Source organism: Artemia franciscana, chromosome 9 (genome assembly GCF_032884065.1).
Source record: "Artemia franciscana chromosome 9, ASM3288406v1, whole genome shotgun sequence".
NCBI lineage: Eukaryota > Metazoa > Arthropoda > Branchiopoda > Anostraca > Artemiidae > Artemia > Artemia franciscana.
Window position 1 is genome coordinate 22,593,874 of NC_088871.1, and position 288,358 is coordinate 22,882,231.

Genomic DNA, 288,358 nt, shown 5'->3' on the forward strand with positions numbered 1-288,358 from the left:
GAAGGACGAATCATATTACGTTATTACATTATTATTAATGAATTATTATCTATTAGACTATTTGCTATTAAATTGTTGCTAATTATTATTATAGTTATTATCTTTAAATTTAGAAATTGAGAGACAGTAATAGATTTGACGTTTTTAGCTTAAAAGTAGGAGCGGGACCTCAATTGGTGATAGGGAAGTATTACAGAGAGATGGTAAGAACATTTTGAGAATGTGTTAAACCGTGATAAATTTGTAGGAAAAGATACAGAAAAAAATTACATTTCGTTTGCAATTTGGAAATGAAGTAAGGTGAATTTTGCAAAGAGGAGTTAGAGAGAGAACTAAAAGGGTTAAAACAATATCAAGTCCTTATAGTGTGGTGAATGAATCATTGAAACAGGGTGGTTGAGAAGCTAGAGATAAATTACTGAAGATTATTAATATAATTTTTGAGAAAGGCGAGGTATCTCGCAATTTTAGGAAGACTTCGATTTAACCCCTTTGTAAGAAAGGTAAGTCTGAAGAAAATTACTTAGCATGATAATACTAATTGGATTAAAAGGTACTGTAGTTTAAGAGATGAGCAGTGTGGTTTTAGGAAGGGGAGAGGATGCGTCGAAAAATTATCACTCATAGATTAATAGTTGAGAAGCATCTGGATCATTCTTCCCCTATCCTCAGTCTTATGGATTATGAACAGAAATTTGATTCAGCCGATAGAAAAGCTTTCTTAAAGGTCCTTTCCTTGTATGGTATACTAGATAAGAACGTAAAGGTCATTAGTGCTACATACAAGAATGATATTGCAGCGTTTAAGGCAAGAATCTTAAGGTTAGTTAGTTTGGTGTAGAATCAGGAATTACTCAAGGTTGTATCCTAACCCTATTATATGAAATATTTTTATAGAATTTGTCCTAAAGAAAACGGCAAAGGCTATGAGAGAGCAGAGAATAAAATGGAAAGGCGAGTTTATTTGAAGGTTAGGAGAGATCGTGATGCAAGAACTGGTTTGGAAATTAATGATAAGAAGAAAATGTTGCTCGGACTAGGAATAAATCAAGGTGATGTTGGGTAACAAAATGATCGATCAGATGGACAGTCATTTACTTGGGAAGTATTAATAGTAAATATGGTGGATGCATTAAATGTGCAGTATGTAGAATAGCCAAGGCCAAGGGCGTTTCCTAATATTAAAAAAAAAAGTTTGGAAGAATAAGAAAATAAGTTTGAGAACTAAGTTTAGAATATTGGAAGCTAGGGTAATGATAGTGGTCAAGCATAGTTTTGAAACGTGGGCGCTTCAACAAGCAGAGAAAGCTTCGCAAAATGTTTTACAAAGGAATCGTCTTCGAATAGCTTTGGGTGCCCCTTTCACTGACCAGATGTCAAACAATAAGATGTAAGAGAGATGCGGTCCAATTTGACCTCCTAGGGCCATGATGAATGAAAGGTTGAGATGGCTAGGACACGTTTTATGGATGAAGGATAACATATGGCCAAATATTGTTATTTGAGACCATCCATATGGAGCCATACAAAAAGCAGGTCGTCCAAGAATGGGGAGGAAAGAGGTTATAAAGAAGGATTTAAAGATTCGAACTTCACGGAAGGGAGTAACGAGTGAAGCTCTGAGCAGATTGGGGTAAAGGAGGAGCGTGTGCAGCGTTGGCTTTAGTCGGCTTATTGTTGCACTGAGTTCTTATTAGTAGTAGTAGTGGTAACAGTATCCAGATAAAAAATAGCTGTGAAAAAGAAGGATTGGGTTTCAAAACTATATTAAGAATTTCAAAAAAAAAAAAACTTACATTCGTTACCACATTTGACAGCTCACACCTCGTGAAATCCTAAAATTATTATTTCGAACATCTTGTTCTAAATATATTCAATACTATGAAGAAAAGATAAGAAAGAATCCTCGAACTCGTTTCAACGAAAGATTACCTGAAAATTCGTAAAAGAAAATTTCTTTGATAACATCTACTTCTTCTGTAGTACTAAGAGAGGGGGAGCCAAACACATCACCTTCCGGCCAAACATCTCTGAAATTTACACGATTACTCAAAGAAAACATAGACCAGGATAGATACTCGGGAAGAAGAAATTCCCATTGAAACAAGTTTTGAAAAAAAGCACAGAAACAACAGCTCCGAAATCGAACTTTAATTCCGAAAGTTATAATGAATTGTATGATGAACTTATACAATAAGTGCTACACAGTTAGTTTTAAGTCAAAAGACAACATTAGTTCAAAAACATTCTCATTCTCACTGCGTAAAAAGCGATATATGAGATTTCTGGTCAAACACCTTGGTTATCAAAATAAATTCTTTCAAACACAAAGTAAACCAGAATTAGTTCAAATATTCCATTTTCAGTTCTAAAATGCAAATCATTACTTTACTTTTGGCACCTAATATTTCCCCTGCCCTATTTTCTCCATTATTTTACTTATCATTACTGCTGAAAAAGCCTAATTTCTATCATAGGAGTGGCTTGAATATTACGTGTTCCCGATTCTATTTCGTTGGGTTTAATCCTCGATTTTATCGCCAGCTTAATTCACTAAAGCCCTTTTTGAGCAAAAACTAGCTCTATTATTACATTTACGAGATAAACCAAAAAATTAAAAAAACACAAAATGTTTAATTTTTTATATCAGTTTATCATAAGATATCAAATAAAAAAAAAACACAAACTAATATGAATGAAAAAAAGATTTTTGAAAAAGCACTACAGCACTATTTTTTTTTTTTTTTTTTTTTTTTTTTTTTTTTTTGGAAAAAACACTCAGTGTTTTCCTTTTTATTCCGTGGTTTTAGTTCTCAAATCAGTCGTAAAAAAGTCAGGTTCCATGAAAAATACAAAACTTTGAAGATTATTAGCCACAGCACTTTTCAAAATTGACACACGTGTCACTCTCTCTCTTTCTCTGTCTCTCCCTCTCTCTATCGTTATCTGATCTTCTACCGTTGTCTCTCATTCTATGTATCTATTCTTCTTTCGCAACGGAACAATCGCATGGTAGAAAAAATGTGCTTATAAAAGATTAAAATATTAGCTGTAGGGTACCACCACAAATAAATCAATGGAAATAGAGGTGCTTAAAAAAATATCCCTTTAGAAAATAAAATGCATATATATATACATACATATATATATATATATATATATATATATATATATATATATATATATATATATATATATATATATATATATATATATATATATATATATATATATATATATATATATATATATATATATATATATATATATATATATATATTATATATATATATATATATATATATATATATATATATATATATATATATATATATATATATATATATATATATTATATATAAAGAGGGAGGCTTTAAATAGATTAGGTTGGAGGAGGAGCGTGCGTAGCTGTGTTGGCCTCAGGCGGCTTGGTGCTGCAGTGAGTTATTAGTAGTAGTATATTATATATATATATATATATATATATATATATATATATATATATATATATATATATATATATATATATATATATATATATATATATATATATATATATATATATATATATATATATATATATATATATATATATATATATATATATATATATATATATATATATATATATAGGACTTAAGATCACCTTGCAGCTCGAAACAGAGCACTTGCTTCACTAGCTTTCCTTTGTCGAAGAAGGAAGTGGATACGCTTTACAGCTGTACGTCTGAAAAAAAGCAGGAAATTAATTGAAAAACGAATACGACACAAAATTTAATGCTCAATTAGCCCAATATTGTTTACCCACTATGCTTATTTACCAAACGCAATTTCATCTTAACGTATAATGCTCAACTGTACTATAATAACGAGATTTAATAATTTTAATAGAATCAAACCAAATTAAAGAAGCAACTACACATTTCTAAAAATTACAAAGCAAATTTTGTGCAATTTTATAAACTCAAAAGATATATCAGATAAAAGCATAAGAAGGATAAACCTGTACTTTCTTGACTTTTTTAAAATTATGACTTGTACTCCTTATATATTATGATAGCCAATGTCCAATCACCTACATGTTTTGATGTAAACACGTGTGTATACATGCGATCAGTTCCTGCTAGATTCCTCATAAGTGCGTTTTGATTCACCGTATAGGATAAACCCCACTTTAAGAATCTTTATCTTTTTCCAAATTACTGAAAAAAAAATAAGATACTCCATTTCACTTATGGGACATCGTACACTTCAAGGGTATGATATATCCCCCATTGCATTTCCTGGCTGAAGAGCCATGAAACGGACATCAGCATCACCGGTAGAGACTGTAAGGTCCAAGTAAGCCGCATTATTTACCATTTTCTACTCTTTTTCTTAGGGAATAAAAATTTATTATGAAGCTTTTTGTTCACTTCAAAGGTTCCATAAATCTAGCTTGAATACGTCTGCGTATATGTTTCCAAATCTTTTGCCATTTTTGAAAAAAGTATTTTTAATACTACACTCACTCGTAAATAATTGTACATATTTGTTTGTTTTAATTCATTATTCTTTTTATTCGTTGTGGATTTTAAAGTTTCTTTTTCTTTAATTTGAACTTGCAGTTATTTATATTTTATTTTTTATAGATAAATGGATATTTGAATGTCTTAAGTTTTAGTTTGACTCTGTGATATTTTGAATCAACATATAAATCTGTATGACGATGGCTATGGCTTTGATTTTTAAATGTTAGTGCCTTATCTATTATTATGACAAGAACTGCCACTGATCAGCAAGAGAAACGCCCGTGTAAGGCGTTTGACAATAAAATCGTTTGAAGATAACTTCGAAGACCACACTGCCTTTCCATGAGGAAAGTAAAACAGTTCAAAATAGGGATGGCACCTTTTTATTGACAGTGAATAGATATAAAATTATTTAATGGAAATATCCAGTTAAATAATTGGAAATATCCAGTTAAATAATTTTATATCTATTCACTGTCAATAAAAAGGTATCATCCCTATTTTGAACTGTTTTACTTTCGTAAAATCGTTTGAGTTCGAGAAAAGAAAAATTTAATATAGCATACAATTTTCCATCACCCATTGTTTTCACATACAAATTTTAGATGCTAATTCTTTTTTCAGAAGATATTTTTTTTTATTTAAAAAAATGAAAATCAATAACAGTTGTCTACAAAAATATTTCACGCCAAACTACACTGGACTAAAACTGTGATCAGACAACGTCTACCTCAAACAATTTTGGTTGAATGATATACCAATTTTTTTTATCTCACAAGTAAAAAAAAACACAAGTAAGAAAAAAAAGAAACACTTATAGATTATGAATGAAAGAGAATAATTGGTTAGTGAAACTTTCAACAGTAATTACAACTTACTCTTTAAAATAAATATGTCTAATCGTATTAAAAGATAATTCTAAAAATCTATAGCGCAAAACATGGCTGGGGAGGAATTATAAATCCATTTAAAATTCAGCGTAAGAATTCAAATTCGAATCCTATTTTTCAGCTGTCGAGCCAGAAAAAAATGAAACAAAGTCGACTTTTGTTCTTCAACCTTGTCAAAGTAGTATCCCTGCTGATGACAAAATACACTCAAAACACTGGTTTTGTTCATTCCACTAAAAACAGTTGTCTTTTTGAGCTGTGTCACTTCTGAAAAATATATGCGATATAATAGAATTATCGCAAACACTTACTTTTGATCGTCCATGCTTTCATCAGATGCAGGGTCAAATGGCATGGCTTCGTCTACACCCAGGACTACTCCACCCAAGATCATTTCTAGTTCTTCTCTCATGTCTTCCCATATTTGGCTTATTTGCTCTTCCGTTTGCTTCTCTTCATGTTTTACTTTATTTTTTTTCTTGTCTGATTTCTTTCTAATTCCTTTCTTCTTTTGAATTACAATATGACGATTTGATTTTGCAAACTTTTCAAGCAACTTAAAAAAAATGTGTGTGGACTCAATCAGATCCCTTCGGAAAGTCCTAAAAAGATTACAAAAGTTTAATAGAAGATTAAAAACTGAATACAAATTTAAACTCAACATTCTATAAAATGCTGTTAACTCGGTGATAAAAAAAATGGATTTGATGTCTCCATTGATTATTTGATTTACGATCAAATTGTCTATGATTATTATTTACTGTTTCCACTGAAATCATTGACTTCAATTACAACCTTTGAGGTTACAAAAAAAAAGTACTGCGATAGCATGACCACAAGGAAAAATTCAAACATTAATATTAGTGTGTCATTTGCTAATCTGTCATGCAAGAGAACCCACATTAGCAAGGAGGCCTCATTGCACAGGCATTATTAAGTTCCCTGATTTATACCATATTTCCCTACACTCCTGTTAACATTCACTTGATTTTCAATCTTTCGACAAATGTAGTTAGCTGCCTCTCTAACATAAATTCCACCGCAAGTTCCTATACCTAAAGCAAAATAAATTGATGCTGATTTGATAACATGTACATTTGATGTTTCCTTGGTATCATGTTTCGCCGGTTTTTTTCCGCTGGAATGTTCCGGTGAAATGAGATATTATGCTTCACAAAATCCTCTAGTGGGTTTGGATTCCATCAGACACATTTGCATAGGCGTATTTAAAAAAAAATAGGACCTACCGACAATGATCCGGACGAAAAAAAAACATTTAACCTCTCTAGTACAAAGAATACCTTATATAGCATTAAGTACCGCATAACAAGACTATGCTAAATTACTCACCCGGACATCTCCTCCCACGTATACTGACCTTCAGATTTTTTAACATGATCCTATCCACTTTAAAATACACTAGATGTTTATTGCTGAAATACTACTTTATATATGCACCATATTAGGTAAAGTTTACAATAATCCGTTCTAAATGACATCCCTCACACTTTTTTACCCACATTCCTAGGGGAACACATACCCCCAGTTCAAATTCCTTGAGCTATGTGCTGTGATTAATCATTATTTATTTAAACACGCCCTATCTCCAAAAAATTATGGAATTGTCATTTCAGTGTCATAAAGACATACTAAATATGATACACAATTCTTGACAATCACAATGTAAAAGCTGCGATTGATCCTGGAAATACCAATGACGACCAGCGTTTCTTCAAGATATCAAATTGAAGGAGTGGCGCAATTTAAATTAGGCTTAACGAATACAAGGAGGGTGACTCAAATGATTTCCGATCCACCTCTTAATCTTAAACATGTCTACCTAACTACACGTAATCGTACCTGTTGTCTTCCAAGCGAGGATATACACGTAATCGTATACTGAGGCATAAGTAGCAATCACAGAATGTAGTTTGCCTATTTAAAGAATTGAAAATTTTCAATTACCACAAAATTTCATTTAATAATTACAAAACGGAACTAATTTGGAAATCATAAAGAAGTTTACAAATTAGAATTTTGCGTTCACTTTACATGATTTTTTTTACAAGTAAATAGGAATAACATTAAGCAGTATATTTGGTTCCCAAGGCTTCTTAGGATTTTATCAATTAAGGGAACAAGATAATGAACTGTTGAAGCTTGCTTTAGGCTAGCGAACTGTTCAGATCGAATAGCAGGAATAATTTACGCTCTTAGATGTTTGCACCCCAAAACTTTTGATAGGCTGAGAAAAGACAGGAGTTTAAGCAATTGGCCATGCAGTGCTAAGTCAGTATTTTGCTCTTTTTATTAGCCGGAGCGATGTATCCAATTTCGCAGCAATCAGAAAACTTGCTACTTTTTGTTATTTGATTAAAATATCCACAAAAGACTTGCACCTAAAAATTTATTTTCGTTTGCCTGCGAGACATGCTTTGTAGTGTCATAGGGAGCAATAAAATTCAAGATGGTAGGCATTCTTGGAAAGTAGTTGATTTAGGTGGATGAAACTTTTCCAACTGGATCTATAGTTCAAATTATATCCCAAGAAGCTATTTTCAAGTTCCCATTTCTACTCATTCCCTATTTCCAAGACTTGAAGGTTGCATAAAAACCGTTCTTCTGTTTAACAGCAAATATATTTTCTTTAATTTGGGTTTCAGTCTACTCTTTTTCCGACTATTGGTTTTGAAAATACCATTCCAATTGTTTGAATTAAACTTAAGGCCGAATTAGGATTATACGGCAAAACTCTAAATGATGTGATCTTCGTTTTCTTAGAAATTAGTGAGTTAGATGAAAAAACTTTCAGGATTGAATTTCGGTTTTCAACTATACTCCAGGAAATCTTTGAAGCATCTACCTCCATCCGTTCCCTCTCTAAAGGGCATTAAGCTTTGTAGAACTTAGACTTTAGGTCTGTTGTATTAAGAAAGCGTCATCCAGTTCATTATAAATTCATTCATTCCAGTACTGTGTTCTTTACTGAAAACAAAGCAGATTCTAAATTTCTTATTTTATACTGAAAAAACGTCAAGAAACCAAAAATTCATGAGACTTCCAGAATTTAATATCGTTACACAATAAACCCCCAGTGTGTCTTCTTAGTCCTTCCTTAGTATTTTTGACTAATAACACAATTCTTTCGGTCAATGCTTTGACAAATAAAAACCAACTGGTTCAAAAATACATAATGTTTTCAATAAAAAAAAAAGCCGTTCAGAGGGTTAAAAAGGAAGGGGAGTAGTACCCCTCTTCTTTGTAAATCTAGATTACCCTTATTGTTTTCCTTTTGTGTCGTTGTTGATGACAAATATAAACACACTGCTCTAAACACAAATTATTTTCAGTCAAGTGCTAATGGCACTCCGGTCTTGTTTAAGGGGCGGTAGCCCTACACATGTTTGTGGTATTTCCTGTTTGTTTTAAATTTTGTGTGATTATTCACTTTAATTTCTGTTCGTTTTAAGTTAATTTATCCATCCACAGCAGCATTTAATTCTTTATTTTGGATAGAATGTTCGTTTCGATTTCTGTTCGTTCTGAGCTTCATTCATTCATTGATAGTAGTTTCCGTTCTATTTTTGGGTTTATTTATTATTTGACGGTAGTTTCAGTTCGATTTTTTTCACTTACTCAGTGATATCAATTTCCGGGATAGATTTATTATGTGACTCTATTTCTGTTCGTCTTTGGACTTAGCAAGGGTTCACTATTTTTAATTAGGTTTAAATAACACTGCTAGTCATTGATTTCCCTTCGAAAAATTCTTCTTTGGAAATTAATTTTTCAAATTAACATTATGGCAAGATAATCTGTTTCCTCAGTTTCAATAGCAATTTGCTGATATTCTCAGATGGGGTAAGAAGATATAACCAAAGATTGTTAGCATGTAACACCACTTTCCTTGCTGTTCAAACAGTAGTCAGAATGGTTTTAGTAATGTTTTAAACTGATATTTTAATACATTTTAGTAAACACATTGAGAATTTTGAGTTAGCGTTGTCGTAAAATTTAGAGAACATAAAATGGGTCAAAAAGTAAAATAAATCTGATTTCCTCGAAATACAAAATTTTGGTAGACTTTTCTCCAGGACACTTTTCCAACCATGCATGGTAAAGAACTAGAAGAGTGAAGAGTGTCCCCTGGTTTGATCAAATTTCTAGTAAAATCCTCAGGATTTGATTAAATTGCTGATTTGACTAAATCACCTGGGCATATTCATCAAACGACACGGTTTATTTACTGATTCTAAACAAATGACGTTCATTAAATTTCAGCTTTAAAGTAGTCATCAATAGCTTATTAGAAGAACACGAGATGCATTATTTAAAAAGAGGAGACCTCCAAAAAGTAGCGTAATCTTGACGAAATTACTCAATCAAATTCAATATCCCAGAGAACGCTGGAGCAGAGGTCTCAAGTTTCTATCTAAATGTAACATTTAACACTTTCCGAGAAGAATGATGACGGCTACGTCCTTATTTTGTACTAACCAAAGAGCCTGTCAAACAACAAATATGAAAAAAACGTAACATACACTCTATCCTTAAGACCGAAAACATTTTACCCCGTTCGCTTAAATCAAAACAAGAGGAAAAAGGAAAAAGGTCCTCATAAGCCCTCCCCCCCTCAAAAAAGGAGACCTAAAATTTTCAGCTTCATCCTCCAGCCGTGAGACAAAACGGCATATACTTACCAAACTTCGTATAAAATTCGTCAATTTTTAGCGGAAATTATTAATTCACGGTTTGATATATGTTTATATATGTTTGAAATTATTACCATGTTTTTTTGTTCTTTCATTTTAATTTTTTTTTGCTTATTCATAGTGTTTGAAATTCGTATTTGAATTTTTTCCTCGAATTCAAGTTGAATTTTTTAATAAGCCTAACAACAGGAATCTGAGAGGAAACAAAGAGTTAAAACTCGATCTAAATAATCACAATTGCTTCCCCGTAGGGTTTAGAATTGTGCATGTTTTGGCAAGTCTGAAGTTAGTTTTTGGTAAAGTTGTTAGATGTAATAGAATGATTTAGAAAATAAGTTTCTAAAACAATCGACAACCCCTTTGAAGAAAAGCAACTTGAAAAGTTTTAATGTTAATAGCAGCAGTAGAAAAGTCTACTTAGGGTTTTCTTTTATTTCCACTTAGAAGGTTCAACCCAGCAGAGGGGGGGGGGCAGAAACAGGTAAGATTTTGCTAAGGAAACCGCCATGAAGCGGTTTTTGACTAGTAAACAGTAAAATAATGAATAGCTGCTAGCAATAATCCAGCTACTACTACAATTATGATTGCAATATCAAATTCTCAATGGTAACTACAAAGCCATAGGGCTAACATTTACATATTGTTAAGGCAAAGTGACTTGAACTAACATCCTCTATTAAAATCTCATCCAAAATTGTTGTCCATTTACCTAGCAGTTTGAAACTGTGAATCATTGGCAGAGATGAGTCGCCAAATCTGGGAATGCATCCTTTTCACTACCTACTGCAGTGCAGAGTTGGAGACAGAGGATTGAAGTTCAAATCGCTCTGTGGTAGTGAATGCGACACAAATAAAAATACAAAAATATTTGTGGAATCATCTTTGAATACTACTACTACTACTACTAATAACTCACTGCAGCACCAAGCCGCCTGAGGCCAACACAGCTACGCACGCTCCTCCTCCAACCTAATCTATTTAAAGCCTCCCTCTTTACACCCTCCCAGGAAGTTCCCATTTCCTTTAAATCTTTATTTATGACATCCTCCCAACCCAGACAAGGACGACCTGCTTTCCGTGTAGCCCCAGACGGTTCGCCAAAAAGGACAATCTTCGGTAATCTGTCATCCTTCATCCGTAGAACGTGGCCTAGCCATCTCAACCTTTCTTTCATTATAGCCCCAGAAAGCGGGATTGAACCACACTTTTCGTACAACCTACTGTTTGAAATACGGTCAGTCAGCCGGGTACCCAGAACAATCCGTAGGCAATTTCTCTGGAAAACATCTAGTAAATTTTCATCTGCTTTTCGGAGTGCCCATGCTTCGGAGCCATATTTGACCACCGTCATCACTGTAGCTTCCAATATTCTAATCTTGGTTTGTAGACTTATCTTTCTATTCTTCCAAACTTTTTTTAACTGTGAAAAAACATCCTGGGCCTTAGCTATTCTACTTTTAACATCTTCACTGCTCCCACCATTGTTACTAATAATACTACCAAGGTAACTGAAGCTCCCAACCTGATCAATCTTTTCGTTATCTAATGTCACCTGTTCATCTTCACTTATGCCTAGCCTTAGTGACTTGGTCTTCTTAACATTAATTTTCAAGCCTATTTTAGCACCCTGAACTCGTAAAACCTCTAAAAATTCATTCATTTTGCTCACACTTTCATCTAATATGTTCTATCAACAGAATCGAAAGCTTGCTCATAATCGATAAAACTGAGGACCAAAGGTGTTTGACAACGAAGGGACTTCTCAATTATTAACCTAAGAGTGAAAATATGGTCGACACATCCTCTACCTTTTCTAAAACCGCGTTGTTCTTCCCTTAAAACTTTGTATACAGCATGTTTCAGTCTAAAAAGTATAATATTACTCAGTAATTTGCTACCTACAGAGACCAGACTAATGCCTCGATAATTACGACACTCACTCTTGTCACCTTTCTTATACAGTGGTTTAATTAAGGTTTTCCTAAAATCATTGGGTACTTCCCCTTTTTCAAAAATCATGTTCATAATATTCAGTAGCTTATTCCTAACCTCAGAGCCACCATATTTAAGAAACTCATTAATCATACTATCAGCACCTGGGGCCTTATTATTTTTTAATCCTTTTAGTACTGTCGCTAATTCTTCCTCACTAAACAAATCTTCCTTCACATCCAAGGTATCACAAACTTTTTCATTTTCATCTATATCTTTTCCTGCAACTGAATCTCGGTTTAGCACATTCTCAAAATGTTCCACCCATCTTTCTTTAACTTTTTCCTTATCACTAATTGTGGCCCCATTTCTATCTTTAACTGGGACTAGTCCGGATTGGCTAATCCCTTTCAATTTATTAACATGCCAGTATAATATTTTACTATTATGCCGTCTAGCCGCATCTTCCAGATCCTCAGCAATTTTATCCATCGCCTCCACTTCACATCTCCTTAGTTCATATTTTAATGCTTTCTCCACTTTCTTTACATTCCTTTTGTTTTCATACGACCTATCACTCAGATAATTCTTATACAAACCCCTTCTACTCTCTATTAAACCTAAAGCTTTTTCACTAATATTCCTAGTTGCAGTCTTAGCACTCTTCCCTAGGACACCATCAGCAACTTCACAAATTGTTTTTCTGAAATTATTCCATCCATCTTCCACATTGTCAAATTTTAAACTCTCAAGTTTAGTACTCAACTGTTCCTGGAATTTGTTTTCTCAAATTTTCATCCTGAAGTCTACCAACATCATAACTTTCCGGGAGGGAGTTACCCTTCCGAAATTTCAGCTTTAAATTAACCTTAGACACTACTAGATGGTGATCTTTACTTTTAACATCAATAACGGCACTCCTATACACCCTAGTATCTTGTATTGATCCTGCTAGTCTTCTGTTTACAATAACATAATCAATAAGGTTTGCTGTCTTTCCATCACGTGAATACCATGTCAACTTATGGGTCATTTTGTGACCAAACACCGTATTGGTTATAACTAGGTTGTTATACCTACAAAATTGCAAAAGCCTATAGCCATTACTGTTTTCTTTTCCTACACCAAATTTACCTAGGCTAGGATACCATCTATCCCTATTTCTACCAACCTGGGCATTAAAATCTCCTAGCAAAAACACCATATTTCTACCTGGTACCCTGTCTATTTGCTCATGTAACTGTAAGTAAAATTCATCTGAGTCACTAGTATCTCCATCAGTTGGTTCAATGGGGGCATATACTACTATAACTGATACCCTAAACTTTTTAGTCATAAAATGAGCAATTAGTATTCTATTATTAATACCTTCCCAGCCTAAACAAGACTTAGCAGCTTCCTTATTCATCATGAGCCCTACTCCCTGTCTATGTACCCCATCCTTCCTGCCTGAGTGAACAAATTCTATGTCACCTAATTTCATGCTTCCTATCCCTGGGATATGAGTTTCTAAAACTCCTAATAAATCCAGTTCAAAACCGTCTGAATTCGTCAGTCAAAATGTCGATGCGATATTCATTTTCTAACGTCGTAACATTCCAAGTTCCAATTTTCATGTTCTTTAAATCTTTGAAATTATTTTGGCCTCAAGAAAAGCAGTGATCCCGGATACCAGTGCAAGATGGGGACCAACATATCTTCTCAAGTCTACACCGAAGCGCTTAAGCCGGCTTAGAACCGGACAGCAAGAAGTCCCTGGGACCTTCAGTAAGTTGGAGGCTTTGTGCAATCCTGGGCCCATCTTGGTCACAACATGGTTTTCAGCACTTGGCGATGCTCTTCTATCAACAAGAGTCGAAATCCTGCACAGACAGTCCCAAGCCTATTACCTCCGACTCATTATATATTCATGCCTACAAATATTATGCTACTACGGGGAGGCAGCCCATAGTAGATAAATTAGCTAGGAAGAGGTTTTTCAGCCCGAAAACGCCCATCAAAACAAACCAAGGCCGGAAAAATATCCAATAATCAGAATCCCGTACGAGTGCTGTGTTGTTTACTAGGCTATAATTTCCTCGAGGGACGCCACTCCTCAAGTGGGAAAAATTGACCGTAAGTTTCCCAGTCTTGCAGGTACCCCGAAAGGGTCGAGGCAGCCCTTTATAGAGGCTGTTGTCCATAAATCTGGATCTTACGCCCTGCCGCAGTTGTCCTCCTATAGAGGATCCTCCCACGATGGTGTTCTGCTTCACCATGCAATTTAACCCATTACTGGGAGAAGGTTTGTAACTCATCTGACGTGTGAACGCGGCAGTGGGCCATGTTGAGTGTACATTTGAGGGGCCTTCTTCCTCCTCCACCTCTAATTATGACCCCCAGAAGAGGGTTTCCCAGTTTCTATTATGGACCCCACTGGGACAAGGTCCTACTTGGTCTAAGCCTCCTATGGAGCAACTCTACCTATCTGTAAGGCATTCCCCTATCTGGTGTCCTCTACCAAAACCTAGCATGATTATCTAATAATTAACTAACTAATGCAAATAATAAATAGTTGCAGTAAATTACAACTTTACTTTAATTTAGACCGTAAAGCAAAGGACAAAAATAACATATACAAGCTCTGTTGTCCTCTGCTAAAACCTAGCATGCAAACTAATAATTAATTAACTATTGCAGCTAATTAATATTGTAATAAAGTACAACTTTCCTTTTAATTTATACCCTAAAATAAAGAAAACACAAAAAAGCTCTATTGTCCACTTCCACAACCTAGCATGTTAACTAATAATTAACTGATAAATAACCCATTTGGCCTGATTGCAACACCTCACAAGCCACACCTTATAGAAAACACCTTAAAGAATTTAAATTAAGAAGGAAACTTATTAGAAACCCTGCTAGTACTGCAAAAGTAGACCTAAGTAGCCAATTTAGCCTGTTTGAAACATCTAACAAGCCAACACCCTATAGAAAACGCCTTTGAGAATTTAAATGAATAAGAAAACTTATTAGAAACTCTGCTGGTACTGCAAAAGTAGACCTAAGCAGCCAATTTAGCCAGTTTGAAACATCTCACAAGCCAAAACCCTCTAGAAAACACCTTTGAGAATTTAAATGAATAAGAAGACTTATTAGAAACTCTGCTAATACTCCAAAAGTAGACTTAAGTAGCCAATTTAGCCTGTTTGAAACATCTCACGAGCCAACACTCTATAGAGAACACCTTTGAGAATTTAAATGAAGAAGAAAACTTATTAGAAACTGCTAATACTGCAAAAGTAGACCTAAGTAGCCAATTTAGCCTGTTTGAAACATCTCACAAGTCAACACCCTATAGAGAACACCTTTGAGAATTTAAACGAATAAGAAAACTTATTAGAAACTGCTAATACTGCAAAAGTAGACCTAAGTAGCCAATTTAGCCTGTTTGAAACATCTCACAAGCCAACACCCTACAGAGATAACCTTTGAGAATTTAAATGAAGAAGAAAACTTATTAGAAACTGCTAATACTGCAAAAGTAGACCTAAGTAGCCAATTCAGCCTGTTTGAAACATCTCACAAGCCAACACCCTAAAGAGAAAATCTTTGAGAATTTAAATGAAGAAGAAAACTTATTAGAAACTGCTAATACTGCAAAAGTAGACCTAAGTAGCCAATTAAGCCTGTTTGAAACATCTCACAAGCCAACACCCTATAGAGAAAACCTTTGAGAATTTAAATGAAGAAGAAAACTTATTAGAAACTGCTAATACTGCAAAAGTAGACCTAAGTAGCCAATTTAGCCTGTTTGAAACATCTCACAAGCCAACACCCTATAGAGAACACCTTTGAGAATTTAAATGAAGAAGAAAGCTTATTAGAAACTGCTAATACTGCAAAAGTAGAGCTAAGTAGACAATTTAGCCTGTTTGAAACATCTCACAAGCCAACACCCTATAGAGAACACCTTTGAGAATTTAAACGAATAAGAAAACTTATTAGAAACTGCTAATACTGTAAAAGTAGACCTAAGTAGCCAATTTAGCCTGTTTGAAACATCTCACAAGCCAACACCCTATAGAGAAAACCTTTGAGAATTTAAATGAAGAAGAAAACTTATTAGAAACTGCTAATACTGCAAAAGTAGACCTAAGTAGCCAATTTAGCCTGTTTGAAACATCTCACAAGTCAACACCCTATAGAGAACACCTTTGAGAATTTAAACGAATAAGAAAACTTATTAGAAACTGCTAATACTTCAAAAGTAGACCTAAGTAGCCAATTTAGCCTGTTTGAAACATCTCACAAGCCAACACTCTATAGAGAACACCTTTGAGAATTTAAATGAAGAAGAAAACTTATTAGAAACTGCTAATACTGCAAAAGTAGACCTAAGTAGCCAATTTAGCCTGTTTGAAACATCTCACAAGCCAACACTCTATAGAGAACACCTTTGAGAATTTAAATGAAGAAGAAAACTTATTAGAAACTGCTAATACTGCAAAAGTAGACCTAAGTAGCCAATTCAGCCTGTTTGAAACATCTCACAAGCCAACACTCTATAGAGAACACCTTTGAGAATTTAAATGAAGAAGAAAACTTATTAGAAACTGCTAATACTGCAAAAGTAGACCTAAGTAGCCAATTCAGCCTGTTTGAAACATCTCACAAGCCAACACTCTATAGAGAACACCTTTGAGAATTTAAACGAAGAAGAAAACTTATTAGAAACTGCTAATACTGCAAAAGTAGACCTAAGTAGCCAATTCAGCCTGTTTGAAACATCTCACAAGCCAACACCCTATATAGAACACCTTTGAGAATTTAAATGAAGAAGAAAGCTTATTAGAAACTGCTAATACTGCAAAAGTAGAGCTAAGTAGACAATTTAGCCTGTTTGAAACATCTCACAAGCCAACACCCTATAGAGAACACCTTTGAGAATTTAAACGAATAAGAAAACTTATTAGAAACTGCTAATACTGTAAAAGTAGACCTATGTAGCCAATTTAGCCTGTTTGAAACATCTCACAAGCCAACACCCTATAGAGAAAACCTTTGAGAATTTAAATGAAGAAGAAAACTTATTAGAAACTGCTAATACTGCAAAAGTAGACCTAAGTAGCCAATTTAGCCTGTTTGAAACATCTCACAAGTCAACACCCTATAGAGAACACCTTTGAGAATTTAAACGAATAAGAAAACTTATTAAAAACTGCTAATACTTCAAAAGTAGACCTAAGTAGCCAATTTAGCCTGTTTGAAACATCTCACAAGCCAACACTCTATAGAGAACACCTTTGAGAATTTAAATGAAGAAGAAAACTTATTAGAAACTGCTAATACTGCAAAAGTAGACCTAAGTAGCCAATTTAGCCTGTTTGAAACATCTCACAAGCCAACACTCTATAGAGAACACCTTTGAGAATTTAAATGAAGAAGAAAACTTATTAGAAACTCCTAATACTGCAAAAGTAGACCTAAGTAGCCAATTCAGCCTGTTTGAAACATCTCACAAGCCAACACTCTATAGAGAACACCTTTGAGAATTTAAATGAAGAAGAAAACTTTTTAGAAACTACAAAAGTAGACCTAAGTAGCCAATTCAGCCTGTTTGAAACATCTCACAAGCCAACACCCTATAGAGAAAACCTTTGAGAATTTAAATGAAGAAGAAAACTTATTAGAAACTGCTAATACTTCAAAAGTAGACCTAAGTAGCCAATTTAGCCTGTTTGAAACATCTCACAAGCCAACACTCTATAGAGAACACCTTTGAGAATTTAAATGAAGAAGAAAACTTATTAGAAACTGCTAATACTGCAAAAGTAGACCTAAGTAGCCAATTCAGCCTGTTTGAAACATCTCACAAGCCAACACTCTATAGAGAACACCTTTGAGAATTTAAATGAAGAAGAAAACTTATTAGAAACTGCTAATACTGCAAAAGTAGACCTAAGTAGCCAATTCAGCCTGTTTGAAACATCTCAGAAGCCAACACCCTATAGAGAAAACCTTTGAGAATTTAAATGAAGAAGAAAACTTATTAGAAACTACTAATACTTCAAAAGTAGACCTAAGTAGCCAATTTAGCCTGTTTGAAACATCTCACAAGCCAACACTCTATAGAGAACACCTTTGAGAATTTAAATGAAGAAGAAAACTTATTAGAAACTGCTAATACTGCAAAAGTAGACCTAAGTAGCCAATTCAGCCTGTTTGAAACATCTCACAAGCCAACACTCTATAGAGAACACCTTTGAGAATTTAAATGAAGAAGAAAACTTATTAGAAACTGCTAATACTGCAAAAGTAGACCTAAGTAGCCAATTCAGCCTGTTTGAAACATCTCAGAAGCCAACACCCTATAGAGAAAACCTTTGAGAATTTAAATGAAGAAGAAAACTTATTAGAAACTACTAATACTTCAAAAGTAGACCTAAGTAGCCAATTTAGCCTGTTTGAAACATCTCACAAGCCAACACTCTATAGAGAACACCTTTGAGAATTTAAATGAAGAAGAAAATTTATTAGAAACTGCTAATACTGCAAAAGTAGACCTAAGTAGCCAATTCAGCCTGTTTGAAACATCTCACAAGCCAACACCCTATAGAGAAAACCTTTGAGAATTTAAATGAAGAAGAAAACTTATTAGAAACTGCTAATACTTCAAAAGTAGACCTAAGTAGCCAATTTAGCCTGTTTGAAACATCTCACAAGCCAACACTCTATAGAGAACACCTTTGAGAATTTAAATGAAGAAGAAAACTTATTACAAACTGCTAATACTGCAAAAGTAGACCTAAGTAGCCAATTCAGCCTGTTTGAAACATCTCACAAGCCAACACTCTATAGAGAACACCTTTGAGAATTTAAATGAAGAAGAAAACTTATTAGAAACTGCTAATACTGCAAAAGTAGACCTAAGTAGCCAATTCAGCCTGTTTGAAACATCTCACAAGCCAACACCCTATAGAGAAAACCTTTGAGAATTTAAATGAAGAAGAAAACTTATTAGAAACTGCTAATACTTCAAAAGTAGACCTAAGTAGCCAATTTAGCCTGTTTGAAACATCTCACAAGCCAACACTCTATAGAGAACACCTTTGAGAATTTAAATGAAGAAGAAAACTTATTAGAAACTGCTAATACTGCAAAAGTAGACCTAAGTAGCCAATTCAGCCTGTTTGAAACATCTCACAAGCCAACACTCTATAGAGAACACCTTTGAGAATTTAAATGAAGAAGAAAACTTATTAGAAACTGCTAATACTGCAAAAGTAGACCTAAGTAGCCAATTCAGCCTGTTTGAAACATCTCACAAGCCAACACCCTATAGAGAAAACCTTTGAGAATTTAAATGAAGAAGAAAACTTATTAGAAACTGCTAATACTTCAAAAGTAGACCTAAGTAGCCAATTTAGCCTGTTTGAAACATCTCACAAGCCAACACTCTATAGAGAACACCTTTGAGAATTTAAATGAAGAAGAAAACTTATTAGAAACTGCTAATACTGCAAAAGTAGACCTAAGTAGCCAATTTAGCCTGTTTGAAACATCTCACAAGCCAACACTCTATAGAGAACACCTTTGAGAATTTAAATGAAGAAGAAAACTTATTAGAAACTGCTAATACTGCAAAAGTAGACCTAAGTAGCCAATTCAGCCTGTTTGAAACATCTCACAAGCCAACACCCTATAGAGAAACAAATCCTTTTAATCAGCTTCAGACTATTTCAGAGGTAACGCACAACAGTTGTCTTTAGTAAATGCCGAAGTGGTTTCAATATATTGTTTAGTGTTTTGCTATTTCCTATCACTTGGCATGGAGCAGGTGGCCGTAGATACTTCCAAGGGGACTAAGCGGACTAAAAATTGAAAGTTCCATTGCCCTTTTCAAGAGACGAAAGAGATTGAAGGAAACAAAAAGGCGATTTTTCACAAAAAAACTGTATTATTTTTTAGTCTTTTGGCGTCTATATGGTGTAATGAGACCATGCTAAAATCCTAGTAAATAGCGGAAATAATGGTTCGCACTTTACTTGGTATCTGCCGAAGCTTCTTTCCCGTGTGGGATATACTCGTATATTAAGCTTTTACTTGCACAGAACTTGTACCATTTACAAAAAAAAAACAAAAAAAAAAACGACGTATCTCACCAGATCAGCCACAGCTTGTTTTAGCTAGAACTAATAAGATGAAGAAAGGAAAAAGCAGAAAAATAAAACGGCTGAAAACAACAGTTTAAGAGAAGGCCTAGAGGAAGATGAAGATAATGGAGGTAGAATAAAATGTTAACCAAGTGGTTAAGAAGAAGAAATAAATTGGTTTTACTCTTCTGAAAGCGACAGGTGAATGCTTAAAGAAAGTAGTTGAAAAGAAGAGTTTTAATAGCATAGATTGACTCAAAGCCTGTTTGAAGCAGTATTAAAAGCTCGTTACAAGGAAAGGAAAAGGACATTTGAAGCTGAATAGGTCAAAGCACTTGTTCTGAAAAGGAAATCGGAACTACTTTATCGCCTTCAAAGAAAAAAGGAATGATAGTTTTTGTCAAATCGCTATGGATACTTCCTCAAAGTATATTTAAATAGTTCATTAAGAAGTAAATATGTATTAAGAAGATTCACTTAGGTAGAAAACATATGCAAGCAGACTATACAGGAAAATATTTAATTTATAGAGAATATATTGTCAAACTCGGCTATATTATAAATTACAAATTACTATATTATAAATTCAAAATTACAAATTTCACAAAGAAATGGATAACAACTTTGGATGATGTGAGTTTAAGTTACTTTGCGTCTGCAACATCTGTTTTCAGTTACCAGTGGGAATTCGAATATTCTAATAACGATTACAACAGTAGGGGCAACTCAAAAAACAACAATCTATGAGCCCTAGAAAAACGATTCAATCTGCAACTTAACATAGCAATTCATTATTCTACTCCATACTAGACAAAAGCCCCGCTTCATGAGCATTTCGGCTAGAAAAATGCCGGCTTTGCCAGCGATTCTCCCTCTGCTGGCTCGGGTGCTCTATTTGGGGGTAGTAGAAGCCATAACCATACTAATTAAACATCTAATGGTAGAATTATTAGACTTACAATACAATAATGTGGCTAGCTGCTTTTCTCCCAAGATATCCTCATCAATTCCTCTCTATTAATAAGGCTTAGAAAAGAAGGTAGAAGTAAAATATTACTCGGAAGCGTTGAGGTTAATACTCCAAATGAAAGATATAACTAGTTGTATGCTATAGAAACTAAAGTTGTTCTGTGTGAGATGATGATTTAAATTTGAAAATGTTTACAAATTAAGGGAATATCAACTAGCAAATTTTGTATACTGTCGCTTGATCAACACTCACCTGATTACTTTCGGCAAATTATTATGCCTAACTGATTTAATAATTGTAATGAAATTAGGAATTCTTAGGGAATAGTGCCTGAGGCACGGAGTACTCAACAAGCATCTTTGTTTCCACGTTTTGCAGGACCGATTGCAGATTTGGGATTCTCCACCAGAGAGTGTAAGACTGGCAGAAAATAGTATCCAGTTGAAGACTAGGTTGAACTTCTGGGAAGTTGAAAATGATTTAGATTATGTAGTTTTTGTTATGTTTAAAAGTGAGGTTTTGAATACATAGTTGATTACAAGGGTGGAAACAATAATCAGCAACAAACTAATGATTCTCTCAGATGGTTGTTGAAAGATGTGATAAATCTTGTTTTTGTTAATAAGCTATCCTATCCTTACTACTTGAATTGTGACAGGAAGGTTAAATGACTTCTGACCTATTACTTCTGTAAAGTGGACAGAGGCGCGTAATCTTGGCTACGATAGTCCTAATAAATACGGTGTAGAAATAGGATTTTAGATAAAATATGACAGACAGATATAACAGAATAAAAGATGTTACTCAAAGTGATATTGAGGTAGGTGATTAAAACATTGAAGAAGCAGATTCTTATTTACTTGAGCAATGTTCCAACTAAGGACTGAGGTTGCACGGAAGAAATAAAGTAGCAAAAGCGCAAGGTGTTTACACTCACCTTAAGAAGGTATAGGAGTGAAAAAAGATCTGATTAAAGTCAAAACCTGTTGAATTTGAGGCAACCCTGACGATTTCATCAAAATGCAGCACAAAAACATAGACAGTAAAGAATAGCAATGGTGGCTGTACTTTTTTAGGAACACTGTAACGAAGAAAGAACATCGAATACTCTTTATGAAGGAGGTGGTTCAACCACACCCAAGTTAAAGTTTATGTGGCTTGGGCACGGTTTAGAATAACAGATTCTGATAATTTAGAACTAAACAGTTCTACTAGATAGCCTACAAGGTGGTAAGCGAACCAGCTCTGTGGGATGATAAAAATGACTGTAAATCTTTGAAGGTTTATTTGGAGGTAGCCAAAGTAAAAGCATTAAGTAGTATGAGATGGAAGAGAGTCGTTCGCACGCATGTGACATTCACAAGGCTCAGCGTTGTGACAGTTTGTACAGAGGTGAAAGTAGATGGACATATCAGCAGAGTTGTGACAAAAGTATCTAGCGGTATTTCACAAGGTAGCGCCATCGGGCCCCTACTCTTCAGTCTTTTGCAAACGACCTGCTTGACGATATTTACTCAGATATCGCACTCTATGCTGATGACACAAAGCTTTTTAGACCTATCAAACGCCCAAATGATATTCAAGAGCTGTAGACCAACTTCAACAAGATAGATTATTGGATAAGGATATGAGAATGGAGGTCAGCACAAACAAAAGCTCCCACCTCTGCCTTGGACCGAAGAATTTTAAATCAACCTACAGATTTAGTACCAGTCTCACCATCAATTCACCAACCAATACGAATCCATCGTGAACAAAGCTTCGAAAGTAGTTGGACTTATTCGAAGAAACTTCAGCCTAAACAATCCTCAGCTTTTGTCAACCCTATTCAAGTCTCTTGTTCGGCCTATCATTGAATATGGTCAAACGACAATAAAAATCATCTTCAAAAAGACATTGATCCACCTGAGAAGATTCAGCGAAAAGCAACAAAATCTGTATCAAAACTAAAACGACTCTCCTACTGCGAACGATTGGAAAAGCTCTCACTTCCTTCCACCTCCTATAGACTCCTTCGAGGTGATGTTATTGAAACTTTCAAGCTACGTCACAAGTACTACAATAATAATGATAGATGGTAATAAGCTTACATAAGCTATGGATGTCAGGTGATTGATTTTTTCAAACGATAATTTCGACAGGACCTGTGCCTGTTATCATCAGGTTCAAATTCAAATCTCTTGCCAGAAAGTAAAATCACTAAATAAATAAAACTAAAAACACTTAACAATACTAATAATGAGCCAAACCTGGAATTATTGTTGTGACATGCCCCGAATTTTGGTAGAGGCATTGATGGCCGCTATCCTAGTAGATCTTAAAGAGGTTGGGCCTGTAGGAGAGGAGTGGAGTTTTTTGTGGGTTTTCAGTCTATGGGTGTTGGGTTCCCAAATTTCGCTAATGTGAAACTCACCATTGTCTTTATTGATGGCTGGTTTATTTTTAGCAATTTCCAGAGCTTCTCTGATTTTCTGCTTTAAGACTTGTGGGACAATAGCAATAAGTTGGGCCTGGTCAAACTTAATGGAGTGAGAAGGGTTTTCAAAATGGGGTGATTCCCCTATTTTCTAAAATAAGGCAAAGTTTCTCAGGCTTGTAACTTTTGATGGGTAAGTCTAAACTTAATGAAACTCATATATTTAAAATCAGCATTAAAATACAATTCTTTTGATGTAACTATTGTTATAAAAAATCCGTTTTTATAGAGTATCAGTTACCACTGAGCCGGGTCGCTCCTTACTACAGTTCGTTACCACGAAATGTTTGATCACCACAGCTGCAAGGAATCTCATATACCCCTTGTGGATCTGAAGTAATCTTGTCCTTGACTTTGTTCAAGAAGGAGGAGATAGTCCTTCCAGAAGGAAAAAACATCTTAAAGCCAAGCTTAGTGAGTTTGGAGCTTAAAATGTCAGTAATGCCCTGAATATACAGTAATGACAAAGAGGGTTTATCTTCTTCAATCTTAGGGGCAGAGCTCTTGGAATTTCCATTCATTTTTCTCCTGGAAATAACCTTGTCAATGACTTTTTGGGGGTATCCATTACCTATCAGAACATCTTTTATATGATCAAGTTCAGCCTTCAGCTCAAAATTAGAGGAACACACTACAAATGCTCTATCAACCTATGAATAGATGTACAGAATTTTTGAGCATAGGTTGGTTATAGGAGTCATATATCAGATATCTATCACTATGAGTTGGCTTTCTATATACGCTCAAATCTAACCTAGTTTCTCGTTTTGTAATGAGAACATCTAAGAAGGGTAAATTGCGGTTATTTTCAAGTTCAATGGTGAACTTCATATCTGGGTCCTGCTGGTTAAAAATATTGAGAAAGGATCATAATTTGTCTTGTGTCCCGTTACAAATTATTAAGCAATCATCTACATATCTTATGTAGAGTAGGAGATCCTTGAAGTCCTGCTTGAAGATATCAGTTTCAATATGCTGTAGAAACAAGTCACTGAGAACTGGTGCCAAGGCTGATCCCATTGGCCCTGAATCTGTTTATAAGTTTGATGCACGAAAGTGAAGTAAGCATTGCTGAGACATAGAGACGTGAAAATAATGATGTCTGTGGTGTCCAAGCTAGTCATTTCCCTCCAGGAATCATCCTTTTTTTTACTAAAGCTGATTGTAAATCTGGTATAAGACGGAGTAAGGGGCTGATAAACAAAGATACAACATCGAAACTGCACATTATGTTATTCTCCAAGATGTTGATGCTATTTAGTCTTTCAACTACTTCTTTAGTATTTCTTATTGTGTGTTTGCTGCTGAGGGTTATGGATCTTAAAAACCAGCCAAATACCTTTCCAACTTTTGTGTAGCTGAACATACTGTTGAAACAGTACGTATAAGAGGTATATCTGGCTTGTGAATTTTGGCTACACCATAAAATTTAGGAATGACTATTGGTAAGACTGAAATTATGCAGAGCTTTTTTGACATTACCATAAGCAACCTTTACAGCATTAATATCAACTTTTTCATACACTTTATTATCACTCAGGGGGTTCAACGATTTGCTGACATACTCAGTCTCATTAAGGACCACTATCGTATTGCCTTTATCAGCTTTGGTAATTATGTTGGTGTCTTTCTTGAAATCTGTGAGGACTTTGTTGAAATCTGTGAGAAATCTGCCTCAGAGAATATATAAGTACTACAATAGCACTGGACCAGAGGAAATACTCTTTTTCAACACAAACAATCTGCGAGGACACAACTTTAAGCTAAAACAAAAGACTTTCAATAAAGAAGTTAGAAGGTGGGCCTTCTCAAACCAGGTAGCCAAGGAATGGAATAAACTTCCCCAAGAAGTGGTTATGGGTGACTCGACCAACTCTTTCAAGAATGGTTTTGACAAGTTTGTTAGTGTAAGTAAATTTTTATAGATTCAGAAAGTAAATTTTTTATTTCAGCATGTAATTATTATTATTATTAAATATCAGTACACAAACATTTCCTAGAATTATTAAATAAAATGTGTCGTTGCTTCAGCAAGGATACTTCAACAAGAAAACAACGAAGACTATTATCCCACGCAATACGGAGTGGAACTGGAACCCGGCCTCCCATACCAAATGTCATTAAATGCATATACTGCCGGTGGTTCGGCCGCATACAACAACAAGACGACAAGATATCAGAGCAACACCTTAGTGTCTCCTCTTACCATTATGGAGGAAAAGCCTTGTTCTTTAAATTAATTTCTACCTGAGACCGCTTGGTGGGTTCAGGAAATATGGCTGACGCGGGGTAGGGACTGGTTGTAAATTGTCAGGTCACTAACTGGAAACAAACCCTCCTGAAACAAAACTTGTCAACATATCTCAACCGCCATGATGAACAAGCGGCTTGCAAAATGAAGCAAGTGCAAGAAGATTCTTTGAATATTAACAGCGAAAACAAGATGTCACTGTTGTTACCCTTGAGAAGTACTACTGTTACTTCACATTAGACAATTAGGAATGGGTTAGTTTGAACAAGTTTTATGAAACCTGCTTTTTGTTTTCCGACAAAAAGATTTTCTCACAATCGATATTCATATTTTATTTTCGCAATCGATAATAGATTAGTTATTTAAATAATACTCTTATTGTCGACCAAAAATCTTATGGCATCAGAAAAAAAAAGGAAGATCTAACCTCAAAGACCACTAGTGAGATCTTTATTTACTCTCCATATAAATTTAATATGGTTCATGGGCAGAGTGGTGATGTTTGGTAGGTAATTTCGAACACCACACTGCCTTGCCAAGACGATAAATAAAAGTTCAAATAGGAGATAAATTTCACAAAAATACTAGATATTTTGGTCACATATGCAGTGACCGTCATCAGTAGTAATACTAAACTAAAACAATTAAAAGCAGTAATGTATATACAAAATAAAATAAACTACATATTGTTTAATAATCTTATTCTTTCCAAAGCAAAAACGGAAGGGAGTCACTTTGACCTTATTGGATCGGGTTCATTAGCATTGACGAACTAACGCTTGGGCAGAGGTTAATCGCATTGGGTGAGTTGAACTTTACTTTATCTGATTTTACTCTATTTACCTGGTTAATTCTTCATCAAGAACTTTAACGATACAATACAGTCAGTGCTAGAAAAGGGTCGAAAAGAGTCCCCGTGGAAGATATTATCTATTCAGTAGAAACATCTTTACATAAAAACACAAGCCTATAGAAGATGTTACCTTAGTATGAGCCTCTACCATGGAAACCCTTTCATATTTTGTATTGAAACCAGAATTTCTTAGTACGTCCATCAAAGACATAAGGCGAAAAGCTTTCGTATAACCCGACAATTTTATACAAATAAGTTGAAGAACGAATTTTGAGAACGAATTAAAGAACGAATTAAAACGAAGGAAGTTTAAGAGCGAATTAAAGTGTTTGAAGGACGAAGGAAAAATTACACCTCACGTTTATGACAAATGCCTGCCACGCAGTTCCTTATGCCCTAAATTATATGGACTTCCCAAAATCCATGTGCCAGACCTACCATTACGACCAATTTTTGTGTCAAGTACAAGGTCACCGACAAGACAAGTGTTTTGAGCAAGTAGTTAGTGTCAATCTGTAAACTACTTTTGTCTACACAAATTTTTTACATTAAGAATTCTTCGAACTTGGTTAAAAAACTAAAAGAAGTGGAAATTTCTTCAAGTTCTTTGCTTTCAAGCTTCGACATTATATCAATGTACAAAAATATTGACGTAGAAGCGGCCGAAACTCTTCTAGAGAGAAAGCTATTAAGAAATTTGGACTTGATTAGGGGTAAAACAGATTTGGAGATTTCTGTAATTATGTAATTAGTAAGGTTTTGCAATAAGTTCTCTTATTTTTTTTTAATTCAGAAAAGAATTTTTGGAACAAGTAAATGGTGTACCTTTATCTCCATTATTAGATAATATTTTGGTGGAAAATATTAAACAGTTGCATTAGATTCATATTTTTTAAAACATAATTATTGGGCCCGGTATATGGATGTCATGATTTCAGTACGGAATTATGGGGAGGAGGAATTAAAAGGATTTTCGGAACATCTTAATTATTTTCGGGGGGGGGGGACTTAAAATTTACTGCTGAGTTAAAAGAGGATGGGAAAGTTCCTTTTCTTGGTGTTCTTCTTTTAAAAAATGGAAATAGTCTGGATTTAAAAATTTACAGAAAACCGACTAAAAACAATAGATTTTTGTCGTTTAGCTCCGGTTAGGCTCGCCAAGTAAAAATTGGTTTGATCGTTTCTTTAACTGACCGGATTTTTAGTATTTGGCCTCGAAAATTGTTTGAGGAGGAGTTGCCTTTTCTAAGAAAAATACTAATAAGTAACATGTATCCAGAGTGGTTAATTAACCAGACTTTTTCAAAAAGAAGAAAAAGTTTCAAGATATTTCTAAGGAAGTCTTGGAGACAACTCAGGAGAAGGATGTTTTTGTTCCTTACCATATGTACCAGGGGAAATTTTACAGAGTAATGGTCTAAAGGTAGCTTTTTAAAGAATAATAATACTTTGGGTAGTTTTCTAAATTCTGGGAAGGATACCATGTACTTGCGGAAGCTCATATGTGGGACTTGCCACAATTTGGAAATGAGATTACTACAGCACAAAGATTTTATTCCGTCGGCTTTAAAGCAAAATTCTAAGACAGAAGATTTCACTTCAGCCCTTTTAGAACATGTTTTAAATTTTTGAAACCATTTAATTTTGTTTGATAATGTCTCCTTGATTTCTACAGACCAGGGTTTAGAGCAAATTTTCGTGAAACTCTTGAAATTAAGAAAATTTTATTCAAAAATATAGTTTTAAATAGAGGCACGGATGAATTTGGTTTGAATTCTATTTACGATAATTTATTAAAATCAGATAAAGTAAAGTTCAATTCGCCCAATGCGATTAACCTCTGTCCAAGTGTTAGTTCATTCAATACTAATGAATCCGATCCAATAAGGTCAAAGAGACTCGCTTCCATTTTTACTTTGGAAAGAATAAGATTATTAAACAATGTGTAGTTTATTTTATTTTGTATATAGATTATTGCTTTTAATTGTTTTAGTGTAGTATAACTACTGATGACAGTTACTGCATACGTGACCGAAATATCTATTATTGTTGTGAAATTTATCACTATCTATTAAAATGATTTTATCCCTATTTGAACTTTTATTCATTGCTGATGTTTGGTTAGCGTACTCAAATCTATATTCATTGGACACAAAAAAATTGACAAAGTGAAATAAAAAGAAAATAATGGCTTACTTTGAAAACTTAAATGGTTTGTAATGCTGTAAGAGCTGTAAACATAATTCTCGGTATTCCATCTGGTAGAAAATATGGGACTTAATATGCTGAGATAGATCCAAACACGGTTTTTCCTTTGAATTATCCATAGCGACCATAGACAGCAGCAATTCCTACAAAAAAAAAGCAATTCTAAATACAATATATATATATATATATATATATATATATATATATATATATATATATATATATATATATATATAACTCTTTTCTTATTTTAACTATAATATATATACAACTCTTTTCTTATTTTAGAAACAGGTTCCTTTTGAATTTTTACGGATAAGATTATTCAATTTTTACGGATATATATGTAACAATTTAATTTGTTTAAATTTGTATGTTTAAATTAAAACTTTTCGACATCCGTATTAACATCACTCTCTACAGTCATCACAAATACTTTAACCAGAAGAATAAGAAGAAGGTGATATCTTTTGAAAATATAGAAGCAGTAGATGAGTTACAAACCTTCTCCCAGTAATGGGTTAAATTGCATGGTGAAGCAGAACACCATCGTGGGAGGATCCTCTATAGGAGGACAACTGCGGCAGGGCGTAAGATCCAGATTTATGGACAACGGCCTCTGTAAAGGGCTGCCTCGACCCTTTCGGGGCACCTGCAAGACTGGGGACCTTTTGGTCAACTTTGTTCCCACTTGAGGAGTGACGCCCCTTGAGGAAATTATAGCCTAGTAAACAACACAGCACTCGTACGGGATTCTGATTATTGGATAATTTTCTGGGCTTGGTTTGTTTTGATGGGCGTTTTCGGGCTGAAAAACCTCTTCCTAGCTAATTTATTTACTATGGGCTGCCTCCCCGTAGTAGCATAATATTTGTAGGCATGAATATATAATGAGTCGGAGGTAATAGGCTTGGGACTGTCTGTGCAGGATTTCGACTCTTGTTGATAGAAGAGCATCGCCAAGTGCTGAAAACAATGTTGTGACCAAGATGGGCCCAGGATTGCACAAAGCCTCCAACTTACTGGAGGTCCCAGGGACTTCTTGCTGCCCGGTTCTAAGCCGGCTTAAGCGCTTCGGTGTAGACTTGAGAAGATATGTTGGTCCCCATCCTGCACTGGTATCCGGGATCACTGCTTTTCTTGAGGCCAAAATAATTTCAAAGATTTAAAGAACATGAAAATTGGAACTTGGAATGTTACGACGTTAAAAAATGACTATCGCATCGACATTTTGACTGACGAATTCAGACGGTTTGAACTGGATTTATTAGGAGTTTCAGAAACTCATATCCCAGGGGTAGGAAGCATGAAATTAGGTGACATAGAATTTGTTTACTCAGGAAGGAAGGATGGGGTACATAGACAGGGAGTAGGGCTCATGATGAATAAGGAAGCTGCTAAGTCTTGTTTAGGCTGGGAAGGTATTAATAATAGAATACTAATTGCTCATTTTATGACTAAAAAGTTTAGGGTATCAGTTATAGTAGTATATGCCCCCATTGAACCAACTGATGGAGATACTAGTGACTCAGATGAATTTTACTTACAGTTACAGGAGCAAATAGACAGGGTACCAGGTAGAAATATGGTGTTTTTGCTAGGAGATTTTAATGCCCAGGTTGGTAGAAATAGGGATAGATGGTATCCTAGCCTAGGTAATTTTGGTGTAGGAAAAGAAAACAGTAATGGCTATAGGCTTTTGCAATTTTGTAGGTATAACAACCTAGTTATAACCAATACGGTGTTTGGTCACAAAATGGCCCATAAGTTGACATGGTATTCACGTGATGGTAAGACAGCAAACCTTATTGATTATGTTATTGTAAACAGAAGACTAGCAGGATCAATACAAGATACTAGGGTGTATAGGAGTGCCATTATTGATGTTAAAAGTAAAGATCACCATCTAGTAGTGCCTAAGGTTAATTTAAAGCTGAAATTTCGGAAGAGTAACTCCCTCCCGGAAAGTTATGATGTTGGTAGACTTCAGGATGAAAATTTGAGAAAAAAATTCCAGGAACAGTTGAGTACTAAACTTGAGGGTTTAAAATTTGACAATGTGGAAGATGGATGGAATAATTTCAGAAAAACAATTTGTGAAGTTGCTGATGGTGTCCTAGGGAAGAGTGCTAAGACAGCAACTAGGAATATTAGTGAAAAAGCTTTAGGTTTAATAGAGAGTAGAAGGGGTTTGTATAAGAATTATCTGAGCGATAGGTCGTATGAAAACAAAAGGAATGTAAAGAAAGTGGAGAAGGCATTAAAATATGAACTAAGGAGATGTGAAATGGAGGCGATGGATAAAATTGCTGAGGATCTGGAAGATGCGGCTAGACGGCATAATAGTAAAATATTATACTGGCATGTTAATAAATTGAAAAGGAAGAGCCGATCCGGACTAGTCCCAGTTAAAGATAGAAATGGGGCCACAATTAGTGATAAGGAAAAAGTTAAAGAAAGATGGGTGGAACATTTTGAGAATGTGCTAAACCGAGATACAGTTGCAGGAAAAGATATAGATGAAAATGAAAAAGTTTGTGATACCTTGGAAGTGAAGGAAGATTTGTTTAGTGAGGAAGAATTAGCGACAGTACTAGAAGGATTAAAAAATAATAAGGCCCCAGGTGCTGATAGTATGATTAATGAGTTCCTTAAATATGGTGGCTCTGAGGTTAGGAATAAGCTACTGAAGATTATGAACATGATTTTTGAAAAAGGGGAAGTACCCAATGATTTTAGGAAAACCTTAATTAAACCACTGTATAAGAAAGGTGACAAGAGTGAATGTCGGAATTATCGAGGCATTAGTCTGGTCTCTGTAGGTAGCAAATTACTGAGTAATATGATACTTTTTAGACTGAGACATGCTGTAGACAAAGTTTTAAGGGAAGAACAATGCGGTTTTAGAAAAGGTAGAGGATGTGTCGACCATGTTTTCACTCTTAGGTTAATAATTGAGAAGTCCCTTCGTTGTCAAACACCTTTGGTCCTTAGTTTTATCGATTATGAGCAAGCTTTCGATTCTGTTGATAGAACAGCGTTAACAAAGGTCTTATCGTTATATGGTATACCAGAAAAATACATTAAAGTGATTTGCGCTATGTACGAGAATAATACTGCTGCGGTTAAAGTAGGAAATGAGGTTAGCAACTGGTTTTGTATTAAATCAGGAGTTAAGCAGGGTTGTGTTCTATCCCCCTTTATATGGATCATTTTGATGGACTTCGTCTTAAGGAGCACAGGAAAGGCAATTGGAGACCATGGAATCAAATGGGGAGGAAGAACGCTCCTGGACTTAGATTATGCTGATGATTTAAGCATATTAGATGAAAGTGTGAGCAAAATGAATGAATTTTTAGAGGTTTTACGAGTTCAGGGTGCTAAAATAGGCTTGAAAATTAATGTTAAGAAGACTAAGTCACTAAGGTTAGGAATAAATGAAGATGAACAGGTGACCTTAGGTAACGAAAAGATTGATCAGGTTGGGAGCTTCAGTTACCTTGGTAGTATTATTAGTAAAGATGGTGGGAGCAGTGAAGATGTTAAAAGTAGAATAGCTAAAGCTCAGGGTGTTTTTTCACAGTTAAAAAAAGTTTGGAAGAATAGAAAGATAAGCCTACAAATCAAGATTAGAATATTGGAAGCTACAGTGATGACAGTGGTCAAATATGGCTCTGAAGCATGGACACTCCGAAAAGCAGATGAAAATTTACTAGATGTTTTCCAGAGAAATTGCCTACGGATTGTTCTGGGTACCCGGCTGACTGACCGTATTTCAAACAGTAGGTTGTACGAAAAGTGTGGTTCAATCCCGCTTTCTGGGGCTATAATGAAAGAAAGGTTGAGATGGCTAGGCCACGTTCTACGGATGAAGGATGACAGATTACCGAAGATTGTCCTTTTTGGCCAACCGTCTGGGGCTACACGGAAAGCAGGTCGTCCTTGTCTGGGTTGGGAGGATGTCATAAATAAGGATTTAAAGGAAATGGGAACTTCCTGGGAGGGTGTAAAGAGGGAGGCTTTAAATAGATTAGGTTGGAGGAGGAGCGTGCGTAGCTGTGTTGGCCTCAGGCGGCTTGGTGCTGCAGTGAGTTATTAGTAGTAGTAGTAGTAGTATATATATATATATATATATATATATATATATATATATATATATATATATATATATATATATATATATATATATATATATATATATATATATATATATATATATATATATATGACATTGGTTAGGGAAACACGGAATTAAGTAATTAAAGCAATAGTATTTGTGTACGTCTTTTACGCCACCAATTGGCAAGAAAACAACAAGTGAATAAAACTGAACATGACCATACTGAGAACTTAATTAAAAAAGGGATGTAAAACTTGAAGCTTTAAACGATGAGGAGAGAGCACGAAAAATCGCTTTTCAATTTTTTTCAACTGTTAACAACAAAAGATTATTATCAGTACTATAATTTCTTTATTTATAGAAAAGCTATCTTTTAGACATTCAAAACACAGAGAAAAACAAACTGTCTGTCCAAAGCTTCTATGTCAAGTTTTGTAAAAAGCAAGAGAAAAAGCATAATAGATTTTGGAAAATCAAAGATACATCAGTATCCTAGAAACCAAATAAGACACTAAAGTGCAGATTAAAGTAGTTGATCCAGCCAGTTCACATTATGATGCAATATAAATGTTAGTTTGACATAACAACTTAATATTTTCTCAATTTGCCTCAAACATATATTTTTCAAATGACAGGATTATTAGTTCCCTTTCCCCTATGGGACCAAAAATATAAAACAGCATAAAATTGTACACCAGTCAGGAAGAAAAGGATGCTTCTTTTGATTTTTCTTTTTTTTTCCAAACTTTATCCGCCAATGAACAAGTTTCTGAGTACGTCCATACTGATATAGCTTCATCAGTGAGAGTTGGATGCTTCAAAGGAACAACAGAAAAAGCGGCTACAATCATGTGCTCGACCGAACGAATGGGTCAAATACCAAAACCTAAAATATGTGTTTATATCCGTAATGTCCCGTAAATTTTAAAAAAGTGAACATCTAAAAAATCAAGAAATATCTTTTTTCAATATTTATCTACAACAGGAGGAGATATCACAGCTTGACCTTTAGGAGCAACCTCTTCCCTTTAGACGACACAGGGGAACTAATTTTAAAATAAAATGGCACCCCCTCCCAACTCTCACATGTTTAGAATTTACAATAGAAGAAAGCTGATTTCGCCAACTAAATCTTCAGCATTAAGGGAAGGGCGCACATCCCCTTTACAGGGAGTGATTGGAGGCAGTTTCGAAATGCAATGTTAAAAATTCTGAATCTACAATGAGAAGATACATGTTTTATTTGTCTTTTTTTAAGAAAGGGTGAGGGAAATTCTTTAAAATCTATAGATATTTAAGAACCAAGGAAGAAGTGTTTAAGACTTATATCATAGGTTGAATAGCATCGAAAAAACTTCAATCAAAACCTAGTTCCTTGTCCTTGTAGATTCCAAACATTTGATAAGGGTACAGCATGATGTTTTTGAAGTCATAATCAGTTACTCCTACGTAGGGCATATGCATCCCCTTTTGGCATTTAAATCTTGCCTTATTATATTTATAGTGTTTATTAATACTAAGCTCAAATGTTTCCATTTTTTCACAGATGTATTTTCCAAAACAAAACTTTGAATACAAAATTAGCTTCTTTTTTTTTAGACTCTCAAAATTTAGCCTCTCCTAAAAACAACCTCTGAAGGGATGCTATACAAATAGCCAATCGATAGTTCTAAACCGATTGGTTACATCAACATTACGCCCCAAACCACTAAAAACAACATGTGCGTCAAGATCGTGCTATATATTTCGTATACGCCCTCTTATCAACAACAACAAAAAAATGTTGCAACATTATTTCGTTCTCGAACCTCAGTTTTTTTTTTTTTTTTTTTTTTTTTTTTTTTTTTTTTTTTTTTTTTTTTTTTTTTTAACTTCGGCTTCTCGACAAGGTTTTGGCTCCAACATCCTAACTTAATATTCATTGCCGTGGACAGTTTGAGAAATATGCTTTGAAGTAGATACACTAAGGCAATTAGGACTTCCGGCCCTGGATAAATCCAAAATCCATGACAATAAGCCAAAGAAATAATAAATTTTGTTTTCTTGTAAAAGGCGTTGCTTATGTCTTAAAAAAAAACATTCAAAATCCATCGTAAGGTATTATTCACTTTCCATGTTTACTAAGAATATTACTCAATTCGCACTTCCACCTTGAGAGATACCATACTTGTTCTTGTTCGTTCACCTAGAAACAGCCATACCAAAGTCCTTAAAAATAAAGTAATTTTGTAGCACCATATCTGACTCCAGTTATTTACAAAAATTTCCCCAAAGATAATAATGACACCCAACAATTTTTGTAACTAATCTTATTTGCTATACTAAGAGCATACACCTGAGTATACAAGAATTATCAACACCCACGAGAGGCATTAATATTCCTAAGTCTTATCTATCAATAAAAGCCTACTCTTTCTTTTTTTTTCTCTCTTCCAAAACATGGTAACAGGAACACCTGTTATTAAGTCTTAGCGCCCCGGATGTATCCCAAAAGTTACCACTCAGCTGAAAATAATAATTAGCCTACGCTTGCATGATAACTATCTTAACAGATAGATTTAGTCGTTTCATTTCAGGCCTTTTTCTTCAATTCCTCTAAATTCAAAAGCTATATGTTTATCTATTTGCTTGAAAATATCCGAGCCAAATAGTTTTGGAAAATACTAATTTATCATATAACTATCTCTCTCTCTCTCTTCTCTCTCCCTCTGAGTTTTCTCTGTCAAAAAAAAAATCGAAAGAAGTTTTTGAAACAAATGAGTTTGTTACAAAATTCGTCACTGCTTGATTACCTATATATCCCAAAGATTTTAACAATTTCCCAAAGTTTCTGTATTATTATTTTATCTGCAATACTAATAATATACAGCTGAGTATACAGTAATTTAACTCTGAACCAAAAAAATCAATCACCTAATCTATTATCGTCCCATAGAAACCTTTCCTTTTTCTCTTCTTCTTCCCTCCTACTCCTGGTAAAAGAAACACCTGCTGTTGCATAAGTAAGTTCACAAGTTCCCGGCTGAAATTTGACCTTTTTCAGAAGAAGCCGCAAAGCAATAACAGAAAATTTACTTAGCAATGCCAACCCAAGGTTTATGAACTGTTAAATCCTGTTATCAAAATGCAATTAGTTCTATTGACGTGGATGGAGTTGAGCAGCTGGCGAAGTGAAAGGAATATCACTTTCATTTGATCGGTATTTTCTCATTCGTTTGAATCGAAACAACAAAGGAAATAGTTGAGTAATCAGGCCACAGTAAATGGTAAAGAAAATTAAATACACAGCGTTAGTTACGAAACGGACTAGTACCAAGGGTGTAGCCAGAATTCCATTCTAGCACGGACAACAGATAATTGACATACCGGAATATCCCAGGATATTTCGGGCTTTCTTTATATTGGCTCTTTATATGAGTGTCCTCTTTTCAAAAAATCATACTTGCTCAGCAATATCAGAGACTAGAATCAAAGACTAGCTGAAAATATAAGTTACAAAACGCACCGAAGAGCACCAAAAGCACCGAATCGAGTTTTTTCCTCAGCGTATTACACCGGTGTGCCTGTTTTCTTAGTTCCCGAAAGGTTTCATTTACTTTTGGAGAGGAGGATATGCAGAAAGGGAGGGGGAATCTCCCCCCAGAAAGTCCTTATTTTGAATTTATAGGAACTTCTTATTAAAATAGACTTAAAAAGAATTTTTTCCCTTATCCCTTCTCGCAAGAAAAAAAATCCTGGGTAAGTATCTACTTCAAGGGGCTCCAAATATGGAAAAGGCTACAAAATATGAATAAGTACCCCAGATTTTAAATCCGGTTTTATTCCAAAGTAATTAATTGTATCTTTTCGTGCCTTTTTTATTTGAGCTCTTGGGAATCTTTCATTTTTTTTTAATTGTCATTTATCGTACAATGTATCTGTAATATAGTAGTAGTATAAATTTAGTATTGCAAAATATAATTATAAAAATCGACAAGCCACAATCAACAAGCTTGCGAGGGTAAGCTGCTAAAAGAAAACATAAATTAACTCAACATAAAACGAACGTAAAACAGCACAATATTTCTATGTCAGTATCAGCAGTACCAGAAAAACTTACTTGTTTGCATTCATTTTGTGCAATGGTACAGAAATAGGAATGTTCTATCAGAAAAATCTTCAAGAATTCAAACCATCAGAGCTCCCTCTTGCGCAAAAGCCTAACAAGATAACTATCTTTTTTTATTTTTACCATCGCTGTCGGACAAACTTGTTGTGGCACAGTGGATTGATGCTCTGCTTGGTAATAAGGGGCCCGGGGTTCGATTCCTGCCGCAGCAAGGTTGGGCGCCAAGATTTCTACTTGTCCCTGTAAAAATGACCCAGCAACTGAAACGTCGATTACAAGCCCTATGCGCCAGCAGGGGCTCTGGAGGACCATTATCTTTTTTAGTTTTTTACCATTGTCTGAATTTCTTATGGGGCATATAACTTTGAACCAGTAAGTGGCTCACTGCAGACAAATTACTTACTGAAAAACTTTTAACATTAAATGACTGTGATTCTACGAGCTTAGCTATTTAATCTCAAGATAAATTTCTTTTTGAGTACATTTCTTTTTGTTTTACTCCATAAGGTTAAATCATAGGGTTGTTTTACATTCGCATACCTCGACTTACTAGACCAAGCAGTCAGTTTTTCAGTAGGCCTAAAAAGCCTCCCTAGGTTTTCTTTCTTTTAAAGATTTCTTTGTATTCATGCTTAAGTACCTTCAACATAGATTTCAGATTAATCAGATCCACTCAAAAGTCCTTTGTTTTGGAGAGCTATGATGATACAATAATAACAAAAAATGGGAAAGTTCCAACTTCTTTAACTAGAGGAAAAAACTGTTCGAAAATACTTGCTACAACATCAAAACAGTACAGAGGTAACGGTAAAAGCCAATAGTAAAGAAGCAAAAACACAACAACTTGGACTATTTATTATGCAGTAAGCAAGCCAATTACAAGAAAACATACTTCCCAATGAACAAGAGGTCAGTTAAGCTAAAGCCTGTTTGAATTTTTAAATTTCTTTTTCGCAGATGAACACTTTCAAATGCTAAACTTTGTGAAGTTATCCTATTTATCTAAGCCTTTTCAGTCACACATGTTCTTCTGACAGCTTAATTGTTTGTTTATTACTTTTCCCGTTTTTTTACATATTTCACCACCCTTTGATTCATTTAAATGTAGTTTAGAGGTCAGAGCAACGCGAAGTGGGATAGGAGAAGGCTTCAGAAAATCATTTTCTATTCCTACAAGACTTTCCTATTGAGGGCTTTTTCACAAGTCTTGTCTATCTTTAGCGACAATAATTTAGATAGCACTTATCTACTTTCTAGCGGCAATTTTCTTTCTGAATTAGCATTAGCTACATAGTCCCTTTTTGTATCTTTAGAATTAATTCGTATTATAAGGCAAGACGCAAGGTAAAGAGCGATTTAGGTTCCCCTGTTCGCGCCTCAATCATTAGACAATTACGAAAAGTGTACTACAGTCTTAATATTCGCATCAAAGTTCCCTTATCCAGCAATAGCCCTCCTGTTGCCCGTAAGGCAAATTCCTGTTCATAAAGGAGTCACGCAGCGGTTATTTCTTCTTCCACCATGTTTAACAATACTGTTCTGGCGCATAGACCAAAACTTCCGTATCTTGTATTCTTCTTGACATCAATATATCTTTTATTCCATATGCTAATGATATCCACAGAGCCAGTCAAACTACAAAGCGCATTTCGGACATTTTTTTTCTGTTCTTTCTAATGAGTACCGTACTCTCAGCCTCAAATTTCAATTCAGAAAAGCAGAAGTTATTGTTTTTCTTTCGAATGCAGAAGACCCGACAGGATCTCTCCTCGTGGTAGTCCGTCCAATCAATCTTGGCCCCTTTTCCTTAGTACTAGTAATCTAAAAAGTTATCAAGCTAGTAATCTCGAGTACAATTCTTTTATCGTATTTTCTTTAAATCGGTAAACTTAAAAGGCAAGCTTTAGTGCTCTCCCATTACTATGAGGTTCGTTTTGCCCTATACGGTAGCTGGGTTTCCAAATTTGTACTCTTGGCGTCATTTCGACGCTTTTGGGGAGTTTGTTATGTTTTTCAGACTCAAAAGCAAAAACTTTGCCACTTAATACCAAAACCATTTTTTTTACCATGTTAGCTTTTCCAAAATAAGTATATTAAAATATATACTTAACTGCGCTAAGATACTTGTTGTTAATGGGAAGCGGCAAAAAACTGACATTCCCCAAGGCGCTGATAAGCGAAGCTACGCATCTAGGTACCTTTATACCTCCGTTATTACGACACTTGACATCACATTCGAAGTTTCTTGATCCCCCTTTTCTAACCAAATGTGTGCCTTCTATGCTTCATTTCAACACAACAGTCTTTACAATACTATCGCCCTGCACCCATATCCAGCATGATACGCCATGATGGAAGATATTCACTAAAACTCATAAAGTAAAAATCTAGTCGATATTTTTTCTATCTCGCTTAATGTTTTTTCCACACACCACCACTACTAAAACACAATTCAAGATCGATTAGCAAATTTAGCACCATAGACCCAGAAATAGTAGTTTCACACCTTTTTGAAAATCACAAAAACAGAATATCAAGTCTCCTATAGTTGTGTATTCTTATTTGAATTAAATAAAAAAAACAAGTTTTTTTTAACGGAAAGTAAGGAGTGGCATTAAAACTTAAAACGAACAGAAATTACTTCGTATATGAAAGGGGCTGCTTCCTCATCAACGCCCTGCTCTTTACGCTGAAGTTTGAGTGTTTCTCTTAACTGTACTTTTTAAAAGAGTAAAAAACTTTAGCTTAAAGAGCGGGGCGTTGATGAGGAAGCAGCCTCTTTCATATACGAAGTAATTTCTGTTCGTTTTAAGTTTTAATACCACTCTTTACTTTCCATTAAAAAAAACTTGTTTTTTTATATAATTTCTGAACGTTTTTGAATCAATACATGTTTTGATTTTGCCCCTTCGCAGATGAATAATTAAAACGAAATTTGCATATTTTTTTTTTTTTTGGCTAAATGGCTTTCTCATAGTTTTGATAGAATGATTTTGAGAAAAAAGGAAGTGGGGGAGGAGGCCTAGTTGCCCTCCGATTTTTTGGTTACTTAAAAAGGCAACTATCACTTTAAATTTTTTTCGAATATTTTTATTAGTAAAAGATATACCTAACTTACAAATTAGCTTACGTAACAAACTTCTGTACTTTCATGTTTTACTACGTATACGAGGGGGTTCACCCTCTCGTCAGTACCTCGCTCTTTACATTAAAGCTTAAATTTTGTCCCAATTTCTTAAGAATGACCCCTGAATCACAGAAGTCGTAGAATAAATAATTGAAATTACTAAAAATACTTCAGCGTAAAGAGCGGGTATTAGGAGGAGGTGAGCCCAGCCCATCATATGCGTAATAATTTCTGTTCATTTTAAGTTTCAATGCTGCTCCTTACTTCCAGTTGAAAAAACTTTTTTTAATAATGCTAGAAAAATCCTGCGCTCCCTTTATGAAAATTTTCTTCCCCACGTGACAAATTCCTCCAAGAAAAGTTCGCCCTCTTCTCAACCCCTTCCCCAACCAAAAAATCCCCCTAAAAGCGTCTGTACACTTCCCAATAACCATTACTATATGTAAGCACTGGTCAAAGTTTGTAACTTCTAGCCCCTTCCACGGGGACTGTGGGGGAGTAAGTCGTCCCCAAAGACATAGTTATAAGGTTTTTCGACTACGCTGAATAAAATGGCTATCTCAGAATTTTTATCCGGTGACTTTGGGTAAATAATTGGCGTGAAAGCAGCCTAGATGCCCTCCAATTTTTGGTCACTAAAAAAGGGCCCTAGAACTTTTCATTTCCGTTAGAATGAGCCCTATCGCAAGATTCTAGGACCACTGGGTCGATACGATCGCTCCTGGGAAAAAAAACAAACAAACAAATAAACACGCATCCGTGATCCGCCTTCTGGCCAAAAATACAAAATTCCACTTTGTTGTAGATAGGAGATTGAAACTTTTACAATAGGGGTTCTCTGATATGCTGAATCTGATGGTGTGGTTTTCATTAAGATTCTATGATTTTAAGGGGTTGTTTCCCCGTATTTTCTAAAATAAAGCAAATTTTCTCAGGCTCGTAACTTTTGATGGATAAGAATAAACTTGATGAAACCTATATATATATAAAATCAGCATTAAAATGCGATTCTTTTGATGTAGCTATTGGTATAAAAATTCCATTTTTTTGAGTTTTGGTTTCTATTGAGCCGGTTCGTTACCACGAACTGTTTTATTATAACTCACTTATTCATCTTTATTTCTCTCTCTTGTACCAGGACACATTTACATGTTATTACCGCTGTTTTGTTAATCTATATTATAGTGTTGTTTTTTTCTTTTCTTTATTTGGAGCTCCATCCTTTCCATATGACTGGAGATTGGTCTTCACTTATATATATATATATATATATATATATATATATATATATATATATATATATATATATATATATATATATATATATATATATATATATATATATATATATATATAAGTATATATAGAAGTATATATATATATATACATATATATATATAAGTATATATATATATATATATAGAAGTATATATATATATATATATATAATATATATATATATATATATATATATATATATATATATATATATATATATATATATATATATATATATATATATTATAACTAACTTTGAGCGAGCAATAATTGCGTACTTGTGTATTTATTTTTTGTCAAAGAGATTTTTTCTGAAAATTAAGAAATTTTCTGGCCAGAAAAAAATGACCTAGATAGGTCACGAGTTTGGGAAAACTCTCTTAAAGCTTTAACTTTGGAAAAAGATTTTCATATAAATGACTTCAGATTCATATTATACATTTAAAGAGCAACAATTTACACCATTTTGTCCCATGGGTGGTCGTATAATTTTAGACCAAACTTCTTAAAACTACAATGGAATGAAGGAACATGTTATTTTAGAGGAAAGGATCAAGAGGAAAGAGTCCACTGGATATCTTTTACAGAGGAAATATTCCAGTTCATAAATGCATAGCTCGTAAGGATATTCTTTTAAAGAGATACCAGCTTACCTTGTAAGTGCTCATTGCGTTTTGCATTCTTTGATTCCACGCATCAATATTTCGTTTATCAGTATGAAGGTTGTTCATATATAATTCAATACAGCTTTGCACATAATGAAAAGAGTCCACGTTTAGAGTCTCACTGTAACGAAAACAAAATGTTGAAAAATCCGCGACATAAAGTAGAAGAATTAAGCTTTCCTCTCAAAGACGTAATAAGAGGATATCAGAACCCCTCCCCCAGCGGGAATTGGAAAAATCACGCAAAGCATACACACTTTCAGGTTATATAAAAATGAAAAGATTCTCAGGGAAGACATTTTGTTGATTTGCCATTATTTTCCCAAAAGAGTGGACAACATTGCATTCCACGCATCAAAATTCCATTTACCGGTATAAACGTTGTCAACTACTAGTTTTATGGCACTTGGTATTAACCAAGTGACATGTAGCAATCGCAAATTCTGTCGGTCTGTCTGTCGGTCCCGGTTTTGCTACTTTAGGCACTTCCAGTTGAGCTAGGACGATGAAATTTGGCAGGCGTATTAGGGAGTGGACCAGATTAAATTCGAAATAGTTGTTTTCCCGATTTGAAATTCTAGGGGGAGTGGGGGGCCCATTAATTCGGAAAAAAATAGAAAACTTTTTAACTTACGAACGGTTGACAAGATCTTAATGAAATCTGATATTTGGAAGGATATCGTGTCTCAGAGTTGTTATTTTAAATCCTGGCCGGATCTGGTGACATTGGGGGGGGGGGATTTGGGAGGGGGAAACCTAAAATCTTGGAAAACACTTAGAGTGGAGGGATCGGGATGAAACTTGGTGGGAAAAATAAGCACAAGTCCTAGATACATGATTGACATAACCGGAAAGGATCTGCTCTCTTTGGGTTAGTTGGGGGGGGTTAATTAGAAAAATGAGGTATTTTTAACTTACGAACGGGTGATCGGATCTCAATGAAATTTGATATTTAGAAGGATATCGTGTCTCACAGCTCTTATTTTAAATCCCGACCGGATCTGGTGACATTGGGGAGAGTTTGGGGTGGGGGAACCTAAAATCACGGAAAGCACTTAGATTGGGGGATCGGGATGAAACTTGGTGGGAAAAATAAGCAGAAATCTTAGATACGTGATTTACATAATTGGAACGGATCCGCTCTATTGGGGGGGGGGGTTAATTCTGAAAAATTAGAAAAGATAACGTATTTTTAACTTACGAAGGAGTGATCGGATTTTCATGAAACTTCATATTTAGAAGGACCTCGTAACTCAGATCTCTTATTTTAATCTCAAACGGATCCAGCGTCATTGGGGGGGGGGGGGAACTGGGGGCTGTTAATCTTAGAAAATACCTATAGCGGAGAGATCAGGATGAAACTGGATGGGAAGGATAAAAACCTGTCTAAGATACGTGACTGACATAACCGGACCGGATCTGCTCTTTTTTGGTGGAGTTGGAAGGGGGGGAGTAATTTTGAAAATTGAGGTATTGTAGCTTACGAAAGGGTGACCAAATGAAATTTCATATTTAGAAGGAGCTTGTGCTTTAAAACTCTAATTTTAAATTCCGACCAGATCCTATGACATTGAGGGGAGTTGGAGGGGGAAACCAAAATTCTTGGAAAACGTGAAAATTGGGGTATTTTTATCTTACGAATAGGTGATCGGATCTTAATGAAATTTGATATGTATAAGGAATTCATGTCTCAGAGCTCTTATTTCAAATCCCGACCAGATCTTTGGCACTGGGGGAGTTCGAGGGGGAAATCTTGGAAAACACTTGGAGTGGAGGAATCGGGATGAAGCTTGGTGGATAGAATAAGCAAATATCCTTGATACGTGATTGACGTAACCGTACTGGATTCGCTCCCTTTGGGGGAGTTGGGGGGAGGGGTTCAGTGATTTGGCGAGTTTGGTGCTTCTGGACGTGCTAGGACGATGAAAATTGGTAAGCGTGTCAAGGAGCTGCACAAATTGACTTGATAAAGTTGTTTTCCCAGATTCGACCATCTGGGGGGCTAAAGGGAGAGGAAAAATTTGAAAAAATTAGGTATTTATAACTTACGAGTGGGTGATCGGATCTTAATGAATTTTGATATTAAGAAGGACATCGTGACTCAGAGCTCTTACTTTAAATCTTGACCGGCATTAAGCCTCTGATTTTCCTTTTAAATCAATCTATTGATTTTTAGAATTTTGTTAGAGCTCATACCATATGAGCTTTTGGTTCTTAGCTCTTCTTGCCTCGTCACGAATGCCATATGAGCTCTTGTTTATTCAAGTGAATGATTTAAATGGGCATCATAATCTGTTCCGAAATCTGCAATTTCCAGATGATAGCTCAAGTTCTGTTTTGGGAAAAAGGTAGAATACGAAATTTTGAGTACAAGAAGCTTTTACTCATTTATTACCTTAGCTTGGATTAAGTAGTTCACTTCTTGATGCTGAAAAATTGTGGTTTTCTCGCTCTAATGCTTCTCTTCTGCAAATTCTTCTCTTGAGTAATATGAATTTAAATTCAAGATTCCAAATACCAATTATCAGATATCTTGATATAATTTTACATTATAATATGTCTTTGCAATCAATGCAATTTGAATCTACGTATGAATCTGGAAAGAATGCATAGACTTGTTGCCTATCCTTCAGTTGAACGAACGCGATCCCTTTATTACATACTTATTTATTCCTAAATAGCGTTTTCTTCACTTTTATAATTATTTATCACTTTCCTGTCTCTTGTAGCAAACAGGTTCAAAACAGCAGAGTGAAGCTTAGTCCATTCTTACAAGATACATTCCTTCTCCAAGAATGTATGCATTAAGTTTTCGACAGATTCTCTTTATTGCTTTCTAAACATATTCCCTTTAAGATGTTTTATCTAATAGTTCATAGTAACGAACCCTAAGTAAGGAGCGATACGGCTCACCAGTGGTGGTGACAGCATAATGACTTTAATAGGCCCATATCCCTTCGAATAAAGATCCAGACACTTTAAAATAAAAAAAAACTTCTTCAATACGTTATGTGTTTGTTACATCATAGGGAATGTTTAGTTTCGCTCGTTAGATAATAGAGAGTATTTAAACAAGAGCTAAGAGCTCATATGGCACTTGTGACGAGGCGAGAAGAGCTAAGAGCCAAGAGATCATATGGTATGAGCTCTAACAAAATTCTATGAATCAATAGATTGATTTAAAAAGGATAAGAGGCTTAATGCCGGTCAGGATTTAAAATAAGAGCTCTGAGTCACGATGTCCTTCTACATATCAAAATTCATTAAGATCCGATCACCCACTCGTAAGTTATAAACACCAAATTTTTTTCTAATTTTTCCTCTCCCTTTAGCCCCCCAGATGGTCGAATCTGGGAAAAAGACTTTATCAAGTGAAATTATGCAGCTCCCTGACACTCCTACCAATTTTCATCGTCCTAGCACGTCCAGAAGCACCAAACTCGCCAAATCACTGAACCCCTCCCCCCAACTCCCCCAAAGGGAGCGAATCCAGTACGGTTACGTCAATCACGTATCAAGGATATTTGCTTATTCTATCCACCAAGCTTCATCCCGATTCCTCCACTCCAAGTGTTTTCCAAGATTTCCCCCTCCAACTCCCCCCAATGACAAAGATCTGGTCGGAATTTGAAATAAGAGCTCTGAGACATGAATTCCTTATACATATCAAATTTCATTAAGATCCGATCACCTATTCGTAAGATAAAAATACCCCAATTTTCACGTTTTCCAAGAATTCCGGTTTCCCCCTCCAACTCCCCCCAATGTCAAAGGATCTGGTCGGAATTTAAAATTATAACTTTAAAGCACAAGATCCTTCTAAATATCAAATTTCATTAAGATCTGGTCACCTTTTCGTAAGTTACAAATACCTCAATTTTCAAAATTACCCCCCCCCCCCAATTCCATCAAAGAGAGCATATCCGGTCCGGTTATGTCAGTCACGTATCTTAGACAGGTTTCTATTCTTCCCATCCAGTTTCATCCTGATCTCACCGCTTTAAGTATTTTCTAAGATTTCCGGTCAGCCCAACTGCCCCCCCCCCCAATTACGCTTGATCCGGTTGAGATTTAAAATAAGAGATCTAAGTTACGAGGTCCTTGTAAATATGAAGTTTCATGAAGATCCGATCACTAATTCGTAAGTTAAAAATACGTAATTTTTCTGATTTTCAAAATTAACCCCCCCCCCCCAATAGAGCGGATCCGTTCCAATTATGTAAATCGCGTATGTAAGACTTCTGCTTATTTTTCCCACCAAGTTTCATCCCGATCCCTCCAATCAAAGCGTTTTCCATTATTTTAGGTTCCCCCACCCCAAACTTCCCCCAAAGTCACCAGATCCGGTCAGGATTTAAAATAAGAGCTTTGAGACACGATATCCTTCTAAATATCAAATTTCATTGAGATCCGATCACCCGTTCGTAAGTTAAAAATACTCCCCCAACTACCCCAAAGAGAGCGGATCCGTTCCGGTTATGTCAATCATGTATCTAGGACTTGTGCTTATTTTTCCCACCAAGTTTCATCCCGATCCCTCCACTCTAAGTGTTTTCCAAGTTTTAGGTTTCCCCCCTCCCAACTCCCCCCAATGTCACCAGATCCGGTCGGGATTTAAAATAAGAGCTCTGATACACGATATCCTTCTAAATATCAAATTTCATGGAGGTCCGATCACCCGTTCGTAAGTTAAAAATACCTCATTTTTTCTAATTTTTCAGAAATAACCCCCCCCCCCCCCCAACTACCACAAAGAGAGCGGATCCGTTCCGTTTATGTCAATCATGTATCTAGGACTTGTGTTTATTTTCCCCCACCAAGTTTCATCCCGATCCTTCCACTCTAAGTGTTTTCCAAGTTTTAGGTTTCCCCCCTCCCAAATCCCCCCTAATGTCACCAGATCCGGTCGGGATTTAAATAAGAGCTCTAAGACACGATATCCTTCTAGACATCAAATTTCATTGAGATCCGATCACCCGCTCGTAAGTTAAAAATACCCTCATTTTTCTAATTTTTCAGAACTCTACCCCCCCCCCCCCCCCCCCAACTACCCCAAAGAGAGCGGATCCATTCCAATTATGTCAATCATGTATCTGGGACTTGTGCTTATTTTTCCCATCAAGTTTCATCCCTATGCCTCCACTCTAAGTGTTTTCCAAGATTTTAGGTTTCCCCCCTCCAACTCCCCCCAATGTCATCAGATCTGGTCGGGATTTAAAATGAGAGCTCTGAGACACAATATCATTCCAAACATCAAATTTCATTAAGATCCCATCACCCGCTCATAAGTCAAAAATACTTCGTTTTTTATTTTTTCCGAATTAACTGGCCCCCCACTCCCCCCCAGATGGTCAAATCGGGAAAACGACTATTTCTAATTTAATCTGGTCCGGTCCCTGATACACTTGCCAAATTTCATCGTCCTAGCTTACCTGGAAGTGCCTAAAGTAGCAAAACCGGGACCGACAGACAGACAAACCGACAGACCGACAGAATTTGCGATTGCTATATGTCACTTGGTTAATACCAAGTGCCATAAGAACCAAAGAGGGACAGGGAAAAACCTTCAGGATCCTCTAGTCAAGATGCAAACGTTACCTAATAGAGTCTTTAAACACCTACAAGAGCCAGGAAGTACCCTGCAGGGGGATTGAAGGGAAAAAACCCTTCAGGTGAGGCACGGTGGTGTGAATTGACACGGAGTATCACGTTGAGGGTGGCTTGCAAAAACACACATCAATGGACTTTAAGCATAATTTTAACAGGAAAATAACCTGGAAAAGGGGGCTAATGGGAACCTTCAAGACGCCGGACGAATAGGGCCCTATCAGCCAATTCGACCGAAGTCCTAGCATCCAATCCCGACGGGCCCAATAACCTAACCACCAGAGGATTCTAGCATCCAATTTCGCTGGGGGCCCTAAAAACCAATTGTAACGGGGAACCCTAACATCCAATTTCAACGGGCACCTAATCTAACCTAGCCACCGGGGGCCCCCAGCATCCAATTCAACCGAGGCCCTCGCAAACAATACCAGCAGGGTCCCATAGCAACTAATTCAAAAAGAAGCCATAACATCCAATTCCATCGTGGGCCCTAGCGAGCAATTCCATCCAGAAGGCGCTAATTATTTAATAGGGAATGTTTACCAGTGTTAAGGATCCCGCATTCACACAAGGCATGTTTATTCAAGGACCCGTGGGGAATTCTTAGTTGCAACTAAGGAGGACACAAACGTGGGATGTTACATAATGCTTTAAGACATTCCATTTCTTTCAAGGAGTTTTTTTTTAGATTTCATTTTATTTCAAGACGTTTTTCTCAGGGAACTTTTATGTTCCAAAGATTTTTTGTCCCCGTTAAAATTTGAAAGGGATTTCCCTTCAATGAAATGCAACGCTAACCAGTTGAACTATGAAATTTGTTCTAATATTTTCATTCTGCTAATTCATTCTACGTGATAACCGCATAGAAAATCCCTTGCTCGCGCATACTAGAATGATTAAATGAAATGCGTATTCCAATATGGCTGGAGTAATTGAAACGCAGAGGGAAAGATCGATTACTTGAAATTGGTATGCATACATTTGGTATGCAGCTGCGTCTTAAGTAATGTTTTAGAGAGTGTTATCAGATAATATTACGGGTTGCTATTAGCGCTTTTTTCAGTAATGAAGTATTTTGCTCTATTGGAATTTGAATGTGCTATCATAGATGAAATAAAAGTGAAAATATCATAATTTCTATTCATTTTAGGTTTTAATGTTGCTTCTTACTTTCAGTAGAAAAAAAAACTTGTTTTTTCTACAATTACTGTTGATTTAATCCCGTTTTCCCTAGAAGGGGTATTCTGCCCAAGTCATCAGCCGATTCTTTCAATTCAGTTTCAACATTTAACCCTAGAAGGGTAAGGATTCGTAAATTTTATGAGGATTCGTATGTTTTTTGCGCAAAAACGCAAAAAACACGTTTTTGCGGTTACCATGGAAACGGATGCATTGCTAGAACCCACCTCGCGTATATGCTAATATTACGATTAGCCAGTTCTTGTGCCATCACAAGAGATATTAAGAGGGAGTAGTAAAATTTACAAAGGCTTACCGTCTACATAACTTTTCCCCTGCTTCAAGAAAAGGGATATTTGGATCAAAACTGTGTAATTACTAAACTTCTTCGTACTATGAGGCGAGACCAGTATTCTAACGTTGTTTACAAGCGTTGTCAGTTATAGCATACGAAAATGCTAAATTAACTATTTTCTGACTTAATCTATTTGTTCCCAAATATGGGGAGAAAAATAGAAATATCACGCCTGACATCAGGTTTAGATCGATTCCTCTGGCAGCAGAACTGCTGAAAAAACCGTATCGACTTACGACAGTTACGACTATATGAAAAAACAAGAGTCATATTCTGAAAATGTAAAGGGAGAATTACAGGAACCTAAATGTTATGTTGCGATCAGGAGCTGACTTTAGTGTCTTATTTTGGTAAGTCATCGAAAATGGCCCTCCTTCTGTCAACTTGCCATGAGGATAACAGCATCACATATCCAACGCAGAAGCCGGAGTTCATTGAATACTATAATAACACCAAAGGTGGTGTTGAAGAATTTTACCGACTGTATTGTTCAATTCAGCCGCTCAGAAAACCAACACGTGGCCCGTGTGCATGTTTTATGGACTGATCAACATCGAGTGCATCAACTGTTATGTCATCTACTTCCTTACTGGTGGCCAGCGTTTGACCCCCCCCCCCACCAAAAAATACTCCCCCGAACAAAATCTTCCCCCTCGGAAAATACCCCCCGCGGAAAATGCCTCCTCTCGGAAATTATCCCCCGTGGAAAATTAGACTTTTTCAAATTTGAGAATTTTATTTTAGTTTTTTTTTTTTTTTTTTTATTTCCGTAGGAAGAAGGAATTTTGGTACTTGCGTATAATGCGCCATTCACTCAAGTTAACGCTGTGTAAAGCTCAAGAACAAACCGATTTTTTCGTTATTTTCATCGATGCTTTAGAAACAAATGTGGGCTATATATTTGCACATTAAGGTGTGGGGGGTAAAGTACAGCGGGTCTACATGCAAACTGTATTAGGTACAATTATTCTGCATATGATGAAGCAAGGATTGTTTTCTGACTTCAAATATGTCCAAATACTTTACTCCCCCCCCCCCTATGTACAAATATATAGCCCCAATTTTATACTTCCCATCTATTTTGTCATTTGGCTTTGTCTTTTATCGCGCTGACCTGAAAGAAACGAATGGAGAAATTGGCTTATTCTCGAGTTTTACACAGAGTAAACTTGAGTGAGTGACGTAAAAATACACAAGTACCGAAATTCCTTACCCTACAGAAATTAAAAAAAAAACTCAAATAAGATTCTCGAATTTGGAAAGCCTTATTTTCCACGAGGGGGGGGGGGTATTTTCCGGGGGTATTTTCTACGGGGGGATATTTTCCACGAGGGAAGGGTATTTTCCGGGTGGATAAACGTCTAGAACCTCCCTCACTATCTCCAAATATGGCGGAAAACCACATTCACGACAGGCTTTTGTAAATTTTCTGTCCTAAGAGTTGGCCCAGCCGTATATGGCCACTCGTTTATCAACCTCAACTTAGCAGCGCTCGATCAGACTCGATGTCAGTCGAACAATGGAGGTTACAGGTGGAGGAAATGGAGCAATGGACCAATGGAGGAAATACGTTTAATGACTTCTGTGGAAGGGGAAAGAACGACCTGTAGCCTTTTCCCAGCGTGCATTCGCTGAATGACTACCAATTTTTGCAACCACTGCAAACAGCCGTTCTACGACACCATGTGAAGTTATTGCATACCATGTGACTCCGAGAAATGACACCAATTTTTGTGCTGTATAAGACATTTTTTTAAAATCTGGTTTCGATAAGTTCAACTTACTTTTAAAATATATTTAAATGATGAGTTTTAGAAGTCAATGTTTCTTTAAGTAGTAATTTTTACGAAAACTTACCATCTACGTAATGTTTTGGGAAGCTTATCTTTCTAGGGTTAAATAAGACACAGTGATTCATCAAGATAAAGTATTAATGGTACATTGGGTACCCATGACGAGCCGGGCTTTGTGAAATATATTTACAAAAATGTGAAAAGATCTCAGACTAATAATCATCTAAAAAAAATATGTTAATAAAGTTTGATACTTCACCTGATTAGTTCAAGCTTAAATCCATAAATGCGATTAAACTGACTAAAGAAGCGCACTGCCCAAAGATAATAGCTTTCATCGTTGGCCATGGTACGGTGACGAACGAGGTTATCCTGCAATTAATTACATACACAGATGCATATATTTGGCCATGGAAGCCACTCGGGCTACAACTATCAAATAAGGAAAAAAAAGACAAAACTAAATTAGAATCACCATTAAAAATCAATAATGTGAGAAAAGAAACAAAATTCCTTCAACCATTATTACCAAATAGCTATACCATCAAACTTAACATTTACCGATGTTAATGCGAAAATTACTCCCTGGTTTTTTAACATCCAGCCCCTTCCACCTCCATCTTTCCTATATAATTCCATTCTTAATAATTATACAAGATTCTAATTCACTTTCAAATCCCTCATTACAAACCAGTTATAATAAATCCGAGAATTTGAAGAAAAACTGGAGAGATGCAACCGCTTACTTTAAATTACCTGAATGGTACAACATAAATAGGCAATGGGAAAAAGCCTGTTGTCTCTCTTAATTTTTTTATATTCTACTTACTCTTACAAGCAGTAAACTTTTGCAGTTTAATCATTTGAACATTTTTGGTCGTTGTCCTTTCGTCGTATGGAGTAGTGGGGCGAAATTACACTTACAGCCGCCTACAGTCCGCGATTTACAGACATAAGCGGACTGATGAAATGTCCTTTTTCTTGTTGGTCAACACATCGTTAAGTACAAAACTTGCCACTTGTGTGTGTCCTTCTTTCCTTTCCTTTTTTAAACCAAAACCATCCCATTACAATGCAATGACTAAGAGCTGGTATTTCTGAATACGAAATATCTATGTAATCAACATTACGGCCCTAAGAATAATATCTTATGTTGGCTTTGTTCTTGTGTGCTGGAATGCTCCACACACACTCTCATAAAGTAAGTACTCGCACAAATTTAGTAAATTCTAATGAGTGAATATAACAAACGTTTTGTTTATTTGTTGTTTTTTTTTACCCAGACAGAACTAAAGACAAAAAGGAATTAACCAGAATAATGAAGGCCAACATATAGAAAGATCGATAGACATGAATAAAAGTTAGTTGAAATAAAACCAAACAAAACCACAGAAGAAAAAACTTTATTTCTTGCTTTACACTGTGATCCAAAAATAAATCAAAACAGGGGCAGCATTGTCAAAGCATAGTTGCATTTTTAAAATTTAATAACTATTTAACTAGCATGAATGGCCCTTAAAAATTTACTTTTTTACAAACTTATTTTTAGCCAGAACAATTGTTCAACATGCTCAAGGTTTTTTTTGGAAGTAGTTGTCTTGCTATGGAGGAAGAATGCGACGGTGAAAGTCGGACTGTAGGCCTTTTACTCCCAAGTTCATAGTGAGTTTGTGTCGTCTTATTTTCGAGATAGTCAGAAGAAAACATGTTTTTTGGTAGTAGTTGTCTTGCTATGGGGGAGGAATGCGACGGTGAAAGTCGGACTGTAGGCCTTTTAGTTCTAAGTTCATAGTGATTTCGTGTCGTCTTATTTTCAAGATAGTCGATAACTTCGAAGACCACACTGCCTTTCCATGACGAAAGTATAACAGTTCAAAATAGGGATGAAACCTTTTAATTAACAGTGAACAGATATAAATTTTTTTTAACTGGATATTTCGAACACATATACAGTGTTCATCATTTGTAAAACATAAGTAAAACATATTTTATCATTGTATAATGAAGTATCAATGTTTGTATCATTGTAGAACAGAGTTTTACTGCTGATGATGAACACTGTATATGTGTTCGAAATATCCAGTTAAAAACATTTTGTATCTGTTCACTGTCAATTAAAAGATTTCATCCCTATTTTGAACTGTTATACTTTCGTTCAAGATAGTGAGAAGAAAACAGGTTTAATTAGATCTTACACTGATATCCTTTACAAGTTATAATTAAAAACAAATTGCATTTCCCCTACTATTGCATTTTGTTTTCCCTTTTAGAGGCAAAAATTTGTCGACTCTGTCGTATGGGGAATTGACATGCCTGTGTAACCCGTTTAAAGCAGATACACAAAATTAAAAAAACTTTTAGAAAAGTTTATGGATTTAATAACTTAAATTCTGGCCTTTCTTTCCTCTTTTGTTTCACCCCTTGCACCCCAAACCTCAAAAACTTCCTTATTCTTTTTGTTTGTTTTATATAATTTGCATTGCGTGCAGGGCAGACAAAGAATGTTTAAAGTCCCTAATCATTATTGCTATAAAAATACCAAAAATGAATCCTTTCTAACCGTCCAAATATACTTGCCGGAACAAAACTAACCTTTACAACATGGAGAAGTGTGTTATAGGAACTGTTCAAGAATTCAATGCAAAAATCTCTAAGGATAAGTCGTATAGCTAGAGTAGACTTTCTGCTCGCTTCTTTTTCTTGAATTTTAATCTGCCGTCCAAAACCAGGCTTCTTCAGCTACAAAAAATGAAGATATAATTTACGAGAACAGTCAGAACATAAGATCCTCGCCTCTCCCCTCCCCTACCCTCCAAAAAAAAAAACAAAAAGAAATATGAAACTTGCCTTAAATATCTTTAGAGTAAAACCGATAGAACTTGATGGACGTAATGCTTCAACAATATTTTCAGAAGACAGCCTTTTTGAAAATAAATAGATATTAAAAACGAGAATCTAAAATCGAAAGCAAGATGACCTTTAAGCATTGTCCTAATTGTCCTTGTAGATAATTTATGCAACTTGGCAAACGTAATACTTAAACAACATTTTCTGGTAATTCTCACTCGATACTAATTCTCACAGCTACAAATACTAGCAAAATGAAAAAAATTAAGGAAAAAATTGTTGATGCTTTTCAGTGGTTGATTAGGTAGGATTTAGAACAATAACTCATGGCAACAGTTGCATTTTTTTACAAGGGCAATAACAACAAAAATGTTTCTCAAGTATAAAGCTTATCGTAAGCATTAAATTCTCCAACAGTTCTTGGGAGCGGACTGTAACTAAAGAGCGACCCGGCTCAATAGTAACCAAACTCTAAAAGACGAAAATTTGATTCCAATAGATATATCAAAGGAATCAGATTTTTATGCTGATTATAAATATATAAATTTCATTAAGTTTAGTCCTACCCATCAGAGATTACAAGCCTGAGAAAATTTGCCTGATTTTCAAAAAAAGGGGGAACACCCCTACAAGTAATAGAATCTTATTAAAAATCACACCATCATATTCAGCTTATCAGAGAACCCTGCTGAAGATATTTCAAGCTCTTATCTGCAAAAATGTGGAATTTTGTATTTTTTGTCATAAGAAAGATCACGGATGCGTGTTTATTTGTTTGCTTGTTTTGTTGTTGTTTTTCCAGGGGTTGATCGTATCGACACAGTGGTCCTAGAATATCGGGAGAGGTCTCATTCGAACGAAAATTAAAAGTTATAGTGTCCTTTTTAAGGGACCAAAAATTGGAGGGCAGTTAGGCCCCCTCCCACGACCCTTTTTTCTCAAAACTGTCTGATGAAAATTTCGAGAGAGCTATTTCATTCAGCATAGTTGAAAGGCCGAATAAATATACCTTTGGAGATTCCATGACCTCTTCCCCCCAAAGCCCTGAGGAAAGGTCTATAAGTAACGAATTTGTCCATTGTTTACGTGTAGTATTTGCTATTGAGAAGTATGCATACATTTTTCGGGTGAGGAGGGGCGAATTTCTACGGGTGGGATTTTTCACGGGGACAATTTGTCCTGGGGAGTGAAGTTTACAGGAGGTGAATTTTTCAGGGAATTTTACACTGGTGAAATTTGCCAGAATTTCTATACGAGATTCTTCTTGCGTCTTACTTTCTCTTTTTCGATTCAGTTTTACGCGGGGAAAAGTTAAGGGTAAGCGTCCGGGTAAACTTTAACCAGAATTGAATTGTATAGAGTAGTGGTTCTCAAACTTATTTAGACACTGTACCATTTTTTACCCAAAAAAAAATTCAGGTAGGCCTACCCCTTCTCAGTTACCGGTACTAAGTAAACTATAGCTGAAGTATAAATAAAATTACCAGTCCTAGAGTTAAAGGGTTGTTTTATTTTTTTTGTTCGGCTGGCCCTATACCCCCTAAATGTGTTTGCGTATTCCCAAGGAGTATGCGTACCATAATTTGAGAACCACTAGTTTAGAGAATAAATCCGTCAGGAGGAGGGATTTTTTCCGCGGAGGTGTAGCCAGATTTTCAGGCTTTATTTAAAAAACGATCAGAAATTAAACAAAAAAACAACACGTTTTTTCAACTGAAAGTAAAGAGCAACATTAAAACTTAAAACGAACAGAAATTATTACGCATATGTGGGGGCTTGCTCCTCCTCAAAACCTCTTTCTTTACGCTAAAGTTTGAATATTGTCTCAATTCTTTAAGAATGACTCGTGAAACACTATGTTCTTTTAATTAGAACAATATGAAACTTTTTTTTATTTGGGAGTGAAAAATGGAGCCACGAGCCTTAGATATGTAAACGACAGAAATATAGAGACTACTTTTTGATTCGTGCATTTCAAGGATCACTAAAAAGTTGCGTGAGCATTTTGCATAGACAGCTTCCTGGAAATTGGCTGTTGTCAGTTATATTTCATACTATTTTCACGAAATATATGCTTTAAAAGAATTTTAGCAACAGTCGAGCATAGAGTTCTCGATATGCATAAATCGCAGGATCTCAAATCATAGTTATACTTAAGAATATATGTTACTATCCTTCATTGAGAACATCAAGTATATGCTGCTTGGTCATGCAGGCCTGAAATAAAATGGCAAGGTATTGGAGCATTTCTGGTGCCCCCAAAATCAGACGTTCTGTTTGCAGGTTGTACAGATTCGGAGCTTTACCCGGTTTTAAGAGGTGAATATATGCATGAAGTGATAGTTACATAGTTTTCTGCATGGTACAATTTTGTCAAATGGTCCAAAAGTATATATCCAAATATTGTTTAAAGCATGATGAATCATGAGAAAATAAGGAGGAGACAGATAATTTTTGCCACGAGCCGATTGGTTACTGATTGTTTACTGGCCGATTGCCACGTTATGAAGATTGGTACTGAAGATTGAAAATTTAACGTCATTTCTGCTGTCGCGGTTTTTTGCGTCCACAATTCATAGATTTAATAATCTCAAATACAACACAAGCATTAAATAAAAACTTGTGTCAATGTTTGGCCCTCTAAAATCTACACTTTGGTCTTCTTTTTTTTTTAAGTGTCCATAAACAAAATTTGACCTAAGAACCAGAAACCACAGAAACCAGAAGCAACAGCCTTCAATAAATGAAACAAGTAAAAATCTAGATAGAAAGCAGTCCTAATTAGAGGCCTTCTTAATCAAACAGTTCGTGGTAACGAACTGTAGTAAGGAGCGACCCGGCTCAATAGTAAACGAAACTCTAAAAAACGGAATTTAGATGCTAAAAGATACATCAAAAGAATCAGATTTTCATGCTGATTCTAAATATATAAGTTTCATCAAATTTAGTCTTTGTCATCAAAAGTTACGAGCCTGAGAAAATTTGCCTTATTTTGGAAAATAGGGGGAAACACCCCCTAAAAGTCATAGAATCACACGATCGCATTCGGCGTATCAGAGAACCATATAGCAAAAATTTTGAGCTCCTGTCTACAAAAATGTGGAATTTCGTATTTTTTGCCAGAAGACAAATCACGGGTGCGTGTTTATTTATTCTTTTTTTTTTCCAGGGGTCATCGTATCGACCAAGTGGTCCTAGAATGTCGCAAGAGGGCTCATTCTAACGGAAATGAAAAGTTCTAGTGCCCTTTTTAAGTGACCAAAAAAATTGGAGGGCACCTAGGCCCCCTCCCACGCTCATTTTTTTCCCAAAGTCAACGCATCAAAATTTTGAGATAGCCATTTTGTTCCATATAGTCGAAAACCATAATAACTATGTCTTTAGGAATGACTTACTCCCCCATAATCCCTGGGGGAGGGGCTGCAAGTTACAAACTTTGACCAGTGTTTACATACAGTAATGGTTATTGGGAAGTGTACAGAAGTTTTCAGGGGGCTTTTTTTGGTTTGGGGGGTGGGGTTGAGGGGAAGGGGCTACGTGGGAGGATCTTTCCTTAGAGGAATATGTCATGGGGGAAGAAAAATTCAATGAAAAGGGCGCAGGATTTTCTAACATTACTACAAAAAAACAAAGAAAAAATAAACATGAAAACGTTTTTTCAATTGAAAGTAAGGAGTAGCATTGAAACGTAAAACGAACAGAGATTATTACGCATATGAGGGGTTCTAAAAATACTTTAGCATAAAGAGCAAGGTATTTAGGAGGAGATAAATACCTCGCTCTTTATGCTAAAGTATTTTTAGTAATTACAACTATTTATTCTACGGCCTTTCTAATTCAGGGGTCATTCTCAAAGAATTGGTACAAAACTTACGATTTAGTGTAAACAGCGAGGTATTGACGAGGGTACAAACCCCCTCGTATACATAATAAAAATATAAGAATATAAAAGTGTGTTACGTAAGCTGGCACGTGCGCAGGGTGGGGGCCTTCAGGCCCGGCCCCCCCTGACACTTTGTGAAATGTTTAATTTCCCCATGGTTTCTTGGGATTTCTGGCACAAGTAGGACATTTATTAAGAATCTAGATACATGTGTGAAGCCTTTTTTGGGGGATTTTACAGCATACCATTATCCGGTCAAGTCACTGCCCAATTATTAACCCATTTCTGTCTAACTTTTTACCCTTTTTGAAGTAATTAGCAATTGTGCTGTTACTTTTTTTATAAAGAGAGTTTGCTTTCCACAGCAAAATAGAATTATCCTATATATTAGGGCGTTTATCCCCCCCTCTTTCAGGATAAAGTACAGCTTTTAATGGATCAATTCTGGAAACTATCATTTTTCATCAAAATCTACGTTTTTGCAATATAAGAACTACCCCCCACAGAATCCATATTGCACTGTTAACCTTAAAATTTCCCTTTCAGTGGGATATAATACATTAATCACTGGTTCTAAATCGCTATGAACATAACCTGAGCCTAAAACATACTGTTGAGGCTTCAGTCTTCTTCCCCCCCCCCCATCCGCTACAATACTACAGGATCTGTATTTTCCGATATACCTGCTTTTTGCATTACTAAATAAAAAAGTGCTACTTTATATCTGCTGTTTCAAAGGTTTTGGCCCCCCCCCCGAAAAAAATTCCTGCGTACGTGCCTGTACGTAAGTTAATTATTAAGTTACGTATATTTTTTACTAATAAAAACGTTCGTTAAAAATTAAAAGTTCTAGTTGGATTTTTAAGTAACCAAGAAATTGGAGGGCAACTAGGCCTCCTTCACCACCCCTTATTTCTCAAAATCGTCTGATCAAAACTAAGAGAAAGCCATTTAGCCAAAACAAGAATTAATATACAAATTTCATTTTAATAATTTATGTGCGGAGAGCCAAAATCAAACATGCATTATTTCAAAAACGTTCAGAAATTAAATAAAAAAAAACTAGTTTTTTTTAACTGAAAGTAAGGAGCGACATTAAAACTTAAAACGAACAGAAATTACTCCGTATATAAAATGGGTTGTCCCCTTTGCAATCCCTCGCTCTTTACGCTAAAGTTTGACTCTTTTCCACAATTCTACTTTTTAAAACAATAGCGTAAAGAGCGAGGGATTGCGGAGGGGACAACCCATTTTATATACGGAGTAATTTCTGTTCGTTTTAAGTTTTAATGTCGCTCCTTACTTTCAGTTAAAACAACTAGTTTTTTTTATTTAATAGATGAAATAGAATGCGGATTGTTGGCAGCATAGAGTATGATATAATTGAATATAAAACAACGTCAACACGAAAAGGAAAACACTTTGACATTCTCACATGAAGCAGTAGATAAAAAGGTAGACAGATCTAATTTCGACCTGGAGCTCGATTCATGCAAGCATGACAACTGTTTCATTTTTGGTGGCCGAAAAACATTAATAGGAAGGAATCAAATAAAATTTGACTAAATTTAAAAGTTCCATTTTTTTAAGATCTGTGTTAAAGTCACCACAAATGAAAATTCAATTTATTTGTTAATCGAAAATTGCAAATGCATTAATCGTAATTAACGAAGCGCAAGCTTCAGCAAATTTACCACGAAGAAACTCATTTAGATCATTCTTTGGCATACACATACACAATTAAACAAAGGAATCAAAATCGGGCGAAATGTGAACATCAGAAGGCTCAAAAAAGCAGAACAATTTATTCAGTGCAAAATCTGTTCCTCCGGAATGATGGACAAATGTTAGCCTGGAAGGGCAAAGAGAGATCTTATTTTAATTCCAGCTCTAGCACATTATTAGCATTCAGGAGACAATAAGTAGCACAGAAAATTTCATGACTATTAAAAGACTTTCAAGAGCTCAAGAGCTTCTCGTCAGCACTAGAAGTATCTTTATAAAATAACGCTAGGACAGATCTAGGTAGTTGTATCTGAAACAAGGATCTGAAAACAGAACAAGGATCGGCGTACTGGATTTCCCCGAGAATACTTGTGCATGAAAGTACTTCTTAAGCTTGAAACACACCAGGCTATTGTTGCGATGATTCTCTCCACAATTAGCACATTCGACAATCTGAGAATCTAATTGCATTTTCTACATCTAACAAGGTTTAATCCATGAGCTCAGGACAAAACAGGCTACTGCTACAATCATTCTTTTCGCACTTAGCACGTTTAATAATCTGAGCTGAACATGCTTGAGACTTATAAAAGTAATCACCTGCAGATTTTTCACATCTAAGAGGGTTTTTACAGTTTCTTATGAAATGTAAGAGTTTATGTCTGAATAAATTCCCGAAATTATAAGAAATTTCTATACGACTTTAAAATTTCAAAGTAGCAAAATCCCTTCCCTTACATTCTCACCCTGTATACTTGATCCTAGTTGTTAACAAGTTCAAGAATAGTAAACTATTAGTAGAGTTGACCCCCGAGAGCGTTATCAAACCCATTGTTAAGGTTTGTAATTAAAATTTCTATCTTAATTTTGATGTTTAAATTAAATTAAAGGCGAATTATAAAAAACTAGGATCCCATGTCCATGTGTCATATCTATCCAGAGTTTTCGAATCGCTAAAAGTTGCTAAACTATTTTAACCTTATTTTGATGTGCTTTAGTTCAACTTCAATAACAGCTGGATTGAACGATCAGGAAATCCGTTCATTGTAAATGATACAAATCACAATAGCCAATAAGAATTTTTCTCTTTTCATTAATATAATTATCATTATTAGTATTTAGTGTGATCCTACCTTCAACTGATCTTGTGAAAGATCTCCTGGGTCAAAATTTGGCTTCATAACTGTTGCATCTCTCTCGCCCACTGACTTCACCCCTTTGACTGAGTAGATACCACCAAAACGAGAGTGCCTGAAACAGATTTGATACAAAACTTTATTTTTGGATAACTGATCTATTTACATTAAAATTACAATACAAGGAAAAGGGACCTCTTCTGTCTTAATAAAATTAAGATAAAAATCAAGTCTAGACACAGGGTGGAAACAAAATTCCTCAAGATTGATCCTAGGAGTTCTAGATGAAAAACGGAAAATAGGGCGTATAAATGATTTTTTGCATTTTTGACTGCTTTTTTTACGACTAAGTCTCCAATGCTTTCAAAGGGTCAGACCTGTATTTGAGGAAATAAGTTTCAAGTGCTTTAGTATTTTTTGTTTTCCTTAGAAAAAACATTAATTGAAATATAGCGCAACACTAGAAACTATGGCACAGTAGAGTGATCTTTGCTTGGCAAAACGAGTCAAGAGTTTGATCCCAGCCGCCACAGTGCTGACACAAGCACCTTTGTAGTGAAGAAGCGCCAAAAATCTATAGACTAGACTAGTTTAGTACCACTCATGGTAAGCAAAGGGAGACCACTGTCTCCCTTTGCTTACAGTAATCGAAACTCTGAGAGCCGAAAATTGGCGGATAATACATATGAACGAAAAATCTATTGTTTATGCTAATCGAAAATAAAAACAGGGTTGAATGGAATGGAAGCTTAGTGGGACAACTTTAAATAATCTTTTCCGATATTGACTTCAAGCCTCCAATTCATTTTGGACACGAAAGACTCGATGACCAGCAAAACCATCCTTTTTGCCCCAGGCAAGAATTATAAGTAGGTTTCCAAAATCTAACATCACATACGTCAACCCAGCCAGAGGTCCACAGTTTTCATAAAACCACTGAGTAAGACCTTTGCCACTTTCTCACCACAAGCTGAATTCGCCAGCTTAGAAAAAAAAAAAAAATAAAATAAAGTGTTCCTCAATTTCTAGAGGATACTAACTAGTGTAACCCTTAGTTTTGTTTTATTATATATTGATAAAATAACTGCGGCTATTCTTGAACAGAGTATACACATAAGATCTTGACTATTTAGAGATCCCAAATCTTGAAATTAGATATGGTTAATGCCCCTTATTAATTTCCTCCTATGACTAATTTTTTGGAGATTTGCATTGTTCCTATGGTTGATGATCTCTCAATCTTTCTTTTTTTGCTATTCTTATGTTTAAAGTTCACCCTCCTCGTGAACCTCAGCTCGCCTCTCCCCTGTCTTGTCCCTTTAGTCGCTCTTTATGCCTGTTATATTTTTTATATCTTTTTTTTGTGAGTGTTATCAAATTTGAAAGAAAGCAAAAGTATGAAAGAAAACGTACAAATAAGGTATTAGTACTACTTTTCATGTGACCATTTTCCTCAAGGAAATTCTATCCCTAGCTCTACGGTGCTTAAAACATAAAAACAACTACATTACGTTAATTATCTTTACTGATTAACACTTTAATACAACTCATTTCTGTAAACTACTAAAATTTTCTTACTTCTGTTTAACCTCGTTCTCAAATTCCACCAGGTTTACGTGATTTAAATGCATAAAATCCTTTTCCGAACGAAAAACAAACCTATTAATGAAGCTGTAATCCTGTTTCTGGAAAAGGTTACGACAAAAGTATAAGAAAGTGCTGTAAAGTTAAATAAGTTATTAGAGACGTCGAGATTTTAAAAAAAAGTACAAAGAAAATACAGGAGAGTAAAATGAACTATTAGAAAATTAAATCCAAGTACCAAATCTCACAAGAAACATATCAGAATTTTCCAAGATTTTAGCACGAGGTTTTCGAGATACTTATGGTCGATTTCCATTCTCACGGTTCTAAAATAACCGGAATTATTCCGGTTAAAAAATATCCCCTTTCGAAGAATAACAGACAAAGAGGCCTTAATCTAAGTATATATATATATATATATATATATATATATATATATATATATATATATATATATATATATATACTTTTGGCCCTTACCTCTTGTAGGCTTCTATATTTTTTTTTTTTCGCTGTATAATCGGTTGTTCTTATTTGGCCTTCCTTTTCACCCTCTTGGATTCATTTTCTTCCGACTCTTCAATCGCTTTTTTAGCCCTCCCTTTCTCCATCAACCTTTACTGGGCAAATAGCTTTCTTTTGGCAATCTTAACGTATAGATTTTTATCTACAGCAAAGTTTAATGTAAATATTTCATATTTGCTTATGTAATTTTTTAGCGGCTTAAAACGGAACTCACAATATTGGATTCCATTGTCGAAATAAAATTATAAAACATATAAATTATACAACTGTCATATTTTGGGAATAGCTTAAACACGTCAAAATACTTATACAATGCCATTTATGCAAATGTCTTATTTTTCAAAGATTTTTCTTATTTTCCTTTGTCTTATTGACAAAGGTTAAACCCCTCGGGTGAAATGAACCTTAATTTATCTGACTTCAGTAAATTATCGTACAAAAAATATTTTTTTGAATTATCACTCTCTAATAAAGGGATTTATCCCTAATTGAACTTTTATATCTCGTCATGGAAAGGCAGCGTGGTCTTCGAAATTACCCTAACTAGCCTTTTCTTATGAGAAACACATATAATACTTAGATTTCGATTGGATGAACTGAAAAACCAAATAGATCAACCTGGTAAATGTAGTAATTCTATACAGTAGCTTCTCAACAAAATGCTCACCGACCCAAAGGAACGAGCTCCTACGGCCCTAATAGGTCAAACAAAACTCCCAAAAATAGGAAAAAATCTGACCAAAGGTAAAAAGTTGAAATTTCACCTTATATTTCTGGTTAAAACGAGAATGACATATAGCTTGCCTCTAGTATATTCTATGTCGAACATTTTTAAGGGTTAAGAAACTTCCTATTACCATCGCATTTTGTGATCTAACACTAATGATAAGGAATCTAAAACATAGGGCATCTATTTGAAGGGGGCCGGATGCCCCGGGAGCTATAAATGCCACTATTTGTATGCTTAATAGTTTAAGACACTTGCAAGGGCCGAAATTACAAGAGAATTAATCGCATTTAAAACTTAGGAAGTTCTCAACTAGCTTAATGTGTGTTTCTAAATAAGCGTCAAAACATGCTTACATAACTCTCAAGTTTGAATGTTTCAAGAAAATTCCACAAAAATATGAATTAATTACTGTAAAATAGAAAAATATATAATGCCCATAGAATAATATGTAGAAGTAATAATATTTATAGAAAGAATAATAATATTTGTAGAAAGCCTACACTCACTTTCTACAATACAAACTACACTCCAAAAATCGAGGGCATTTTCACTTAATAATTTGACATAGAATGGTATATCTTTGAATGTTTGCGACTTATCCAGGAATGTATCTTTGCGACTTTCTTTCTTCAGTTTGTTTGATCGAATAAGTCAACATAGTTCTGATTGGTTGATTTGTATTAAAATCTTAAGGAGTTTGCAGTCTTTCTGGATCAATGGACATTTCTCTAGCAAAATCTTATTGAAAGCCCAAAATATTCTAGGCATAAATTCAGTACAGAGGTTTTCAAGCGACAAGAGGAAACCAAGTATATATGCTTTCATTGCTGTTTTATTTGCAACTAAAACGTATCTATTGGCGGCGGCTTAACGTAATATTTGATTAAAGTCATACTGTATTCATAAACAACTTTCACGAGCAAAAAAAGCGGAATTCGCGGTTTGCATCAAGTAACGCTAGAACTGAAACATCAATCAAACAGTTCGTAGTAACGAACTGTAGTAAGGAGCGACCCGGCTCAATAGTAACCAAAACTCTAAAAAATGGAGTTTTGATACCAATAGCTACATCAAAAGAATTCCATTTTAATGCTGATTTTAAATATATAAGTTTCATCAAGTTTAGTCTTACCCATCAAAAGTTAGAATTCCATTTTAATGCTGATTTTAAATATATAAGTTTTATCAAGTTTAGTCTTACCCATCAAAAGTTACGAGCCTGAGAAAATTTGCGTTATTTTAGATAATAGGGGGAAACACCCCCTAAAAGTCATAGAATCTTAACGAAAATCACACCATCATATTCAGCGTATCAGAGAACCAAACTGTAAAAGTTTCCAGCTCCTATCTACAAAAATGTGGAATTTTGCATTTTTTGCCAGAAGGCAGATCACGGATGCGTGTTTATTTGTTTTTTTTTCCCAGGGATGATAGTATCGACCCAGTTGTCCTAGAATGTTGCAAGAGGGCTCATTCTAACGAAAATTAAAAGTTCTAGTGCCCTTTTTAAGTGACCAAAAAAATTGAAGGGCACCTAGGCCCCCTCCCACGCTAATTATTTTCCCAAAGTCAACGGATCAAAATTCTGAGATAGACATTTTATTCAGCGTAGTCGAAAAACCTTATAACTATGTCTTTGGGGACGACTTACTCCCCCAGAGTCCCCGTGGGAGGGGCAACAAGTAAACAACTTTGACCAATGCTTACATATAGTAATGGTTATTGGGAAGTGTACAGGCGTTTTCAGGAGGATTTTTTTGGTTTGGGGGAGGGGTTAAAAAGAGGGAGATATGCTAGGGGAACATTCCATCGAGAGTTTGTCATGGGAGAAGAAAATTTCCATGAAGGAAGAGCAGGATTTACTAGCATTATTTAAAAAAAAAACAATTAAAAAATAAATATGAAAAAGTTTTTTCAGCTGGAAGTAAGGAACAGCATTAAAACTTGAAACAGAGACAGAAATTATTACCCATATGAAGGGCTCAACTTCTTCTAATACCTCGCTCTTTACGCTAAAGTATTTTTAGTAATTTCAACTATTTATTCAACGGCTTTTGTGATTCAGGGGTCAGTCTTAATGAATTGGGACAAAATTTAAGCTTTAGTGTAAAGAGCGAGGTACTGACGAGGGGGCGAACCCCCTCATATATATAATAAAAACATGAGAATACAAAAGTTCTTTACGTAAGCTAATTTATAAGTTACGTAAATCTTTTACTGATAAAAAGATTCGTAAAACATTAAAAGTTCTAGTTGCCTTATTAATCAAACAGTTCGTGGTAACGAACTGTAGTAAGGAGCGACCCGGGTCAATAGTAAACGAAACTCTAAAAAACGGGATTTCGATGCTAAAAGATATATCAAAAGAATTGAATTTTTATGCTGATTTCAAATATATAAGTTTTATCAAATTTAGTCTTTGTCATCAAAAGTTACGAGCCTGAGAAAATTTGCTGATCATGGGACTTTGCTGATCAAGACTAATCATGGGTGCGTGTTTATTTGTTTTTTTTGTTTTTTTTTCCCCATGGGTCATCGTATCGACCAAGTGGTCCTAGAGTGTTGCAAGAGGGCTCATTCTTGTTGGGCTCATCAAATTTTGAGATAGCCATTTTGTTCCGCATAGTCGAAAACTATAATAACTATGTCTTTGGGGATGACTTACCCCCCACAGTCCCTGGAGGAGGGGCTGCAAGTTACTAACTTTGACCCATGTTTACATAAAGTAATGGTTATTGGGAAGTGTACCGACGTTTTCAGGGGGATTTTTTTGTTTGGGTGTGGGGTTCAGGGGAGGGAGCTATATGGGAGGATCTTTCCTTGGAGGAATATTTAATGGGGGAAGAGAAATTCAATGAAAAGGGAGCAGGATTTTCTAGCATTACTATTTAAAAAAAAAACAATGAAAATATAAACATGAAAAGTTTTTTCAATTGAAATTAAGGAGAGGCATTAAAACTAAAAACGAACAGAGATTATTACGCATATGAGGGGTTCTAAAAATACTTTAGCATAAAGAGCGAGGTATTTAGGAGGAGAAAAATACCTCACTCTTTATGCTAAATTATTTTTAGTAATTTCAACTATTTATTCTACGGCTTTTCTGATTCAAGGGTCATTCTTAAAGAATTGGGCAAAACTTAAGATTTAGTGTGAAGAGCGAGGTATTAACGAGGGGACAAACTCCCTCATATATATAATCAAAAACATAAGAATATAAAAGTTTGTTATGTAAGTTAATTCTAAGTTACGTATATTTTTTACTAATAAAAACGTTCGTTAAAAATTCAAAGTTCTAGTTGCCTTTATAAATAACCGAAAAAATCGGAGGGCAACTAGGCCTCCTTCGCCACCCCTTATTTCTCAAAATCGTCTGACCAAACTATAAGAAAGCCATTTAGCCAAAAAAAGAATTAATAGCAAATTTAATTTTAATAATTTATGTACGGAGAGCCAAAATCAGACATCCATTAATTCAAAAACTTCCAAAAATTAAATAAAAAAACAAGTTTTTTGAAATGAAAGTAAGGAGCGACATTAAAACTTAAAACGAACAGAAATTACTCCTTATATGAAAGGGGCTTTTCCTCCTGGACACTCCGCTCCTTGTGCTAAAGTTTGACTCTTTCTCGCAACTCTACTTTTTAAAACAATAAAAAAACTTTAGCGTAAAGAGCGGGGTGTCGAGGAGGAAAAGCCCCTTTCATATAAGGAGTAATTTCTGTTCGTTTTAAGTTTTAATTTCGGTCCTTACTTTCATTTCAAAAAACTTGTTTTTTTTATTTAATTAACCGAAAAATCGGAGGGCAACTAGGCTTCCTCCCCCGTTCTTTTTTTCTCAAAATCATTCGATCAAAATTATGAGAAAGCCATTTAGCCAAAAAAAAAAATAATAATATGCAAATTTCGTTTTGATTATTCCTCTGCGGAGAGCCAAAATCAAAACATGCATTGATTCAAAAACGTTCAGAAATTAAATAAAACAAACTAGTTTTTTTAACTGAAAGTAAGGAGTGACATTAAAACTTAAGACGAACAGAAATTACTTCGTATATAAAAGAGGCTGCTTCCTCATCAACGCCCCGCTCTTTACGCTAAAATTTTTTAATGTTTTAAAAAGAAGAATTGAGAGAAAGAGTCAAACTTTAGCGTAAAGAGCTGGGCGTTGATGAGGAAGCAGCCTCTTTCATGTACGAGGTGATTTCTGTTCGTTTTAAGTTTTAATGTCGCTCCTTACTTTCAGTTAAAAAAAACTAGTTTTTTTTATTTAATAACGATCATAGTAATAATAGAAAAAACGATTAAAAAACAATTTATAAGAAAAAAAACAAGAGCTAAGAGCTCATATGGCACTTGTGACGAGGCATGAAGAGCTAAGAGCCAAGAGATCATTTGGTATGAGCTCTAACAAAATTCTATGAATCAATAGATTGATTTAAAAGGAAAATAAGAGGGTTAATGCCGGTCAGGATTTAAAATAAGAGCTCTGAGTCACGATGCCCTTCTAAATATCAAAATTCATTAAGATCCTATCAGCCACTCGTATATTATAAATACCTAATTTTTTCTTATTTTTCCTCTTCCTTTAGCCCCCCAGATGGTCGAATCTGGGGAAACAATTTTATCAAATCAATTTGAGAAGCTCCCTGACACGCCTACCAATTTTCATCGTCCTAGCACGTCTAGAAGCACCAAACTCGCCAAATCACTAAACCCCTCCCCCCAACTCCCCCAAAGAGAGCGAATCTAGTACGGTTCCGTCAATCACGTATCAAGGACATTTGCATATTCTATCCACCAAGCTTCATCCCGATTCCTCCACTCAAAGTGTTTTCCAAGATTTCCCCTTCCAACTCTCCCCAATGTCAAAAGATCTGGTCGGGATTTGAAATATGAGCTCTGAGACATGAATTCCTTCTAAATATCAAATTTCATTAAGATCCGATCACCTATTCGTAAGATAAAAATACCCCAATTTTCACGTTTTCCAAGAATTCTGGTTTCCCCCTCCCATCCCCCCAATGTCACAGGATCTGGTCGGAATATAAAATTTTGAGCTTTAAAGCACAAGATCCTTCTAAGTATCAAATTTTATTAAGATCTGGTAACCCTTTCGTAAGTTACAAATACCTCAATTTTCGAAATTACCCCCCCCCCCCCCTCCCAACTCCACCAAAGAGAGCAGATCCGGTCCGGTTATGTCAGTCACATATCTTAGACAGGTTTTTATTCTTCCCATCTAGTTCTTCCTGATCTCACCGCTTTAAGTATTTTCAAAGATTTCCGGTACCCCCCAACTGCCCCCCCCCAGTTACGCTGGATCCGGTTGAGATTTAAAATAAGAGATCTGAGTTACGAGGTCCTTCTAAATATGAAATTTCATTAAGATCCGATCACTCCTTCGTAAGTTGAAAATACGTCATTTTTTCAATTTTTTCAGAATTAACCCCCCCCCCCAATAGAGCGGATCCGTTCCAATTATGTAAATCACGTATCTAAGACTTCTGCTTATTTTTCCCGCCAAGTTTCATCCCGATCCCTCCACTCTAAGCGTTTTCCATCATTTTAGGTTCCCCTACCCCAAACTCCCCCCAATGTAATCAGATCCGGTCGCGACTTAAAATAAGAACTCTGAGCCACGATATCCTTCTAAATATCAAATTTCATTCAGATCCGATTACCTGTTCGTAAATTAAAAATACCTCATTTTTTTGTTTTTCGGAATTAACCCCCCCCCCCCCCAACTCCACCAAAGAGAGCAGATCCGGTCCGGTTATGTCAGTGACGTATCTTAGAAAGGTTTTTATTCTTCCCACCCAGTTTCATCCTGATCTCACCTCTTTAAGTATTTTCTAAGATTTCCGGTTCCCCCCAACTGCCCCCCCCCCCAATTACGCTGGATCCGGCTTAGATTTAAAATATAGATCTGAGTTACGAGGTCCTTCTAAACATGAAGCTTTCTGAAGATCCGATCACTCCTTCGTAAGTTAAAAATAGCCTACGTCATTTTTTCTAATTTTTCAGAATTAGCCCCCCCCCCCATAGAGAGGATCGGTTCCAATTATGTAAATCACGTATCTAAGACTTCTGCTTATTTTTCCCACCAATTTTCATCCCGATCCCTCCAATCTAAGCGTTTTCCATCATTTTAGCTTCCCCCACTCCAAATTCCCCCAATGTCACCACATCCGGGACTTAAAATAAGAGCTTTGAGACACGATATCCTTCTAAATATCAAATTTAATTGAGATCCGATCACCCGTTCGTAAGTTAAAAATACCTATTTTTTTTTATTTTTCAGAATTACCCCCCCCCCCCCCCCAACTACTCCAAAGAGAGTTAATCCGTTCCGGTTATGTCAATCATATATCTAGGACTTGTGCTTATTTTTCCCACCGTGTTTCATCCCGATCCCTCCACTCTAAGTGTTTTCCAAGTTTTAGATTTCCCCCTCCCAACTCCCCCCCCCCAAATGTCACCAGATCCGGTCGGCATTTAAAATAAGAGCTCTAAGACACGATATCCTTCTAAACATCAAATTTCATTGAGATCCGATCACCCGTTCGTAAGTTAAAAATACCCATATCTTTTAATTTTTCAGAATTAAGCCCCCCCCCCCAACTACCCCAAAGAGAGCGGATCCGTTCCGATTATTTCAATCATTTATCTAGGACTTGTGCTTATTTTTCCCACCAAGTTTCATCCCGATCCCTCCACTCTAAGTGTTTTCCAAGATTTTAGGTTTCAAATCTCTCCTCCCAACTCTCCCCCAATATCATCAGATCCAGTCGGGATTTAAAATAAGAGCTCTGAGACACGATATCCTTCCAAACATCAAATTTCATTAAGATCTGATAAACCGTTCGTAAGTTAAAAATACTTCAATTTTTCTATTTCTTCCGAATTAACGGGCCCCCACTCCCCCCAGATGGTCAAATCGGGAAAACGACTATTTCTAATTTGATCTGGTCCGGTCCCTGATACGATTGCCAAATTTCATCGTCCTAGGTTACCTGGAAGTGCCTAAAGTAGCAAAACCGGGATCGACAGACCGACAGAATTTGCGATTGCTATATGTCACTTGGTTAATACGAAGTGCCATAAAAAATAACCAGGTCTCAAGCTGCTTTACGAAGAAGGGAAACAAAAGAGACACGTTATGACAAGTTGAAATGTAAGAGCTGGTATCACAAGAAACTAAATCTAAAAACATAAGAGACAACGGGACTACATTTATTACAGATACCAAGACTTGTCCTGGAGATCCGGGATAAAGAGGGTGAAACCATAGCAGTAACTAAGCTAGCGAGTAAACTGGGATAGCTGAAAAGGCTAAATAAGGGAGACAGGGTTTAGTGGGGTTAAGAAAATTACTGAAAATGTTTACAGTAAGCATATTGGAAATGAAAGACTTAGTAAAACGCAAGCAAGTACCATCCCTCCTTTTTCGGTGGTAAGGTGTGTAGCTTAAGGAGGGAGGTATACGGAATTTTAATCTGTTTGTAAATAAGCCTGAGCGATATGCCAAGTCACAGCATAATCAGTGGAATAGTGGCTACCTACCCTACAAGAGACCGATATTCCGAGTCTAGCCGATAGCACATCTTTTATAGGAAACCTGTATTTTCTATTACAAATATCTACATTTTTCATGTCGTTTTCTCCAATGTATAACGACTTGGGGAAAGAAACTGTATACATATTTAAGGAACTTGATTATTTACCTTGTGCTCAACTTAAAATTCTTTCTCGACTTAGTCATATCTTCAACTAGTTTCTGTTTGACCAGAGAATTCGTACTCTCTTCACGTCTTGAAGCACTCATTAGTTTCCCAGCCGTTGCCAAGTCTTCTGCATTAGAATCTTTCAGCATTTTAGACAAAATTTCCAAAATGTGCATGCACAAATGTTGTTCTGAATCCGATGACGCAATATAAAGCATCAAATTATAGAATCCAGATTCATGGAGTGCCCAAATCACCTGCAACATTATTTCAGTTATACATACAAATCTAATAAATTTTGAAGACTAGATAGGCTAGAAGACTAGATGGTTTTTGTAGTTCAGGGATCATTCTTAAAGAACTGGAATAAAATTAGATCTTTAGCGTAAATCTAATAAATTTTGAAGACTAGATAAATTAAATAAATAAAAAAAAATTCTACCGAAAGTAAGGAGCAACGCTAAAACTTAAAACGAATAGAAATTATTACGTATATGAGGGAAGTTGCCTCCTCGTCAATACCTCGCTCTTTACGCTAAAGATTTTTTTAGTTCTTTCAAAAGAGATATTTATTTTAATATAATGGTTTTTGCAGTTCAGGGACCATTCTTAAAGAACTGGAATAAAATTAGATCTTTAGCGTAAAGAGCGAAAAATTGACGACCGGGTGAAGCCCCTTTTATACGTAATAATTTCTGTTCGTTTTAAATTCTAATGCTGCTCCTTGCTTTCAGTTGAAAAAAACTTTTTATTTCTGATCGTTTCTTAATTTATGTTGAGAAATCTGGCACGCCCTTCATGGAAAATTCCCTTCCTCCATGAAAAGATCCTCCCATATAACCCAAATCCCTCCACCAGAAAAATCCCCCATGAAAACGTCAGCATACCTTGCAATAAAAAAATACTATATGTAAACAATGGGCAAATTTCACAACTTACAGCCCTTCCCACGGGGATTGTGGGAGGGGGAATTTTACACCTAAAGACATAGTTATTAGATTTTTCGACTATTTTGAACAAAATACTATCTCAAAATTTTGAACCGGTAACTTTAAGAAAAATGGGCATAGGAGGGGCCTATTTGCCCTCCAATTTATTTGTCACTTAAAAAGGGCAAAAGAACTTTTAATTTCCGTTTGTATGAACCCTCTTGCGATATTCTTGGATCACTGGGTCGATAGAAACACCCCTGGGAAGAAAAAAAAAAACAAGTAAACACACATCCATGATCTTTCTTCTGGCAAAAAATACAATACTCCACATTTTAGCAGACAGGAGCTTGAAACCTCTACAATAGAGTTCTCCAATATGCTGAACCTGATAGTTGGATTTTCATTGATATTCTATAGCTTTTAGGGGGTCTTTCCCCCCTTTTTTCGAAAATGAGGCACATTTTCTCAGGCTCACAACTTTTGATGAGTAACATTAAACTTGATGAAACTTATATATTTGAAACCAGCATAAAAATCCGATGCTCTTGACGAATATATTGGTATCAAAATTCCGTTTTTTAGAGTTTCGATTACTAATGAGGCGGGTCGCTCCTTACGTACAGTTCGTCACGATGAACTGTTTGATGAAACTTTTTAAGAACCGCACAAAATAGTTTCACTCCAGTTAGTGCAGAGGATAGAATTGTGCACGAAGGCTCAGGGGTTTAATCATTTCACCATAGTGAATAGTGAGAAAAACAAAACGACAAACATAATGAAGCATAGGAAAAAAAAAATACTATATGTAAACAATGGGCAAATTTCACAACTTACAGCCCTTCCCACGGGGATTGTGGGAGGGGGAATTTTACACCTAAAGACATAGTTATTAGATTTTTCGACTATTTTGAACAAAATACTATCTCAAAATTTTGAACCGGTAACTTTAAGAAAAATGGGCATAGGAGGGGCCTATTTGCCCTCCAGTTTATTTGTCACTTAAAAAGGGCAAAAGAACTTTTAATTTCCGTTTGTATGAACCCTCTTGCGATATTCTTGGATCACTGGGTCGATAGAAACACCCCTGGGAAGAAAAAAAAAAACAAGTAAACACACATCCATGATCTTTCTTCTGGCAAAAAATACAATACTCCACATTTTAGCAGACAGGAGCTTGAAACCTCTACAATAGAGTTCTCCAATATGCTGAACCTGATAGTTGGATTTTCATTGATATTCTATAGCTTTTAGGGGGTCTTTCCCCCCTTTTTTCGAAAATGAGGCACATTTTCTCAGGCTCACAACTTTTGATGAGTAACATTAAACTTGATGAAACTTATATATTTGAAACCAGCATAAAAATCCGATGCTCTTGACGAATATATTGGTATCAAATTCCGTTTTTTAGAGTTTCGATTACTAATGAGGCGGGTCGCTCCTTACGTACAGTTCGTCACGATGAACTGTTTGATGAAACTTTTTAAGAACCGCACAAAATAGTTTCACTCCAGTTAGTGCAGAGGATAGAATTGTGCACGAAGGCTCAGGGGTTTAATCATTTCACCATAGTGAATAGTGAGAAAAACAAAACGACAAACATAATGAAGCATAGGAAAAAAAAATTCCCATAGGAAAATAATTTCAGAGTGAAGAAAAAAAATCAAAACACAGTGCCGTTTCTTTTTGTAAAAAAAAAAATTAAAAAAGAAGAAATACATCTTTAATTCTTTGTTTTAAAATCAAATTTAGTCACACTTAAGAAAGTAGCTCCAGGCGAGTAGTTTCGACATAAAAGGCTAATTGAGCGGACAGGTTTGTATATCGACATACTTGCGGAAAATTTGCTAGCTCAACAGAAATGTGCCTTTAGGCTTAGGTATTTATTTGACCTGTTCCCAAATAAGAAGCGACATATCTCAGAATCGAATGGAAATTTCAAAGAAATACCATTTCTTGTGTAGGTACGATAAATGGTATTATAAACTATGTGCATTTTCATTTCAAGAATTTTGGGAAGAATTACCTGAATTCTCCTACAGAACCGTTTTCGTTTGTCTTTCTTCCTCATTGGATGCATAATTTTACGTGTGGAGAGAATATTACAATGGAATTGTCAAGTAAATAATTTGAATAAGTGAGTATAACAATAAGTAATCTTCTTATAATATACAGCTTTGAGTGGTTCCGGAACCCCATATCTTCGCTCCTCCAATCACTAAGTGCCAAGGGGTTGAGATAAGGAGCGTAATTTGCTATGGGGAAGTGGGGGCAACATCCTCTCCCAGACCTTAGTTTTCCTTCAGGCCCCAGTTGGTCTCCCCTCCCGGCTGAAATTTAGTTTCTCCAAAAATGTTGTCAAAACTACGATAAGCCTGCATAATTCAAGCATCCACTGAAACAGATCAGTTTTCTTTAGTACATCTTTTTATTACCTTTTTTATTAGTATACGGCTAGTTTTTCAGTTTTCTCTGTCATTTTCACTTGATTTGGGAAAATTGTCTCCGACTTTGACCCACCTCCCACACATGATTTTGATAAAATTATGCCATTCATTGGAGTACGGTATTATAATAATACAATACATAATGGGAAAAAAAATGGGGAAATAGGATACCAAGTGATGGAATTTCCAATGTTGATGTCATTTTTGGACTTGAATTAATGGGAAACGACCTTTCGATTATATACTTTTTTGAATTATATATTATATTATTATATATAACAAATGGTATTTTTACCCCTCCTTACCTCACGTAGGGTGGAAATTGGGTACTAAGCGATGGAATTTTTAATTCAATTTCTCAAATAAAACAGAAATGAAAGTGAATAGTCCCATTTAACTTAAAAACAACAGATAGCCTACTACTATGGATGAAGAGACGAAAGCTGAAACTAACGGATATTAGAATAACACAGTAACAAATAAATTAACTAAAAGTTGTCACAGTATGGGCTTACCACACAACAAGTTCAATTTAATTTTGATATTTTACTATCCTAAAAATTTAAGCTTAAATAACACTATTTTATTAAATCTTAGCAATTTTTAAAGCGAACTATTTAATCTATTGAAGCCATATTTTGAATTGACATATGAATAAACAATTGATCAGTTTATTGTCTGTATATTTTTTATCCAGAGAGGAATATGCTTAAAAGGAAGAAATTGTGAATAAAAATTTATAGCATATCGGAGTAATGAAACCAGATTGGTTGTAGACAACAATTATTTTTGAATGTTACAGTGATAGAAAGGAGAAACTATTTAAAATATATATCACGGGAAATCCCTGTTAAAAGCCAAAACTCAAGGTCTATCTACATCCGCCCGCCAAATACTTCCTGAAAGTTTTAACTTGATTCCCAATCTGTTCCTGTGATACTGCTGATACGCAATTTAGATAATGCCCTTCGATATACTTCTACCCCCGTCCCCTAGTCACAATTAGAGGTACGCCTCGTCTCCGCAACACCCGAACCATGGATATTATGAAAGGTATCAAAGGGCAAGAAGGGTAGAGGGGAGGGCTGGTTCCCCTTCAATCATATTCAGCCCTTAAAAAGTACATTAGAATTTTCAATTTGCAACTTATTGAGCCTTCTCCCAAATGTCTACAACCATAGCTTCCAAACAAAGTAATCAGAAACAAAAACACAGGAGAGGCACATAACTCTTTACTAAGATAATACTCATGCATTGCCTCTGAATATAAATTTTAATAAATCAAAAGTAAGCTGGGTTTGCATTTTCTAGATCTCCTGGGTATATCTTATATAATTTCTATTAAACCCATGTCAATTCACTAGAATTTACCCTGTCATTATCATCATCTTATATTCTTGATCAATGCTTCTATAGTTATATTATTGCTAAAAGATCTGTTGCAATAATCAGGTAATTAAAAGAACCTTCAGCAACAGGTTCTCAAATAATATATAATTAACAAGAAGCATTAAAGGACACATCTAGACAATTTAAAAAAAAATTGCAAATATTTCATAAAATAAAAGTTTTTAGTGCGTTTTAGCATAGGGAATGTAAACAAAATTTATTGTCAAAAGAAGGCAATTAATTTGCAAGGAAGGGTAAAGGGGAAAAAATAATAAAGATAACCGGCTGTGAAGAGATTGAAAGCTTTTTCCAAAATTTCAATTCTGAATTTAGCAAGAATATGCCCAGCTAATGACATTCTTACCTATGAGAAAAATAAGGATGAGTAAAAATATCCAAGCTTTCCGGGTGAGGTAAAATCGTAAGTTGAGTACCCTTTTTTTTCAAGGCCTTCTATGTTCATTCTTTTGTCAAAGTATTTTATCATCAACAAAACTATGAGAAACTTTTTTTTTAAATAGCTACTACCTGTTTTGTCTGAAAAACCTTTAGAAACGTTGAGATGCTAAAGCTATGCTAGACCCATATCTTAGGATATTTTAAGACAATTAGGAGCAGGATTTTTAAACTTATCTAGCTTCAACAGGGATACCATATGAGTTAGTGCGGTGCTATATACGAGAATAACATTGCTGCGGTTAACGTAGGAATGAGGTTAGTAGTTGGTTTCGTATTGAATCAAGAGTTAATCAGTTACACGCTCTACCCCCATTCATATGGATCATTTTGACGGATTCTGTCTAAAACAGTATGAAACTAGACATGGGAGAGCATGGAATCAAATACAAAAGTAAAACTCTCTCAAGCTTAGATTATAGTGATGATTTGAGTGTCCTTGATGAAAATGTGAGCAAAATCAATGATTTCTTGGAGGTTTTGAGTGTTTAGAGTGAGGGAACATGTTTAGAAATTAATGTTAAGAAGATGAAGTTGCTATGACTAGGAGTAGGTAGAGGTGAAGAGGTGATGCTGGGTAACAAGAAGATTGAGTGAGTGGATAGCTTCATTTACCTAGGTAGCACTACTAGCAAAAATGGTGGATGCAGTAAAGAGGTTAAAAATAGAATATCCAAGGCCCAGGTTTTCTTCTGCTGTTGGAAAAAGTTTAGAAGAATAGGAAGGTAAGTGTGCGGAAGAGGAGTTCTTAGATGTTTTCCAGAGGAATTGTCTATGCATTTTTCTTGGGTATTTGTCTCACAGACGATATTTCAAACAGTAGGCTATAAGGAAAAGCGTTTCTATTCCACTTTCTATGGCTATAATGAAAGAAAGATCCGTTCTTTTCGGCCAAAGGAAAAGCAGACTGTCCCCAAAATAGGATGGGATGAGGCCGTAACAAAGGGCTTAAGGGAAATTAAAACTTCTTGGGAGAAAGTAAAATGGGAGGCTTTAAACAGATTGAAATGACCCCAGACGGCTTGACTGCAGTGAATTGTTAGTAGTAAGAGTAGTAGGAATAGTACTTTAAGAGGGAATGGTGACATTAGCTTGGCAAAGAGCTTTTATAACATAGACGTTCCATTCCAAAATCAGACAAATTTCCACTCGGATTGTCTAAAGTTTTAGGCTAATACACGTAAATACCACGATCTATAGAAAATAGAGGATGGGCATTGACCAAATAGCAGGATATTCCACGGAATCTACTAGTTAAAATACTATGCATAGTGAAGTTTGCAAAATAAAGGAAGTAGAAAACCCATATCCAAATCAGAGAAGAACCCGAAAAGCTTTTCAATTTTTTTTCCTACCTGATCATGAGACGATGCATCATCTTCAGTCCTTTTCAAGTCTTCGTTGCTTGGTGGTATGTGCAGAGTATTCCTAACTAAAATAAGGATCATCTCAATTTGGGTTTTGTCATCCTCTTGCCGACTGTCCCAATCCTTAAAAGGAAACAAAAATCTGACAAACAATAATCTATAGGCTACTCGGAAAGAATATAGAAGAAAATACTATCTTCAACTCAGAAAATGGAATAAAAACAATATAATAAAAAATTCCATTTGATAAGCTACTGAGAATAAAGTTTTCTTAATCATTTTTTTTCTTTTAAATTGGGGTTGGGGCTTTCACAGCTTTCGATATCGACAATTTTGACACACATGATTCTCCACTTCCTTGGTTTTAACTTCCATATTTTGTTGCAATATCTGCAATATTTGTTGCAAGTACAAATTAAGCAAGATTGATCAGATATTTTTAAATTTATATTAATTCCTTGAATAAGATTAAACAAAAAAAAAACTAATTTTTTTTTAGCTGAAAGTAAGGAGCGACATTAAAGCTTAAAACGAACAGAAATTACTCCGTATATGAAATGGAATGTCCCCTCCGAAATCCCCCGCTCTTTACGCTAAAGCTTTTAATTGTTTTAAAAAGCAGAATTGTGGCAAAGAGTCAAACTTTAGCGTAAAGAGCGAGGGATTGCGGAGGGGACAACCCATTTCATATACGGAGTAATTTCTGTTCGTTTTAAGTTTTAATGTCGCTCCTTACTTTCAGCTAAAAAATTAGTTTTTTTTTATTTAATAGCTGAACGTTTTTGAATTAATGCATGTTTGGTTTTGGCTCTCTGCACATAAATTATTAAAATGAAATTTGTATATTAATTCTTTTTTTTTGGCTAAATGGCTTCCTCTTAGTTTTGATCAGACGATTTTGAGAAATAAGGGGTGGAGAAAGAGGCCTAGTTGCCCTCCAATTTTTCAGTTACTTGAAAAGGCAACTAGAACTTTTAATTTTTAACCAACGTTTTTATTAGCAAAAAATATACGTAACTTAAGTATTAACTTACGTAACAAACTTTCATAATCTTATATTTTTATTATGTATACGAGGGAGTTTGTACCCACGTTAATTCCTCGCTCTTTACACTAAATCGTAAATTTTGTCCCAATTCTTTAAGAATTCAGAAAGGCCGTAGAATAAATAGTTGAAATTACTAAAAATAGTTTAGCATAAAGAGCGAGGTATTTATCTCCTCCTAAATACCTCGCTCTTTATGCTAAAGTATTTCTAGAACCCCTCATATGCGTAATAATCTCTGTTCGTTTTGAGTTTCAATGCTACTCCTTCCTTTCATTTGAAAAAACGTTTTCATGTTTATTTTTCATTGTTTTCTTATAGTAATGATAGAAAATCCTGCGCCCTTTTCATTGAATTTTCCTTCCCCCATGACAGATTCCTCCAAGGAAAGACCCTCCAACATAGCCCCCTCCCCTCAGCCCCACCCCAAACAAAATAAAATCCCCCTGAAAACGTCTGTACACTTCCCAATAACCATTACTATATGTAAACACTGGTCAAAGTTTGTAACTTGCAGTCCTTCCCCCAGGGATTGTGGGGGAGTAAGTCATCCCCAAAGACATAGTTATTATGGTTTTCGACTATGCTGAATAAAATGGCTATCTAAAAATTTTGATCCGTTGACTTTGGGAAACAATGAGCGTGGGAGGGGGCCTAGATGCCCTCCAATTTTTTTGGTCACTTAAAAAGGGCACTAGAACTTTTCATTTCCGTTAGAATGAGCCCTCTTGTGACATTCTAGGGCCACTTGGTCGATACGATGACCCCTGGAAAAAAAACAAAAAAAAAAAAAAACAAATGAACACGCACCCGTGATTTGTCTTCTGGCAAAAAATACAAAATTCCACATTTTTGTAGATAGGAGCTTGAAACTTCTACAGTAGGGTTCTCTGATACGCTGAATCTGATGGTGTTATTTTCGTTAATATTCTACAACTTTTTAGGGGGTGTTTCCCCCTATTTTCGTAAATAAGGCAAATTTTTTCAGGCTCGTAACTTTTGATGGGTAAGACTAAACTTGATGTAACTTAATATATTTAAAATCAGCATTAAAATGCGATTCTTTGATGTAGCTATTGATATCAAAATTTAATTTTTTAGAGTTTTGGTTACTATTGAGCCGGGTCGCTCCTTACTACAGTTCGTTACCACGAACTGTTTGATACAAAATAAATTCAAGCATGATGCTTTTTAGGTATTTTGAAGAGTACTTACTTGTAACTGACTTTTCCCTCTTACCTGACTGAATACAAAAAGCAGATAAATAGACAACTACTTTCAGACGTAGTATGATATCCAGAAATTTATTCCATTGGCTTTCAGACAGGCAAAATTCCAAAGGAATATTGCTAAAAAGCTAGTTTTTATAAATATTCTCTAACAAATGCAATTCCTTTGGCAATTTTGTAAAACAAACAAAAAGGAAATAAAATAGGACAATTTGGAATCTTCCTTTATATACACACACACTAGTTATCCAGTTAAAGAAGAATGAGGTGGTAAATTTTAATACTTGAAAAAAACGCAGGATATTCCATATGGGGACAACGACGGCGTAGTTTGTTTGGAAGATCTTATCTGGGATATTCGGAGGGAGCCAGTTATCGTCAAACAAGGATTAAATAAATTTATAATCTATATAATCTAATTTCCACTATCCGACCTCAGTAATTTTCATTAAACAAAACTCCTGAAACATAGAATCAAAGAGAAAATCGTACAAGGATAAACTCATAAATATCGCAACATGGCAATCATTTAAGCATCATTTTCCTTTATATTTCTTCTCAGCAATCGAAAACCTTATTCGAGGGTAAAAATTGTTTTTGACGAGCCAAAAATCGTAAACTATAGAATTATGGTGATCGTGAAGAGCTCTTGTTTTTAAAAGAGGCCAAGTAAAGCCCCTAGCAAAGTGACAATTGTAAATCCTTATGGTGATCATAAAATCGACACTTGAGGACGGTAGGACCTCGTTAAGGTATGATCAGACCCATGGAATTTTCCTAGAAGTTTAAAAGAAAATTTGAAGGCTGAAAATAAACTCTGGTCAGACGTAAGACGATGGCTTGTGAACCCAACAGCTCAGATTCTTCCATCAATTTATGCTCCATCCAAATTGTATTTTTCACAATTATTATTACTCCAGCAAAATGGCAATAGTTCAATAGGTTGGTTTCCATCGAGAGACTGCGTTCCTGTTTAAACTTTGTCAATTAGAGTTTAAAAATTTTACCATATTAGGCTAAACGATAGTTGTCTATTTGTTGACAAAGAACACTGTCTTGTAGCCAAATGCAAGAATGTGCCTATCCCTATGCAGGATAGGCTAAGGAGGACAATCAAGCCTTGATAGGGGAATTTTGCATTGTCAGATTAGTAGAGGGTATATATAGGAATCTGACTCTATTAGTTCAAAATTTGTCCCTTCTTATTTAAATCAACATATACTGCAATTTTTAAGTCTGTTCTGGTTGGATGGCTTTGTTCAGCCACTTCAGATAGCCTAATCTAGTGGTCGGCAAAGTTCGACTCTGGAGTCACCTGTGGCTCATTGGTCCCTTAAGTGTCGCTCAGGCACAAACATCCCCAGAAGGCCCAATCGTATTTTCGTTAACAATAAAAGCTTGATGAAAAAAAAAAAAGAAAATGTATCCTACTTTGAAATTAAAATTCTTCTATAAATCTTGAACAAGCATAAAATTTTTGTTTAAGTTAGAGGATTTTAAGAACAAAGCAGATATTCTGAAAACAATTAAGGATTTACCATTGTCTTCCAAAACCACTAAAGATAGATCAATTAAGGTTTGTTCGAATATATAATTCGAACAATACTATATAAATAATAGGATTGTTACTTCTCTAAGGTAAGACCCATAAGAAGATATCACAAGTGCGGTAACTAAGTGTATGGATAAGCATCATATTTCCCTTGATAAAATTGTGTTGATTTTAACGAAAAAGGCTTGTTGTAAAAAAAGGGCTTGTTGCTTTTTTTAAGGAAAAATTAATCATGAGGTACTTGCTTACCATTGTATGATTCATCAAAAAGCGCCAAGGTACGTTTGTCATCAAGAGGGGACGTTTTAAAACGTTTTACGACCCTTTTTCTGTAAATTACAACATTTCTCCTTGAGAAGGGAGTTCACTATCAAAAACTTATGTCATGGTAGATGTTACGTCTCATTTAAATCGGCCTATTCGTAAACTGAAATTGGGATAGGAAACTTTTTTTTATGTCCAACTTTTGCTTTATCCACTTTTTTATGATTTTCAAAGGGAAACGTTGTTTTGCTTTCCAAGCCTGCTGAAGCATCACCAATTAATGAATTTATCTATTGATAAACACATAAACTTAAACAATAAAACAACAATTTCAAATATGAGAGAAGCATTTTTCAGCTTCACTTTCAGGAATTTAAAAACAGCAGAGCAACTATAGCATTTGTCAAAAGCCCTCTTAATACTACGGTAAGCGGGTAGAAATTTCCTCTTGAAATTAACATTGGTAGCTTTGAAATACAGCTGCTGGATTCAAAAATCAAGGATATGGCACCCTGAATTCGATGGTCTTTGTGTTGAATTTTATATATTGGAGAAGAAAAATGCGATCTTAGTTCCCAACACAAGTGGTCCGCTTAGAATGACCTGGAGAAGGAAGACATGAGCAGTTTCAGAGCTTGGAACAGTATTCCTTACTCTTGCAGAAATAGCTTGCGTTTGCTGTTCTTTCCCTTTTCAGTTCTGCATGCATACGCGAAACATTTTTTGTCAAGTATGAACATTATCAAAAGTAAATTGAGAATTGAATTGAATTTATTGGAAAAGAAACAAACAAAAATATATTTAACAAAATCCACAGTACACCACACACAAAACAACAAACGCTTCGACTTAGTCTCCCCCGTAAGGCTCTATTGGCCAGAAAAAAAAAACAGGGGAGAAACAAAACGAAATCACCTAAAAATACATCCATCAATTTTTTCTAAATAACAAATTCACATCACTAATCCAATAATCCCTCCCACCAAAAAAAGCTAGGCAGGGGAGTAGTACAAAATTGAACCTATACAAATAAACAACAGACCCAACTTGAAGGCGTCAATTCCTCGGGAAACCGGGGAAAACTTAACTATTGGCAAGAAATTCTCTGAACATACTTTTTGAAAATCCCAAACGATTGGCAGCCCTTTGAAGTCTCTGGAAGAGTGTTCCAAATTATGTTACAAGCTATTACGGGGTTAGAGTCAGACCGCATTGACAGTAATAGAATCTGTAAATTATTGGAAGTGCGGAAATAACAAGTCGATTGCTCAGAAATCGACTACATGGGGCAGCAGAAAGCAGGCTATGTAACCTCAAAAATCCAAAGAAGCAGAAGACTGAAAATATAGAGATCTCAACTCTAGCAAGAATTTAAGTAGGGAACGATTAGTATCCTGTATAAAAGTCCTTGCTTTATCATCTAGTTTATTAATGAGAACTTTGAATCATGCCAAAAATTAAAACGACAATTTACAAACCTGACTGGCTCAAACTTTGCAAGGAGATATAAGGATATTGTTCGCTTAAATAAATATTTAATATGTATGAAATTTAGTTTTATTTGGTGTATTACTTATTTAGTAGAAACAAGTTTACTAAACAAGGAGAATTGACTCCGAATTCTTTAGAAATTATTTTAATGTTCAAATTTGGCTATCTGGCTAATAAGTTTGCCGACCACTGGCCTAATCCAACATTCTATTATGATCTCTTTATCATCTTATCCTTGCTGAAGGAAAGAAATTATTAATGAACATGTGGCCTAATAAACTGATCGTGTGTTTCAACCTAACTGAATTCGCACAAAGTCCTTTGAGGTTTTAAACGCTGTTGTTCAATTCTGTTTTGTTAAAAATCGTTCAAGGAAGATGAAATCTTCAATGAAGATAAAGTACATTTTGACAGGTATTTCTATGGCGACAGTTATATACGGGTAATGCTATGATTTTTGAAAGTGGTAAGGGTCTAACCTTCACCGCTTCCACAAAAAGTATAGACTTTGAGCCAGACGGATGGATTTGATTTTACATCTTACATTACGGAGCAGCAGGAAGTATGGTTTTCGCCTGGAGCCAAAAAGTATGTTTTTCACTTATCCTAAAGCCAGACACTTACAATTCATTTTTGTTTGTGATTTTGGTTAAGATAAATTTATAAGGAATAGAATACTTATACATTTTTCAGCCAAGGGCAAATCCAGGATTTTTTTTTCGAGAAGGGGGGTATTTTTTCAGGGGTTTTACCAAAAAACTTTAAAAATAGGATCAGAACAATTTCATAGCTATTTTTGTTACGTTTTAAAGAGTCGGACATAAATTTCAAAGGGGGGGGGCAAACCACATAACTCCCACCCTCCCCTGGATACGGTCTTGCTTTCAACAACCATCAGGGAAACCCCTAGGCTGTTTAAAAAATCAAAATTTTTTATAACAACAAATGAAAGCATGTGACAGTCATGGCATATTTTACGGCTATTCAAGGATTACTTTCCGTCTCACGACCAGCCCACCTTTTCAATTTGGAAGATTTGCAATTTTTAGCGTAGAAGAAAACAAGTTGTTATTTACTCTTTAGAGAATTTGGAGATAGGTGCGGTCACTTTTTGCATTTATATTTTCTCTCTCGTTTCTTTCTTCACTTCTAATTAGATAATCTGAAACATCAGGTAGGTCCTTAGTCCCTCAATATCAACAAGTTATAAGACAACTTATTATTCAACGATAAATTTATTTATAAATTTACAAATTAACATCAATTTATTGATTCGACACGTGCTACCTTTTCTGCTAAGAGACTTCAGTTTAACTGATTTAGGAAAAAGAGCTTGCCGAAAATCTAAAGACTACATTATTTGACGCCTCTGGGAACTGATAAGTAACGCTAATTTCCGGACGAAAATGACAAAAGACCTTGTAGTGGGAAAAGAAAAATAAGTCGATTCTTCATTATTAAAAGCAATTAAGTGAAATGAAGACACATTAGAAGATGCTACAGAAGCAGGTTTGTCGGTGTGATGAAAAATATTTTCCTCGTCCGAGTTGCAGCAAAAACCGCACCAAGCTTATGTGCTTCAACCAAATGAGAGCTTGAAATACTGCTGTGAAATATGTGCAAGAAAAACATAAATAAAAAAAAACTACCGAAACTAACATGTTGAAAAAGAAGAGATAAAATGTTTTGATAAGACAAGTCTGACTTTCTAAGTTTATTTTTGTGTCTACAAGATACAAAACAACAGTTAATAGGATTGTATACTTCAGAATATAAGATCAGTACCCTAGAATGTCAGGATAGAAATCGAACAACCGAAACTTTTGAAAGCCTTGGTCTGGTCTGATCGATAATACAAGTCCGGTGACTCCTTTTGTTCTAGGCTGATCGAAAATATTTTCAGGTCGGTAAATCCTTCTGTTCAGGGCTGATCAAACACATTTAAAGTCCGGTAACTCCTTTTAGTCCGAACCGTTTTATTATTATTATTATTATTATTATTAATATTATTTATTGGAAAACCCGTCATACAAAAAAGCAAAAGACCGAGCAATAAACGAAAGAAAAAATGAAGAAGAAATACACACTGAGCGCGAAGACAAACACTTAAAAAAACACAACAAAAACACCTTAACCTCTTAACCTCTTTCAAACTGCAGGTTTCAAGTTTTGTACAAGACTAAGCAAAAGAGATAGAGAAAAAAAAAGGAAAACGAACAAACGACAACAACATAAAAAAAGAGGCAGAGACTATTGAAATAGTACATAATACTATTCCTGGGCAGTTATATTTACTTTTTTGTGTTTAGCTATTACTCTAGCTACTGCAATGTCCGGGTCAGCAATTTTAAACTGACGGACGATTTTTCAGTTGCTTTGCCAGGGTAGAAGGTGGAGTAAATATTTTGCGAAACAGACGAAGATTGAGCGTATTTTTGTTTTGTCAGTAATAGTTAACAGTTTCCAAAAGGATGAATTATACAGAATGTGAGGGAGAGCTATTGCAATGAAAAGGCTAGCTAGCAGATGCCGGTTGAATCTGAACTTGCAGAAAATTATTGACGCATAAGATGCGGAAATGCGGCGGGTTGGAGGTACCGGGTGTGGCGTATGGATGAACCTATAGGTAGACCAAGATAGACAAGGTGATTGACAGGTTGAACCAAAGAATTCCCAATTTTGACTGAATTTATTAGATCGCTCTTCCAGTTAAAAAGGACTATTTCCCACTTGGAAGAATTGAAATGTAGACCAAGCTTAAGGTATTCTGCTTCGAGAATAGAAAAAACATCACTGACTCGTTGCAGGGTACGACTAAGATTCAAAACATCGTCAGCATAGCAAATTAGTAACAGATTTCTTGACGATATTTTTTTTCCTGATCAATCGGAAAGCTTGATTTCAACTATTGTTTTACTCCCTTTTGACCAAATTACTTCCTCAGGTCAAAACACGGTACGAAGCAAAGCCAATGAATGACAAAGAAGCAACTTCCTAACCTTCTTTTTGCTACCACATAGACAGGGAATATTTCCACACTCCCAGACCTGTTCTACCAAAACCAATGAGTGAAAAATTAGGCATTTTGCATAATAAATGGTTTTTATCCCTGGAGCTTCACGGAGCTCGTCCCCACTATGGCATATTTGTTGGATCTTTTGATTATTCTGATTCTAAAAATTTGATTCCCTGACATGGATCACACGGGGAGAAAAAGGGCACAGAAGGAGAAATGGGTGCCCTCCGAACATTGTTAGCACTGAAAAGAACCTTATAAACCTTCTAAATTTCGGTCTAATGAACACTCTCCCAAGTTAAATCGAACACCCATTCTATGCGAGGTAGCTAGGTGAAAAAAATGATATATTTGCATTTACATCGCTCATTACTAAGTCAACATTACTGGTTAACCCTGATTTTAACAATAGGAAGAAAAACAGATTGGAGTGCAACTAGCACCCTTCCCAAACTCTTTTTCCCGAAAGACATAAGAATGAAATTTTGAGATAACCTTTTTATTTGTCATAATTTAGAGGCCCTAAGTCCAAGAGAGAAGGGGCTGGTTAAACTCCGGTCACTTTTGACTCTTAGAAAGCGCACTAGAACTTTCGACTTCCAATCAAATGAGCCCCCTTCAAAGTTTATACGACCACCCCTTACATATTAAGTGCCTCGGGTAAAAAATAATAATAATAATACATTGAAGCCTTTCGCCCCTTTACTAAAGGCAACGCTAGAGCGTTGCCTGCTGATGTGGTTTGCTTCGTTTGAATTTTTACTCAGAAAATGAGATGAACTGTTTGATTCCGTTCCTTTTTTTTCTTTTTTTTTTGTTACTGTAAAAGGCTTGTTAAATTTCATTAAAAATCAGACGTCTGGTCATTTTGTTACTCTTTAAAACATCTTATCGACATTTCGAGGTACCCGTTTTGTACTTTGTCTGTGGCTGTTCAACTTTGCACGAGGAAAAATTTTCTGTAGAGGGTGGAATTATACGGTAGGGGAAGGGATTCAACCGAGGGAATTTTCCGATGGGTGGGGGATTTTCCGCGAGGGAATTTTCGGGAGGGAAAACACCAAGTGGGCCTATAGCCCCTCCTACGATCTCAACACATTTTCCCTGTCGACTTTTTAAGTCAACTTTAGAAACAAATGAGTTTACATTTTCTTCAAACTTAGCAGTGGTATTAAAAAGTTGGCCTATGGCAAAGGCTATGAACTTACAGAGATACAATCTACATCCTGGTTTAATGCAAAAACGGGGTAATCCTGTTTGGGGTGAACAAAAGCTTTATGCATTAATTGGGTCCATGGACCCTCCATCTACCTTCGTAAACTGTTAACTAGAAACATAGGTACATTGCATCTTGTTTAAATGATTAGATCAAAAGGGCCAAAGACCCTCAAATGCTGTCTTATCCCTCCAAGAGCCATTTTTTGTAGAAAGGTAGGCATTTTGTACAATGTCTCAACCAGAATCATGCAACAATTTTCAATCTCATGATTAGGGATATGAAGTAGGCCCTTGGAATTCCTCCCCCAAACAGCCCACCCTTTCCTGTATATTTTTGTAAAAAGGTAAGCCTGCTGCACCTTGTTTGAGGCGTGCCTTGTTGAATGCATAAAGAAGGCCAATAGCCCCTCAGAGATCATTTCACCCCTGCTTATTAACTTTCTAGCAGAGCGGCAGGTTTACTAGACATTATTTGAACCTCAATCACACAAGGCGTTTCAGTGGGTACAATTAGAGGAGTAAAGTGGTCCAGGAGCCCCGCCAATACACCCTTCAATTTTTCAGCACAAAGGTATGCATATTGCATCTTGTTTGGAGTGTAATCATGCAAAAATTTTCAATATGTATATTCCCCTTTTTAACTTTTCTATGAACGCACTCAGATCCACTTGAAACTTAATGAGGGACAGTAATTTGACTAAAGGAACAGAAGGGAAAGATTTCCACTTACTTTCCGTATTCAGGTGTCCTAATACGCCTTAAATGTAGTAATCCGGTACCCATAACAAGGAACATTGAAAATGAAATTTTAGAATGCTGACCTGTACAGCCCAGGCTTTAGGTTTAATTACTGAGGTATTTCTCTTCTATCGCAGAAATTTACTTGAAAGAAAGAATCGCAAAGCATACTCAGGGTTGATTGGCTACTTGATTCTGCTACTTTTTTTTACCTTTTATTCATTACCCATGCATTTTAGGCTAGGGACATTTGCTTTCATGCAAGTGGTCACGCAATGATTTAATGCAATAACACAATGTAGTGATATATTGTAGTAACTAATAGTAGTCCTAAATTGTTTATCTCGAAATATCTTGGTGATAGGTGGAAACAAACTGTTATATTATACCATAAGATGAACCGGACATAAATGATAGACGCCATATTTTTAGGTAAAATAGCATAGCTTTATCATACACTTTCGGCATCTTTTTGAAATAGGAACGGACCCTGGGTCAGTCTTTATGTTTTGGAAAAAAGTAATTCAGCAATGGATTGTATACATTTAAGCGTATTTTAAAGGTAGAAACCTAGATTTTGTATCAGAAAATAGACATTAATGTTGGCTCTAAGGAGACAAAGCGCATTTTGAAACTGACTACAAGGAACGTGCCACCTTTCTTTTTTTCGAAAAAAACTTTCTTACCACTTAAAATTAATCATTTTCACACCATTAAAAATCGCTAAAGAATTGTCAAACACAGTGTTTAATCAATCGCAAAGAAAAAACAAAAGTGCTGATCCCAAACACATTTTTCGGTAAACCCGACCAAAGGTTGCAGCAATGTAATTACATTGTTGGAAACATTTTTATAGGCAACAATATCCTGAAGACATTTGTGGATTTGGACTATGGAGTCCGAATTCAACAACGAACTGAAAAAAAAAACAACAACATTGGATTACCCAGAAAATGGGGCACAATTTCTATATGGGCTATACGAACCAAAATGCACAAAAAAAAACTGAAAAAAACATTGGTTCGTCCAAAAAAATGGAGCCCAGAAGTGACCAAAAACCTCCTTTCTTGGAGAAAAATTTTTGTCTCTCTTGTCAGTTTGAGAATTACATCCACAAAGCCCAAGATCAGGCCAACGACTCCGAAGCAAAAAAGCTAAATTCGGCTGTGTCGATTCGTGACGCCGGAAAACGAAACAAAGAAATTTGTTTTCTCAAATAAGTTTAGTTTGCTGGTTCGACCGACATCGTTTCGACCGACATCACTAATAAAAATAAATATGTTGATGATATCTTATGAGCAATAAAGGTCATAAAAAAGCATACCGAGTAGTAATTTGTCTTTAATACTTAAAAAGAATCTTTAACTGAAATAATGGAACAAGGTCCGTCTATTTTCAAGGTTATCAACAAAACGGAGGGTCAAGACAGCATCAATCCCATACAAGATCAGAAATTATTCAGATTTCCAGATTGAAAATTACCCTTCCCATCTACCCCAACATTTAGAAAAAAAAAAAAATTAAGTATATTGCACAGAACTACGGCTGACTAAAAACGTTGAAAGAATGTTGAAATTTGTGCCTAAAATTTCAATTGCAATATAATATTTTAGTACTTAAGCCAAAAGCCTTAAAAATATATGATATACCTACAGTTAAAAAATAATAAAACCATGCCGCTTAAGAGCGAACAGCGATTAGATAAAACAAAATATTTTCCAAACAAAAAGGTTTCAAACAAATTTAAAAAGCGACATTAACCTATAACGAGCAGAATTAAAGTCATATATAGCCAAATCTAAATAAAAAGAAAAATTTCTATGCATGACCAAATGAAACCTATATAAGTAGAAAGACAAATAAATTACGAAGTCAAACCTAGAAATAACAGATATTACTATGAATAAACAACCGAATCCTACATCGTACAGAAATCACCAAAAATAAGATTGGCTCTTCTCCCCATCAAACCCCCTATAGGCTAGTGTTATTAGGGCAGACACTTACTGAAAACGATGTGAATTTTGAGCGATCTGTTTTAAATTTATCATACCATTAGAAAAAACAATAAGAAACCATAATACTAATCCAGTGCCCTCGAAAAAAAAAAATCTCAGAATAAATCAATTTGCGATTTTTAATTTAGTTTTAATATTTATCTTTTATAATTTTTTTTTATCTTTCCTTTTCAATATTTTACACTTAAAAGAACTGAAAATTCACACTAATAAAAATTTGTAAGGTTAATTGCTAATTTTTGAATCAGTTTGTTTAGTTTAACGAACCAATATTTCGAATCGGCAAATAAAGAAATGATCCACCAATATATTTTTTACTACATGTTTGAAAAGACTGAAATTAAAATGCAGAGAGAGTTATGAAAATGTGTTACATATCAGACAAATGAAACTAGTCTGATTGTTTGAAATATAAGTGAGTGATATACGGAAAAGTAAAGTTCCTCAAATTTTTGAGCATTTTCCAATTTAGCAATACTATAATCATAAAAAAACTGCTTAAAGTATGTTTTGATTTCAGAAAAGCTCAAACGAAACCCTAGTATTTAGAGGTTTGGGGGAGCGTGACCCCATTCTCATTTGTCGCAATACATTTCTGTTTTACGCTTGACTTAACGTTTAATTTTATTTTCTGTTAGTTCTCGGTTTGTTTTGTTTATTTATAGTTATATCTGCTATTTTTAAACTTGAAATGATAATTCATTTTAGTTTTTGTTGGTCCAGCTTTATATATTTACTCATAAAAAATTCTGACTAAGTGCACGATTTTCCAGATTTGAAACAAAACTTCTTATGAGTAAAGTCCGACAGAAAAAAATAGAACTATAGAGGAAAAAATATTTTGATGAAAAGACAGTCTAGAGCCGCTTTTCGTGGTTGTTCAACCCTTTTCTTAGTTCCTCGTGTTGTTACTGCTAGGTATGTATCTTTAGCAACAAAATAAAAAAATTCTCCCTTAAATGTATACTATACGCTGCGCTCAAAATCAGCAAACTAGCGAGCTCGCCATCTCAGCTGTTGAAGAAAATTGTTGCTAGCGAGTACGAGATTGCAAGAACGCAAAAATCAATGATGGAAACAATTACTGAGAAAGTTTTAGAAAAATGCGGGGATAAACAACAGAACAGCAAGGATTCCTGAAACAATCGTGCGAGAAGATAAGTAGTGAAATCTATGCCTTAGCGTCAATTGAGTTTACACCGAAGTTTCAGTCGGGCATTTTCGTGTCTGAGGCCCTAGGGAAACGCCATCGTGACATTCTGAATAGGGCAAGGGATAGTTTCGGAGTGCAAAATGTCTGGTCTGATCGTGGGCTAATTCTCCCTAAACTCCCAACAGACACCATTGCTCGCAGGATTCGGATTGCTTTTAGTTGCCAGTGTTTATTTTATTGTTTTGGTTTATTGTCTATCAATGTATTGGTATCTTTTCATTTATTATTCTTATAATTATTTGTCTGTTTTTTTTTTTTTGTTTTTGTTTTTTTTTTCATAGAGATCTATGAAAGGGCTTATTAGATACAAACATGTGTGATGTACCAATCGGTACCACATCGTGTTTGACCGGGTTGGAAGTTGCCCGTTAGATATTGATAGTTATTTACTTTCAAATTTGGTAAATGAAGAGTCTACAGTGACTTATAGACCTTTGCACTTTAGTAAATATTATGATTCCTCGTACCTTGGAATTATGGAAAATGCTGGTTTTAATGCGTGTTCGTGGAACTGCCACCCTACTTCTTCGTATGATGAGATATTTGATTTTCTACTGAAATGTCGGAATCTCAATTTATGGCCCTTTGTCTTTTTGAGTCAGGTTAGTCCTCTCTCGTCTTTTAATTTTCCGGACTATCAGCTTACGGCGAGAAGTAGAGCTTCAATGGACCACGGCAGACTCGGTTTGATAGTAAGTGATTCACTAATTGGAAGCCAAACGAGGATCTCGATGTCTGGAGAGAAGGTAAGATAGAAACATTTTCTATTGAAATTGAGATTGGTTGGAGGCTTGGCGCGAGGGAAATTATCCTATCAGTCGTTTATAAACCTCCAAGTGCGTCGCATGAGGATTTCACATAAGGTTTCCAAAGTCTTCTAATGATAGTTCAGAGGTCACAGCAAGAGTTTTTATATATGGGTGATTTTAATTTTAATATTTTATCTACAGGGTTCTAACTTAGATTTTTTTAATTTTTATGGTTTCTAATGAACTTTATCCCACAGTACCAAACCTACTAGGATCACGGATCACTCTGCTACCCTGATTGACAATGAGTTTGTCTCTTCAAAGTATATCCTAAAGGCGTTTTCTAATATTGCAGTGAATTCGGCATCTGATCATTTTCCAGTGTCCTTTAGTTTAGATTTCCAAGTGTCACACCAGAAAAAGCAAAATAAAATTGTTCGAGAGATTAAGCCTGAAAACGTTCGGATGTTTAAAGAAGATATAAGTGTAACATCTTTTGAATATGTTTGAACCAGGAAGACCCGTGCGAAGCTTTTGCGCAATTTAATAGCATCATAACTACTGCATATGACAAAACTTGTCCGCTGAAGACACCCAGAGACCAAATATGCCGAGAAAACCATGGGTTGATTAAGAGCTAGTCAACTTATTAGAACAGCGGGAGAGTGTGTTTCAATATTATCTAAGATCTTCAAAGGAGGAAGATAATGCTCATTTTAAAAAGATTCGGAATATAGCAAATTCACTGGAAAGGAAAAAAAAGAAACAGTAGTACTCGGTATTTTTTGAGAAAAATAAATCGGATCCGAAAAGAACTTGGAAAGTTATCAATGAACTGGTTAGCGGGTCTCGGACAACTCAAGACCATCGAACCAAAATCGAAGGAGCGGTTGCAGAGGATAGACAAGAGTTGTGTGACAAGATTGGTGATTATTTTACTATTATTGGAACAAAGATACAAGCGGAAACTAGAAATTCCCAAGCTCTTGTGGACGGCAACTCGTTTGCTGGTGAGCGGGGCCTGGGAATGGAAATAGAATTTTGTCCATGTGATTCAACTGAATTGACAAAATCATCAGCACGATTGGATCCAACAGTGCTGGGTTGGAGGGTATTAACCTGAAGACTATTTATCAATTCTGGTGTACATTCTCCCTGTGCTAGTGCACCTAATAAATTTATCAATGGAGAACAGAGTTTTTTCCTAAATTATTGAAAACAGCAAAGATTCTCCCTCTCCACAAAGGGGGCACTCAAATGGATATATCGAACTGGAGGCCTATTTCTATTTTGGCAGTATTTTCGAAAGTTTATGAAAAAGTTATCCATGGAAAACTTTATAATCATCTCACGAGCCTGCATGCATTGTATGATGGCTCGTTCGGATTCCGAAAGGGCCATTCGACTTCGCATGCTGTACAGCATCTTTTAGAAAATGTAACTTTAGCTTTATAAAATTGTGATTATTGCATTAGTATTTCCATAGATTAAAAAAAAGCGTTTGATATAGTTGATTTCACTGTTTTATAGGTTATCTCCCTGTAATAGGGAGATGTTTGGGTTGGTTTAGTTCGTATTTAAATGGTAGGAGAGAAGTTTTCTAGATTATTTTCTGTTTCATGTGGAGTTCCTCTTAGATTCCGTCTTAGGATCCCTGCTGTATTTAGTTTGTGTCGACAGTATGCGGTTCTATATTCCTGGTGCGTCTACGACAACTTTCACCGACGAATCAGCACTTGTTGTGGCAGCGAAGACTCTTGAAAAATTCGTCCGGAAAGCAAAAAGAGCTCTGCAAGGGTTGAGTGAGTTTGTAGGCACTAGCTTACCTAGTATTAACGCGGCAAAGAGTAATTATATTCTGTTTAATCAGACTGGTGTATCTCCAAATCTTGCAAGTAAAATAGAAATAGATGGTTGTTTATTAAAGTAGGTTGAGGAAGTGCGATAGCTAGGATTCATTCTCGATCAGAACCTCAGCTGGAGAAGACATGCTGGTGTGGTTGCGTGTAAGGTAGCGCGTGGCCTTGGGATTTTGAGACGTTTTCAACATTTTTTACCTTCACATATTTTGGTTCTTTTATATTACTCTTTGATTGAGCCGTACATAAATTATGGATGTATGATATGGGCTAGTAATTTTACCTGGAATTTTAAACAAGTGCAGATCTAGCAAAATAAAACAGTGAGGTTAATTGGTAAGTATGACATAGGAGTTTTAAGTACACAGTCGATTTTTAGGAAACTTAGGATTTTGAATGTTGGTCAAATTAGCAGATGTTTTTAATAATTTTTTTAATTCAATTTATCACGGATATACTACGAGAAATGCTGAAGACCTGGTAAGTGAGCTAAGAAGTACGGTTTGTTCTAGCCATGTGGCAAAGCACGCGGGTCCGGTGGTCTGGAATACCTTTCCAGACTCAATTTGGAAAGCAGAAAGTGTGCCACAATTTAAAAACAAGTTAAAGAGGTATCTCCTTGCGGTAAGTTGGTGAGTGTGGGACTGGATTACGAGAGAGGACAATTTAAGTATTTCTGATCCTTTTTTTTATCTTTTCTAAAATTTATTATTCAGTAATTGTCATTAATATTTTTTTTATTGTTCTTTATCTGTGTTTATTTCAGTGATAATTAAGTTAGTTGTATAATTTAGTAATTGTGTACTGGTTGCGTTTTTCAAGCATTATTTGTACCTTGTTTGTAACCATGGTCAAGCCAGTATAAATTATATTTAATAAAGATGTTGAATTTATGATGAAGCGAAATTCAACTGCTACACAGTATTACTAGGACAGTTAATCTACTTACCAGGTTTAACAATTCTTGCAAACGCTGAGAAACCGTTTCCCAGAAACGAGCGTTGGTAAAAGCCTCTTTGAAACCAGATTGATGACTTTTTAATTGAAGATAAATACTTCTCGAGTCCTTATCAGCGGGAATTTCTTCCCTCCATAAGAGCAGGGGTGGTGTGGTAAGGTTAACTAGGAGCCTTTAACAAAATCGAAAGTTATGATTATTTTGAACAAGATAATTGAATTAAAACTAGTAGTAATCAAACAAACGAGGACAGTATTTAATAAGAAGATGGGTTTCAATACATAATAAAATTAACAGGGAAAAATTAGTTCCTAAAACGTATTGCTAATGATGGGGTGATGCCAATAATTTTTTCTGATTCAGACACTGATTTTTATTCAACTTTGAAAGCCGAAATGATTTTCCGCTCCCAATTCGTAGACAAACTGAGCAAGCGCCATTATCTATATACTTTATTGACCCTTAGGCAAAAACAATCTAGAAAGGATAAATATTCCACCGTTTCGAATATGATAACTCATTAATTTTATTTTTAAACGTAGCTTTTTATTTACCTTGTGTTTTTTTCTGATTTCTATGTAACGGAAAGAATTCTTCTTTTTTCATAAAAATAAATGTAGCAAAATTTTGCATTTTTCTTTTCATATTCGATTACAATTTAGAATTTCCTTGTCTTAAATGTTTTAATACTTACGCGCCTAATAGCATTCAAAAATAAAATTAATCCTCCTTAGAGGAAAATGTGGGCAGACATACACAGACCATTCACCCCATCAAATACAAGTCAAAGCATTACAAAGAAAGGGGAAATTGGACAAATTACAGAGAAGGAGAGGGACGGGAAAAAAGAAGGGGAGAGAGGGGCAAGAAAAGGATGTTGGAAAGTAGGAGAAAGCGTCAAGAGATTTAATAACAGGAGATAATAAAAACTAGCGATGTGACAGCAACTAAACTGCAATACAAAAAAAAACTTAGAAAACCTCTGATTATTGACTTTCGAGCGACTAGAAATGTATCCCTAAGTGAGAGCATGATGATCTATGCATAGATCAAGTTACTCGTTACGCACAGGTTTTGAGAGGCAATACACACTAAAAACAACAAAAAGAAACAGGATACGAGTCCCTAGATAATTCAAGGAAAATACCCGATAATACCGGGTATATTACTTCCAGTAGCCCAATGACATTCCTAATAAAACTAAAAAAATACTAAGTGATTTCTATAACACAAATGTTTATCCCATATATTTCATTTTGTTTTTGGACTGGAAGAATAGACTCTGCTTAATTATTTTAACTTGTTCTATATCTTTACTTATTCTTACTCATGCTAAAATTTTTACATTTCTCCATAAAATACGTAGAAAATTTTACATTTCACTCTATATTACATACTTATTCTAAATCGTGACGCTTTATCAATTCAAAATATTATGGGTTTCTTAAGAGAGTTTAGACTATAACCATTTTATATCTCCATGTTAAATACCATATTTAATCGCTTTAATTTGATTTGCGCTTCTCGTATTCTATCAATTTGTTCCTCTTTTTCCTATTTTGTTTACAGATGAGATGAGAAACGCTTACAGAAATTAGTCAAAATAATCAGTTACAGGGACTACATAAAGTTTCTAATTTTCTCCATATCTTTTTTAATATTGTATAAGGTTTCCAAAACACAGTGCACATAGGGTATGCGAGTTCATCACCGTCCAGGGAACCGATCTAGACTTCCGAGCAAAATTTCACCTACGGGTAAGTGATACTCTTACCCCACCACTTCGGTAGTATACGTTTAACCTATATAATTCCTTGATAACGCTTACACAAAAAATTAAAGCGTTAGCGTGAATTCTTTATTATTCCTAGGAATTGGAAAAACATAATCAGGATACTGAAACAGCAGATTTTTTGTTATTCTTCTTCTTTTTCTTTTTCTTTTTTCAATGACAAGAGCAGTTTTAAGTTAAAGTCATAAAAACAAAACCGAGACTCAAGTACAACTTCACTTTAGCATCATAAGCAGGCCAGTGTTTTAGAAATTGGGGAGGGGGTCCGTGAAGCTACATTTCTTGGGGAGTAATTTAAAAAAAAAAGTCCCAAACAACTATTCCATAGGTGAAGTACAGGGAAAATAAAAGAAACTAGATCAAGAATCGTAAAATACCAAGTGATACAACCTGCTTTAAATATGTATTCTGTTCTTTATAAAGGTTTTTCTATTTAGATATCAATTCTTAACGAAGATTAATTGTTATGTTCAAGTAGATCTTAGAAGAAACGAATGGGCCGTAATTATAAAATTCTTGAAATAATTTTATAACTGAAAAAAGTGTGCACGGGCCTGAATATATTAGCATTCTAATGTACAGAAATGATACTATGGTGGATGAGTAGTTTCTCAACAGTGAATCTGGTCAAGTATCTAGAACTTGTATAAGAAATATCCAATAATAAGTGAATTTAGCATCAAATGACATTATTTGTCTTCCCAACTTCGTCTTGTTTTTCTTAAAGATATATTTCATCAAAGTAGCATGCAACCTATTACTCTGCAGCCTATTCTTATTAAAAACCACTACACATGTTTTGCTTGCCTGCTAAGAGCAGCGTAGCTAGCAAACCCTATTTTCATTAACTTGAACATTTAGGAAGTAAATATTCATCGTCATTATCGCAAAATTATCCACTTTTCGTGAACTTTTCTGTTCTCAAAACACAATAGGTAATGAGCTCTTTAAGAATGGAAATTTACCCTATCGTTACGAAATACGAAAATAAAATAAAGATTTCATCCCAGTGGCTAGCCCTTGATTTTTTTTATTTTTCCTCTACAAAACTCTATTATTCTCCGCCATTTATTTCATACATTTTTATCTTTTACTCTTTATTGTTATAAAATACAACACAATTTCACAATCCTTAAGGCAGAGATTAAAACGATTTATTCTTCTTCAATCGCTTCTAACAAGCGTCAATGAAGGTCTTTGTGATTTTTTTCGCTTTTATTCCCTATTTCCCAATTTTTCTCCACCCTTTTTTCTCACTGGCAATTTCCCTCAATTACTTTTAGCAACTTTCTAAAATTGTTCGTACAGAATTTTAACAGCTGGATAAAAACCATAAACTAAGGGGCTTTAAAGTTCAATATTCTTTTACTTTCTCCCTTCCTCTTTTGCTTAGTCTCTAAGACACTTCCATGAAAATTCTAAATTTAAAGCAAACAGATCATATTCAAGCACAGGTGAAAATGAGCATTAATTATTTTGAACTACTTTGAAAAGAAAGTGAGTGAAGTCATTAAAGACTTCGAATAAAAATGAGAGAGGGCCTCAAGTTTCAATTGCCAAAACTCTTTAGATAGAAAAAAAGGATATTGAAAAGTAATCAGAAAAAAAAGATTTCATCAAAATGGGGGAGTTATACACTTCTAAACAGGACAGCTAAAGTTTCACCAAAAACGCATGAAAAGCTCCCCTCTCCATGAAAATAAATTCCTGGGTAGATGACCTACTTTAAAAATATGTGAAGGTTCTACAACTTTTCTTTTCGCCATTGCCCAGGTCTTGACTGAGAGTCAACACGAAATCATCGACAAACTAAAGAACATTAAGTCCCAATTACCGTTTCCAATGGACGTTCAAATATTATCACATTAAACACTGTAGATAAAAGATCCTGCTACACATAAATAAATGAATCCCAAAACGGAAAGAAACTCAAAAGAATAATAAAGTCAAGCTAAAAAAGAACAGAAATTACTACAAACGAGAGTGATACCCCCCCCCCCCAGATTTAATAAATAAAAACAACAAACTTCTAAAGGCAAGAGCATTATTTGCCCTGAACTGGAAACCACATTTACCTCTGTTTTATTAATTATTTAATTAAAGTAAAGAGACTGTTCGATATATAATGATACTTTTACTTTGTCTCCACAGCCATTCCCGAGATGTTGCAAATAATTTCGGGTGTACGTGGTGTCTTTTGATTTAATCAGGTAAGCGTATCGTTTTCGGAAGACCCCCTTGGGAAACATTGGGGGTCTTGACAAGCCAAGCGATCCCTAATGGTTCCTAGCCGATCAGACAACCAAGACCGACTCTCAATACATTTTCAACAATAAACTATATATGAACAATAGGTAACTTACATAATTTAGGGTCACTGGCCCCTGGGCAGTAGGGGCTACGTTGACCTCGAAGGCATGCCTATTAGACCTTTGAACTAATAAGATATGAGGAGTGCTGCATAAGGGGGCTGGTTGCCCTCCAATAGCCTTAAGCTTTCAAAAGGGCACTAGAACTTTTAATCCCACAACAAATGAACCCCTTCCCAAGTTTGTATAATCATCCCTTCCATTCAAAATGGTCAGGAAAAAAATGTTATACATTATATATATATATATATATATATATATATATATATATATATATATATATATATATATATATATATATATATATATATATATATATATATATATATACTAGCTGTTGGGGTGGCGCTTCGCGCCACCCCAACCCCTAGTTGGTGGGGGCGCTTCGCGCCCCCCCAAGCCCCCCCGCGCGCGTATATATATATATATATATATATATATATATATATATATATATATATATATATGTTTTTAACTACGTAAAACTTGCGAATATACAACATTCTTTGCTGTCCCATTGTCTGTGCATATAAATAGATTGTCAGGTTTACCGACTCTTGAACATGCAACATATAATGGTCCATGGGAAAACAATCCGTATTCAGATCTATACCTCATGATTCTAATGATTGCCCTTGAGCTTTGTTGATGGTGATTGCTAATCGACCATTCCCTGAGTCGCCATCGTCATTTATATATCCCCCTGTGCACCCCGGCGTCCCCTTTGTAGTTATGTCCCTGTGTCCCGGTCGTCATTTATATTCCCTGTGTCCCGGTCGTCATTTGTGTCCCGGTGTTCCAGTCTGTGATTTCTCTTTGAGTGTCCCGGGCGTCATTTATATTCCTTGTGTCCCGGTGTCCCGGTCGTCATTTATATCCCCCTGAGCCCCCCGGCGTCCCCATTGTAGTTGTGTCCCTGTGTCCCGGTCGTCATTTATATTCCCTGTGTCCCGGTCGTCATTTGTATCCCGGTGTCCCGGTCTGTATATACATTCGTTTTTTAGTTTTGTTTTTCTCCTTTATTTTTTTCCTTTTTTCTTTTTTTTCTTTTTTAGTTTATTTAGATTTTTAGATTTTTTAGTTTTTTTATTAGTTTTTAGTTTTTTTGTAGTTTTTACCATTTTTTTAGTTTTTTTAGTTTTTTTTTTACTTATGTCCTGGTCGTCATTTATACTCCCTGTGTCCCGGTCGTCATTTGTGTCTCGGTGCTTTGTTGATTGCTAATTTATATTATATTTATATTTATATTTTTTATATTTATTAATATTTTTTTAGTTTTCTTTTTCTCTTATTTTTCAGTTTTTTCCTTTTTTTTAGTTTTTTCTTTTTTAGTTTTTAGTTTTTTTTTTGTTTTTTACCTTTTTTAGTTTTTTTAGTTTTTTTAGTTTTTTAGCTTTTTTAGTTTTTTTATTAGTTTTTTGTTTTTTTTTAGTTTTTGCCTTTTTTTAGTTTTTTCAGTTTTTTTTAGTTTTTAGTTTTTTACCTTTTTTTAGTTTTTAGTTTTTTTTCTTTTTAGTTTTTTTTTGTAGTTTTACCTTTTTTAGTTTTTTTTCTTCTTTTGTATTAGTGTGAAATAATTCAGACGTCATATGCGGACAAACACGACGTCACTCGACAGACAGACAGACAGACATAACCCACAAACAACTTATTTTTATATATATTTATTCATATTTTTTTAGTTTTCTTTTTCTCTTTTACTTTTCAGTTTTTTCCTTTTTTTTAGTTTTTTTCTATTTTAGTTTTTAGTTTTTTTTAGTTTTTCACCTTTTTTTAGTTTTTGTTAGTTTTTTTAGTTTTTTAGCTTTTTTAGTTTTTTTATTAGTTTTTATTTTTTTTGTAGTTTTTGCCTTTTTTTATTTTTTTCAGTTTTTTTTTAGTTATATTTATATTTATATTTTTTATATTTATTAATATTTTTTTAGTTTTCTTTTTCTCTTATTTTTCAGTTTTTTCCTTTTTTTTAGTTTTTTCTTTTTTAGTTTTTAGTTTTTTTTTGTTTTTTACCTTTTTTTAGTTTTTTTAGTTTTTTAGCTTTTTTAGTTTTTTTTATTAGTTTTTAGTTTTTTTTTAGTTTTTGCCTTTTTTTAGTTTTTTCAGTTTTTTTTAGTTTTTAGTTTTTTACCTTTTTTTAGTTTTTTTTAGTTTTTTAGCTTTTTTAGTTTTTTTTTCTTTTTAGTTTTTTTTTGTAGTTTTACCTTTTTTAGTTTTTTTTCTTCTTTTGTAATAGTGTGAAATAATTCAGACGTCATATGCGGACAAACACGACGTCACTCGACAGACAGACAGACAGACATAACCCACAAACAACTTATTTTTATATATATTTATTCATATTTTTTTAGTTTTCTTTTTCTCTTTTATTTTTCAGTTTTTTCCTTTTTTTTAGTTTTTTTCTATTTTAGTTTTTAGTTTTTTTTAGTTTTTCACCTTTTTTTAGTTTTTTTTAGTTTTTTTTAGTTTTTTAGCTTTTTTAGTTTTTTTATTAGTTTTTATTTTTTTTGTAGTTTTTGCCTTTTTTTATTTTTTTCAGTTTTTTTTTAGTTATTAGATTTTTACCTTTTTTTAGTTTTTTTTTAGTTTTTTAGCTTTTTTAGTTTTTTTCTTCTTTTGTATTAGTGTGAAATAATTCAGACGTCATATGCGAACAAACATGACGTCACCTGATCCATCCACAGATCCACACACAGACAACTTATTTTTATATATATAGATATATAGATATATATATATATATATATATATATATATATATATATATATATATATATATATATATATATATATATATATATATATGAAAAGAGAAATCACCAATGCTACAGCACAAACACAATTCAGACGTCATATGCGGACAAACACGACGTCACTCGACAGACAGACAGACAGACATAACCCACAAACAACTTATTTTTATATATATTTATTCATATTTTTTTAGTTTTCTTTTTCTCTTTTATTTTTCAGTTTTTTCCTTTTTTTTAGTTTTTTTCTATTTTAGTTTTTAGTTTTTTTTAGTTTTTCACCTTTTTTTAGTTTTTTTTAGTTTTTTTAGTTTTTTAGCTTTTTTAGTTTTTTTATTAGTTTTTTTTTTTTTTTGTAGTTTTTGCCTTTTTTTATTTTTTTCAGTTTTTTTTTAGTTATTAGATTTTTACCTTTTTTTAGTTTTTTTTTAGTTTTTTAGCTTTTTTAGTTTTTTTCTTCTTTTGTATTAGTGTGAAATAATTCAGACGTCATATGCGAACAAACATGACGTCACCTGATCCATCCACAGATCCACACACAGACAACTTATTTTTATATATATTTTTTAGTTTTTTTCTATTTTAGTTTTTAGTTTTTTTTAGTTTTTCACCTTTTTTTAGTTTTTTTTAGTTTTTTAGGTTTTTTAGCTTTTTTAGTTTTTTTATTAGTTTTTATTTTTTTTGTAGTTTTTGCCTTTTTTTATTTTTTTTCAGTTTTTTTTTAGTTATTAGATTTTTACCTTTTTTTTAGTTTTTTTTTAGTTTTTTAGCTTTTTTAGTTTTTTTCTTCTTTTGTATTAGTGTGAAATAATTCAGACGTCATATGCGAACAAACATGACGTCACCTGATCCATCCACAGATCCACACACAGACAACTTATTTTTATATATATAGATATATATATATATATAAAGGAATCCTCTTATCTCAAGGACATAAGAATACATGCCTCAAGGAGATCGGAACAGTTTTAGCCCATTTATGAGCAGTATTTTTGGGGGGTTTCCCAAAAACACTGCTCCTGGAAGCATAAGTAGACTCGCCAAGCTTCAAAAACTTAGCTCAAAATGTAGAAAAGCTATCAGAAACTACAACAAAGATTGCGAATGGGAAGAATTCCAGAAAATAAGAACCAAAAGCGATTTCTATAACCTGTGCAAACGCAAGCTAGGTGAGCAACAGAAACTACCAACACTAATAGATCGAAGTGATGTGGTCCATAGCACTAGCCTAGATAAGGCGAATGCTCTTGTAGAATTTTTCGCCAGCACGTTCTCTGTTGACGATGGCTATTTACCTCAACTCCAAGACTCACACCGAGAAAGCGAGCTCCATAGCATTGGCTTCGCGCCAGGAAGTGTTCTGAGAGCAATGAAGGGCATGAAAGCGTCAAAAGCACTCAATCCTGATGGCATCCCCTCCTTTATCCTGAAAGAGCTGAGAGACGAGCTATGTGAACCTCTAGCAATACTTTTCCAAATCTCATTCGAGCAATGCAAGTTTCCTACTTCCTGAAAGCTATCCCATGTAACACCTATTTTCAAAGGAAAAGGGAAACTTAGTGACATGGAAAATTATCGCCCGATCAGGCTTACTTCACCATTCCTGAAAATCATGGAAAGAGTCATAGTGGAAAAGTTAAACTCGCACCTTGAATTGAACAACCTCATGTCAGATCATCAGCATGGCTTCCGTAAATATTGTTCTACTCTTTGCCAACTAGTAGTGATATACGACTACATCCAGTCTGCCCTGGACCGTGGGATTCCAATAGATATTATCCTAATCAATCTACTTCAGGCCTTCGACCGAATATCCTTGCAAAAACTCATCCATTACCTAGAAGTCTATGGAATCAAGGGACAGCTAAAAAATTGGCTCTCAGTATACTTGAATGATAGAAAAATAGCAGTCAAGGTTGCAGACACACTATCCACATGGATAGATGCAACCAGTGGCGTCCCACAAGGAAGTTTTCTCGGCCCAGTCTTGTTCGTCATGTACATAGACATTTGCATAAATGCCATTTCCCAAACCGACTTCGGCCTGTTTGAAGACGATACAAAGCTCCTGGGAGAGGCTAGTGTATCATCACAAATCCAAAGCGACTAGGACGCCCTGACAGAGAAGCTCGAAGAATGGCAACTTTCTCCAAATGTAGCAAAATGCTCTGTCGTCCATCTTGGCTGTCATAATATGAAGTACTCATACAAAATGATAGGTATCAACCTGACAAAATCTACCTGTGAAAAGGACCTTCTGAGCTTGGACCTCAAACCAGAAAAGCATATCGGCCTGGTTGTGTGTAAAACATCAAATACTCTCTCGCTACTCACTCATTCCCTACGATATCTTGACATTCACTCAATCTCAGCATACACAAGCTACGTCAGGCCACAGCTTGAACACACCACTGTCATACAAAAAGGATATTGACAGAATAGAACGAGTCCAGAAACGCTTTGTAAAAGGACTTCAAGGATTCAGAAACCTTCCGTATGACAAAGCTCTAAGAAGGCTCACTCTCCATAAACTTGAGACAAGAAGAACGATCTTAGACTTAAAAACCCTCTTCAAGATAGTTCACGAGAATTTTGGGAACGTAAAAGACAAGCTTGTTGAAATAGCTACCCAAAGCAACACTAGATCGCACAGTCTGCAACTGGAGTCTGTGAAGATGAAGATTGCAATATCTAATTCTTATCATCATTCGTTCACACCCCGGGTCATCAACTGCCATTCCCAGTCGAAAAGATGAAATCACTGGAAGCCTTCTCCAATAGCCTAAACATAAACATACCATTTGTCGAGACTTTCAACGTAGGACGACTTTAAATGGCAATCGTGCAGCAGTCGATCCGCTCTTCGCCCTGCCATAACATCTTTCTTTTAACAAGGTGTCAGTTATGTAGAAATTTTGTATTGAGAGGCGTGAGAAATAAATTAATATTATTATTATTATTATTATCATTATTATAAGGACTTACGGCTGTAAGTTTTAAACTGACCGATGACAAAAAATTAGTCCGCTCACTTTCAAACTCCCAAGCATCCATTAAGTTTGACTAAAATAAATCAAAGAAGCATCCCTTTTTCATTCTAAAACCATTTTGTAAGGAATTGAAAAGTGCCATTATGTATAGCCCTCGCCCAGGAACAGTCAGGCTAATTACAATATCCAAATGAGTATTTATTCGACCCTTCAAATATTCTAAACCAAATGATGATCAGATGTATTGGAGGTAAAAGGTAGTAGAATATGGCAGGGGAGGGTCGCTTTTTATCCATCAGTCACTTTTGGCTCTTAAGGGACACTTGAACTTTCAATTGCCAATCACTCCTTTCATAGAAAGTTACTGAAGTGGGGGGGAGAGAAAAATAATACATGGAAGGCATGTGGCCTTTGAAATTTGAATACATTGCCTTTGAAAGTTATTATTATTATTATTATTATTATTAATCAAACTCAATAGAACTAAACAGCTTTATTGGTATTACTGCATAGAAAAACAATGTCAATTAAAATACAATAGAAATTAAGCTTTGAAAGCCAAAGCTTTTTTATTTAATTAACTTCAAATGGTTATTTTTCCTCACTTGACCGTTTTTTTTTCTTTTCAAAATGATTTTTTTCGTTCTTCATTAGGTTGCTCCTAAGGGGGGGGGGGCAGATAATATTCATTTCCAATAGACTTTGGCATCCTCTAATATTCGCTTCTTGCGTCACGATAGAAAAAAAGTAACAATCGAAACAACAACGAAAATGAAAAAATTTATTAAACGAAATATATCATGCATAAAAATGTTTATTCCACCGTTGTTTTTTTTTTAGGGGGGGGTGTAATACTGAAATCATTACTAACATAACCCAATATGACCGAAGCATGGCAGCTTGGTCAAGAGCGTTCCTCTAACTGCTATTACATATAAAGAAATTTGACAACCAAATATGTATTGTCATGTTTTACTCTATGGCTTCTTAAAATGAAAGACTAATTAGAAAAAAATAACAAACCTTAATGTGAAATTAAAAATGCCTTTGTCGTTCCCATAGGTAATAACCAAAGGAATTAAATGCTTCTGAATAATTTCATATTCTCCAAGAAGACAACGCACGGAGAAGTAATCGTTATCTCGCCTCAAATACCTAAGAAGTTCTTTCAGTGATTCTGAAATTAAAAAAAGAATATTAATACACGATAATTATATAAAAAAAGAGAAGAATAAATTTGGTACTCATTTGCACTTGCTGCTTTCATTTTCTTTTATAAATAAATGGTTAACGTAACTTCTTGGGGACAAAAACCTCCTCAATTAAAAAGTTTATGACAAAAAAAAACACATATAAGAAATGAACATACACAAGCAGGTTCTTTTTAAAGAACTAGTATTTTTAAAAGAAAAAAAGCTTCAAATTTTAAGAAAGAAACGTGATGTTTTCCGTTCACCAAACTGTTAATATACAAAGAGTCGAAACAGCAAAAGAAATATCGAGGACTCTCAAGGAAAAGTAACAAGTCATTGGGTTCGTTTTCAGTGAGAAGAACCTTAAAGAAGAAACAGAAATATTTTCATTATATTTAGAGTCTTTTATTCTGATGACCAAAGCAAAGTGGTTATCGGGGTCACTGAGAGGAGGTTTACTTTAGAAAGGAACGAAACCTTCGGATAAAAGAGCCATTTTTTCTTCGGTTGTTTCATAAGTCTTCTCCGTTTCAATGTCATGTATTTTTATTGCTCAATATATCAATAAATGTTTAATCTATGTGTCATCGCACATACTAAACGATACAGAATTTTGTGCTCTATGCAACAAGACAGTGCATTTTTTTCCATATTTAAATTTTTGGCCATTTTTCAGCTTATTACCACCTGATGTCTTTCAGTGATTTTAGGCAAATTTTTTTCTAAGAATTCAGATTGAACAAAGTGCTGTAGAAACAGCCAGAAGAATTAACCAGGCATGTGGCAAGGATAGAATTAATGAACACGACGTTTCGTTCGACTTTTGTCTGCAAAATTAGTTCCATAGATTCTAGTCTCGAAGATAAGCCCCGAAATGATTGACATAGAGTAAGCAGGACGAAGATTTGAGGACCCTGGTCGAGACTGACTATTCACAAGTGATGCACGGGATGGCAAAAGAACTGGGTTTCAGCTCCCATGTTGTTTTGATTGTTTAAAACATTTTTAAAAGGTCAAACAGTCTTGAAACGTGGGTACCCCACGATTTGAGCGATCGACAAAAATCGTCATGTTTCTAGGTCCGTTTTTTTTTATTTTAGCACAACCAAAACGATCCTTTTTTGGATCGGATCGTCACGTACGATGAAAAATGGATCCTCTACGACAAAAAGAAATGTGAGGACAGTGGTTGGGCACTGATAAGCCATCAAGGCACTTCCCAAAGGCGAAATTCCAACAAAAAAGGAACAAGGTTAGTGTATGGTGGTCAGCAGCTGGTGTGATTCAATAAAACTTTCCGCAACCGGGTCAAACCATCACACCAGAGTTCTATTATGAGGAAATCGACGAAATATAACAAAAATTGCATCAACAGCAGTCAGCACCAGTCCACAGAAGAGGTCTGATCCTGCTCCACTCACCCATGCGCATGTTTTACAAGTTATGATCCAAAATTTAAACGAACTGAGGGTCGAAGCTCGCTATATTCCTCAGACCTTTCGCCAACCGACTACAACGTTTTCAAGCACTTCGCTAACTTTCTCACCGGTAGAACCTTTGTCAATCCGAACGAGGCAAAAAAGACCCTCGTCAACTTTTATCGAATCCTGACCACCCAATTTTTATTGCGTTACGTTTGGAAAAGTGCGGTGAACCGAATAGCGCTTACTTCGGTTTAATTGAATAAGCAATTGGCGAGATACTACAGTTTGAAAAAGTCTTCTAAAATCAGACAAAACTTAAGAAACAACCAAATATTCTATAATATGAGAACAATTTGCCCTCGAATCATTTGGCAAATAGATATATAAAAAGCTGAGAAAATATCATCTCTGAGTGGAAAGGCAATAATGTAAAATAAAAACAGGTTTTTGAAAAGATTTCAATCAAATTGTCTAAATTGTCCAATAAAGGCAAAACAAAACACCTTTCCAATGCGAAACCAAACTGATCCCACCTTGATTGTATTTAATTACAATAGAATTCACGTCATTAGCCATTAAGTGCTGAAAACAAAAAATAAATCTAGAACAGATTGACACTTTCAAGCATGTATAAAAAATGAATATGGGTAGCGATTGTGCGCAGCGCAGTCAACACTTCAATCCATAATTTACAAATTGTTCCCGGTTTAGGCGTGTTCCCCACAAAATTTTCCTAATGCGAGGATCTTCAGTTCAGGAGATCCCCTTGCGTGAGGGGGGTCCCCTCAGATGACATTCATATCCGAAGGTTATATTTATCCGCTTAACTGTATAAAAGGGGGAGATGCGGTGCGCATCTTCATAAAAAAAAAGAATTCAAAGAAAAGTTTTATCTACTAATCAAAATCATGTTTTTTATTCAGTCACCTTTTTAACGTTCAAGTGAGAGGGAGATTATTCACTTTAATTTAAGTTTATTCTTCAGGTTTTTCTGTTTTTGTTTTGCATCGACGACAGCTGAGCCAAGTTCTTGGATGAAATACTTGCATTTCCCGATTTTTTTCGATGGCTGTAAATCAACCTCGTTTTCATACGGTTTCTTGTATTGGGATAAAAAAGGAATAGTATATTGAAGCCACATAGCTCTATACTATAGAGCTATGTCTAGACTTGACATAGTATAGCAAAACAAGATTTGGATCCTATTTCAAGAAGTCGAAATTTTACGACAAGGTCACCAGGGATGCAACAAGAATGCAGGAATTATTTGTGGCTATCCTTGCTGCCTTTCATGTATGCTTCCACTTTCGTATGCTTCTGAATAATGTCCAGAAGCTTTTACAAGCAGAAGGGACTTATTCTAAAGGAGATCTTATGAAAACATCTTTGCATGCAAGAACAAATTCATTAAAGGAAACTTTACATTTTAATGCGCTTTGAAATCAACAGCAAGGATGACATACATGAAATAAAAACAAATTACGGCTACAGAAACTCTGCTCTGAAAAACTCAGCAAAGTTTTAGTTTGCCTTTGGAAGACATTCCCAAGTACAGCAAATGAAACCAGGTGCAATTTTTCACTAAGGCAATTTGAGCGGAAAAGGATATTACATAAGAAAAAAAAATAAGATATTCTAGAACAGAAAATAAGGAAATAAAAATTATTGCTTAATGTTCATGCTTGAGCAAAAACGACGCAGTAAAGTAACTATGGATGCAAAAGAAAAAACAAAACATTTTTGGGGGAAATCACAACGTTCAAAATCGTATTTGTATTTGAAGATGGATTTTTTGCCAGAAGAAAGATCATGGATGCGTGTTTATTTGCTTTTTTGTTTGTTTGTTTTTTCCCAGGGGTGATCGTATCGACCAAGATGTCCTAGAATTTCACCAGAGGGCTCATTCAAATGGAAATTAAAAGTTATAGTGTCCTTTTTAAGTGACCAAAAAATGGAAGGGCAAATAGCACCCCCCCCCACGCTCATTTTTCCCAAAATCATCGGATCAAAATTTTGAGATAGCCATTTTGATCAGCATAGTCGAAATATCTAAAAACTATTTCTTTGAGGACGACTTGATCTCCCACAGTCCCCAGGGGAAGGGCTGCAAGTTACTAAATTTGCCCATTGTTTTCTTAGTGTTTGTTATTGGTGAGTATATAGACATTTTCAGGGGAGATTGTTTCTAGTGGGGGTGGGGCATTGGGTTATTTGCGAGGATCTTTCCATGGGGGAATTTTTTATAAGGGAAAATAATTTCTATGAAGGGGGCGCTAGATATCTCAGCAAAATTTAAAAAACGATCGCAAATTAAATTTCAAAAAAAAGTTATTCCAACTGAAAGTAAGGAGTAACATTAAAACGTAAAACAAACAGAAACTATTACATACTTGAGGGGGTTCGTTCCCTGGTCAATACCTCGCAGTTTACGCTAAAATATTTTTAGTAATTTCAAAAGAGCTATCTATTTTAATCAAACGGCCTTTGTGATTCAGGGATCATTCTTAAGGATTGGACAAAAATTTGAACTTTAGCATAAACAGCGAGATATTGACGAGGGAGTGAATCCCTTCATATTACGCAAATGAGGCAGTTCGTCCTCTCGTTAATACCTCGCACTTTATGCTAAATTTCGAATGTTGTAAGAAACAAGTTGTTTGTGTTATTTTCCGGCCAATCTTAGCATTTAATTTTACCTTAAGCAGCTTCATAGCTATGATTTTTATGAGATAATAAACCAAAGATATTATAGGTGTTCCGGCTTGTGGTTGTTATTAAATATAATAAAAGTTTTTTTTTTCAACTGAAAGTGAGGAATAATATTAAAACTTAAAACGAACATAAATTATTACGTATATCTTTAACAGATCTTTTCTTTCATTCATTTCAGAATGGCTCAACTCGTGATCCTCATTTTCATAAAAATAATTACACCCTCTTTGGCCGTATTGTTACTATGCCTTACAAAATTAGTTCCGCAAATATCGCTCATTTATGTTACGTGGGAGAATCTTTCCATGGAGAAATTCCTCGCGGGGGCAGGGAATTTTCCATGGAGAGGAAGCTGGATTTCCTGACATTATTAAAATAAAAAACGTTGACATCAATTAAATAAAAAAAAAACGTTTTTTCAACTGAAAGTAAGAAGCAACATTAAAACTTAAAACGAAATTTTACGTATATGAGATGGTTCGCCTCTCCTCAGATACCTCGCTCTTACGCTAAAGTTTCTTTTTTTTTCTTTAAAAGAGGATATTATTCTAATACCTTGACAATCAATTACCCTGACAATCAAATTTCAAATACCTTGACAATCAATATCTTTCTGATATGTGTCTTCAGCCCAGTTGCCTATTCTAGTACAGCTAGTAGTAACCTGTGCTTCCTGCCAAGGATCAAGTCTGGTAGGTCCCTGCAACAATAAAAGACAATTTTTGAATATCCAAATCAAAAGGTTTCTTTAGTTAAAATCCTATATGAGCAACTGCTTCAGTGTTTCTATGTTAGGTGAAGGGGAAGGTTGAAGATTTTTCTTGGAGCAGCAAAGCCACAGAAAATCACAGTTTTTACAGAAATTTTAGGAAGTGTTTCAATTTTTGGAATGCAGTTCATGGGGGTTTGTCTCCTTTCCATGAGTTGCATCACAAAATTGATTAAAATCACTACGTCAAATTCATCACTTCTGATAATCATAGATTCTTCGGTTTGGGACGGGGGTCAGTGGCGTGACTCTGTAAGCTTAGCCAGAGTCGACCCAGCTCTAAATGGGTACCTGGAGAAATATGGGGAAGGTAAACAGGAAGGGTGAGCGAAGGCACAGGATGGCTGGCCCCCAACCCCCCATTGCACTTCCTGGCTGAAGGGCCAAGAAACGGAGATCAGCACCGCCGGTACGGACTGTAAAGTCTAATGCCGTATCCTTTCTGATAATCATAGAACAGAGGTCTGAACACTTTATTTTGAAAAAAAAAATCTAGAAAGACCATAACTTTTTAGTCCTTACTCTTCTTCTAGTTAACAAAAATAAGTCATGTTATAATAAGTAGCTGTTTTTGGCCATTTTGTGACACAAGACACAAATTAGGCCTTATTTTATCCAAACACCATTGGGTGAATGTTTTGACTTAGGCTGACCGCCCACGGGGAAACTGTTTTGAGACTAGAATTGCTAAGGCCCAGCACCCACGGGACACGCAACTGTTTTGTAACCATGGGCTTGAAGTAGAGAGGGGCACGCCCACGAGGCAATCCAGATGAGACTGGTTTCCAATCAGTCTAAAACTGGTTCCGTATGAGCCTTCAGCTGTGGTCATAGTTATGTTACAGTGTTGTCCGACACATTTTCGGGAGCTACTGCATTGATTATTTTGGCTCTCAATATGTCAGACCAGGAATTAAACGTGAAATTCGTAGGAGATGTGGAGAAGCATGAAGAACTGAACAACTATAAACTTTCTGTAAAATGCGAATGATAAGTTATCTGTTTGAGACGGTTCTTTTGCAGCTAAGAACTGACGAGACTTTGCATCCAAGTAGGGATGAACCCAATACTCCCTCTGAACCCTACAAAGCCTTCCCCGTCGGAACTCAACATAGTTAACCAGACTGCACTGCTCAATTAGATAAACACAACTGATACACAACCACTCACGTCCGTGGGCAGAGACACGTTTCATTTTGGTTGTAAACTAGTCGTAAACCCAGTTGCAGATGAGAATATGTTCCGACCGTTGTCTTGAAACAATTACCCCGTGGACACTGGGCCTAACCGATTGCGCAAGCAATTGTTTTGAGACCATGACCTTGAAGTAGAGAGGGTGCCCGCCCACGAGTAATCCAGATGAGACTGGTTCACAATCAGTCTAAAACCGGTTCCGTATGAGCCTCCAGTCGTGGTCAAGGTTGCGTTGCGGAGTGATTGAAAGTGATTGCTGAATTTGACAACCAATGAAAACTAAGTAAATACACTTAATTTTGTCTTTCAAAGTCTGAACATCTTGACATAGAGTACAAAGAAACTACTTCTTTGAATGTCTTTTCGTTACATTAATTAGACCAATGAAAAATTCAATCAGTAACATATAAATACTACGAATTTTATTCATTTATGTTATTAAGCCTACTGTAACTCAATTCTTTGTTTATTTGTTGAAGTTTAATTAATTAATTAAATTCACAATCAAAAGACAACAAAGAAAAAAAAGCATAATAGTCACAAGGAGCCTGCTCTCACCCTAAATCTCGACAAAGGAGAAACCTTTCGACCTGGGAATAAAATGAAGAAACCAATTCAGAGCCCCCAAAGCTGCCCAAGAGGCTATTTCAGAGGGCAACACTTGTATGACAAAACACATGAGCTGACCTCCCTGCATTTCTCTTCGAATATACTTGATTACCGGCATTCCTAATATGATACAAAATATAATCGGAATTAATGGAAAATATATCCACAAAACATGCTGGTGCAACATCATTCAAACATTGATATGGCCTACCATTGTTCATAACTAGTGACCCCTTTGGTTACTAGCATTCAAATTTTAAAATGACTATAACAAATGACTGAATCACTAAAATTAGTATATTCCCTCAATTGACAATTGCTTTATTTTGAGTTGTCTGGATTCTTCTATAATTAACATGAAAATTACATACCCAAAGGATACACACATAGACAATATAAGGATAGATAATAGTACCATAAATAATCTATAACACACAAACCAGGAAGAAATTACGAAAACATTGAAGTAAACCTAGGCCTCTTGCTGCCTTAGACGGTATAATTTCACTTCCAATAATATTACCACAACAACAAAAGTCAAAGAACATAACAGTACAACCACACACCAGTGTGATAACAGTATAACCACACACCAGTGTGATTATCAACACACTTGTACAGCTAAAAATTATATAGTTAGTTCTACACACATTAAAATCTAGAAAACAGAGAATAGTAAATGTATTCAGTTACAGTAGGATATCATTTTTGCGTGCTATGGGATATTGAATATTCACCTCTGCAACCATTACTACCATGTTTTCCACGAATGCTAAAAGACTTTCAGCAGGGAAAAGTGGTCAAAAATAGACCATTGTGGGTTTCGACAGTTTACTTGGAATGCGACACCTTTATCATCATTAATCACAACCCGTACTGATATTCCATGTCAATACGATTGAAATCACTGAAGACAACCATCCCTGATACCCTAATCAGTAAGTCTACTACTACTACTACTACTACTACTACTAGAATTCACAGCAGCACCAAGCCATCTGAGGCCAACACAGCTACGCACGCTCCAACTCCATCCCAACCTACTCAAAACCTCCCAGTTTACATCCTCCCAGGAAGTTCCGATTTCCCTTAAAGCTTTCCTTATGATATCCTCCCACCCCATGTGGGGACGACCTGGACGGGTGGTCGACAAGGGCAATCTTTGTCAATCTGTCATCCCTCATCTACAGAACGTGCCCTAGCCATCTCAACCTTTCTCTCATTATAGCCTGAGAAAGCGAAAATGAACCACATTTTTCGTAGAGGCTTACTGTTTAAGATACAGTCAGTCAGTCAGTCAGATGCCCAAAGAATCCTTAGGTAATGTCTCTGGAAAACATCTAGCAAAATTCTTCTCTGTTATTAGAAGCGCCTATGCTTCAGATCCATACTTGACCACTATCAAGACTGTAGCTCCCAATATTCTAATTTTGATTCGAAGACTTATCTTCCTATTCTTTCAAACTTTTTCAACTGTGAAAAAACAACCTCGGCATTCACTATTCTACTTTTAACTTTTTCACAGCACCCACCGTCTTTACTAATAATACTACTTAGGTAGGTGAAGCTGTCCACTTGAACGATCTTTTCGTTACCCAAATCACCTTTTCACCTTCATTTATTCCAAGTTTTAGTGACTTAACATTACATTTGAGACCTTTTCTTGCACCCTGAACTCTCAAAAAGTTCAAAATGTTCCGCCCATCTCTCTTTAACACTTCCCCGTATCTCTAATTGCGGCCCCGTTTCATTTCTATCGGTAACTGGGACAAGTCTAGACTGACTATTTCCTTTCAATTTATCAGCATGCCTGTACAATATTTTACTATTGTGCCGTCTGGGTTCATCTTTCAGCTCTTCGGAGATTTTATCCATGACCTCCACTTCATGCCTCCTTAACTCATATTTTAATGCTTTCTCCACTTTCTTTACATTCCTATATTTTCATATGATCTATCGCTCAAATAATTCTGGCATAAATCCCTCCTCCTCCCAACTAACGTAAAAGATTTTAACCAATATTCCTAGCTGCGTTTCTAACTTTCTTCCCTAAGACACCATCCGACTTCACAAACTATTTTGCTAGAATTATTCCATCGATCTTCTACATTGTCAAATCTTAAACTCTACAATTTAGTATTCAACTGTTCCTGGTAAGTTTTTCTCAAATTCTCATCCTGGAGTCTACAAACATCATAGCTTCCCGAAAGGTAGTTACCCCTCCATAATTTAAGCTTTAAATTAATCCTTGACACTACTAGATGGTGATCTTTACTTTTAACATCAATAACAGCACTCCTATACACCCAAGAATTCCTTATCAACCTAGCTAGTCTCCGGTTTACAATAGCATAATCAATAAGGTTAGCTTTCCAATAAGGTTTCGAAACTTTCGGGGGGTTAAGATTTTCCTACGAAACTTTCATGGGCACTTACTCGGAGAATTCCGCATCGAATGAGTCTTCGTACACCCAGATCCGATGTCGGATGTGACCTGTAGGCGTCTAGGAAAAAAAAGTAAATGAATTTTAAGTGGCTATGCGTGGTTTCTGGAAAACAGGGAAGGAGTTATCGGATCAAGCTGAAATTTCGCGGATAAGCTCCTGGGCCCTAGGGGACCTTAACTTGTGAATTTCAGCCCGATCGGACAACGTTAAAGGGGGGCTTGGGTTGACAGGTCGAAACTTTCGGCCAGATTTTCCCCATGAAGAAAAAGTTGGAGGGGGATGAAATTTTGCAGGTTTCTTAGTTGGAGCTCGGGCTACGAAATGCATCCCTCCCCATCCGTCTGCGACCACTGGAACCGAAGATCGCTTAACATTGTCGTGTGTCGCCTCTTTATAGAGGCACGAGTGTGCCTCTCTGATACAACAGTCTGTAACTATGTAACTGCCTACAAAATTACAGCAGTCTGTAACTATTACTGTTTTCTCTTTCCACGCCAAATTTACCTAGGCTAGGATACCATCTATCCCTACTTCAACCGACCTTGGCATTAGAATCTCCTATTAAAAATACTTTATTTCTTCCTGGGACCCTGTCTATTTGTTCCCGTAAGTAAAATTCAGCTGAGTCAATACTATCTCCATCACTACTATCCCAGTGACAGAGGATATCCATATAGTTGCTTATGCACAATTTTCTCAAAAACTTCTGAAAAGAATAATAGGATTGATATTGTCTCCAGTTAGTTATCTCTTGCTTGTTTCCACCCTTATGCAGTGGCATGACTCTTGTCTACTTTGGAGCATCTGAGAATTAGCAGTTCTTCACTGAAAGATTAATCAAAACAAAACACGCAGTAATAAATAGCGTGCTACGACTTTGAAAGCTTTAAGATTAGGTCAGATTTCGACTTAATTATCCTAACATTTTCAATTTTCAGCATAATATGGCGCTCAATAATCATTTGGTTTTGAGACTCTCTTTCATCAATGAATGCTTTACTCACATTCATATCGCTAGAATGGACAAGAATCCTTTTAAGTCTCAATATTGGAAAAATATTTACTAAACCTATCAGCAATATGCTTTGGTTTATCCACTCAGTTTCCCATGAACTAAATTTCATCATTTATATGTTCATCACCAAATAAATCACTAATAATTGCCAAGTATCTTCCATTTCACCAGAGTTTTTCACTGGAGCTTTCTAGAATAATAATTTTGAATAGACGATATCTGCAGAAAATCCTCCATTGTTCTTGCTTGCTTGAACTTTTACAGGTTTTTTTTTGCATATTATATTCAAGATAAAACGACAAAGCTTGTTTCTTTCTTCAATACTTTCAAATATTACAGTACTAATTCATGGGTTCCTAAGCTCGTTTTTCCTTTTCTTTGCAATTTTTATTAGGCAACAAAAATCACAAACTTGTAAAACGATATTTGAAAACTCGTCAGAAACAATTGAAGAATCTTCATTTTCTTCTAAAACTTCATCCCATGACATGCAACTAATAACATCTTCCAAAGCTTATTTTAAGCAAATGAAAAACTTGCATATACTTATTTGCTTACTTGCAGCAGGACCACCCAGGATCCAAACGAGGCTTCTGAATGAGAGCCTCCCATGATAGCCGGTCTTGTGCCAATTCTTTGGCAAACTTTAGCCACTGCTTGTCCCATTTGTGGCCGAATATACGGAAACCTCCGCTCCAGATCTTGTCTAACAAGCAACCGTCAATTTTTAAACTGTCCTCGTTTTCTTCTGCAACATATCGATAGGGGTTCAACAAGAAGCATGTTTGATGAGGCGTCTATTGGGTCGTTGGGGTAACGCAACACGTGTCCAAGCCAGTAAAGCAGGGGGAGCTTCATGATGATTGAAATTTTGTCGATGTTCAAATAACATAGGAGGAATTGTCGTTCGAAGTCTGATCTAACGTCTGGAAGCGTAAAATTGAACATAGACAATGGTAGTCAAAAATCTTTATAGCACATCAGTGAGCTACTTTGACGGGCTACAATTCAACACCACAGAGTAGGGCGTCCCTCACATTCGACTTACATATGCTTAGCTTCTTTGCAAGCTTATTTCCCAATGGACTCAAAGTAGTAGTCCAGTGGACCTTTTGACAAGTCAGACGCCTGTTGCAGTCAATAGTCACAGGGTGTCAAATGCCCGAAAGGATGTTGTGAGTCTAGGGAGCTTAGGATTAAATAAATTTCCATATGTCATCTGTATGGAGTACTCATGCATATTATTGTCTAGCTACAAATCCGTTTCACAGTAAATTTTACAAGTCTTTGTTTCTGGCAGGAGGGTGGGTGAGGGGAGTATAAACCTCAAAAGATACGTGTTTAAGTCAAGATTCAATTTTTTGGGAAGGATATTTGGACCAAACTTTTAGCCTAGTGAGTTGCAATTAATTTTCAGGAATACAGTTCATTCTAATACAAAGAACTTGCCACAAAGATTGGCAGTCACTCCTAGATGCAAAGATTTGGAGTAGATGGAATTTTTATGCAAAAATTTCAAGAGAATCAAGCAGGTAACTCAATACAGACTTGACCAGTACAGCATATGAACAACATGATTTAAGGGGGGTGTACGAAGAATGGCTAGATAAAAGATTATCAAGTATGGGCAAAACTCTTTTATGGAGATGGCTGGAGTTTGTCATATGTAGCATGAATATTGTCTATAATAATGAACGCATTTGGACTTTGAGCTATGACAAGTGACATCTATCATACTTTGAAGTTTTCAACACCCTTCAAATATGAATACAAGAACTTACTCTGCTCTGCTACGGGAGTTGTAATAAAGTCAACTAAAGTAGTGTCAGAGATAAAAGGCAAATGCTCTGAGGAGCTGAATTTTGTCACAGATGGTAAAAGTAAAGCAATTGGAGTTGGCTGCAGCTTTACCACAGTTATCAATAATTTAAGGCCCAAATACACATTGACAGGTCAGCTAGCCACATAGCAGGCATTATATTGAAACCTGGCTAGTTCCACAACAACTTTTGGCTATACTGATGCTAGATGACTGAAGCTTGCAACAATAAATTTTAATTCCAAATTATGATCTGTGACATGTTTTCCAGCTCTGATTTCTATTCCTTCTCTATTTGTAAGACTTCAAATATTTTGGAAAAATGGGTCTATGCTTGAAAAAGGAAATAAATTTTCGGTTTAGAACAGAACCACAGTCTTGGGAACCAGACATTTTATCAATACAAAAAACCTTGAAAATTACTATTACTAACAACTCACTGCAGCACCAAGCCACGTGAGGTGAACACAGTTGCACCCGTTCATCCTCCCTCTCAATCTATCTAAAGCCTCCCTCTTTACAGCCTCCCAAGAAGTTCTTATTTCCCCCAAATCCTTCCTTACCACCTCATCACTTTGAATTTGGGACCGAGCTGCTTTTCATTTGGTCCTAGATGGTTGGCCAAAAACGAGGGTCTTTGGCAATCTGTCATCAAAACGTTAGCAAAAGGTGTCCTAACCATTTCAATCTTTATACTTCATACTTCATAGCTATATTTTGTGACTGGTTGGTATTTAGAAGGTGAGAAATTCTGAAGTAATATTCTTGTTGCATTCTGTTTCTGTGTTTAACTTAAGTGGTGTGAATTTCCACTTTTTTTCCATCATATTGTTTGTAAATATTAAAACAAAATGCTATTCTGCTGATCTAAACTGAGAATTCAGAGACCCATCTATACCAGCTAGATAAAAAATAAATAAATACATATTTATTTGCCTTCTTTTATATTTTTTTTTTGAAAATCTAGTTATCTTAAAAGATTACTCCAACTCTTGAAGGAGTATTTTGACCCATATACTTAGTTTTAAGTGTGTGCTTATACAAACCTTATCAAGGTTCAGATATTTCTAAAGACTTTGGCCTTTATTTTAATGTTTTATTATGAAAAGAGGAGGCATTATGTCACCCAATGCAAAGCTTTAATTAGATAGAAATATGGAAATAAAGTGGCCACCATTTGCTCACTTAAACCTAAAACGTAAATTAATAATATCTTTGCACTTCTAATAGGGCACTTCATGTGCTTCTCTTTAGTTTAATTTTGTGCATAACCCAGTCCCAAAATCTTTTAATGAGTTTTACTGTTTCAGAAGCTCTGTTCATAATCATGATAAAATAAGATGTGATAACTTGTTTGTAGATATTGAAAGTAGTGTCAGATCTGGTTTTACTTTGAAGTATCTTGGCTCTTCTGTATAGAATTTGCTTCCTGTGAGCATTAGGGTGGCTGAACACCCCTCACAGCTTAAAAAAGTTAAATGAGTATTTCTTGGGGAATTTTTTTCTAGGTTTTATTTTATTTTTTATTTTTTTTTGGAGGGGGAGATATAAGTAGGCTGTAGAGCTGGAGTGAGGAGCAGGTTGAAGGTGTTGGGATGATGGATTTGTGTTGTGATGGTGGTTGTTACCCTGGTGGTGTTTAAGAGAAGGTTATTGTCTTTTTTTCTTATATATTAGTATCATTTTAATTAGTTGAGAATGCTTCTAGGAATATTTAAGTAGTTTTTTATTATTATTATTATTTATTTGGGCTCTGTACTTACCACTTTGCACTGTGTGAAATACACAAAAGATAATTGCCAACCAACCAAGTCAGTAAACATTTGAATGTAGCCTAGGGCTAATTTTGGCCAAATTTGAGAGGGGGTGGCTGCCATACTTGATAACAGCAATAATTGTTATATTTAAAAAAAAGCATTGAATAGGAAATCAAATGATTTGTTTTTGTTTTATCTTATTATGCCATTCAACAAACCTTAACCAGCACCTACACCCTAGCCCCCATTAAGGGTGCCAAATATTGCTGTAGACTATACAAAAAGTTGTCTAACACAATTAGTTATTTGATACATTATTTTGCTGCTTCCAGCTTATGAACTGCTATTTCAAAATGCCAGACCAAGCCAGTTAAAAAAACAAGAACACAATTAGCCTAGTATGCAGTTTAGACATAGATATTGACATATTCAACATAGCAGTAAGATGCACTAAAACTGAGCTTTTTACAAGGTACATAAAAATTGCACAAACATAAACTATGATTACTTGATGCTGTTAAACAGACACTTTAAGGGCTCCAAGTGAATTCGCAATGATAGCAATTAGTATGTGCAGAAAGAGCATTTAAAGGTGCATCAAGTGGTATGTTCATCTTTAAGATAGTAAGTTGATCCCAGCATTGATAAGTTTGGCCCAGTAAATTTAGTGAGTTTTATATGAATTTGCCTGCCAAAAGATACAATTTGACATCCTTTTCAATGTTCTTTCCAAATATACTAATTAACACCACCAAAAATGTTTCCAAGGACCCTTCCCCTCTAATAGGGCTTGATATAGCAATAGACTACATTCAAAAGGTTGCTGGTTTTACAAGTTTGCCTGATGTTTTGGGCTTATCTCTTGTCAATAGTTGGTTCATAATGCCAATTGCCCCCCCCTCCATACACACACACAAAATCAGCAATTTTTTGTATAGCCTATGCGTATATAGCGTTATGAGGGAGAGGGGGCATATGTGACCATAGCAGTTAGTATATTTGGAAAGAGTGGTGAAAGAATGGATCTAATTACTACATTCATCATTTAGCTAGCAAATTAACATAAAAACCCTAAATTCACCATTTAAAGATTTTAATGATTGAAGAATTTGCCTTTGTGAAGGTAGGTCTTAACTTAAAAGATGCTTGCATAAATTCAGTTGCATACTTATGCTTAACTAGAGACCAATTCCCAAGCATAATCATTTTTGGCCAACCATTATTATTTTGGATTTGTCCAAATGACAATGTTTATGAATGAAAAGGGCTCTTGAGTCTACACTCCAAAATTGTAGATGAATTAGCCTGTTTTGTATAGGAAGCAAATTACTTAGTATGATGATTCTTTTCAGACTATGAGATGCTGTAGATAAGAGTGGGGATTTAGAAAGGCAAGAGGATTTGTCTGTTGAATTTTTACTCTTAGATTAATGATTGAGAAGTGCCTAAGTCATCAGACCTGTTTAGTTCTTAATTTTATAGATAACAGTGTTCAGACTCGCCTATAAATTCTTATATTTACACTGCTCATTAAGTAAGCCAAGATGTGCTTTTCTTTGCTTTTGACTCTGCTTGTAGACTGTGCTGTCTTTTGGTGTAGATTGATCATGTTGCCACAAATAGTTGTTAGTAAACCAAAATTTTAAAAGGACAATTCTTTACTTAATGCTAAAGAATTTCTAATGAAAGAATTTCTTAACACTTAATGCTAAAAAAATTTCAAATTTGTATTTTTGTGCTCAACAAACATATCAAGATTTAAATGTTTGAATTGAATATCTGAAAATCTCAAGACTAAAACAAAATTAATTAGAAACCTACCATGGCTTGAAACCCTGTGAATTTAAACCACCAATCTATACCTATCAAATACAACTCATCTACTAAGTTTGAAGCACATACCAACATGCATCTTTATTAGAGTTCATATTTTTCTTTAAGATTTTTGTCTTTATTTGAATGTTTTAGGATGAATAGAAGAAGAAATACTAAAAAAAATGCTCAAAACTAACAGGGCTCTAGACTGACAGGACTAGCCATTATAAACCTTTACTGAAATATTGAGGTAAACATTGACTGTGCAATAAATAGATTTGACAGGAGTGGAAATAAAGGAATAAATTTATTCTCATAAGCAAATATATCTGACTTTCAAAAGTAGAAAAATATACTATGTTGTTACTAAAAGTGAAATTTTTATTAGTAAATTTTTGAGATTTTGTCCAAGTTGATACTGTTTATTAAAACTATTAAAAAATAGCAAGGGTGTTAAGTTAATGCTTTATTGCCTAAGCTTAAAACCCTTGTTTTAAACATATTCTATGTATTTCTATCCCTTTTTTCTATTTTTCTTGCTACACCCCAAAACAAACTAGTATTTAATGCTTAATACATCTTTTATGAATATACAAGTTGTATCTTAATCCTCATTTCCTATTCTTCATTACTATCATAATTACTAAGTGATGCAATGAGGTTTGGTAATATGCTAAATGGGTTGACCTATACAAATAGTCACAATGAATAAATGACCCCAAAAGATAGTTCAAGACCAATTTTTTTTTTTTTGACAATACAAAGGCGAAGGCAAAAAATTATGCAGAAAATACTAAATAGCATATTTTTTTACAGATGATGAAGAGCTCTTTATTTTTTATGGTGAGTTGGTATTTATAACTTACTATTTTTGTAAAAATATTTTTACATCTTTTTAATTTTAACAGATTTATTAGAACTTAAACCCATACCACATTTTAGATTAAAGTTATGACCATGCTACCTATAATGCGTAATTGTCAAGGTTCTCTTTGAATTGCTTGTATTTGTTTGTTTGCAAGTTTATTGAATCAACCTATTATGCATCTCCCACTAAGAAAAATCCTGAATCTACACCTGGATTGGATACATCCCTGTTTGATGAAACAAAGTAACTTGAAGAAACATCTGTCTCTATTTTCTGTATGTATAGGCCTATAGACTTCACTATCTTTACATGATGTAGTTATCACTTTGAATAGCCTATATTGTTTTTAACCAAGCAAATCCTTTCTAGAAACACCCTTCCCGGTCTCTTTGCACAGCCCTTGCATTCTGGTACTAGACAACATTCAATGAGGCTCCCTATGCAGTATTCCACGAGTAGACATAGAAGTCATTTCTTTAGCCAAAGAGTCATCAATCTGTGGAGTCAACTGTCTTAGGAAAAAGTTTTGGCAACTTCAACCAACACATTCAACTCTTACCTTGATAAGAAATGGCTCTGCCATAAGTTCCTTTATAATTGGGAAGCTACAAAGCCCTCCACAAGAGTCTAGATCAACAACACAATCTACACCAAACAATTTTTTTTTCATCAATGGAGCATCACAAGGATGGAAAATCCTTATATTGCTCCAAGCTGTGATTTAAGGTAAATAGTTTATCAAGTGTTCTATAATAAATTAGAATTGTCTACAGTGTTTTAGCCAGCAGATTCAAATATTTATTCTAATCCATGGACTAGGCCTACTCTACCATTGGTCTGTGAATGAAAGTAAGATCAAAGCAAGACTTACAAGGTTGACACCCATGTTGCTCTTCTGTGAGATACAAGTCTGGGGCTGCTCATGGTTGTTACCTAAATTTTGCCTTAAATCATGGCTTGGGGTAATATACAGATTTTCTATCCTTGTGATGCTCTAGTGATGAAAAAAATGCATTTGGTGTAGATCATGGCTGTTTGATCTAGACTCTTGTGGAAGACTCTGCAGCTTCCCAATTGTAAAGGAGCTCCTGGCAGAGCCATTCCTTATCAAGGTGGGACTTGAATGTGTTGGTTGAAGTTGCAGAAACTGTTTTCTTAGACAGTTGATTCCATAGATTGATGACTCTTTGGTTGAAGAAATAACTTTTATGTCTACTTGTGGAATTCTGCATGGGGAGCTTCATTGAATGTCCTCTAGTACCAGAACACAAGAGATGTGCAAAGAGACTGGGAGAACATGTTGTTGTGTGAACATGGGTAGTATTTTACTAGGCACACACATTAAATTGATGCCCCTCTAGTTCTCATAGATTTAAATGTGAAAGTCTTGAAGACTTTTACTAGTATATCTCTGATCTAGTCTTTAAGTCAAAACCAAGCTAAATGTTGACAAAAATATTCCACCTTAACTTTAAATTTTCAGTCTCTTTTCAGTTGGCTCTAGTTTCTGAAAATGCAAATTCTGTTATTTCAGCAGGATATTAGGTCATATTAAGGTTTTTTCTTAAACTTAACAAATAGTGAAGGCCTAGGCTACTGTCCAAATTTTTAAAACCTTATATATTAAACTGAGCAAAGGAATAAGGCTCAAAATATTCTCCTTGTGTCTCCATTGAACAGAAACACTGATAGGCCTAAGTTTCTTAATGTTTCATTTTTATTGCACAAAGATTGTGAAGGTCACCAAACATGAGTGCCCTCTGAAGGGCTGGAGATAATTGTTTCAAAATACCTTCAATGAAGATCACTAAGCTTTAATTTCATTCCTGAGAGTTTCATTCACCTTCCTCAAATAGGCTTACTTTTCCATATATACAAAAGCCCTCATCGAAAATTTTACAGAGTTTCATTCACTTAGGTCAGGTTTTCAAGATAGCAAAAAATCCCATCAACTACAGCTCAACCGTCTATGGTTGTTACTGTTCGCTGTGATATCTTGGAGTCATCAGATAAAAAAAAAGAATCCATTATCATCTTACCCTCATTCTTTGTTTTTAATATTTCTTGCCCAAAATTGCCGGTTTTGAGATTTGTGTTATGCCTGATCCACACTATAGTCAAATTCGTTGAAAGAATACAGCATCACTAATGACAGCATCACTTTTTGTGTCCTAGGTGTGATTTGAGTCGGGCCATGTTTAGCTGTAAAGTGTATTTTTTAGTGATAATAATTCACATTATAAATGAATGGATATTTTTTAGTTGAAAAACATAGAAGCGATACCATTTTTAATATATGTGCGCTAAATTTGAAGAATTACTAACAGCATATACTAGTAATAATGACATGCTGTTAATTTGGGCACAAATTAGTTTTATAGGTCTTTCAAACTGGAATTTCCCTTTTCAATAACCTGATCAGTAAAGAACACAAAACATTTACAGATCTTGTTCTTTATCTAGTTATGTGACTACACTGGGGCTTGTGCAAATTGATTTTGTATTTTTGAATAAGTTTATTTTATTAATGCAACAGTTAGTACTTATATGATTTACCCACTACCAAATACTCTTCTAATATATTTTTCTGACACTCAATCCTAATGAAATATATTTAATAATGATCTTTGTCCCGATTAGGATTCGAAAGGGCCATTTCCATCCAATGGAACTGTGCCCTGGACAATTGGAGTAGCAGTTTATTTCTAATATTATGTTCCAGGTAATAGATTCTACGAATTAGCCAATTCCACACGCGGAGAATTTCCATGTCCCGCTTACTAGAATGATTAAGTTATTGATTCCCTGCATTCTATGACTGCAATAATTGAGATGCAGAGGTGAAAATCGATTACTAGAGTTTAGTTATATTAAAAGTGCGCCTGCCTGCTAAGTAATGCTTTAGATGGGTATTATAAACCCAGACAAATTGATTCTTCGATTCTTAGCGATATGATCCTAGCATTTTTGAGGGTCCTTCTTAAAGAATTTCTAAAGATGTTTTTCTAGAGAATGATAAAATCTTGTTAAAAACATAGGAAAATTTCCGTTCTTAGATATTGTTTAGAGATGTTTTCCTAGAGAATGATCTAATTTTGTTCAAAATACAGGAAAATGGTGGTACGAGACATGTGACATAATTCTCTATTCTATTCATTTTTGCTTTGTGTTATTTTCTCTCGATTCCCAGCCTGTGGTACTCATTGGCTGGACCACACCCTAGCGATCAATTCCAAAGGGGGGGGGAGGGACTATCGACCAATCCCAGAGAGGGAGAATTGTTATAAAAGATAAAGCTAAACAAAATTAAGAGTTATTTCTGAGATGTTTTAATGAAAATGCTACGTTTCCTTGAGCTATGGGTACAGATAATCACGCCACCGTGACATTATGTGGCTGACCCGCCCTCTAGCGAGAAATTCATGCAACCATCCCCCCCTTTACGTCCAATTCCACCGGAGGCCTAAAAATCCATTCTAATGGAACCCTAGCGAGCAATTCCAGCGGGCCCCCTAACATTCAATTATACCGGGACCCTAACAATCGATTCCACTGGTGGATGGCAAATTTCAGCGCCAGCGCGCATGCAGAAAGATTCAATTCTCTTCTTGAAGCAAGTGGAAAAGGAATGCTAATTTTATTCAAAATTTAATCTACAGACACGGTATAAAGCTCTTGATTGATTTCCAAATAGTCAAGATGATTTAAAGGTGCCGAAGGACCAAGAGATGTACTAAAATGGCGAAGTGATTGAGCAGGCTATGGGATAATGACCAAACAACTGATAATCAAACATGGTTCTTGATGTATTGATTTGCAAATCGCTCGATACTGCAACATGAACCAAGTTCGAAGTTCGCTAGCACCTATAACATACGTAAAACCATACTTTTAATTCAAACAATCAAAAAATTGCTCAATATACCTTTAAGTAGGATTGTATGTGGTGACGCTTGAAAATTTGGCTATATTCATCTGAATATCAACGAAGAATTAGAAACACACTTTTTGACGCTTAAGGCAAACTCTTCCCCCAACCTATACGAAGAACCAATGACCATTCTTCTTAATAGCTGAAGCTCTATTATGTACAACTGAACACAATTTTTTCAAGCCTCAACCAAATCATCTACTCAGATGAAACGTTAAAATAAATGACTATGTTGCCTTTTATTTTGTAAGACTACCCACACCTTAAGAAACGAATGCGCTACCTTGCGGCATTACAGCCTCTTAAACTGGGGCTCAATGTGAGTATAGTTTTCGAGAATTCTAAATCAATTGAACATCTCAGAATTTTTACACAATAGCTTTTTCGCCTTCTTTTGGCTAGAACTGATGACTTCTTCCTCGAAAAGACTGAAAACGTCGCTTTAGAGTGTGACAGTCTTTTTGGCTAAAATAAATGTCCATGTTAACCGTTATTTTGTAGGACTACCTGCATCTTTAGAAACCAATACCCAATCGTAGGATATTTCTGCCTCTGAAACAGGAGACTCAATATGCGTGCAGTTTTTTCGGTAATTCTAAATCAATTGACTATCTTAGGTTTTTCACACAATAGCTTTTTGGCGTTATTTTGGGCAGGCATTGCTGTTTTGCACCACGAAATGACTGACAGCACACTTTTTTGGGGGACAGACTTATTGGCTAAAATAAATGTCCATGTTAACTATTGTTTTGTGGGAATACCTGCGGCTTTTCAAACCAATGTGTTTGAAACAGGAGGCTCAATATGTGTATAGTTTTTCAGTATTTCTAAATTGTTGTTTTGAACCCCGAAATAACTGAAAACGCCACTTTTCTGTAGAACATTCTTTCTGGCTAAAATGAATGTCTACGTTAACGGTTATTTTGTAGGACTACCTCCATCTTTAGAAGCAAAGGAGTCACCATGCAACATTAATAACACTCTGGCACCCATTTATCTTTCCGAAGACGCTTTTTAAGATATTTTTTTTATTAAAGTGAAATCGAATTCCACTTCTACCGCTTCTGGCCCTCGGTTACAACGGTTCCACCTCTGACTCTGTCTGTTTCCACCCAGGCTCAACCGATTCCAAGTCTGGCTCCGCTTGCGTCCATATCAGTTCTCCTCCCCCTTTTGTCCCCACTTTCACAATTCCGATTCCATAAATTCTCCTCCAAGTTCTGTCAATTCCAAATTTTTTTATGAAGCTGCCTCCGTGATAATCTATGGCTGATTATTGACAATAGCTAGTTTACTATACGTTTTAGATCCCTAGCATTTTATATTGGAAGGATAAACACTGACATGAAACTTGTTGCATGCTTATTTTCTCTTTGCGAAAGTTTTACATTGGTTATTTTCTCATCATGAAACAGGTTTTGTTCATGGAATTTGTTGTGTGTTGATTTTTAGTTCGTGAGACCTGTTGCATGCTGGTTTTGTTCTTGGAACTTCTTGCATGCTTATTTTCATTCGTGAAACTTGCTGAGTGCTGATTTTGTTCGTGAAACTTGTTACATGTTGATTTTTTTTTGGTCGCGGAACTAATTTTTTTCTTGAAACTTGCTGCATCTTGATTTTTCTCTTCGTGAAACCTGTACATTGATTTTTATCCTCAACAAACTGATTTGGTTCATTGAACTTCTAACGTGTTCATTTTTGTTTCTGAAAATTATTGCGTGCTGTTTTTTTTGTTCAAGAAACTTCCTGCATATTGATTTTTATCATCGTGAAACTTGTACATTGACGGTTTCCTCCGTGAAACTGATTTTGGTCAAAGAACATTTTGGGTGCTGATTTTGTTTTCGTGGAACTTGTTTGAAAGATTTTTGTTCGTGAAACTTGTTGTATCCTGGTTTTTCTCTTCGTGAAATTTTTGCATTAATTTTTCTCCTCGTGAAACTGATATTGCACATGGAACTTGTTGCATGCTGATTTTCGTTCATGAAACTTGTTGTGCAATGATATTTGTTCGTGAAACTGGTGGCAATTGATTTTTCGCATCTGAAACTTGTACCATGATTTTTCTCCTTGTGGAACTGATTTTGTTCATGGAACTCGCCATGTCCTGATTTTTTTTTGTGAAACTTACTACGTGCTGATTTTTGTTCATCAAACCTGTTGCAGGTTGATTTTTCTCTTCATGATACTTATACATTGACTTTTCTCGTCGTGAAACTGATTTTATTCATGAAACTTGTTGCGTGCTGATTTTTGTTCGCGGAACCTTTTACGTGCTAATTTTTGGTTCCTGAAACTTGTTACATGTTTACTTTTCTCTTCGCGAAACTTGGACATTGATTTTCTCTCCTCGTCAAACTGATTTTGTTTATCCAACTTGCTCCGTGTTGATTATTGTTATTAGAACATGTCACAAGCTGATTTTTGTTTGTGAAACCTGTTACATGTTCCTTTTTCTCTTCTTGAAACTCTTACGACTTTTTTCTCTTCATGAATCTGTTTTCCTTGTAGCGTGGTGATTTTGTTCGTTGAAATTGTTGCGTGCTGATTTTTGATCGTGAAACATCTTGCATATTGATTTTTTTTTCTTCGTGAAACTTTTATATTGACTTTTCTCCTCGTGAAACCAATTTTGTTCATGGAATATGCTGCGTGCTAATTTTTGTTTGTGGATCCCATGGCGTAATGATTTTTGTTGTTGAAACTTGTCGAATGCTAATTTATCTTCGGTGAAACTCGTACACTGTTTTTTTTCTCCTCTTCAAATTGATTTTGTCCATGGAGCTTATTGTGTCGAATTTCGTTCATGGAACATGTTGTGCGCTGATTTTGTTTGCAGAACTTGTTACATGTTGATTTTTCTCTTCGTGAAACTTGTATGTTCATTTTCTCATCGTGAAACTGATTTTGTGCCTGGAACTTTTTTCGTACTGTTTTTGTTTGTTCGTGCGAATCGCTGCGTGATGATATTTTGTTTGTGAAACCTGTTGCATGTTGATTATTCTTTTTGTAAAAGTTGTACATTGATTTTTTATCCTATTAATACTTATTTCGCTTGTGAAACTTGTTGCGTGTGTATTTTGTTCGTAGAGCTTGTTTCGTGCTATTTTTGTTCTCAAAACTTATTGCATGTTTATTTTTCTCTTGGTGAAACTTTTACATTGTTTTTTTCTCCTCGTGAAACTGATTTTGTTCATGGAACTTATTGTTTGATGATTTTGTTCATGGAGCTTGTTGCTTGCTTATTTTTACTGCTGACACTTGTTGCATGTTGACTTTTCTTTTCGTGAAAATCGTACAGTGATTTTTCTTCTTGTGAAACTGATTTGTTCATGGAACTTTTTGATTGCTGTATTTTTTTCATGGAACTTCTTACGTGTTGATTTTTGTTTACAAAATTGTTACATGTTGATTTTTCTCTTCATGACACTTATATACTGATTTTCTCATTGTAAAACTGATTATGTTCCTGGAACTTTTTACGTGAAGATTTTAGTTTGTGGAACTTGTTGCGCGCTGATTTTTTGTTCGTAAAACTTGTTCCACCTGGATTTTTTTCGTGAAACTTGATGCATGTTTATTTTTCTCTTTTTAAAACTCGTACATTGTTTTTTTTCCCTCGTAAAACTGATTTGTTCCTGAATATTGTTGCTTGCTGCTTTTTTGTTCGTGGAACTTGCTGTGGGTGATTTTTTTGTTCTTGAAACTTGCTGCATTTTGATCTTTCATTCATTGAGAGTTGTATATTAAATTTTTTCTCCTCGTGAAAGTGATTTTGCTTATGAAATTTGTTGCGTTCTTATTTTTGTTCGTTGAACTTGCTGCATGCTGCTTTTTGTTCGTAAAACCTTACTTCACATTTACTACCATGGGTAGGTTTATTGTGGGTTCTGCCACGCTTAGTACAATCCTCCGAATCTGTCCTAACCTACTACAAGTTCCATGAACAAAACCAGTTTCATTAGGAGGAAAATCAATGTATAATTTCACAAAGAGAAAAATCAAGACAGAACAAGTATTACAAACTAAAATTAGCGCTGAATAAGTTCCATCAACAAAAATCAGCATGCAACCTGACCCATGAACAAAAACACATACACAGCAAATTTCATGAACAGATTCAGCTTCACGAGGAGGACAAATCAATGTACAACTTTTACAAAAAAATTTACGTGTAAAAAGTATAAAAAAAAATCAGAACGCAGCAAGTTCCACGAACAAAAAAAATCGGTAGGCAAAAAGTTCCATGAAAAAAAAAAAAAATCAATTAGGTAACAAGTTCCATGAACAAAATCAGTTTCAAGAGGATAAAAATCAATGTGTCGGTTTCACGAAGAGAAAAATTAGCATGCAACAAGTTTCACAAACAAAAATCCGCAAGCAATAAGTTCTATGAGCCAAATCAGTTTCATGGTGAGAAAATCAATATACAAGTCTCACGATGAGAAAAATCCACATGCAAGAAGTTTCGCAAACAATAAAACAGCACGCAAAAAGTTCCATGAACGAAAATCAGCACACAACAAGTTCCATGATCAAAATTAGTTTCAAAAGGAGAAAAAAATCTGTGTACGAATTTCACTAAGAGAAAAACCAACATGCAACAAGTTTTACGAAAAAATTAGTACGAAACAGTTTCGACGGACAACAATCAGTACGCAACAAGTTCCATGAACAAAATCAGTTTCACGAAGAAAAAAATCAATATAGGACACGTTTTACGAGCAAAAATCTTCACGCAACAAGTTCCATGAGCAAAATTGGTTCTATGGGGAAAATAATTCATGTACAAGTTTCATAAAGAAAAAATCAATATGCAAGAAGTTTTATGGAGAAAATTAGCACTCAACAAGTTCCATGAACAAAATCAACCCACAACACGTTCCATGATCAGAAACAGTTTTATGAGGAGAAAAATAAATGTACAAGCTTCACAAACAAAAATAATGAATATTGAACATGTTTTACGAACAAAAATTAACACGCAACAAGTTTCATGAACAAAATCAGTTTCACGAGGAGGGAAAATCATAGTACAAGTTTCAAGAAAAAAAAATCAACATGCAACAAGTTTCACAAACAAAAAATCAGCACGCGACAAGTTCCATGAATAAAATTAGTTTTAAGAGGAGAAAACATCAATTTACAAGTTTCACAAAGAGAAAAATCAACATGCAACAAGTTTCAGGAACAAAAATGAGCACGCTGCGAGTTCCATGAACATACAAAATCAGAACGCAACAAGTACTATGAACAAAATCAGTTTCACGAAGAGAAAAATCAGTTTACACGTTTCACAAGAGAGAAATCATTGTACAAAAATTTCTAAAACGAAAATCAGGCAACGGTAAGTTCTATAAAAAATCAGCGTGCAACGAGCTCGACGAACAAAAATCAGACGCAACAAGTTCCATGAACAAAATCAGTTTCGCGAGGAGAAAAAATTAATGTACAAGTTTGACTAAGAGAAAAACCAAAGTTCAATTTGTTTCACAAGCGAAAATCAGCAAGTGACTAGTTTCATTTGCAAAATCAGTTTCACGAGGACAAAAATTAATGTACAAGTTTCACGGAGAGAAACTTAAGATGCAACAAGTATCACTAACAAAAATCAGCAAACAACAAGTTCCATGAACAAGATCAGTTTCACGAGGAGAAAAACCAATGTACAAGTTTCACAATGAGAAAAATCAATATGCAAGAAGTTTCACGGAAAAAAACAAAATCAGCATGCAATAAGTTCCATAAACGAAAATCAACACGTAAGAAGTATCATGAACAAAATCAGTTTCATGAGGAGAAAAATTAATGTGGAAGTTTCACGAAGAGAAAAATCAAAATGCAATGAGTTTTACGAATAAAATCAGCGCTCAACAAGTTCCACGAACAAAAACCGACACGAAAGAAAATACATGAACAAAATCACTTTCAAGAGAAGAAAAATCAGTGTACTAGTTTCACGAAGACAAAAATCAGCATGCAACAGGTTTTATGAACAAAGATCAGCACATAACAAGTTCCAAGAACAAGATCAGTTTTACGATGAGAAAAATCAATATACAAATTTCACGAAGAGAAAAACCAGCGTGCAACAAGTTCCATGTGATTGTATATCCTTCCAATGTAAAATCATAGTGATCGAAACGTATAATAACCTAGCTATTGTCAATAACCAGCCATAGATTACCACGGTAGCAGCTGCAAAAAAAATCTTGGGATTGATGGAAGTTGGAGCGGAATTGACGGAATCGGAATCGGGGAATTGGGGACGGAAGTGGAGAAACCGGAACTGGCACAAGTGGAACCAGATTTGTAACCAGTTGAACCGGGATGGAAACCGTCGAATTGGAGGTAGAACAGTAACAACCGAGGGTCAGAAGCGGTAGAAGCGGAATTGAATATCACTTTATTCAACCAAAAAATGTGAAAAATATCTTCAGAATGATGATGGGGGCCAGAGGGTCAGTAATGCTGTACAGTGGTTCATTTGTTTCTAAAGATACAGGTAGTTCTACAAAATAAACGGGTAACATAGAAATTTATTTCGGCCAGGAAGCATTTTTGGGTGCAAAACAACGGTTCGTGTCCCAAAAAATGCCAAAAAACTATTGCTTGAAAATTCTGAGATTGTCAATTGATTTAGAATTACCGAAAAAGCTATGCACATATTGAGCGTCCTATTTCTGAGGCAGTAAAGCCGTATGGTGGCATGTACAAAAAAATTATACAGATGTGTATAACAGAGTTTCAGCTAATATAGAGAAGTGGTTCGGTGGTACTTTGTGTAGATTGGGGGAGGAGTGTGCCTTAAGCATTAAAAACTGCGTTTCTAATTCTTGGTCTGTCTTCAGATGAATGTAGCCAAATTTTCAAGCGATTATTGAGCGATTTTTGATTGTTTGGATTAAACCTGCAAATTTACGTATGTTGTAGGTCCTTGCAAACTTCTAGTTTGGTTCATGTTGCAGTATCGAGTGATTTTCAAAGCCAATACAGCAAAGGTTATGTTTGATTATCAATTGTCTTTTCACCTTCCCATAGCCTGCTCAATCACTTTGCCATCTTTTGGTCATAGTAGTACATCTCTTGATCCGTCAGCACCTCTACACCGTCATGACTTGTCGGAAATTGATCAAGTGCTTTTTACCATGTCGGTAAATTCAATTCTGGATAAGAAAAGTATCCCTTTCTCTCACCTTTTCCAGTTGTCTCAAAAAGAGAAAAGGAATCTTTCTAGATATGCGCTGGTGCTGAAATTTGCCATCCCCTGGCGGAATTGGCTGCTAGGGCCCTTGTAGAATGGAATGTTAGGGGGCCTGTTGGAATTGCTCGCTAGGGGCTGGGTCTGCCACATAATGTCACAGTGGCGTGAATATACATAGCCAGGGCTCAAGGAAACTCATCATTTCCATTAAAACCTCTCAGAAAGAACTCTTAATTTGTTTAAGTTTATCTCTAATAACAACCCCTCCTCTGGTATTAGTTGCTAGGCACACCCCCCCCCCCCCCGTTTGAATTGATTGCTAGGGGTGGGCCAGCCATTAGGTGTCAAAGGCTGGGAATTGATAGAAAATAATACCGTGGAAAAATGACCAAAATATAGAATTAAGTTACATGTCTTCTGCCCCCATTCTCTTATATTTTGAGAAAACTTATGTCATTCTCTAAGGAAACGTCTCTAAACATTCTCTAGCAAGTATATTTTCAACAACTTTATATCATTCTTTAAGAAAACATCTCTAGGAATTTTCTAAGAAGGACACTCAAAAATGCTAGGATCATATCTCTAAGAAGTAAAGAATCGCTTTGTCTGCGTTTATGATACCCTTCGAAAGCATTACTTAGCAAGCAGATGCACTTCAAATATAACCAAACTCTAGTAATCGGTTTTCCCCTCTACATATCAATTATTGCAGTCGTGGGAAAAACATTATCAATAGCTTAATCATTCTAGGAAGCGGGACATGGAAATCTTCGCGTGCATAATTGGTTATTTTGTAGAATCTATTACCTGAAATATAAAATAAGAAATAGATTGCTGGTCCAATTGTCAAGATTCCAGTTCCATTGAATGGAAATGGCCCTTTTGAATTATAATGGGGACAAAATCTTTTGTATACAAAGGTTTCCTGAAAAAGAAACGCCTTGAAAGAAAAAGAAATCCCAAAGAAAAAAATCTCTTAAAGCATTATGTAACGCTGGTGTGTACCATCATTACGTAATATCTCACGTGTGCGCTGTAATTACGTAACATTACACTTGTGCGCTTTCATTACGTAGCACCCATGTGTGCACCCTGTCATTACTTGACACCCACGTGTAAGATTAAGTCACATCCCACGTGTAAACCGTCAATACGTAACATCCACGTGTGCGCTGCCATTACGTAAAACCCAGGTGTGTGTCCTCCTCAGTTACAAGTGGGGATCTCCCACACGGGTCCCTGAGGTCCAGCATGTCACGCAAGATTCTGTTACTCCCAAAAAGTCGATTAAGTTAAACCTGATTACATCATCCTTAACGTAATAAAACTTCCTATTACGTAACAGACACCCGCCTCTCTTTGAAAAAAGTCCGTATGACGTAGCAAACATCTGCTGTCTGTCATAGAATGACGGAATAGGGGTCTCACGACAATGGTGTGATAGGGCTCTCACAATCAGCAGGACTGTTGGGGAGTCCACGGATAGGCTGCGGTCAAAAATAGTAAGGGAACTCTACTGATGAAAAAGGCAATATTTGTATGCTATCAATACTACTATACACTATCATCACTACTCCATTTACAATATTGAGGAGAAATTTGAACTAAGTCTAAACACGATATGTGCATGCACATTGTCAAAATGGTGTATCTCAAGAATTGATTTGGGTATTAAGTTGGAACTTTCAGAGAAAGCTTAAAGGGAAAGATCATCTCATCAACAGGCAATATGTGAACACCACTTCTGATACTACTATTACTGCTACATTTACTACTAATGACAATTTCAAGAAGTATATGAACATACAGGTTATCAAAAGGACATATCAGCAATGGCTAATTCTATCAAGTTGAAACTTCCAAGACTTTATGAGAGGAATGTTCTACTGACCAAAAGGCAATATGTTAGTACTACTGCTGCTAGCAGTATTATTGCTATTTAATACTATTACTAGTAATATCAAATAGTTCGTGGTAACGAACTGTAGTAAGGAGCGACCCGGCTCAATAGTAAACGAAACTCTAAAAAACGGAATTTTGATGCTAAAAAATTTACCAAAAGAATTGGATTTTTATGCTGATTTTAAATATATAAGTTTAATCAAATTTAGTCTTTGTCATCAAAAGTTATGAGCCTGAGAAAATTTGCCTTATTTTGGAAAATAGGGGATAACACCCCCTAAAAGTCATAGGATCTTAACGAAACTCACACCATCGCATTCAGCGTATCAGAGAACCCTGTAGAAGAAATTTCAAGGTCCAATCTACAAAAATGTGGAATTTCGTATTTTTTGCCAGAAGACAAATCACGGGAGCGTGTTTATTTGTTTTTTGTTTTTTTTTCCAGGGGTCATCGTATCGACCAAGTGGTCCTAGAGTGTTGCAAGAGGGCTCATTCTAACGGAAATGAAAAGTTCTAGTGCCCTTTTTAAGTAATCAAAAAAATTGGAGGGCACCTAGGCCCCCTCCCACGCTCATTTTTTTCCCAAAGTCAACGAATCAAAATTTTGAGAGAGCCATTTTGTTCCACATAGTCGAAAACTATAATAACTATGTCTTTGGGGATGACTTACCCCCCACAGTCCCTAGGGGAGGGGCTGCAAGTCACAAACTTTGACCAATGTTTACATACAGTAATAGTTACTGGGAAGTGTACCGACGTTATCAGGGTTTTTTTTTGGTTTGGGTGTGGGGTTCAGGGGAGGCGTCTATATGGGAGGATCTTTCCTTGGAGGAATATATCATGGGGGAAGAGAAATTCAATGAAAAGGGCGCAGGATTTTCTAGCATTTCTATTAAAAAAAAACAATGAAATATAAACATGAAAAGGTTTTTTCAATTGAAAGTAAGGAGAAGCATTAAAACTTAAAACGAACAGAGATTATTACGCATATGAGGGGTTCTAAAAATACTTTAGCATAAAAAGCGAAGTATTTAGGAGGAGATAAATACTTCGCTCTTTATGCTAAAACAATTTTAAGTAATTTCAACTATTTATTCTACGGCCTTTCTGATTCAGGGGTCATTCTTAAAGAATTGGGACAAAACAATATCTAGTGTGAAGAGCGAGGTATTAACGAGGGGACCAACCCCCTCATATATATAATCAAAAAATAAGAATATAAAAGTTTGTTACGTAAGTTAATTCTTAAGTTACGTGTATAAACGTTCATTAAAAATTACAAGATTTAGTTACCTTTTTAAGTAACCCAAAAATTGGAGGGCAACTAGGCCTGCTTCTCCACCCCTTATTTCTCAAAATCGTCTGATCAAAACTAAGAGAAAGACATTTAGCCAAAAAAGAATTAATATGCAAATTTCATTTTAATAATTTATGTACAGAGAGCCAAAATCAGACATGCATTAATTTAAAAACTTTCAGACATTAAATAGAAAAAAAAACAAGTTTTTTGAAATGAAAGTAATGAGCGACATTAAAACTTAAAACGAACAGAAATTACTCCGTATATGAAAGGGGCTTTTCCTCCTTGACACCCCACTCCTTGCGCTAAAGTTTGATTCTTTCTCGCAACTCTACTTTTTAGAACAATAAAAAACTTTAGCGTAAAGAGCGAGGTGTCGAGGAGAAAAAGCCCCTTTCATATACGGAGTAATTTCTGTTTGTTTTAAGTTTTAATGTCGCTCTTTACTTTCATTTCAAAAAACTTGTTTTTTTTTATTTAATCATATACTATGGCTTCCAATACAACTATGCATAAAGGTATGAAGGTGAAATTTTCAAGGAATTCTGAGGGGGAAAGGTGAAATGTATCACAGCACGCCCTCTATATGCAGCTAACTTTGGCTCCAAAGCATTTATATACTCAAAATAACTTGCAGAGGTCCTTTTTAGGGTAACCACCCTGAGAAATTGGGGTTACACATTAATTCCAAATAGGCTTATCACACTAGTTTCCATAAGGTACATACAAATGGTAAAATTGTTTTTGCTTGGGTGGATTATTATTAGTCGACAGATCATGAACATTTTGCATTCTTGTGTTAAGCAATTGAATTACAGAATGACCATTTTTTAGAACATTGTTTTTTATTACAATTATAGAAAACTGTAAAGAGCAGAAAGCTATTTTGAGCAATTACGAGTCTTCCTTTCTGTGTTGGATTAATTTTTTAAACTGATTTCCAAAAGAACTTTTCCAGAAAAGTAAAGAGGCTTGCTAAAACCTAAGATAATTAAAAAACTAAGTCATATAATAGTTCAAATTTAAAAGAAACGGAAATTACAATTGCTGAATATGTGAACGAAATGTCTTAGTGTTATGATAAACGAAATCATGATGAACGAAATATGATGAACGAAATCGTAAAAAGTGGGGCTTTGAGAAGGGAACATCCCATTTCATACACGAATTAAATTCTGCTCGTTTTAAGTTCTAATGTCGCTCCTTACTTTCAGTATTTAATTTCCGAACGTTTTTGAATTAATGCATGTTTGATTTTGGCTCTCCGCACATAAATTATTAAAATTAAATTTGCATATTAATTATTTTTTTTTGGCTAAACGGCTTTCTCTTAGTTTGATCAGACGATTTTGAGAAATAAGGGGTGGGGATGGAGGACTAGCTGCCCTCCAATTTTTCGGTTAATCAAAAAGGCAACTAGAACTTTAAATTTTTGGCGAACATTTTTATTAGTAAAAATATACGTAACTAAAGAATTAGCTTACGTATCACACTACTATATTCTTATATTTTTATTATGTATATGAAGGGGTTTGTCCCCTCGTTAATACCTCGCTCTTTACACTAAATCTTAAGTTTTGTCCCAATTCGTTAAGAATGACCCCTGAATCAGAAAGGCTGTAGAATAAATAGTTGAAATTCCTAAGAACACTTTAGCATAAAGAGCGAGGTATTTAGGAGGAGAAGAGCCCCTCATATGCGTAATAATCTCTGTTCGTTTTAAGTTTTAATGCTGCTCCTTACTTTCAATTGAAAAAAACTTCTTCATGTTTATTTTTTAATTGCTTTTTTTTATAGTAATTCTAGAAAATCCTGCGCCCTTTTCATTGAATTTATCTTCCCCCACGACATATTCTTCCAAGGAAAGATCCTCCCACACAGGCCCCTCTCCTCAACCCCCCCCCCAAACCCAAAAATCCCCCTGAAAACGTGTGTACACTTCCCAATAACCATTACTGTATGTAAACACTTGTCAAAGTTTGTAACTTGCAGCCCCTCCCCCGGGGACTTTGGGGAAGTAAGTCATCCCCAAAGACATATATATATAATGGTTTTTGACTATGCGGAACAAAATGGATATCTCAAAATTTTGATCCATTGACTTTGGGAAAAAATGAACGTGGGAGGGGGCCTAGGTATCCTCCAATTTTTTTGTTCAATCAAAAAGGGCACCAGAACTTTTCAATTCCGTCAGAATAAACCCTCTTGCGACATTCTAGGACCACTTGGTCGATACGATGACCCCCGGGGAAAAGAAAAAGAAAAAAAAACAAAAAAACAAATAAACACGCACTCGTGATCTGTCTTCTGGCAAAAAAATACGGAATTCCAAATTTTTGTAGATAGGAGCTTGAAATTTTTGCTATTGGGTCCTCTGATACTCTGTATGCGATGGTGTGATTTTCGTTAAGATTCTATGACTTTTAGAGGGTGTTTCCTCCTATTTTCCAAAATAAGGCAAATTTTCTCAGGCTCGTAACTTTTGATGACAAAGACTAGATTTGATGAAAATGATATGTTTAAAATCAGCATTAAAATCAGATTCTTTTGATGTATCTTTTAGCATCAAACTTCCGTTTTTTAGAGTTTCGATTACTATTGAGCCGGACGCTCCTTACTACAGTTCGTTACCACGAACTGTTTGATATTAAAAAAGGCCTGGCGTGATCATACCAAAGTAGCTGTCATAGAGTATCGAAATGGACTTAGTCAAAAGGGATCAAGTTTTAGTGCCTTTGTTTGGTAACAAAAAGGGATTGTACTGCAGCAAAATGTCGATTTTAGCCATTTTATGTTGCAAATTCAAGTTCTTGGTCCGGAGAGGGTCAAATAGCTATCTAATTAAAATCCTGAGGTAGCCAACCAATTTAGAGTTTATCAACAATTTTAGCTTCCCAGTTAGAAAGATAGCGATTTTACAAAATGATGCAATCGTTGCTAAAGGTACATTTGCAGCATCTAATACTTCAATTAACAACTCACCGTAAAACTAAACTGCCTGAGACATACAGCTAAGCACGCTCATCCTCCATTCTATTCTATTCTAAGCCTCTCTCTTTACGCACTCCCAGGAAGTTGTTATTTCGGTTAAATCTGTCCTTACGCATCCTCCACCCCAACCGAGGACAAACTGTTTTCCGCTTAGTCCTAGACGGTTGACTGAAAAAAAAATCTTTGACAATCTGTCATCCTTAATCCGCAAAATGTGTCCTAGTCATCTTAACATTTTTCTTATATAGCCCTAGAAAGGGGGATTGAACCACACTTTTCGTAAAACCTACTATTTACAACACGGTCAGTCAGTCTGGTACCCAAACAATCCGGGTACCCAAAACAAAGATTCTAACACAGACAATAATTCTAATGCCTGACCTAACTGAGTTGATTCACTTGATGCCCCGCAAAATTGTGGACAGCGGTGTATAGTTACGCATCAGCTAAGGAGGATGGTATCTGGATCTTTCACGAGGTAAAGGGAGAGGCCTGAACCATTAAAAACACATTATTTATTTTAAAATATAGATATGCAAATGGAATAAGTAGATATAACAATCCGGTAAGGAAACCTCTGGGGCTAAATTGACCATTTCTCGAAAAAGTGTTAAACTTGTTGTTTGTTTTGAGAACAGTTACGTTTTACAGGCAAAATTATTATACATACAAAACCTACGTTCCACAGAATTGTCATACCAACAAAAACTATTTTTCAATACAAATTTATTACTACTTAGAATATTACATTTCGAACTATTTGTGTCTTAACAATTATTCAGCTTATTTAAGCCATGTAATCATAGTTACTAACTTATAAACTAAATAGTTCCATGTTCCCTTGTATAAATCTGCGTTTGTGCACTAATTTGCTTCACAATAAGCTAGGCGATAAGGAATCCCTCCAATCAGTGAAAAGTATTTGGATGAGCATGGCTTATTTTAAAAACCACTTGACAAGAGTCCAAGTGCAGCATTTGAACTTGTTTCTGGGGAGTGACAACAGGTGAAATGCGGTTGTAACTTCTAATGGCAATGGAAAGGAATTTTCACTTTGGCTTGTTCCTACTTACTGTTTCTTTGAATCTTGTGACTGGATTGCCTTTTTCAGGCAAGTATTTTTTTTTTTTTTACTCGTTTATCATACTCGTAATAATAAGTAGTTATACTCGCTTGAAAATCAACGATTTTTTTTTGTTTTATATTATGATTCTACATGTTTTCTTTATTTTACCGAAACGAACAACTGTTCGTCTTTTAAGCTAACTAAGTTAAGAAATCAATAATAAATCAACTAATATAATATAATACTATAATAATTTCAACTATTTGCTTTGCACCTAAGGTCTTTTCTTTTTTTTGTTTATACTCCATATACCATCTTTATAAGTGAGCAATAATAGTGTATGCATTTTCTCCGAATTGTGTATGTCTTTTATTTATTTTTTCTCCGAAAAGACACCATATTTTTTCGGAAAAATTGGCATCCTGAGATACTCTGGCCTAAAAAAAGCGATCTAGATAGGTCAAAAGTTTGAGAAAATTCGTTAAGAGCCCTAATTTTGTAAAAAAAATTATATGAGTGACGTCATTTTTATATACATCAATATTGCAATGACGTTGTTACACTTGCTACATTTATCTAGAAAAATTGAAGATTTTCATGCAGGGGAAAATTTTACATTAAATAGCTTGAAGAGCAAAAAACTGTTAATTACAAAAATATTTTGTAGATATTTTGACAAGGGATTACAGCAACTCGAAAAACTTAAAAAAGAAAGCCAAAAGTTTGAAACTTAGTAGAAATTGTTGTTAGAAATCAGACTTGATTCAATGATCTAGATAATTTCGAAGACAACACTGCCTTTCTATGACGATAAATAAAAGTCCAAATGGGATAAAATCCTCTAGACAGTGTAAATTTCACAAAAATACTAGATATATGGGTCACATATGCAGTGACCGTCATCAGTAGTAATACTAAACTAAAACAATTAAAAACAAGAGCTAAGAGATCATATGGCACTTGTGACAAAAGAATGGGTCCAGTCCGGTTATGTCAATCACGCATCTAGAACTTCTGCTTATTTTTGAACTCGCCAAAGCACTAAAAATCCTCCAATTCCCCCAAAGAGATCGGATCTTTTCCGGTTATGTCAATCACGTATCTAGAACTTGTGCTTATTCTTTCCGTCAAGTTTCATCCTGATATCTCCACTCTAAGTGTTTTCCGAGATTTCCGGTTTCCAAGATTTTCGTTTTCCCCCTCCACTCCCTAATATCCCTGGATCCGATCCAAATGAAAAATAGAGCATCTGAGACATGATATATTTCTATATATCAAGTTTCATTAAGATCCGATCACCTATTCGTGAGATAAAACATACCTCAATTTTTACAATTTGGGTATAGTTTTGGATCTTCTTCATGTAATTAAATAAAAAAAAAACTAATTTTTTTAGCTGAAAGTAAGGAGCGACATTAAAACTTAAAACGAACAGAAATTACTCCGTATATGAAATGGGTTGTCCCCTCCGCAATCCCTCGCTCTTTACGCTAAAGCTTTTAATTGTTTTAAAAAGTAGAATTGTGGCAAAGAGTCAAACTTTAGCGAAAAGAGCGAGGGATTGCGGAGGGGACAACCCATTTCATATACGGAGTAATTTCTGTTCGTTTTAAGTTTTAATGTCGATCCTTACTTTCAGCTAAAAAAATCAGTTTGTTTTATTTAATTTCTGAACGTTTTTGAATTAATGCATGTTTGGTTTTGGCTCTCCGCACATAAATTATCAAAATGAAATTTGTATATTAATTCTTTTTTGGCTAAATGGCTTTCTCTTAGTTTTGATCAGACGATTTTGAGAAATAAGGAGTGGAGAAGGAGGCCTAGTTGCCCTCCAATTTTTCGGTTACTTAAAAAGGCAAGTAGAACTTTTAATTTTTAACGAACGTTTTTATTAGTAAAAAATATACGTAACTTAAGAATTAACTTACGTAACAAACTTTCATAACCTTATACGAGGGGGTTTGTACCCTCATTAATACCTCGCTCTTTACACTAAAGCGTAAGTTTTGTCCCAATTCTTTAAGAATGACCCCTGAATCAGAAAGGCCGTAGAATAAATAGTTGAAATTACTAAGAATACTTTAGCATAAAGAGCGAGGTATATATCTCCTCCTGAATACCTCGCACTTTATGCTAAAGTATTATTAGAACTCCTCATATTCGTAATAATATCTGTTCGTTTTAAGTTTCAATGCTACTCCTTCCTTTCATTTGAAAAAAATTTTCATGTTTATTTTTCATTGTTTTCTTATAGTAATGCTAGAAAATCCTGCGCAATTTTCATTGAATTTTTCTTCCCCCATGACAGATTCCTCCAAGGAAGATCCTCCAACATAGCCCCCTCTCCTCAGCCCCACCCCCAAACAAAATAAAATCCCCCTGAAAACGTCTGTACACTTCCCTATAACCATTACTATATGTAAACACTGGTCAAAGTTTGTAACTTGCAGCCCCTCCCCTAGGGGTTGTGGGGGAGTAAGTCATCCCCAAAGACATAATTATTATGGTTTTCGACTATGCTGAACAAAATGGCTATCTCAAAATTTTGATCCGTTGACTTTGGGAAAAAATGAGCGTGGGAGGGGGCCTAGATGCCCTCCAATTTTTTTGGTAACTTAAAAAGGGCACTAGAACTTTTCATTTCCGTTAGAATGAGCCCTCTTGCGTTATTCTAGGACCACTTCGTCGATACGATGTCCCCTGAAAAAAAACAAAAAAAAAACAAACTAAACACGCACCCGTGATTTGTCTTCTGGCAAAAAATACAAAATTCCACATTTTTGTAGATAGGAGCTTGACACTTCTACAGTAGGATTCTCTGATACGCTGAATCTGCTGGTGTCATTTTCGTTAAGATCCTACGACTTTTAGGGGGTGTTTCCTCCTATTTTCTTAAATAAGGCGAATTTTCTCAGGCTCGTAACTTTTGATGGGTAAGACTAAACTTGATGAAACTTATATATTTAAAATCAGCATTAAAATGCGATTCTTTTGATGTAGCTATTGATATCAAAATTCAATTTTTTAGAGTTTTGGTTACTATTGAGCCGGGTCGCTCCTTACTACAGTTCGTTACCACGAACTGTTTGAAAAGTGGGGTGGTCTGGGATTCAAAACTGAAACATCTCGTACTCGGAGCGAGAATCATACCACTAGACTAGCAAGCCATACTTAGGAACAATAATAATTTGTTTTATCGACAAATAAAATTCTTCTAAACTATCTCGTTCACTCGCTTCCCCCCCTGATTGTCGAATTGGGGAAGCGACTATTTTTAATTTAATCTGGTCTGGTCCCTGATACGCCCGCCAACTTTCATCGTCCTAACATACGGGAAGTTCAGGAAGTACCCGAACTAGCAAAACCGGGACCGACAGACAGATAGAAACTGCGATTGCTATTTGTCATATGGTAAATACCAAGCGCAATAACAATAATTTATACACAAAATAAAATGAACTACATATTGCTTAATAATCTTATTCTTCCCTAAGCAAAAACGGGAGCGAGTCTCTTTGACCTTCTTGGATCTGGTTCGTTAGCATTGAACAAACACTCGGACAGACGTTATTGGCATTGGGTGAATTGAACTTTACTCTATCTGATTTTAATAAATTACCGTAAATAGAGCTCAAACCGAATTCACCCGTGTCTCTATTTAAAGCCGTATTCTTGAATAAAATTTCTTAATTTCGAGGGTTTCGTGAAAATTTTGCTTTAAACCCCTGTCCCTAGAATTCAAAGAGACATTATCGAACAAAATAGAATGGTCTGAAAAACTTAAAATATGTTCCAAAGGGCTGAAGTGAAATCTTCAAGCTTAGAATTTTGCTTTAAAGCCGATATAATAGAATATTTATGCTGCAGTAACCTCATTTCCAAATTCTGGTTAGTGTGTCCCACATACGAGATTCCACAAGTACAAGTACATGTAAACTTATTTGAAGTTAAGTCCTTCCCAGGATTTAGAAAACTACCCAAAGTATTACTACTCTTTGAGTTGAGGTGTAATTTTTCCTTCGTCCTTCAAGCACTTTAATTTGTTCTTAAACTTATTTGTATAAGTGTCTGTCGGATGATACGGAAGCTTTTTGTAGGACATTCATCATAATCCTTAATTTTGACTCATAGTCCTCAGTATTCATCACAACTAAAGTGTTACCCTTATCTGCTTTTGGAATAGTATTTTAATGATCCTTTTTTATTTATTTTTTTAATCCTCATGTCTTTGATGGATGTACGAGGAAATTCCGGTTTCAATACAAAATTTGAAAGGGCTTTCACCGTAGAAGGTATTACTAAGCTAACATCTTTGATTAGGCTTGCAAATTATTCAAAGATGTTTCTATTGGAGAAATAATATCTTCCACGGGGTCTTTATCAGGTTTAATACAAAATTTCGGACCTTCTTCAATCACTGACTGTTCTTGTATCGTTAAAGTTCATGATGGAAAATTAACCACACCTTGCCCAAAAATTGACGAAGGAATTACTGTATTATTCGTCGATAATTTCGAAACGTTTTTTTTAGCAATCTTTCTCTGGAAAGGCGAAAGTCATGATTGAAGTGATTTTTTGCTGTTCATAGAATAAAACAGAAGTCCCTTATACTAACCTTTCTTGATATAAGATTTTCCAGGGAAAGTATATTTCTCACTATTAAAGCTCTTTTTTTACTTTTATCCTTAAAAATCTGATTTAAAGTCTTAAAATATAAGTTTCATTTAAATTCTTCCTTTAAAGTGCCGAAATGCATGTTGAATTTTAGCGAAGGTGGTAAAATTCTCATCTTCTTTCATTGTAGAAGAAAATCTTGTTGGTTGATAACATTTGCATATTTACATGTTAAAGAAAATTCTGGAATTTCTGGACGTACTAGGAAATTCCGTACCGCCAGAATTCGGCGGCAAAGCCGCCACGCTTCTTTTACTTTTTCTTCTTTGCGCAACGGATCTTCGCTAAAACTTAAGATCCAACATTTTAGCTCATAAGCAATAAGATTAAAAGAGTCAGTTCAGGTTTTTTCAATTAACACGCAAAAAGACTATGCAAAAAATGCAAAGAACAAAATTAATTTTTCTAATTAAATAATTTCAAGGATGTCTGAAGGATGAGAATACCGATGGTTTCAGCCCCCATAAAATACAAAAATTACGCAGATTCTCAATTCATAAGAATAATGGGATCTCTTTCGATTCAAACAAAACTATACAATAAACAATTGGAAAAAAATCACAAATTTTTGCTGATCAAAATTTTGAATGAATATTCAAATTTTACTCTACATTAAAATATAGTCAAACATTTTAGTTCTTGGATTAAGGAAAATAAAAATAAAAGTTCACAAACAATTCATTAAATTAGTCAATACTTAATCTATCTAAAAAGGATCTATTTTTTTTATTGGTTATAAATCAATCTCAAAAAGGTTTCCGACAAGAAGTTTTTTTTAAAGAAAATTAAAGAGCTATATTAAAACATAAGACGAACAAAAATTAGTTCATATAGTATTTCAAACTTAAAACGAAAAGAAATTATTATTAGTGAATAAATGAATCCTAAAACAGGCATAAAATAAAAAGAATGTATTTTATAACTATAACATCAAAGATAGAAATGGCCGAGACTTCAAGAAATTAATATTATTATATGTCAATCATATTATTATATTTCAGTTCACTTATCTATTGTTACTGATTGTTTTAAAAACTGTTTGTTTTAAGATCGAATTACTATATAACTTTTTTTCTGCTGAGCTCAAGTTTTGATAAGATTCTTTGCTTTTCTTCGAAAAGCTGCATTTTGAAAACATTTTTCTTAAATTAATAAGTCTTGCCCCTCCATTTTATTACTTTTTTTTTCTTCTTTCTCTTTTTTTACCCAGCCACCTCGCATAGAAAAGATGTCGTTGAAACTTAGAAGGGCACTCATTCGATGCGAGATTGAACGTTCTACTACCCTATTAAAGGAATGAAAGTGATCAGGAACCAGATCCCCTCTTGTGTCCTTTTTTCTACCTATCCCCCTTAACCCAAAATATCATATGAAAATCTTGAGGTGAAAATTTTATTCAGAATAGTCGAAAGGTCTAATAAAAATGGGCATACTTTATTGGGAGGGTGTAAAAGTGCTTGGAAATGGACCAACCAAGTATTTAAATCTTGATCAGTTGGAAATTTCCCTAAAACAAATATTTGGGCCATTAGCAGCCGGAGTTAAAAAAGCGAAATTAGTGCACGGGGGGGGGGGGAAATCTCTGAACGATTTTGAAAGTTATCACTACATGTTTCTGGGTTGATGGGACCCTAATAAACATGAAAAAATGGAAAATGTTTCTTTGAACGGCAAAAAACCTAAAGCTCTAAGTCCCTGAGTCAAGGGGACCCGAATATACAAACAACTTTTAGCTGTTGGGCATGGGTCCCCCCAAAAAGGGGCCCCAAAGAGGGCCGAGAATAGTTTTGACCTGCTTGAAAATCATATATCCCTAAAGTCATCGGACCATTGAGACGCCAATTTAGAAATATGGTTCCCCCAAAAATTGCTCCCGAAAAGGGTCGAAAGTCTTTAGTATTTGGGGTGAAACCTCCCAAATTTGAAGCCAAAAAATGCTCTAAATTTTCTGATTGAATTGAAACTTTAAAAGATCGTTCTCTATGATAAAAGGACCGCAAAGTTTTTCGAACCGAGGGGGGGGGGCATTTAAATTAGCCAAAAGCCTTTGTTTTCGTTATGCTATTTTAAAATTACAGCCACAAATCTCTAGACCAAGACAAGCCTTATGAAAACAAATTATATGTGGGCATGACCCCCAAAGACGAGTTCAAGAGAATGAAGAGATCATTTTTGGTCATATCAAAGCTTATAGTCTTATGCCTTGGACCAAGAGGACCCCAATAAACAAGTAAAATAGAAAAAAAAGACTCCTTCAAAAAAGACCATAAAAGGGCCCAAACTTTTTTTCTGACCAGCTCAAAATTAACCCTCGTAAGCTCCTTATTGTAAGAACTTTAATATACAAAAAAAACTTTTAGACTGTGGGCACTGACCCCCCTAAAAATATGCCGAAAAACTTTCCGTGGGTAGCTAGAAGTTTATATCAGTAAGTAATTAGGCCAAGGGGATCCTAATTCTCAAATTACCCAAAAATAGGATGAAAAAAAATATTAGTTTCCCAGACAGTTAGGCCCAAAAAAAGAGGCCCCCACATACTCTTGTTTTTCTGAACAGATGGAATTTAATGCCTCAAGTCCATGGGCTAACTCGGTCGTAATGTAAACAAGGGGAACAAACTTTTTTCCAATTGACTTGTAACTTTCAAAATGATTGCCTGGGCTAAGAGATCAAATCTTTTATGAGGAGAGGGAAGGTTGCAGGGCCCAGCAATGGCTTAAAAAACTTACTGCTCTTCATCAGTTTTAATATGAGAGGCATCAGTCTCTGGGTCAAGGGGATTCTACTATAAACTGTTGGACAAAATAGGACCCAAAAAAGGCTGAAAACTTTTTTTTCTTCAAACACAGATTCGCAAAACCAGAGAACGGTTTATATCAATTGGCTTTAAAGTTACATTTAGACAGGTCCAAGGGAATCTTATTGGAGACGAAATTTTTGAAAAAAGGTTTTATTGATTCATGATACAGGAAAATAGAGCTATAATTTTCCGTATCCCACCTATAGTCTACCCTCCAACGCGGCATGTCGCTTATAAGTTTTAAATATGACTTATTCTTGAAGTAACTCTGTTTTTTAAGTAGTACTTAAGTTTAGATTCGCGAAAGTAAAACACAAGCACTAAAAAATAGAAGTTCTTTCAATAGAAATATCAAAGTTGAAGAAGAACATAAAGATTTGATATCAAATTGAAAACGCACAAGGATACAAAATTCCCTGTGATTCCCTTTGAAATATCCCCTGTGAAAGAAAAGCTTGATATAATCCATCTAAACGTTTTACGCTGTCATCCCCTATGGGACTTAAAGTCTTTTCACGTGTAAGTCACAAAATAAATCAGAAGCTGTTTTGTGTTGCCATGTGTTTGTTCATTTTAGGATTCAGCCAGAGCAGCATTCTTTATCTTTCTGTTTCATGTGATTATTCATTTTTGGTTTTATTTATCATCATACTACTTTTTGTTAGTTTCAAGTTTGAATCATTGTATATCTGAAAAAATTATATATGATAAATGTCATTATCATATGACATTGATGTTAGGTTTTAAAACGACTCTTTTTTGGAAAACTATTTTTGGAAAACTTCTTTTTAAAAACAGTTTTTTTTAATATAAAATGTAATCTTAATTTAATCGCAGTTCAAGCTTGGCTGTCATTCTTAACCAGGTTTCTAATGCAACTCAGTTTAAAAATCTGTATTTTTTTGCGTTAAAAATATTTTGAAATATTTTCACTTAGATATGGTTTTATTGTTAAAAGTCAATGAGCATTTCACATGCAACTACTTTGCATAGCTAATCCAAATAATTCATCCACAGAAAGGGAGACTAGAGGGTAAAATTCTCACTTAAAATTTATTTGAAGGACCTATTACGGGGATTTTGAAAAACTACGCCTTAAAAATACACTTCTTCAATCCTCAAGCACAATCGACCAGAAAAAAAATCCAATGAAATCCCTCCTAAAAACTAACGTGTAACTTTGAACTACTTCGTAGCTGTTAGCATTGCAGCATGAACAGTTTAATACTGTATTGGCAGTATGACTATTTAGGGATGAATGCGCTATCGTATTTACCGCTTTCTGGTTAGAATGGTAGATATCAGATTTACGTTGGTGTATAATATTTACGTTTGACCTATAAGTTTACATTTCCTCTCGAGTTAGCCTTCTCTCAACACTCGATGACCATGTGATCACCCCAACAAAAAAAAAAGAAAAAAGAAAGAAAAACAGCACACATATACTCGACCAAGCTTCTTGGTTAAAAGCCGTATTTATTTCATTTTATTCATAGAGGCTTGAGCCCTTCGCTCTATTGTCCTTTGATGAGCTTAATGTAAATGTCGAGTTGGGAACACACTAAATACAATGAAAATGCAGTTAATAATTTCAGAATTGACATTTAAACTAAATATTGATGGTATACAAGATTTAGGTAAATCCTAGGTCTTTCTTATAAATCTGCCGACTACAAAAATGAAGCATTTACAATGGAAAAGTGTACTTACCTTTCATAGCCATTAATGGCTTATAATTTAATAATTGCACCAAATGAAGCTCTGACAGATAAATCATGCCTAGATTAAGGAATAGCAACAAATCTGCGCTCATAGGTAGCACGGGGGTACACATTGCTCATAGGTAGCAATTACGTTAGAAAAAGGGAAATATAAAGAAAAATCGTTCTTTTTGCCACACTATGCCCTTGCTCTTACTGAGTATTCGAGTAGAATATGTCTTAGCACTGATGCTAAATGCAAATAAGATTGCATATAAATATCATTTAGCCATTTTCCCAACTTAAAGAAGCAATTTTGTTTGCTTCATTTTTTTTTCCTGTCAGTAAAACGGGATTTTTCTTATGAGTTCAATGTCTCTTGATTTTCGAGAGCAGACATAACTAATCGATTTTAATCTCGTTTAATGAAGCTACTATTAAGTTTTTGTTATCCCCTGTTTAACTTATTTGGGATTTTATCAGGATTTAAATAAAAATCTTATAGTAACTATTGCTATTCCTTTTAAAAAAACTTACTCATAAACTCCTGATATGATGTTCCACTTTTTCTTTTTTTTTACTATAAAACTCAGTAAAAGGATAAATTATTTTCTGGACCTTTGACAACATTTATGAAAATATCTTCTATGAATATAGCAAATACATAAATGTATAGTTCTTGGTTATCTAATGATTCGAAATTAATTTTTTCCCCTGTTTGACCCCCTCCCTCCACCCCGAAATGATTTGAGACTCCATAAATCCCGAAAGAAAATACGTGCTACACCCTTGAGTGGAGAAAAAGCTGAGTTAGATTACTTTTCTGAGAGGTCATAGTAAGTTAGTAGAGCCATTGTTTTTTTTTTTTTGAAAATAGTAGACATTATTTGAAAGGATTTAACTCAAGGGTGCTATAATCAAACACCGTAAGTCTTACAAAAACAGCATATTCCTTTGAAAATCAAAGTATTGTCTGTTTTATACATTTCTTGGTTGTACATTATTCTAACTCTACTTCAATCATAGATGACATAACGGAAGATGGAATGCCAGAGTCAGAATCCCAACAGATTACATTGGTTAATGACGATGAGGGATTAGACTTTAATGTCAACACAGATATCGGTGACTACATAAATCCTGACTTATTTTTGGAAGAAAAACGGGGATTCGTGCTGGTAGGCAGAAAGAAACAAGGGAAGAAAAGAAGGCAGCAGCGATTAGCAAAGTACCAATACGATGAAAATTCCAGTGAAGGAAGTGGTAGTGAAGCTGAAAAATATAATCTACACATGCTATTGAAGGATCTTGGGAAAACAGGTAAAATTGATCGCTATCAACAATATATTTTTGCGTCATTAACAAAAATCATCAAAAAATAGCTATTCTAGTTAAAGGATAACTTGCGTCTTGAAATGCCAAACTTAGAAATGCTTTGTTTTTTCTCTCTTCAAAATTAAATAACAATAGCCCAAAAAGTAAGAGAAACGGGCCCCAAAAGAACTTCAACTTTACATCGGTTAAAAAGGAGTTAAAAACAACTGCTACCACTGACAGTGCACCACCCCCACGCAAACAGTAGTAACGGCCCTCTGCTTTCCACCGTCCAATACCCTCTTCGAATCCCAGTCCCGACACTTTTATTTTAAAACTTCTTCAAGACCCAGGTGCATGTTAAATCATAGGGAATTTTGATTAAGATAGGCAGGTGTCTGTTACATAATAAGGAGGGTTTCCTTTGGTTCTTTTGTAATAGGTTTTGGGGTGTTACATAATAGGACTTGTCAGAGTAAGTTAGGCGGGGAAGTCCTGAGTGTAACTGGGGGGGGGGCACACACGTAGATGTTTCGTAATAAAGGGTGGGATGTGACACAATCTTGTGTGACTTGATATAATTACTGGGGGTGAGGTAATTTTACGTGACTTGGTAGATTTATTGGGATGATGTAATGGCAGCGCACACTTGGGTGCTACGTAATGACGATGTACACGTGGGATGTTACACAATACTTTAAGAGATTTCATTTTCAAGGTGTTTTTCTTGTTATCCTCAAGGAACTTTTGTTACCAAAAGATTTTTGTCCGCATTAGGATTCGAAAGGGATTTTCCCTCAATAGAATGGGTCGCTAGCAAGCTGGACCAACCAAGTCTTTGATATTTTGATTCGGCTAATATATTCTACATAATAAGCTATTGCACGCAAGGAGAATCACTTGTTTGCGCATACTAAAATGATTAAATATAATTGCTTGTTCCCGTATGGCTGCAGTAGTTGACACGCAGAGGGCAAAATCGATTAATTGAAATTGCTTATACTTGGTATGCACCTGCATGTTAAGTAATGCTTCAGTGAGTATTATCAGATAATACTGGAGACTTATTTTTAGCGCATTTTTTTTAGTAATAGTCTTTTACTCTATTGGAACTTGAATGTACTATCAGAGATGAAATAAAAGCGAGAGTACCATTATGGCTAGAATATGATATACCATCATACATGAAAAATAGTCTTTCTTTTCCTCTTCAATACACAGAATTTAACACTTATATTAGAGCCAAATCATGAACAAGTATACCCATGTACACAGGCTACAAGATGCTTAAATTACATTAGTGGAATATATTGATGTTTTGTCCTGGATCAAGAAATCTAAAGGACAGAGACTTTGTACATACAAATTTTATTAATAGAGACAAACTTACAAGCATTATCAAAACACAGGAAAAAATCAATTCAAACTCAAAAATGGAAAAAAACGAAACGTAAAAAAAGCTTATAAAGGATAAAATATTTGCAAAAAGATCATGAGCTAAAGAAAGGTGGGAATACTATTAAGCAATTTCAGGGGGGTAGAGGTTTGATATTAGAAGTAAATTTAAGCCCTATTAGGAGTTATTTATTAGATCTTATAATGAAAATGCTACATTTCTTTGAGCCAAGACTATGTATATTCACGCCACGATGCCAATATGTGGCTAGCCCACCCTAGCAAGCAATTACAGAGGGGGTGGGTTGTTAAAAGAGATAGATTTAAACTATATTACAAAGTATCTCAGAAAGGTCTTAACGAAAATGCGGCGTTTCTTTGAGCCAAGACTATGCATATTCACGCCACCGTGACAATATGTGGCTGGCTCATCTCCTAGCAACCTACTCTAGAGGGGGCTTGCTATTAGAGGTAAATTATAGCCCTATTAAGAGCTATTTCTGAGGGCTTTTAATGAAAATGCCACGTTTCATTGAGCCAAAATTGTGCATATTCATGCCACCCTGAAAATATGTGGCTAACCCACCCTAGCAAGCAATTACAGAGGGGAGTGGCTGTTATTGGAGATAAATTTTAACCTTATTAAGAGTTATTTTTAGAGGTCTTAATGAAAATCCCTCATTTCTTTGACTGGGTGTTAGATTTCAGTCTGCTACTCCGGAAAAATTCATTAACACCTCCCACCTTAACTTTAAGCTGTAAAAGATGTTGGTCCAAGCAATTCATGCCAACCTGGAAATATTTGGTTGTCCCATGGGCCCGTCTATCACCCCCTCATCATTCCTAAGACAGTTTCCAAATATTTTCTTGTTAAAAATCATGCATTAAGACCATTGGTTTATGTTTTTCGCAAGCCAACCCTCCGTAATATGCCATGTCAATTCACGCCACCGTGTTACACTATAACTGACCCCCTGGACCTCTCATCATTCCAAGGACATTTTTCAGATATTTTCATGATCCAATTTTGATTTAAATCCAATGGTTCGTGTTTTGCAAGCCAACCTCAACGTGATATACCGTCGTAATTCTCACCACCATGCCACACCATTACTGGCCGTCTGGCACCGTCTAACACGCCTTCTTCATTCCTAATACGTTTCTAGATATGTTCTCGTTCAAAATCATGCATTCAATCCAATGGTTCACGTTTTTGTAAGCCATCCTAAACATGAATTTTAGGTCTTAGTACATTTTTGGACGTTAAGGAGTCGTCATAGCCGCAAACCAACCCTTACTATTTGCCAGTCTTGCGCACAAGAACGAATTGTATATTTTGTTGTTTTTTGTTCTCAATGAAAACTTGCAGCTAAGCCACCCACGGCATTTATCCTAGGGTATTCCCTATAAAATCCCTTTCTTTTATTCGTAATGGTGAAGAATGTGGATGAATTGTGTTATAGTGTTATGCAAGTCGCGTTAGAAGGCTATAGTTACCTCTGATTTACAATTATGGTCCAATGGTTAAGACACCAGTCTATTATTTATCGCTAGCATCAGCTCTGATGCTCCTAAATTTGAGCTTATTTATGCTTATCTAATCTTGACATCTGATTTGAACTACAAAAGGACTTCCAGCTATGCAAGAGCAATAGAGACCAGCGTCATGGCCTGAGTCCCGTTCCATTCCAATACATCTTCCATCCTTATTAAATCTAGAGATTTTTGTATTGGATAAACAATCACTTTCCAGACAAACTTTGTTTGATATTTTGAGATAAGTAGCTGAGCTGGGTCGATGAAGCTTTCGAAGATTTTTAGGATCTAAAATCTGAGCTGATTCCTGAAAGCTCATTTATGTATCTATATATATAAAAATAAGTTGTCTGTCTGTGTGTCTGTCTGTGGATCAGGTGACGTCATGTTTCTGTGTTGACTGACGTCATGAAATTAGTTGTCGTCATTTTTGCTTTGACGGTGACGTCATTAATGGTATTTAAGACATGCGTTCACGGAAAAATGTTTAATTGTAAAATGACTGAAGAACCTACAATGGCAACAGCCGAGGAAGCTGCTCAAAGAGTCTATGCCAAAAAACTTGCTGCTGATAGAGAAAGTAAGAAAAGAAAGCGTGCCGAGGAATCACAAGAACAGCAAGAAAACAGGCTTGCAGCTGATAGAGAAAGTAAGAAAAGAAAGTGTACCGAGGAATCACAAGAACAGCAAGAAAACAGGCTTGCGGCTAAAGAACGCAAAACCGCGCAGTTAGATGAAAATCCACCTGGAAAGCGAGAGTCAAAACATATCAAAACTGAAAATGATAGCGATGATGATTGGGTTTGGGATTTTGACTTGGATAAGGTCATCAATGCCTACCAGATTTAAGTTAAAAAACAAAGGTTCGGCGATATGTACTTCATAGTGACGCTGAAAAATAAAGAAGAAAAAAAAACTGAAAAAATGTAAAAAACTAAAAAAAACTAAAAAGAAAAAACACTCATAAAAGAAAGATAAATTTCAGACCGGGACACAAATGACGACCGACAAAGAGGGAATATAAATGACGACCAGGAACCTCAAAGAAAAATTACAGACTGGGACACCCAGACACAAATCACGACCGGGAATATAAATGACGACCGGGACGCAGGGACACAACTACAACGGGGACGCCGGGGGCACAGGCGGGATATATAATTGACGACTGAGACACAGGGATTGTTTGAATAGAAATTACAGACCGGGACACTGGGACACAAATGACGACCGGGACACTGGGACACAGGGAATATAAATGACGACCGGGACACTCAAAGAGAAAATACAAACTGGGACACCAGGACACAAATGACGACCGGGACACAGGGAATATAAATGCTATTTATATGCACAGACAATGGGACAGCGAAGAATGTTGTATATTCGCATGTTTTACGTAGTTAAAAATATATATTTATATCTATCTCTATTCACAGGTGGGACACAGGGACACAGCTACAATGGCGCGTAACTAATATGGCACGTAACGACTTACGCGCGAAGGGGGGCTTGGGGGGCGCGAAGCGCCCCACCAACTAGGTGTTGGGGTGGCGCGAAGCGCCACCCCAACACCCCAACAGCTAGTGTATATGAAAATATATCAAAGAAATAAAATATATCAAAGAAAAACTATCAATACATGCCCCACTACATGTTGAGGTAGTACAGGATATTATTTACATAGTAATTCTTTTTATGTCCTTTTAGTGAGAAGAAGAGCAATCAAACGCAGCCCTCTATGTATGAGAAGGTGTATGTCACAGGGATTTCTTCATCCAGCACAGTGTCATTCGTTATGTTAATTTGGTAAATAAGCTCCTTTCTTCTTTTTTTATTTTATACCATGCTTATTCAAAAAAGGAACTGAGGTTTTCATTTAAGAGTTAAAAATAAAGCAAAAGAAAGGTCGACAAAAATCTGCCCTTTGCTCTCCATTTTTGCGAAGTACCTCCCAAGATTGAAACCATGGCCCCAAAATAACTTTCTAATTCGGCACTACAGCCTAGCTAACATAAATTTAGCAGTTGAAAACTTCTTAGCTGGCGAAAAACTAATCCTGTAGTTCTAAAATACGAATATCAAGTCTGCTAACTTAAGCTTTCTGTTGTTTTTTTTTTCAGTTTCAGCTCCCTGTTCTCTTCAGGTGTATTGTTGCTGTTTCTTTCTTTTTTATGGTTTTTCTGTTTATTCTTTTTCCTCATATTTTTCTCTTTTACTTTAATGTGATCTGTCATACTACGCTTCTTGTTTTCGACGGGTTTTCAAGCGCAAAACATATTAAGAATATTAACTGGCTTTCCAAGGCCATAAAAACACCAAATTATCCTAGAGCGTACACCCTCAATGTCAAGCCTAAATTTTTCATACTTTCAAGATAATTACTAAAATTAGTTGATAGGCTGTTCTCAAAGAAAGGATCTACAGGGCAGTGTGAACAATATCAAAATGCGACTGAACATACACTTTATCGTTGATCCGTTTTTGAAGACAGCTTAGCTAGCAGTTTTTTTGCAATTATCCCAGAAAGGCAAGTACGACCTAACGGCGAAAATATGCATATGCATGAATCTACATATAAGCTAATATAAGGACTTAGAATTAGCTGAAGTACAAAAAAAAACTGGCTTGATAAATAATTTAAAAGGTTCTGATTACAAACTTTAGTATAATGCTTATCAATAGAGTTAAAAAAAAACTTTCATAGTCATTAAAATATTGTTCAGCAATAAAAAAATAAGCTAAGTGATGTCTGGAGTAACAGGGCTAACAGAAAATGAAGCCCAAATCGATTTTTTAGAAATTTAGAACATGAGTGACTTTTCCATTTTCATTATTTTAAAGGACGTCTCACAAGCGTAGTTCATGAGGAGCTAGAATCTATTTGAAACACTTGTACCGTAGAAAAAACCTAATAAGTATAAGGTAGCAAAGGACTCACGATTGGTTTCACTCCCTCCTCTTAGATTTTAAATTACTTAGAAAAATATATGGGAATAACGTAGCTAGAGGGCTTAGAAGTGGTCGTATTTTTGCCCCTAAGCCTTAACTAACTTGCAGACGTATCAATGGTTCATGCTTTATTGATAAAGTATCTTAGGGATTTCTTGGATTTCTCCAAGGAACGTGTTGATGATTTCTCCAAGGAATGTCCATCCAGGACTCATAGTTCTGCTATGTTGAGTGACAACTCAACTTAAGGTTGAATGAAATTAAAAAAAAAAGTTTTTTCAACTGAAACTAAGGAGCAATACCAAACTTAAAACGAACAGAAATAATTATGTATATGATAAAGGTTAAGACTTCTTTAAGCTAGAGTTTTTTGTAGAACTTCTAAAAAGATTCTATTATTCTAATTAAGTGGGCCCTTGTGTTTCAGAAGTCGTTCTTAAAGAATCGGGACACAAAGTCAAATTTTAGTCAGGTTAGAATGAGCCCTTTCTCGGTATTTTAGGACTATCGGTTCGATGTGAACACCCCTGGAGAAAAAAATAATAAATCAAAACAAAACAAACAAACACGCACCCGTGATCTTTCTTCTGCCAAAAAAAAATAAAAAAAAAATACAAAATTCCGCATTTTTACAGATGGGAGCTTAAAACTTCAATAATAGAGTTCTCGGATACATTGAATTTGATGGTGTGATTTTTCATTAAGATTCCTTAACCTTTAAGAAGTGTATCTCCCCCCCCTTTTTTTAAAAATCAAGCAAATTTTCTGACGCTCCAAGCTTTTGATGGGTCACATTAAACTTAATGAAACTTATATATTTGGAATTAGCATAATAAGCCGATTTTTTGGTATATCTGTTAATATCAAAATTCTGTTTTTTAGAGTTTCGGTTACTATTGAGCAGTGTCGCTCTTTATTTTCAGTTCGTTACCATGAACGGTTTTATTACAGAGAAACATTGGCACAAATTTTAAAAATTAAAGTAACACACAATACACATGTAAACTGATAAATTAATTAAGGCCAAAATTGTGCCAGTGGTAAACATGCAGCAGATTAATTAAAAGTTGGATCAAATTGATACAATTAAAAGTTGGATCAAATTGAGATACAAAAATTGTAATCTCAAAGTTTTACCAAAATAAAGCATGTACCACGTTATCGTCGGTTGAGATGTTACAATCAGCTTTGATTGGCTTAACTATCTTTACCCAAGGTGCTGAGTAACATACCTTTGGTTAGCATGAGGGGTTTACTAATATGTCTCGATGAAGCTAAATATCTAAAAAGTAAATATGTATTTGAGCTAATCCTTCTCTTAAAGATGTTCATTGGCCACAGAAGGAAAATGATTTTTGTAAAGTCAAGGATTCTGACTTCTTCTTTGCTTGCTTGAACGTGGTTCTCTGCTGATTTGGCGGCGAGCCTTGTCTTAGCAACAGAAAAGTGTCTGTCGCGAAGAACCAATGGGAAGCAAAGCCGGCTGACAAGACCAGCTAATGATAATTATCCTGGCTAGTCACGAATAACGACTGAAAACACTTCGATCACGTATTTGGCCATGCTGCGATTGCTGTAATCAACTTCAATCAACAAATCAACTCTAATAATGGCTCTCAGTCATGATTTGGCAAAAGTTTCTCAAAATAATATTCATGTCTTGATGTTATTGACTATAAAATGAAGAAAAAAGTTCAAATTGGGTTTTATTAAAGCCATGAATGAAATTTGACTCAGGCACAAAAATTCACGAGCCAGAAACACTCTCCACTATCGGGTATGACTATCCCCGTGTATGACTTTTGTTTTAAACAGGTATAATATGTTCGTCTTTGTTCTAAAAATTTATTGGTGTGAAGGAGGGGTGTTCCTGTGAGACGCATGGAATAAATTTGTACCTCTAATCACACACACTCGCCTTACTCCCATTTTAAAAAGATGATATGTGCACAGCTTTTCTTCCAAGACATACTTAGGAAGTATGTTCCGTCAGTAAAAATTAGGGTCCTTGCCCTTGGTCCATGTAGGTCAAATTCTTCTTAGAATAACATTTTGACTGTTTGATCATTTGAGGAAAACGGCTAAATCAAAATTTTTGTTTTATACTACGGGGGTACTTTTCAGCAAAAGAATACAAAGGGAGGGGGAGCGCTTGTTCTTTGGTTAAATTCAATCCTTAAAAAACGAAACAAGACTTCAATTTTCGATAGTTTTCCTCTAGTCAAGAATAGTGAAACTAAAGAAGGAAAGCTAAGCCGGTTTCACTTTCCAGCCCGCAAATAAAGGCCTTGAGTAATGAGTTATGTGTCTTAAATGGTCATAAAAAACTGGGAGGAGGCTCAATCTATCGAAAACTGAAGTCCTGTTTCGCTTTTTAAGGGTTGAATTTAACCAAAGAGCAAGCGCTTCCCCTCCCTATGTATTCTTTTGCTGAAAAGTACCCCCGTGGTATAAAATAAAAATTTTTCTCAAATGATCAAACAGTCAAAATGTTACTCTAAGAAGAATTTGACCTGCATAGACCAAGGACAAGCAAGGACCCTAATTTTTACTGATTCACCACACTGACCTCACCATTTTTATTTTTTGGTTACTTTCCCGCAAGCTACCACGGAATTAACCAGTCTCGGGAAATCCATCCCCACTATATATATATATATATATATATATATATATATATATATATATATATATATATATATATATATATATATATATATATATATATATATATATATATATATATATATATATATATATATATACATATTTTTTTATATAAATGTATGTTTTCTATATATAACATTATTTAGGTTTCGTCGTTCCTTTTTTAAGGATACTTTTTTACAATAAAATTTCCGAAGCAACAAGAATTGTTTTGCTGCAAACGTGATATACGACTATCTTATTATAAATATGGGTTAGATTTACTCAAAACAAGCTCCTACGCTCAGACAGAAATCTAGTTACCGTAGAAATGTCAATCAAGAATCAGTTTTTGCTGGTGGTGGGGGGGGGTCCCAGGCCGTCTTTATGTCTCTAATCGCGAAGTAAAATCGTAAGGAGATCCAATCATAATGATCCACATACACTACCTGGGATATGTTTGTGACAAAGTGTCCAGCTACTGTACTGTATCAATACTTCTTGCCCAGAAAAACTAAATTGCAAATTCTCCGTTAACGTTTAATTACTATTTATCTTTCCAGGAAAATACCAGTGGCAAGATATTGGAACAGACTGTTTCTACATGAAAGAAGTGTTACACGAAGTGCAAATGATGTTTTAGCCTTTTAATTCCTTTTAAAGTCATTAAAATTTTATAATCGCAATAAAGACTAAATGAAATCATGACTACCCAAAGCAAATATGCTGTTTACGTCGTAAGATAAACAATAAACAATGTATGTTTTCTATATATAACATTATTTAGGTTTCGTCGTTCCTTTTTTAAGGATACTTTTTTACAATAAAATTTCCGAAGCAACAAGAATTGTTTTGCTGCAAACGTGATATACGACTATCTTATTATAAATATGGGTTAGATTTACTCAAAACAAGCTCCTACGCTCAGACAGAAATCTAGTTACCGTAGAAATGTCAATCAAGAATCAGTTTTTGCTGGTGGTGGGGGGGGGGGTCCCAGGCCGTCTTTATGTCTCTAATCGCGAAGTAAAATCGTAAGGAGATCCAATCATAATGATCCACATACACTACCTGGGATATGTTTGTGACAAAGTGTCCAGCTACTGTACTGTATCAATACTTCTTGCCCAGAAAAACTAAATTGCAAATTCTCCGTTAACGTTTAATTACTATTTATCTTTCCAGGAAAATACCAGTGGCAAGATAATGGAAAAGACTGTTTCTACATGAAAGAAGTGTTACACGAAGTGCAAATGATGTTTTAGCCTTTTAATTCCTTTTAAAGTCATTAAAATTTTATAATCGCAATAAAGACTAAATGAAATCATGACTACCCAAAGCAAATATGCTGTTTACGTCGTAAGATAAACCAATCACTCTCTTGGATAAATTAAAGTTTTCAGTTTTTGTTTTTTAGTTTGTTCTAGCTCAGGCTGGTTTAAAAGGATACTTCAGTCATGTGATGGCTCTAGATCTGATTCTAGCTCTTCTAATTTACTTCTTAAGCAAGCTCTACATGCTCTAGGTCACTGTGTAACGCATATTATTCTTAAAGCTTCGATTATCATTCTTGGCCAAGAGAAATGACACTTACAACATTATGGAATCGATTGTTTGATTTTAAACGGATAGAGAGATAGTATACAAATTTATTTCGAGAATATGGTACTACACGTCCTAATTCTAATTTATCTGAGAGTTCATTTATTCAACAATAAACCATTCAACGATAAATTATCACAAAATGCACAAAAGTCCACACAACCCCTCCACCCCCCCCCCCCCCCCCCCCCGAAAGGCTCCGAGGCCAGAGAAAGAAGGACGAAAGGAGAAAAAAATAGATGCATGAACAATGTATTATAAAAAATAAATACCCAATGATGGACACGCCACTGTAAAAACAAGAGCTAAGAGCTCAAATGGCATTTGTGACGAGGTCGGAAGAGCCAAGAGCCAAGAATTCATATGGCATGAGCTCTAGCAAAATTCTAAGAATCAATAGATTCATTTAAAAGGAAAATCAGAGGCTTAATGCCGTTCGGTATTTAAAATAAGAGCTCTGAGACACGAGGTCCTTCTAAATATCAAAATTCATTGAGATCCGATCACCCAATCGTAAGTTAAAAATACCTCATTTTTTCTAGTTTTTCCTCTCCCTTCAGCCCCCCAGATGGTCGAATCGGGGAAAACGACTTTATCAAGTCAATTTGTGCAGGTCCCTGACACGCCTACCAATTTTCATCGTCCTAGCACGTCCAGAAGCACCAAACTGGCCAAAGCACTGGACCCCCCTCCACCAAAGAGAGCGGACCCAGTCCGGTTATGTCAATCATCTAGATACGACATTTGCTTATTCTACCCCCCAAGTTTCATCTCAATCTCTCCACTCTAAGGGCTTCCCAAGATTTCCAGTTTCCCCCTCCAACTCCCCCAATGTCAACAGATCTGGACGATATTTAAAATAAGATCTCTGAGACATGAGTTCCTTCTAAATATCAAATTTTATTAAGATCCGGTTACCCATTCTTAAGTTAAAAATACCTCAATTTTCCGAACTTTTCCGAATTAACACCCTCACCCCCAACTCCTCCAAAGAGAGAGGATTCAGTCCGGTTATGTCAATCACGCATCTAGGACTTATGATTATTCTTCCTATCAAGTTTCATCCCGATCACTCCGCTCTAAGCGTTTCCCCCTCCAATTCCCCGAATATCACCGGATACAGTCGGGATTTAAAATAAGAGCTCTGAGATACGTAGTCCTTCTAAATTTCAAATCTCATTAAGATCGGATTCGTAAGTTAAAAATACCTAATTTTTTCAATTTTTCCACTCATTCCAGCCCCCCAGATAGTCGTATCGGGGAAACGACTGTTATCAAGTCAATTTGTGCAGGTCCCTGACACGCCTGCCAATTTCCATCGTCCTAGCACGTCTAGAAGCACCGAACTCGCCAAAGTACTTGACACCCCCCCCAAACTTCCCCAAATACAGCGGATCCGTTCCAACTATGTCAATCACGTATCTAGAACTTGTGCCTATTCTTCCCATCAAGTTTCATCCCAATCTCTCCACTCTAAGCGTTTCCCAAGATTTCTGGTTTCCAAGATTTCTGTTTTCCCCCTCCAACCCCCTATGTATCCGGATTCGAATCGAATTGAAAATGGAGCATTTGAGACATAAGATGTTTCCATATATCAAGTTTCATTAAGATCCGAACACCCATTCGTAAGATAAAGATACCTAAATTTTCACGTTTTCCAAGATTTCAGGTTTCCCCCCTCCAACTCTCTCCAATGTCACCATATCTGGTCGGGATTTAAAACAAGAGCTCTGAAGCACATGATCCCTCTAAATATCAAATTTCATTAAGATCTGATCACTCATTCGTAAATTATAAATATCTCATTTTTTCTAATTTTTCCGAATTACCCCCCCCCCCCCAACTCCCCCAGAGAGAGCGGATCCGGTCCGGTTACGTCAATCACGTATCTTGGAGTTGTGCTTATTCTTCCCACCAAGTTTCATCCTGATCTCTCCACTCTAGACGTTTTCCAAGATGTTAGGTTCCCCCTTTTCTCCCCAATGACACTGGATCCGGTCGGGATTTAAAAGAAGAGATCTGAGTTATGAGGTCCTACTAAATATTAAATTTCATTAAGATCCAATCACTCCTTCGTAAGTTAAAAATACCTCATTTCTTCTAATCTTTCAGAATTAACCTTCCCCCTCAACTCTCCCAAAGACAGCAGATCCGTTCCGGTTATGTCAATCACATATATAAGACTTATGCTTATTTTTCCCACCAAGTTTCATCCCGATCCCTCCCCACTCTAAGCGTTTTCCAAAATTTTAGGTTTCCCCCTCCAACTCTCCCCAACGTCACCGGATCCGGCCGGGATTTAAAATAAGAGCTCTGAGACACGATATCCTTCTAAATACCAAATTTCATTAAGATCCGATCACCTGTTCATAAGTTAAAAATACCCCTTTTTTCTAATTTTTCTGAATTAACCGCCCCCCCCCCCCACTTGCTACAGATGGTCGAATCGGAGAAACGACTATTTCTAATTTAATTTGGTCTGGTCACTGATACGCCTGCCAAATTTCATCATTTTAGCTTATCTGGAAGTGCTTAAACTAGCAAAGCCGGGACAGTCAGACTGACAGAATTTGCGATCGCTAAATGTCACTTGGTAAATACCAAGTACCATAAAAAATCATTTTCGGCCCAGTGCCCTTATTTCTAAACAATTCTACTTATAATCCACGTGCCGCATACTTCTTAAATAGTGTCCCATAACTTTGATACAATGATGATCCCCAGGGGTGATCGTATTGACCCAGTGGTCCTACAATTTCGCGAAAGGGCTCATTCTAACGGAAATTAAAAGTTCTAGTACCCTTTTTGTGTGACCAAAAATTGGCCCCCTTCCACGTTCATTTTTTTTCCAAAGTCAACGGATCGAAATTCCGAGATAGCCATTTTGTTCAGCATAGTCGAAAAACCTAATAACTATGTCTTTGGGGACGACTTACTTCCTCACAGTCCACGGGGGAGGAGCCGCAAGTTTCAAACTTGGTAACTTGGTAAATACCAAGAACCATAAAAAATCATTTTCGGCCCAGTGCCCTTATTTCTAAACAGTTCTACTTATAATCCACGTGCCACATACTTCTTAAATAGTGTCCCATAACCTTGATACAATGATGATCCCCAGGGGTGATCGTATTGACCCAGTGGTCCTACAATTTCGCGAAAGGGCTCATTCTAACGGAAATTAAAAGTTCTAGTACCCTTTTTGTGTGACCAAAAAATTGGCCCCCTTCCACGCTCATTTTTTTTCCAAAGTCAACGGATCGAAATTCCGAGATAGCCATTTTGTTCAGCATAGTCGAAAAACCTAATAACTATGTCTTTGGGGACGACTTACTTCCTCACAGTCCACGGGGGAGGAGCCGCAAGTTCCAAACTTTGACCATAGTTTACATATAGTAATGGTTATTAGGAAGTGTAGAGACATTTTCAGGAGGATTTTTTTTGTTGAGGGGGGGCTGAGGGGAGGGGTTTACGTGGAAGGATCTTTCCATGGAGAATTTCTCATGGGGGAAGAGAATTTCCATGAAGGGAGCACAGGATTTTCTAGTATTATTTAAAACAAAAAACAATGAAAAAATAAATATGAAAAAGTTTTTTCAACTGAAAGTAAGGAGCAACATTAAAACGTAAAACGAACAGAAATTATTAAGCATAGAAGGGGTTCATCTCCTCCTAGATACCTCACTCTTCGCGCTAAAGTATTTTTAGTAATTTCAATTATTTATTCTACGGCCTTTGTGATTCAGGGGTCATTCTTAAGGAATTGGGACAAAATTTAAGCTTTAGTGCAAAGAGCGAGGTATTAACAAGGGGGGAAACCCCCTCATATACGTAATAAATATATACGAATATAGAAGTTCGTTACGTAAGTTCATTCGTAAGTTACGTATATTTTACTGATAAAAACGTTCGTAAAAAATTAAAAGTTCTAGTTGTTCTTTTTAAGTAACCAAAAGATTGGAGGGCAACTAGGCGTCCGCCCCCAGCTATTTTTCTTAAAATAGTCCGATCAAAACCAAGAGAAAGCCACTTAGCCAAAAACAAATTAATATGCAAATTTCATTTTAATTATTCATGTGCGGAGAGCCAAAATCAAAATATGCATTAATTCAAAAACTTTCAGAAATTAAATAAAAAAAAAGTTTTTTTTAACTGAAAATAGGAGCGACATTAAAACTTAAAACGAACAGAAATTACCCCGTATGTGAAAGGGGCTGTTCCCTCTTCAACGCCCCGCTCTTCACGCTAAAGTTTTTTACTGTTTTAAAAAGTAGAGTTGAGAGAAAGAGTTAAAGTTTGATAGCGTAGAGTGGGGGTTGAGGAGGGAACAGCCCCTTTCATATACGAGTAATTTATGTTCGTTTTAAGTTTTAATGTCGCTCCTTACTTTAAGCTAAAAATACTTTTTTTTTATTTAATTCCTAAATAAGACCAAATTCAGTATATTTACAACTCGTGCTCAAAATTTATTTTTAAAAACTGAAAAAGTAAAACCAAAGGTCCCATAAAAAAAGAAAGGAGAATGTTGAAAAGTTATAGCTACTATAGTTCTTCGTGTTCTTCGAAAGTATATTCTTCTTCCTCTGTCAAGCTTGATCGTGGTACCTTTCCAGTTTCACACACGTTTGCAACGTTTTCACAAAGTTCAACAGCGGGCTCGCTAGAATTTCTTGCGAATATTTGTATTATATCCTCTTCGTAGTCTTCTAAAATACGTTCACACTGAAAGAGATAAAGTTCTTATTATTTATTATTACTATTTATTATTCTTATTATGACTGGAGGTCAATCTTTGAAAAATTAGCAAAATGAATGAACTTTTGGAGGGTTATGTGAGTTCAGGGCGCTAATAAAGGTTAGAAAATTAATGTTAAGAAGACAGAGTCGCTAAGGCTAGGAATAAGTGATGATGAAAGGGTGACGTTGGGTAACGAAAAGATCGATCAAGTGGACCTGTTTCACTTGGCTTGTTAGTATTGTTAGTAAAAACGGTGGGTCCAATGAAGATGTTAAACGTAGAATAGCCAGGGTAAAGTGTGTTTTTCTACAGTTGACAAATGTTTGGAAGTAGAAGAAGATGATTCTACGAACCAAGATTATATTATTGGAAGCTATAGAGATGGCAGTGGTCAAATATGGTTCTTAAACAAGGGCGCAACGAAAAAAGAAGGAAGATTTGCTAGATGTTTTCCAGAGAAATTTCCTACTGGTTATTTTGGGTAACCGACTAACTAACCGTACTTCACACAGCAGGTTGTAAGAAAAGTGTGGTCCAACCCCACTTTCTAGGGCTAAAATGAGAGAAAGGTAGAGGTGGCTATGACACGTTCTGCGGATGAAGGAAGACATATTGCCAAAGATTGTCCTTTTCGGCCAACCGTCTAGTCTAGACAGAAAGCAGGTCGTCCTTGGTTGGGATTAAATAAAAAAAACTAGTTTTTTTAACTGAAAGTAAGGAGCGACATCAAAACTTAAAACGAACAGAAATTACTCCGTATATGAAATGGGTTGTCCCCTCCGCAGTCCCACGCTCTTTACGCTAAAGTTTGACTCTTTGCCACAATTCTACTTTTTAAAACAATTAAAAACTTTAGCGTAAAGAGCGTGGGACTGCGGAGGGGACAACCCATTTCATATACGGAGTAATTTCTGTTCGTTTTAAGTTTTGATGTCGCTCCTTACTTTCAGTTAAAAAAACTAGTTTTTTTTATTTAATTTCTGAACGTTTTTGAATTAATGCATGTTTGATTTTGGCTCTCCGCACATACATTATTGAAATGAAATTAGTATATTAATTTTTTTTTTTGGCTAAATGGCTTTCTCTTAGTTTTGATCAGACGATTTTGAGAAATAAGGGGTGGGGAAGGAGGCCTAGCTGCCCTCCAATTTTTCGGTTACTTAAAAAGGCTACTAGAACTTTTAATATTCAACGAACGTTTTTATTAGTAAAAAATATACGTAACTTAAGAATTAACTTACGTAACAAACTTTTATATTCTTATATTTTTATTATGTGTACGAGGGGGTTTGTACCCTCGTTAATACCTCGCTCTTTACACTAAATCGTAAGTTTTGTCCCAATCCTTTAACAATGACCCCTGAATCAAAAAGGCCGTAGAATAAATAGTTGAAATCACTAAAAATATTTTAGCATAAAGAGCGAGGTATTTATCTCCTCCTAAATACCTCGCTCTTTATGCTGAAGTATTTTTAGAACCCCTCATATGCGTAATAATCTCCGTTCGTTTTAAATTTCAATGCTATTCCTTACTTTCATTTGAAAAAACGTTTTCATGTTTATTTTTTCATTGTTTTTTTTATAGTAATGCTAGAAAATCCTGCGCCCTTTTTATTGAATTTTTCTTCCCCCATGACATATTCCTCAAAGGAAAGATCCTCCCACAAAGCCCTCTCCCATAAACCCCACCCCCCAAACCAAAAAATCCCCATGAAAACGTCTGTACACTTCCCAATAACCATTACTATATGTAAACACTGGTCAAAGTTTGTAACTTGCAGCCCCTCCCTCAGGGATTGTGGGGAAGTAAGTCATTCCCAAAGACATAGTTATTATGGTTTTCGACTATGCTGAACAAAATGGCTATCTTAAAATTTTAATCTGTTGACTTTTGGAAAAAAATGAGCATGGGAGGGGCCCTATTTGCCCTCCAATTTTTTTGGTCACTTAAAAAGAGCACTAGAACTTTTCATTTCCGTTAGAATGAGCCCTCTCGCGACATTCTAGGACCACTTGGTCGATAAGATGACCCCTGGGAAAAAAAAAACAAACAAATAAACACGCACCCGTGATTTGTCTTCTGGCAAAAAATACAAAATTCCACATTTTTTAGATAGGAGCTTGAAATTTTTGCTATAGAGTTCTCTGATATACCGAATGCGATAGTGTGATTTTCGTTAATATTCTATGACTTTTAGGGGATGTTTCCTCCTTTTTTCCAAAATAGGGCAAATTTTCTCAGGCTCGTAACTTTTGCTGACAAAGACTAAATTAATTGAAACTTGTATATTTAGAATCAGCGTAAAAATTCGATTCTTTTGATGTATCTTTTAGCATCAAAATTCCGTTTTTTAGAGTTTCGTTTACTATTGAGCCGGGTCGCCCCTTACTACAGTTCCTTACCACGAACTGTTTGAAAAGAAAATAATTCGGTATTTCGGGGCTTCTGACATTATTACTCCTTTGCGGAAGTTAGGCTCAAAATTGAAAAAGGATTATATTTTTTCTCTGGGCCCCTTCCACTTCTTAGTTCGTTTATTTTCCCGTTAGTTTTCACCTGTTTTAGCTTTATAGTTGTGTTATCTCTTAGCAGTTCTTTCGTTAGTTGAGTTATGGTTGTGGTATATATGTTTTATCGATAGTATAGTTGTGTTATTTTCAAATTATACTCCATAATAGAGAGGCTCCGAACACCCAGCATTGTATATTAAGCTCTTAATTTGACGTTTTTTTTCTAACGTGACCAGATTCGTCCTGCGTCCTTTTCATTGAATTTTTTTCTCCCATGGCATATTTCTCCAAGGAAAGATCCTTCCACATAGCCCCCTCCCTCAACCCTACCCCCAAAACCAAAAAATCTCCCTGAAAACGTCTGTACACTTCCCAATAACCATTATTATATGTAAACACTGGTTGAAGTTTGTAACTTGCAACCCCTCCCCCAGGGACTGTGGGGGAGTAAGTCATCCCCAAAAACATAGTTATTATGATTTTCGACTATGCTAAACAAAATGGCTATCTCAAAATTTTGATCTGTTGACTTTGGGAAAAAAATGAGCGTGGGAGGGGGCCTAGATGCCCTCCAATTTTTTTGGTCACTTAAAAAGGGCACTAGAACTTTTCATTTCCGTTAGAATGAGTCCTCTTGCGACATTCTAGGACCACTTTGTCGATACGATGACCCCTGGGAAAAAAAAAAAAAAAAAAAAAAAAAAAAAACAAACAAATAAACACGCACCCGTGATTTGACTTCTGGCAAAAAATGCAAAATTCCACATTTTTGTAGATAGGAGCTTGAAACTTCTACAGTAGGGTTCTCTGATACGCTGAATCTGATAGTGTCATTTTCGTTAAAATCCTACGACTTTTATGGGGTGTTTCCCCCTATTTTCCTAAATAAGGCAAATTTTCTCAGGCTCGTAACTTTTGATGGCTAAGACTAAACTTGACGAAACTTATATATTTAAAATCAGCATTAAAATGCGATTCTTTTGATGTAGCTATTGATATCAAAATTCAATTTTTTAGAGTTTTGGTTACTATTGAGCCGGATCGCTCCTTACTACAGTTCGTTACCACGAACTGTTTGATAGGTGGATGTCGGGAAGCGGCAAGATTTAAGGGAAGCGGCAACTTCCTGGGAAGCTCTGTAGAAAGAGAAGCTTTGGATAGATTGGGATGGAGGAGGAGCGTGCGTAGCTGTGTCGGCCTCAGGGGCTTAGTGCTGCGATGAGCTTTTAGAAGTAGTAGTGGTAGTTTCTTTCAAAAATTCCATCTCCAGGATTCCCTCAAACACAGTCTGCCCTTGTCCCAGGTCATTCTTGCTTTGCTAACAAATCGAGCATAAAACTTGCCCAAAGATAACTTGGTGAAGCAACAGCCCACGATAAACACTTAACCGGTTTAGGTTCAAGGTTCAAATCGTAAAATCTATTTGTCCGTCTATTATTACCCAGCGTACGAATATAATACTTCTTTCCCTATCATTATTTACCAAGTACTGGGATGAGCAAGGGCCCTACCAAGATTGGTAAATATAGGTATCACATCTAAGACCTCGCCTAAACTCCCTTCCCTAACCTGGACGGATTAAGAAATAACAAAAAGCGAGCTTAGAAAGTACAATTCACTTTTATTCACCATATTTTCACACAGACCAAAAACTTGAATTTGAATTCAAAAGTAAAATGCTAGGAAAACATGTATATACTGGAGAAAAGAACATGCGTATGATAATTAGGGCTAGAGCCCAACACCCCTACCCAAAACAAATAACCGTCACAACGCCCCACTGGTCAGAGTCTCCAAGGATGAAAAGAAAACACAAAAAAAAACACCAAATTTAAAATCTCACATAACACCTTCTATTTTTCCATCTCTGGCCAATGTCCGTACCGCAACTACAAAACAGCTTGGATACAGAGTATACTGCCATCCAACATGTTTACAATACAGAACTGCTGGGGTAATGGGATTATAACCGTTGCAACCAGGTTAGGAACTTTGGAGAAGGGAATCTTCATTAGTGACAATTACCATGATAGTATAGCATTGAAATCGATGGCATTGCCCGGAGGGGAAAATCGTGTATCCTAGAACCCGGCAACAAGATGAAAAAAATGAAACAAACTGGATGGTTTCTGGGTCATCACTTATTATAGATTTGTAACAGGATTAAATGAGAAAACTTTTCGTTCTCTCGAACTTATATTTGAGAGAAACAAAGAATAGGGCTCAGGAACATGAGATGATACCAGACGTCGCAAAGGACTGGCTCCTTGACTCTCTCAACCTCCCTCGGTGGAAACAAATACAAATCTGAATTAAAACAGAACTTGCTTCTTGGCATAGTTTAAAATTACTCCTGGCAAAAGAAAACAAAATGTCGCAAAAATGATTGGGTTACCAATCTTCGGAAAAAACAAGTTCATTCCGGGTCCCACCCCAAGGGATGGCCGAACAAGGAACACGTGCCGATACAAACTGAGAATAAAAATCGGAAGAAAAGATCTGATAATAGGACAAAAGAGAAAAAAGATTTAGAAATTTAAAAAAAAGATTTAGAGGGAATAGGTGCTAAGTGGTGATGAGAAAGAGTATCTCCCAGGGATAATAGTTTGGAAAGACTAGGCCTTGGTAAGGTAATCACGACTGGACAAACAAATGTTGACTGAAGGAACTGATCATCATTTCTGACCTTCCGAAGGGTCCCTCTCCCTATAAATCGGAACCAGCTGCCAAAAATAATTGACAAGAGAGACCTCTAATCTATTTCCAGGCTCTCCCAATCCAACCACATCTTCAATAAAACAAGACCCTTCCAAAATCCGTTGTAATCCTTCCATTTCCACTCCACGATTATCTCTTTTTGTCACTAAGAGAATGGAAGTCTGCTCCTCCCCCTTAAGCTCTTTTATCCTCTCACAGTTTGGAGCAAACAAACACAATTTACCAGAATTTCTAAAATTAATAGACTGAATTTCTGAATTATATCTCTTTTTTCTCTTCTACTTTTTTTTGAATTTTCCAGTCAAGCAAAACAAACCATCATATAATTGGAATTAGACTCTAGAGTCTGCCATTTCAAACTAAATTCTTAAATTGCGGTTTTGTTTCGCAGCTTTTTCTCTTCTTCAGTTCTTTTATTTTTACAGAAGCAATAAATGAGCCATCATTTTATGGCAATTGACTTCCCACATTAGATTTTTTATATAGGAGTCTATTTTCTCGAACTTTCGAGGAAATGCACACACTCTAGATTTCTGTTTTTCAACCTTGTCTGGCACGTTAAGTGCCTCATCTTTGTGCCGTTTTTACCGGTGCGTCATTTTTAGAAATAAGGTTTGAAATTTACCATTCCTGAGAGATGACATGGAAAACAGCGAATTTCAGATGTATTTCTATTGTGAATTAAATTATTAAGTTTGTCTTTTTCTAGAGAAGATGGCCAGGCCATTTTTGTCTTTCCAACTCTCCTACACTAAGCTTGCAGCTATTGTATTCTTGTCTGTAATTAACTTCCTCATAGCTGACTATGACGACCGCTACAAGTTCGTGGACGACCTGTCATTTATCCTGAAATATTTAGTACAAAACGGAGGTGTGACGCCACAATTCAGTTCAATTTTTTTCAGTGTTTTCACAAAAGAGTGCGCGGAGCTATATCTTGAGATTAATCTGAACAAGTCGAAGATAGTGCGCTTTACCCCAAAAGTGATGTTATGGAGCCAAATGTTCCATTCCTTCTAACAAACAGTGTCAAGATCCTTGGAGTTACTTTCTCCAATGACTTCAGCTTTGCCGCACATACTGAAAACGTGGTTAAAAGTGCAAACGCTAGTCTACAGACTTTAAACGGTATGCGTAGGTTCAGTGCGAACACAGAGAGCATACAGAGAGTATACAGAGATGTATACATAGCGTATGTCCACCCCCATTCTGGAATATGCGTGCCCCGTTTGGGTGCCCTCAGCACTTAGAACAATGTATCTTTGTCAGGAGCTTGAATCGGTTCAGAAGCGAGCAGTATCGATCACCTTAGGCCGTCGTGACATCCCCTACGAAAAGGCTCTGGAAGTGCTAGGACTGCCGTCGCTCCAAAACCGATACGAAACTCTGATAATGAGTTTTAGAAAGTTCTTGCTTTCTAAATCTCAGCACCGTGACATTCTACTGATCAACCTCTACCATCAAGAACGAGAAAGCAAGATAAGTTAGTTCCCGTTAAAGGAAGAACAAACCGATATAGCAATTCTTTCGTCCCAGTTTTCGTCAAAATGTACAATAGAGTTAATATTTATAGTTTGATTTATATTTACAAGTGTAGTTTGATTTTGAATATGTTGCAAAGAAACACAAATCAGCGATAGCTGTCAAGTTTTTGCTATTAAACCTGTCTACTACTACCACTACTACGGAATGCCACACCATCTCTCGCTGTCACTGAAGTATCATATGATTTCTCCCTTAGACCCGGGTGGCCCGGCCACTTCCATTTGTCTAACTCTCCTACAGAGTGCAACGCCCACCGCCATTATTGTAGATGTTACACATGTTTCATCTTTAGAATATATGGACAGATGCGTCTTAATATGTCAAAATTAACCTGAAATACATGGTATTGATACATAATTTAATTCCACTTCATCACCTATGTAAGCATTAAATCACCCATTAGCATTAACCTGTTATTTTCAAAAGAATTACCTTTCTCACCTAATTCTTTTTCTAACAGACTCCATGTATCTTCATTCCCGTACCAGCTGCTCTTTGGAAGGATATAAATAAAACCTATTGCAATAACAACACCATTTAAACAGTCTAATCCAAATAAAATTATCCGAATTACTCTTCAATCTTAAAGAACCCCCTGAAAAAGCCTCTTTTATCAACACTAAAAGACCACCATAAACGATTATTCATTGCTGATTCTTAACATACGCTGTCCACTTTAAAGACCCTTACTTTTGGTACTTCACTGTTAACTTTCTTATGTCAAATGTTAGTTCACTCTCTACAGATCTTAGCTTAATTTTATAGCCTGTATGTTCCATGATATAAATTATCAGTTGCGGGTATGGTATTTTTTAATCCGTAATGACTAGGCGGGAACATCAATCTGTAATAATCTTCATTCTAAGGCCTCAAGGAATCCCCGTGCTAACAAAGTTATAGGTGTCTGCTTTACTGTGGGTGTGAAGATTTGATGGCCTATAGTCACCGATATTCCAACTTGTAAATGACTCTTCAAGTACGCGTTCGTTCTTTTTTGGCGAACATGTCTAGCAGTGGGACTATAATTATCCATTCGACTGATTTCACAGATTTTTTCAGGCTTACCTCTCCCTCCCGTTTCGGCCGAATTTATAACGTTTCGGCTGAATTCATAACCTTTTCTACTGTCATTCTCTTTCTCCTGGTTCTCGATACTAACGTTCTCGATCGCGGCACTTGCAACTGTAATCCCGGAGTTAATAGAAGGCGTAGTAGGGCAATTGTTTCCAATTTCTCTTTTTTACTGTCACGGTCGTAGACAAATGCTTTATCTTCGATACTGAGCCTATTGCCTTAGATACGGGTGGTTCGACCTTTTCCTATGGCTTGAGACAGCATATATTTTAAATCATTTCTAGCCTTTCGTTGGAACGCAGTATAGTCCAGAGGAACACCAACCCTGTTTTGTTTCAGAATAAATCCTTCCTTTAAAACTACATGTCTGATTTTCAAATTCGCTCCACTGAATTATTACAGGCCCGGATCTCAGATAGAAAACATCTTTCGGGTCTCTTGGACATAGCTGGAGGTTTGGGAGGAAACAGTTCAGAAATCGATCGTCTCAACTTACAAACTTGAGAAGGGCATTTTACACTGAAGGAGATTGTAGATCACAAGGTTATGCCATATAGATGCAACCACAAGAACATGGGATTTTATTCACACCACTACCCAATATGGGACAAATTTTTTCCTTCTCGTAGTTGAAAAAGCTCTGTTCTCTGTTCAGACCTTTAAATGTGACATATCGGTTGTGCTTTTTTAATTCTTATTAGTTTACCACTCGATTTTGGAATGTAGGGTAAAACAGTGAAATTTTTCATCGCCCATCATCGAGATGCTTCCAGTTAATATGTTGACTTATCTTTTTTTGCCTGTCTAAACCTTCTTTCTACAATAGATTCCCGCAAATTAATGGGATATCGATTCCAAAATAAAATTAGCATGACATATTTTAGATCTGGGACTTTGTGAACTTTAGAGCAATATTTATAGCCACACCTCTTTTTACACAAGGAGGGTAGTTGGGAGAAAAAAAAATTACAAATAATCATTATTACACGTAGGCTTTCTACAGATCGAAAACTCAAAGCGGAGAAGCTTTTTGAGAATTAAAACGTCGAGAAAAGGTAGCTTATGATTATTTTCTAATTATTAGGGTGAACTGATTATTAGAATAAACGTATTAAGATGTGCCAAAAAGGTCTTAAGTGACGTTTCTCTGTGCTCCCAATTAAAAATAGCGTCATCCATAATCCAAACCCCGAAATGGTGCTTCACAGGAAAAGATTTCAAAACAGAATTTTCAATAAACTCCCTTTAAAAAGTGGACAAAAAAGTTGAAAGGCTTGCACCAATTGGCAGGCCAATGGTTTGGACTAAAAACTGAATCTTATAACGAAAATATAAGGAAAAATTATTGCAAATACGGACGAGGCGCATAATGATTTCAAAATCTAACGATTTGTAGACCACTGGCCAATATTATCTTGTAGCTTTCTTTGAAGAGCAACTTCGCATTTCCTAATATTACAGGAGATAGCATCGAATTTGGCCAAAACCGTTTCTTTTTTATATTGATATCTTTCAATTTTTCAAAAAGGTAAACTGAATTCTGAATATGTGAAGATTGTCGAGACACAAGGGGACTAAGAAAAATGTGGGCAACCGTATTCCCAATATTTGCGACACGCCAATCTCCTCTATTAAAATGTACGCATGTAAAGGGAAGCAATAGCAAAACTTTACGCCCGTGCCTTTGGGGCTGATTGGAATATAATTCCATCACCTGGTAGCACACTTTTTGAAACCTTTGATTGATTTGAGAAAAATAGCTACTGCAAAATTTTGGCTTGAAGCCATGAGAAGTTACGGGGATGTTCAGGAGGTAAAAAAGACACGCGTATAGGCGGATTTCCAGCTATTAGCTTTACATACCTAAAAAGGGCACCAGGACTTATAATTTTCTATTGATTGAGCCTTGTCTCTACTTTCTACAGCCGCCCCTTTTATTCAGTGTAGCCAGAGTTAAGGCAGACTCTAATAATAATACATAGGAGACACGTCATGCTTTAGTTAGCCAATACTGCGTTGACTCTAATAGCAAACTAAATTTCTAAGTAGTTATTCCAATTCGATATTTTCGACCCTGAATTTGCATATATTTTAACTGTTACTTCTTTGTCTAGTTGAAGAAAGGCCAAACACCAGTAGAAATCTGGCGATCAATACCGGTAAAAAAATATCTTAATTTTACGACTGGGCAAATAAAGGCCAAACATATGTAGAAATCTGACGTTCAAGACCAGTATAAAAATCTTAATATTAATGCTTTTACGATATCCTATCGCCTAATACATTTTTCATATGATTTTTGGATAAACATACCAGTAAAATCGAGAGCTAAAGTACACGTGTTATGCATATTTGTTTCCTTACTCTCCATGTCTAAACAAGCACTTGTAAAGACTTGTAAAGAATCAGTAATAATTTCTTAATTTGTCAAAAAAGAACGACAACAAACCCTGTATGATTCTTGGCGAATTTTCTTTTTTTTTAATTAAAGGCTGGAATTGTAAACTTATTTTTAATTCTTTGTCTAGTTAAAAGAATTCGATTTTCGTAGACATTTTGGTAAAAAAAAAAGAAACAGGGAGAAAAATTACAAAAAAAGCAACAAAATCAAATTTCATGCAAAACAGTTTTCCTTGGGTGACAATTTGAGGTCTGAAAAGGAGATTTTTGACATTTCGTGTCATGATACATTTTAAATAAAAAGCAACTACTGATGCTACAGTCTTAAAAAAAATATTTAAAAGATCAACAGATTATTCGATATCAATACAGATTTCGATAGGTTTAATATTACTTATGAAAGGTGAACTTTTGATAAGTAACATACTCTAAAGGTGGTCCAAGGCAAGGTCGTGTCCAGGGAATGGGGTTGCCCCCCTCCCTAAAAGAACATTTGCCCGTCTCGTAAAAACGGGACAATGGCGCATATAAATATATTTTTCAGACGTTTTTTTAAACTTTTTTTGTAACCCCTTCCCCCGAACAAAGATTCTGGCAACAGCCCTAGTCAAAGTTTTGTTTTACCCTTTTTCACAGGTTTTAGAAATCCGTGGTGGAAACACTATTCAGAGGCCATTGAATATTTTAAGACGGTCTCCATCTTCTTTCGGATTAGACTACAAGATTTTGCTGAAATATTATTTACAATAAGTAAGTTCTGGGATTAAACTGGCCAGTGTTAATGAGCAAACGAAAAGGAAACAAAAAACAAAAAGCTTTTGAACTATAAAACAAAAAATTTTGCAAGGCTCTTTGCTAAGCCATCTTCATCGCAAGAAGGTTAAAAAAAAAAAACAATAAATACAAGAACAGTTAGAATAAGAAAAATAATCTGAATAAATAGAGAAACAAGAGCTAAATGCTCATATGGTAGTTCTGACGAGGCCGGAAGAGCCAAGAGCTCATATGGCATGAGCTCTAGCAAAATTCTTACCATCAATGATTGATTTAAAAGGAAAATGAGAGGCTTAACGCCGGTCGGGATTTAAAAGAAGAGCTCTGAGACACGAGGTCCTTCTAAATATCAAAATTCATTAAAATCCGATCACCCACTCGTAAGTTAAAAATACCACATTTTTTCTAATTTTTTCTCTCCCTTCAGCCCCCAAGATGGTCGAATCGGGGAAAAAGACTTTATCGAGTCAATTTGTGCAGGTCTCTGACACACCTACCAATTTTCATCGTCCTAGCACGTCAAGAAGCAGCAAACTCGCGAAAGCACTGGACCCCCCATAACTCCCCCAAAGAGAGCGGATCCAGTGTGGTTAGGTCAATCACGTATCTAAGACATTTGCTTATTCTACCCACCAAGTTTCATCCCGATCTCTCCACTCTAAGCGTTTTTCAAGATTTCCGGTTTCCGCCAACAACTCCCTCCAATGTCACCAGATCTGGTTGGGATTTAAAATAAGAGCTCTGCAACATGATTTCATTCTAAATATCAAATTTTATTAAGATCCGGTCACCCGGTCTTAAGTTAAAAATACCTCAGTTTTTCTCTAATTTTTCCAAATTAACACCCACTCCCCCCAACTCCTCTAAAGAGAGAGGATCCGTTCCAATTATTTAAATCACGTATCTAGAACTTGTGCTTATTATTCCCGTCAAGTTTCATCCCGATCTCTCCGCTCTAAGCGTTTCCCAAGATTTCCGGTTTCCAAGATTTCTGTTACCCCCTCCAATCCCTATGTCCCCGCATCCAATTCGAACTGAAAATGGAGAATCTGAGACATAAAATCTTTCTATATATCAAGTTTCAGTAAGATCCGATCACCCGTTCGTAAGATAAAGATACCTCAATTTTCAAGTTTTCCAAGATTTCCAGTTTTCCCCTCCAACCCCCCTCCAATATCACAGGATCTGTTCAGGATCTAGAAAAAGAGCTCTGAAGCACAAAATCCTTCTAAATATCCAATTTTATTAAGATCTGATCGCCCGTTCGTAAGTTACAAATACATCATTTTTTCTAATTTTTCCGAGTAACACCCCTCCCAGCTCCCCCAGAGAGAGCGGATCCAGTCCGTTTATGTCAGCCACGTATCTTACACTTCTGCTTATTCTTCCCACCAAGTTTCATCCTGATCTCTCCACTCTAAGCCTTTCCCAAGATTTCTGGATCCCCCGCCCCAACTCCTCCCAATGACACTGGATCCGGCCGAAATTTAAAATAAGGGATTTGAGTTACGAGGTCCTTCTAAATATGAAATTTCATTAAGATCCGATCACTCCTTCGTAATTTAAAAATACCTCATTTTTCTAATTTTTCAGAATCAACCCTCCCCCTGAACTCCCCCAAAGAGAGCAGATCCGTTGCGGTTATGTCATTCACGTATCTACAACTTGTGCTTATTTTTCCCACCAAATTTTATCCCGATTCCTCCACTCTAAGCGTTTTCCAAGATTTTAGGTTTACCCTTCCAACTCTCCCAATGTCACCGGATCCGGTCGGGATTTAAAATAAGAGCTCTGAGACACGATATCCTTCTAAATATCAGATTTCATTAAGATCCGAACACCCGTTCGTAAGTTAAAAATACCCCATTTTTTCTAATTTTTCCGGATTAACCGTCCCTATTTATAATTTAATCTGGTCTGGTCCTGCCAGATTTCATCGTCCTAGCTTATCTGGAAGTGCCTAAACTAGCAAAATCGGGACAGACAGACTGACAGACCGACAGAATTTGCGATCGCTATATGTCATTTGGTTAATACCAAGTGCCGTAACAAAAAAGAAGTTGAGAAGCAACAAAAAATTAAAAAACTAACTTGAAATTTAAAAATTCAGCAAATATAAAACAAAAATTAAAAGACGAAAAAAAAAGCAAAAAAGCAAAAACCAAAAAGGTGACTGTATTTAACAAGAACAAGAGAAAAATTTTCTTCCGGGTTTTTTGACGTAATTAATCTACTTTTTGAGTTTTGTTAAAATAAACGCGGACTCAAGAGAGACATACTTTGAAAATAGTCGAAACAACAGTGACACTTTAATAGTCACCTTTTATTTAATTCATCTAGAATAAATAAGAAGTAATTGCTAAGCTTTTCCCAATTATGGCAAATTAGGCCATTTGAATTACTGGTAAGCGCTATACGATTATGGCTATCCTAACATCAGTAAAAATATGACTAAAAATGTATGTTTTAAATGAAAGCTGGACGCCATTTCAGGTGACATTCATGACTCCCTTTTTAAGACAAAATTGGCAGCGTTCAACCGATTGAAATAACCTATCATTAGCCCTTAACCAATGATTTATGTAGGATAACAGCCACGGAAGACCATTTCCCAACAGAGGTACAGTGCCAAAGCTGTCTCTTGAGTACTTTAGAATTGTATCCTCTAGCCTCCTTCGGAAGCTCGTATGTACTACCTTTTCAGTATTCAGATGTACAATGAAGTTCAAAATATTTACAGATCACTCTGATTAGTTACGGGAGAAAATATAACAGGGCAAGTAATTGAAATATGATTTTTGGGTAGCCCATATCTATTTGGGATAGTCTCACCGATGGTATTTACCCCACCAAAATTATCAATTAGCCCCTTCCAATTTAAGCTCAATCCGTATATTCAGCCAGAAGACGGAGGTAGGTAAAGGAATAGCATCACTTCATACATTTTTGAATTGCAAAGGAGCACATAATTAAATTATATGAAAAAAGATCAGCCCCTTTCTTTTAATTTTAGGGATAGCAAATATAATAAATTCAGTGATTAAATACAGTTTTCGAATGTTTCAGCGAGTATTGGGATTTCTTACATGAAACTTAAGCCTAGAATTTTCTTCTGGGTCTGGTAAGAGGTCATAGTTACTCATGTCAGGATGCATTTGTCCACTTTTGGTAGTGATTCGTATCAATGCCTTCCTTCCGTTTCTTTTATGTGTTCCTTGAGCGTAGTCTTCAAAATTTGAACATACTACATCCATTAATTCACTTAAGAACGATTCTGATCGAGCATACGGTATCTGAAATAAAGGACGGCATTATGCACGACTTGGAAGAAAAAAAAAGTGAAAACAAACAAAAGCAGGTAACTGCGGTTTAAGATCTGATGAAACCCCGTTAATTCAAAAATTTAATAACAAACGTTGGCTCAAACTAAGTTACAATAAGGCAATGAAAAAAAAAACTAAAACGTCTCGACTTGTAACTAATGCCTAATTTTGCAGTTTTATGCTTTATTCTAACAATCAATCAAACTTTGACCATAATTGACGCTAGACAAAGGAGGGACTTGGTGGTTTCTGACCCCTCCATCCAGGAATTGAATAACAAATGCGAATTATTTGTGACAAGCCTCTTACAAAAATCCAACATACAATTAGAAGTTTCCCGGTAATTTTCAAATTTCTTTTTTTTTATGAAAACACCTGGTATTTAAAGCCTCAACGCTCTATAATGTAGCATATATTTCATTTTCCCTCGAAAAGGTAGCAGATACTTCGTTTTCAAATTCAGTTTGCTTATCAACTAAAAAGATGATCATTCATATTTACACCTTAACAAAAAACTGAGTCTAGGAAAGTACGGTATAAATGTGTTATTCTAATTTCTGTATCTGGCCCCAATCTACCTGATGTACCCACTGAAGCCACAACAGGCACAGGGAAGAACGTTCTAAAGAATATGTCACGAAAAATTAACTTCCTTCAAAACAAGTAAAATCAAAATCTTTTCAACTGAAAGTAAGGAGCAACATTAAAACGATTTGAAATTATTACGCATATGAAGGGGGTTGCCTCCTCCTCAACGCTTTACTCTTTACGCTAATTTTTTTTAGTACTTTAAAAAAGAACTTAAGTAATTGGGGCACGATTCAAAATTTAGCGCAAAGAGGGAGGTTTTGAGAAGGGGAAACCCCCTTCATATAAGTAATAATTTCTGTTCGTTTTAAGTTTTAATGTTGCTCCTTACTTTCAGTTGGAAAAACTTGTCTTTTTATTTACTTTCTAATCGTTTTTTAAGCAATGCTAGGAAATCTGGCCCCACCTTCACGGAGAAATCTCCCTCCCCACGTAAATATCCTCTAGAAAATTCAATCCCGATAAAAACTTAAACCGGAAAATTACTCTTAACAACACCACGCGTAAGATTGAGACGGAAAAGAGAAAGCAACACACAAAAAAAGAATTTTGTATAAGAATTTTGGGAAATTCCCTTAGTGTATAATTTCCCCTGACAAATTCACTGTATGGACACTCCCCTCCTCATGGAAAATTCCCCCATAGAAAAACACCCAGCAGAAAATTCCACCCCCCACCCAAAAATGTATGCATACTTCCCAATAACAAATACTATGCGTCAACAATGGGCAAATTTTATAAATTAAAGACATTTCCCCTGGGGCTGTGGGGAGCATGTTATACCCAAGGCATAGTTAAAGGGCCTTTCAACTATAATGGGCAAAACAACTATTTCAAAATTATGATCAGACTGTTTTGAGAAAAAGTGGCGGGGGAGGGGGCCTAGTTGCCCTCCAATTGTATTGGTCACTTAAAAATGGCACTAGAACTTTTAATTTCCGTTCGAATGAGCCCTCTCACGATGTTCTACGAACACTGGGCCGATATGATCACCCCTGAAAAAAAAAAAAAAACAAATACACACGCATCCGTGATCTTTCTTCTGGCAAAAAAAATACAAAATTCCATATTTTTGCAGATAAGAGCTTGAAACCTCTACAGTAGGGTTTTCTGATACGGTGAATCTGACAGTATAATTTTCATTAAGATTATATGACTTTTAGGGAACTGTTTGATGTGAATGTAGCGCAAATGCTCGGCCAATACTGAATGTTTTATATTCCATGTTTCATATATATATACGTCTTTGGGTTTCTTAGCATCTTCTGTTCTACAGGTATTATTTATCCCAATGATTTTCCAACTATTTTCTACTGTGTATAAGGAGCCACACAGGTTGGGGGGGGGGCAAAAATATGGTGTGGAGCTAAAGAGGGACTTGAAAGCATAATAAGCGAGGTTTGAGGCACCTATAGCTCCAGTAAACATACGACCATAGCCTGCAAATTCTTGTTTGAAATAGGATCAAAACGAGACAAAATAATTTAAATAGAAACGAATTATCGAAGTTTCTACGTATAAGCAGGGAACTATTTCCAGAATACTAGGCAATCATGTGGAATTTATATATGCATTTCAAAGTGTTGACTGATGTCCTCTGTCCAAAGTTTAAAGTATGTTATTTTTCTCTAGTCTTGTGGTTTAACATTTCAACATGCTTCCCATTGAAACATATATAATTTTTAGACTCAAAAATTCGTTGGAAAGTTTAGATTATTGATTAAGAAAAATTCTAAAGTAATATCGTAGTCCTGGTTGGGTGAAAGGACAGACCTAAAACTAATCATTCTAATAATATAAGTACCTTATTCTATTATTATTTTATAGTACCTTATATAAGTACTATTCTATACAAATTACAGCTGTAGGCTTGTCGTAAAATCGCGTGTTTCACAGGAATAATAAAACTTAATATGATTCGTTTTTGTATCACAGAATCACTAAACAATAGTATCACTAAACAGTAGCCTTACAAAATTTAATTTTCCTTACATATTATTTCTCCATCTCCTTATAGGGGGAAAAATTAATCTTGTCAGTTTTTCTTTTCTTTCTTCTGCTCGAAAATTCTCAAAAATATATTGTTATTTTTTTTAACATAGTTTTGTAGGATGCCAATATGCAGCCCAAGGCGTTGTTCCGAGATGCCTTTTGAGATCTCACACTTGCTGTTTTTATAAGACGACTTTCATATTAAGAAGGCACACCCTTCAATAATTTTCAATCAACCTATCCTTTCTTACACCAAGGCTATCAGCTTTCATTAATGGCTTTCTATTTTTAAATAGGAGTTTTTGTATCTTCTATTTCTTTGCTGCGAAAATTAAGCTATATCACCAGCTAAAGAAAGTCTGAATAGGATCATATTGACAACAAGTTTTGCTCTAGTAATTAGATCATATAAAAAGTTAACAATTAGAAAAATGAGGAGATAGACGCTAAAGTGAAAAAAAAGAGATAATAAGTTAAGCCAAATATCATCACTAATATGTAAAAAAAAAAAATAAAAAAAATAAAAGAACAAAGATTTCGCAGTCCAAGTGAAAATTGAAGATAGTTTAGTCTAATTCTAATTAGCTTTTACAAAGCTAGCTAGATTTAATGTAAAAGTACTTGTTTTTGTAATAAAAATAAAAATCGTTCTTGAATTATCTACCCACCAAATCGACAAAACCTACGCTTAGGCATCTAAGATTCCCATTATTCCTTTTTCTTCTCTCTTCTCACCAACAATTTGTTCTGGCGTGATATTACATTAAAAAAAAAAAGTTTTTTTTTTTTTAACTGCAAGTAAGGAGCGACATTAAAACAAAATGAACAGAAACTATTCCGTATATGAAAGGGGTTGGCCCTCCTCAGCGCCCGCTCTTTACGTCAAATTTAGACTCTTTGTCACACCTCAACTTTTTATAACAATTAAAAAACTTTAGCGTAAAGAGCGAGGCGTTGAGGAGGGGACAACCCCTTCCATATAAGGGATAATTTCTGTTAGTTTTAAGTTTTAATGTTGCTCCTTACTTGCAGTTAAAATTTTTTTTTTTATTTAATTTCTGAACGTTTTTGAATTACTGCAGGTTTTGATTTTGGCTCACTGCACATGAATAAATAAAACGAAATTTGCATAATATTATTTTTTTTGCCAAATGGCTTTCTCATAGTTTTGATCGGACGATTTTGATAAAAAAAGGGGACGGGGGAGGAGGCCTAGTTGCCATCCAATTTTTGGTTACTTAAAAGTGCAACTAGATTTTTTTATTTTTTTTTTTACCAACGTTTTTGTTAGTAATAGGCATACGCACCTTACGAATTAACTTACGTAGCTAACTTCTATATTTGTGTATTTTTATTACGTATATGAGGGGGTTCTCCCCCTCGTCAATACCTCGCTCTTTACATTAAAGCTCGAATTTTGTCCTAAATCATTAAGAATGACCCCTGAGTCATAAAGACCGTAGAATAAATAGTTGAAATAACTAAAAATACTTAAGCATAAAGAGCAAGGTATTGCGAAAGAGACGAACCCCCTTATATACATAATATTTTATGTTCGTTTTAAGTTTTAATGCTGCTCATTACTTCCACTTTTCAATAAACATTTTTTAAAATAAATAAATATTTTTTATTTATTTTCTCATTGTTTTTTTAATAATGGTAGAAAATCCTGCGCCCCCTTCACGGAAATTCTCTTCCCTGATGAAAAATTCCTCCATGAAAAGATCCTCCCAAGTAACCCCCTCCGCCCGACCCACCCCCCGCCCAACGTGAAAAAATCCCCCAGAAAACGTCAGTACACTTCATAATAACCATTACTATATGTAAACAATGGTCAAAGTTTGTAACTTGCAGCCCCTCCCCCGGGGACTGTGGGGGATTAAGTCGTCCACAAAGACATAGTTATTAGGAGTTTGACTAAGTTGAACAGAATGGCTATCTCAAAATTTTGATTCAGTGACTTTTGGGGAAAATGTGATGGTCACTTAAAAAGGGCACTAGAACCTTTAATTTTCATTAGAATAATCCCTCTCACGACGTTCTAGGACCCATGGGTCGATACGATTACCCCTAGGAAAAAACAAACAAAAGACAAACAAACAAAAACACGCATCCGTGGTCTGTCTTCTGGCAAAAAAAATCCACATTTTTGTAGATAGGAGCTTGAAACTTCTGCTTTAGGGTTCTCCGATACACTGAATTTGATGGTGTGATTTTTGTTAAGATTCTATGATTTTTAGGGGGCGTTTCGCCCTGTTTTCTAAAATAAGGCAAATTTTCTCAGGCTCGTAACTTTCGATGGGTAAGACTAAACTAGATGAAACTTATATATTTAAAATCAGCATTAAACGGCGATTCTTTTGATGTAACGATTGGTATCTAAATTCCGTTTTTTATGAGTTTCGGTTACTGTTGAGCCGGGTCGCTCCTTACTACAGTTCGTTACCACAAACTATTTGACTGTTGATTAGCTAATATGCACATGTGGCGAACAACAGGTTTATATCACTAATTGTTGGGAGAGATAACCAACGAATGACAACGTCATTCCTTGCATTTTTTTTTTTTTTTTTTTTTGACGGCTTAACCCAAGGTCAGTACACCAATACTTTTTTGTGATGATTATTGTTCTATTTGACTCGAAGCAAAAAATCGCAATATTTTACAAAAACAAATATTTTTAAGTTCACACCAAGATATTTTGCAGCACTTGGAGACCATAACAAAAAATTAAAATTCCTAAAATGAGTATCTACTTAAATGAGGGTCTAAAATCGTGGTTAGTAGAGCACGAATATTTTATTCGTTAATAAAATATTTTATAATTTATCATTTGTTTGAAAAAAATGTGATTGGAGCAATGAATTAAGAACACCAGATAATAATTTAGCCTCTTGTAATAGGTTTTGTTTTTAATCTTCCTATTTCTTTCAACAATAGCAGAAAAATATTTGCCTTATAGAATTTGCAGACCCACAGATTCTTGACCAACATTCTGTTCTCGCATTCGACAAAGAGTCAACAACAGCGATTCTTAGATTCTCGAGAAAACGCCTATTCAAGTTCACAGTTTTAGTTTGATGTACTGATTCCTTGAAAACAATAGATCGTAATAAAAGAAAGGAGCTAACAAAATGAATATAAAACAGCATAATTTTTCACTTGAATATTGAGGTGCCCAAGGATATATTGAAAGATGATCCAAACTTCTATCTGATGTACTTTTTTATGTTGTGAATAAGGACTACAAACTAATTTCACTCAAATTTTATCGAATATTCAAAGGATATAGTCAAATTAGACGATACTGTAATGATTATACTATTCTTTACTTTAGACTTAAAAGATTCAGTGGTGTCAAATCCCAGCTGCATTTCTACTTTAGTTGAAAAAGAATTCCTAGATAAGCCTAAGCTTGATACCTTATCGGACCAATTATCTGATGAAAATATACCAAATTGCAGCTGTCGTTTTAGTAAATGACGTGAAAAGACGCTGTATTATAATTATTTGCTTATGATGTTTTCTCAAATAATAATTTTTGTCAAAATTGACAGTATACTTTAAAGTGGTGGATCAAACAACACCGGTTCAATCTTCAATTGAAGGCATTTGGCAAATACTTTTTTTTTGTAACCCGAAATCGAATTTCAAAAGGGCTGAAAAATAAAAACCCAAAATCTGTTTTACTTTTTGAGAACACACTCCTCTTTATTCTGCATAAGCGAAAGTTTCGTTATCAGCCTAACTTGCTAGAAATTTTCCTCTCTGTCAAATGTTACACAAATCAAATACCTGTGTTCAAATATGTTCGTAAGAAGCTATATTTTTATTTGTATATTAAATCAAGAACCCTATAGTGCATTCAAACGTCTCAGATAATCAAAAAGATTTACTTTATATCAAAAACTTTTACTTTATAGAATAACAGTGCTAATACTAATTTAAAAAATGGAAAGAATAATTTTATAACAACAATGATACTAGGGTTTATTCAGGAACATTAGTCTCACCTGTTTTCTGTATGCACAATTACTCTCTTAACATATATCTGGCCTCGCCTAGTTAAAGTACCATTCCCACAGCAAAATATAAATAAAAAATCCTTTTATTTCGTGTGGTTTGTTTTTCACAAGAAATACGGCCTAACACAAATACTGCTGCCAAAAAACTGCAAACTTCCAAACTGTGATTCAGCACAAGCGGGCGACTTACAGCTCACAGACTGTGGTAAGCACAGTAAGTTTATACTAGAACAAATTTAAACCCTCAGGAAGCAATAAAAAAAACTATGGTTCGGGTTTAAAGCACAGAAAAAGAAACATTTGGACATTTATATTTTTGGGTAATTGGAAGGATAAAATGACAAGTCGTTACACTTACAGAAGTAGGTGCAGGATTTCCTTCGGCATCTAAACGGTAGCTTCGAACTTGTATTAATTTCTTAGGATCCACTTTGGATACCTCATCCTCTAATTCATTTACTATGCTCTGGCACACTAAAAAACAAAATAAAAATAGTACGAAGCACATATGAGAGAAGGTTCCTAACTTTCTCGGTTCAACGTACCCTTTTACTAATAAGGTGAAGATCACTGATGCTTTTCAGAATAAAATTTGTATGCGTACTGAAATGAATAACTAAGAAGCAATTACACTTAAGATACAGTCAACACGTTAAAATATGTACAACCACATGAGCCTCCTTATATGTTTCTATCGACTGGGTCCACGATACCCAGGTTATGAGCCCCAACTTAAATAACAACGGAAATCACACATCCTTTCCATCACAGTGAATTGCAAAAAAAGAGAAAAGAAAAATGTCAGCTATTTATCAAATAGCTGTTCTCATCAAAACGTGAAAGTACAAAAAGGTAAAATCAACTTACGAAAAACAGAGAAAATTAAAAATAAAACGAACATTAAAAGAGTCCAAACATCATTACTTTAAGCAAGTTCAGCTAAGACTAACAAAAAAGGCAATCCATAAAAATAAAATCATATCAAAAGCAAGTATTTAATTCTAATCTCGCTTTTTTGGTAGCCAGTCTTGTATGTCTTTTAGATACAGCCTTGCCGAGATTCGGATATTGGTTTTGTTTTATAATATGTTAAATCATTTTTTTTTATCAAAATTTGGGTATAATGCATTAAGTGTGCATTTGAACGTGGCAACGAACTATGAGTAAGGAGCGATTCATGCTAATTGTAGCTGACACTTTACAAAAAGAATCTAACAACAATATATACATCAAAAGAATCAGTTTTTTACGACGATTTCAAGCATTATATTCGGTATGTTTGAAGTTAAGTACTAAAAGTTGCGAGCCTGATGTGGTTTGCCGGATTCTCAAAAGGGGTGAAGTTGATTCAGTTGAGGCTTGATGAAATTTTGTACAGTGGTGTATAATACATGGTGAAATGTGTGGTATGAGTGCTAAGGGGGCAAAAGCTCCCCTCTTAGTGTGAAGAGACAATAGTTGATTTCGGATAATTATATGCCCCTTCGAAAAGCAAACACACTAAATAAGTTTTTTTTTCTCGAAGTATTGACATGCAAAACTAAACTTTGAATTAAAGAGTGGGCGGTAGCCTTCCTTCCATTTAGGATAAACCCACGTATGGTTTAAAAACAAACAAAATAAAATATAAGAAACAAGTTTCGGCAAATAAACGTAATGAGCGACATTAAAGCTTGAGACAAACAGAAATTATTACACGTATGAGGGGAAGCTGTCCCTTGATTTTAGGCAAACGCGGAATCATGGTATTAGTATCTATCGAGAGCATACAGCATCAAACGCATCCCAGCTAGTTCTTTTCCTAATTGGTAGGAAGGAACTATTTCTAAACTACTCAATACTTTAACAGAGTTAAACTCAGCGATTCCCAATACATCAAAAAAGGCAACTTTGAACTTAAATAAACACACACTCCAGAATTACTTCATAATTAATTCGCCAAACTTCCTAATTTGATAATTGATTGTGGTAGAATCCAAAAGGATTTTTGAATTCCCTTCTTTGCATCTGTAGACATTTCAATAGTTCTAAAGAACTGCACACTTATTTATTTCAATTTAACGGTTTAATATTTCACCGAAGCTGTTTAGCTTCCACGTTTTAACCAAGTTTATTTTTTTTTCCTTTCCTTTACCGTTCTTCTTCCTGCTCATAGGTTTTTTATTTAGAAAAAAAGTCATTGATTCCTTTGGACTATTTCAAATAAATTGTCGATTTGGTCGTCACGTGAATAATACAAAAACGGAGTCTTTTGCATAATTTGAATTCGTGTTAGGTTGTTCTAAGCAAAAAAAAAGCTCAGCTTCTTTTGTTTGTCATGTAAGTCAGTATTAGTCAGGTAAAAATACGGTTTTGAACCAGGTTTTGAGCAACAGATATGTTTTCGGCACCAAAATGCTCAGAAAAATTCGCTCAATAACATATCCAAGATTGGTCATGCAAAAATACTCTTTTTTTTCAGGGAAAAGAGAGGGAAATCTCGAATTTTAATTTTCTGTAATATTTTTTCAATTAAAAGGTTGTTTCCTAGAAATTTGATTCAGAGGAGACGGAGAAAGACATCAAAATTAGAAAATTCTTTCGCTTAGTACCACATTTCCATTCTAGCGTTCAAAGTAAGGGTTATTTTTAAATAAATTAAATTTTCAGTCTATATTTCGTTTCCTCAAGTCCATCTAGCAAAGTTTACTCACCGATTTCATGTGTGTTAGGTTTTCTAAGCAACGATACAAGACTGATCATAGAGAATTTAATCATAAGAAACATCTTTGTTTTCAGACTGGATTAAAAATAGTGCCCTAAAAATGGAGCAGAGTCAGGTTTAAACATCAATTGCATCGTTTTTTTTCGACTCCGAGACCGGCTTAATCTCGTTTTATATTTACATGTTTAGCAGGTAAACAAAATGGCACGTAGTCTAGTTGTATGACTATTGCATCTTGGACCTTTGGCCAGATCAGATTTATTGGTGCAATATCGTTTGTTTTGCCATCCAGAGTCAAAATTTGCAAACGAAAAATCTCTTCTGTTCTTATTTGCAATTCTGAAGCTGAAAGACGTATTCTATTTTTGTATGTATTACTTTTTTCAACTTCAGTTCATCAGCCCTGGAATCATACTAAGGTGTTAAGTGTTTCATCCAATGTGATGATGGCAGATGTCACGTCAGTGAAAAGCGCATGAGTGTTCAAATAACCGACATGTTATGCTGAAACAATCCATACAAAAACAATTTCTTGATGTAATGTCTGATTTGTTAAGAAACAAAGATGATCAGAGCTTTTATTCGTACAAATCAATGATTGACGACAGTATATAGCTATTCTAAGCTTCCATTTAATTCGTTTATTTTTTATGGCACTTGGAATTAACCAAGTGACATATAGCAATCGTTAATTCTGTAGGTCTGTCTGTCTGTCGGTCCCGGTTTTGCAACTTTAGGCACTTCCAGTTAAGCTAGGATGACGAAATTTGGCAGGCGTATCAGGGACCGGACCAGATTAAATTAGAAATAGTCGTTTTCCCGATTTGACCATCTGGAGGGGGGAGTGGGGGCGGTTAATTCGGAAAAAATAGAAAAAATGAAGCATTTCTAACTTACGAACGGTTGATCAGATCTTAATGAAATTTGATGTTTGGAAGGATATCGTGTCTCAGAGTTCTAATTTTAAATCCCGACCGGATCTGGTGACACTGGGGGGGGAGGGTTGGGAGGGGGAAACCTAAAATCTTGCAAAGCACTTAGAGTGGAAGGATCGGGATGAAACTTGGTGGTAAAAATAAACACAAGTCCTAGATACATGATTGACATAACCGGAACGGATCCGCTCTCTTTGGGGTAGTTCGGGGGGAGGGCTAATCCTGAAAAATTAGAAAAAATTAGGTATTTTTAACTTACGAACGGGTGATCGGATCTCAATGAAATTTGATATTTAGAAGGATATCGTGTCTCAAAGCTCTTATTTTAAACCCCGACCGGATCTGGTGACATTGGGGGGGGAGTTTGGGGGAACCTAAAATCATGGAAAACGCTTAGAGTGGAAGGATCGGGATGAAACTTGAACGGATCCGCTCTATTTGGGGGAATTGGGGGGGAGGGGTTAATTCTGAAAAATTAGAAAAAATGACGTATTTTTAACTAGCAGTTATGGGAGGTGGAACGGAATACGTGGCTGACATATCTAGACCAGACCCGCTCTCTTTGATGGAGTTGGGGGGTGACTCGGAAAAATGAGGTATTTGTAACTTACGAACGGGTGATCAGATATTAATGGAATTTGATATTAAAAAGGATCTTGTGCTTTAAAGCTCTTATTTTAAATTCCGAGCAGATCCTGTGACGTTGGGGGGAGTTGGAGGGTGAAACCAGAATTCTTGGAAAACATGAAAATGGGGGTATTTTTATCTTACGAATAGGTGATCGGATCTTAATGAAACTTGATATATAGAAGGACCTTAGGTCTCAGATGTTCAATTTTCGACTCGAATTGGATCCGGGGACATAGGGGGTTGGAGGAAGGAAACAGAAATCTTGGAAAACGCTTAGAGTGGAGAGATAGGGATGAAACTTGATTGGAAGAATAAGCACAAGTTCTAGATACGTGATTGACATAATTGGAACGGGTCCGTTCTCTGTGGAGGAGCTGGGGGGTGCTAATTTGAAAAAAATTGAAAAATTGAGGTATTTTTAACTTAAGAACGGGTGACCGGATCTTAATGAAATTTGATATTTAGAAGGAATTCATGTCTCAGAGCTCTTATTTCAAATCCCAACCAGATCTGTTGATATTGGGGGGAGTTGGAGGGGACGTCGGAAATCTTGGAAAACGCTTAAAGTGGAGGAATCAGAATGAAGCTTGGTGTATAGAATAAGCAAATGTCATAGATATGTGATTGACATAACCGTTCTGGATTCGCTCTCTTTGGGGGAGTTGGGGGGAGGGGTTCAGTGCTTTGGCGAGTTTGGTGCTTCTGGACGTGCTAGGACGATGAAAATTGGTAGGCGTGTCAGGGAGCTGCACAAATTGATTTGATAAAGTCGTTTTCCCAGAATCGACCATCTGGGGGGCTAAAGGAAGAGGAAAAATTTGAAAAAAATGAGGTATTTATAACTTACGAGTGGATGATCGGATCTTAATGAATTTCGATATTTAGAAGGACATCATGACTCAGAGCTCTTATTTTAAATCCCGACCGGCATTAAGCCTCTGATTTTCCTTTTAAATCAATCTATTGATTCTTAGAATTTTGTTAGAGCTCATACCATATGGGCTCTTAGCTCTTCTGGCCTCGTCACAAGTGCCATATGAGCTCTTGGGTCTTGTTTTCTATAGCCTGGGCTTTTTAGGACAGGATACGAGTATTTTTATGTTCCAATATATGTCGATCACTCATAAAAATGAATTTTTTTTTTTAGAAAACTCTATTAGATGGGGCATATGGTGCAAATATATTGGCTAAAGATTTGCTACACGACGCGAAAACCCCGGTAAAAACGTATCAACGCAACCCAGGGTACCTAGGGTCAGTTGGAAGTAATTTTTAGTATAATATTTCGTAAAATAATCTTATATGTTTAATGCGCTATTTCAATCATAGAAATAATTACTTTTCCTAAACAAAACAAACTTCTCCTTAATTGCAGAGCCGTAAAGCTAACTATACTCCAAACAGCTGTGTCGTGTGTAATTTTTTGGGGGTGGGGTTGGTGTTTGGTGGTAGCCTACTATAGGGTTTACAAAAAACTTTTAAAACCCATAAAAAAATTATATGTGTTTTTGCAACATTTTTACGAGTCGGACGGATTGCTTTGGGGGGAGGGATTCAGGCCCCCTACCGCCCTCCCATGGATACAGCCTTTCGTATCAATGTTCTGATGAACCTTTTCGTCGATAAATAGTTTTTTCACCTTCCTGAGAAACTTGTCTTTTTTATTTGTCATTTTAAAAAATGAGTCCAGAGGCGACACATGCTCTTAGAAAAAAATTTGAAACTGAAAAATCCAAGATTTTTATTTAATAGTATTTAGGTAAACCAAGGGCTAGGATAAACAGCATTGTAATCGAGCTCAGATGGTCAAAGGAGTGAAAAATTTTCATTTAACATTCTGTATCTTCAATAAAGTACTCCTTCTATTACAAATTGGAACATACTTTTAGGGGGACGAAAACCCACTTTTTATCTTGGGTGATTTTCATCCCTTTGAAGTGTGAATATCACTTCTTACATCAGCCAAAAACGTCAATTTTTGGGTTTAATCTAATTAAGAAACACATCGTTTTTGAAGGGTAATCTCAAACGATTCTTCCACAAAGTATGGCTGTTCAAACAGAAAAGAGGGTTGATTGACTCTTCGACTGTCGTTCTAAAAACAGAGGACGTTCTAAGAACTTGACTAATTCCAAGACTGGCATCCTAAACTAAAAAGCACAATTCAAGATAACATTAATTTTGAAATGGGATGTTCGTCACGAAATTTACATCACATCTCCGTAATGCGATGCGGATCTCATCGCATCAGATCTATTACATCATCTACTTCAGCATCCAAATTTATAGCATCTATAACATTTCCCACTTATCTTACTTGTTAGTCAATTTAATCATTTCTAGGTAAAAGTGTTATGACAACACTGTATAAGGTTTTGCTTTCTTATACGGGAATAGGGTCAATCACTCCCTTCAAATTTTATAACAAGCATAAACTGGAAGATGACTGAATTTTCGAACATCTTTAAAGCCATGCACAACAGTTGAAAAAGTCTGAACTCTAGTCCCATACCCTTTGGTAAGCCAAAACAGAAAAAATATTAGAAAAACATATTAATTCTCGTTGCTTAAAATTCATTTTTGAAGTCAGATTTAAGTTTAGACAGTTTTTTTGTCTTCTCAGGGAAAATCTATTTGTATGTTCAATATTCTGAAAACTTCAATTTTGAATATATTCCTTAAAACGTACTTTGAAGGGACGAGAAAAATTCTTTTAAGGTTACCTGGAAGCTAACCCTTAAGGGCTTCTTGGATTTTCCTTGAACTCACATTTTTTTTCAACTACAAGTATTTTAAGCAAGCTGCTATGTAAATATTCCATTTACCGGGATAAGTTCCACTTATTAAAGAACACAGCAAGGAGAATTGAATTACAAAAGTTTTTGAAGATAAAACAAATGATTGCTTCAGTATTTTTTTATATTCAAAATCTTCATTTTAGGAAGCTTTAGGGAAACTTCAACTATGAAAAGAGCACGCTTATTTAAGGTCGTTCGATCAAACGGTTCGTGGTAATGCACTGTAAGTAAGGAGCGACCCAGCTCAATAGTAACCGAAACTCTAGAAAACGGACTTTTGATACCAATAGATATATCAAAAGAATTGAATTTTTATGCTGATTACAAATATATAAGTTTAATTAAGTCTTGTGTTACCCATCAAAGGTTACGAGCCTGTGAAGATTTGCCACATTTTCGAAAAAAGGGAGAAATGCCCCTAAAAGTCACAGAATCGTAATAAAAATCACACCATCAGATCCAAGGTATCAGAGACACCCAACTGTAAAGGTTTTAAGCTCCTATCTGCAAAAAAGTGGGATTTTGTATTTTTGCCGGAAGAAAGATTAGGGATGCGTGTTTATTTGTTGTTGTTTGTTTCCACGGGTGATCGTATCGACCCAATGGGCCTAGAACGTCAGAATAAGGCTTATTCTAACGGAAAGGAAAAGTTCTAGTGCCGTTTTTAAGTGACAAAAAATAGAAGGGCTACTAGGCCCCCTCCTATGACGCTTTGTTCCCAAAACCGTCTAAACAAAATTTTGAGATAGCTATTCTGTTCAGAGTAGTTGAAAGGCCCAATTACTATGTCTTTTGAGATAACACGATCCACCCCACAGCAACTGGGGAAAGGTCTTTAAGTTATAAGATTTGCCCATTGTTTACGTATAGTATTTATTATTGGGAATTATGAATACATTATTTTTGGATGGGGAGGTTAGGACGATTTTTTTACTGGGGGGATTTTGCACGGGGAGAATTTTCATGGAGAGGGAATTTTCCCGGGGGTGAACTTTCCAGGGGAAATTTTATGCTGGAGGAATTTGCCAGAATTCCTCTACGAAATTTCTTTATGTCTTGCTTTCTCTTTACCAACTCAATTATACACGTGGAGATGTTAAGGGTAATTTTCCAGGGTAAATTTTCGCCAGGATTGAATTATTCAGAGGATATTTGCGTGGGGAGGGGGATTTTTCCGTGAATATCGAGCCAGATATCCTGTCGTTATTAAAAAAAATTATCAGAAATTAAATAAAAACCAATTTTTTCATCTGAAAGCAAGGAGCACCATTAAAACTAAAAACGAACAGAAACTATTCCGTATATGAGGGGGGGTGTCCCCTCCTCAACACTTCGCTCTTCACGCTTAGGTTCAAATTTGTCCCCATTCTATAAAAACGACTCCTGAAACACAAGGGTCGTTTAATTAGAACAATAAGTAACTTTTTTTTCCCGATAAACTTTAGCGTGAAGAGGGAGGTGATAAGAAGGGGGTAATCTCCTTCATATACGTAATAATTTCTGTTCGTTTTTAGTTTTAATGTTGTTCTTTACTTTCAGTAGAAAAAAAAATGTTTTTTATTCAATACCTAAAAGAATCTCCCTATCTCGTCTATTACAAGCTTTTTTAGTTTGTGTGGCCAAACTATTCTGAATTAACTGGGTGGTTTTGCCATATTATGCATAGCTTAGATAAGAGAACTGAATGACAGAAATGACAGAAAACTAAAAGCCCACGCCACCTAAATTCCGAAAATCTTAGGAAAACCATTTAACTTCTCCAGTTTTGTACCAGAGATAGAAATATTCAGATATAATGAAACTTACATCATTAGAAAGCATAAATTTAGTTTTTTTTTTTTTTTATCGGAGCTGAATCTTTTTTTTAGAATTCAGGAAAGGGCGGTCTAAAAATTTTCTTGTATACTTGCTAGGAAAATATTAAAAATCAACTCAAAAGAAGTGGCATTGAATAACTTGACACCTTTTGAAGTTTCCTGTTGTGCTAACTGCCTTGGTGGAAATCTTACCGGGTGCACATTATTTATTCTTAACAATTAGACAGCGTTTTGCTTAACAATTATTAAGAGACCACAGGTTTCTTTTGTTTTAAACTAGTATTTCGAACTGTTGACGCATCTAAAAATCCTTATCAATTTATACCAGAATTGCTTTGGAAGCTCTCCGTGGTGTTGAGAAAACTTGCTAATGGCGCCTTTGTCTTTGAGACTGTCAGTCGATGCTAAGACTCTCAAAATGAAATTTTTGGTATCGAATGTCCTTAAAGTAAAACTCTAGTTGAGAAGCAAAATCTGGTAACTCTTTAGTATGTCCTTAATTTTCAATGAAATAAACTGTGATTATCGGAGATAAAATGTCAAATCAATTGAGGAAAAGACAATCTACACATCTATCCTTTAATGTTTTATTGTCTAACTGAACATCAGAGCAAATGAGCTCCTAATAGGCCAAAATGAAAAAAGATTATATGACTTAAAGACGTTACCTAGACATTCCAATTCCTTGCGATTAGACAAAACCTGACAACTTTGCAGGATAAAGATGAGAGAATAAAAGCCCAGATATTTATTCAATAAAGCTACCTGAAAGAAAAAATATTATATGACAAAATTAATTTTTACCACGCGAACGGATAATCATATTTACCAATACGGATCATGAACATTTTAACAGATTGGATATTCTAACAAAGCGATCATTATTAGAACGCATTAGTGTTTTATTTGCAAAATGAGATAAACCATTTGGAATTAGTTTTCCATTTGCCAAATCAGTCAAATATATCCAACAAACAGCAAATAAAGTAGCAAAGAATATCTACAGGCAGTTTTATTATACTATAACAGAAATTACTCGGAATGGAATTGTTTTTGCCGACAGTTTCAAGTATAGGATGAAGAATGAGTTGAAGTTCACTTGAATGAGTAGCAAAAAACAAAACAAAAATGAACAATTCTGTTTGTAATTTTAGGGTAGCCTATTAGTTCTTATTTTGTACAACACAATGCAACTTGGCACTGAATATGAAAGGAAATTTGAACTATGAAGTCAGAAAATTTGCCTAATGAAAAGCGCCTATAAAATGAATCCAATTCTATTAAAAAAAAACAGAAGTGCCGTTTCTGTCAATCCGAATAGCAAAAAACTCAGTGTTTAAAAAATCATAGCCACAACCACTCACTTTCATGAAATGTTCATCTCTGATAAATCAAAATTTTATCGTATACATCCGTGACAAAGTGGATTTCCAATCAGTTAAAGAAAAGAAAATGTTAATCTATCCCCTTCAGCCTGCCCAATATTGCAAATACTTAAATATTTCTTTCTCGCACAAGCCAGGGCTTAACTCTTTCCATTAATGATGCCCCAACTGACAATATAATGGCTTCGTACGCATTAGACCCCTAAGGGCTGGAGCTTAATATCGAAATGACTGACATGTATCATTATCGAATGCAGTGACATTTCGAATGCAGCCTTTTCTAAGCGATATTGAAACTCTTGTTCCCTTAAAATGTCCAAAAAAACTAACCAATATTACACACAGAAAATTTTTCATCATTACAACGTTAAGATCGAAATTTTTAGGACGTTCTCATTAAAATGGAAAATGTTAGATCTAGACCATCTTCCAATTTAAATGATTTGGTACGTTCTAATTGGGATTACAAGCATTAAAATTCCTTTGTGTGCATCAAACCACCCCTGACATTTTTGTGCATCAAAAATCCCCTTGGAATTCTTCTTTTCCTTCCCATCCGACTCTAAAAATTACTTAATGGAAAAATCACTCCTGCAAGATTGCCCTTGGAAAACTTGCTCCAGGGAAATTTTTCCCAGGAATAATTCAGCCCGAGAAAACTAGTCTCCAAAGGAAACTGACCTCAGAAATCTCTGCCCCGAAAACACAACTCCAGAGAAAATCTTGTCTTTGCAGAAAACTTCACCAGGAAGACCGATCCCCAAGAAAAACGCGTCCCTGAAAAACTCGACTGCAAAGAACACGCCCTGGGAAAACTGGTCCCTAAGGTAAATTTTTTACTGGAGAAGTCGTCCAAGAAAAAAAAAATTCCACTCAGAACATAAGTAAAAAACTATTTTGAGGAGGGGGGAGTAGCAAATCGTTGGAAAATTGGTCCAAGATAGTCATGATCTGTCCATAATGAGTTCAGAACCAGAATGCAACTGATACCATGTCAAAACGATTTGGAGACGGCAAAAATAATTGTTCTACTAATAGTTTCTTCACACAGGGCCCCATCAGGGTTTCTTCAACCAGAGGAAGCATCTACATAGCTATGTTTTATGTTCCCGAATGATGATCTTCCAAGAAGCAAGCTCTCGATTGCGACTAGCTGCCCTGAAGCAAGTTTTCTGGGGTTGAGTCTTTGAGGGGTAAGTTCTCTTTCTGAGAAAATGTGCCTGTTTTTTAAAAAGGGGGGAAACATACCCGAAAAGTCATAGAATCCTAATGAAAATCATAAAATCATATTCAACGTATCGGATGACCCTACTGTAGAAGTTTCAAGCGCCTACATGAAAAAAATAATAAATCTTGAATTTTCTGCTAGAAGAAAGATGACGGATGCGTGTTTTTTTTTCCAGGGGTGATCATATTGACTGAGTAGTCCTATAATATCATGAGAGGGATCATGGAAATTAAAAGTTCTAATTCCATTTTTAAGTGAAAAAAATGAAAGGCAACTAGGCCCCCTCTAACACCCCATTTCTCTCAAAATCGTCTGATAAAAATTTGAGATAGCTATTTTGTTCAGCATAGTTGAAATCCGAATAACTATGCCTTTGAGAATATCATGACCCTCCCAGAGCCCCTGGGGATACGTCGTTAAGTTACAAAATTCGCCTATTGTTTAAATATAGTATTTGTTATTGGGAAGTATGCATACATTTTTTTGAGGGGGGATTTTCTGCTGGTGAGATTTTCCTCGGTGATAATTTTCCATGGGGAGGGAATTTTCCGGGGTGAAATTTTCAGGGGAAATTTTAAACTGGAGAAGTTTGTCATAATTACTATACAAAATTCTTATGTCTTGCTTTCTCTTTTCCGCCTCAATTTTACGTGTGGAGATTTTTACCTGGATTATCCTTTATCCGAGAATAAATCCTTTGGGAGAAGGGATTTTCCCGTGTAGGAGTAGCCAGATTTCCTGGCATTATTTAAAAAGCGATGAGAAATTAAATTAAAAAGGAGTTTTTTCAACTGATAGTAAGGAACAACATTAAAACTTCAAACAAACAGAAATTATTACGTATATGAGGGGGTTGCTCCTCCTCAACACCTCGCTCCATTGTGTCCACCTGGAATTATGTCCTAATCTTTTAAAAATGACTCCTGGAACACTATGTTCGTTTAATTAGAACAATCCGAAGCTTCTCTTTAAGTACTCCTCATATACGTAACAAATTCTGCTCGTTTTAAGTTTCAATGTTGCTTCTTACTTTCAGTTGAAAAAACTTTATTTACCACGTTTATACAAAAAACCTTTTATCTAATCGCGTACTAGACGGGTAGCTTTTGCAAGTAGTTTTTGTCGTTTTAAGTTCTTATAGCTCTTTAACTAAGTGTAAAACAATAAACTTTCGTGGTTTATTTGACAGCTTATCAAAGCTAATTGCAAAGAACTTTAATGCCATCTTTCCCGGTTTATATTTCTGCGTATAGAAGATTCTTCCTTAGCTAAGCGGTAAACAGGCCTTACACTTATGTCACCTTAAAGAATACTTGATGTATACCATACCATAAGGATAGAAATTTCTAATCATTCTCTTATCTAGTATGAACAAAATGATTACATTTTCAGCTAGACAATCAACAGTTGCCAGAAGTAAGAACTCAATTTTTCCTAGTATAATTGATTCCATTCTGATGTGATCCAATAACGAACAAAATCAGATTTCGAATTGAGGTTCTTATCTAGTTTTCGTGATGTGACTACCTTGCATGTGTCTTACATTGTAATACAAATTTTTCTTGACAGAATAAGTCGTAAAGGACGACTTTTTTACATGTTCAACACAAATTTATTAGAATAACATGTATGATTAGTTTGGACCTTTTTTTCAGACGGTTATTACTTTTTGATGGCTGGTCTTAGGAATCTTCAACTGCCACGTGAGATTTCTGTTAATTTCTGTTCGTACACTAGCCTGTTTTTAGGAGAGATTAAATAAAAAAAAAACAAGTTTTTTAAACTGAAAGTTAGGAACGACATTAAAACTTAAAACGAACAGAAATTACTCCGTGTATGAAAGGGGCTGTTCCCTTCTCAACGCCACGCTCTTTACGCTAGAGTTTGACACGTTCTCTCAACTCTACTTCATAAAAAAGCAAAAAAATTTAGCGTAAAGAGCGGGGCGTTGAGGAGGGAGCAGTCCCTTTCATATACGAAGTAATTTCTGTTCGTTTTAAGTTTTAATGTCGCTCCTTACTTTTAGTTCAAAAAACTCGTTTTTTATTTAATTTCTGAACGTTTTTGAATCAATGCATGTTTTGATTTGGGCTCTCCGCAGATGAATAATTAAAACTACATTTGTATTTTCATTTTTTTTGGCTAAATGGCTTTCTCATAGTTTTGATCGAATGATTTTGAGAAAAAAGGAGCGGGAGAGGAGGCCTAGTTGCCCCCTCAATTTCTTGGTTACTTAAAAAGGCAACTAGAACTTTTAATTTTATACGAACATTTTTATTAGTAAAAGATATACGTAACTTACGAATTAGCTTACGTAACGAACTTCTGTATTTGTATATTTTTATTACTTACTAGCTGTTGGGGTGGCGCTTCGCGCCACCCCAACACCTAGTTGGTGGGGGCGCTTCGCGCCCCCCCCCAAGCCCCCCCGCGCGCGTAAGTCGTTACGCGCCATAATAGTTACGCGCCATTGTAGTTGTGTCCCTATGTCCCACCTGTGAATATAGATATATATATATATATATATATATATATATATATATATATATATATATATATATATATATATATATATATATATATATATATGGTTTTAACTACGTAAAACTTGCGAATATACAACATTCTTTGCTGTCCCATTGTCTTTGCATATAAATAGATTGTCAGGTTTACCGACTCTTGAACATGCAACATATAATGGTCCATGGGAAAACAATCTGTATTCAGATCTATACCTCATGATTCTAATGATTGCCCTTGAGCTTTGTTGATGGCGATTGCTAATCGACCATTCCCTGTCCCGGTGTCCCGGTCGTCATTTACATCCCCCTGTTTCCCCCGGTGTCCCCGTTGTAGTTGTGTCCCTGTGTCCCGGTCGTCATTTATATTCCCTGTGTCCCGGTCGTCATTTGTATCCCGGTGTCCCGGTCTGTATATACATTCGTTTTTTAGTTTTGTTTTTCTCCTTTATTTTTTTCCTTTTTTTTCTTTTTTAGCTTATTTAGATTTTTAGATTTTTTAGTTTTTTTATTAGTTTTTAGTTTTTTTTTCTTTTTAGTTTTTTTGTCCCGGTCGTCATTTATATCCCCCTGTTTCCCCCGGTGTCCCCGTTGTAGTTGTGTCCCTGTGTCCCGGTCGTCATTTATATTCCCTGTGTCCCGGTCGTCATTTGTATCCCGGTGTACCGGTCTGTATATACATTCGTTTTTTAGTTTTGTTTTTCTCCTTTATTTTTTTCCTTTTTTTTTCTTTTTTAGTTTATTTAGATTTTTAGATTTTTTAGTTTTTTTATTAGTTTTTAGTTTTTTTTTCTTTTTAGTTTTTTTGTAGTTTTTACCTTCTTTTTAGTTTTGTTAATTTTTTTTTTTACTTATGTCCTGGTCGTCATTTATACTCCCTGTGTCCCGGTGCTTTGTTGATTGCTAATCGAACATTCCTTTTGTCCTGGTCGCTTTCTCTTTGAGTGTCGTCATTTATTTTTTTCTTTTTTAGTTCTTTTAGTTTTTACCTTTTTTAGTTTTTTTTAGTTTTACCCGGTGCTTTGTTGATTGCTAATCGAACATTCCTTTTGTCCTGGTCGCTTTCTCTTTGAGTTTCGTCATTTATTTTTTTCTTTTTTAGTTCTTTTAGTTTTTACCTTTTTTAGTTTTTTTTAGTTTTTTAGATGAAAATTTTTTTTAGTTTTTTCCTTTTTTTCTTTTTAGTTTTTTATTGGTTTTTACCTTTATTTTAGCTTATTTTTCAGTTTTTTCCTTTTTTTTAGTTTTTTTTTATTTTTTATTTTTTTAGTTTTTTACCTTTTTTTAGTTTTTTTAGTTTTTTTAGTTTTTTAGCTTTTTTACTTTTTTTATTAGTTTTTAGTTTTTTTTGTAGTTTTTGCCTTTTTTTAGTTTTTTCAGTTTTTTTTTTAGTTTTTTATTGGTTTTTACCTTTATTTTAGCTTATTTTTCAGTTTTTTCCTTTTTTTTAGTTTTTTTTTAGTTTTTAGTTTTTTTAGTTTTTTACCTTTTTTTAGTTTTTTTAGTTTTTTTAGTTTTTTAGCTTTTTTATTTTTTTTTTTAGTTTTTAGTTTTTTTTGTAGTTTTTGCCTTTTTTTAGTTTTTTTAGTTTTTTAGCTTTTTTATTAGTTTTTAGTTTTTTTTGTAGTTTTTGCCTTTTTTTAGTTTTTTTAGTTTTTTAGCTTTTTTATTTTTTTTATTAGTTTTTAGTTTTTTTGTAGTTTTTGCCTTTTTTTAGTTTTTTCAGTTTTGACGTCACCTGATCCAGTTTTTTCAGGTGACGTCACCTGATCCATCCACAGACAGACAGACAACTTATTTTTATATATATAGATATAAGGAGGTTTACCCCCTCGTCAGTACCTCGCTCTTTACACTAAAGCTTAAACTTTGTCCCAATTCCTTAAAAATGACCGCTGAATAACAAAGGCAATAGAATAAATAGTCGAAATTACTAAAACTAATTTAGCGCAAAGAGCGAGGTATAAGGAGGAGGTGAACCCCTCATATGAGTATAATTTCTGTTCGTTTTAAATTTTAATGCTGCTACTTACTTTCAGTTGAAGAAACTTTTTCATATTTATTTTTTCACTGTTTTTTAAATAATGCTAGAAAATTCTGCGCTCCCTTCATGGAAATTTTCTTCCCCCATGATAAATTCCTCCATGGAAAAGTTCCCCCAACATATCTCCCTCTTCTCAACAACTCCCCCTCCTCAACCAAAAAATCCCCCTGAAAACGTCTGTACACTTCACAATAACCATTACTATATGTAAGTAGTAGTCAAAGTTTGTAATTTGTAGCCCCTTCCACGGGGACTGTGGGGGAGTAAGTCGTCCTCAAAGACATAGTTATAAGGTTTTTAGACTCTGCTGAATAAAATGGCTATCTCAGAATTTTGATCCGGTGACTTTGGGAAAATAATTCGCGTGGGAGGGGACCTAGGCACCCTCCAATTTTTTTGGTCACTTAAAAAGGGCACTAGGACTTTTCATTTCCGTTAGAATGAGCCCCCTCGCAACATTCTAGGACCACTGGGTTGATACGATCACCCCTGAAAAAAAAAAAAAAAAAAAAACAAATAAACACGCATCCGTGATCTGGCTTCTGGCGAAAAATTCAAAATTCCACATTTTTGTAGATAGGAGCTTGAAACTTCTACAGTAGGGTTCTCTGAAACGTTGAATGTGATGGTGCGACTTTCGTTAAGACTTTGTGACTTTCAGGGGGTGTTTCCCCCCTATTTTCTAAAATAAGGCAAATTTTCTCAGGCTAACTTTTGATGGGTAAGACTAAACTTGATGAAACTTATATATTTAAAATCAGCATTAAAATGCGATTCTTTTGATGCAGCTATTGGTATCAAAGTTCCGTTTTTTAGAGTTTTGGTTACTATTGAGCCGGGTCGCTCCTTACTACAGTTCGTTACCACGAACTGTTTGATTTACAAAGTGTACCTTGAAAACGAAACATCAAGCACCAATATTGAAAATAATTCGAGGTATATTTTTTGCATGATTAGTTTAGATACTACTTGGAATATTGAGTTGAAGGATCACTGAGTTAAACGACTGCTTTTCTTTTAATATTATCTGGATTAATTTTCAGCACATAATTAAATTCCTGAGCGGAAACTTAAAGATACCTGGGTGAACGATAAGCTAGGCAACCTATTGGATATATATGGTTTCAATTTTATAATACAAAATCATAAGAGTAGTCGGTGCGGTGGTATGGTATTATATGTAAAGTTGGGTTTTGATGTTAGGGTACTTCTTCCTGTTTTATATAATCATCCACCTCTTCCTATGGACCAACTTGGTGAGTCTGGTGTAGTTGCTGAAGTAATGGCAAGCAATTTCTCTTCAGTGGGGGCTTAAGTTAATTAGAATATAAATATAATAGCCAAAGATATAAAAGCATCCCTCCATTCCAACAGTCTTTCGGTCCTCGCACGCTTGTTATTATGGCGTCACTTAAATCACTGGAAGGACAAACAAACAGACAGGCGGACACTTGATTATTTGATTTTATCATACAAATTCAATTGTTTATCAATCTGCCCCGTAAGCTTAACTATTCAAGCTAGAAACCTGATATTTTCGACAAATAATCCTGGAACAGTGAAAATGCAAATTAAGCTTTAGAGATTCAAAGAATTTCTTTACATAAACTGGAAATATGGCGTCATGAAGAAAGCGACAATTACATAAAGTTAACACTATCTAAATTGTGTGATTTTTTTTCAATTCAAACAGTTTTCAAAAGAATCTACCTGTAAAAACAACCCCATGGTACAGTATAGACAGAGAACACCGCTTCCAGTATTTCCGGTCACAAAAGCTATTTATTGTTAATTATCATCTGGAATCAGTGGGGAAGTCGCCATGTCAAGATATCCTGACTGGTCAAATCGATATATATTGAAGTTCAACATTACGATATTCAATGGCTATCAAACAGTTCGTGGTAACGAACTGTACGTAAGGAACGACTCGACTCGGAATTTATTTCTGATGGTCCCAAGTTTAATAAGGCTCTTTACTTTCCTTCGAAAAACTTCTTTATAAGGAAAGTTTTTTTCAATTAATTTTGGTAAAAAGAAAGGCTGGGTATCTCTTGACACGATAATCGTAGTAGTGACTCAGTCAGAGGTACTCTTATCTTGATTTAAATATTTTCTTAGCTGACATAATATGATCTACTTTATGTATGCCTTTTCATGAATTTTTGAGCAGGTTTTTTTTTTTCTTTTTAGATATGACAATTTAATAGTCAGAAAACATCCCTTATTTTAAATTTCTTATCTAAAAAATCTTTTCTGAAGAGACAAACTTCTTTTCTGGTCGAAGTCCAAGACTGAGAGTATCCTATTAGACGTAACCAGCATTCACAATAGTAAATAAGCAAGGGAAATGTACTTTTAGCTCGATTGGAGCATTTTCTAAGCAGACATATTCTAAACCTTTTCATGAATTTTTGGGTCATTATTTCCTTCGGTTGATATGATGCTTTAATAGTTATCCAATGCAGACTTATTAGAAATTCTAGTGTAGTTGTTTACGTGTTAGAAATTCCGGTGTAGTTGTTTACGTATTAGAAATTCCGGTGCAGTTGTTCCTCTAAGGGGCACTTTCTTCTCTATTTGTGAAACACTGTTATTTATTTTACTTTTTGGAATTCCTATATGAAAGTTTTTTTTCTTATGGCAACCCATTTCTATCTTTGGATTACCCCAAAGGGGAAATCAGAAAGTATCAGCTGAACAAATCTAGACAGAAATTCCTTGACAAAATTTGCTACTATAGGAGTACCTCAAGCACTTTTTGTACATTAAAAGGGAGAATATATAAAGAGACTACGGTAGTTTATGGAACTTTATAATGAAAATATTAAACGTAAGGATCAGAGGGATGGCGAGGGCCAGGGGCTTCCTAATACACAGGATAATCCCAAAGATGATAATGAAAACAGTCAGAAAATATTTTTTTAAGCATTTAATTCAATTTACATGTTATGTCTTTGAGGTAAATGTTGAAAGTGCCTTATAAGAAATAGGAACTTTGCTAAAACATGATTTCTTTGTAATTTAGAAAGGAAACCAGCAGTTTGAATTTGCGTTCGAACCAGCCCTGGGGGCTACATGCATGGGGAGCTACTCCACCCTTCACTTTTCACATCAAAGTTTAAATGCCTCATTGTGGGCATAATTAATATCTACATAATATAAGGGAGTAATGCCCCACCTTCATAATAGGATTACTTCCGTGCGCTTTTGTTTAACGTCACTCTTTTCCTTTTATTCATAAAATTAAATATTTTTATAGGTTAAATTTACACTCTTGACTCCTTAGCTCTAGCTCTGAAAAGTGAAAAATCAAGTTAAGCCAAAGCTGAATTATAACGGCAAGAATTGGAATTAACGTTTTTTGATTTACAGCCGCAATTCGTCTAGAAGATCATTCTTCAATGAAAGTAAGCATAATAAGTATACTTCATTGCTGACATTTATATAAGAGTCACATTGTCTAACATAGCATTAAATATAAATATATTTTTACCTTCATATTACTAATACTGTGATTTGACTAGACCGTTTGAGGAGACACACGCAATATCCTGAAAGAGAAAAAGAACAATTATGAAAATAGGTGAATTAATGTCAGCACTTTCTCTTCAACTGAAAATATCTATCACAAGCAAAATGAACAAACTGTTTCTCGAACACATACTGAAAAACGTAATTTGTATACATTAATGGAATGTTTATTCCAGCATTTTTTTTTTTTCTAAGAACCTTCTGTTCAGCTAAACCATCTCTTTGTATAATATATATAGCCAAATAATGATAGCTAATCTATGATAGGACTCCCAAAAACTCAGGTGACCTCACTCCGGGGGATACAGAATAGAAAGAATAGGGCAAGCTGTTGCTTTATTGGAGACCAACTGCTACATTTAAAGGCAAGCTTTGTCTATGCTAGTATGAAACACCTAGGACAAATTGGATACAATAAAAGGCATTTCGGGCATCCTAGATGTTCATGGTACCAACAAAAAATATGTCAAAGATGAGGAGGTAGGACGGTGGGGCATCTATGGTAAAAACCGATGAATATTGACTGGTGCAGGGAGGCTACCCAAGTCAGGATTTAACAAATATGCCAAAGCTTAGTAATTTTGAACAAATCCACCGGATTATTGGTCATGAGATCTGCCAAATTTAGCCAAGGCTGTTGACCAGGAATTTTAGAAAAGAACCTCGGAAACTTTTGGTAATCTCGGGAAATTCACGTAACAATTGAGCCACCCTCCCCTTCCATTCCTCAGAGACGTGGGGACAACCGTGCTTGCCACAAAGAGATGTGGGACACGCTAATTTTTTTTTTACAAATGCCACTTTTAACCGTGTTTTCAATGCAACATTATATTTCTGTCACAACGCTATTTTTCAAGTGCCAAATTTCTCTGAATTGGAACCATCTTTCCTTACCTTTACGAGAGATCGGGTTTGAATTATTCAACTTACTTCTTGCGATGAATAATAGATCGTGTTTATTTCCGTTTTTAAGTTTTGCACATTAAAATTACTTTACGTTCAATCGAATAAAGATAAAAATATGTACACATCGGTCCTCTACCTTCTAGAATGACTACGGCCATGCACATACCTAAAAGCTTCCGGGAGGGGACAACATTTTAGGGGAAGGGCACAACTTGAAGAAAAAACACAAACAAAAATAGACAAATTACATGGAAAATAAAAGAAAATATCAAGATCAAAGAGGACCAATCCCCCCATCTTGCGTACATAACTGACTTCTACGACTACTGCTACAAATCTTTATAAACGTCCAGTTTCATGAGGCCAAAAACAGACGAATGCCCCTGCTATATTCCATTCAGCTTACTTCTGTTACTTTTTCAAGCGTGACAATCACCCCTAAATAAAGAACAGCTCTTGTCAATAGAAATCAGAACTGTTAAAACTAAAACTTGATGCCTTTACATTCGTTAGTAGAATCTAATTTTTAATGCTCTAAATAAGCAAAATCATTTACTTTAAGTGTGCTCTTTAAGAGATATCAGCATAATTTTTTTATAATAACTTCAAGAAAAGGCAAGAAGCCTCCCTAGAAATGGTACGAACTGCATAATATACCGTCAAATTCAACGAACAGAGAACTCATAGGTGAAAATTTCAAACCCTATGTGTAAAAATACCAAATTCTTCACTTTTCAGGGAACAGATGAGTGTTTACTTGTTGTTTTTTTCTCCGTGGGTGATCCTATCAAAGCAGTAATTATATAATACAGAGAAAGGGCTTTTTCGAACCGAGATACAAAGTCTTTTCTTCAATAAAAAAAGAGATCGCAAGATTGCAAATCGCCATTTTTGTACCACTTTGAAATCAATTCGGCCCTAATAGTTATGCCGTTAAATAGCCTTTCACTTAGTTTAGATATGAATAAAACTAATAATTCAGCATGGATTTACTACTTTATTCAATAGCTTCATTTTAATTTAGTAATCTTCAATCTGAGAGTGAGATCCAATCATACAAATTATGTCATTCAACAATCTTCAATCTTTAAAAAAATAAAATAACTTCCTAAACGTCGCTTCATCACTAGTTCAGAAGACTATGGGTCATAGGCTAAGCCACCCGTTAGCAGAGCTTTATTGAAAAAATTTATAGTATAATCAAAACCACTAAAGAAAAAAAAATATGCGAAAGCTTATGAAGTTTTTGTGGTTTAAAATTTTCCACTTGTTGCAAACATTAGACAAAAAATTTGTATGAAGACGTGAGATATTCTATAGGAGTGGTTTTCATGGTTGATTGACTCCAATAAGCATAACATGAAAGCTCGAAAAGTATGATGAAACTGGATAGTTAAAAAGAGATTTCAAAAGCCCAAAATCATTGTTATGTTTGAAACTTATCTAAACTTTAAAATCCTAAGGAAGAGAAATAGCATAATTCCCGGATAAGAACCCATCCAAGCAATGGCGTCAGTTCCCAAAAATTTGGGGTTGGGGGCAAAATGTTTTTTTTGTCTATGGGGGCAAAATTATCACTTTCTTCAACATTTTCAAATAAAATAACCAAAAAGACATTTGTCAATGAAAATACACCTAAAAAATACATTTTTCAAAAACTAGGGAGGTGGGAAGGGGAAACATCCCCCCTATGACACCACTGCCAACATCAGCCTTATTGCTAAATAAAGACGATACAGGAAATTAAATTTGAAATCGCCTTGTCACATACACCGCATTATTCAGTAGTTGGTCAACTGGAGGATCGAACACACAAAAAATACTCAAAGTATCCAGCTGACTCAGTTTGAAGTTAAGAGCCAAATACCCATTTCATCTTTAACGATTAGATACATCTAAATGAAAACAGCCCGGTGCACAGAGGAGGATAGATCATACCAACAAATTTTATGATTCTTACGATAGTGCCAATTTTTCCCAGTATTTTGGTTTTTCCCAGTTTTGTGGCGTTGTCATATCATCTCAAAGCAGATAATACGTCAAAAACCTTTTTTTCATACGTCTACTTTCCTTTTCTCTCATTGGTGCTCCCACAAGCGATGTTAAATATCAAACTACTCCTACCATTACACGCTTTACAGGTAGGCATCTCCATATATTTCGCTTTACATTCTAAAAAAACACTGAACTACGTTTCTCCTTTGCAAAGGAAAGCAATACAAAGGTATTACTTATTACTACTGTAAAACGTTGAAAATAACAACAGAGACATCGATCAAATTTATTTTAATTAGCCTTACAGTCAATTACAATAAATTTAATATTTACACACTGTATCTAAACACAACCTACCAATACAAGAAACAGCTTATATTAATTAATTGCTATTAGTCCCTCCTTTTCTCATCATCATCATTGGTTAAACAACTTAAATAATTAAACACGTGACCAAAAACCCATTTTGCATGCAAAACATAAGAAATAAATCTATTTCAAGAAAAATTTAATTTTTACGCACTTAAGAATACAGGTATAAGAACAACTTAAGAGTCAAGAACAAAATCATGTCCTAAATATCTAGAAAACACTGATGATGGTGATAAAATGACAAAATCAGAACCAATCGACTATTGGCGCTGATCTGATCTGGAGTAAACTAATAAATTTGATAGGTAGAGCCCTTGAATGTATACTTGTTCGCTGAGTAAAATAAAACTTCTTCTTTTACGCGTCAATAAACAGAAAAAAAAAAGTTAAGAAAACTTAAATTACGGAAGGGTCAAAACGAGTCCTATTTATTACTTCATAAATCCTAACAAAAAAAAAACTCTAAAGCCTTGTTCTGAATTTCAGGGCCGCAAATACTCGACAAACGATTGCAAGTATCACCTGCGTAATAATGAAAAATAACGCAGCAGTATTGGTAGGTTGTAAAGACCAGCATTGCCACTAAAAACATAAGCTATTTTCTTTATGTTTTGGGAGATTCTTCTTCATCCTCAATAATTTCACCGCTGAAATCTTTTGCTTTTGTTGTTTCCTGCATAAGTTCATATAGTTGCAACACTTGTTCATCTCGAAAATTTTGAAGCCAACTTTCATCTAAATGCTGTCCAATGGGTATTCCCGTTTTTAAACCTTTTACACCAAGCTGTTTGGCCAATGTTATCGCGTAATTCTATAAGGAATAAAGAAGTTTACAAGCACTAATGTAATTTCTTTGATGAAAAGAAAGTAGATATCAGCAAAGTAAGACGCCTGATTTAACTTCAAATTTGATCTCGCTAAGTAACCAGTATGGAAAGAACCTTATTTTGTCTAAATAAAACATAAACTTGTTTATATTCTTTAAAGGTCCTATTCATCAATTGGTTCGGTGAGAAGGGGATAAGTGAAAACTGTGTAAACCTTCAGTAGAATAAACTGAATTTTTTTTTTCAAATCCATTTGTTTAGTTCTCAAAATTATTCCTTTAAAAGGGTTCCGTTTCCCTTCCATAAATAGATTCAGCGGTATAGTTTATCCTCTACTGAACAAACTAATGATTATAATAAAAAGCGATTCAAATAAAAAACAAATTAATAAGTTTTTGCCAAGTGTCTTCAGAAATGGGAAAACAAAGGGCAAAGGGCAAAATTAATAATGCGGTATCATATGTTTACAACATCTTTGATAGTGGTTTTCCTTTCATTTTTATGGTAATTCAGTAAATAAGCTTGAAAATAGCAGAAAAAATGTCACCCCCATCCCACTTTAAATTTAGAATACATCAGTTAACAATCTTTGGTTGACAATTTCCCGCTAATTAATGAGAAGCTCAGAATTTAGTTCAGCACTTGTTCCACATAAAAAACACTAACCCTAAAAAGTTTAAACATACATCAATATTAAACAATATTTAGCTTCAAATTATGATGCAAGACTTTTACTTTGCAAAGAATCACTATTAATCAATAAGCTTACCAAAGAAGAACATCTGCGAGTCTTGAATCATATTAGCAATGTAATTAATCCAGGCATAAACAGTGTCCCTAGCAGACTAGAGCCTGTATTTCATCAACCTTAGTAGTATCTACAAAAGTTAAAATATGTAAAAGTTAAAAATACCCGTGGAGTATTACTAGTTCCTATTGCAGTCCTTTTAAAATCCCTCATGGACAGTTCACCGCCCCGGGCCAGTATCTCAAGAAACATTATTGGGCGAAACTTCCCGACCACTTTTTATTTTCGTAGCACATAGGGACACTTCAACTTTGAGCTCAGATTAAAAATAGTCATGGTCATAGTAAGAATGAGCAGAATTATTTCCAGTAGCGTGGCTAGTTTAGGCTCTCAAAACCTTTACCAACCATATCCATCTGTTTAGATCTACATCTTGAGCTATTAGACAAAAATAACGCGAAACAGTTTCCCAAAAAATGAAACTTACAAATTAGTAATGTCTCACAAATACCAAACTGATTTGACTCTATTTACAATCTAACTTTGTACGTCCATATTAATTTTCCATGGAATATGTAGTCAAATATTAAAAATTTCCAATGCAAATTTGATTCTTGAAATTTAATAAAGAAATTCAGAAACTGAGTTCTGACTAAACAGTAAATAGCACATATTTAGTGCTGAAACATTTGATCAAACAGAAAAAAAAACAGGCATTTTTTTTCTCCAGATGAATGGATTTGATGATATAACTATAACAGGGACCACCCTCGGCAATTTTTTTCTAGAAAATCTACCATGCAGGGGAATACAACAATAGACATAGAAACAAATTCTCTATGCAAAGCTGTCTGATTCGACACATTTTGGTCAACTTCATCAGGAAAATCTGCGAGGTTAGACCCAAAGTGATGAAAGCCCCTGAACAGCAGGTAAGATCCCAAAAAGCGAAAAAGAAATATCTTATCACAAAATTAAGGATATCTAAGTCCAGCCGTACTACACTTTACCTCACATAATATATTTTATTATTGGTGAAAGGGTGGGAGGAAAACTAAAAATCATGCCTGCCTTCTTTTTCTTATCAAGTTGGTCTGTTTATTGTAGAAAGTTGATACATCGGATTTGAGAATGCAAACAACATTCAAAATAAATACTTATACATAAATATTTAAAGAGGAGGTTCATCACGTCCTCAAACAATAATTTATTCAGAAGGTGGAACAGCACTGTCTATTTCTTCAAGAGTCAGTAATATATTTGCTAAAAGAATTTTTTTTGGTTAAGATTTTGTTATGGAAAAAAAATGACAAAGTTAAGTATTAATTTGGTAAAAAAAATTTATGAGAGTCACACATCTAACCAACCCCCCCCCCCCTCATTCCAAAACAATTAGTCACAGATACCAAAAACGGCTATAGGCGCTCTGCAAATATTTATGATTATTATGTTTAAATATGGTTAAGTTCAAAATATTAGGCTCCAATTTTTAAGGGTAAAATTCTTGGAAAGTTTAGGGCAAAGGAACATTAAAAAATGCATAGTGGGGGAAAATCTTTAATTTTCTAAGTCCAAAACATTCATTTGAGCCTTTAATACATTCCTAAGTGCAGGCTTGCTTGAAAAACATGTGAAAAGACAAAGATTGGTACTCCTTTCAAACAAAAACAAAATTATCTTCTAAAAAAAATAAGATTTAGAAATTAAATAAAAATTCAATTGCTTGTCTTCCTTAATTACAAACCCAATTAGGCGGAAGAGGGCAAGGGACGAAAACCCAAAACCTTGGCTAGATGGCTCAAGCAAGTGATTTAAACTCCGTAATTTTTCATGACATTCAAGATACATTATTCTGTCACAAGAGTACCCAGTCTGGTTTCAGAACCCTTAGCAGGTGGACAGGCAAGTTTAATTCGTTCATGCAAGGTCATCTTAGAGTAAAGTAATACTCTACTTACTGTCCATTCTTTCATAAACAGGGTTGCTTCAGATTCATTACATTGTTTGTGTCTTTTGAATTCATCTTTAACATATATGTCACCTATAGCTTTGGCACTTAAAGGTAAACCTCGGTGAAGTTTTAGTATTGTCTTGTACAGTAATCTTACTCTTTGAACATTACTTGTAGCAATTGTAGAAGTCATACCACACACTCAAAGCTGAAAAATAGAAATATTAGTGCGTTACACCATACCTACACACATGAATATCGGGGAAGGGAGATATAGCCTAAATACAGTTTGAAAAAAGTACTGGCCTAAAGCGCACTTTTTTGCTTGTAATACCCCCTTCGAAAAAAGCGACTGACCACCCCCCCCCCCCCAGCCGCAAAAAGTCAGACCTTTGTCCACCTGTGTTAAAATATTAAATTGCATAAGTACCATTCACTTAGTGTTAGTTATTGAGATACAACACTATTCAAGTGAGAATCTATGCGAAAAGGGGGTTTAGCAGACCAGTAATTGTCACACTGTAGCAGCCTAAACAGAACACAAAAATATGGTCATGAAGTGAAACAGATTTGTTAAGCAGGTCACATGTGCAGAGCCAATTCAGATCATTTGAGGTAGAGGAGAAAAAAAGCGTTTTAGGAACTCTATCTCAAGGAAAACAGTACCGATGCCTCTGCGAATTCCACGACGCCCATGTACGCTACTCTTTTCTTCCTTAATGGTGTAAGGTAACGAAGAAATTTAACGGCGATTCCCCCAAGACGCATATGTTTTAAATTTTCTTCAAGATTTCTTTGGCTGTTCCGTAGTAGGGAGTTGCTTGCTACGTATTAGAGAGTTGCATGTTATGTAATGGGTGAAATCTTGCTCCGTAATAGGGAATATCTTTTCTTTGATTGTTGCTTTATCTCATGCACCTTGTTACATTTATTGGGAATGACGTAATCTTGCGTGACTTGTTAGATCCAAGGGCCTGTGGGGGAGCCCACGGTTGTGACTAAGGACAGCAAACACGTGGGTATTACGCAAAGGCGGCGCGCAAGTGGGTGTTAAATAGTACTTTAAGAGATGTATTGTTAATTGAGGTTTTTACCTTCAAGTCTTTTTTCCCCTAAAAGCATTTTTTTCATCAAGATTTTTTTCTTTTTTTCATCGAAACAATTTTCTCTTCAAGAATTTTTGCTATGGGAGCCTTTATAATCCGAATTTTTTTCCGCTCTAGGAATCGTACCTTAACCACCTTGACCAAAATGAAATTAATATTGTTATGACTTGAAAAATACTTTCTAGTGGAGATGATTTAATGAAGCAATGAATTGCACGTTTCCTATCGCTAAGATAATTCACATGCGGGGAGAAAATAAATTACTGGAAACTGGATTTTCAGTTCATGCACACCTGTTTGTTCACTAATGCATTAGAGGGTGTTATCAGAAAGCTATGGGGATAGTTCTTGGAAAATTTTCTTTATAATGGAGTCTTTTACTCTATTGGAGATTGAATGCATAAGCAGAGGTAAATTAAAACCAAGAGTATCATTATGGCTAGAATAATGTACACCTTCATATACCCATCAAAAGTTTATCTTTTCCTCTTCGCTAAACATATTTTTAAACTTATATTAAAGGCAATCTTGAACGGGCATACCTATACACATTGGAAACAAGACCCATAAACTGCAATAGTAAAATATATTGTAGTTATATCCTGAAACAAGAAATCTAAACAATGAAGGCTTTGTTTGTACATAGACGTTTTATTAATAGACAAATTTATGTGCATCGTTATTAGGTAATATCCATGTGAGCGCCATCCTTAGTTACAGCCTGGGGTTCTCTACGGGCCCTGAGCTCTATAAGTCACGAAAGATGACGTCATCCTCAAAACATTTAACTCGTAATACGAGATTATATAACAACAAAAGAAACAAAGCTCCCTATTACGTAACATACAACTACCTATTACGTAACAAGCAACTCCTTATTATATAATAAGTAACTCCCTATTACGTAACAGTCAAAGAAATCTTGAAGAAAACTAATAACACCTACGTCTTGAGGGAATAGCTGTTAAACTTCTCCGTGATCTTAAAGCACTGAGAAAGAAAAGGGTAGTGGCTATGGGCGTCGTAGAATTCATAGAGGCATCATTACTGACAACTCAATACAATTTCACTTCTAAATCCCTAAATGAAATCATATTGTCTAGATTCTCTGAAAAATTTTACAGTTTTTTTTCGCAAATATGTCCTTAAACCAAACTACTTTACTCTTTTGAAAATCTTTAAAATAAAGAAAGTAAAACAGTTCAAAATAGGGATGAAACCATTTAATTGACAGTGAACAGTTTACTGCTTATGATGAACACTGTATATGTGTTCGAAATACCCAGTTAAATAGTTTTATATCTGTTCACTGTCAATTAAAAGGTTTCATCCGTATTTTGAACTGTTTTACTTTCGTCATGGAAAGGCAGTGTGGTCTTCGAAGTTATTTAAAATAAAGAGATTTGTATCCTCTCTCCCTACCATCGAAGAGACACCCGGATAAGCCATCGCGTGAACTCCAAAAGTATGTACCTCTAGTATTTGCAACGTCACTCTTTTGCAATTTTATTTGAGAAAATTGTTAAGCAATGGAATAGAATATTCCAAAACATGCGGGAGGCTGCCACACCAATGAAACTCGTGCAGATTGTCCTAATTTCTTATTTTATAGGAGTGTTTCCATATCCAAAAACTATCACCATCTGTTAATAACTGCCAGTTTCTAAAAAAGAGGGGGCTAGCTTTCTTTTTGTACCTATGCTATATATTTAACCCATTTTTTTTCCAAACAAAGGGATTTTAGGAGGTGAATGTATCTTCAATCTTGATACAAAAGGCCTCTCATGGGATGTTTAAAAATTTGGGCCTCAGAATGTGCTCTTTGCAGCTTTACCCTCCCCCCTCCCATCAATAAAAATGTCTAATGACCTACCCCCTAATATTTAGTGCGCAACTACATAATATTTTAAAACTTTTAGTACGCCTGAATGAATAGTATAAATAAGTATAAATAGAAAGGTTGATTTTCCATTGACTGCATATATGTTTGGCAACAAATATGGCAGCGCATGGCAGCGTGGCTTCCGAAACTGAGAAACTACATAAGTAATTTTGATGATCTTGAGTTATAGAAAACTACTTTCAAATTTGATGGGATCATCTATTGAGAAAATGCTTGGAACAGATTTTGAAGCAATCACAGACACTGTTATGAGACCCTGTTAAGATTATACTTAAAATAAGTAAGATTTCAAAACTCCTAGAAGCAAACATAACTATAAGTAAAAAAAAATACCAATGATGACATCTCTATGAACCAGCGTCAAGTTTATACTATCGCAATAGCTTCAAGTTTGGGCACATTTTGCCAAAGTGAACCACAGAAAAGATTGTAAATAGTTCCTACCTTTGAATGAATAAATTATCTCCTAGTATAAAGTTTACCAGGAACGTGTTAAGCTTCACAAGTGAATGGTGTAGACTGTAACTTCCCAAGATATTGCTTCTTCATAGAATGGTTTTCAAAGTTCAAACTTCGAGAAAAAAATCTTTTTTTCTTCATTGAATGGTTTTCATAGTTTGAACTTCAAGAAAAAAAATGCTTCTTCATAGAACGGTTCTCATTGGTCAAACATCAGGAAAAAATTGTTTTTTCTTAGAACAATTTTCATAGTTTGAACTTCAAGAAAAAAAATACTTCTTCACAGAATGTGTTCATAGTTTGAATTTCAAGAAGAAAAAAATTACTTCTTCATAGAATACTTTTCATAATTTGAACTTCAAGAAAAAAAATGCAGAAATAAGCCACATCACCTCATAGGCCAAACCGGAAAAAACATGTTCTGAAAGTTACAAAAAGTTCAAAGTAAGACCATGGTTGAGTAGAGGGATACTTAAATCCCAAAGAACATTAGGAGTTTGAGTCTTTGTAGAAGATTTTTATACAGTTCAAGTTCGAGTTCAATCAGGTTTAATTAAAAAAAGGAAATAACTAAACTTAAATTACACTGCTCTGTGACAAAACTCACATTGAGACCCATAAACATAAAAGATTCTTCACTAACACGCAGTACGGCCCTCACTTCACTCTTCGACACAACCACACGACTCCTCATTATATAATTTTTTTTAATCTTAACTGTAGGGTTCCCCCCTCCTTCCCCGGACGTACAACCACCTCACCTAAATATACTAAAAATCTAAACCTCATCTAATTTAATTTATCTTTCTTTTTTTTATCTTGCACTTATTGACCTTCAACTAAAGATTTCTTTAAATTATTTTTGAAAGACCCGAGGGAGCTCCTACATCTCAGCTCTTTTGGAAGTATGTTCCACACATTAGCACATGCTACATCCAGGGAAAAATCTGAACGTATTGTTGGAGTTCGTCTCACTTGAAGGTCAAAGGCAGAGCGCGTGTTTTGATTACGTTGTTCAGATATCAACCAAAACAGATTGTGGGCGGGATATAGAAGTAAACCGGATAAAAATTTTAAAAGAAAAACTGAGCACGACAGACGGTAAAGGGAACCAAAGGACAGATAGTCGTCTACATCTCCAATAATTTTCAATACACGCTTGTGGATTGAGTCAAGCCTCTTCAGGTGTGACTTGAAGGTTGTCTGCCAAATTATGGCACAATACTGCAGGTGAGGCTTCAGAAGTCCGTTGTAAAGTAGACGAAGGGTTTTTTGAGGAAATACGTGATTCAGTTTCCTGATGATACCAAGATTGCAAGAGAGTTTCAGCTCCACAGCCTGGATGTGATTTAGAAAGGAAAGGTTTTCGTCCAGGAGTACACCTAGATACCTCGCAAAACCCTTTTCTGGCCGCCTGATCATTCCTCTAGAAGCCGTAATTCCAGTTATTTCTGGATGAATAGTTCCAATCCTTGAAAAGAATAGCACACATGATTTGTCGACATTTATTACAAATCGATTTGCATCCATCCAGACGTAAGTTTCTTCTGAGACAATCTCTAGTTTTCTCTGGAGTGATGTCATGCCAGAGTCACAGGAGGCCATTGTAGTATCGTCGGCGACTGCCAGCAGCTCACTAGGGTCGTTGTCATTATTTGAAGTATCTTTATCACAGCAGAGTTTGCAGCACCGTGAGGTCCTGAATCTTGGGTTCAGAACACGACTTAGGTCATTCACATGAATCAGGAATAACAGAGGACCTAGGATCGACCCCTGTGGCACACCGAAATTTGCCACGATATCGTTCAACGGATCTTCGCCTATGTACATGCACCGATTGCTAAGGTAGGACTGGTACCATTTCAGTGTCTCTCCTCTAACGCCGATGTGTTCTAGTTTACCTAGTAGAATTCCATCATCCATACTGTCGAATGCTTTTTTGATATCAAGTATAAGCAGCTGGCAAAAGTCCCAGGTCAAGTGCTTTGTTGATAAATAAGCTCAGTTACGTCAGTGCATCTTCAGTTGAATGTCCTGGTCTGAATCCATATTGTCGTTGGTTGAGGAATGCCTTCGCTTCGAGAAAAGAGTAAAGTTGATTCGTCATAGGTTTATCGAAGACTTTGGAAAATACCGAGAGAATTGAGATGGGTCGAAAGTTAGATGGGTCATCTTGAGGGCCACCTTTATGGAGAGGTACTATTCGTGCTTTCTTGAGGAGTGATGGAAATACCCCCTTCCGCAATGAGAGGTTTATCAAATGTGTTAACGGTTGTAATACAGACGGCAACACTGCTTTCAACACTTTCGTGTGAACGTGGTCGAAAGTTTTTGACAATCATTGAGCCGTCGAGAGAAGTTACGGGAATGACTGCCATTGACTTAACACACGTTGGACCTAGAAAATCCTTGTAGGATTTTGCTTGGGGTGTTACTGTGTTCGCCGTTTTCTCTCCAATGCTGGCGAAGAAAGTGCAAAGTGCTTTCGCAACTTCGGTTTGCTCAGTAAAGGTTCCCATCAATAGTAATTTTGGAGGGTATTTCAGATTTTTGGTCGTTGGGTCGTAACAGTGAATTAATTGTCTTCCGAACTTTCCTTCCATCCTTACCACTTTCAGCTAATTTTGCATTAAAATATTCTCTTATGGCCTTTCTGAGAATTGATTGGAGGCATTTCTTATAAGATCCATAGATTTCTAGGCTAGCTATACTTGGTCGGTTACGATATTCAGCCCAAAGCTTGTTCTTATTAATAGATCTGAGTAAACTCTTAGTAGCCTACGATAAATTGGGGTATTTTTTCTCCAATGTTTAGCTGCTTTTTCTTTAAAACAATGTGCTTTGTATAATGTTGTAAACGTATTATGGAATACTTCGAAACCATCGTTCAAATCTTCTTTTTCCATACCACTATCCCATTTAATTTTCTCCAGTTCATCATTTAATGACCTTAAATTTTCTTCACGTAGGTCAATAATCGGTACGTCTTCTCTTATTCTCGAAAATGATCTTGTTAAATTTGATGTCTCGAAGACGGTGAATAGGGGGAAATGATCCGACATATCACTAACGATGACTGAAGATGAGAGTGGAAATAAAGTCGAGAAAATATTGCCTATTAGAGTATTTTCCGAAACTCTTGTGGGGATTGTGATTGACGGATAGAGGGTAGATCCAGACGTGAGCGTGAGGAGGTCTAGCGCTAATTGTAAGGGGATGGGTCAGGTTGATATTGAAATCGCCCATAAAGACCACATCATGATTCTGTTTTTCCGGCAGCTGGAGTGTTTCCGATAATATATCCATAAAAGAAGAGACAGAGCCTGATGGAGATCGGTAAATTTCTCCAATAATTACCTTTCTTCGTGAAGGAAGCAACATTTCGAGGAAAAGTGATTCATATACACCCTCCACGTTCCGAGTCAGTTGGTTATTTATATAAACTGGGTATTCACTCTTTGTGTAGATTGCCAATCCTCCTCGTCTCGTATCTTTTCTACGTATAAAATTCGATGTGTACCCGGGGATATCTAACAGGATATCATTATGTCTCGTCAGGAATGTTCTGCGAAGTCCCAGAACATCACGCTGTACTTGCCGACACATGGTCATTACATCTATAAGTGACGAAAATAATCCTTGACGGTTCAGTTGAATTAGACTGAGCTGAGATTTGGAGCATCCTTGGGCCATATTTATTATTTGAGTATGTTTAGTTCGAGGAAACTTACTACTACTAAACAAAGAATAATCTGTTTCATTACTTATTACTCGGTCACATATTTCTTCCAAATTCAAAACGATTTTTCTAACTGTTCTGACCTAATCTGAGCTATCGGCAAGGCATTACACCCCGGGGACAAAGTGTGGGAACTCCAAACTTACCAAAATCTTTCGGAGGAGTGCGGTCGTATCTTGAAGCGAAGTGAAGAGCCGTGAAAAAAGTGCACACTCGAATGAATTTCTTCCAAACTGCAACAGAAAACTAACGCAAACAAACATGAATATTTACAAAACACAGAAAAAAAAGTAAAATGAGACATTTTTGAAAAAAGCATCAATCACTTAGGCGAGCGGAAACCACTTATTGATCAATGACATTCTTGCCCGCTTCTGCTATTATAACCACAAAAACTGAACTCTAAAATCTTTAAGAATCCGAATCAGGATCGTCAGGTTGTGCCGTTATTCTCAGTGTAAACGGATCAAAGCACTCGTTAGAAAATTTAGACCAATCAGAACTTTGCGACTTTTTTACATCCAACCACAGTCTTTTTCCTCGTTAGACCACCCATGTCTGTGCAACCTTTTCAGCTGCTGATTTCGAAGTTTTCAGCTTGTACCTTAGCGCTAGTAATTATTTTCTTCTTTTACCGAGCTCAGCTGGTAAGTCTGTTGACACACTGAAACCCGTCTTTTTCAGCTTTCCACACTCCTTCATAATGGCTGAGCGGTCATTGTCACCAAGGCGAATAAAAATCGGCTCAGCAACTTTTTGTTTTTGTGCATTACGTCCCAGATTCGGAACGGCTGCAGATTGAAAGGGAGTCATTTTTTATAAATGCGATGCATGGTACCCATACGTAGCTGGTCGGCATCTGTAATTCCTAGCTTAGACTGGAGGAATGTCACTACGGTATTTTGCAGGTTTTCAGTTCCTTGTGGAGCCTCAACACCGTGTATCAGAATGTTATTTCTTCTAGCATATATTTCCGACTGTAGAGCAGTAGCCTTGACATGAGTCAGCTCAGTCTTTAGCAGTTTGTTTTCTGCTCTTAACACTTTATTCTAAGTCTGAAGTTTCAAAATTAGTTGTTACAGCTCATCCATACGGCGGTCGAAGTGTTCTTTCGTCACTGACATATTGATACCACTTAATACCGATCTGCCTTTTTAATCACGTTAAAAAGCCATAGAGAGAAACTTACACGCAAGCGCCTCTGTATGTACTAAAACCAATTATCACTTGCGGCCCGCTTTCGCCAGAATGCAGCTGCTCCAAATATCCTTTTAATCCATTAGATATAGCGTCTATGCTTGTCTCCGGCATGAGGCGTGGCTAATACACATTGATTTCACCGGAAAAGGAGAACATCTCTGCGTAAATGATCGCAGGTAATCGCAAGGGCCCCTTTCATCTAAGAAATAAAAATCCAGAGGTGCTCGCTTTCAAACAAAGTCAAGATAAACAATAACAAGCCAGCGCTTTGAAATAAGACAGCAATCACCTCTGATTACATTAACTGCTATTTCACTTGGCAAACATCCATAAACAGGTAACACTGATGCAATTAGCAATCACCCGCTTAGTCGAGCGTTAAGATGTAGTTTAAAATAGGTCAACTTTTAATCCTTACTTTCTGTCTTGATTATAATCCACTTTCGATGTTAACTCAATGAGAACAGAATGGCAACTATAATGAGTCATTGTTCTGCCTTGCATGAGCCTAAAGTCATGCATTTACTTTCTAAGCATTTTCATATTATAAACAGTAATGTTTATAATAATAAACATTACTTTGGTGCAGCTGTTTTGAACCATACAGCTTCCCTGAAAAGGGAAGATTTAAGGGAAAAGCCTGCTTATACTTTCTCAGGTCAAAATCAATTGAGAGAAACAATTTACTGGTGCTACCATACAAAACCCAATTTAGAGAATATTACAATACCAAAGACCAATATTTAACTTTAATACATTGCCTAATATAAAAAATTTGATTAAGGTATTAATCCATTTACAAAGACAGATTCATAAAGAAATAGGTTTGAGTCTAAAAACAAATGTCCAAGGTTCCAATTCGAATGTTTTTATTTATGGTAATCAAGTAGTCAATTGAATGTTAAAAAAAAAGGTTCAATGGTGATGTTGTGTTAAATGCAGTTCTTACAACATGGTTTTCCTAGTCAATCACCAACCACTTGATTTATCCATGGAATAGATTAAACGAAGATTGGGAATAATCCATCCAAATTAGTGCGTATTTAAAACACAAGAAAGAAAAAAAAACAAGGAAGAAGGGTGTGTAGTGGGGATATTCAAATTTAAATAGGGAGCTCCAGGAAAGTAAAAAGGATTCACAAAAATCATCAGAAAATGTTTCCAAAAATAAAGAAAACATTTTAAGAGATCCCCAGCACAAACATGTAGACTCTACATTGTAGAGTCATCTCATTTATACAAATGCTGTTGAGCTACTTGAACTCTGTGGCCTGTCACAAATGGTCCACAAGAGACTGTTGGACACAACATCTAGGCAAGTAGCTAGTGGCATCAATGCTGGCACTGGTGGTGCTAGAGAACAAATACTGGTGCCAGTGTTAGGTGTAATACAACTGCTGCTGACAGCAGCAGTTGCCAGAGAGCAAATACTGGTGGCAGCTACAAGCTTACTTACCTTATTGTAGCCTATGTAAATTACACAAAGAAACGCGGAATTAAGAAACTATTCTGTTAGTTGAAACATTTTTTTTAGCTTTGCTTCACCTAGGAAAAAGACATTATATCAGCAATGGAGACTTAAGACTAAGAAAAATTTAACTATAAGAGAAAAACAAAAAATCGTCCAACTTTTTCAGAGTGATGAATTACTTTGGAGAATAGAAGAAAATCAAGTTGAGTTAATTGGAGAGCAGAGTTTGGGTGTGCATTGAGATTGCAAGAGTGGAATCTCTCCATAACAGAGTAAATTGTACAGGTGTAGGAACGGATAAGAGGAAGTGAAAGTTTGGATTATTATTTTAGTGGATTTAGTGGATATGGATATGAACTTCAGTATTGAAGATTATTTTAATAAATTTGTATAATTCGCATGTTTAGTAACCAGTATCTGGTATGGATATTAAGTTTGTGTGGCTGGGTGGTTTTCCCTGTTTGATTTTAGTCCAGATATTCCATCAGTATAATACCTGTAGATTTTGATCAGTTTACTAATTTTGTATTTCAGGGATTTATTTCATGCATTTGAAATTTGTTGTAGTAAAATAGATTGATATTTACAATTTAAGTTGATTTTATTGGATATTTCAAAGATTATCCAATTACTGTATTGCACATTGTTAGTAATTCACAATAGACAGTGCATATTGAGATTCTTGCTATATGGCAAGCATTGAATTCATCAACGCTGACTCATTAAGTAAGCAATATTACCAACAAATATTGTGCTTATTTTCGTGTTCAGCTGAGGTTTTGATCAAACTCTTGAACAGAGATAACACAACTGGAGCATGAAAATGTCTAGAATCAATGAGACCAACTAGCTCTAGGGGTGGTAGCTCATACCCAGACCATAGTAATCAGATATCTAGCTTAGTAAAGTATATACTGGAATTGACAAAAGAATGATATCATCTGTAGGATGGCAGACAAGTGAAAACACCAAGAATATTGAAAAAAGAATACAGGTTGAGATATTTCAAATTGAAAAAAGACGCCAGTTCCCTCCCATGCTCTATATCCGAAAATATTCAATCAACATAGGAATCTTGAAGACCACATTGCCTTTCCTTAATGACTAATAACGGTTCAAATAGAGATATCCTTAGCAATGTTAGATCAATTTGAGGAACTTAGCTTTTAGTTTTGAGAAACAAGGATGTATATGGTTGAAATGTATTAGATAACATTAGCAATGTTAGATTATTTTGAGGAAATTAGCTTTCAATTTGAGAAAAAAGTATATATATGGTTAAAATGCATAAAGATGTCCTTAGCAAAGTTAGATCCTTTTGAGGAACTTAGCTTTTAGTTTTGAGAAAACGCCTCAGGTAGGGAATTTGCTTTGTAGCAGATGTTTATACGGATTCAATTTTCTTCCTATCATCTTTATTTATAGGGTAACATACTGGAGAGCAATATTCAAGGATAGGGCGGACCTTTGACTTTTCTAGATTAAAAAAAAAAAATTCAAGTTAAACTTCAAAAATACTCTTTTAATTCTAGACAATGTAAACTGGGCTCTACCCGAGACAATCCTCATATGCTCATCAAACTTTAATAACGGATCAAATAATATGCCAAGATCGTGGATAGTCCTCACCTCTGCTACCTTGGCTACTTCCAATTTTGGTTACTTCTTTGACTACTTCCAATCAAATACTAAGGATGCGAAATTCCAACCAACTTTCTACAGAGTTAGTGCATGACAGCGCACTTTGAAGTGTTTAAAACCATATAGTTTACCCTGCACCATTCACTTGAACTTTCTATATCCTCCTGGAGTAGTTTTTCATCTGTCATATGTCTCTGTAGAACGGACAGATGGATATACTAGTGACTCAGATGAGTTTCACTCAAAGTTACAGGAGCAAATAGACCGAGTCTTTGGTAGAAACATGGTGTTTTTACTAGGAGATTTAAAAGTCCAGGTTAGTAGAAATAGGGATAGATGATATTCTAATCTAGGTAAATTTAGTGAACTGAAGACTGTAAACAAAAGTCTGGCAGGATACATACAAGATACTAGCGTACATAGGAGTGCTATAATTCATGTTAAAAGTAAAGAGCATCATCTAATAGTATCCAGGGTAAATTTAAAGCTGATATTTCAGAATTTTTTCTTGTGAAGTTATGATATTGGTAGACTCCAGGATAAGAATTTGAGCAAATCTTTCCAGGAACAGTTAAATACTAAACCAAAGAAATTAAAATTTGACAATGTGTAAGATGGATGGACTGAATAACTTTAGGGAAACAATTTGTGAAGCTGCTGATGGTGTTTTGGGAAAGAAAGCTAGGACTCCATCTGGAAATATTAGTGGAACAGCTTTATGTTTAACTGAGAGAAGAAGGGACTTGTGCAAGAATTATCTGAGTGATGGATCGTACGAAAACAAAAGGAATGTAAAGATAGTGGAACAAGCTTTAAAAATATGAATTATGGGGATATGATGTGGAGGCCAGGACAAAATTGCCAAGAGTCTGGAAGATGCAGCTAGACAGTATAATAATCAAATACTGTAATGACATGATAATAAATTCAGAGATAGTGGTCAATCTGGACTTGTCCCAGTTAAAGACAGGAATGCGGTCACAATTAGTGATAAGAAAAGAGTTAAAGAGAAACATTTTAAAAATGTGCTAAAACAAGATAGAGTTGCAGGAAAAGATACAGAGGAAAATAAAAAGTTTGTGATACCTTGGATGTGAAGGAAGATTTGTTTTGTGAGGAAGAGGTAGTGAAGTACTAAAAGGATTAAAAAATAATAAGGCTCCAGATGCTGATATGTGGTAAACGAGCTTCTCAAATATGGCAACTCTGAGGTTAGAAACAAGTTACTGGGGATTTTGAATATGATTTTGAAAAAGGGGCAGTACCTAGTGATTTAAAAAAAAACCTTAAACAAACCACAGTAAAAAAAAAAGGTGATAAGAGTGAGTGCAGTAATTATCAAGGCATTAGCCTGGTCTCTATAGGTTGCAAATTACTTATTAATATGATACTTTTTAGACTTAGAGATGCTGTAGACATAGTTTTATGTGGAGAAAAATGTGGTTTAGAAAAGGAAGAGGATTTGTCAATCAAATTTTTGCTCTTAGGTTAATAATTGAGAAGTGCCTGAAATAAAGAACACCCTTTGGCCCTCATTTTTATAGATTATGAGCAAGCTTTTGATTTTGTTGATAGAAGAGCTTTAGCAAAGGTTTTACCCTTGTATGATATACCAGAAAAATAAATTAAAGTGATTGGTTTTATGTACAAAAATAACATTGCTGTGGTTAAGGTAGGAAATGAGGTCAGCAACTGGTTTCAAATTAAATCAGAAGTTAAGCAGGGTTGTGTTTTGTTGTCCTTTATATGGATAATTGTGATGGATTTTGTCTTAAGAAGCACAGGAAAGGCAATGGGAGAACACAGAATCAAATAGGGAGGAAAAACTCCCTGGAATTTTATGACGATGATGACAATTAAGCATCTTAGATGAAAGTGTGAGCAAAATGAATAAACTTTTAGAAGTGTTGTGAGTTCAGGGTGCTAGAATAGGCAAAAAAAAATGTTAAGAAGACTAAGCCACTAAGGCTAGGAATCAAAGATGGAAATATGACATTAGGCAATGAAATGATTGATCAGATGGACAGCTTCACTTACCTTGATAGTATTATTAGTGCAAAACGCAGAAGCAGTGAAGATATTAAATGCAGAATAGCCAAGGCTCAGGGTGGTTTTTCATAGTTAAAAAAAAGTTTGGAAGAATAGGAGGAAAAGTGTGCAAACCAAGATTAGAATATTATAAGGTACGGTGATGGCAGTTGCCAAGATGGCTTGGAAGCATGGGCGTTCTGAAAACCAGATTAAGATTTGCTAGATGTTTTCCAAGAAACTGGCTACATATTGTCTTGGGTACTTAGCTGACTAATGGTATTTCAAACAGTAGGTTGTGTTAAAAGAGTGGTTCAATCCCACTTCCTAAGGCTAGAGTAATAAAAAGGTTGAGAATGCTAGGGCACATTCAGTGGATGAAGGATGATAGATTGCCAAATATTGTCCTTCTCAGCAAACCGCCCAGGGCTAGAGGGAAAGCAGGTTATCTGCAGTCAAGGAGGGAGGATGTCATAAAGAAATATTTGAAGGAAATGGAGACTTCCTGGGAGGGTGCAAAGAGGAAGACTTTGAACATATGTGGATGCAGGATGAGCATGCATAGCTATGTTGGCCTCAGGCAGCTTGGTGCTGTGCTGAGTAGATGGTAGTAGCAGTAGTAGCATTAGACAGTAAAAAAATAATACGTGATATTTTGATCATATATACAGTGACTATCATTAGCAGAAATGCTTCAATATTTCTGCTGATGATGATAACTGTATATATGATCAAAACATGAGTATATTTGGTGATTTTTTCATGATCTAATAAAAGGATTTATCCTGTTCAAATTGTTATAAATCAAAATATGAAATTGCTATCCTGCTAAAAATAGTCTGAAGGTCAAATAACAATCCCTATGGGAACAACTATTTATTTTGTTAGATACTGGTTTTATATTCAAGTATGAAGAAAAAATTTTTTTTTACTAGAAACCTGACTGTGACGGTCACAGCAAGCCCAAAAAAGAGAGGTCAAAGGAAACACTTCAGCCAGCAACTTTCCTCAACTGTCCGCAGTGCAAAATTAAGAACAAAAATTGCAACAAAGACTACACTGCCTTTCCATAACAAAAAGCACAACTTAAAAACAATAGCAAAATTTTTATTGAGGCAGTGGAATTATTCTACTGTCTTGAAAAAATTTCTCTATTGTTTCCAAGTTGTGTTTGTTTGTTAATTAAGAACAAAACATGCATACAAAAGTAAGCAGGGCAATATAAAAAGAAAAACAATAAATAAAAGAGATTGTTTCTCAGGCAATGGTGACAAGTCAACTGAATAAAAAAAATTCTATTTTAAATGGCAATTCAAACTTTCAAGAGGGAATCTGTTTTTTATAAGGTCTTTTTGAATGCTAATCACTTTCCAAGCACAGTATAATCAGAGATTCTACTATAATGAAAAAAGAAATCACCAATGCAACAGCACAAACACATAAAAAAAAAAAAATAAGATAAAAAAAAAGGAGAAAAGAAAGACTGTTTTCCTACATTAGTAATTAATAGGGATCAGTACAAATGACAAGTTGTAAATATGATTTTTTTCACAAAATAATATTTTGCTACCTAATACAACTCTCTGATAATATCATTCCTGCAAATCAATAAGCATTCAAAAAGCCTTACGAAAAAAAATATATCACTTGAGTTTTAAATTCCTGTTTGATATCAGGTTTTTTATTCAGTTGTTTTTTAGGTTTTTTATTTCAGGTTGTTATTCAGTTATTCTACCTCCACCTCTTCTCCCTCTAGAGGGTCCTGGCCTTTGATGATCTTTAAAACCTGTGTGTTATGAAAGTGAAACCTTGTGGAATGGACCTTCTGCTTAAATAAAGTACAATAAAATTGTTTTTATCTTCACAACTTTGCTCAATCCCAATTTATAAGGTTTTAAAGATATGCAAGTACATTTCCTAAATTTTGAAGAAAATAAATTGATATGGCTTAAAATTCTATTTAAATAACAGGAATTGCGTTTTTAGAATTAAAGCAAAAGAAAAAGAAACTGATAACTAAAGATCAAGGTATATAAAATTGGTAGCTACTGAATGAATGCTGGAAAAAGTCTTTCAAGCAGTAGGTTCATTTCTAAAGGTTTCAATATTATAACATAATTATGTTTAATATCAATACTTTATAGATGGATTGTAAAGTTATCATAGGTCAGTGTCCTTTGGACAGGGAATGAATGGAGAGAGGTACCTCAAAATACCCCCTAGGGTACTATTCAAGGATTTGGATTCATACCTTTTAAATACCTTAAATTGCAGCTTGGAGTGATATAAGGATTATCCATCCTTGTGATGCTCCATGAAAAAAAGAATTCGTTTGGTGTAGATTGTGGCTGTTAGACTAGACTCTTGTGGAGGACTCTGCAGCTTCCCAATTGTAAAGGAACTCCTGGCAGAGCCATTCCCTATCAAGGTGGGACTAGAACATGTCAGTTGAAGTAGCAGAAACTGTTTCTGCATACTGATGATTCTTTGGCTGAATAAGTGGCTTCTATGTCTACTCGTGGAATGCTGCATGGAGAGCTTCAATGAATGTCCTCTAGTACCAGAATGCAAGGGCTGTGCAAAGAGAATTTTCTCATGCCTGAGAATTTTATTCACCAGTAAAATTCTGCTTTAGCTACTATTGGCTATATTGGAAAGGGGTAAGGTTAGGAAAATGAAACTTTCAGGGATGAGTCTAAAGGCTGAAGTTTATCCCAGGAAGGTATTTTGTAGTACCTACCTCTACTTCTTCTCTTTCTAGAGGGTCCTGATCTTTGATGACCTTTAAAAATCTTTGTGTTATAAAAGTAAAACCTTGTAAAATAGATCTCCTGCTTAAATGGAGTACAACAAAACTGTTTTCAGCTTCAAAACTTTGCTTAATCCCAATTTCTAAAGTTTTTAAAGATATGCAAATACATTTCCTAAATTAAAAAAAAAAAAACTGAAAGTGGCTTAAAGTTCTACTCAAATATCAGGAATTGCAATTAGAGAACTAAAGCCATAGAATAAGAAACTGATAACTAAAAATTATGGTAATGTGTTGTTTTGTCAAAATTTAAATACATATTGACCTTTTGTGCAGGCTGATTTCAGGACCCTTTAGATAGAGAAGGAGTGGAGGTATGTACTTCAAAATACCTTTCTGGGACAAACCAATGATGAAAGTCTAATTTTCATAGCCTAACCCCTTACTAAGATAGTCAAGAGTAACTACAGTAGAATTTACCTATTCACCTTCCTTGAATACTTTCTAGGATAGAGAAAAGCCCCTTGTCTAATAGTGTATTTATTCAGATTTTATATAGCCTAAAGTTACATCTAGGTCCAACAGGGGTGGTAGTGTTTTTGCCAGATTGACAAATTTTGTATTTGGAAAATGTTTCACTTGGGGAGATGGATAACCTACTGTTCTTAATTTGTTAATAATTGTTAATAAATCTTATATTGTTAAATTGGGCCTGTTTCCTTCAGAATCCTGTTCCACCTTTTTAGAATATTTGGCAGGCCTAGCCTAATACAAATATTTTTTTAGTCAGTGGTAATAAATGGATGGCAAGTGCTGTTTACTGGTCAATTCAGCAATGTTACTGACTAATGCATTATACTTAACCAATATAGATTGGATATTGTAGGACTCTCTAAAATACACCTACCTTCCACTGTTGAAGAAAGGATCAACAATGCTAGTGTGATAATGAAGAAATTGACTAATCTTCTGAAATTAAAGAATAATTTCAGTTAAGATGAAAATAGGCAAAACAAAGGTGCTTGGCTTGCCAGTAGTAAGCAGAACAAGAACAAGTTGGTGGCTGGAGAAAGAGAAGCCTGTCAGTAAAGGATCACAACTTGATTTTGGTCCTTTAGTGGCCTAGTAGAAGTATCTGAATTAGAATGCAAACATTGCCTTAGGATTAATTCACCACCCTTCACAACAAGCCCTGGAAGTTTCAACTTCACACTCCACACCATTCCTAAGATTTATAAGCTGTGAGGATTCTCACTGTGTACTTTTAATGGCTTGTTATCTTAATGCAATACTCAAAAGTTCTTCTGTTCACATGGAATCTTACTTTCCCATAGGCAATCCTGAATAAGGTTGGGTAAATGATTTACTTTTGTTCCAAGGGCTCTAAAGTGCATATTACTGCATACAGGCCTAGCAAGATTCTGACAATTGTAAATTGTTTCTTTGTCATTATTAGAGAAGCATATCCATTTCTGGTTGACCCTTTTCCTCCATGGGGCAAACTAAAAATGTTTAAAGTGGGCTTGATAACAGGTAACATTGCCTATAGAGCAAATTGTATTAGTCCTTGAGTACTGAAGGCAGTGAGGCAAGGCATGTATTCTATGTTTATTTGATAAACCTAAATTAATAAAATTTAGTTTTATCACTCTTTGTTGAATAAATATTTTTTAGTTTTATCACTCTTTGTTGAATAAATATAGAATACAAACCTTGCCCTGTTGCCTGCAGGGCTCATGAACTAATACACTTTGCTCTATAGGTTGTAATTTTACCTGAAAGAAAGCCCATTTTACACATTTTTAGTCTCATTGGAGAGGGATTTTAAAAACCTAAAAAATGGATGCACTTCTCTAATAATGACAAGGAAACCATACGCAATCATCGGAATATTGCTATATCCAGTAATACGCACTTGGAAAGAAACTAAAAATTTACCTAAGGTTGTTTAATGAACTTCTTTAATTATGAATTTAATCTCAACAGGGGTGGGCAAAACAAATAAGAAATGGCCATATGAACAAAAAGGCTTGGAAAAGGGAGACATGATAACTAATATATGAGATTGATATTTTTAGAAAAATTGGAAATATTTGTTAGTTGACAGTACACTGATGGAAAAGATCTTTACAGAAAACTTACTTAAACTTTATTAGATTATTCAGATGCTTACAGCTCAATAAATCCTGCCAAGTTGCCAGCGTTTCGTAGCAAAACAGAAGTGGGCCCACTGGACTTGCATAAGCCGGGTATTTGAATGAGCCAAATTGCAATTTAAAGGATTGTTATGAATATATTTAGAAAAAGTGTCTTTGAATTGCATTACACTGGAATAAAAAGTCTTTTCTTTCTTGAAATGGAGATCATTAAATAGATGGACAGTTGATTAAAGGTAATCAGCAGCATTTAATCCACATTCGCTGAAGTTTTGTGTACTCTTATAAGAACAAATAAAAATTTTTGCTAGATCTACCGGCTCCAGTAAACAATTTTTAGAACAGCAACTGCTCCAGCTACCAATTATAAAAGGAAAGTCCTTTGAAACTGTCAAAAAATCAAAGAGGAAAGAAAATTAATTTTGAATGAAATTCGAAGTCAGAATACGAACGAACTTCTTGATCCTTTGAGGAAGACTGTCTAAGAAAGTTGTTTTGAATGATTTAAGAAGAATACATAGTAAAATAATAAAATATTCTGAATGAAAATTTTTATTTTTAGATTTTAAGTAGTTGGTGGGGCGCTTCGCGCCCCCCCCCCATCCCCCCGCGCGCGCAAGTCGTTACGCGCCATATTAATTACGCGCCATTGTAGTTTTGTCCCTGTGTCCAACCTGTGAATAAAGATAGATATATATATATATATATATATATATATATATATATTTATTTAACTACGTAAAACTTGCGAATGTACAACATTCTTGGCTGTCCCATTGTCTGTGCATATAAATAGATTGTCAGGTTTACCGACTCTTGAACATGCAACATAAAATTGTCCATGGGAAAAACAATCTGTATTCAGATCTATACCTCATTATTCTAATGATTGCCCTTGAGCTTTGTTGATGGTGATTGCTAATCGAACATTCCCTGTGTCCCTGTCGTCATTTATATATCCCCCTGTGCCCCTCGACATTCCCGTTGTTGTTGTTTCACTGTGTCCCGGTCGTCATTTGTGTCCCAGTGTCCCAGTCTGTAATTTCTCTTTGAGTGTCGTGGTCGTCATTTATATTCCCTGTGTCCCGGTGTCCCGGTCGTCATTTTTGTCCCGGTCGTCATTTGTGTTCCGGTGTCCCGGTCTGTAATTTCTCTTTGAGTGTCCAGGTCGTCGTTCATATTCCCTGTGTCCCGGTCGTCATTTGTGTCCCGGTGCTTTGTTGGTGGTGATTGCTAATCGAACATTCCTTGTGTACCGGTCACTTTCTCTTTGAGTGTCCCGGTCGTCATTTATATTCCCTATGTCCCGGTCGTCGTTTGTGTCCCGATGTCCCGGTGTGTAATTTCGTCAATTAACAAACATGACGTCAGTTGGCACACAAACATGACGTCACTCGACACACAGACAACTTATTTTTATATATATATATAAGATGTCCCGGTGTCCCGGTCGTCATTTCTGTCCCCATGTCCCGGTGTGTAATTTCATCAATCAACAAACATGACGTTAGTCGACACACAAACATGACGTCACTCGACACACACATAAACAACTTATTTTTATATATATAGATTGTTGTTTGCAATGATATCTTGACAATACAGTTTAAAAAATAAAAGCTCGTTGAATCAATTTCAAAGCGAAATTACATCCAATTTTGAAGTGGTTTAACCGTCATTTTTTCACAGTATTCTTTAGATCTTGAGCTTATTAAAAATTTGCTTGCAAACAAAGGTGAATTTTCATTTTTCAATTTTCATTCGAATCAATGAGAAACCTTTTACCGAACAAAATGTGATAAAATAGAAAGTAGCGAAATTTTGAGTGAGTGCAATGCAGTTTTAAAAATCAACGTATCTGGTATGTCTCTGCGTAAATCCTGTTGCTGTGGCCCTGTAAAACTAAAAACTGGAAAAAAATTGTGAAAAAGGTAAAAAGAAATACAATAGGAATAGTAAAGGATTTAACTGACGTAACATATTTTTCAAAAAGTGGTACGAAGCTTCAAATATTTTTTATACGCAAAAATACATCTATTAATATTACTGATAAATTGTCGAGTTAAGTCACTAGCGAAAAAGATTATTGGTAATTTCACCACCATCATCTACAGCCTGGAGCTTACAGAAAACAAAGTTTTGCTTGCAACCTCTTGTTTCTATCTCTCAAATAGCTATGGAGGTCTTTTTCATTTTGGCTCGGCCAGGAGTCGGTTTTAACTTTGCTCATGGCTTTTTGGTAGCTAAAATTCTAGGTTGCAGATAAGAACCAATTGAGCGGTAAATTCCGAGACAAAAAACGATAACTCTTTAATTTTCCATTGCACTTATTTCCCGATTATTTATGATCTTATTATGGATAATTTAATGCACAGCGCTACTAATGCAAACGGTCTTATGAAAATGTTATGGACCATTGTCTTGCAAAACTAGGCACTTTTTAAAAATATGTTTTCCATTTGCTAAAAAATAGAAAAAGAATAGCATAGAATTCAATCTTACAATATATCGAAATTAGTATTTACTTCATCCTGGATTCCCACTAAAAAAAAGGAAAAAAAGCAGGGTGTGTGGCATCATTTCATTCTTGCATCAATCAACGAGAATTATCAAATTTTCAACCATGAAAGGAATACGTCTGTCTAGCAAGCATTTCAAGTTATTGTAGTACACGTATTATTAGAATGATGCCAAAAAGGCACCGAAAAAAAACTTACTGATAGCATTTACCAAATATCGAATTCCAATTAAAAATATTTTGCTTTTTGTTTTTTTTTCTCTCTCTCTCTCTCATCGTGCTGGTTTCTCTTATAGCATATTTTCCTGTCTCTGTATGTGTTTTCCTGTCTCTGTATTTGTCTGTGTGTGTTTTTGTCCCTGAATCTGTGTATTTGTGTTTTTTTTCATTTTCTAATCTTTCTCTATCTTTCTCTGAGTTTGTCTGTTTCTATACTTGTCTTTGTGTCTTTGTGTGTCTGACTGAATGTTTTTCTGTTTCTTTTTTTGTCTTTGCGTGTTTATGTGTCTGACTCTGTGTGTTTGTGTGTGTCAGTTTTGTCTCTCTCTCTCTCTCTCTCTCTCATCGTTTCTGTGAGTCTGACAATGTGTTTGCATGGCCCTGTATGCGTCTGAGTATGTTTGTCCCTGTCACTTTGTTTGTCTTTGTGTGTCTGACTCTGTGTGTTCGCCTGTCTCCGTGTGTGCGTGAGTGTGTGTTTTGTTATCGCTGTGTTTTTCTTTGTTTGTTTGTGTGTCTAACTCTGTGTGTTTGCGTGTTTTTTGTCTCTTTCTCTCTCACCGTGACTTTATATCTGTGTTTTTGCCTGTCTCTGTTTTTGTCTTTTTGTGTCTATGTGTCTAACTTTGTGTCTTTATGGGTTTTTTCTCGCTCTCTCACTGTGCCTGCTTGTCTTACAGTGTGTTTGCCTGTCTCTGTATGTGTTTTCCTGTCTCTGTGTTTGCCTTTGTGTTTTTTTGTCTCTGACTCTGTGTGTTTGTGTTTTTATCATTGTCTAATCTTTTTTATCTTTCTCTGTGTTTGCCTGTTTGTCTTTGTGTGTTTCCGTGTCTGAGTGTGTGTTTTCCTGTCTCTATGTTTGTATTCGTGTGTCTGACTGTGTGTTTGTGTGTGATATTTGGTGACAAGCAGACTAATAATTGACGAAGGCCTTTTGAAGTTCGGTAATTGGATTAGTCAAGTGAGCTGGGATGAGATTTATAAGCAAGAGCGTACACATTCAGAGGCAAGTATGCTACAAGAAAAGCTACAGTGCGCATATAAGTTTTATTTTCCCAAAAAAACTTCAAAACATCGTTCTGCAGATCGTGCTTAAATCACTAAGAATATAAAGACGCTCTTTCTAGAAAAAAGGCGGCTTTTCTGCGAAGGCAAGCGCGAACAAGCAAATAAACTAAAAAAAAAAAATTCGGAAAACGACAAGAAATCAGGCCCTTGAATTTACAGAAGGAAAAGTGAATCATTTGTTCAAGTCAAAGCATAGCCAGTGATACAGAGAAACTAAAAATATAGTTAGAAATGAAGAGAAATGAATGGATTTTGATTTATGAGAAAAAGAATTTGAAACTGCAAATAAGCTAAATGCCAACCTGGTTAATATTGTCCGGTCAATCCATCCTCTACCAAAAAATGAAATACCGAGTCCTGCCCTTGATTTTTGTGATTTCCTATTATATTGCCTAATAAAGTTAAGCGTTTTGAAAAGAACTAGTGTAACATCGGCTGATATCCCTATGGATTTAATTAAAGTGGTCCCCGACAGATTATGTTTCCCTTTGGCCCATTTTTTAATCCAATAACAAAATCTGGTGATTACCCATCCATTTGGAAAAATGGATATGTTACACCAATCCCAGAAAATGATACACCAAATGATTTTTCTGGAATTAAACCAATTACAATGACCCTGTGCTTAGCAAAGTTTATGAGAGTTTTTCGGCTGCTTGGTTAAAGGAGCAGGTAACTGAAGTTATTGATACAAGACAGTCTGGAAACAAGCCCAGAACGTTCACTGCCCATTATCTGGTAAGTATGATGGATGCAATTCTCAAACACCTGGATGAACCTAAACGTTGGACTAACCTGATAGCAATTGACCTAAAGAAAGCTTTTGACCTTATTTGTCATAGTACACTGATAAAAAAGCTCTATTCTAAGTTTAATGTCCACCCTTTTTTAGCGCGAATTATAGCTAATTGCCATGCAAATAGAACACAGCGTACCAAGTACAAATCAACTTTTTCCGATGAAATGTCCATATTTTGTGGAGTGCTTAGGGCACAATACTGGGTCCACTTCTTTTTCTAATCATGATAAAGAGCTGGCAATTAGCACACAAGATCGCTGGAAATATGTTTATTGCACTGGACTTATCTATTGCAGAACTGTGCTACAAAAATATTCAAAGCAGTACAGCTACCATCATGGCTGATATATCGCATGATGCTGCTGCAGAAAGGGTGGCTGTTAATGTCCAGAAGTCCGTTGTGCCGACTTTCTCTTCTCTTAAAAGCAACCCAGAACTTTACCCTCCCTTCCCCCTTCCAGCCATGTAACTCAGCTTAAACTGCCTTGGGTGTATCTTATTGCTGATTTAAAATTGGAGAAATGATGCTCCGGAGAGTTAATGCAGCTATTAGCTCCCTGAAGCTGGTGTCTCGACACGGAATTCCTTCAGATCCCCTTTTGTGAGTATATACCTCTTTTATTTAGTCTTGCCTTGAATAATGTTCACCCTTTTGGCACTACGTATTAACGCAAAAGCAGTCGAACGCGATTGAGAGAGTTCAATTTTGGGCATTGTTGGTAATCTCAAAAGCGCCAAAACTCCCTTTCTGTGCCCTCCTTGAACAGTTTTGCCTAGATTCCCTTGCTAGCCGTCGACAAAAACTGCCATTCCATCGCTCCATAGTAACCCCCTGATTTCAAATCATATCGAGAAAGACCTGCAAAAGCAGTGGCAGAAGCTTTACCTCGTATACAGCCAATCAATGTGTCTCAAAACAGATATTTGAAAAGCTTTGTTCTCTCGTTTGTAAAGTTTTTTAATGTTACTGCTAGTAAGTAAGAATAGCTAGAGCTTTAGTTCGTTATATATATTATATTTTGACTAGTCAGCTATTGTGTATTGATTTTAAATGGACGATTTGATTTATTTCAAATTATCTCATGAATGTTGACTATGGATTGTACAAGTATTTGTGTTTTCACGATTAAATCGAGTATTTGGTTTGTCCGCTGCTTTAGTTCGTTAGTTATACTTTGTTATATTTTGATTAGTCAGTCGTTGTGTACTGATTGTAAGTGGATGATTAGAATCATTTTATATAATTTAATAAGCGTTGAATATAGATTTTATATCTATATTTATATTTTGACGACTAAACGATTATTCGGCTTGTCCGCTGCCTGTTTTGGAAATAAATTGAATTGAATATGAACTTTCGGTCTAGTGACCATACGCACGGGGCTTAATTGGTGTCGTAGTCAAGATTACAACTTAGCAAAAAATACCTGTTCATACAGGTATCAGAGTCTTTATCCCAGGCGAAAAAATCGGTCAATTTGAATCAATTCAGCAGAAACTAACACTGGATTTCAACCAATTACATTGAAGATTAGTGGCAAGAGATGTAACAGAAATAGAAAGTAAGCCAATGTTGCAAATATTAAATGGTATAAAATTAGAAGCCTGCAAGATGAATTCTCATACAATCATAACAATATTTTGTATCCTTGGAAGTATCCATTTGATTTATAGGTTTAATTTGGCTTTCAAACAATCTTGGCTCTCTTAGCATTTTTATTGTCCATATCCTTCTTTTGCCATATATATTTACCAGAAGCACATATAGTCCCAATTCGGAAAATCTCCACACAAAAGTCTTGAACCTCCCGATCCATATTCTTCAACTTTCAATTCTTGCGCCTAATTCAGGGGCCATGATTAATTGGTATCGCATAACCATGCGATTTGTTGTCCTTGCTGACCAACCTTCTAAGGCTAGACCAAAAGCCGATCGTCCCAGAATGGGGTGGGAGGTTGTCGCAAAGAAAGATTTAAGGGAAATGGAAACTTCTTGGGAAGGTGCGAAGTGGGAGGCTGTAAATAGACTGGAATGGATGAGAAGCCTGTATAGCTGTTTCGGCCTCAGGTGACTTAGTGATGCAGTAAGTTGTTAGTAGTGGTAGTAGTACCAAACCTACTAAAAATATGTTTATCTTGCAGCTTCGAAAACGATGCTATCTATTAAAAAGATAGAGCGAATTATTTAAAAAATTAACTTTTTGCTTTCATCATTGGAGTGTGTTGAGACAACTTGAATCCTTTAATTAGATGTATATAATTTGTTACTAAAGACAGTTATTTATTTGACTAGGCATGAAAACATAGGCTTAGGATAAGCATAACAAAATCTCTTGTCTGTCAGTTGCCATTCTTTATAACCTATATTGGCATCTAAATTTGTCCAACCTTAACAGTGTATGAGATTTGGATGTGTTTTTCTAATTTTAAGATGCTGTGTCCAAGGTATGACAGGTTTTTCAAATCTTAGGCTCAAGCTAAATATATGTCCAATATTAGCCTAGGCCCCACTGTTTATAGTGGCTAGCTGTTCAACTGCAGGGTATACATATTCCATCTGATTGGCTTACAACTTGATTTGACAAGGGGAATGGTTAATTTTGGAAAAGTCATCAGTATAACTTCAGTGTTTCATTGGGGCAGGGGGGTAAATAGGGTCCATATCTAGGTTGTCAAGTGGCATGGGATGTATAATGATTTTTCTCTAAATTATTGGGGAGAAACCACTGTCTCCAAAGAAATGGCTCCCTTGAGAAAAGTACAGAGTAGGCCAAGCAGCTTTTCAGAAGAAGACATCTTATTAGAATAAAATTAGCTTAGTACCATTAGATTCTTTATTTTTTGCTTCTTTTTAGCATGATAGTAACTAACCAGTACTTGTGTATTATTCAGAACACACTCAATAAGTTAAGTTAGGTTCAGTAAAATTCTAGTTGGTTGAATTTTGGCTATCTTTGAAAGGGGCTAGGTTAGGAAAGATTAAACTTTCAGGAAAAGGTCTAAAGGCTAAAGTATGACCTTTAAAAATATGTGTGTTATAAAAGTGAAACCTTGCAAAATAGATCTTCTGCTTTAATAAAGTACAACAAAATTGTTTTCAGCTTCACAACTTTGCTCAATCCCAATTTATAAGGTTTTAAAGATAGGGAAATAGCCTACATTTCCTAAATTTTGAAAAAAAAACAAACATTGATATGGCTCAGAATTCTACTCAAATAACAAGAATTGCATTTTCAGAATTAAAGGCAGAGACAAGGCAACTGCTAACTGAAAATTAAGGTAAAAGGTAAAATTCTAGTTAATTGACTTCTTGCTATCTTGGAAAGGGTTTAGGTTAGGAAAATAGAAACTTTCAGGGATGGGTTTACAGGCTAAAGTATGTCCTAGGAAGGGATTTTGAAGTACCCATCTCTACTCATTCTCTCTCTAGAGGGCCCTGAAATTTGCCTACATGACAAGTCTATATCTAGGCTATTGAAATTTTGACAAAACTACATTTTACCTTAATTTTCAGTTACTATTTGCTTTTTCTCTGCCTTTAATTCTGAAAACGCAATTCCTGTTATTTGAGTAGAATTTTGAGCCAAATCAATGTTGTTTTTTTTTCAAAATTTAGGAAATGTATTTGCATATCTTTAAGACCTTATAAAATGGAATTGAGCAAAGTTATGAAGCTGAAAACAATTTTGTTGTGCTTCAATTAAGCAGAAGATCTATTTTGCAAGGTTTCACTTTTATAACACACATACTTTTAAAGGTCATCAAAGGTCAGGGCCATCTAGAGGGAGAAGGAGTAGAGGTAGTTGCTACAAAATACCTTCCTGGGACATACTTTAGTCTGTAGATTTATCCCTGAAAGTTTCATTTTCCTAACCTAAACCCTTTCTCAGATAGCAAGGAGTCAATTAACTAGAATTTTACCAGGTAAAATGTTGTTTTGTCAAAATTTCAATACATATAAACTTGTCATGTAGACAAATTTCAGGGCCCTCTAGAGAGAGAAGGAGTGGAGGTGGGTACTTCAAAATACCTTCCTGGGATGTACTATAGCCTTTAGACTCATCCCTGAAAGTTTCATTTTCTTAACCTAAAACCTTTCTGAGATAGCCGAAAGTCAATCAACTAGAATTTTATCTTAGGTTCTTTCATGAAACAAACTATGATGCAGGTACATTTTAATTAAATATTTCATATATAGGCTAGAGGTGGTTAGGTTAGATTAAGTGTATGATATAATGCACCCCACCCCCCTAATGTGCAAATATATAGCCCAAACTTTTGGTAAAGCTAATGAAATAAAACAAAATATAATGAAAATATAATACTCTTTTAGAGGAAAATTGTAAAATTACACCTTAGAATTATGTACCCAGAATGCAGAAATGCTGTTCAGAATCACATTAAAAAGAGGTCTTCCTTCTGCCTTTACTGCCACCCACCACATGTACTCTTCTAAGTATGATTGTATTGATTGCAGGATGTACCTTGGTGTCATTTATTATGCTGCTTTACAGAACCCCACATTCTCTCTACTTTTTGGGTAGAGGCACTGGTTTCTGGGTCAACAAAATTATTTTTGCAGTTCACTTTCAAGTGAGTGAATCCTGCTTGTTCCAGCTCAGTTGTGTTGTAGCCCTTCCAACAATCTGAAATGATTCTTGATCCTGGCTCTATGTGAAGCTTAATTTGTTGGAGTAAAGTTTCTGTTCCTCAGCTGGGGACCTCTACTTAAAAACTTTCCCCAGTTTCTTTGTGCACTCCACCAAACACCCGTTGTTTTGGTAAGATTCTTCCTGCATTATTTTTCTTTTTTGTAAACAAGGATTCATCTATTTCCATTGTATAACTGATTCCTCTGATTATCCTTCAGTTTCTCTGTTGTATAGAAAACATACACACTTCATGGAGGTAGTTATTCCAATCAATAACTGTCTTCTTAGAAATGCCTAGCTCTCATTCACACCAGGCCACATTTGTCAATTTGTAAACCCAGCAACAAACAAAACAAACTGCAGTAATTAATGGTATTCTACTGTCAGCAAACCATGTATTTACATGCAAATTGACTTTTTTCAAACATGGCCCTATTGTTACACTTCCAAAAATGTTCCTTCTTGTAAGAGCATAAAGTCATCCTGGAAAAATATAATTGCTTATTTTTCAGTCTTTGTCAAATCCCAAATCTCAAACTCAAAATCCATGTTCAGACACACTATCTTCTATCACTATTCATAGCAAACTAAATTGAGTTTTGTTTTTGTGGCTATGAAATTGGATTTTTGCATTGTATTTTGTTTCACAAAAGAACCTAACTTCACTTATTGAGTGTGTTCTGAATAATACACAAGTACCAATTACCCTATCAATACACCATTTCCAACCTCTCTGATGGATGTGTAGCCCTAATAATTTTTCTTTGTTGTTGTTTCCATTGTTTCTAAAAATCTGAAGTTTTAGATATTAGCAATCTAAAACTCCGTCTCTTTTTGTTTTTGCTAGTTTCTAGAGAGCTTCTATTCTGTATTTTACAAAAACTTCTTGCTTTATAAAATGCAGTATCTTTTTAATTATCACATTTTCATGTTTAATTTCATTGTAATTTTTATTCATAAGTCAATTTAAAAATATTTAATATCCAACCAGTGGTGGTGTTTTTTTTGGGGAGGGGGAGCAGTTGCCCCTGCCCTCCAGTTAAATTATAAAATTATAATTGTTATTAATTATTAATAATAATCAATAATTAAGGTAAAATTATTACGTAAAATTATACATAAAAAAATTATTCTAGCCCATAGACTTTCCAGATGTAAATCCCTCTTGCCCCTCCAATAAAAATGCTGGACCTATGCCCAACAGATCTGAAATTCTATTGCAATCAAATATAGGGTAGGTCTGACAGCTCTAGCAGGACAAGGAATACATTAAAAAAAACATTAACAGATACAAAATAATAGAGAAATATAGTCTATTAACTAGGGTTATATAATGGGACCATCAGGGTAAATAGATAGACTAAAGCTCTAGTTGAGGAGCTTCTTGCTATCTTGAGAAATAGTTGAGCCAGGTGAATGAACTCTGGAAAGGTTTTATCAAGCTACTTTTTGTTCCGTTCTCTTTTTTTGTGCCTTAAAAGATTACATGTACAACAAAAAACCTATCCAAATTTTAACAAAAAGTATTTTTTATATTATTTTGAGTTTTAAATCTCTTTTTCGTTTGTTCTAGTTTTAAAAAATGAAATTCCTAGTATTTCAGTAGAATTTCATCCATATCAAGAGTTTTTTTTTTTTTTTTTTGAGAGTTTAAGAAACCTATTGCCAGATCTTTAAAACCTAATATGCCAGGATTGAGTGAAGTTATGAGGCTCAAAATTGTTTTCTTGTGCCTATTTGTGCAGTAGGCTAGATATATTTATTAAGGCTTTGCCATTATTGCACTAAGATTGAAAAAGGTCTATGCCATTTAAAGGGGAAGGAGTGTAAGTAGGTGCTAATATTTCCAGGAGATTATTAAGTCTCTGGATCCATTCATGAGAGTTGTCAAGCTACTTTCCAAAATCAATACGAGCCCCTAATTGCAATATAAATGACTATTACAGTTAGAAAGAGCATTAAGAAGGTATTTAGTTGTGGTAGGCCATGTATTTATCCATCAAAGGGGGTGCAGGGGTTGCATGAAGCAAAGCAATACTTAGCACTGATATAAGTAACTATTTAAGAACAATTTAAAGAATTTTTTATCATCTCTTTTGGAAGTAGCCATGTTCACAATCTTTATTGTAGTAAACAGCAATAGATCCAGAGCCCCAATGATATTCCAGGCAAGTGTGTTATCTAAAGATAGACTATAATACAGGGCAGAAATAAGATAGGAAAAATATATGATGCCATTCCAATTTGCCAGCTCCACAGCAAGAAATATCTCAATGAAATATAATTAGTACCTTTTAATTTGTAATTTGATGCTCTTTCCAAATACAATATTTACATTTCTGACAATGCACCTCCCACCCCCTCCTCCTGATGGTCTCATATATGGGCCTAATGATATATTTCTTTGTTGTTTTTAATGTTTTGATATGCTGCATAATGTATAGCTTCAGTCTTTACATAATGAAATTCATTTTGGTGCAAGTGATTCCAATGGAATACAGATAGAGTAGTATTTCAAATTAATTAAAGATTTGGATTACAATGGTAGGAAACATGATAATTAATAGAAACATGGTGTGTGTTATAAAATAGGAATTTCATTTTTTTAGTTCTGTATATATCCTAGGGCTATGTATGGGACTATCAAGAGGGAGGGGTGCATCATCAGAAAAACAAATATGATATTTGGAAAGACCATAAAATAAGGGGTCTAATGGTACTGTTTTTATTTTATTTGGATGTTTTCTTCTGTAGAGCTACCACACTAGAATATTACCAACGATACAACAGGAGAATCCAATCAATGCTTTCTTCAAGCATAATGATTGCTGCTGGATTTTGCTGACTCTGTTTGTTTTTTGATGTTTGTTTAAACTGTTGATAGGAAATAATTACAAATGATAATGGTAAAACCACAAAATAAAATTTATGTATTAAGATTAGTGGCATATCTAGCCTGATTGCATTAAGAACGGGGATGCAATTGTAACAATTAGTATGTTTAGTAACAATACAGGAGAGTGGCTTTTCATGACAAAACACTATAATAACAAAATAAGAGCACCATTCAAATGTTTATCTGATACTCTTCCTAAATATCATATTCATTTTCAAGAAAATGAATCAAATAGATATTCTAATAATGTGTCTATTTGTTTTCTATATGATCTATTCCCTACTCTACACATTTTTTTGGTCTTTTGAAGTGCTACTTAGGCTGGGAATTGGATAATCACAGTTTGAAATGTATAGATTAGGCATGCTTTAAGTTTGTTTTTTGATTAATTTAGGGGTAATATGGACACATGTGTTCATGATACCCCACTTGCTTCAAAGTCTCCTTGGCCTAGGGTAATTTAACATTCCTCAAGAAAACATGATAAGATGAGTAGAAGTGAGGATTATGTTTTTTTTTTTTTTTTGTTTTTTTTTTTTTTTTTACTTCATTCCTGAAGGAAACCTTCAGGCTGGGAGTATTGCTTTGGTAAGAGCATTGAATCAAACAGCAGTCAACGAGTGTTTTGACAACTACTCAGCTGTGTTAGCCAAATTGAAATTTCAAGTCTATGTTATATGGAATGTAGACAAAACCAGCCATTCAACTGTGCTGAGACCAAAGAAGGTAATTCCTGTAGAAGGTGATAAGCATGCCAGTCAATTGACATCACCCAAAATGGCTAAATTTTGAAAGCGTGCATGTAATAATAGTGCCACATGTGTTGCAATCCCCCCTTCTCATAGTCTTTCTGTGTGTTAATTGAAAGAATGTATGGTTTCTGGTGCACATACTGAAAAAAAAGCCATTGTTTCTAAATGTAGATTGATGACAGCTGAAATTTTAAAACAATTTTTGAAGTTCACATTACAGTCTTGCCCCAACAATCCTTTTGAACATGGATAATTGTGTCAACTGTTTTAGTCTGGTCTTACTGGAAGATGCTGAATCAAATGGGATTGTAGTTCTTACGTTCCCACCACACACAAGTCAAAAGCTACAGTCCTTGGCAAATTTTTTGTTTATGAGCACTAAAAACTCACTCATCGAAGTTCAGTTCATCTAAGTTGATTTTATTGGATAGCTCTTTGGTAGTACTTTTTTGCTGGCTTTGATACCACAAAATATTCAGTCTGATTCTAGGGTTTCTGAAGCCTATCCCTTTAGCTTTGACATTTTTGCAAATAAGGAACTCCTGATTTACTATGTTTTTGATCATGCAGAACCAGCTCTTCCAAGTTTTAATTCTCCTAAAAACAAGGGCCTGTCTATACCAGGCACATTCCCAGATTAATATTCAGATTTATTATTAGAAACATCTGTGTGTCCCAACATCTCAGTGCCATAAAAGAACAATACTAGCCTACTGACCTCAAAAGCACCAAAAACTTTGTAGCCACTGATCCACCTATGAATACTCAATTGATGAAATGGACAGAAAAGACCAAAGGAGAGAAACAAAAAGGCACACGCTACTAAAAAAGGAAAACTAAGCCTTGAATTTTGACAGCATAGATAGTAGTCAGAGTAATATGGAAGAAGAGCTCTATCTAAGTGACTTGGATGAGGAAAGCACACATATTTAAATTGTGGGACACATCATCTATAAAGACATAGAAACTGGTAGCTAAAACCTTGTGTTTGAGGAAAAGTAGGGAAATTCTCACCTACTCAGTTGACAACATCATTCCACAGGAGGAAGACCAGACAAGATACTCTACTTGAAAAGACTAGGGGAGTTCATGGAGATGAATCAAGTTTATACATTTGACAGAGACAGCATCAAAATGCATATTGAGCCTTCATCCTGTACTGCAGCAGAGAAAACCACTTGTTTTTCAGGAGAACTTGTCTTAATTTGATATCAAGTATTTCATCAAAATACCAAGATAGGTCTACAGTTGAATATTGCCTAAGTTGTCAGTGCATACTTACTTTTCATTTTTGCTTTAAACATTTTTATCGCATGTCAAGAAAACACTCAGTTACTCTACTCTTCTAGTTCTGATTTGACAATCCAGAGTAAAATTGACACCAGTGTCCAAATTGCCCACAAGCTGTACAGTATGTCCTGTGTTTAAAGTAGGCCTAGGCTACACGGACATTTTAATAACTTTTCAAAAATCTCTCCTAACCAAGATCTGGTAAGAGATAGAAGTTTGTCTTCTATTTAACAAATAAAGTCAACAAGATAAAGCTTTTCTTAATATATTTGGTATTTGATATTTTTGAGTAAAAAAAATAGGAAGAAAAATACAATTCGATTTTCTATTCAATGCTCTTTCCAATTATAATGCTGTAGTTACATCCTAGCCCTTCTAATGCGGCCAGGTACATCCTTAGATTATATATAGAAGTATGCTTATTTTCTACGTTTGTTGGTATCTTATGTGCTTATTTCTCATCAAGAGGTCGATCATAATATTATAGTGTTTAGTTCAGTAGAAGGGATTTGTTGTGTTGTTGTTGGTTTCGACTTTAATAGAGCATAAACTAGCTTTGTCATGTACACATCAATCTTATCCACAAACAGTGGATGTTTGTCACAACTAAAAAGCTGTAACATTCATCCAAACAGTCCAGCTATTAAACCGGGGCTTTCACAGATGATGTCTACTTTCAGCAAAGAAGAAATTACTTCGAAGGATTTTTTTTCTTGAATTGTCATGACAAACAGTTTTCTCCCCTAGTCTAGTCACTTACATCAGACCACCTCATTCATTACCAAAGCAGTTAGAATTGTTACAACTTGCACACAATAATTACAACACGTCATATAATTTCACACTTCTGAGAAAAAATCCTATTACAGCCACATATATCTTGCATGCCAAAGGTGGAACTGATGAATTACACACTGTTGTGTGAAAATATAATTCTTTATATTTCATGCTGGACATCATGTTTTTTTGCAAGACATGGTGAACATCCTCATATATGTTTTATTTGCTTAAATTTGATGGATCAACCAAATTCTGCTTAAAAAGTACAGAATTTTTTTTATGCTACCAGACGTGATTCAAGATTTTATTAATACTCTTTTCCTTTTACTGTGAATCAAGTCTCATGAGGGATATTTAGTTTCATACAGATCCTGGATTGTATCTGGAGACCTTTTTGAAGAATCACATTTCTCTTCATTTACAAAATAAGCCTCATGACCGTGGATATACTCATTTATAAATAATTTTACATTTAACACTTCATCATTACTGCTAGCTCATTTTATCAGCTATCTCATATTCAGGTATACCTACTTACATGTGCTTGTACCCAAGCCAACTGAAGTTCAAATCTACCTTGTGACAAGTCATCCACTGTCTTTTCAATCTGTACTGCAATTTCTTTGACACTATTTTGTGTCACAGCCGAATAATTTGTCACTGACAGAGAGTCAAAACATATTAGAAATTCTACTGTTCAATTTAATATACAAAAACACTTGGTAAATATTAATCGTATCTACAGAAAAAATATTAAGCTGGTCAGGCAGTTTGAAATCTCTAGATATACAAGTTGAAGGACTACAAAAGTGCAACCTTTATCAGTTTCTGATTTGGCCTGTCAGTATATATGTGGTTGAACTCAGTCTATTGTGTTATCGGCCTATACCACTCTATTTTTAGACTTATTGTTCGTATTGCTTAATTCTATCATTTGAAATTAAATTAACTACATTACTAGCACTATTAAAATTTTATGGAAATCCTTCTGTATTTGGAGTTGGAACTTAGAGAGCAGCATTGCTCATCAAACAAGAATAATTATAAGCTGCAGGGGCAAACCATGGTCTAAACTAGAGATCTAGGTTCCATGCTGCAATGCATTCTTTGTGGTTTGTTAATCCCAGAGGATAAGACAAAATGTTGCCTCTCCCTTCGCATGCCTAGATATACCTCTAGGCTATGTTAATAACCTCGCGGCTTTTCTTGTTGCTGCTTTTTTTCAATTTACCATATGAATCAGCTGTTGACAAAAAATAAGGTGAAGTAGAATACAAACAGTTAAAACATAATACAACCAGTAAAGTCCACAAAAAGCATTGGTTTGGGATGCAATTTTATGTTGAGTTTAAAAAGGGTATTTAAATTGATAAGAAATCAGTTTAACAACCACATAGAACTAACTGACAATCTATACTGTTTTTGAATCTTTTTATAATCTGAGTGGTGATTGGAGGGGGTCGTAAGTGCCCTGACTTTCTGTAGTGCAACTGCATCATACTTGATATAGCAATTGTAGTTGTACTTGAATAACACACAATGTTGTCATGAAAAAAAGGGAATTATTTTTACCATATAACGTCCAAGGCCGTCTACAAAAATATGAAAATCCTAGATTTTTATAATGTGAAATTCTTTAATGGGCTACATTTCAAATTCTCTGGAGCTCCATTTGTAATTTTAGAGGAAATGCTTTTTCAATTCTCAATTGAAATTTTCCAATCTCATTAATACCTAATTGATATTTCATTCTCTTTGTCAAAGCTTTATTTTATTTATCATTGTAGCATAAAGCGAAATGCTTTACACCACAAAATATATGGATATGTATAATACTAAAGAAAAAGACAAGAAGAAAAAACAGCATCAAAGACAATTTTAATTATATACAACAAATTAATTCAGTTAATATATAGTTAGACATTATTAGGAGAGATATTGATAATAAGTCCAATATCAGTCAATGCACTGAGTGCTCAAAAAACCAATAGAGTACTTGAACATGACAAGTTTGATCTGAATAATATCATCAAATTTTTCCTGACCTACACCTTTTTGACAACCCATATACACATAACATGTTATGACTCAGTTCAACATTCCCTGAAAGACTCGTCTTAATGCCCTTCGTATTTTGAGAAAGTAGGAGTCAAACATACATAAAAAATGAACAAATTGCTTAACTTGCAGTCCTTGCCCAGAGGCCACGAGGGGGGGGGGTATGACATCCCCAAATGTATAATTACGTAACCTTTCAATAATGCTAAAAAAAATTAATGTCTCAAATTGAAAAAAAATTGATTTTTACACAATTCTACTAGCATGGGAGTTAATGCCAGATTTGCCTCTCAGTCAATTGGACTATCTGTCTTAGCTTTTTCCATAATTAGCCATGGCTTGATGCCCACAACTATTCGATTTTAATTCAAGTTTATTTATCATTGTAATATTATTTGTCATTATTTATCAATATTATTTATCATTTTAGCATAAAGCGAAATGCCTTGCACCACAATATATATGCATATATATAATACCAAAGAAAAAGACAGGAAGAAAAAACAGCAACAAAGACAGTTTTAATTATATATAACAAATCAATTCAGTTGATATATAGTCAGACATTATAGGAGAGATATTGAATATCAGTCAATGCACTGGGTGGTCAAAAAACCAATAAAGTACTTGAACATGACAAGTTTGATCTGAATAACATAAAAAAAATGCAAAAAATTGCCATACAAAAGCAATTTGCTTTACTGATGGGTTTTTGTTCAAGGAGCAGAAGAATATTAAGAAGGTTTATTGATTATAGGTATCTTTTCTGGGTTAGTTAGATAGACTTCTATAGTGAAAAATTTTCCGACTTTATTTCTTTCTTCTAGGAACAAGTCTTGTGACATCTGTTTGGCTTCCAGACTTTAAGAATACATTATTCAAATATGAGTCAACCTCTCCCAGGAAAGGACAGTTATAAGTTTATAGAAGATTTGGACTTCCCATTCTGTGAAGATGTAGCAAAATATGAAAGAATGGCAAAAATTGGACAAGGTACTTTTGGGTAAGCTATTTTGTCAACGCATTTTTCATAACTCTCCATATTAGTTATTTCTGTGATATTAAGAGAGTGACTTGAGTACTGCTCCTGTAAAAATTATGGTCTTTTATTCGAATAAGCACTAAAAATCCAGGTCATCTAGAATAGAACAGTGAGTTAAAATGTTACATCCTTCCTGTTTTCCAAACTAGATAACTGGTACAAATTTCATAAAATTTGACCATTTACATTAAACTAACTAAACAAAGGTTCTTCCATATGGCACTACATTTATAATTTCACCACTTATTCACAACTTATTTGTCACTTAATACACATAGTTTAGGGAATTTCTCACATGTCAAGTTTCTTCTTGGGTTGAGCAAATGGTGCTTGGTGCTGGAAGGAGTGTGCAGAGCGCTGATCTACATTCAAGATTTACGGGCTAGGGAAGGGTCTCTATTGGTGTTACAGGCGGGAAGGAGGCTATTGATGATGGACTTATAGGTGTTTGTGAAGTTTTGGCTTTGGGGCTGTCCTCCTCATGGTCAGCTAGGTCTGGTGACTGAGGATGCTGACTTAGTGTTTTTATGTGTTGCCTGTTGTGTCGGTAAGTTCCTCCCTCGGTTGTTTCAATTATGTACTATCTTGGGTTTGCATCTACTCCTTTGACGGTTCTGGCTTGCCAAAGTTTCCCGAATTTGAGCTCGGACTGGTTGACCGATTCGCAAAGGTTTTAGTTCCTTTGACTGTCTGTCGTGATATTTGCTTTGGCGTCACTGTTGTTTTATCCGATTCTATCGAAATCGTTTATGGCAAACGGTTTTTAATTGTGAGAAGTTGCTTAGTGCAGGGAATGACTGACCTCAGGTTTCTGCTCATCAACATTTGTGATGGGGATGCTAGACCGTCAATCGGGGTGCTCCTGTAGTCCAGCAATGCTAAGTTGAAGTCATGTCCCGCAATATCTGTTTTGATAAGAATATCTTTGGCTATTTGCACTGTTCTTTCTGCCAGGTTAGGAGTTTAGTGAACGTGATGCAAAGGAGATTGGCTTTCCATTTTGGCTGAGGGTGCTACTGAGACCAAACTTTGAAGCGTCGACTTGTAGCTCTATATTGCCTGCTGTTGGATCAGAGAATGCTAATGAGCTAATTAGTGAATGATGCCTCGTGCTATTGTTCCCACTTAAATTGTCGTTGTTTTGCTAGGTCATGGAGTGGCGGATTTAGTGATGATAGATTGGGGATATACCTTGCAAGGTAGTTCATCATTCCTAATATTATCTGGAGTTCATCTTTTTTAGAAGGGGTTCGCATATCACGCAGCGCTCGGACCTTTTGTGGGTCAGGGTGGATTCCGTTTTCTGATATCACGTGCCTGAAATAAAGTATGCTTTTGCACGTGAATACGCATTTTTGGAGGTTTAGTTTGACTCCTTTTTCATGGGCTCTTATGAGAGCACTGCGAATATTTGCATCATGTTCCTCAATGATTTTTCCTGAGATGATAATGTCGCCGACAATAACAGAGAAGCCTTGGATGCCTTCGAACGCTTCTTCCATGCGGCTTTGGAATTCGTCCTGAGCTGAAATCAATCCAAACGGTATTCGTTTGTACTTATAACGGCCGTATGGTGTGTTTAAGGTCGTCAGCTGATATGATTCTTAGTCTAAGACCAGAGACCAATAACCGTGACGAGTGTCTAGTTTTGTGAAGAACTTTGCCCCAGCGTGTCTAAATATTGCTTCATCGAATGTTGGCATGGGGTGGTGTGGCCTTTTGATAGCCTTGTTTAGGTCATGTGGGTCGATGCACACTCGGATGCTTTTGTCAGGCTTTTCAATTACAACCACGGCGTTTACCCAATCTGTGGGCTGGAGTACCTTTTTGGTTACTCCAAGCTCTTCCATCCTATTGATTTCCTTTTATAATTTATCTTGGAGAGAAATAGGGTTGCGTTTAGCTGGTACAGCTTTGGGTTGAACTCTTGCTTTATTTGTGATGTAGCATTCTCCTTTGAACTGTCCAATACCATGGAATATGTCTTGGAATTCTTCTGTGAATAGGTCTGGGCTCAGGACTTTTGAATTTTTGTACAGTCAGGATCATCTTGATGAGTTTAAGCTTGCGACTGGATTGAAAGCCTAGGATTGGTATGGGGGCATTTCTTACTACGAAAAAGGGCTGTGTTTTGTTGCATCCATTTGTGTATGCGCATTTAAGGTTACATATTTCAAGTGTGGGAATTTTCTGACCTCCAAAGCTGGTAAGTATCTGTAGTGTCTTGTTAATTCTTGGTCTTGATTTGAGAGCATCGAAAAATCTTTCAGGTATGATATTAGCTTGAGCACCATTACCGATTTTGAAGGTGACATCGCTTTGTTCGTTGATCAAGAGCATTCGTTGAATTCATTCGTTGAAGAGTGATGTTGCTTTTATTGGCTTATAAAGTTTACTGAATTTTTAGTGCTTTTGCAAACCTTTGCAAAATGATTTGGTTTGTCAGAGTTGCTGCATATCTTTCCTTTAGCTGGGTGTTTGTGGGAGGCTGAATAATCCCCGCAAAGTAATAGCATTGTCTGCTTGATGTGGAATAATTTATCCTCTTTGAATTTTTGACAAAGTCGATCTCCTGCTTCGCGTATGTTTCTTGATATGGTTGGCTTCCACATGGATCAGATTGTGACATTATTTTGAGCTGCACCTGGGTTTCTACGTGCGTTCGAGCAATGGTAACTGCTTGTGACAAGGTAAGGTTGGAATCTGCTTGGAGGAATTTCTCTCTGACTTTTGCTGATGGGATTCCACATACAAATCTGTCTCTTATCATTTCCTCAGTAATAGCTGTCGTAGAATAGGCGCATTCGCGAGCCAGAATCTTCAAATCGGTTATGTGTTGCTCAACTGATTCGCCATCTCGCTGGTCACGTTTATGAAAAAGGTACCTTGAGAAGACAGTGTTGCTTCGTGGGTTGAATTGTTCAGTGAATTTGTTTATATATGGTTGAATTTTCTATTGGGAATGTAAAAGTACTGAAGATGTCTCTTCCTTTATCTCCAAGCCAAATTAGTAAGAAGGAGCACAGGACTTCTTCAGTTTTTTCACTCAGGGAGCTTTCAAACATCAGAGCTGCATGGTTGTTAAATGTTGTCCATGCTTCTTTAAGATTGTCACTTGTCCAGTCTATTGTTGGGTCGGGAACATTGATTTCCATTCTTCTTTAAGAGGTTTTGACACCATGTAAAAATTATGGTCTTTTATTCGAATAAGCACTAAAAACCCAGGTCACCTAGAATAAAAAGTGAGTTAGAATGTTACATTCCAGTTCACCTTAGTCAGCGAAACTGTTATCAATTGATGCAGCCAAAATTAGAACCCATAATGGTGTTATCAAGCTCCTACATCATCTCTTCCAGAATGATCACCTCTCTTGAACCCTGAAGACTGTTGTGGTGTTGATTTTTTTTTAGGAGTTGACCAGCAGTAAGATTTAATGCTCAAGAAGTTTTTGAGTTGCTGCTCCATCCTATTCCCTACTTGTAAACCTTGAAATATTATGCAATAAAAAAGCTTGAACAAATTATTTCAGAAATGTTTGACTAAGAATTCTTCTGGGAATAGGTAACACTGAAGAAATCCCTATTCTTGCCCGATTTTTGGAAAAAAATAAACTCCTATTTTTATCAAAGATTGTCTGAGTTTTCAATCTTTAGGAGGGGGAGGGGGCTAGACCTTCTTCTAAATGGACTCCTTGTCTAGAGGGCCCTACAGTAAGGATAAACAAAAATTGCTAAAATAAATTTTTTTAGGGGGGAGGGTATCCTCCTTCAAAGGGGGTATATGAATCGAACTTGACCCAGTGCTTTCATTCTATAGTCGTGGGACTTAAGATGTTTATTGTGTATCATCATTTTCAATTTTAGTGCTTGCAATATTTCTTCTTTTTTTTCTAGAGAAGTATTCAAAGCCAGACATAAGAAAACAAAGAAAATTGTTGCCCTCAAGAAAGTTTTGATGGAAAATGAAAAAGAAGGGGTAAGTTTTTCAGAATCCCTACAAATATTCAAAAGAAGCATAGATTTGTCTTACGCGCTTTATTGCTTAGGCTATTAAATTTAAAGTTTGATATTTTTTAAGCATGTGAACTTTCTTTAAAATTGGAGACATATGGTCACACTCAAAATATAAGAGAGTTTCCTATTTTTCACAAAATGACCCTTAAATTGAGAATTATTTCTCTTGTGCAGCAGTGCTAGGTTTATAACTTTATAAATTGGGAAACACAAATATGCCAACTCCCTCCCCCCCCCTATTCAAGGATAGGCTACAGTATTTTTGCAAAGATGCTGCTGTCTTTTATTGCGTTAATTAATTATTTATTGTTCAGAAATCATTTGTAAAGAGTCACCCATCAACATTTTTTCTGCTTCCCCAGGGGGACATGAACTCTTGGTTGAAACCCTTTGTTTTATTGGAAATTTATTTTTTTTATCTTTTTTTGTGAAAGCTTATTTACTTTATAGTAGACAGTGAAATTGCACAGGGGAAAAAAGGTTTCAGCACCTCTAACAAAATACTACTCTGCCCACTTTTATATGATAAAAGCAAATATGAAGCTGCATTATACAGCTACTCACTGTTATTTTAATTATTTTTACGTTCCTAATCTTCAAAGCAAAAAAGAAACTATTTCTGCTTAATTTTAATTGCTTTATTTTTTGCCTCTGTAATACTAAATATATTTGATACTCTCTCTTTGTTTTTGGGCCTGGTAAAATTAAAATAGGCTTGTTCACCTAGACAGGGGCAAACTAACTTATACCTAAGTCATTTTTGCATTGAGTCAGGATTAAAATCATTTTTGCACTGCATCACCATAGTGCTTTAGCTTAGACTTGATGGTTTGTACACTAAGTCAGGATTGTCTTGTTTTCATACTAATTAAGGGCTTGATTTGTTTTTTCGCCAAGTCAATGCACCGCTTAAACCTGGCTTAAGTAAGTAAATTCCCACCTTTTTCCTACTAAAATATAACAGCGAAGAATTAGTCTATGGTATAGTTTTGAGTTGAGGCCCGCCTTCGCTGCCGTGTGGGTTACCCCCCCCCCCCTTTGGAGACACAAATATACATTAACATTATTGTGATTGAAATGGCTATCGCCAAATCTAATATAATGGGGGGGGGGTATGTGTACACTCGGGGGTAAAAAAAATTGACGAATTGCCCTTTGACAACTTTAGACCAGTAAAAAAGGCACTAAAAATTTCAATCTAATTCAAGTGACTCCCCATGTTGATGACAACTTCTATTATTATCACTCCTGCATAAAGTTGACAGGAAAAAAGACTTGAAACCCTGGAGAAATTGACAAGAACCAACATTAGCCAGCCTTCCGCCAATCCGTCCAGTCTAAACAACCAACGGGGTCCGATTTTTAAAAAATCGAAGATTTACCCACCCTTGAAACCATGCTGTCCGAGTTTCCCAACTTGGAACCGATTCAGTGTGCTGGCAAGCCAATTCGAGACCACAGTGTAAAGCCCTTAATTCATCCCCACTCATTTCCGAAAATACTAGTGTCAAATGTCCGGTCACTTATTAATAAATTAGAAGAGGTCGAACTATGCTTGAAAAATGAACCTATTGATTTTGCTTGTATCTGTGAATTGTAGTCCGCGACTGAAGGGTATGTTGCATTTGATGGATATGATACCTATTTCAAGCAAAGAATGACACCCGATGACATTCTAGTAACACATGGGGGGGAGTGTTGGTATTATTTGTTGATCATATGTAAAAAATAAAGTTCTCAATTTCAGCAATATACCAAGCAAACACGGTTTTGAAGTATTATGTTTGTAATGCAGGCCTAAGAGGGTACCTAAGGAAGTGGCATTATTGTGATACGTTTGTTCACTATCCACTCTGTGGCCCTTATCGTAAAGACCTTGTGAATTACTTACTGAAATGCACTGACAATGTACAATTCTTGTAACTTAACGCTGATATCATAATGTCTGGTGACTTTAATGACTTGGATCCCAAATGGATAAGCAAGGGGTACCTAATCATTCTATCACAAATAGACAAAAAATTGTGTGGTGTACGAGCCCTACACACCTTAGCAAGGAAATCTCTACAAGAAATGGCTCAAAAATCGTGACTGGCGTGATTTCCTCTCATTTTCTGATGGTGACAAAATGGTACGTTTATTTTGTAGGGAACTGTTTGAAAAATACTCTGAAATTTTCCCACAAAAATAAGGGTGTAAAATCTAATGAAAACCGTAGATTACACAAGATATTCGGGATCTGATAAAATTGAGGAATGAATTACATTTAACTGGACCTGAGGAAGATTTCAAAAGATTAAGAGCTACAATTGTATACAAAATAAGATGTTTACGTAAGCAGTATGGTTAAAAAATAATAAGTAAAATATATCGATTCAACCCAAGGAAGTTCCATCATACAGTTCAAAATATTATCAGTAAAAAAGTGACCAAAGTTGAAGTTAGAGATAATGATGGTAAATCCCTAATACCTAATGAGATTAATGAATTTTATGCATCAGTTTGTAAAATTCATCCGCGACTAACAATATTACCATCTAAGGACTCAGTTTCAAATATCCCTTTCCTAGAGATTAGTTCAGTTGTTAAGAAGTTGAAGGCACTTGATCCTCGTAAATCTAGTTACCCCAGTGACCTTGACTTACTTGTCTTAAAGCTCTTGCTCGGCAGCGACGCCAGCGTAGAGGAAACCCGATTTCAGCGCCGTTAGTCGTCTCCAGAGTGGCCTGTTTTGGGCGAGAATAGGAGCTCCGTTGGGGTTAATGCCCCACTGTGAGTCGATCGCGGATTTTATCTGCCCATCTCATACGTGGTCTACCTCTGGGGTGTTTCCAGCCGTTTCCAGTTCGATCGACGTCGAATATAAGTTGGACAGGTGTTTCAGTGGGTCGGCGAAGTAAGTGATCGTACCAACAGAGCGAGTGGGACTCAAGCTTTTCGGACAGGAATTGTAATTTAAATGACTGGAGGATATCCGTGTTCCGTACCCTATCGAGCCACCTAACGTGTTCGATTTTGCGGAGGTGTTTTGTCTGGACAGCATTTACCTTCATCGTCAGCGACTGAGTCAAAGGCCAAGTCTCTTACGAGTCCAACATAACACTTACTACCGAGGCAGAGTAGATACGAGTTTTCGTGAGACGGCTTATCCGGGGTTTGTGGAATGTTGTTCTCAGCAGGTTACTGATAAGGCCTTCGTCTTTACCACCCTTGCTGATATCTCTGCATCTAGATTTCCCTTTGAGCAGACGATTGAACCAAGGTAGGTGAACTGCTTTTCTATCTCAACATCTTGGCTACATACTTCTATAGTTGTCAGGGGGCCGCATGGTGTCTTGCCCACAGGCAATATTTTAGTCTTGGTCCATTTTACATTTAAACCAAGTTTTTCTGCAGCAGTTGCTAGCGTCTCCAGGGTAGTTTTGATGTCAGTGAGATTTTTGCATACCAACGCAACATTGCCAGCGAATTTTACACCCAAGTGAGATACCGATTAAATTGATTATTGAATGTTCTAATCTCTTATCTACTTCTTTAACGGCAATTTTTAACCGCTGTTTTATTGGCGGCGTTTTCCCCAGTATTTTTAAAAGACGTATGATGCCCCAATCCCCAAATGTCAAGCCCCTAAGGACATTACTGATATGAGGTTGATTTTAAAAACACTGGCTCTTTCAAAAGCGTTTGAAAGTTCTATTTTTGATTGTTTATCTGAGGATATAAAATATAATAAAGATTCCCAACAATTTGGATTTAGACCCGGGCATAGTACTGTTCATTATTTGGTTGCATTGTTGGATAACATCCTTAAACATATAGAAAAAAATGGGGCCTATTTTGAGACATTATTTGCTGATATAGTTAAGGCTTTTGATACTCTCGACCATAATGTAGTAGTGGAAAAAGCCAAGGTTGTGGGTGATCGTCCATTTTTTGTACATATACTTGCTAGTTTTCTGCTTAAAAGATCTCAGTGTGTCCAACTCCCTGATCTTGAGCCATCTGGATTTTTAGTTTTTTTTTTACGGTTCGCCACAAGGGACTGAATTAGGTCCATTTTATTTTCTAATTGTTTTTAATCGTATTTTAGCAACAGTTCATGAGCATATAAAATTTGCTGGTGATTCAACTATCTTATCATTGCAACTAAGCCCTCCGACTTCTGAACAGTCTTACTTGACGAAAATTTTTAATGATCCAAAAGCTGAATTAGGAGAGGTAGAACTGACGGTCAGCGAAACTAAGAGCTCTTAATTGACTTTTTCCTTCCTAGAGGCTGACAACCACTCTTTTCTTTTTCCCTACTTCTGACAAAGAAAACTATTAAAATGATTAGAGTACTTTTGGATGAAGATTTAAGATGGAACTCGCACGTTGACTATCTGACTAAAAAGCTGCCTCGCTTTTACATTGATTTTCCAACCTGAAGAGACTTGGTATGCCAATTGAGGTTTTAAAGTCTGTATACTGTAGCTACATTAGACCTTCTGCTGAGTATGCATGTCCTTCTTGGCATCCGGGTCTGAAGAAAGATCAATCAGATAGACTTGAGATAATACGAAAAAAATGTAAAAAATATACTTGGACATAACTACTCAAGAACATGATGAGCAATAAAACAACTCGGCTTGAATTCACTTGATAGGTATGAATTGACATATCGATTTGGACTAAGTTATTTAAATTCCCTAGCTCATCGTGGTCTACTACCCGACCTTGAGAGTCCTCCTGAAGGACTGAAGGACTAGTCACTAGACTCCAACAAATAAAAAATAATTGTCCACAGTTAATGGCTTACCCAGCCTCTAGTACCGAGATATATTGTAAATCATTTGTCCCTTATTTTACTCGGTATTTTAACAATATCACCTTAACAATTATTTAATGTTTGATGCTGTTTATTTCAGGTATTTGCCTGTGAGTGTTTTTGAATATACCAACCATTTATATGTTTTATATTCTGATATAATCTGTATAAGCGATCACTATTTTAACTGTGCAAGTTGATATTTGCCTTATATCAATTTTATATTAACTTTTTTATTAACTCATTTTAATTTACTGACCTTGAAGCAGCACTTGCTGCTATAGTTTTCTGTGTTGCTATTTTTATTATTTTTTTCCTTGTTTTTTTTTTTTTTTGTTGTGTCATGACATGCTCATGTTAGCTCCAACTATTGTAGTAGATAAAATATATTCTATTCTATACCGAGACGGCGATTTTGCGTCGACTCGATCACGAAACAGAGCATTTAGTAACAAGCAACTTTGACTGTAATATACTTGTTGCAGATGTTATTTCCATTAACAAGGGTCTTAAATAGGTCAAGTGAAAATTTATACCGAATTGAAGGTTCAGCGTTTTTAGTTCGAAACCATATTCAAGTCAAGAAGCTGTTTTACTTTTTGCATTTTATTTAGATCTCGGTTAATGGAATTTAGATTTAAACTATTCAGGTTAACAGCAGATCGACATTTGTGTTCGGTTCTGGTAACCAGAAGATTCTATCCGCTGTTTACTCGGTCGTTCAAAGACAGAAAAACCGACTAAAGAGGCTGGACTAGGCTAGGATACCTAGGCTAGGATAAACTATAAACTATAATATGTTAAAGTTAACTATCCACACCTATAAGCACAGTTTATTAGCAATCACTCTTATTTAATTGTACATTTTAATGCCACATTAAACTTATCTATTTTTGTTCTTTTCACAGTCAACAGACACAAATGTAATTGATTTTCAAAGGTTTTTTCTCCTTTTTAGAGAGGAAAATGGAGAAAATTCCATTAGTTTAGCGTCATATGGTTAACGTTTCTCATTTTTCCTTTCAGTTTCCAATAACAGCACTTAGAGAGATACGAATCTTACAACTGCTCAATCACGAAAATGTAGTCAATTTGATTGAAATATGCAGAACTAAAGGTAAGCATATCGTTTTGCCCAAACCAGAGGGTATCTCTTGTTGTTTTTTGTTCAAAAATGAGCGATTATGCTAAAAGGAATCATCTAGTGCTTCACTGGGTGCACCTAGAGGTATACCTATATCATCAAGAATATCTGATATAATTTGGTGTAGAATTTACTAAATGGGAGCCATATTATTCGGATATGTGCTCTAATTTGACAAAGATTCTTCTCGTCTGAATAATAAAAAAAAAAAATTCCATGAAAAGCTTCACAAACTTGATTTTATTGCTCTTGCAAAATTGTGAAAATGTCAGATACTCTTCATTTTGGGGACGACGCCATAAGTTTTGAGTTACTATGTGACATTAGTTTAGTTTTTCTTGGCTCCGCCTCTCTTTGCGTATTAATTCATTTTTGACGAATCAATAATAATGACCAAAAACTTATTTTTGGCCTAACATTGATGTTGCATCATGTACCTGTACTTCTACCACTCGCAATACAATGGCAGTACTCAATGTCATCAAATGCTTGTGTGATACAACCGATTTCCGAGAGCACCTCAGAAAGAGATTTGCAGGATGTTGTAGATGAAGACCTGAAATTCAACTGCCACACCCAAGCTGCATTGGCAGGGGCTAACCAAACTCTTGATATCATCAAGTGCACAATCACCAGTAGTTAGCCAGCTATAGTTACTAAACTCTATAAGAGCTTGGTGAGACCGAGATCGGAGTTTTGGAAGTGCGTCGCCGTGCCAATTAATAAAACAGATCAGACGGCTCTCGAATATGTCCAAAGACGGGCGATAAAATGTGTACAGGACTTCAAATATAAAGAGTATACATGCCGACTGCAGAGCCTTAAGCTACCAACTCTAACATACCGTCAATGAAGAGGTGACATACTAATGACCTACAAGCTGCTCCAGTCTGAGGAAAAAGACATGTTCGAGCCTGCCCGGTCGTTTATGTAGCAGAGGCCATTCATTGTAGCTCTTCCGCAAGCGTGCCGTGGCCGAAAAAGAAACCACTTCTCCTACAACCGCATTATAAGTCTCTGGAATGGTCTAAGCGAGACGACAGTGGGATCAACAACCATCGACAGCTTCAAATCTAATCTCGACAAGGACTGGGCGACTAAACCATGGCTCACACAATGGGACACTGCAGATGGATTGCGGCCCTGTAATCACTAACTGGTGTACACTGGATTTGCCCGTATCGCTGTGAACAAGTGTGATTTACGGTAGTAAACCTACACTGTCTGTGCGATATCTAAAAACGAACTTAAAGCGCCAAAGATTGAATTCTTTTCACTTTCCTATTTTCTGTGATTATGTTGAAAGAGTTAATATTATCAAAGGCTGTCATACATTGTTCCAACTTGGGGTGATGTTTTTCCAGAAAATAATCGTCAGCATTAAGAAGGCTATTACTGTGCCCAGTGCTAAATTTTGACTTGTTCTCTGGCCATGTCTACGAAATGGCCTGAATCTACTTAGTCTTTACTGTGTTTTCGTTGTGTTATCTTGGGGTGGGGCAGATTTGCACAAGCCTCGGTAATTAATATCCCTATCCATCTCAGCCCTCCCCTTTACATTAGGCATTATTATTTGAAGTGGCTAAGCAGATACTGCCCATCTAGCTTTATACTGTGGCAAAACAAGATAAAAAATTAATGTTTTGATTATGCTATAGAATTGTATTCAAGCTGGGTGACTGCCAATTACTGAACTGAGATCAATCACGACACTAACATGAAAGCTGCTTTAATATGCTCAATTGTTTCTGTTTAAGTCGTAAAGCAATTAAATTTGACAGGATGGTTTAGCATCATATCTCTGATTGTATTTACTTGCTTGTCATCTTTCTGCTGAAGCAGAAAGAAGCATCTTTCTGCTGAAGAAGGTATACTCTCCAATGAGACTTTGAATTTCCAGTTGGACGAATGAAAAAAGTTTGTAAAACTACTATTTATTGGATTCTTATTTTATTCTTGGAGTCATGGGTAGTCTGAAACACATTTAAATCTTTTGTATTTATTTGCAAAGAATTTCCAATGTTTCCCTATTCAATAACCGAGCTATTACAGCAATGTCATTTAAATGAAACAATAAAAAGGATTATGAAGTAAGTATGACAAATATTTTTTTTCATTGAATCTTGTTTCTGTTAATCTCTTCCCAAATGGTAGAGCCATTTGACATCATAGTGTAGTGACACATGTATATAAATATCTAAATATATTTCTTCTTTTAGCTGCTGCTGTCAATGGTTTCAAATCAACTTTTTATCTAGTTTTTGATTTTTGTGAGCACGACCTTGCTGGTCTACTTTCTAACGCTAACGTGAAATTCCAGTTAGGTGAAATCAAAAAGGTTATGCAACAACTATTAAATGGACTCTATTTTATTCATAGTAACAAGGTAAGTGTGCTTTGAGTCTTAGGCTAGAATTGACTTCAAATTTTTGTTGCAGTTTTATCAGAGTATCTTCAATCCTTTTCTTCTTTTATAATCGAATAATAAGAATCGTGGCTAATTCTTTGATTGTCTTGGCACTCTTATCTTGTAATTTAGTGGGTAACAAACAAGTTATTATAACTAAGATATTAAAGAAAAATTAAGAGTGTGATTATTTTAAAGATTTTTTTTTGATCTTTCCTGGCCTTTCTAGGGCTAAAAAATCTCTAACGATCTCTAACGTGTTTAGTTGTAATTGAAAAATCAAAGAAAATCCTAAAACACCTTGTTTATATAAGGCTTGTTGCTAAATCTTTGAAACTACATTAATTTACGAAAACGGTGTTTGATCGACATGGTTTTGATGCCGTAATCTTGCTCGAAATTGCTGAGTTATTCAGGAATCCTTGCAGGAATTTAAAGCTAAGAATAATTAATAAAATATGCGGATTTGGTTGGTAGTTCATTATTTTGCTACCTTGACAAAAGTAAAACCGTTCTTTTTTTGCGGGTGCATTTAAAGCTGGTAAAGCGTGCTTAATATTCATTCAACTACCAAGTGTGTTTTTACTTCATTTTTTTTCTAAAGCGTATTTTCATGTTTGCAGACTTGGGAAAATTTATTTATTTTGCGCTATAGCCACTCTGAAAGTAAATTCAGAAAGTAAATTAAGGGTGCGAGGTAACATAAATCAAAGAATGTGTAATATCATGTAAATAGTTCTTATGCTCCAGAATTTTTAGTTTTTTTTTTTTTTACCTATTGATTTTGAGACTGCTCTCGTAGTCCGTTTGATGCATAAGGATATACAACAAAATTTGCAAACTACGAAGTGGCATTGTTTCATTATTTTCATCACTTAAAATGTCAAATAGTTTTCCTTTATACATTGGTGCATCTCAGCCTGTAAGAAGCTCCTCCTGTAGAATTTAGAGGAAGTTTCAAAGTCTTGATTTGAAATAAAACGTCCATACTTGTATTTTCGACTAATTTTTACAAGTTTACCAGATTCTTTCTTTTCTCTATTGCATTTTTTACTGTCGCGACAACTCATTCTTTTGGTACTAGTTTTGTATAAATAACTGAATTAATTTTATATTATCTGATCTTAAAATTTCTTGAAAATTTTGCAGTTTGTCTGCAAATTTTCAAGACTGATTTATTTCTCCCACGGCAAGTCTTGTAGCCTAATTAACTTCGCTACGGAAAACTTTTGTGACTTCCATATGATTTAGATTATGTGCGTGCTATTTTAGTACCACTTTTACACGATGCGAAATCGGTCGTGCATTGGTTTGTTTGTATGTTGAAGTTGCTAAAACTTTATGGTCTTTACGCGTCTATCAAAATCTAAATCGAACTTGATAGAACTCGACGCAAACAGGCCAAACGATGGACGTGTCATTTTGAGAGGATACACCGCAAAGGCAAAACCTTTCTATAATTTTAATCTCATTAGATAAGCCAGGCAGCTATTGAAGACAATTCAAGAACTTTCAGTTCACCGATGACTGAAGTCATTGAACTCTGACAAGTGAATGTATTTCTTCATTAAAAAAACTCGCCAGACAATTTATCAACCTTTGTCTGACATTGTATTATCATTTAGGAAGACTTGAACTGTTAAACACATGTTTATCATTTCTGGCTTCCAAAAATAAATAGATGTGTATTAATTATTGTTGCCCACTTGTTGAAATTCCACGCCTTAGAAGCATTAAAAAGTATTACTATATCGGGGAGTGAGATGGTCATACTTGAACACCGTCCCATGCTGTTATCCAAACACATCCTTGCTAGCGACGTTTTAAAGTGATATATTTGTAACTTTGCAATTATCTTGAACGAAGCTTCACAAAAAGATGAAAACATTATTTTATGCTACACTTTTACTAGAGCCACCAAGTTTCAGCGGAAATTCTAGTTCTATCGAAAATTCATAGAGTTGCGATGGACTATCAACACAAGGGGAATGGTTTGTGACAAAAAAATTGATTTGTTGTATATATGTTTTAGTTTATTGGTTCACAGAATTTAGTGCCCCAAGGTAATGACGTCCGGGCCCCATTCCTCCTTGCCCCCTTGTATTACGTAACTGTTTCTATTTGCTGCAAAGGAGAGAGAGAGAGAGAGAGAGAGAGAGAGAGAGAGAGAGAGAGAGAGAGAGAGAGAGAGAGAGAGAGAGAGAGAGAGAGAGAGAGAGAGAGAGAGAGAGAGAGAGAGAGAGAGAGAGAGAGAGAGAGAGAGAGAGAGAGAGAGAGAGAGAGAGAGAGAGAGAGAGAGAGAGAGAGAGAGAGAATCTAAACAAAAATCACACACTACGACTGAGCATTAAAAATTGATGTGAAGAAAGGCACAAATGAGTTGGCGTAACGATTAGTTCGTACTTTAGGGGGTACAAGTTTATTTTGTAACCGAGTTCGGCTATTGGGAGGGGCTGGTTCGGGTAGTATTGATCGGTGGCTCTTATTGGCTAAGACGGATCTTCCAAATTACTGAATAAGGTGTTCAAGCCGGACTTTAAGTGGAGATAAATTTAATTTAGCGAGGGCTTGGTCATAGGGTATGTCACGGTTTCGGAGTATAATCCTTGTTGCTCTTTTCTGGACGCACTCTATGTCGCGTAATAGGTACGCTGTGCGGAAAGCAGATGGACCCCACACCGGGCACGCGTACTCGAGCAACGGGCGAACATAACACATGTAGGCATGGAGAAGACTTTCAGTATCACACCCAAAACGCCTCATTTTGGTAAGTGTCTGAAGGCTTGCATTAGCCTTGTGGACGGTTAAATTAATATGGGCACTGAAACTACAGTCACTAGTGAAAGTTACTCCTAAGATTTTTATTTCGTTCACAATCGGGAAAGGGGCTAGAGGCATATCTATATTCCGCTTCAGAGGGTTGAAACGAATTATCTTCGACTTGGCTACGTTAATGGTAAGATCATGACGAGCATTCGATCTTTAGCTGATCAAATAACTGGTCTGAAAATGCTTTGTTATGATAGTGTTTTCGACCAGGTAAGCGAGCACTATGGACAGATCATCTACAAACTTGTAACGGTCGTCGTGATGATTAAGTAGGGAATTAATTACAGCCAGGAAAATTATTCCAGCTAATTTCATGCCTTGTGGGGCCCCGCAAGAAGTATCTGACCATGATGAATCCGAATCGTTTTCGTGGAGTGCAAAGACTTTTTGTTTTCGGCCAGTTAAGAAGTCAAGTACAAGGCCAAGGGAGCGTTGTTTGGCCCCCATTTCCTGGAGATTCATGCCCGCAGTCAGGTGGCGGATTAGGTCAAACGCCTTTCGGAAATCCACTGTGCAAATGTCGACGAAACAGCTACCTTTTTCAAGCCATTGGAGGACACAGTCAAACATCCGTACTAGGTAGATTGTAGTACTACACTTGGGGAGTCCACTGAACTGGAATTTATCAATACGCCAATGAATTAGTTTCAGAAGAAACTTGAGTATAAAGGCCTCAGTTACTTTCGCCAAACAAGGTGTAAGTGAGATCGGGCGAAGATCGTCGCATGCACTAGGGGCGCGCTTTTTTGGAATAATTCTAATATAGACCCTTTTCCACTGTGACGGGAAATAGCCAGAAGCAAAACACTCGTTAATGATGCTGGACAGTGGTAATGCTATGAAGGCTGCGTATTCACGTAGCAGTTTGGCAGGTAATTCACCAGGGTATGAAGATGTATTCGGTTTGACCTTCCGTAATTCCGTGTAAACGTCAAACTCACTGACTATTATGTTGTTCTCAGGCTCGCATTTTTCAAGTATGGTGGACTTTTCATGAGCCGTAATAGTTGGATAGATAGTGCAGATCTCGGTGAAGAATTCACTCACTTCTTCCGCACTGATTAAGGACCCACCATCATTGCTGATCTTTACACTGCTGTCAAAAGCTTGGCCAGCCACTTTTTTCACAGCGTTGTGCCACTTTTTGGGGTCTGAAGTAAGTAATTGGGAGGGCATGGTTTCACGACCATAGCGAGCTTTGGCTTTCTTTACCAAAGAGACTATTTGATTTTGCAATTTCTTGCCGTTGATAATATCACCACGGGAGTAGAGGCGAGACCTCTCTTTTATTAGTGATTTAATAGCTGGAGATATCAATGGTTTGTCGTATTCACTAACAACAAATGATTTTGTTGTAAAGATCTTTAGGTATTGACTGTATAACTTAGCATTGAAATCGGATACCTTAGTTTCCAAGAGCCCGGTATTGTACACTTCGGGGAAGTCATATGTGCCAATCCATCGACCGTATTCACAGATGGCCGACTCCGTACAAGGACGAACAGTGACACGGGATAGTTTGGGCTTTGGTAAAGACTCTCTTGCTTTCCAAAGAATTGCGTTGTGGTCTGACATGCCAACGGGACCAAGAGAAAAGTGAGGGGAGTGAAAATCATCACACTTTGTGAGTATAAGGTCCAATATGCCCCCCAAAGAGAAGGTGGGTATGTGTACTACTTGTTTTAAAGACAAACAAGATGATAACCAACTCTTCTTGGTTTGGTTAAAGTCTCCTCCTATAATAAAAGCAGGGCTACTGTATATACTTCTCAGGTGATTAATAGTCGTTTGGAGGTGGAAAACCAAGTCACCCCGGTTTCTGGCACTTTCCGGGTAACACATATAGCAAGCAGTGTAGGATTATAATGATTTAAGTTTTTTATGACATGTTACCTCACATTTACTATGGCCTCAAATAATGGAGCGACGAGTGGCATTTTCTGTTTGACTTGAGACAAAAGGTGGTCGAGAGATGTTCAACTCGGTACGTGGACCTTTGGCTCCGTATTAATCAAGATTTGTTTTGTACTGCAAATCATTATGTCAGCACAGATTATTGTTCTTTTACCAAAAAAAAGGCTCTGGAAAAGTCATCTAACATTAAATAAAATCTGAATTTTTTTTCTTTTTCTTGAAAGATATAAATGATAAGTATATAGCCTTTTCAGGCATTTGGGCTGCGTTAGAATAGTGCGTATTCTCTAGAGCTGTCCTGACACACGGAATTATAAGGAGGAAAGCGGTATTAAATGGGCAGTGTTTACATTTTACTCCCACAAATTAATTAGTTCTTAGTCATAAGAGACTCCAATATTAAACCAACACAAAAAAGGTTCTTATCAGCTAAAAAAATCTTTCAAGTTAGGCTTTTACTTCTCCTAGTTCCAAATAGATCAGGCGCATGTGGCCAAGTTGCCCACCACTTAGAGGAAAATGGACTAATTTTGCAGTTTTCAAAAAGCGCTGGAGCATTAAAAGATACTTGGTTTTGGTGAATAACCTCTGGTTGTTGTAACCCTCACTAGTGGTTCATTCTGGCTCAATTACTTAGCCTGATAATGTCGTATTTTAAGGTAGGCTGTTTAAACAAAGGTTTTCACGATCAGAAAAAGTTTGCGCCGTGCGTCAATCAATATAACAGTATTATACAGTAACCCCTTCATATAAACAAATTATTGTATTTATAGATATTGCATCGAGACATGAAGGCAGCCAATGTTCTGATCACCAAAAATGGAGTTTTGAAACTTGCAGATTTTGGCTTGGCAAGAGCATTTAGTGTTACAAAGACCTCCCAACCTAATAGGTAATTTTTGTCTAGATATGTGACTGTAACATGGTTAATGCAGTTCTGTAGCGTGCTGCACTTATAACCCTTTAATGTTAAACTTGCCGATAAGGGTTCAAGGAAGTTTTTCTCTTAAGCAAAGTAAAAGCACTTGTCCCTCTATTGGTCCTCTATGGGTTAAAGCAATCTTGATTTGTCTTTAAAGAAATGTCACGAGGAGGTGCATATGGCAAATGTAGATGTCTTTAGTAGTCAAAGAATGGTTTATTTAATCTGGGTGAGTTATGCAATCTTGACTAAAGGTAAGAAAGGAAACAGTGTGTGCTATAGTGCTATATAATATTGGAAGATTATCAATTAGTCTAATTTAAACGTCGCTCCGATTGTCAGAATTTTCATTAACTTCAACGGAGAAACAAGAAATTTATGTTTACAAAACTCACCTACCCGTTTTCATTGGAAAGTCTCTTCCATTTCTTACCTGATTCCGTATTCTTTCTTCTACCTTACCGTTAACGAGATGAATTCAAGGTTTGTGGTTCAATATTATGGCCTCAATTACTAGAACAAGCGATGTTCCGTGTTTCAGTTCAAGTAAATGGTAGTCTAGGGGTAATTAAATCGGCATGTTAATCTCTGGAGCTGTATTAATTAAGCGTTGTTTCATACTGCGAATAACTATGAGGTGAAAGAGGACGAGATGAAATCGTCTTATGGAAAAAGGAAGCTATCATCTTTGCATTTGATCGTCCAAAAAGGCACTTGAGCCTCGAGGTCACTGGCTTGAATCATTGACCCATATTTTGGGTGGTAAATCTCACCGTAGAATTTATTTTTGGAATCCTGGTACTCTTCATGAAGCTCGTATGGATAGCAAGGATCACATATTCCTTGGGGAATCTTATTTCTCCACAAGCACTATTGGCCAGTACAGCAGAAGGTAAGTGGCACAGCGTGAAAAATATGGCATGTTGTATTGTACAATCAGAAAAAACTCATCTGCTAAAGAACGTAGGTCTGTTTCGTATACAAATATCATTTTAATATTGGTAAAAAAAACAATATTGGAGGCAATACTGAGATCCGATACTTAATTATTGTGTTCAGCGTTTGTATAAAGCTTCTCTAAAGTATTTGAGAAGTACCCTTGATACCTTTCAAAAATTCTCCTTGGTTGTGAGTTCTTAGGGGATGACGCTACCGTCGGGGGGAAACGTTTAGCAGTCGTATTCCACGAAGTAGGAGGGTTAGAGACCCTTGTAGAACAAATTCTTTTACTTAGCGTGACAGCAGTCGAAAGTTTTAATAAATTGTCACCGAATCTATCCGACACTGCTTCACAATTTTAACCGTATTCCAAGCCTAGACGCCTATAGGGAAAGGTGACTTATTCTCAAACAGAATCTCAAAATTTTTTATAGTTTGTCCCATGATTTTCTAAGCGTATCATGCAGCCATAAAACCCTCTCCAACCCTAGAGTATTGTGAACAAATGCATATCCACGATCGCAGCTCAATCATAGTGATTGAAAATGTTAAGTATATTGAACTAATAAAGCCAAGTTCTTGCAAAGTCTGTCAGAGATGTCGTGAACTGGGGGAGGTTGAGTGCAATTCTTTCACGTGAACCAAGAACAAATAGTCACTGATCAACGGAATTATTTATAAAACTGCTTATAAGTAAAAGTATATGTAATGAGAACGAATACAAAAATACCATAAAGACATCTAGTTCAGGTACTTTGCACCCAAATGTTTGATTGTTTTTGATTTTAAGTGAAATATCAATAACTTAGATTCGGTTGAGTAAGCTTTAGACATACTGATTTTCAGGACATCTGTTCCGACAACCTGGAACCTAAATCACAGAATGGAATGTTGGTGAAAAGGGATTAGATAGTTTGAATCTTTTGGAGAACAGTTATAACGACCCCAAGAGGCACATTGATTATATGTTTTTCGTCAACAGAAGAGCAACTCTTTAAAAGTCTCTTTTACAGTGAGTTGACGTCACTTAAGTCAAATTTTTTCAGTGGTTGGTGTTGTTATTAGTGCTTCTTGGCTATCTTCTGTTCACACACTTGACGTACGCCGTCAAAATCTCACAACCGTTTTATGACTTAGTGGAGAGTCAAAGAAGAAAACTTTTCTAGCCTTTGGGGCTTTCTTAAAGCCTCTTGATGCCAAATTTCATCTGGGTGGTACTGTATTTTCTTCTTGTCCAAATGTTTTTTCTTTTCTTCACACTTTTAACGTGTAACTACTTAAAACTTGTGACTGGAGGCACAATACAACGAATAAATGTTTGGCTGTTTAAATCTAAAATTATAACACAAATAAAACACAGTAATACAAATCCATGCCTGGTCTTTCAAATCAGAATATAAAATGATTTGACATAAAACATAAAATGAATTATAAAACGCTAGGTTATTCGAAACTTGAATCTCAAAAGGAATAAAAAATCTCATCCTATTCAATGAATATTGTTGTTTTTTGTTGTTGTTTTTTTTTGTCTTGCAATATTTTGTTATCTTGGCCCTAATGCGGTTTCAAATTCACTCTCTCTTATCTAATCGTTCTTGTCATGCCTGGTGTTCAGCCCCAAGAAAGGAACTTGTTTTGTTAATTCTGGGTCTTTTCAATTCAATTCGTTAACTCTTTGCTTTTAATTGCGTTGGAGGATTTCAGTTCCATTAAGGGGCATATTAAAAAGGTCAAAGATTCAATTAAGTTCTGTTTTCTCTGTTTTTTGAGTGTGTCCTAACTTGCTATCTCAATACAGAATAGAGCTCCCTCTGACAATGCTTGGTCATCTTTTGGCAAGGAATGTAGGGAAGTACGACACGGGTAATCAAAGAAAGTATTCAGTATTTAATTTATCTCAACAGGTATACAAATCGAGTAGTTACATTATGGTATCGTCCACCGGAACTGCTTTTAGGAGAACGAAACTATGGACCACCAGTTGATATGTGGGGAGCTGGATGTATTATGGCCGAAATGTGGACAAGGTCACCAATCATGCAGGTAATTTGCAACGGTAGACTCTTTTTAATTTTAGTCGTTGTTTGATTAATTCTTTACAGATGTTCAAGACTAAAGACTTTAAGTTTTCTATGTATTGTAACATGGGTGGCAGTCTGATTTGCAAAGAGCAATTGTTTTTGGTTTCTGGCAGGGGGCTGTTTTAGAGCTCCCGTGACCCTTTTCTCCACAGACGGAACAACAAATTCCGTTTGTACATGCACTTGGCATTTTTTAGACAAGGTTGTTTTAATAACATATTCTTGTGTTGATCCGATACTTGTTTTGGAATATAGGCTATTGTATTTGTTAATATGGGACATGGTCGTTTTTTAGTAGACTCTTACTAGGTTGCTACCTACCGCTGGAATCCGGATACTACTATTGCTGTATTGATTCCTTATTGAAATGAATTAACGCTTTTAGTAATTCAAATGCTTATAAAAGCTTAGAACACTTAGAAATACTTTAGATCACATACAAATGCTTTAGACCATTTTGTAAATGCCTCTGAATACCGTATGTCACTAGATCACGCAATGGATCACTTGTAAAGGCTTTAGATCCCTTACAAACACTTAAGATCTCTTATAAACGCTTTAGTGAGCCATCTTTACTCGTTTATATATGAATCAAAGCGTTTATAGAAGTTTATAGATAGAAAAATACCAATGCTTTAGATTATTTATTGACGCTTTAAATCATATATAAATACTCAAGATAACTTTATAAGCGCTTAAGCTCAAATATAGACGCTATCGATCACTTATAAAAACTCAGAACGCTTATAAATGCTTTAGATCTGTAAAAAATGCCGAGGTTCACTTATAAGTACTTTAAATCCCTTATAAACACTTTAAATCACTTATAAACGCTTCAGAGCACCTAAAACGGTTTTAGAATATTTATAAAAGCTTTAGACCACTTTTTCAGATGTAAACATGTAAACATTTGAAGATTGCTCACTGAAGTGTTTATAAATGACCTTAAGTATAATAAGTATAGATCATATATTGACCTGTATAATTGATTACTGGGTCGTTCCTATTTTGGAAATTTTAGTTGCTATATTTCTCGTTTTTTTGCTTACTAGATTTGAGCTATCTCAACAACTGTGATACCAATTAAACTTACATAAGCATCATTTATAAAGGACTATAACAATTCTATATGTGGTTAAAAATAAAATCCTAATTTGATTTTCTTATGCCAGATGCTGTTTATAACATTTGTTAATCAAGTGCAACGAAAATCCACTATTTCATAAAGTTTAATTTTATTTTAAAAAACAGTTCTTTTATTGCAAAAGGCATTAGATATAGCAATTTTCTTTAAAATGAGTCATTAGAAAGCTCTCTATGATGCTCCAGTGCCCCGGTAACTGTGGAGGAAAAAACGGAAAAAAGATGTCTTTGATGCAGAATATCATAGTTGCAACTACTTTTTTTGTTTTTCAAGCCAATGGATTTTACTTGTTGTTCAAGCCGAGGGACGGTAAGTTTCCTAAGTAGGGTTTTAGGACAAGGTGGTTTTAAAAGTTTACTTCTTGTTTTGATCTGGCTCTTTTTTTTAGGAGTTACTGATTATTGTGTTGTCTCATACTAGGCTGCTTACTACCGCTACAATCCTTAATACATAAGCATGTGTTGTATCATCATGTAAAAACGATGAAAAATTGCAATAAGTTATAGCTGTAGCTAGCAACTTGTGAGACGATCATGTCGCATTCTAGGAAATACCATAAACCATAACTCCTAAAATAGAGTCAGATCGTAAACTATTACAATGTAAACTATTGTAAACTATTAATGTAAACAAAAAGAAAATTATTAAGATGGCCCTGTCCGAAACCCCCCTAAGTAGGAAACTTCGAGCTTCTTGGCTTTAATAACGAGAAAAATCCATTGGCTTGAAAACCAAGATAAGTGGCTTGAACAACAATATCCTGCATCGACGGCATCTTCTGTTTTCTTTTCCTCCACGGCTACCGGGACACTGGAATATAGTAGAGATTTGATTAATGGCTCATTTTAAAGGAAATTTATTTATTTAAAATTTTCGTAATTTAACAAAAATAATCTTAAAATAGAATCAATTTTTATGAAAAACTGCAATTTTGTTCAGTACTGCAGTAGCAACTGTTATAAATATCATCTCGCATACGAAGATCAAAAGAGCATTTTTAAAAAGTATGAAACATAGTTGTATAACATGCAGAAATTTTCTTAGGGTAAGTAGCAAGCTAGACAGAGTTTAAAACTAAATTAGCCAAAAACTCCTAAAAATAATGTCAGATCAAAACAGAAAATGCACTATTAGAACTTTGTCCGACGTATCTATATAGGAAACTCACAGCTCCTTGGCTTGAATAACAAGGAAAATTCATTTGCTTTGAAAAAAAGAAAAGTGGTAGCAAGAACGATGTTTTGCATCAAAGGCACTGTTTTCTTTTCCTTACATAAAGGATCGATCATAGTTCATTATAATGGGAACTAAGAAATTTTCATCGGATACAGCTGAAATCTAGTAAAGAACAAACCTCGGCACATAGTAACAAAAAGTTAGATAATAAAGGCATCTTTTGAAACTTTACTTGTGTGGGATATAGTGCCATACTGAGTTCTTCTCTTACTATTTCTACTAAGAAAAAGTCATAGGCTTTTCCCTGTTATTAGGGTTGTAGATCATGTCCCATAGTAAAAACTACAGTAAATTTACAACATTAAAACCGCCTTATCCAAAACCCATATATATTACGTGGGAAAAAATCAATGTATAAGTTTCACGATGAGAAAAATTAATACGCAAGAAGTTTCACGAACAAAAAAAAAAATCAGCAAGTAATAGGTACCGGGAACGAAAAATCAACACGCAAGAAGTTCCATGAACAAAATCAGTTTGACGAGGAGAGAAAACTAACATGCAACAAGTTTCACGAATAAGAATCAGCACGCAACATGCTCCAAAAAAAATCACATTCATGAGGAGAAAATTCAACCCGCAACAAGTTTCACGAACAAAAATCAACATATAACAAGTTTCACGAATAAAAATCAGCACGAATAAAAACAAATAAAATGAATATTTTGAAACAGGTGATAGGTAAATTACCCTGTACAAGCTATTGTTATTTTGAATGAGGCTAAAATAAATAAGCAAATTGAAAGGGAAAATTGTCTCGATTTTTTTTTCTGTTTATTAGTTAATATCAATCAAACATTTATCTCCTACGACCGACACATTACTTAATGCTTCAAACCGCAGATCGACACAAAATTTAGAAAAATTTCCAGAAACTGCCATTTCTCTTGGTAAACTGTTAAAGATATTTTTTCACAAAATAATAATCTCTACTAGACAAAAAATTGAACCACACGTGTATTTTCTTTATAGATGCGCTGTTTCGTTAGCTGTTTCTTCTTTATGAACTTTTTAGGAGCCTTATACTTTATAAGCAATCATAATATAATTAAAATGTTGCAGACTAACGTCTATTCTCTTGTATGCCCGAAGAAGTTAATTTTCTTAGGTGTTATTTGTGAGTAAACTTAAAATTGTCCGCATCATGCGAGCTTTTTAAACTGTTATTAAACGAAACACGTTCAGTTGTTATTTTGAAAAAAGGCTAAAATAAATAAGTAAATTGAAAGGGAAAATTTTCTCGATTTTTGTTTCTGTTTGTTAGTTAATATCATTCAAACATTTATTTCCTACGACCGCGCACTGCTTAATACTTTAAACAACAGATCGACACAAAATTTAGAAAAATTTCCAGAAACCACCATTTCTCTCGGTAAATTCCATAGTTAAAAATGTTTTTTCACAAAATAATAATTATACCAGACAAAAAATTGAACTACGCGTGGATTTTCTTAATAGATGCGCTGTTTCCTTAGCGGTTTCTTCTTTACGATCTTCTTAGGAGTCTTGTATCTTCGACTTTATAAGCAACCATAATATAATCAAATTGTTGCAGAGTAACGTCTATTCTCTTGTATACCCGAAGAATTTAATTTTCTTACGTGTTATTTATATGTAAAACTTAAAGTTGTCATCATTATGCTAGCTTTTTAAACTGTATACGTTCTCTTACAATCATGTAGACAAGAAAAGAATATGCACAATACATAATCACAAAACACTGAAAATACACAGGATTTTCTAGTGTCTTTACAATGCTCTCATTGGCTACACTTGAAGCCCATTCCATATCGAAAGGTTCTTGGATTAGAATTTTCCAGTTTTACACCAAGTGTAGAACTGGGGGGTTGCCTACCCGATACACTTAGAGATATAGTTACCGTACCATTCAGCTATGCTGAAGAAAATGGCTGTCCCAAAATTTTTATTGGAAGTGTTTGGAAAACTACGGGCTGAAGAGGAAGGCTGTTTGCCCTCTAATCACTTTTGATTTGAAAAGGGCCCTAGAACTATCAATTTTCAATCGAGTTAGCTCCTTTAAAATTTTCAATTGTATTACTAGCTATGATAGAGCAGCGCTGCCTGTGATATTGTTTGTATACTGTTTTGAATACCTGCATGCATATAGTCTTTTGAGAAGGGCGTCAAAAAGAAGGCATAAGGACACATCAGCAATATTTTTGGAATGCCTTACCGTATCAAGGTGAAACTTACTGTACACCATGAAAAGATGTTTCGATTCAACTGACCAAAAGGCGACGTGTACATGCTGCTACTGTTGTGGAGGATGTTAAACTAACCAAAAGACACTATTTGCATCATAATGGTACTACTTCTGCTCCTATTACTAATATTATTATTTCTTCCACTGCTACTACAGCTAAGGGTATTAAGGTAAAAATTTTCGACAGTAGTGAGACTGTGTTGAACTTAGTCGAAACACATTATGCCCAGATAAGTTGTCAAGAGGACGTATCAGCAATTCTTCAGGAACGGTTGACGGTATTAAGTTGAAACTTTCATATTGTGTTGAAGAGGATGTTAAAGAAAACCAAAGGTGCTATGTGCATACTGCTGCTAATCCTACTGCACAAGCTAAAGGTATTAAGGTGAAGCATTCAAGGAATATTTAGGCGGATGGTGAACTAAATCAATGCGAGTTACGATCATGTAGAGTGTCAAAACGGTGACAAAGCAATGTCTCAAGAGCGGCTTACACTATTAAGCTAGACTTTTTAAGGGCCAGCTGTGGCGGATTTTAAATTAGCCAGAAGACACTATGTGTATACTTTTAATTCTACTTTTGCGGTTACTGTAACCAATGACAATAAGGGCATGAATTTGAAACTTTTATGTAATGTTTAGCGGGGAGTTTCAATTAAGAAAAACTATATGCATGCAGGTATTCAAAACGGCATATAAGCAATGTCACAAGCAGCGCTGCTCTATCGTAGCTAGTAAGACAATTGAAACTTTTAAAGGAGCTAACTCGATTGGAAATTAAAAGTTCTAGGGCCCTTTTCAAGTCAAAAGTGATTGGAGGGCAATCAGTCTTCCTCTTTAGCCCATAGTTTTCCAAACGTTTCCAATAAAATTTTGGGACAGCCATTTTGTGCAGCATAGCTGAATGGTTCTGTAACTATATCTCTAGGTGTATTGGGTAGGCAACCCCCAAACAGTTATGCAGTTTGTTATGGTGTACTTTTAATAATAAATATATGCTGAGAAATTTACAAACGGTAGGTTGTACGAAAAATGTGGTTCAATCCCGCTTTCTAATGCTATAATGAAAGAAAGGTTGAGATGACTAGGCCACGTTCTGCGGATGAAGGATGACAGATTACCGAAGAATGTCCTTTTTGGCCAACCCTCTGGGGCTACACGGAAAGCAGGTCGTCCTTGTCTGGGTTGGGAGGATGTCATAAATAAATATTTAAAGGAAATGGGAACTTCCTGGGAGGGTGTAAAAAGGGAGGCTTTGAATAGATTAGGTTGGAGGAGGAGCGTGCGTAGCTGTGTTAGCCTCAGGCGGCTTGGTGCTGCAGTGAGTTAGTAGTAGTAGTAGTAGTAGTAGTAGTAGTAAGAAATCCACAGCCGTCGCTGAATCAAGATCAACCAATAAATGACTGAGTAGACAAAATCCAAACAAGTGCTTCGTGAAGCTTGTAATTCCGATTTTTTTGTATTGTTGGCCGATCATGGATTTGAATGTACGTCAGTTTGAAAATACATTTTAACCAAATAAATGAACAATGTCTGTATATTTTATTGCGGTTTTCAAAATTAAATTTATTTTCACAGTAATCATCTTTCATCATCACAGCTATGAAGATCGACAATTTTTGAACCATTTTTTAATAACGCTAGAGAGTGTATTTTTGGGCACTTCTTGGTCAATTCTTGGCCCTTGCTCTTGCTGAAGTATAGTTCTGGTATGCTTTGAGTATTGTCTATGTCTGCTAGTAAATAATCCTGTTTTAATGAGAGTCCTCTCTCTCTTTCTTTCTCTATGCTCTCGCCTAACTCTATATACTTCTATCTTTCCTTTGCTAACCCCTTTTTATTTTATTTTTCAGGGAAACAATGAAGCTCATCAAATTCAATTAATATCTCAGTTATGCGGATCCATTCTACCAGAAGTCTGGCCAGATGTCGTTAATCTTGATCTTTATAATAAAATGGATTTGAATAAGTTTCAAAAACGTAAAGTTAAAGAACGCTTGAAGGCGTACGTGAAAGACGCTCAGGCATGTGATTTGCTCGACAGGCTTTTAATTTTGGACCCATCAAAAAGAATAGATGCAGATAGTGCATTAAATCATGACTTTTTTTGGTCAGATCCAATGCCCTGTGATTTAGATGTTATTGCGAAACAATCACAAAGTATGTTTGAATATTTGGCTCCGCCGAGGAGACAGGGCCGCGGACAGGCTGCTATGCACCAGGCCAAGCCACCCGAAAACACCGATAGTTATCGTGACCATGTCTTTTGATTGGGGTGCTTCTCTGCTGTTAAATTTTTTTTTTTTACTTACTATATTATCAGCGTTTCGCAACTTAGATTATTCTTGTCCTAAATTAATAAATAAAACTGTCTTGTTTTTGTTTCTTCTTTTTTTCTTGTTACGCTCGGGACAGGTCTGATTACGTATAGAAAACTATGTATTCAACCCTGTTATTCATTGAATTGTTCCGAGGAGTGTAAGTAAGGCTTTTGATACTACTATTTCTTCTTTTGTTAGTATTCACCCTGCACATATAGAATAAGAGCTAACACCCACGCTTTGTGGCCTTTAGACTGTAGTTGTAGCTTCATTCTGCCTCGTTCGCAATTTATTAGGATTCGCGTGGGACACAGAATCTGAAGTGGGACATGGGACACGGAAAAACTTGAAGCTTAAATTTCGATGAAGGTCAAAATTTATTGTCCACGGCTTATCGCTCAGTAAAGTTTTATTTTTGAAAAATTTCTCTGGCTGAATTAGAAAATGTTCTCAGAATTTCCTACGGCCGACAGTTTTGTACAACAGTTTTAGAGTGTTTAGTGACAATTAGGTACTTAAAAAGAACTTGAGAAGAACCGTACATTACGATTTCAGGCCGTTGATCAGAGCCTGGTAGCGAGGCCAGCAGTATACTAATGGACGATGCCGCAGAGTACCCGGCAGGCATGTTAAGTTAGTAGCGGTCACTAAAATTTGTCACTGTAATGAAAGGTTGAAATGAAGAACTATTTATTTCTTCCATGCCTCAGATCTGTCACTTGGCTGCAAGATAGCAAGGAAAACAAGAGAAGTAGACAAGTTCATTTCGAAATGATAAGCAATATCCATTTGTGAAACAATGTAATGATCACGGCTGCCTAAACAGCTGGGGTCTTGACATGAACTAATGCATAACGAAAAAAATTAGCCCGCATCAGCTCAGTTTTACCAGTCGTAATTTAGTAAATAAACAAGAGAAAAACTGTTGTAAGTTAGGAGAGTGGCTTGAATAAAAGGTTTCGGCGTAAATGCCTATAATCTTGACCAATTAATGAAAGGTGGGGATCTATAATATAGATCTGTGCTGGCCTTTCTTTTTCGAAGCCATACAAATAAAAAAAAATAATTTCTGTGTATTTTTTTAGAGTTTTAATGGTCAATTATCAATCTTAATTAACAATTAACCTTGTGAACATTAGACCATGAGAAAAAACTCAAGTCAAAAGATATTTCGTATACTTCTGCGATTAAACCGTCCGAAATCATGGTTTGTCGGAAAAATATAGCTTTGAAGGGCTATTACATTTTTGCGATAAAAGGCCTGTCACATCTTATGCAATTTACAGGCTATTATATTCATTAGGATACATTACGATTGAAAGTCTCAGAAAAAAAGTTATTCAGGACAATTATACCACTGCTTCTACTACTACCACAACTACTACTGCTGTTACCATTACTATCATTCAAACTACTGCTTCAGCAGCTAGTACTACTAAGCCTTAGGATATTGAAAGAAACATCTGAGGAAACGTTGAGTGGAAAGTTGAAGTAAATCAAATCATACTATGTGCATACATATTGCTTATACGGTTGTATCAGATTATTTCCGGAACGGCCTACCGTGTCAAGATGAAACATCTTGGGAATCATGAGTGGGTTGTTCAGCTGACCAAAAGGCGAAATGTACCTGCTGCTATTGCTACCACTGCAAATAAAAATGCACCCATTAATGCTGCCATTGTTTCTACTACTATGATACTAGTACAACTAAGACTAGGCGTTTGAGGGGGAAATTTGACAGAGTATTCAGGAGGAATTGGAACTAAACAAAAAAACATTATGTGTATGCAGATTGTCAAAAGGGCGTACTTCAAGAATGAATTTGGGTATTAAGTTGTAACTTTTAGAGAATGCTTAAAGGGGAAGATCAATTGACAAAAAGGTAATATATGCATGTCACTACTGATACTACTACCTCTGCTATTTTTACTAAAACTACTACCGATACTAAACTACTCCAACTACTACTTCAATTACGACAACTTGTAAGGCTCAGAGCATTAAGATAAAAGGGCACATCAGCAATATTTTTCGAACGGCTTACCGTGTCAAGGTGAAACTTCCAGGCATCGTGAAAGGGATTTTGAACTGAGGAAAAGGCAAAATGTACATGCTACTACCTCTATTAATACTATTGCTACTACTACTAATACAGCACTAACACTGCAACTAATTGATTATTTCTACTTTATATTAATTCTACTGATACTACAACTGCTGCTACTACTGTAAGTACTGGTGCTACTACTGCTGCTACTAAAGCTAAGGGTATTAACCCGAAAATTTTTGGCAATATTGAAACTGTATTCGACTAAATCGAAACAGAATATGCCCACATAAGTTGTCAAGAGGACGTATCGGCAATGCTTCAGGAAAGAGTGTTGGTACTAAGTTGAAACTTTCATCTTGTGTTGAAGGGGGTGTTGAAGAAAACCAAAGTGCAATGTGCATACTTCTACTAATGCTACTACTGCTGCTAGGCCTAAAACTATCGCTACTGCAAAAGCTAAAGGTATTAAGGTAAACAATTCAAGGGATATTTAGGCAGATGTTGAACTAAATAAAAACGAAATATGATCATCTAGATCAGTGGTTCTCAACCTTTTTTTACCCATGGACCCCTTTTCTCTTCTTTTTATCTTGGTGGACCCCTTCATAGCTATTGGACATGAGAACAATTTTCTATTCTTCACAAAAATAAATTTTAAGGTTTTAATTATCAAAGAAATAGTATACGATTAAGCTTTATTTTTAAATGAAAACTAGTTTTTTACAAATAAAATACTCTACTATAATAATAATAATTATTGTTATTATTACTATTATTGTGATAATAACTACAATATTACATTGTTTCTTCCATGGGCAAGCAACTCAAAATCATGGAGAGTAGAGCTCCTAAGGTAGTTTAATTCACTCCAACATTATTTTTGTAAACTGAATACAAGAAGGAGTTGAAATTAAGTGTGTGATCAAAAAAAGAAGGAAAAGGCATGTTTATTCAATGAGATCCCTGTGGTTGATGCTTCTCGACGAGTTTTTTTATATTTGGTTCTATCGATGTTAATGATAGTCGAAGATTGCCCCTTTTCACAATGTCAAGTCTATTGCGAGCTTTTGATAACATTTGAGAAACACGACTAAATCCCGCTTCAACAAGATAAGATAGGAAAAGCAATAACGTTGAACTGCGCTTTATCCCAGAGCAAAGGGTACTTTGCAGCAACGTCGGTTGTTTTCCATATATTGTACTTTTCATCTTTGGATTTTGCACGCGTTATTTCATCACTTTGTAATTCGATGAGGGGCTTTTGCAAAGACAATTCTATTTCGGCAACATTAACTTCGAAAGGAATTGAAACCTAAATCGGTATATCCATCCCGAGTAGGTCGCTAAACCGAGTTTGCATATCTTCATGTATATTTTCCAAATATTCACCATATAATGCAAGATTTTTCATCTTGCAAATCGCTGCTAACTCAGGCCAAACAAGGAAACTGTTCAAATGCACGAAGCCTGATATTATTCTTATACAGCTGTAGTTTTCTTAGAAAATCAGAAATAGCACTTTTACTAGATATCAGATCTTTCCTTGGAGATGTTTATTAAGTGTATTAAGTTTTTCAAATATATCTGATAAGTAAAACACATCATTTTTATTTGCAAGCAGTTTTGCTCCAAGTTGTGTGTCAGCAAGAAAGGAAACAATAGAATCCCCTTTGATAGCCATCTCACCTCTGTACGTAATTAAATACAAAAAACAAGTTTTTTCAACTGAAAGTAAGGAGTGACATAAACTTAAAACGCACAGAAATTACTTCGTATATGAAAGAGGCTGCTTCCTCATCAACGCCCCGCTCTTTACGCTAAAGTTTTTTACTGTTTTAGAAAGAAGAATTGAGAGAAAGAGTCAAACTTTAGCGTAAAGAGCGGGGTGTTGATGAGGAAGCAGCCTCTTTCATATACGAAGTAATTTCTGTGCGTTTTAAGTTTTGATGTCACTCCTTACTTTCAGTTGAAAAAACTTGTTTTTTGTATTTAATTTCTGAACGTTTTTGAATCAATGCATGTTTTGATTTTGGCTCTCCGCAGAGGAATAATCAAAACAAAATTTGAATATTTTTTTTTGGGGGGGGGGGCTAAATGGCCTTCTCATAATTTTGATCGAATGATTTTGAGAAAAGAAGAGCGGGGGCGAAGCCTAGTTGCCCTCCGATTTTTTGGTTAATTAGAAAGGCAACTAGAACTTTTAATTTTTTACGAATCTTTTTATTGGTAAAAGATTTACGTAACTTATAAATTAGCTTACGTAAAGAACTTTTGTATTCTCATGTTTTTATTACATATATGAGGGGATTCGCCCCATCGTCAGTACCTCGCTCTTTACACTAAAGCTTAAATTTTATCCCAATTCATTAAGAATGACCCCTGAATCACAAAAGCCGTAGAATAAATAGTTGAAATTACTAAAAATACTTTAGCGTAAAGAGCTAGGTATCATAAGGAGGTGAGCCCCTTATATGGGTAATAATTTCTGTTTGTTTTAAGTTTTATTGCTGTTCCTTACTTCCAGCTGAAAAAGCTTTTTCACATTTATTTTTTATTTTATTTTTTAAATAATGCTAGTAAATCCTGCTCTTCCTTCATGGAAGTTTTCTTTTCCCATGACAAATTCTCGATGGAAAGTTCCCCCAGCATATCCCCCTCTTCTCAACCCCTCCCCCCAACCAAAAAAATCCTCCTGAAAACGCCTGTATACTTCCCAATAACCATTACTATATGTAAGCACAGGTCAAAGTTTGTAACTTGTTGCCCCTCCCACGGGGACTGTGGGGGAGTAAGTCGTCCCCAAAGACATAGTTATAAGGTTTTTCGACTACGCTGAATAAAATGGCTATCTCAGAATTTTGATCCGTTGACTTTGGGAAAATAATTAGCGTGGGAGGGGGCGTAGGTGCCCTCCAATTTTTTTGGTCACTTAAAAAGGGCAGTAGAACTTTTCATTTCCGTTAGAATGAGCCCTCTTGCAACATTCTGGGACAACTGGGTCGATACGATCACCCCTGGGGAAAAAAAACAAAAAAAAAAACAAAAAAACAAAAAAACAAAAAAACAAATAAACATGCATCCGTGATCTGCCTTCTGGCAAAAAATGCAAAATTCCACATTTTTGTAGATAGGAGCTCGAAACTTCTACAATAGGGTTCTCTGATACGCTGAATCTGATGGTGTGATTTTCGTTAAGATTCTATGACTTTTAGGGGGTGTTTCCCCCTATTTTCTAAAATAGCGCAAATTTTCTCAGGCTCTTAACTTTTGATGGGTAAGACTAAACTTGATGAAACTTATATATATAAAACCAGCATTAAAATGCGATTCTTTTGATATAGCTATTGGTATCAAAATTCCATTTTTTAGAGTTTTGGTTACTATTGAGCCGGGTCGCTCCTTACTACAGTTCGTTACCACGAACTGTTTGATACAAGCCACTCAAACTCTTCTCCATTTCAAACAGTTCGTGGTAACGAACTGTAGTAAGGAGCGACCCGGCTCAATAGTAACCAAAACTCTAAAAAATGGAATTTTGATATCAATACCTACATCAAAAGAATCGCATTTTAATGCTGATTTTAAATATATAAGTTTCATCAAGTTTAGTCTTACCCATCAAAAGTTACGAGTGTGAGAAAATTTGCGTTATTTTAGAAAATAGGGGGAAACGCCCCCTATAAGTCATAGAATCTTAACGAAAATCACACCATCAGATTCAGCGTATCAGAGAACCCTACTGTCGAAGTTTCAAGCTCCTATCTACAAAAATGTGGAATTTTGTATTTTTTGCCAGAAGGCAGATCACGGATGCGTGTTTATTTTTTTTTTATTTTTTTTTTTCCCAGGGGTGATCGTATCGACCCAGTTGTCCTACAATGTTGCAAGAGGGCTCATTCTAACGGAAATGAAAAGTTCTAGTGCCCTTTTTAAGTGACCAAAAAAATTGGAGGGCGCCTAGGCCCCCTCCCACGCTAATTATTTTACCAAAGTCAACGGATCAAAATACTGAGATAGCCATTTTATTCAGCGTAGTCGAAAAACCTTATAACTATATCTTTAGGGACGACTTACTCCCCCACAGTCCCCATGGGAGGGGCAACAAGTTACAAACTTTGACCAATGCTTACATATAGTAATGGTTATTGGGAAGTGTACAGGCGTTTTCAGGAGGATTTTTTTGGTTGGGGGAGGGGTTGAGAAGAGGGGGATATGCTGGGGGAACTTTCCATCGATAATTTGTCATGGGGGATGAAAATCTCCATGAAGGGAGCGCAGGATTTACTAGCATTATTTAAAAACACAATGAAAAAATAAATATGAAAAAGTACTTTCAGCTGGAAGTAAGGAACAGCATTAAAACTTAAAACAAACAGAAATTATTACCCATTTGAGGGGCTCACCTCGTCCTAATACCTCGCTCTTTACGTTAAAGTATTTTTAGTAATTTCAACTATTTATTCTACGGCTTTTGTGATTCTGGGGTCATTCTTAATGAATTGGGACAAAATTTAAGCTTTAGTGTAAAGAGCGAGGATCTGACAAGGGGGCGAACCCCCTCATATATGTAATAAAAATATGAGAATACAAAAGTTCTTTACGTAAGCTAATTTATAAGTTACGTAAATCTCTTACTAATAAAAATATTCGTAAAAAATTAAAAGTTCTAGTTGCCTTTTTAATTAGCCAAAAAATCGGAGGGCAACTAGGCTTCCTCCCCCGCTCTTTTTTTCTCAAAATCATTCGATCAAAATTATGAGAAAGCCATTTAGCCAAAAAAAATGAAAAATATGCAAATTTCGTTTTAATTATTCCTCTGCGGAGAGCCAAAATCAAAACATGCATTGATTCAAAAACGTTCAGAAATTAAATTAAAAAAAAACAAGTTTTTTTTAACTGAAAGTAAGGAGCGACATTAAAACTTAAAACGAACAGAAATTACTTCGTATATGAAAGAGGCTGCTTCCTCATCAACGCCCCGCTCTTTACGCTAAAGTTTTTTACTGTTTTAAAAAGAAGAATTGATAGACAGAGTCAAACTTTAGCGTAAAGAGCGGGGCGTTGATGAGGAAGCAGCCTCTTTCATATACGAAGTAATTTCTGTTCGTTTTAAGTTTTAATGTTGCTCCTTACTTTCAGTTAAAAAAACTTGTTTTTTTTTATTTAATTGCTTACAGAATTCATGAAAAAGGCGGTCTTGGAGAGAATTTGATTTAATATGGTTTAATACTTTTATTACAACAGAAAGGGCATCATGCAGACGTGCACTCATTTTCTTTGTAACTAAGTGTTGACGGTGTATCACACAGTGAATACAATATACTTCTAGGACTGTTTTTTTTTAACGTGCAATAAAACCTTTGTATCTGCCTGTCATAGATGGTGCACCATCAGTAGCACAAGCAATTATATTTTTAAGTGGGATATTGTTTTCCTTGAAATAAGTAGCAACTTCATTAAAAATTGTTTCACCTTTTGTGTCTGTCGTAAGACTTCTAGCAAAAAGCATTTCCTCTTTGGGTCCTTCATTGTTAAATCTAACATATGCTAATAAAAGGGCCTCATTATCTCTTAAAGTTGATTCATCAAGTTGAAGGGCAAACTGTTTCACTTGCAAATGAGCTATCAATTGTTTTTCTACATCCTCTGCCATTTCATCAATGCGTCGTGACACAGAAGAGTTGCTTAAAGGGATGGAATTAGTAATTTCAATTGAATTTTGTTTCATAACCGACGAAATTATAGCAGAAACTGCGGGTAGAATTACTGTTTCACTAATATAATGGGGCTTTCCGGCCTTTACAATTATTTTGCTTATTTCATATGCCAGGAAACCATCATTTCCTAAGATATGTTGAAAGATTATGATATTTGCTCTTACCACTGACCAACGGGTAATAGATAGTCGTTGCAGATCTATGGTTAGCTACCGGGCATTGGGAAGGAAATATCTGCTTAAAAATAAAGATCAAAGCTCACCACCTACTTCATGAGAGAAGTTAAAAGATTTTCACCTTCGCTTGTTCTTGCCGCTGACTGATGGGTGAATATATAAGTCAAAAGAAAGTAAAAAAAAAATAATGAAAGAATTATTAATATATATTTTTCAAAATAATGTAAATTACAGTAGAAATTGAATTTTTTTAAATAAAGAGCGTTCTGAGTTGATTTTCTTCATGGACCCCCAAAATATCATTGTGGACCCCCAATTTGTTATGTTTTGCCTGTGGACCCCCAGGAATACTACATTGACCCCTAGGGGTCCATGTGGACCCCGGTTGAGAACCACTGATCTAGATCATCAAAAGGGTGACAAAGCATTATCTCAACAACAGCTTACATTATTAATTTAGACCTTTCGGGGTAAGTTGTTGCAGATTTCGAAATAACCAGAAGACACTATGAGCATACTTTTTAACACTACTTCTACGGTTACTATAAGTAAAGACACCAAGGGCATTAAGTTGAAACTTTTAGGGAAAGTTTCTATTAAACGAAAAAACTATATGCATGCAGGTATTGAAAGGACATATAAGCAATACCATAGGCATCGCTACTGTATCATGACTAGTAATAATATTGAAATTCTCAAAGGATCTAATTCAATAGAAAATCAAAAGTTACAAGTGCTTTTTTTAAGAGACAAAAGTGATTAGAGGGCAATCAGCCCTTCTCTGCAGGTCATAATATTCTAATCATTTCCAATAAACATCTTGAGACAATAATTTTGTTCAGCATAGCTTAACAGTCCAGTAGCTACATCTCTAGGGTTATTGGGTAGGTTAAACCCAAACAGTTACGTAATCTACCCATTATACTTAAAAACTAAATGTTGCCTTAAAATAGAATCAAAGCGCGCTGTGTGTATGCTTGTTACCATTATTTTTTTTGTGATTGGAGGGCAATCAGTTCTTCTCTGCAAATTATAATTTCCTAAGCACTTCCAATAAAAATCTTGAGAAAACCATTTTGCTCAGCATAGCTGAACGGTCTAGTAACTATATCTCTAGGGTTATTGGGTACGCTAAACCCCAACAGTTACGTAATATACCCATTATACTTAAAAACTAAATGTTGCTTTAAAATTGAATCAAAGCGCGCTGTGTGTATGCTTGTTACCAATATTTTTTTTAGTACTGTAAAAATTATGTACTGGCCTTGAGAAGGCATAGGGGTTGTGAATTTCTGTTCGTTTTGAGTTTGACTCTTTCATTTATTGCAATTTCTGTTCGTTTTGGGTTAAATTTATGTATTGATGCTGATTTGTGGTAGTTTATGCTTGGTTGATTATTCGATTTTATTTTTGCTAATTTTAGTTTAATGGAGTCCTTTACTTTTCTTTGAGACCATTATTTTGCGGAAACAATTTTTTAAACTAATTATTAGTAAAGACGGCGGAAGCAATAAAGACGTCAAAAGTAGAATAGCCAAGGCTCAGGGTGTTTTTTCTTTTTCAGTTGAATAAAGTGTGTAAAATAGGTTCTGAAGCATGGGCGTTCCAAAGTTAATCGTTTTAAAAAGTAGAGTTGTGAGAAAGAGTCAAACTTTAGCGTAAAGAGAGAGGAATTGAGGAGGGGACAGTCCCTTTCATATACAGAATAATTTCTGTATACTTGCAGGTGAAAAACTTGTTTTCTTTTAAACTTAATTTATATTAACATAGAGGAGGGGATTTCAACCCAAGCCTTCCTAGATTTGGATAAATATATTTACACTACAGTTTGAATATGGATGTATGAAATGCTTTCTCTTTGATCTCTTATTTTAGAAATACTTTATATTGAAAAATACTTTATATTGACAGATGACAAAGTTAAGCATTGACACCAGCTAGAGGGAAAGTGATATTTCACGGGATCAAGTTGTTAAATGTTATTCTTCGACAAGCAGCAAAAGGCGAAGAACTTGTTCAGATACTAACACT

The 288,358-nt window shown here is 35.5% G+C and overlaps 6 protein-coding genes and 1 long non-coding RNA gene across 13 annotated transcripts in view; 2 read left to right on the forward strand and 5 right to left on the reverse strand.

Moving 5' to 3' along the window:
• Positions 1 to 1,864: 1,864 nt before the first annotated feature.
• LOC136031151 (protein timeless homolog) lies at positions 1,865 to 124,960 on the reverse strand. 2 transcript variants are annotated; one of them, XM_065710477.1, is made up of 14 exons: positions 124,822 to 124,959; positions 111,084 to 111,189; positions 106,184 to 106,337; positions 95,254 to 95,434; positions 77,901 to 78,035; positions 71,325 to 71,581; positions 60,759 to 60,876; positions 53,763 to 53,909; positions 51,430 to 51,542; positions 42,225 to 42,357; positions 28,927 to 29,081; positions 5,713 to 6,003; positions 3,647 to 3,727; positions 1,865 to 2,030 (listed from the first exon to the last, which is right to left on the reverse strand). In XM_065710477.1, exons 1-14 carry the CDS (start codon positions 124,825 to 124,827, stop codon positions 1,880 to 1,882), a joined length of 2,028 nt encoding a protein of 675 aa, XP_065566549.1. In that variant the 5' UTR covers positions 124,828 to 124,959; the 3' UTR covers positions 1,865 to 1,879. The 2 variants fall into 2 exon arrangements, with proteins under 2 accessions (XP_065566549.1, XP_065566550.1); XM_065710478.1 differs by lacking the exon at positions 53,763 to 53,909 and having other exon boundaries at positions 124,822 to 124,960.
• On the reverse strand, positions 100,611 to 102,143 carry LOC136031144 (uncharacterized). The gene is made up of 2 exons (XR_010618435.1): positions 101,983 to 102,143; positions 100,611 to 100,906 (listed from the first exon to the last, which is right to left on the reverse strand). It is a non-coding gene; the product is annotated as an uncharacterized LOC136031144 (long non-coding RNA).
• A 16,101-nt stretch (positions 124,961 to 141,061) lies between the features above and the next one.
• LOC136031152 (uncharacterized) lies at positions 141,062 to 161,538 on the forward strand. Of its 2 annotated transcripts, none has more exons than XM_065710480.1 (4): positions 141,062 to 141,222; positions 151,378 to 151,671; positions 156,307 to 156,405; positions 161,380 to 161,538. In XM_065710480.1, the coding sequence occupies exons 1-3, from the start codon at positions 141,141 to 141,143 to the stop codon at positions 156,399 to 156,401; spliced, it is 471 nt and encodes a 156-aa protein (XP_065566552.1). In that variant the 5' UTR covers positions 141,062 to 141,140; the 3' UTR covers positions 156,402 to 156,405; positions 161,380 to 161,538. The 2 variants fall into 2 exon arrangements, with proteins under 2 accessions (XP_065566552.1, XP_065566551.1); XM_065710479.1 differs by lacking the exon at positions 161,380 to 161,538 and adding an exon at positions 160,758 to 160,916.
• Positions 161,539 to 166,246: 4,708 nt separating this feature from the next.
• On the reverse strand, positions 166,247 to 232,400 carry LOC136031153 (protein seele-like). Of its 2 annotated transcripts, none has more exons than XM_065710481.1 (6): positions 232,313 to 232,400; positions 207,038 to 207,095; positions 197,034 to 197,130; positions 187,840 to 187,955; positions 180,640 to 180,846; positions 166,247 to 166,515 (listed from the first exon to the last, which is right to left on the reverse strand). In XM_065710481.1, the coding sequence occupies exons 2-6, from the start codon at positions 207,041 to 207,043 to the stop codon at positions 166,336 to 166,338; spliced, it is 606 nt and encodes a 201-aa protein (XP_065566553.1). In that variant the 5' UTR covers positions 207,044 to 207,095; positions 232,313 to 232,400; the 3' UTR covers positions 166,247 to 166,335. The 2 variants fall into 2 exon arrangements, with proteins under 2 accessions (XP_065566553.1, XP_065566554.1); XM_065710482.1 differs by having other exon boundaries at positions 232,344 to 232,365.
• LOC136031154 (succinate dehydrogenase assembly factor 3, mitochondrial-like) lies at positions 210,253 to 221,327 on the reverse strand. 2 transcript variants are annotated; one of them, XM_065710483.1, is made up of 3 exons: positions 221,228 to 221,327; positions 213,882 to 214,082; positions 210,253 to 211,159 (listed from the first exon to the last, which is right to left on the reverse strand). In XM_065710483.1, exons 2-3 carry the CDS (start codon positions 214,065 to 214,067, stop codon positions 210,953 to 210,955), a joined length of 393 nt encoding a protein of 130 aa, XP_065566555.1. In that variant the 5' UTR covers positions 214,068 to 214,082; positions 221,228 to 221,327; the 3' UTR covers positions 210,253 to 210,952. The 2 variants fall into 2 exon arrangements, with proteins under 2 accessions (XP_065566555.1, XP_065566556.1); XM_065710484.1 differs by lacking the exon at positions 221,228 to 221,327 and adding an exon at positions 217,328 to 217,351.
• Positions 232,401 to 239,087: 6,687 nt separating the features above from the next.
• Positions 239,088 to 278,444, forward strand: LOC136031155 (cyclin-dependent kinase 9-like). 3 transcript variants are annotated; one of them, XM_065710485.1, is made up of 8 exons: positions 239,088 to 239,182; positions 250,186 to 250,361; positions 254,295 to 254,376; positions 260,248 to 260,338; positions 262,585 to 262,751; positions 268,289 to 268,407; positions 271,281 to 271,419; positions 277,914 to 278,444. In XM_065710485.1, the coding sequence occupies exons 2-8, from the start codon at positions 250,243 to 250,245 to the stop codon at positions 278,328 to 278,330; spliced, it is 1,134 nt and encodes a 377-aa protein (XP_065566557.1). In that variant the 5' UTR covers positions 239,088 to 239,182; positions 250,186 to 250,242; the 3' UTR covers positions 278,331 to 278,444. The 3 variants fall into 3 exon arrangements, with proteins under 3 accessions (XP_065566557.1, XP_065566558.1, XP_065566559.1); XM_065710486.1 differs by lacking the exon at positions 239,088 to 239,182 and adding an exon at positions 239,244 to 239,375; XM_065710487.1 differs by lacking the exon at positions 239,088 to 239,182 and adding an exon at positions 245,185 to 245,204.
• Positions 278,445 to 285,775: 7,331 nt separating this feature from the next.
• Positions 285,776 to 288,358, reverse strand: part of LOC136030793 (zinc finger BED domain-containing protein 5-like) — a 3,730-nt gene continuing 1,147 nt past the window's right edge. The window contains exon 2 of the mRNA XM_065709839.1: positions 285,776 to 286,278. Coding sequence (XP_065565911.1) covers positions 285,776 to 286,278 — 503 coding nt within the window. The remainder of the gene's footprint in view (positions 286,279 to 288,358) is intronic.

Bases quoted from the DNA above. Each gene is read 5' to 3' on its own strand.
- LOC136031151 (XM_065710477.1), bottom strand. The intron at 60,877-71,324 runs GTAAATAATCAA...AATCTGTTTCAG, and splicing joins AATTTTAAGTTGAGCACAAG to GCACTCTCGTTTTGGTGGTA. The intron at 3,728-5,712 runs GTAAGTGTTTGC...GCTTTTTTTCAG, and splicing joins GAAAGCATGGACGATCAAAA to ACGTACAGCTGTAAAGCGTA.
- LOC136031152 (XM_065710480.1), top strand. From the start codon at position 141,141: ATGGCAATGGAAAGGAATTTTCACTTTGGCTTGTTCCTACTTACTGTT. The intron at 141,223-151,377 runs GCAAGTATTTTT...CTTCAATCATAG, and splicing joins GACTGGATTGCCTTTTTCAG to ATGACATAACGGAAGATGGA. The intron at 151,672-156,306 runs GTAAAATTGATC...ATGTCCTTTTAG, and splicing joins GAAGGATCTTGGGAAAACAG to TGAGAAGAAGAGCAATCAAA.
- LOC136031153 (XM_065710481.1), bottom strand. The intron at 187,956-197,033 runs GTAACGTCTTTA...TTTGTTTTTTAG, and splicing joins CAAGGAATTGGAATGTCTAG to TGTGCCAGAGCATAGTAAAT. The intron at 180,847-187,839 runs GTAAGTGTAACG...CCTTTATTTCAG, and splicing joins GAAATCCTGCACCTACTTCT to ATACCGTATGCTCGATCAGA.
- LOC136031154 (XM_065710483.1), bottom strand. From the start codon at position 214,067: ATGACTTCTACAATTGCTACAAGTAATGTTCAAAGAGTAAGATTACTG. The intron at 211,160-213,881 runs GTAAGTAGAGTA...TATTCCTTATAG, and splicing joins TGTTTATGAAAGAATGGACA to AATTACGCGATAACATTGGC.
- LOC136031155 (XM_065710485.1), top strand. From the start codon at position 250,243: ATGAGTCAACCTCTCCCAGGAAAGGACAGTTATAAGTTTATAGAAGAT. The intron at 262,752-268,288 runs GTAAGTGTGCTT...TTGTATTTATAG, and splicing joins ATTTTATTCATAGTAACAAG to ATATTGCATCGAGACATGAA. The intron at 268,408-271,280 runs GTAATTTTTGTC...TTATCTCAACAG, and splicing joins AAGACCTCCCAACCTAATAG to GTATACAAATCGAGTAGTTA.